At 34.4% G+C, this 288,358-nt stretch overlaps 18 protein-coding genes, 5 long non-coding RNA genes and 1 pseudogene across 77 annotated transcripts in view; 11 read left to right on the forward strand and 13 right to left on the reverse strand.

Moving 5' to 3' along the window:
- Positions 1 to 1,404: 1,404 nt before the first annotated feature.
- Positions 1,405 to 2,029, reverse strand: LOC122566641 (the record flags this gene model as incomplete). Its single annotated transcript, XM_043724194.1, has 2 exons — positions 1,405 to 1,448; positions 1,531 to 2,029. Coding segments are annotated over 2 exons (543 nt in total), but the record flags the coding sequence as incomplete, so codon positions are not given.
- A 12,066-nt stretch (positions 2,030 to 14,095) lies between these two features.
- LOC122566779 (zinc finger protein 1) lies at positions 14,096 to 48,089 on the forward strand. Of its 4 annotated transcripts, none has more exons than XM_043724490.1 (11): positions 34,176 to 34,253; positions 35,793 to 35,836; positions 35,915 to 36,010; positions 38,962 to 39,323; positions 40,577 to 40,717; positions 41,382 to 41,682; positions 42,301 to 42,656; positions 43,761 to 44,114; positions 44,361 to 44,693; positions 45,055 to 45,214; positions 45,492 to 48,089. In XM_043724490.1, the coding sequence occupies exons 2-11, from the start codon at positions 35,809 to 35,811 to the stop codon at positions 45,683 to 45,685; spliced, it is 2,325 nt and encodes a 774-aa protein (XP_043580425.1). In that variant the 5' UTR covers positions 34,176 to 34,253; positions 35,793 to 35,808; the 3' UTR covers positions 45,686 to 48,089. The 4 variants fall into 4 exon arrangements, with proteins under 4 accessions (XP_043580427.1, XP_043580425.1, XP_043580426.1 ...); XM_043724491.1 differs by lacking the exon at positions 34,176 to 34,253 and adding an exon at positions 34,260 to 35,509; XM_043724493.1 differs by lacking the exons at positions 34,176 to 34,253; positions 35,915 to 36,010 and adding an exon at positions 34,260 to 35,509.
- Positions 17,864 to 22,009, reverse strand: LOC122566784. Of its 2 annotated transcripts, none has more exons than XR_006316621.1 (3): positions 19,894 to 22,009; positions 19,629 to 19,733; positions 17,864 to 18,948 (listed from the first exon to the last, which is right to left on the reverse strand). It is a non-coding gene; the product is annotated as an uncharacterized LOC122566784 (long non-coding RNA). The 2 variants fall into 2 exon arrangements; XR_006316622.1 differs by having other exon boundaries at positions 17,864 to 18,057; positions 19,894 to 21,548.
- Positions 33,814 to 34,209, reverse strand: LOC122566785. The gene is made up of 2 exons (XR_006316623.1): positions 34,078 to 34,209; positions 33,814 to 33,958 (listed from the first exon to the last, which is right to left on the reverse strand). It is a non-coding gene; the product is annotated as an uncharacterized LOC122566785 (long non-coding RNA).
- Positions 48,090 to 48,989: 900 nt separating the features above from the next.
- Positions 48,990 to 52,178, reverse strand: LOC122566802. Of its 2 annotated transcripts, none has more exons than XR_006316625.1 (2): positions 52,038 to 52,178; positions 48,990 to 51,850 (listed from the first exon to the last, which is right to left on the reverse strand). It is a non-coding gene; the product is annotated as an uncharacterized LOC122566802 (long non-coding RNA). The 2 variants fall into 2 exon arrangements; XR_006316624.1 differs by having other exon boundaries at positions 51,964 to 52,100.
- LOC122566797 (aldose reductase-like) lies at positions 51,927 to 56,146 on the forward strand. 3 transcript variants are annotated; one of them, XM_043724557.1, is made up of 7 exons: positions 51,927 to 52,049; positions 52,128 to 52,328; positions 54,965 to 55,045; positions 55,136 to 55,243; positions 55,341 to 55,627; positions 55,706 to 55,907; positions 55,972 to 56,146. In XM_043724557.1, exons 2-7 carry the CDS (start codon positions 52,304 to 52,306, stop codon positions 56,109 to 56,111), a joined length of 843 nt encoding a protein of 280 aa, XP_043580492.1. In that variant the 5' UTR covers positions 51,927 to 52,049; positions 52,128 to 52,303; the 3' UTR covers positions 56,112 to 56,146. The 3 variants fall into 3 exon arrangements, with proteins under 3 accessions (XP_043580492.1, XP_043580491.1, XP_043580490.1); XM_043724556.1 differs by having other exon boundaries at positions 52,048 to 52,328; XM_043724555.1 differs by lacking the exons at positions 51,927 to 52,049; positions 52,128 to 52,328 and adding an exon at positions 54,598 to 54,835.
- Positions 52,523 to 54,251, reverse strand: LOC122566793 (trafficking protein particle complex subunit 12). The gene has a single exon (XM_043724551.1). The coding sequence runs from the start codon at positions 54,215 to 54,217 to the stop codon at positions 52,646 to 52,648; it is 1,572 nt and encodes a 523-aa protein (XP_043580486.1). The 5' UTR covers positions 54,218 to 54,251; the 3' UTR covers positions 52,523 to 52,645.
- Positions 56,147 to 56,152: 6 nt separating the features above from the next.
- Positions 56,153 to 57,661, forward strand: LOC122566794 (tRNA-specific adenosine deaminase 1). Its single transcript, XM_043724552.1, has 3 exons — positions 56,153 to 56,841; positions 56,927 to 57,178; positions 57,281 to 57,661. The coding sequence occupies exons 1-3, from the start codon at positions 56,153 to 56,155 to the stop codon at positions 57,558 to 57,560; spliced, it is 1,221 nt and encodes a 406-aa protein (XP_043580487.1). The 3' UTR covers positions 57,561 to 57,661.
- On the reverse strand, positions 57,602 to 59,265 carry LOC122566795 (RNA 3'-terminal phosphate cyclase-like protein). The gene is made up of 7 exons (XM_043724553.1): positions 59,117 to 59,265; positions 58,788 to 59,027; positions 58,523 to 58,689; positions 58,274 to 58,448; positions 58,049 to 58,199; positions 57,875 to 57,979; positions 57,602 to 57,806 (listed from the first exon to the last, which is right to left on the reverse strand). The coding sequence occupies exons 1-7, from the start codon at positions 59,256 to 59,258 to the stop codon at positions 57,662 to 57,664; spliced, it is 1,125 nt and encodes a 374-aa protein (XP_043580488.1). The 5' UTR covers positions 59,259 to 59,265; the 3' UTR covers positions 57,602 to 57,661.
- A 237-nt stretch (positions 59,266 to 59,502) lies between these two features.
- On the forward strand, positions 59,503 to 60,245 carry LOC122566801 (UDP-N-acetylglucosamine transferase subunit ALG13 homolog). Its single transcript, XM_043724565.1, has 2 exons — positions 59,503 to 59,643; positions 59,750 to 60,245. The coding sequence occupies exons 1-2, from the start codon at positions 59,551 to 59,553 to the stop codon at positions 60,167 to 60,169; spliced, it is 513 nt and encodes a 170-aa protein (XP_043580500.1). The 5' UTR covers positions 59,503 to 59,550; the 3' UTR covers positions 60,170 to 60,245.
- A 480-nt stretch (positions 60,246 to 60,725) lies between these two features.
- LOC122566796 (succinate--CoA ligase [ADP/GDP-forming] subunit alpha, mitochondrial) lies at positions 60,726 to 63,278 on the reverse strand. Its single transcript, XM_043724554.1, has 7 exons — positions 63,085 to 63,278; positions 62,111 to 62,346; positions 61,814 to 62,035; positions 61,573 to 61,677; positions 61,276 to 61,455; positions 60,979 to 61,113; positions 60,726 to 60,894 (listed from the first exon to the last, which is right to left on the reverse strand). Exons 1-7 carry the CDS (start codon positions 63,119 to 63,121, stop codon positions 60,808 to 60,810), a joined length of 1,002 nt encoding a protein of 333 aa, XP_043580489.1. The 5' UTR covers positions 63,122 to 63,278; the 3' UTR covers positions 60,726 to 60,807.
- A 745-nt stretch (positions 63,279 to 64,023) lies between these two features.
- LOC122566787 lies at positions 64,024 to 68,919 on the forward strand. Of its 3 annotated transcripts, none has more exons than XM_043724514.1 (13): positions 64,024 to 64,561; positions 65,084 to 65,268; positions 65,439 to 65,730; positions 65,816 to 65,922; positions 66,007 to 66,134; positions 66,223 to 66,362; positions 66,428 to 66,543; positions 66,618 to 66,741; positions 66,802 to 67,027; positions 67,155 to 67,322; positions 67,384 to 67,584; positions 67,660 to 67,742; positions 67,833 to 68,919. In XM_043724514.1, the coding sequence occupies exons 2-13, from the start codon at positions 65,085 to 65,087 to the stop codon at positions 67,960 to 67,962; spliced, it is 1,899 nt and encodes a 632-aa protein (XP_043580449.1). In that variant the 5' UTR covers positions 64,024 to 64,561; position 65,084; the 3' UTR covers positions 67,963 to 68,919. The 3 variants fall into 3 exon arrangements, with proteins under 3 accessions (XP_043580449.1, XP_043580450.1, XP_043580451.1); XM_043724515.1 differs by having other exon boundaries at positions 66,428 to 66,537; XM_043724516.1 differs by having other exon boundaries at positions 64,026 to 64,561; positions 67,399 to 67,584.
- A 1,136-nt stretch (positions 68,920 to 70,055) lies between these two features.
- LOC122566786 (organic cation transporter protein) lies at positions 70,056 to 87,986 on the forward strand. Of its 4 annotated transcripts, none has more exons than XM_043724509.1 (8): positions 70,056 to 71,104; positions 77,580 to 77,763; positions 78,629 to 78,887; positions 84,603 to 84,901; positions 85,479 to 85,591; positions 85,793 to 86,007; positions 86,346 to 86,694; positions 86,978 to 87,986. In XM_043724509.1, exons 1-8 carry the CDS (start codon positions 70,770 to 70,772, stop codon positions 87,156 to 87,158), a joined length of 1,935 nt encoding a protein of 644 aa, XP_043580444.1. In that variant the 5' UTR covers positions 70,056 to 70,769; the 3' UTR covers positions 87,159 to 87,986. The 4 variants fall into 4 exon arrangements, with proteins under 4 accessions (XP_043580444.1, XP_043580446.1, XP_043580447.1 ...); XM_043724511.1 differs by having other exon boundaries at positions 70,967 to 71,104; positions 78,616 to 78,887; XM_043724512.1 differs by lacking the exon at positions 70,056 to 71,104 and adding an exon at positions 75,111 to 75,134 and having other exon boundaries at positions 78,616 to 78,887.
- Positions 87,987 to 92,938: 4,952 nt separating this feature from the next.
- On the forward strand, positions 92,939 to 103,603 carry LOC122566789 (carcinine transporter-like). 12 transcript variants are annotated; one of them, XM_043724526.1, is made up of 13 exons: positions 92,965 to 93,072; positions 94,919 to 94,967; positions 95,469 to 95,844; positions 97,715 to 97,975; positions 98,293 to 98,488; positions 98,816 to 99,074; positions 99,770 to 99,962; positions 100,069 to 100,174; positions 100,965 to 101,068; positions 101,134 to 101,348; positions 101,744 to 101,919; positions 102,380 to 102,587; positions 103,386 to 103,603. In XM_043724526.1, coding segments are annotated over exons 4-13 (1,716 nt in total). In that variant the 5' UTR covers positions 92,965 to 93,072; positions 94,919 to 94,967; positions 95,469 to 95,844; positions 97,715 to 97,718; the 3' UTR covers positions 103,388 to 103,603. The 12 variants fall into 12 exon arrangements, with proteins under 12 accessions (XP_043580454.1, XP_043580464.1, XP_043580466.1 ...); XM_043724527.1 differs by having other exon boundaries at positions 92,977 to 93,076; XM_043724528.1 differs by lacking the exon at positions 92,965 to 93,072 and adding an exon at positions 93,094 to 93,245.
- Positions 103,604 to 103,605: 2 nt separating this feature from the next.
- LOC122566788 (carcinine transporter-like) lies at positions 103,606 to 156,224 on the reverse strand. 2 transcript variants are annotated; one of them, XM_043724518.1, is made up of 10 exons: positions 156,096 to 156,224; positions 113,796 to 114,054; positions 111,910 to 112,120; positions 110,806 to 111,064; positions 109,853 to 110,045; positions 109,122 to 109,340; positions 108,327 to 108,541; positions 107,157 to 107,332; positions 106,287 to 106,459; positions 103,606 to 106,202 (listed from the first exon to the last, which is right to left on the reverse strand). In XM_043724518.1, the coding sequence occupies exons 2-10, from the start codon at positions 114,041 to 114,043 to the stop codon at positions 106,106 to 106,108; spliced, it is 1,791 nt and encodes a 596-aa protein (XP_043580453.1). In that variant the 5' UTR covers positions 114,044 to 114,054; positions 156,096 to 156,224; the 3' UTR covers positions 103,606 to 106,105. The 2 variants fall into 2 exon arrangements, with proteins under 2 accessions (XP_043580453.1, XP_043580452.1); XM_043724517.1 differs by lacking the exon at positions 156,096 to 156,224 and adding an exon at positions 121,978 to 122,375.
- Positions 122,598 to 180,320, forward strand: LOC122566798 (glutathione S-transferase-like). Of its 4 annotated transcripts, none has more exons than XM_043724560.1 (6): positions 122,598 to 122,732; positions 129,160 to 129,471; positions 174,407 to 174,568; positions 175,670 to 175,837; positions 177,901 to 178,043; positions 179,168 to 180,320. In XM_043724560.1, exons 3-6 carry the CDS (start codon positions 174,424 to 174,426, stop codon positions 179,333 to 179,335), a joined length of 624 nt encoding a protein of 207 aa, XP_043580495.1. In that variant the 5' UTR covers positions 122,598 to 122,732; positions 129,160 to 129,471; positions 174,407 to 174,423; the 3' UTR covers positions 179,336 to 180,320. The 4 variants fall into 4 exon arrangements, with proteins under 4 accessions (XP_043580495.1, XP_043580496.1, XP_043580494.1 ...); XM_043724561.1 differs by lacking the exon at positions 122,598 to 122,732 and adding an exon at positions 122,782 to 122,941; XM_043724559.1 differs by lacking the exons at positions 122,598 to 122,732; positions 129,160 to 129,471 and adding an exon at positions 160,051 to 160,189.
- Positions 160,108 to 180,136, reverse strand: LOC122566805. Of its 4 annotated transcripts, XR_006316628.1 has the most exons (5): positions 180,000 to 180,136; positions 179,158 to 179,331; positions 161,708 to 161,965; positions 160,310 to 161,187; positions 160,108 to 160,242 (listed from the first exon to the last, which is right to left on the reverse strand). It is a non-coding gene; the product is annotated as an uncharacterized LOC122566805 (long non-coding RNA). The 4 variants fall into 4 exon arrangements; XR_006316630.1 differs by having other exon boundaries at positions 160,196 to 160,711; XR_006316629.1 differs by having other exon boundaries at positions 160,196 to 161,030.
- Positions 180,321 to 181,136: 816 nt separating the features above from the next.
- Positions 181,137 to 183,775, forward strand: LOC122566799 (glutathione S-transferase-like). The gene is made up of 4 exons (XM_043724563.1): positions 181,137 to 181,263; positions 182,203 to 182,339; positions 182,743 to 182,910; positions 183,167 to 183,775. Exons 2-4 carry the CDS (start codon positions 182,207 to 182,209, stop codon positions 183,472 to 183,474), a joined length of 609 nt encoding a protein of 202 aa, XP_043580498.1. The 5' UTR covers positions 181,137 to 181,263; positions 182,203 to 182,206; the 3' UTR covers positions 183,475 to 183,775.
- On the reverse strand, positions 183,619 to 186,198 carry LOC122566804. The gene is made up of 2 exons (XR_006316626.1): positions 186,061 to 186,198; positions 183,619 to 184,030 (listed from the first exon to the last, which is right to left on the reverse strand). It is a non-coding gene; the product is annotated as an uncharacterized LOC122566804 (long non-coding RNA).
- Positions 186,199 to 186,303: 105 nt separating this feature from the next.
- Positions 186,304 to 190,057, forward strand: LOC122566800 (glutathione S-transferase-like). The gene is made up of 5 exons (XM_043724564.1): positions 186,304 to 186,441; positions 188,299 to 188,434; positions 188,878 to 189,045; positions 189,228 to 189,364; positions 189,684 to 190,057. The coding sequence occupies exons 2-5, from the start codon at positions 188,302 to 188,304 to the stop codon at positions 189,849 to 189,851; spliced, it is 606 nt and encodes a 201-aa protein (XP_043580499.1). The 5' UTR covers positions 186,304 to 186,441; positions 188,299 to 188,301; the 3' UTR covers positions 189,852 to 190,057.
- LOC122566790 (pyrokinin-1 receptor-like) lies at positions 189,874 to 224,064 on the reverse strand. Of its 17 annotated transcripts, XM_043724542.1 has the most exons (9): positions 223,819 to 224,064; positions 219,789 to 219,852; positions 219,021 to 219,717; positions 217,491 to 218,894; positions 215,507 to 216,987; positions 212,197 to 212,603; positions 192,660 to 192,874; positions 191,643 to 192,033; positions 189,874 to 191,116 (listed from the first exon to the last, which is right to left on the reverse strand). In XM_043724542.1, the coding sequence occupies exons 5-9, from the start codon at positions 215,989 to 215,991 to the stop codon at positions 190,869 to 190,871; spliced, it is 1,746 nt and encodes a 581-aa protein (XP_043580477.1). In that variant the 5' UTR covers positions 215,992 to 216,987; positions 217,491 to 218,894; positions 219,021 to 219,717; positions 219,789 to 219,852; positions 223,819 to 224,064; the 3' UTR covers positions 189,874 to 190,868. The 17 variants fall into 17 exon arrangements, with proteins under 17 accessions (XP_043580477.1, XP_043580480.1, XP_043580479.1 ...); XM_043724545.1 differs by lacking the exon at positions 219,789 to 219,852 and having other exon boundaries at positions 219,021 to 219,464; XM_043724544.1 differs by lacking the exon at positions 219,789 to 219,852.
- Positions 224,065 to 237,841: 13,777 nt separating this feature from the next.
- On the reverse strand, positions 237,842 to 241,356 carry LOC122566642 (annotated as a pseudogene).
- Positions 241,357 to 244,642: 3,286 nt separating this feature from the next.
- LOC122566438 (acyl-CoA Delta-9 desaturase-like) lies at positions 244,643 to 262,711 on the reverse strand. 2 transcript variants are annotated; one of them, XM_043723644.1, is made up of 7 exons: positions 262,536 to 262,711; positions 252,712 to 252,977; positions 250,766 to 250,896; positions 250,118 to 250,323; positions 249,360 to 249,542; positions 248,736 to 248,972; positions 244,643 to 248,387 (listed from the first exon to the last, which is right to left on the reverse strand). In XM_043723644.1, exons 2-7 carry the CDS (start codon positions 252,965 to 252,967, stop codon positions 248,267 to 248,269), a joined length of 1,134 nt encoding a protein of 377 aa, XP_043579579.1. In that variant the 5' UTR covers positions 252,968 to 252,977; positions 262,536 to 262,711; the 3' UTR covers positions 244,643 to 248,266. The 2 variants fall into 2 exon arrangements, with proteins under 2 accessions (XP_043579579.1, XP_043579578.1); XM_043723643.1 differs by lacking the exon at positions 262,536 to 262,711 and adding an exon at positions 257,724 to 257,803.
- A 14,272-nt stretch (positions 262,712 to 276,983) lies between these two features.
- LOC122566931 (acyl-CoA Delta-9 desaturase) overlaps positions 276,984 to 288,358 on the forward strand; it is a 15,767-nt gene continuing 4,392 nt past the window's right edge. Inside the window, exons 1-4 of one of the 8 annotated variants that reach the window (XM_043724891.1) lie at positions 276,984 to 277,828; positions 277,955 to 278,175; positions 278,749 to 278,979; positions 286,341 to 286,750. In XM_043724891.1, coding sequence (XP_043580826.1) covers positions 286,483 to 286,750 — 268 coding nt within the window. In that variant the 5' untranslated portion in view covers positions 276,984 to 277,828; positions 277,955 to 278,175; positions 278,749 to 278,979; positions 286,341 to 286,482. Of the gene's footprint in view, positions 277,829 to 277,954; positions 278,180 to 278,209; positions 278,640 to 278,748; positions 278,980 to 285,042; positions 285,766 to 286,340; positions 286,751 to 288,358 lie in introns of those variants that run through there. The other 7 variants (XM_043724892.1, XM_043724889.1, XM_043724894.1 and 4 more) reach the window with 7 other exon arrangements.

Raw genomic sequence — 288,358 nt, forward strand, 5'->3', positions numbered from 1 at the left:
TCTTTCCGCCTGCATAGCCATCTATTCAAGTTATTGCATTACTGGCTTAGCTTTGCTACCCCGTAGCTCGTGCACGATGCGCAGCCACCCCATCGTCCATATCCAATATCCATCGACACCGCGGCTGCATTTTGCAGCGCGCACCTTCCCAGAACACGTAACCGCAATCCCTTTAACCTTTTGTTTGCCGATTCGATGCCACGCTCGATTCGACGGATTGCTGATTTTATGGCGCAATTGAAAAATGCAACGGAACGTTTTTGCATGCAGGGGCCAGCTAGTTTGTAAATATTGGCATTCTTCACATCTTTTTTTTTTTGTTTTATTTGTCTTTTTTCTTTTCTCGGATATTCTTATCTATGGTATGGTATGGCGACAGACAAACGATCTATAAAATTGAAATTTACAGAATGAAGCTATGTATTTTAAATATTCGTACCACTGCAAACAAGGAGGGGAGTTTAGGTTGTCGTTGATGAATATCGAAAGTTTGAGTAGCTTTCGGCCATGAAAAGACACGTCTATCGCTTCACACGATAAAAGTATTTGTAAAATACGTTTTTACGTCAGCTAGACGGGTAATTTTATTTGTCTTGTGATTTCTCGACAGTCGAAGATTATAAATTGTAAAAAATTGTGGCTCGTTAACAATTGTAAGAGAAAGCCTTGTACGCGAGAACTATTAATTCTGGTCGTCGAAAGAGTGGTTTATTTGGACGCATGTTGCTGATGAATAGGAGCGATAATTCAATTTATTATCACGGCTGATTTGACAAACGCGGCGGATCGAAAAATCGGAACGTTCGCTGAGATACAACCACGGCCCCGTGAAATATCTGTCAAATATCTATCTCTTGGACGTGAGTGCGAGCATAAATTATTTCTGTAAACAGTAGTCTGCCTGCGAATGCACATGCACGCGATCGTATTTCATTACGCGAAACGTGGTCTGCGCGTCGCGCACCTGAGACACGTGCCATTTCACGTCGCGAATGAAACTTGTACCAGAAGATCTGTACAAGACGTTTCGGATAAAATTATCGATTTACGAAACTATGAGCTTCTACGTTTATCGATATACAAACGTACTGGACATTAAAAGAGGAACGGAAGAATAACAGTAAAAGTAAAACAGACATCGAATTATCTTAGTTCCTTGCGATATTACATTTTTGAGTTAGTCGACGTAAAGGTGTTAGATGCGCCAATGACACTGCACCTTTCTGACATAGAATTGCAATTTTCACGCAAATTCTCGTTCGATGAAACTACGAAGAAAAGGGATATAAGGAAGAAGAAGAAAAAAAAGAAAGGAAAGTCTTTCAATCTGTCAAATTTTCTTATTATTATTATTTATTCTGGTCCGTGCCTCTCTGCTTTGGACGAACTGTCGATTTACAATCCTTACATTTCTTGTATTGCACTCAGCATATTCTTACCTCTAGCATCTAAAACTAATGACTACAAACTATTGCAACTTATGACTACACATTATTGCCACTTTGGTTTTTTGCCTCCTCGCTGTGCTACCTTCCTGACAGTCCACCCCGTCTTGTATTGCCTTTGCCCTTCTTTTCTCTATTATTGCTCTTAAATCCATTAATCCTTCTCCAGTCTCATTGAGTGTTTTTTCCATGTCCTTTGATCCTCCTGTTAGTTCACATTCTTCTATTACATGTCTCAGGTCCTTTTCTTCCCTTCCACATAATCTGCACCTTTTGTCTCTCTCCTCTTTCCAGTATTCCTCCGCTTTGGTCTCGCTTCCACACCTCAATCTGGCTGTAACTTTCCTGTCCTTCCACCTCATCCTCCCCTCCAAGTACTTTGGCATTTCATCTTTGGTTATGTTCCTGTAGTGTCTGTTGTATTTGGATTCCCTTATCCTTTTCCTCCTCTCTTCTGTCCCTCTCTTCCTTCTTCCTTCTACAATTTGGTCTCCTGTCCAACTTTCTTGCTCTTCTTCTGCTTCCCTCTGTGTCCCTCCATTTTTCACCTCTTCTATATCCTTCTTTCTCTTTCTTGCTCTTTTCCCTTCCTGGCCATTTCCCCAGCTTCTCTCTCTCTCTTTCCTTTATGCACTCTTTTACTAGCTCCTTTTCCGATTCTACAGTTCTTTCCTCATACCTTGCTGCTCTTTTTAATGCTTTTACCTTGATTTCTTCTATCTTGCACTCTTCTGTCAGTATGTAGTTTGGTGTTGTCCTGTCTAAACCTAAGATCCATTTTACGTACCCTCTTTTTATCCTGTCCAGCCTTTCTTCCATGTTCCAACCCCATACTTCTGCTGCAAGTCAAATTTTGTTATGAACGTCTAAGAAATCGCATGCTCTTCCAATTTGATTAAACTTTGTTTTACTAAATCGATTAAAAATACCATTTAACTAGCACGTAAATTTAGTATTAAATATGTTACATTTAATCGGATGTAGAATTTAAACACAACGCGGATTTAGCATCAAATCCGTTGGAGCTATTCGTATTTGCAGTATTGAAATAATATTAACAGACTATTGTAATACTACTAGCGGAATATTAAATGAATTAAAGCTGCGCAGCCGATTCAGTAGACATACAACGGTACAAAGGAAATAATATTAATCACGATAATGAACAGCGAGTCTGTATATATAAATGATTGAATTAGAGGCAGTATCGATGTTGCATGAGTTCCATGGTTCCATGATTCGGCCTGTGGCGTTGCAGGACGTATCGATAGATGCCACATGTGGGAGGAAATACGATAAAATTACCGGAGGAACAGCGATAGAGCAGCGCGTCACGAGGAAATCCACGTTTATCGCGATACGCGTAGCCACGATTCGTCACGTATCGACGAAAAATCTATTTTGCGACAAGGGGCTTTCGTCGGACGCGATAAAACACGGCCGATGTGTCCATTGTAACGAGGCTAATGGACAGATTTATGGTCACTTCGCACCTCGTTTACGCGCCCTTCCAATTACCCGCGTTTCGAGCACCTTTAAACTACTGTAAAATCTCTACCCTTGACACACTGATTTCTAACGCGCGATCATTTCGCCGATTTTATTTTCTCAATTTCTAACTCTCCACTGGTATCATTACGATTAAATTATTTTATCTTGGAATTGTTTATTGTTTCTCTTCTTTTATTGCATCTTCTATCCTTGAAATTCTCAATGAATGGAATTGGGTTTCTTTTTATTTATAAGCTTCCAACGAGACACGTTTTTTTTTTTGTTTGTTTTTACGTTTTCGATGAGTTGATTCTCTTTCTCTTTTTTTTTTATTAATGAAATTTTCGAGTTCGTGAGCGTATAAGAATGTGTGAATGGACAGCGAGGTACAGACGATCCAATTTGTTTGCCTGTTAAAACGAAATTTCGAAACGTCAACGTGATGGCTCCGATAAAACGGAATTAACACGCGTGAAACAGGTTCCGCGTGTCTACGTCCGAGCTAACAGCGCGCGACCTGGATAATTTTGATATGTCGACGAAGTATCGATGAAATGCCGACGATAAATCAACGGTGGCTGATGATTACCTACGTACTTGGAAATGCGTTTCAACGATATTAATTCTTTAATACAGAAAGCTTAGAGATTAACAACGGAGAATTAACCGGCCAACTGTGTTTTCGAGTTTCGTTTCATTTTTCTTTCCGCCTCATCGAGAATCAGCTAGAGAAATAATAACGTAAGAGATGCGTGAACGAAATTTTACAAATAAATAGAAGAAAAAACCACAAGGAAGAATCACCATAGATCATACGTCTACTTTTTACAGGAAAACAATTTTAAAATTTACCTAAACTGTTACTGTCACCGCCCACGCAACTTTTCTACATTCATTTTATTATTATCTTTTTTCGTATTATTCGCTTGATCTTTAACGAGTTAGAAACAAAAAAAGAAGAACTAAAGACACAATACCTCGACCAATTTCCTATTCCTTGGTCCAATCGTCGTTTAAACGGGGGCAGAATGGGTGCCCCGAAGAGGAGGCACGTGGTATAGGTGGGAGAGCGAGATCTCCTCGTGGGAACTGGCTGTGCCACTCTAGGTCGAATTTATCGATGAGTCACGCGTGCGATCTCGCGACGCCGCCACGTTTTTGCAGAATCGTTCCGCCTAAGGGGAATTCGCGGTAGAGGCGGCCCTTTTGCAAGCAGCGCATACGTACCTAGCCCATAAAATCTGGCCCGCATAAGGGGCACCTAAGCAGTGAGCAAAGAGAGAGAAAAAGAGGAAAGAGAGGAAGGTGAGCAGCTCTCTGTGGACCCCCGGGCTGTCGCCCATATGGCGAACATCGTTATTGCCACGTCGAGTCCATAGGTAAACTACGCCAACAAGCACACACTTTTGTACTTTTTGTCTCGAAGAGAAAGAGAGAATATCGTTTGTGTTGTCCCACGTTCGTAGCTCCACCTTCCCCATGGAACACGATCTGTCGTTGCAGGAACTCTGACCTGCAACATTCGGCTCGACGTGATACTGATGAGAGCAGACCATCGATTTCCAAATGGTTGGTCCATCGATAGGTCACGTAGTCACGTTAACTGAGATTTCTGTCACGATTCTACAATTATGAAGACTAAAAAGGAAACACCCAGCAGATCTCATAAAGGATATAACCTAACGAACACGAAGATGGTACCCCGCTGGGGGTAACCATCCACATGCTATGTATATTTAAGCTACAATATTTTACCAAATGTCCTACTGGACAAATTGTAAAATTTGAACAAATAATAAAAAAGAAACGATCCTACAATTTCTTAATTTCAATCTCGCTTTCGTTTTAGCGAGTAAAAAGTTCTTGCTATGTTTCAAGGTGTTTCAGATAAAATTAAGGGGGTCAGATAACGTACAGGTAGCGGTAACAATCTTGTCACATTTTCTACGAACTGTGAAAATATCTTTTAGCGTTAGAAAACTCGGATCGTGGATGGTGGAAAGAAGGGACCCGTCATCAAATTTTCATATTTCAATCTTGTTCCCGTTTTAGCAAGCAGGAAGTATTTTCAATGCTGTAAGCAGAGATTTAACGTAAAATTGAAATATGCGAAGGTATTCCTTCCTGTTAGGGAAACATAATTGCGTCGAAAATGATAGTGGAAAGCAAGATCAAGATATAAGATAGTATAATTTAGCTGTTTATCGGGAAAATTTTACTCGTCCAAAATCATTCGACGGATAATCGAAATTCGATTCAGTTAAACATCGCACGAGTGGATGATGAAAAATTATCGTCTTCGAAAGTTTGACGAGCCCCGAAGCAGATGGAAGGCTCCCTCCCTTTTCAAAGACTCTTTCCTAAAGTACAGGTAGCTAAGTAAACATTTAGAATGTTTGAGAGTGGAATTTTCTTCAACGAATGACATACTCGCGTTACGCGTAATATACAGAAAATTTTGTAGCTAATGGAACAGAGTAAAGCGACATTACCCGAAAAGAGAAGAGGATAGAATCTTTTTAAGATTTTTATAAAGTTAATCTTAACGCTGGAATTATCCAATCGATCGAAGCGACTGATACTAATTTTCCTGGTAGTATTGATGTTTAGATTTATTGAAAGATATCATTACATAATTAATCGTTTTAAAGATCGATAAATTAGCATTAAATATTTACTTGGTATGTACATATTGTGTATGCATTTGATTATTTTTCGGTTAAAAAATGTTGTATAAATTTCGACCAAAAAATGCCTGGAGAATCCGATGTGATTTTTGCGATATTTTCACTGCAAAAATCGAAGATCATCGAGTTAAGTTTACAAAGGGCTGTTTCAAACAAATTCCATTCAAAAGAGAAACTATCATATTCCAAAGCCAAGCAATCACTATTAAATTACGCTCGCGTTCCCCAACATGAAATCTCCCATCGATAAGACCTCCAGCTTCCTCTTCGCTGTTCTCATCAGAAAACTTTTTGCCCTATACGGGTGTCGAGACGATCCTTCTTCTATCGCGATTCGTCTTTGCTTCTGACAGCAAAAACTCAGGCGAATTCGATATCTCGTATCGTTAAGAAGCCGATCAAGCCTCTGTATGGCGACTGTAAAGGCGTACAGTAAAGGGTTGAAGTTGGTACGCGGAATTGTCGAAACAAAAGCAAGAAAACGGTTGCCCCATGGGCGTGAACCGAGGTCGAGTTGTTAATATGTCACGCTTTATGGGCCGACAGGTTATACAGAGTAACCTGGACACGCGGCTGCGTGTTGCTATGGTAAGCCTGTTTCTTAATGCTTTTAAAGTATAGCGATAGGGAGAGGAATTTGCTTGGATCCTGAGATGCTGTGAAATTTGTATCATACTTTAAATGGATTGCCGGGGTAGGAAGTAAAAATAGAAGCTTGGAATTTTGTTTTAAAAATTGAGTGAAATATTCTCCGAAGCAGCGACGACGTTAAGATTTTAGAATTTTGTTGGTGAATCGCTAAAGTATTGGTGAAAAGACTTCTTAGTTAAGTGTAGAATTACTGTGACGTTTGTACATTGATATAAATTAGAAAAATTGGAAATACCGTTCGAGAAGCTTTCATAATTCCAAAGCAAAAATTCCCAACCAGCTTTTCGTATATCACTGCAATTTTCCAAATAGTTCCATCCAACGCAATATTTATGACTAGATCGCGGATTTTTATATAAATCAGTATCTCTTATAGGACTAATTAAACAAATGGAATCCAAGTAGGAGTTTACTTATAATCCACTGAATATTATTATCTTGTTCCAAAAGTTTCTTCCGTTTCGTAAGGAAATAATGGATGCGCGACATTTTTTGTTTCTTATTATTTCATTGAATTATGTATGATCCATTTGTTACACCGCAAGATGATATAAAAACATCAAATAGAACAAACGCACATTTCTTTCAATGGAATAAAATGGATGAAACATAATTCAATAAAATAATATCAAAGAAAAAATGTCGCGCATCTATCGTTTCCTTATAAAACGAAGGAAACTTCGAGATCTAATATATTAAGTACTTCATACACGTGCATCCTGCGTAATTTTGTAATTCAAAATTTATTATACAGATGCATAGAAATCCATAGCTTATTTATGACCTACAAACTATTCTCCATCTTGTAAACCTCAATTTATCTTTTATTTAACTTTCAAAACATACACTCGCGTTTTAATTGAATTGCCTTATTTAATATCTGGATATAATCGTTTTTATCGACAGGATTCCTACAATGAGGGTAAACAGCTCCTCCGTGTTGCCGATTGGCTCAAGGGAAACCCGCGGTAGCCAGGACTGGTGCCTATCTTATTTTGCAAGCGGCACTCTCAGGGTAAACAGAAATTCGAACGTAACAAATATTTGCTCCGCTTGCCCTGGTTATATTATACCGCCTGACTGCTTAACTTTGTTCGTGCTCGGACATACTAGCCGTGACTTATCCACCACGCGTATTAAAAACCTTGGAACTTTCGTTATATCGTCACGATAAGGGGTATTAGTTCACGTCGTGATTATTGATTGCAATATTCTGACTCTGACGTGTTCTTTTCTCAGCCATGGTTAATCATTGTTGGTTGAATGTTGCATGTAATTGATGGATATACTGTTGCAATTTCAGAAGACGATACTATAATTGGGACGCTGATTGTCTTTTTTATCTTTCCGTGTAAGATGATGTAGTGTTTTCATTGTAAAACGATACGGAGCTTGAGTATTGCAATGCGAAACGACGAAGCAAAGGATGGCTGATATACGTGTAATTAGTTTGCGAATGTTTATGCAAATTTGCGGAAATATTTTACAGAACATTTTTATAAACTAAAGAAATGGAACTTATGTATCATCATCGACGTATTATAACAGATAACTATATCTTGAGTTTTAACTGAAAGAGATTAAATGAATAGAAGGATTCGACCATTAACGTTGGAAAAATGTCGACGCAACGATTGCAATAGTTTAAGTTTAATAGATTAAGTCGATATTTTATGAGAATGTTTAATAGGAAGGAACGCTTTTAAAGATTAGAAGAATCTTGAGAGAAAAAACGAAGAGTCGTTGATTTTTCTCTTTTATCTTAAGAAGCAAAGTTTGATGAATCGATAATTTGTCAAATATAAGATTAATAGACAGTGTACTGAAAATGTTTAAAATTGTTCTGCTGTGAAGTGTAAAAAGTACGTCTTATTATTCTTTCCATATAGTCGCTTGGAAGGTAAGAAACACGTGAAGCTAAGGAAGACAGATCTATCCTCTCGCTTTCTTCTTCCTCTTCTCTCCTTCTCTTTCGGTTTATTTCTTCACGGGTTTTTCTTCTACGTTTTTCTTCAAGAAAGATTCTTCCCTCTCCCTTTTGCTTTTCTCGTTAAACGGAATTCTTCTCGTAACGCGAAGCTAGTTCAAATTCTTGGAATCCTTGATCGAAAGGTTTGTTCACTCGCATGGTTTCACAGTTGACGTTTTTCCTTCTTATTTGGGAGTTAGTGTACGAGCATATAATTACAGAAATTGAAACTCGATATTTAATTAAGATATTTGCAAGTTACGTATATTCTGTCCATCTTTGCACCTTCAGATATTCGTAAAAATATAAATTTCCGTAATCATCCACGATCCGATGATAAAACATCAATTCTGTCGAATATTTCGAAATGGTAAAAGTGACGATTTAACTGACTAACGAGGATAAAGGTACAAAGCGGCGATCGTGTTTTTCTCAAGATCGTCTTTGTTTCTTATTCTCGTGCCTCGAGCAGGAAGAACCACGACGCCTCCCACTTTTGCTCTTAGAAGAGAAGCAAGAGCACGGAAGAATGCTCGCGTGTGTGGATTCCATTCCACGCCAGTTTTTCGCCGTATATACCTGATTAATCGCGATCGGGAAGCCTGTGGAAGCGTGTCGGAGAGAAATGGCAGCGAGATCAGCGTAACGTGAAACGAAGAGAGAACAAGGGAGAGACCTGGTATTGGATGGAAAGAGAATGGGGAGAAGAGAGGCGCACAAGTGGCGCACACATGGTGCACAGTTGTTCGAGAGGTCAGGTTTTTGTCCACGAGCCTTCAGTTTTACAGATCCGGCCGAGTTTCTCTATGTCTCTATATCTATATACAGGGTGATCCACGTAACGCGACATTTCCATTCCTCGATGGGATTATAGCCGGGGCTGTTTCTATGGATGGAATGACAGAATTGGGGGACAATGTGTATCGTCAGAACGTTTCTGTGGGTACGGATTGATATTACGTTGGTATGAAATCTTGCGAATGTTTGGCATTGGGGATGCGTCGCAGCATAAAATTTTACCGGCTAGTTGATTATTATACAGAGACAATATTTATAATCGTGTTCGAAGATATTCTTTATCGTCGTTCATTGGGATAAATAATTTTGATGAATTGTATCTTTTGACGTTGCTTCTTTCTTTTCACAGCCAATTTTTACTATTGCGTTTGGAGATATTTTTTATTGTTATTCGTGGAAACGAAGAGTTTTGAAGAAGAATCTTTTTCCATAGGTACGCGATTTTGTAATATTCTTATTGTACAGGAAAAAGGGCAGTACTGACCTTGGTACTATAATAAGTAATAGTAATAAAGCAAAGCAAGCACAAACAAAGCAAGTAATAAATAAACACCGAGGAAGAGTGAAGTAAAATAAAGATATTAATATACCGTGGTAAAATTGAAAAGATATTGTACTTGTTGTCACTAAATGATGTAGAATTTATAGAATTTAACTCAATTAAGAATCAAGAGTTGGTTAACAAAGACAAAGTTGGGAAGAAAGAATCCGTTTCAATTATCTCTTCTGGAAATTACACAGCCTGTGAAGAGGAATTTTTCTGGTAGTTCGAAGATCGAGTACGTAAACTTCGTTAGACAGACGAATGAATCAGTCTGTATACAAGTACACATATATGCAACAGCCAGTCCCCATTCGTTCTAACAAATTGTCGAACCTTGGCGTTTACGTTTCGTTTTGTATAGGTGGCCAGGTTAAAGGTTGTAAGATACGGTGAAATTTGAGCAGTCCAAAGGAAAAAACTTACGCTTTCCAGGAGAAACGATAAAGAACATCGGTTTCGTGACACAACGATAAGTCACCCTTCGCTTTTCTTTAAACACGAATAGCTAATACCGTGCTAGAAGAAAAATAGACACAATAAACTAACTTTTCGTAATCCCAATTTCCATAATCTCAGTTCTAACGACAAACATTGAAAGAACTAATTGAAAAGAAAATAAAACTCTAATAGGGAAAGATAATAAAAATTATCAATTAATATCGTAACAATGAAAGATAACTTGCCATAGTTCAATTTCTTATCGTTAATAAGAATTAAAAATAATACAGAAGTACGATAAATTCTCAACGAAAAATGGTTCTATGAAAATAGAATTTATTAATACTAATATTTTAACTTGATCTCCGACCAATTCCATTCTGATCTCATTGGCAATTATATGGCTACCGATGGTTAGAAACTATAGATTACATTTATCGAGAAGAGTTCTCTGAACGAGTTTAGAACTCATGATCAGCTTAGTTGGCATAGCATGAATCATAGAAAAATTCAGTCGGTCGCAATGAACTCATCGATGTATCGAACGAAAAAGCAGTGAGGCGAGCCAACGCCATCGGTCATCCGTGAAAGACGGTAGTATAAAACCGCGCGTTATGTGGATAAGAAGAAAGCGCAATCTTTGGTAAAACACAATTGACCGATGATCCCTAGAACAATAAGCGTCGACTGGCTTTTCCATCCAGTTATTCCACACCGCGTAGTTACCCCATCTCGTCCACGGAAGATAAAAATCTGGTCCAGTTTTTCATAATATAAAACCCTGAAACGTGACTCATTGAACTCGTAAAAAGACAAGTGGAAAAAATGGTTACCTCCAATTGGAACGGACCAAGGAGAAAAAAAAGTCGAACCCTCGTTAGACGTTTATTCCTTCCATCATCGCTGATTAATATATAGCTCGAGATAAAAGCGTCCAACTATACTGTACACTTAAAAGGTATCAATCTTTGAGACGAGATAAGCGAGATAAACCCTCCAAGATCTCAAGTACCATTTAAAAAATGAAGCCATATATCACTATATATTACGTTGTTTGGAAAGTTTGTAACGGAAGTTAAGAAAGATTTAAAATTTAAGTAGAATTAAAATTTTCGTCACCTGTAGCTTTATGAGTCTTTTAGATTCTAGAATATGGTTACGTAGTTCAATTAATTTCTTGCAAATGTTTTTCAGACACAAGAGAACGTTCTAGTCAACTTTCAGAATTCCTTGAACATACGAGGTCTTACTGAAAAAAGAAAGGAATCTGTTTCATTAACAAATTTTCATTAGGAATCAAACATTACATTATTTGATATAAGTTCATAATAAAACAAAACGAACCTTTCGAACAACCCAATAGAGGGAAAAGTATACTGTAAGAATAAATCTTTCCGAAACAACACGAAACGAAAATATCCTCTAAAATATTTCCATATAAACCATCCCAGTTCCCAATAAGGAAGATTCTTCTCCACCACTAAATCCTCCCAAGAGAAGTATGTCTGTATCTTTCTCTACGATTCAAAAGTCGAAACGTGATCATAACGCGTGGGGAGAGACGGAACTCGAAACGTGGCACGCGGCAACTTATCTGCGCGCATATACTACACAGAGATCGGAAACATTGTACCTACGGTGAATCACTCTGCTATTGTCCAAAGGGAGGAAGAGAAGGACAGAAAAAAGAGACAGGGTGGAAAGATAGGCAAGAACGCGTGCAGTCGGTCGCGTTCGCAGAGTCTAGCCTGGCTACGGCGAAGATAAAGAAACACGGTTGCGAATCACGCCGCGGTGGCGCCTAATGGGCGGCAACAAAAAGGGACACGGTGTGGTCACCACACCGCACCGGCATCGGGGAATTCCCCTCCGCGAGGAGACAAGCTCCCCACCATGCACCATGCTCGACTCCCACTCGATTAAAGTCGGCCGAATTCGGATACGCTCGGTGATCTCCGCGTCATTGCTGGACCCGCCACGCCGGAGATCGCGCAGTACCGTATCCACCAAGGGAGATTCCAATCTTAGGCACGTTTCTTATCACTGAAACACTAACGATCCCTTTGGAATCCTTGTTTAAGGGATTTTAACATGATACGAACGTTATATATAGTGGCTCGTGAATGTACTTGAATACTTAACATGGCAAACTTTTATACAATATTGCACGAGTTGTATAAAATATTTTGAAATTTCTTTGCACTGCAATGAGTAGACTACGGATTTTTATGCATCTATAGAAAACCTAAAATCGTAAAAATGCATATAATATGCAAGAATATGTAAAATACGCAAACTATAGTCCTTATAATAATATTCTGCTTAGATTCCGTTTGTTTAATTAAGTTTATAAAAATACGAACTTACGTAAAAATCTGCAGTCTAGTAATGAAACATGACAACTGTCATGATTACAGTAGCTACAACAAGTATGAATGAAACGGCTTTTTTTTTAATCAGATTCTACCCTATTTTATTTTCATAGTATATGAAACTCATATGAAAGTACTATTAAATGATACGAAATTTAGTATGCTTGTACATCATTAAGTAGTATGGGAATACTTCTTGTAGCTACTACATATTAATAATACTGGAAATTTTTTGAGATGTACATTGAGAAGTTTCGTTGTTTTTAAAAAAGTAGAGGGTAATTTCATCGGTTTTGGAATGTTGGGGGTCGTATAGGTAACCGAAAGAGGTTTTTACGATTTGGAACGTTCTGTTGAAATGCTGGTAGAACGATGATGGTTCAACTGGTGAGATACCAAGAAATTCAACACCTCGAGACAAGACCTTTGGGAGAAGGGGTCGGCAACTATTGGCTCTAATTGCCAGTACTCGTTGAATGGAGATGGTCCGGCTATGCTTTCGCTGGTATATAAGTCCGGCTTTAAACGATCACAATCCGACGCTTCTCGTTTAACACTTGAACACAAGAAAATTGTGTACGATGATCCCTTTTCATTTGTATTCTTCTATCATATGCTGTATCTTCATCTTTTTTAAACCTAACAACATAAATTTTTATATAAAGTTTATCACATCGCTTTCATTTTAAAAAGTTATCATTTTATTAAAGATACCTCAGGAAAGAGATAAATTTCAAATATTGCAATAAATTTTCTTAATAAAAAAATGTGTAAGAAAATGTATATATAAGAGTCAAAAAAGGAACTGTTTATTCAGAAGATTTTCCTGATGCAGTTCCAATCGTCTTAAACGCGAAGTACGTAATGATACGTAAGTACATATGTACAATATGTTTGTTCTCCTATGTGGCTCAGGACTGAAATAAACGTATGACTATCTCACAAATTAATTTCATGAACAATTCCCTGCTCGTATGTGAATCAACGTTTATACTCATCAGAGAAAATTCAGTCCAGTCTTTCGCTGATATTCAAAGCAAGCAATCAACGTGACGCTAAATAATTGTCCATACTTCTCTCGTAACCTGATACGTATACTCGAACGTGTGATAGATGACTTTCAAAATAATATATTACGGTCGTTCTTACCTTGCTTCATTGGACAATAAGTTCAGTATTAAATTTTCATGTTGATCGATTCATGTAATATTCAAGGTTTGATTGAATCCAAGTACGAAGGAATATGTATTAATTTACAAATCAATCGATTCATGACGACTACGCGCGACGCTTTCGTTCGATGGCGCACGCATACATAGATGTACACGCGTAAATCTGACTCTAAATAATCGTCGGATGGCTGTCGCTTTAAACGATGCAGCGTGCCTCCCGTCTCTTTCGGATATTGTTTCGAAGCGGTCCTTCCCTTTCATTCAGTAATTCGCAGGCAGCTGCACACTAATAATAGTATCGGACACTGCCGCCACTGCTTGCCGTCTCTGCTTTCGTCGCGACTGTACGTACACATTAGCCATCAATATCGTAGTTGCCGACGATAAGCTACCTTGTAGCTCGACCAAGCCTGTGGGTTAACTTCGCTTTCCTGCGTTCTCTCTTTCTTGCGGTGCGCGCACGTTTATCTGACGTTTATTCGAAGGAAACCGCGGTCTGGAAACGAAGTTAGAAACTGCTAGATATAAGTCTTACCGATCGCCATTTCAAATCGATTATTATTGGCTAATAATCAACTTAATATGTTTTTAACGTTGTTAGTATATGAACTGAAGGTGATATTATTCGCGATTCGTTTATTAAACGATATGTCTTAAATTAGATGTACAGTGACTATAAAAAATTTGCGATCTACATCATTGCATCTGCGTAATAATTAATTAGATCCAAGTATATTAAATTTTGCATCATCTATCTAGTAATGAATATTCTCACATGAGTATGAAAATTTAATACGTACCTGATAAAAAGATACGTCATGAAATAAGGGTATATATATACAAATACTTTTCTTAGCCATTGTATATATTTTCGTGATGATAGAATTGTTTATTGTTGAACTATTCTTGCTAGGAAGAGGAGAGAATGGAAAATTTCGTTGATACCGATGCGACGTTGTTACGTAGATTGCATCGCGAATAAGAGCTTCTTGTCTACTTTAAAACGTATTTACATACCTCACGGCGGTGAAAAGTCAAGGGAATCGACGAAGATAACCGCACGCGCTACCGAATGTTATCTCGTTTCCCCTCCGGGAGAGTCCGAGGTATTCGAGTCGTGATTGCAAAATATCTCGTGATATGTATAAACATCACGAAACGATATTGAATTTTTCAATTGACAAATTGACTTGACAAACGACCTCAAAAAATTCAAGAAGAAACTAATTCATCTTTCTAACGTCTTTTCGTTTTATCACCTTCGTCTTACACGAAAGCTGTTTTCCTTTACGAAATTGCTACGGGAATTTATTGGACGTGAATATACTTGATAGCAACATTCTCGTAGATTTACACACCCCCATTCGACTGGTATTTCAGCGAAGTATCTTGGAGGATGCGCATAGAACACGTGAAGAGGAAGCTATATAAAAGTAAATACAATATCGGCGCAACACGCATCCTTCCTTTCAGCAGATAAATAACGAGGTAATCACATCTGTGAACCAATGAGCCAAAAGATACCAGGTTTCCGGTGAACGAATGCGCCACGATAACGAAACACCACCGCGATCCATAAACCGCTATATTAGTGAAAACAACACTGTTCGACTACATATGTATAAGTTTCCTCTGGCTACCCCCTTTGTATCGTCATCGACGTCGTCATCGTGATGAAACCGTGGTATATAGAATCGATAGAGCGGGGTGCCATAGCTGGCCGGTTACGCTCCTGACCTTGATTGCGGCCAACGCACACGTCGAGATGCGACGCAGGTAGGGGATGTGGCGACGACACGGGTAGACGAATATATGTATAGTACGCACGAATCGCTCGAGGATAACATCTCGTAGCCCAGGGAAAGCTATAGCAGAGACCTGTATGTGAAGAGTAAGAGGAAGAGGAGGAAATGTAGAGAGAAGCGTGCAAGAGAAGTAGGAGAGAAAGGGGGTAAGTTGGATGTTGAAGAGGGGAGTTCCAGCGTGTCCATCATAACGCATAGAGGGGAGAATAGGAGAACGGTTGGAACGGTTACGGGGAGAAGTAGAGAGTGGAGGGAAATAGCAGTGAGAAACGGTGGTGGGGGTGGCGGTCGAACAAGACAAGGGAGACGAAGAGAGAGAGAAGAAGCATGGGGGCGGTGGCTGCTCTGCTACGGCCGCCATCACCATCCGTCCCATCCTATAGTAAACTCCGAAGCAGCAGTCCCCAATCTGTCTCCATGTGTGTTAGTTAGGACCGTGTTTTACCGGTGCTTGCTACTCCAAGCTGGTAGTAACACCGACATTTCTGCCTTGCCCGCTCTCTGCGATGCCCTAGCATCAACTCCCGATCACCGTCGCGCTCTTCCCTCGTTCCTTTCTTCTCTCCATCTTTTTCCCGCTATTCTTTCCCTCCAGTCAGTCTCCGTAAGTGTGTGGTTTTTTGCCTCGGTGCGTGGGAAAACGTATGCGTACGCGAATGAAAAGAATCGGTAGAAAAGGAGAAGGCGGTGGAGGAGGAGGTGGCAGAAGAAGAACAGCGTATCGCTTTCCGCACGAATCGTTTCCAGGGATATAACCGGTGCGCGCTGTCTTCCTATCCGTTTTTCGACGTTCTTTTCATTTATCCTAGTTCGTCAAAGAGAGAGTGATATATAGTGTGATTAATTAGGAAGTCGTAACAGTGCATCACACCCATATCTTAAATTCGTTCCTCAATATACTCACGGATTCGTTCGAGACATCGAGCGATCCTTCAAACAGCGAGCAAGAAGAAGCGGTCCAGACACGAAACGATATCATCGAAAGAAGATTCTTTGCGTGGATGCAAATCAAACACCGTCTTTAAGACGCAAAGCATGAGATCGAATGAATATACATGCGATAAAGCAGGCTATACCTTGGGACATAAAATAATAAACGAAATTTAATTACCCCGTTCGTTGTTCCTCGTCCGAAGAAATCCTCCAAGTTCTTAAGATACACTCGTAATCATTGGTCTGTGGCATATACACGATGAAACGGACGTCGAAGATCCAACGAGGCTAAAACGCGTCCCACCCAATCGGTCCTCTCGAATCATCGTCGTGGAATCATCACTTATCGGACGAGGGGAACGAAGGAACGGACGAACTATCCGTGGACCTCAGCGCTGCCGCCCGCTGGAATTTCTCCTGTCGTCGTCTCCACATAACCTCTCTCTTTCTCTCGTCTCTCGAGCCGTTCTCTTTTCACCACCTCTCACCTCTCAGTCCCTGTTATCATTCTATTGCTCCTTCTCTGTCTCCCTCGCGTATCCAAACACTTGACTTCATTCGTCTATTTCACATCGAAGAGAAGAAACGTGATCAACATTCCCGTGTTTCGTTGAACTCGTTGTGCGCGCGAGTGACACGGCTGCTTTTTAATGATCGCGGCCGCGGTAAGTGCTGGTCGTTGGTTCTGGTCCTACTGTCTGAGCTGTTCACCACCTCGTGGATATCCAGACTCGAAAATCAATCATCTATGATCAAGACGCAAAGGTGATACTCGCTCGATCCTTCATATACGTACGAAGCAGTCTTGTTACCATCGTACGTAACCTAAAAGCAAACGAAAGATAGAATAAGAAATGATACTGAACAGCCGTGCACTAGAACGTTGGTGGATGTGAAATAACAATAACACTTGGAATAGTCGTAACGAACGCACGCTGTCCAGTTTTCTCCGTCGTCCGATTAAACTCTTGTACGGACGGACGTTGAAGCCTCTGTTTCGTATCTCTATGCTCCTCGACACTAGAACAGCCGATTATCGTTGCTTTGTACTGGCAGTACGTTATTTATCGAACGATTCAACGGAGAAACGGGGAGGAAGGGTACAACCATGTGTCGCCGCTGTACCTTGAAACGTCACAGATCACGCTGGACGAACTCTTGAGCGGGATCGCAAGACGCGCTGCTGCTACCGAAGCATTCAACCTGGCGGAATTGTCGAAGAAACGCAAGACGTACCTCGGGGAGCACTGGCTCGCGCTCACGCGAATATGAGCATGACTCTCGTCCGCAATACGTTCAAAGGTAAGCTCATATTTTTTGTAATCTACATACGTGTGCGTGTGAAACGTCTGTCGTTCTTCGCAGCTCGCATTCATAACAATTGCGTATATGTCATTGCGGTATCATTAATATTTAAATAAATTCTGAACATTGTTAGGTACTAACATGTTGACTAAAATTTTATATTACATTGTTATATTGCACTTTGTTACGTTTTGTGTATATTGTTACTGTACATAGCATTGGATGTAATTGTATAAAAGAATAAGATTGTTTAAATGTTTTATGGTGCATTTAGTAGTTTACATTGGTATTATAACATTAAAAGTATTACAAATGTTACGAATATGACTGTTTCTTTCACTCGAATACTTCAATTCATTTTGGCAATGGCGGTCATTTGTAAGCATGGCACTTAACCTGTTATGATTTGAATATGTACCTTGTTATTACTCTGTAAAATACATACATCTGCAAAAGATGTTAACATATGTGAGAATTTTATGCATACAAAAGATAGTTTTATACTCATAATATCGTTTTCTATATTTCTATGGTGAGTGATAGTTAAATGTACTTTGAACGTATGATTACATTTAGAAACGTAACGTTACGTGTACTTCACGATGTTGTTGACGTTTGTGTTTCAGAGATTGTGTTTTATTGATTTTTTCTCAATGATAGAGTTTTTCGTTTAAGAATTCATAAAGTTCGAAAAATATTTACACACATGTGATTTCTGCGTGTGCTTCATAAATACGACTGTATCCGCGCGCGTGCGGACATAGACGAATACGCATTGTGTATAACATACACGTGCATTCCACGCATGCGCGCTATATTCATGAAAATATCACCTATTTTTTGTGGACCGATGGATACGATGGCGTATATCAGTAAATCGTAATAGGAATTTTTACATAAATTGAAAAAATTCGATGTATTCTTTAACGTGGTAAATTTAAATCTTTATCATATAACGTAATTATATTCTATATTTAGACCTTACGAAATTTGTCACTTGATAACATTGCGACACATGTGCGTCTTAATAGAAAAAGACAAAATATAGTGATATAAATTTTTGTAAAAAAGAAAAAATTCTAGTATAAAGATTATTAAATAGAACATAATAATGTGTTCTTTGTAGTAAAAATAATTTATCCCTTTTTGTACAACCTTACCAATAAGGATAGCGAGTGCTATAATTTTCACTCATCTACATTTGACTTATTTTATTAATCTTGCTGTCCTGTTTATTTTTTCTTCGAGCTTGAACTCGTTTCTCTTCAGATATTTTCTACCCAAAATTTGGTATTCTTCATCCATGAAAAGTGTGTAATACATAAAAAGTAGTGCGATCTAAATATGTGCATATAATGAATATTGGAACCAAGTGTTTAAAAACTAACCACATTAAAAAAATGTTCATTGGAGTAGAATTTTCATTTAATAAATTAACTAATTAATCATGGAATATAGCTCGAGGATAATTATGGGGTTAAACTAATTTATAGTAGTTGAAAAGTATAATATTTAAGAAACCAGGATATATTTTCATATTAAATCATTAAGGTCCAATGTTGCGTTAACGCAATATTTCATTCGTAATTTCTGTTTATCAATTTACATTATCGAATTCTATTTTCTATGCTTCAAATTAACTCACAATAATTAAAAAGAATAACGCTCTACCAACTAGAATATATTTTCACATTACCCACACACGTGACATTAGCTGGCGAGAAAAGTAATACTCCTTAAAAGGTCAACACCGATAAATCACACAATTTATTTCTCAATAAAAATTCCGCGTCGAGCCTATTGTTTAATGGATAACTTCCGAGAGATTGTTGTAAATAATCCGAGGAACGCGTCATCAGAGAAAAGCGTTGGACGCCAAATCTCGGACACGCGTGCATCTTAACCTTAACATATTGACTGGCACGCGAATTTTGTGTATTTTGTACCGGGAGCCGTAATAGATTGAAATATGCTAAACGATAATATGTAATTTTTGCAAAGTATTATATTGTACTTACGCATTTTTTTTCTCTGATAATGTTATCTAAATCATTCGCATTATTTCTTTTTATCGATTTAAAGTCAACTTCTTAGTCCCTGAAATTTGTCTTGTTTTCATCATTCTAACAAAATGTAAAAATTTAGTAAAAAAACGGCAAATTTCTAACAAATTTAGCAAATTTTTAAAACATATAAATAATCATCGAAAACCACCGTGGCAGACAACGTGTTAACGTATATCGGCGGGCGTTTTCGTCCAGCGAAAAAGTATTTTTTACTTACTCGTGATCTATAGGTTTCGCAACTTCGTTCGCCTTGCTTGATTCGTTGGACAATTTTTATCGCACACGAGCATACGGGCGTCGCGTCACCTAACGATGAGCCCCGACGGTTTTTCGTGATTCACGGCCGGTAGGAGCTTGTGCGTTCGGCTGAACTTTAGACCCGACACGTACTACTTTCCTGGCGCGGATGTGCGAAATGAATTCAGATGTGGCAGTCGGTGTGCGACGGCTGTTTCGTTTCGAGTATCGTTCTCGCGTTTTCACGTAGGACTGCGTCTTTGTTCTTGGCTACGGGTGTAACTTCATAGGTAGCATTACGAAATTCCGACACGCAGTAACACGGCCACTGTGGCCAAAATAATTAACACAAAAAGGAGCAGCACATTCACCGTTAGATGTTAAATTCGTGGTACAATTGAAGTCAGCGAGATTTTATGGCTCAAAATAATATGGAAGATAGGAATGACGAAATTGCGTTGGAGATTTCATTTGTGATAAAATTGGGCTTGAAAAATTAGCTGTTATATCACACACTAGGTACAGACTATTTGTAAAGAATATTTGAAAGGCGTCTGAACTGCTATTTCTGTAATAAGAAGGGTCACAGATTTAGTTGAATGAAAATTTCATTTGACTATCAGTTGTTGAAGTTGAATGTTTAAATAATTATATTTGCAGTACGAAATACATGTTTTCTTTAAACAGCAGGATAATGTATGCACAAATGTAGACCAAAATACATATTCCTATAACAAGGAAGTTCAAATAAGATATTTAAACATTGTATGTGGCCATTGACGCAGAATGAAATAACATGTGAAACAAAAGAGTCTTTGAAATGCTGTTCTTGAACTTATAGTAGAATGCTCTTGTACTCGACAAGGCAAACAAGTATTCGATCAATTGGCATAACCAAATTTTTTTCTTTTCCTATTAATAGTAGGTACATACCTGGAATTTCGGATGGTCTTACAAAGAAGACACAATGTTCTAAAATATCAAACTGGTTTTACTGAAAACAAATACATTGTTTAATCAATAACCTACAAGATAGTACTACAAATATAGTACTTAATATATAGAAAGTTATATATATCATACACCTAGGGAAATGTTTAAAATACTTTTGAAATAAAAATATTAAATTAGTTGAAACAAGTTTTTTATTTCTATTTCAAACAAAATTTATTCCTTAGATGTAGAATCCGAATGTTTAGTCATCCACAATCGAAACGAGACTTCATTCGCCACAATCTAAACGAAATAGTCTCAACTTGAGTACTAACTCCGTAAAAAAATTTCGCTCTTAGATCCTGTGGCATCTTGCCAGTCACTCGAAAGATACAAAAGAATTCTCTTCTGTGATGGACTAATTTACATGAGTTTACAAATGATATCGATAGTCAGACCGGTTCCGTACATCAGAAACGTAACTTGATATTTAGAAGCCCAAAAGATCATGCTTGTATATGTGTATGTATCATTTCTTCGCGTTAATCCTTCGGTAGTGTAGCTCATGAGAAGAAAATCTCAAAGAATCTAAAAAGTTTTACGATACTTATTGTGAAATGCTCTGTTACACATTATACAATCAATTATCTATGAAGGATTAAATATCATTATACTTAATACAATTATTAATATTTATTTACTAAAAAGTTGAAAGTACATATTTTTTTCTATCTGGCCTCAGGAATGCAGTCTTATTTTTAAATCCTTCATTCTGAATTCTTCGTTATTTTATTATGACACTGTCAAAGGGTCAAGGTTAATAATTGACACATGATAATCATCGTATGATTTAATCCTTAATGAACGTAGAAAAATATTTACCGATTTGAAACCGATTCCCTGAGAAACTCTATTTGTGACGAAGAGTGGACCGTGTCGGTGGGAAGGATTCGTCGTTTCAGCGACGGCCATTCAATCGATTCCACCGCCCTCGATGGATCGAGGCCGCAACGCGCTCGTGCTCTTCACCGATTTGCTTCCGAGTAAATATTTACCCCACGCGAATGAACAACTGGTCCTAGACTATTTTCCGTATTCTTGTCGTCAATTTTGTTTGTTAATCGACAAAAGGGGCTCTCTTTGTTTTTCTTCAGCTTGTTGAAGTGTATAATTTGTATTGCTATTGTTGCCTTTGGAATATTGACTAGGTTAATGTGCGATTTTATAGGTTAGCATATAATGGAGGACATGTTTTATTGGATAGGTAATATACGTGTAATAATATGAAACATTAAGTAACTATAATTTAATGTTTATTTTTCTTCAGAGTGGCACGATGTGAAATTTGTGGTACTGTTGGTTATTAGTATTGATAAATTTTATTGTTAGGGCAAATATTGAATGAACTACTTTATGTAACGTATATTATAAGAACGCGTTTCGTCGAATGATAAGATAATAGGACATGGAACTATGAAACGTTAATTAATTATAATTTAATGTTATTTATTATTAATTCTTTTTAAGATCGATAGAATGTGTAATTCCTATTACTATCGATAATATTAAATTAAATCCAGTGATTTATGTGTGGAATACAATGAATATATAAAATGAATGTAAAATATAATGAAATAGGTTGTAGATATGTTATTAATACGTTTTATTTTTTAAAAAGCATTCTTTACGATTCTTTGTAACCGAACACTGACTTTAAAGTGTCATTATTTACAAATATATTTATTTCCGAACTATTACTAACCACATGTAAAAATGTCAGCTTTGAATCTTCTAAAAAAAGATGATACTTTGATATTTATAGTTTCCTGAGAAAACAATGTCACGCTTTTGGTACGCGACATTTAGTTGCCTCTAAATCGTCATCTGCATAGGTGTAAATCAAATCCTCGAAACGAATGCCAAATCTATGTCACGCCGAATTTCTGCGGTCTGTTTTTTTCGAGCAGAAAATTCTTTTGTTCTTTTGTAAACGCGTACGAAGTGTACATTGTTCTTGTGGACAGATAAGCCACTCGTTCGTTCCCCATATTCCACGATGAATGACGTTACTGTATCGGAGACAGCACGCGTCGTATGCAGTTCACTAAGTCATCCGCCCGCTTGTTCCTCTCGGCCTCTTCTTTCTCTCTGCTTCCGTTTATCTCCCGCTGCGGCCGGTTATCGCGGTACTCCGTCTGTTTCTCCGTTTTTCAGCGAAACGCGGACGAATAATCGACTTGCACACGCGAACCGCCGACGTGATTGCGAAAATGTCCGGTTTCCGCCGCGTACAATAGAAAATTTTAGACCGAGCTTGTTGTACAGATCTCCCTTTTACTTTCTCAAATACGGGTCAACACGGACCCGTTTCGCGGAATTTAATTTCTTAATCATTTAATTAATTCGTGAGAATCCTTTCGATACAGCAAACAAGATTAGAAGAGGATTTATAGGTGAATAATATTAGTGATTACTCTATGTTTACTCAGACAGAAGATCGCAAGAAGAAAGAAAATGAAAGAAAAAGGGAAAGAAAGAAAGAGAGCAGAAGTAGATAAATAAATAAATGAAAATTAAATAAGATTTTCCCCTTTGAAATGCTAATAATGCCTCAGGGAACGACTCTGTAGTGGTTTATGAATTCCACAGAATTTGTTCATTGGCTAATACTCTTTAATCTTTTTTTTAATCAACGACTTTTTTCCAGATCTCTGAAACAAGAGTAGATATACTTGTTCTGAAAAAGTTGCTGTAAACTCGTTGATAATTGAAAGAAAAGAAACAAATATAAAATGTGACAATAACAATATACATTTAATACAATAGTATCTATATTCTAATATTCTGTTCACATGGTATACAATTTCTCTTGTTTTCTGTTTTCATCATACTAATAATTTCTATCTCCACGTGATTAAATTGTTTTGCGGAAGAGAAGAAATTGATCGCATTATGACTTAGTACATGTATTGGTGAGATTGAGGACTTGCTGTATTGTTTAATGGCATATTTCATCGAGCTAGTAAATAAGGGGATATTGCAACACTAAAAGCGTTGAAGATTAATATAACAGGAACAAAGCATTTATAGGATATCTAAATTTAATGAGCAGTCAGAATTAAAAAAAAAAGATATTTAATTACACAACAGTTTATTATAATATAATTTATTAAGTATATAAAAATTCAATATATAAATTGTTACAAGCAGATTAACAATCGCAAAGACTATGCTATATCTACGTTAGAAAACGAAAAAAAGATGAATAAAAATGAATTGTTTCTGGAACTAAAATCTGGAATAGATCGTACGGTAATAAAATATAGGAGGTTCTCCAATATCGCCAGGCAGTCATCTCATGCCAAACCAGTCATCTGGTTTGGTTAAGCTCGTAAGGTTCTAATTTTGAATTAATTGCGCCAAAGTAGAACTATATACACATATCTTTAAGCGTAGCACGTTTAGACGCACGCATGGTTGCCTGTATTTGCGAAGTTCTCAAACACGGCACACGACAAAAGAGTAATTAACTCTATTCGATGGCACAAGGTCCGGCCCTGTAGCTGTATTTACTCGGTTGTTTCATTGTAGTTTATACCTTGACGCGTCCTATGTATCGTGCGCTTTAGATTAACCTTCATTTAGTTTTCTTACTTTCCTTTGAATTATTACAGTACTCTCCAAGTTGCAACATGTTAATAAAAGAGGGAATTAAGAAGAACTTTAAAAACCTTATTCGTCGAAATTTACTGGAACAAAGAAATTATCCCGAAACAAAAGAAAAGAATTTTTATTTTTATGCTTCGTTAAATGTTAAATCGAAACTTAAAAGACAATATAGATTACTTAAAATAAAGATTAATTAGGATATAGATTAATAAATATAGATTAATTAAGATGGATTGCGCTAATACTTAATGTAGAGTGCAAATTTGTCCGTAATCTCGAATGGAACGGGATGTTACGGTACACGTTTGATTTCGTGGAAGAAGCTGATCACTAGCAACCGGGTGGCGTCAAATTTATTCACGCTATTATAACGTAAAACGATAATACAATGTGACGTAATTATTGTTTTCTCTTTTCGATAGGGAAGTAACACTATCGTTTCACCCACATTCCAGTATCTCGTCCCTTTCAACTTGCTCCAACGTTTTAAAGAATTTAGCGAACACGATAGAGAATGATAATTCTGCAAATAGGGAAATCATTTCGTTCTTTAAATCTGCAAATTTGTTTTATGATTAACAGGAACTCGAGTGTCTGTCTTATAAGGAGCGATAAGAGCAATCTGATTCACTTTCTTTTTCCACGTGATTCATAGAAATTGAAAACACATGTCAAAGCTAATACGCAAATAAAAACAATAATCTCTGATAATATCAACTTAGCTCGTCTATTCGTGAAAATGATGCTTAAATCTTTATTATCTAAACATTTCCTCTATATGATTTATAAATACGAAAGGTACACGCGTAAAAATTTGTAATCAAACAACAGCAAGTAGAGTATCTGCATCGACAGAAGGATAAGAACAACAACTTGACTCGCCCTTTCGTGAAAATGATGCTTAAACGTTAACTATCAAAAGTCCGAAGGATCTCCGTAAACGTGATTTACGAGAGCGAAGAACACTAGCCAAAATGAGTGGCTGAAAAAGCAACGAGGCACGCACATCAATCTGCGTAACGGAATAACGCAGCATCAAACGTTATTATCGCGGTTTAAATCTCGTTCGGTGAAAATATTTCCATGTGGATAATCGTGGCATCGCATCGTCTCGTAATTGCAGCCAATAGCCCATTGTTTCTTGATAAAGAGATTCGTCCACTGAATCATCCATAATCCGAATTGCACGATTTCGAATAGTTTCTCCCTTCTCTTATTATTACGGTAGAACTGGAAATTCGAAAACCTCTATAAGACTAGAATTTTGTTCGTTCGCTGTAAAAATCTCTGTGGGAATATAAACTTCATCCAACTGGAATTATTCTCTGCGCGTTCGCACGCGTCATTATACCTCTGTAACTCGAATTTAGAGAAGCTCGACCTTCGTAAGTTGAAGTTACCATGTACCATCCTCTGTCTACCTCTCTTTCTTCCACGGAAACCATGTATATACATATCGTCTTTTGTCTAGCGCTTGTTCCTCCCGTAGATACCATCCGAAAGCGAAAATCTGTATGCTTTGCACGTGTAGGTTGAATTTTCGTTCGTTAAGTCTGTTTTACTTGAAAGTTTCGATGAGTGAAAATCACCGTAACTCGAAGATTTAAACTGTTCCCTTGAGATTCGAGGTTTCGCTGTAGTTGCGTTATTCTGGACGATAATCTTATTGAACGATCGATATATCGAGGCCGCGTGAACGACGACGCAAAGATCACGTGGACGATCCACGAGCATTGGTTCATCGAGAATTGACTTCTACAGATGGTATTCGATATCTTGGATGAGTAATCGTTGGCCAATAATGGGGCCGTAGCGAATTTTTATCGACTCCACCTGAACCATTTGCCACGCCATTCGTCGATTTGGCCAGTGTTCCCGTTAAATCGTGGCTATTTGTTACCCACTTTCCAAACAAGTCGCTCCTCCTCCAATGCTATTATCCTATCGGTCGATTATTTTTAGGTACATATCGTTGGAAAATCGAGAGCTGGTTTAAAAAAGGAGATCGATAATTTTACTCTGTGTACACGTCTAATTGACTATATTTTTCATTTTTCTCAAACATTCTGTGACTTTGTTTTCCGTGATTATTGTACTGTTTGCCCTCACTCCAAATTTCAAAACATATTTTATCGCTCTTTACGGTGTCTGTAGCGTTAACGTTCAATTCTTAAAGTAACATAGTATTTTCGGCAGCCTGACTACGATGTATATAACTTAAGAAGTACGAAATCGTAAATGGTGTATGGTAGCGGATAAGTTGCACGTTTAACGCCGCGTCAATGATAAACACCGCTGAAAGTGGCAAGAATATCAGAGATTTTTGTAAGAGAACTTTCATTCCAACACCATCCACGTCTCTCGTCGTGGCTAACCAATTGCAGATCCAAAGAACAACAAAATTTATCGTAAAAAAATGGTTGAAAGATAAGAACAAAATCGTCGATATCGAAGAGAGAATGTCTCGATGATAGGAAATATTCGAAATTTTTAGGAATAGAGCCACGTCCTGTTCGCAAAAACGCGAAATACTTTTAGTATAAATCTCGATGCGGCGAATTATCCTGTGCGTTTGGTACATGTACTTTTCTTCGTTGACCATTACGCGATTTTCAAGCGTTTCTCTCGAATTAATCGACGAAGTTGATACGACCGATTGGACGACATTTAGCCCGCGGCCAATTGGTGCGCGCGTACCATTGATTGGCTGGTGCGTACACATAATACCGTGGAATAACGGTGCCATTTGTGTTCAATCACGAACGTTGCCGAAGATTTACCGCCATCGAAGTTGTTCCCATTTGCGTCATTTGGAAATTGCTACTTAATACGCCATTGTAAAATGCCTCGCTGCTTCCTCGTTTTTTTCGGAGCACGATTCATCCTTCTCGCTCGTGGAAATAAATACTTAGATCGATGATGCACGTCTTTCAGATCGTCTCTTTTCCAGCATCGTTTGCAAATTGCTATTTGATATACCGTAGCAAAACGGTGTATTTTATGCTTCGTTGATTCCAACGTTTTTTCGCTTCACGATCGATCTTTCACGTTTGTAGAAGCAACGTAGTTTTTTGATCGACGATCAGATTGACGATATCTTTATGCAAATTTAGCAAGAAAATCAAGCTGCGAGATAAAAGGTGTAACAGATTCGATTTTGCCAATATATTATTGCCAGTTATACGAAACATTTCGAGACATTGGCATTGACCTTTTGAAACATCGATGAGACGACCGTCACGATTATACCGATAGAACCGGAAACGGATGTGAAAATGTATATAGGAGATACAAGATATTTATTGCGATAATGCACTTCATAGAAGTCAGCAAAATATGTCAAGAATCAAATTGTTCATTAACTAGGACGAATGACTCGTTCTACTTTCAGAGACCATCTTCGGCACTAATTCTACATTTAGGTCTAATTTTGTGCAAAATGTATTTGCAGGGAACTTATACTTATACATAGATTTTCAAATTGCTTTCAAATTTCATCGATACAATCACGACAAATCGTGTCTCGCTATGTATACTAATAAAACGTATAAATGAATATAAATTTATATAACAATACAATACGAACATCCTACGTTTCTATTGTACGATAAATATTCAAAGTACATTGTCGCAAGCCAACGCACTTCGTCGTAAATCGGGAATTCTCAAAGGTGTCGCGTACCTGCCACTTTTCTAAATTTTTTAAAACATCAACCCCAAAGCACTCTGGCACTCCGATGTTTATCCTACACAATTTCATATTGTTATCTGCAGAAAACAAAAAGCTGAAGAGAAAATTGATGAGATTACGTAAGATATGCATCGATCAAAGTGCTCCGGCGCTTTTCAAATTCAAGAAATTTCAATCAAGTGGAGTCAACCGCTTTGGCCTGCGAGTGTTTCGAATAAAAGAATCAAAGTGAACGCCGACAAGATGGCGCGATGTCCATGTGGGATTGAACCCAAAATGAAGAGAATCATCGGCATCACGTGCACAGTCGTATCGTTGGAACACGCTGACCAACGATGCGTTAATAGAGCAATCTTCGTCGAAGAGCAGCTCGTACAGGGATCGTTTCTGGTCGGGCACGCGGTGCGAGCGTCGCCACGAAAGTCGTCGGGAAGTGGTTTGAACGTTGTGGAAGATGGCGGCCGCGCCCTATCAGGCTCAATGACCTCTCCGACAAATCGTTTACTTCGCACGCGGTGGCGGCGTCAGTGGGATAGACGCGCCGCGCCGCATCTTCGGCGCCGTGCGAACGCGCCTTTATGGCCTGTGTGTGATCCACGTTGCTCGAGTGACGTAAGCGCGTTCTCATCCTTCTCCCTCGACCAAGGTGTTGCCCAAACCTAAAGTTCATCGGGGCCCTTTTTTCTCTCTTCGTTCCTCCTCCGTTTTGTGGCTGTACGTCGAATACATCATGGCTTCTGTTTCTGTAACCCTTTCGTCTTCATTATTTGGAACGTCTTTCGCTTTGATTAAATATCCCGCGTTAGCGGTTTTTTTGTATCTATTTTTATTCGATTATCTTCTTTTTTTGCGTTGTTAGCCGAGTTTCATTTGCTTTGTGAAGCATTTATTGAATCATTTAATGTTTGTATCATGGATGTGGAATTTCTTCTGATTCGATTAAGTTAAGTCGTTTTTTTTTTAGAATTGTCTGCTTTTCTGATCCGAACCTAATTGATCTTCATGGATGTACGTATATATTAGGTTGTCCGGAAGGTGTCTTTCATGTTATTTACAGTAGTGCACCTTTACACAAACGTGACACCAAGTCTGTGAAATGTCGCGGTGTTTATCTTAACAGTTTGTCTTATATTATGAAAATAATATAAAACAAAAAATATTGTGCGTCTATTGTTTCCTCATAAAACGAAAGAAATTTTACCGACAACCTAATATATGCTAAGATTGGATGTTAATCCTGTCTTCCAAGTTCACATTCTCGGTCCTAATCGAATGATTTTTACGAAGACACTAATTCAACAGAAGCATTTCTATACAGAAATCTGACCTTCCTATCTTCACGCGCGAAAACGTATCTTTATCGCTAGATTATGATGACAAATATCACGTGTTTGAGACTAGAAAGTCTCTTGTTGTTACTTGTAAAAAGAATATAAAACGCTTGAGCTCCTTTGCTTCTAAAAATTTGGAACCGATATCGTACGAATTAAAATTAAAATTAAATAATACAAAATTCACTGTAAAGAAGTCACTTTTTGTAAAAAGGAGTCTAAAAGAATATACATTTATCAACGAATAGCGGTACGTACGTAACAGGATAGTAAAGACGAAATTTCTGGAAATTTTCTACTAATCACATCATCTTTAAATACCCAAATTATCTTTATGCTCCGAATTAATTCGAATCTCACGTTTCTCATACAGAAACGTTAAAATCTTTTTTCAGTAAAATAACGCTGTATTCCACGATATCTACGCTAATTATCAGCGAATCATAATACCGCGATACTAAAGGTGAAATTCCTCGAAGACCAAGAGAACGATCGGTCTCGTTTCCTCTGATAAATAGTTAGCTCGAACGCGGACCACGTAACTGCGATCTTTAAAAATAGAAACAATGAGACACGCGGTTTGATGCAGCGGTAGACATTGGCACGTCGTCTACAGTCTAGAGAAACTAAAAGAATCGAACCAGTCGTTTTACCGAGGAATTACGAGAGAAATTCGTACGATCGTTAACCGATACACGTGTCTTTCCGCTAAATAATTATCGCGCCAAGCGTGACTTCTTCGAAATGCTTGGAGAGAGCATAGGAGCAAGCGTTCATCGCCACGTGACAAATTGCCCTCCATTTAATTTGTGATAGAAAGCCAGAGGAAACTCTGTCCATAGCGTATATCTTGTCGAAATTTATGAAAAATGTAGTCGAAGATGATGAGAATATCACGAGATTATCCTTTTTGTAAAAATAGAACTTTATCGAAGATTTATCGCGTTCTGTAAATCGATCAATTAAATATATTCGTTTGGTCGCGAGACAATAAAATTGAATGTTTTTCAAATTTATCGTAAAATCTACTACCGTTTGTGTCTCCTTTTGGGGCACGTGAATTTATCGAAACGAGCCGTTTGTTTCTTGAAAATCGAACGTTAGTCGTAAACCTTGTTTTAATGAAATCAAGCGATTGATAGAAAGCGGAGTTGGTCGCTTCTGATAGTTTTTAATGTTTATTTACCTATCTATAGTATTTTCTCTAGTATCTACTATTGTCTATCGATTGAGGTAATCGAGAAGACGAAAGATACAGAATCTTACGGCGAGCGTAAAATTTGGTAGATGTCATTAATTTCGCTATCGACAGGAAGCGTAGTTTCTTGCACCGACCGTTTACGACGTAAGAAAAATGTAGCGCACATTGCCTCCGTGTTTTGCAACACAGTTCTTAATATTCCTTTACCGCGATAAGATAAATGATGCAGCAGTGGCACGGAGCAATGGATCGTATTTCAATCGCGAGAAATTTGATCGTGTTTTGTTGTCTTTTCTCTGGTATTTTTCAGGCTTTCTTTACTATTTTCTATCGATGATACTTCATAGATAAAAGTAGTCAAAATGAACGTAAAGCGTTGAATACTCGTCATACTTTCGAACCGCATCGAGAAACTCGACTAAGACTTTCAAACCTATCAAGATTTTCAAGATTTCCAAAACCACCAAGATTTTCATGAGTTTTAAATTTCGAATCATGTCCGAGGCGATTAGAAGTGTCTCAACATCTTATCGCTGCTTCTGACCAAAGATGATTTCACCGAAATCAACGAACGCGGTTGCGACTGATCGCGAACATAACCGAGATTTCTTGGATTTCCTAGAAATTCTCGTGACAATTGATCTCGCGGACGAAAGCCCACTTTCCGGAGGCAATCGACACGCTGCCACTTCATACGATAATCTCCGGAAACGTCTGTTGCGGTCTGATGGATCGCAACATCTCGAAATTAAATTCTAACTATTGCTATAAGCGAACGAAGAACAATCGCGAGAATAAAGAAAGAGAGAAACGAGAGATCAATAAGAGAATTAAATATAAATACAGATGAAGCAATAGAATAGCGCAAGAACAACTTTTTGATTGTCGTAAACGGATCAAGCTGAGAATCACAAAACCAGTTTCTTTTTCTGATAACGAAATATCATAGAAATACGAAAAGAAAGGGGACTGAAGCAATAAGAAGTCAGCTATTATTATATATATTTTGTACATATCCTAATTACCCAAAGAAATCTATACTTGGAGTGAAAAATTATAAAATTACCATAAAATATAAAAAGATATGTAAGTGGCGAGCGAATTAATAATAGGAAATCTTTTATCAATAAAAGAACGAGATTACGGCTACGTAGCTTTAAATCGAATTTATCAAAACTGAGAAATAGACAGTTTTAATATCCAACGGAGAAATTCGTTGCCAATATTAATTAACTATGAGTTTATGAAACGTTTTAAAAAGAACGACTACATATGAGTACTAATTAACTGCGAATTTACAATATATTAAACAAATACCATGTAGCAATATTAATCAACTATAAACCTACAACATGTTTGAAGAACAAATATTTCATTTTAAAAATTAAATCGACCCTCCGATTTAAATATCCTGCACTTCCTTTCTGTTTACTCAGATCGCCAGAAAACGGAACCGTCTCCTCGCAAACAACAATTCCTCGATTCACCGGTGCAATGGTTTCTCGATATCCACGTTGATATCGACATGGATCTGCCGCATTGTATTCCTGGTTCATAATCGGCCGGCAACAAAAATAATTTCGCCGCAGGAAGAGCACAAAGAGCGACGCGATCTGCGATCGAAAACAAGAAAAACAAGCCATCGTTTTGTGGCTTTCAACTGAGAATTTTTCTACCTTTCAGTAACGGCGTGCAGCATTCCACTCTTTAACGAGGGAAAGAGAAAGAACAAGCACGCGCGAATAAAAATAAAATACGCCGCAGGTCGCCGATTCGCTGTGTTCGAATCGCAGTCGATTCGCGCGCGCCTTGCGATAAAAGCCGCATCAGAGGGAAAAGCCTTTGATACACTCGCCACGAACGGTGTAACGACGTCGTTAAAGCCGTTTACCTGCGTACCAAGGAAACCTCTATTTACGATTCTTCTTTGGTACGCGTTCGTTACAGTTCTACAAATACCTTGGGTCCATCTATGAAGAAACGTTTTGCTCCATTTACACGAATTTAATGGCGAATAGACGTTCCGGATTTTATTTCCGCCAATGTTTCTCCGATTCTGAGAATCAATTGATAAATTGAAAGAGAAGGAGAAACGTACGTTTGTATTTTTATCTATTATTTATTTATTTATTTATTTGTTTACGAGTTTATTTTGACTCGATCCCGTTAAGGATAAAGTCAGATTCGTATTTCTGTGAACTATCGCGCGAAGTAATGCTTGTATAACGAGCGATTTTTTCTAACGCGTTGAATTTCTAAATGATATGTTAGAGTCCATGGTAATGACGTAAATATTGACGTCCGTATAAAGATAATTCAACACGAAGTTCAATATTACGGTTAAAGATCGGTGATTATATTTTCGTTTGCTTTAGTTCGAAGTACCTTTTGTTTCGATATTTGCTCTTATTTGTTTAGGGAAGCTGATATATATTTATAGATAAAAAGCGGAAAACGTAGATTAGAAAGTTTGTATAAGAAGGGAAACTAATATGTATGTTAGCTTCATTAGCCTGATTTGGTTACTAAGGATTCTGAGAATTGGTTGATAAGCTGGCTAAGGAAAAATGTGAGTTCGTGTTTTCGTTATTACAAATATGTAATGATTGTATAACAACGATTTCCTAATGAGTAATATTTCTAAATAATATCTGAGAAAGTACGTTTATGATAGTGGTGAAAATACGTGTGTACGAAGATGAATTTAAACCAAAATTCGATGTCACAGCTCAGAATTAATGAGTTAAGAATTAATTAGTATTTTTGTCGTTGTAGTTATCTTTTATTTAATATTCGGCTTTAAGTTCTTACGGAAACCGATATATAAATGGTAGGTACCAAGTGAGAAACGTAGACTGGAGAGTTCGTTTAAGTACAAAAACTGAAATGTTATTTTTATTAGTCTGATTTGCATGCTAAAGAAAACAGTTACATTAATTCTTTTAATTATTAATTAATTTGTTTTCCTCCTTCAAACGGGTATAATATCAATTTCATTCATCGAGAAACGTCATTAGAAAATATAAAATCCCACAAATAACTGCAATATTACGTTGCAAAATTATACACATTTAATAATTCCAACTAGACTAAATTACTTCGTTTCGTCCTATTCGATATCTGTTCGCTTGACACACAGAGACAGAAAGATACTGCTGTTGCTTAGAAAATGACGTTGATTGATATTACCTTCTGCACGAACCAACAGCCTAATCCCATTCTGCCATATCAAAATTCCATCGATCAGATGAATATCTTGCAGATCACGAGATCGACGATCGAGTTGATCGCCTCGATGTTTCGAGGCGCATGAATCTGAGATTGCATGATATTACTTACAATTTGCTTGGCCAGTTTCTGCATTCCGCTGACGTCACTTGATGGCGCATCCTCTTCCCTCGCTCTGACGGTCGCTGAGAGATACGCATCTGCACGCAGTCTCGATCACTTGGATGATCCACGCCTGAGATAACGTTCGCCTATCCTAGATCGATCTGTTCTGATCATTTCAAGAGGTCTGTAACGTTCAAAACGAATTTAAGAAACCAGTTCCCGTAGTCGTCTTTTGTATTTATTGCTCGTTTTGTTCTTGAAATCGACACTGGTTTATCGCTTGTTTCGTGCAGTACACGAAGAATGAGAATTTGTAAAAGTGTGCAATATCGACGCTCCTCTTTCACTTTGAAACTTGTTAACTTCTGACGAACTTTTCGTGAACTACGATAGCCTCGTTGTGAACTATTAAACGTTCTCGCTACGCGATTAACTTTTTATTTATTCGTTAGACGCGACGTTCGTTATTCTTAGAAGGACAGTTTGAAGGAAAATCGCGACCATCTCGCTACAAACTGTATTTAGTGCCTTCTCCTGTTGTGTTTCGATCGACTGCACCATCGAAATTCTATTGCGGAAAACAAAATCAAAAATTCGATAATCCGCATTCTGTAAAAATCAACATTGTTTTATCGTATCTTGCATTTTATCTAATAGAAAATTGTATATTCTCAATGATTAGAAAAAGGCAGGTTTATTCCTTTCTTTTCTTTTTTCTTTTTAAGAATACCTACATTCAAGATATCTGTACGATAATAGTTTATTCAACGATTACAATCTCGAAGCAGAAACGCTGCAAATCATACCATACGTAAAGAGTCGATAAGTTAAACGCAAAGCAACATTAGCTATTCTCCGTCATTGACGACAAATGATTAAAAGTATGTTAACCTCGGGGATAAACCTGCCTTTTTGATAACGTTTTATTAGAATTCGATAACATTCTAGATACTCGTTTTATGAAAAGTCACGAAAATAACGATCGAGTCGCCAGTTTCGTAACGATGTTTCGCGCAACGTGATCGCGGTCATTCTTTATCATCCGCGGCAATGATCACGGGATCTGTACGCCGCTTTTCAAGCCTCCACCAACATAATCGAGATCCTCGAACGGTATAGGAGGAAGGCAGGAAAGGTCACGGCTCTGACCCATTTCGACGTTTTATCGGCCTACTACGCGAGCAAAGTTCGCGTCTCGCGGTGCACGAACTGGTCCGCGCTTCGTGGAACGAGATTACACGCATACGTGACTTCCGTTTTCTCGCCTCTTGTTTTTCCACCGAACGTTCTGCCCTCCTTTATTTTCCTCTCTTTTATTTTATTATTCTACGCGCGATGGAAATTTCAAAAATCGCGAAATATTCTCGAAATTTGTGAGCTGTGAAATCGAATAAATATCATTGGAGATGTTTAGAAGGCTAAACAAAGATTGACGTGTGTATGTCTAATTATTGTACATATATACATGTATTAGGTTGTGCCAAAAGTTTCTTTCGTTTTATAAGGAAACAATAGATGCATGGCAGTATTTGTTTCATATTGTTTTTCTTTACATTATTCTTATTGTTATCGTATTATTGATATTATTGTTCTATTGGAACAAAATGAATGGATTCAGTAAAATAATATAAAGCAATAAATACTGTGCGTTTATTATTTTCTTATAAAACGAAAGAAACTTTTGGGACAATCTAATGTATATACGATCATCAACAAAACAGGTGTCTGTAGAGATTTATGGAAATATTGGCAAAACATTTGGAAGGTAAAGATCAACGTGTTTATGTGTTATTAACGTGTACGATTATCGAAGTACGGTACAAAATGTATTATTTGATTGTAGATTTAAATGAGCTGCGATTATCGGATAAATGTTTCAACAAGATTTATAGAAACAGTGGCAAAGAATTCTGTGTGAAAGTAAAACTTGAGGGTAGAAGTTACGTACAATTAATTGAATTAAAAACAAAGTTCTCCTAGTATAACAATTTTATTGGATCAGTACATTTTTTGGAACGATAAAAGTGAAATTTATTACAAATTACACGATAAATAATGGCTTGAGAAAATATTTTGTTAAATCCTGGCGAATGACGTTATATTGGCCATGGATTTCGCAGAATTGAGATTTATTTCAATAGTTGGCCTTTGAAAATATTTCGCGATATTCTTGTTTATATAGAGATAGTGGTGAGAAAAATGTTTATGGTATATCTGAGTCGTATAAAGTGCAGTCTTCAAGGTAACTCTTTATAAAATAAATAATCTAAATTCGCCTTCAGTCGTCTTCATAAATTAACCATTAACGAGCAACGAACAAAAAATCCACGCATCTTCCGATATATTAACCGTCCATAGATAGAAGTCGTCGTCTTTTCAATAAAAATTGATTTTCCACGAAATGTATTTCCGAATGAAATTTCAGTCTCGAATTCCTCTCCCCCAATTTAGCGTTCGTATCGGGAAAAGTTTGAAACATTCAACTCAACAAACGACTGTAATGCAACAAAAAAACATCAACAAGTATCCTGGAATTTTCCTGCAATTTTTTTGGAAGCCTGGAGCGATAAAAAATATTCGAACAGGAGAATTGGAACCATCGATGACCTTCGTCAGAAGGAATTTTCGTGAACGTGTTCGAACGATTCTCGTGCAGAAGCTGGCGAAAGTGTTCGACTATGTAGGCTGACTCACGACGAAATTTTATCTTGGCCGGCGATTTGCCAAATATCGAATCGTCGCTTGTAGCTTTCAGTAGCTTTCTCTCAACTGAAACGATACTTTCGTCCTCCGATTCCTCTTACTCCACGGTCCATGTTGACTGCCAAGGAAAATTCGTTTAGACGCGGTTAACCACGGTACACGTAGTGGAAGAAACGTCGCGGTGTTTGTATCGATTACTCGTTAAAATCTTCGCATCGTCGATGTTTATGCAATGCTTTTGCGGCTGAGGAAAATCGGAGCTGTGGGATTTTTCAGTAGCAACCGCGAATATTTAATCGTTCGTTCGATTTATCAGAGGCGTTATCGTCCGCGATAGTTTGGCACACTTGTGACGAAAATAACTGGAACTAAATGCTTGGAGTTTACAAGTTACAGTGGCGGACAAAAGAAAATTTATAGAATAAAAGGACGTTATAATTTTACAAAATGAACTTATATTTAATAAGAACAATGAATAAATATAATATAATTCCACGGAATAAACGACCGTTACCATAACAAGTAACCGATTTTTAATAGAATAATTTGGTATAAAATTGATATAAAAATGTATCGATTAAAAATTTTGTTCTATCCTCCATTGTATTTTCATTTTCCATTGTGTCATATTATCATTCTCCCATTTGATTATCAAGCGACGATAAAATAAGAAAATCAATAAAGCGTACGTATCATGTTTTTCTCCCATGATCTTCCAACGATATATTTCTTTTTCCTACGGTGTGTTTGATAGCGGATTAAAAATACGCTTAATACGTTTAAAAAAAAAAGAAAAAAGACGCATGTTCCGTCATTTCCCGGGTTAAAGAGTGCTCGGGACATTTCGCGGATGTATATTTATGAACGTCGACCGAACGACGCAGAATGTGTAGTGGTACCGTCTTCAATTGGTCTCGTTCACGAAGACATTCGCGTCTCACGTTTTACACTGATCATATCTTAAAGCTCGTTACAAACGGTATTCGATATCTTCTAGATTTTACCGACGTCGTTCCTTTGCGTCTTGTCATCGAGCTCGTATAAATTTTTATGCCCCATATTGCTCTATTTCCGGTTTACAATAGGGTGTAACCATGTTTGTCTTTGATTGACGTCGTTTTCTGAAGCAACGTGGTTTCGGCAAGTACGGAGGAATTTACACGATTGTGGTAAAATAAAAAATTTATTATCAATTTCGTGTAGTCGTCTTTGCGTACAAAGAGGAAATACAGGAGAAAAAATGTAAGTCATATTTTCCGATTTTTATAAAAAAAAAAATGATTTCAGAATTCGATTTTGTATTATTAAAAATAGTTTCGAATTCACTACGCACTGTATACTTTTGCATATTCAATAAATGTATGTTATATGCAATAACATACAAAATAAAGATTACAAAAATCATAATTTTTAATAATTGAAACAACTCTCCATTCGTGGTCTATTTTTTCTCCATTTTTGTTCTATTCCTATGGCCGTAAAAGTGGAAATTTGCACAAAAATCCTTTCCATTCTGAAACCGTATTCTAATGGTAAAATTAGCAGGTGATGCAACGCACGTGCAGCGACTATACGAAAAAGTAACTCCAACCTCGTAACTACGGTACTGTACAACAAACTTACTACTGCAATAAAACCACTCTCTTATCGCACTTGCCGGCAAAAACGAAATTAAAATCTCCTTGCCAATGTCCAGAGACATATAAATTTCCGCGAAAATCCTTCGCCCTAAAATCCCACTCTGACAATAAAATTAGCCCGTTGATCCAATGAACACCGAACTCCGTAAAAAGAAAGTAATTCCAAATTTTTAATCGCGATACAAAGTACACGACAAACTTGCCTATACACACGCTCTCTTATCACGCTTCGCAGCAAAAACGAAAACCATTAAAAAGCGACGCTTCCAAAGAGACGAAAAAACCCATAAAACGAGGCAGAGCCTATCTCTCGCGAGCACGAAAACCCCTAAAACGCAACCGCGTCCATGACAACCTTATACAATCACGCCTCTATGGTCTGTTATCGCACACCAATATATACTACGCCATATACGTGGAAAAAGAAAAAAGGGCAAAAAAAAGAAAAGAAAAATAGAGGGACTAGGGGTGTCGGTTAAAGAGAGAGGGGCAGATATAACGTGGAAGCGAGATATAACGTAGTGCACGTGTGTGGCTGTTGTTTCAGGTTGCAGCGAGGACGAGGCAGCAGGTGTCGTGAACGCGGAGGTGGGCGGAGGTTGCGCGGCCGGGGCGCCAACCACAGGAAGTGGCGTTGGAGGTGGTAGCGGCACAGGTAGCGAAGCCGGTAGTGGTGGTGGAGGCGGTGGTGGAGCAGGAACAGGAACAGGAGGAGGCGGAGGAGGCGTCCGTGGTGGCGGCGGCAGCGGTGGCGGCGAGGGCGGATCGACGAAGCAGGGTGGCGAGAAGTGTCCCCAGTGCGGCTTCCTCTGTCGGGACGTCCACGTGCTTCAGCTCCATCTCGAGGACACGCACAAGACCCCGTACGCCATCGACAAGAACGATCTCAACGCTCAATTCCCTCAAGTGGTGAGTGAAACTAACGTCAAGGACGAGAGGACTCCATTGTTCCTTGTGTATTATTGATCATGCGCGAGCGGCCTGCGAATTTTCCATTTTACTCGTCTGTTCCTTTTTGGCTTTGTTTGGTCTTCCTTTTTACGTACGGTACTTTCTATTCCCTCTTTGCTTTTTCTAGGACAATTTCGATGTATATTTGCTGTTCTTTCTTGCCTTTCTTCTTTTTCCGAAATTCTGTTTTAATAGGAATGATACTAACGACGACGATGGGAGAAGAGAGAAACAAGGAAATTGGATTTTTGAGAACAGAGAGATAGTTGACGAAAGGATTGACGAATCTTCTCTTTGCGTAGAATGGTTTCTTTCTTTGTTTCTCTTTAGAAACCGTTTTCCCTCGCCCTTTACGGCCTTCTCTTTCATTTCTCTTGAAAGGAATGATATATTCGTTATGAGATGACGACGAAGAATAGCTTGCAAAAGAAGGAAGTTGAGACGTAGTCGATGATATTCTTTCTTCGTTTGCGTAGATGGATACTCTTTTCCGTTCTTCTTGTTCTTTCTCCTCCTCCCCCTTTTCTTTATTTCTTTCTTTTTTTTAATTTTCTTTTAAGAAGAACGGTATTGGTTACGATGACGGAGAATGGTCTGTAAAAGAAGGAAGGGAATTGGGTTGTTGAATGTTGAGAGGTAGTTGACAATAGAGTTTTATGAACGAGTAGCTCGTGAAATTGAGATTGCCTTTTATATTACATATTTATACGCTGTTGTTTTATTAGGTTTATTTCTTACCTATCTTTATAAGTAGACGTAATACACACTGAATGCACGATTCGTCATTAAGTTTATGTAAAACAGTACACTGGTCGGCGCACCTGTGCGATTATGAGATTCAAAGTAGCTCGTGATTAAATACTCGATTCTGCTTTGACTTTACTTTGATATTTCAGCTTGCCTTTGTTACTCTTCGCAGTTGACGGTGCCGATTGAAATTATGGTTTAAGAACAAAGAGATTTTTCATGCTATTCTAATTATACTGAGAATTTGCACTATATCACAATTATCGTATTAAAGGAAATATTAAATTTATTAAAAATTCAACAAAATTACAAATAAATTATGAAAATAAAATTATAAGCATTCTTTGAATAGTAACTTTAAATAATAAAATAAATTTTTACATATAAGTAATTAATGAAAAGATATGTATTTATTAATAAAAATCGAATAAACGCGACGAAATTAATCGATAGATTTTTTCCAGTCCTGCAGGGTGTGCAGCAAGACTTTTGCTAACGTCTACCGACTCCAGAGGCACATGATCAGCCATGATGAGAGTGCCGTGCTTCGTAAGTTTAAGTGTCCCCATTGCGAGAAAGCCTTCAAGTTTAAGCATCACCTCAAGGTACTACGAGTGCACCCTTATTTTTCATTTCTCATTCGTACATCGTTATTTCCGTTCTTTGTTTTCCTTTTCATAATCTATTTTCACACAGCACTGCCTGACTTTGATATAGTTTTCTCCTGTAACCGAAACGAATGAATTCTTCCAAATAGAATTTCTCTATATATAATTTCAAATTTCTTTGTTTCTTTTTTTATTTTTTATTTTTCGAAGAGAAAGTAAAAGAAATATTGTACGTAGTGTGCATCGATTGACATATTTATTCATTTTTAGTTGCTAAACGCTAGTTCACGCTAGACTGCGGTTATTTATGCAGATTCGTAGTTTCGTTAATACGATACAAAGAAACAGATCGTTAAATTCGTTTCAAATATCGCACCTTTGTTTGCAACATTTTATAGAATTCAAAGTATTTCATAGAATCGATAATGAAAAGAAAGATCAACTAGAACGTTCGTTATCACTCGATCTTTCGTATGATATAGAAAAATGTTGTATATTATCGTATCACGTGCATTTTTTTTTACGGTTTGAAATTTCGAAATTCGATCGAATGGATAAAAAATTCACGGTCTAGCGATTGCACCATCGATTCATATATAATTTCCTGTTTTTTTTTTCTTCTAATTTCAATTTCGATTTTCATCTTTATCTTTGTTCTCAGGAGCACCTCCGCATTCACAGCGGTGAAAAGCCATTCCTATGCAACAACTGCGGCAAGCGCTTTTCCCATTCAGGCTCGTATTCGAGTCATATGACCTCGAAGAAGTGCCTGATAGTAAATTTAAAAAAATCCAGGCATACGAATGTGAGCAACGTGGATCGCGGGCCGAAAAAGGCGCAACAACCCCTGCCGCCGGGGCGGCGTGAGGTCGACCTGCTCGCGGCGAATAATAACACTTTCCTCCCTATTCTGCCGAAGCTTTCACCCTCGGATTATCAGGAGATACAACGGGAAGGAGCGGGTGAGGGTCGATAACGCCATTCTATTTCAACCGCAATCGTCGTCGTGCACCTTGAACGATCCGGCTCCGTGAACTCGATTCGTAATCGAATCCTAACGCGAAACACAGAATTCTGCTTTCAATCCTATTTAGAGTTTACGTCATTTGGAATCGAATATCGACGTTGTTGAAATTTAATCGTTTATAGAAAGTTTCTGAGGCTTTTGTATTTAGTCAAATCAAATTATGGAGAGAATATATGGAAGACGTATTATAACGCAAGACAGTAAATCTGCTTGCAGTTCTGTCGTAGTTTATGTTATTTAGAATTGGATACTAACATTGTTGAAATTGAACCGTGTTTAAGAATCATGAAAAAAATTCTTATTTTTGCTGTTAAATAGACATGGAATGTTTTAAGAGAAATTATGGCAAGATTCTAAACCTACAATTAGGCAAAATTCGTTCGAAAAAGTTCGGAATGTTATGTAGACGAGAGAGGATGATTTAAAGAAGATACAAATCTACAGATCATTGGTTTAGTAGTTGTAATAATCGTGTATAATTGTTTGTTGTATTGAAAGAGCAATGGACGCATGAATTAGGGAAATCTATAACAGAAGAAAATAATGATTTCAGGTATTTACGATATGCCGACCCTTCTGCCACAAATGATGGGCTTCGGCAGCTACTTTCTGCAGGCATCTTTGGGCAAGATCTTAAATCAGCTACATTCCAAGAGATTGGACGAGGTAGCCGAGAAATTCGAATCTCATCGGGAGCTCATGAGCCCGTCGACAGCGGACTCTGAGGGCACGGAAGGCACAGAGGGTAAAGAATCACCAGCACCGACTGATCCTCAGGGTCTTGACGCCGTTCGACGTATCCTTGAAACGGTGAACACCTCCGTCACGAAGCAACTGCTCGAAGCGAACGTGAGGAAATTGTCCACCTCGCCGGCCACGATGAAACGAGAGTTCGAGGAGGATTATCAAGTAAGATCAGATCATTGTTTATATTGTTACAAATATTGTACAGTGAAGGAAGTTTATTTTGAGAGCGCAAAATTAAAGAAATGATTAAATTTCACAGATCCGTTCTTGCACGATTGGGTTAACGTTATTAGTGAAATTTTACAAGTCACGAATTACAGATGTTAATAGATATCCTTGCATAACAATGACAAGTTTGGTTTAATAAAACAAATGAAATTCTACGAGTAGCTTTTACAAATTACAAATTATCCGATTGTTAGTGCTTGCCGAAAGATTAGAAAATTGTAAAAAAAGAAACCTACCATTCGTGGGTTGTCTATTTACTCTATCATGATTAGGTGATAAATTAGGTGTGCAAGTGGGCACAGATATCGAAAAGCTCTAAAGTTAGTTATAGATTTATCTATAAATAAATTCGTTTGACGAAGAAACCAGAATTTGTAACCGTATTATTAGATCTTTCTAATTCGATCGAGTTTGTAAAATAATGGGAAGAAACGAAAGAAAGAGTTTAGATTTTAAAGAGTGATTTATTAAGAAAACTTTCCAATTCTGTTAACCACGTGGTTCTTTACTTCTTAATGCTGATTGACGTGTCGTAAACTCGTTAGACGAGTGTCATAAACAGTTTAAGTATAAGGCGGATGAGGTCGATACTCCTCCAACCCTTTGTAAGGTTACTCCAAGATTATATGAAGGTCATTATTGTGACACATAAATTCTCCTAAATATATCAATATAAAGAATAGATTATTACAATTTAATGGTCTGTAGAAAAATATTGTAACAGCTACGTTTACTGAAGCAATTACGTTTATTGAAAGAATTCTTAAGGAATCTTCTTCAAATTAATCTAAATTTCCTTATTCCTTTGTATTGTGCTTTATACGTTCGTTCAAAAATTACAATTTATGATGTATTTTAAAAAATCATGAATTTCTGCAATCAAACCAATAACAAAGATTTAAAGAGTTCTCTTCCAGATTACTTTGTATCGCTTAATTGATCTCTCCTTAATTGATAATTGACTTAACTATCACAATTCACTATTTCAGCCACAGAAAAACACAAATTCCTTAATTAACGATGAATATATTGTCACAGGATCAAGACAGCGAGATGTCCAGCGAGATGGCACATTATCCAGACTGGTCAGCAGCGGATCAATATGATTCGCAGAGTGAAGGTTTGGCGGCGAAGCTCGAGGACGTGAATCAACCCAGTGCGAAATCAGGTTACAAGAGAAAAGCGGAGGATAGCTCGGAGGCGGACTCGGAGGACGAGGAGGATGGTACACAAACGCACAATGATAACGGAAGGAGAGTCAGGGCTAGATCGTTGATAGATGATGAGCAATTGGCTGTTCTCAAGGGTTACTATGCCATTAATCCTCGACCCAAGAAGGAGGAGATCATCATGATCGCCAATTACATCAATTTTCCTACTCGTGTCGTACAGGTGCATGTTTTTCCTTAAAAGATTCTCTGCAAAAAAATCTTACCCATGTTCGAATTTATACATAATAATGTTCAGTTTCAAGAAGTGAAACTGAAATTAGCGTTGAAACTAAAGTTTGTTAGGAATAGAATCTTTATTTGTTTGAATTGAAACTGTTATTGCAACAAATAATGGCAATGTAAGGCAATAATATGCTTTTAAAAAAATCATTCAGAACATGTCATGAATACGTTATTTAATGTTCAGGTTTGGTTCCAAAATTCCCGAGCGAGGGACCGACGAGAATCGAAGATACCACCTCTAGTACCATTGGCAAATCCGACCAGTCAGACCGCATACGAACAACCATTAGATTTGTCGAAGAAAGAAGTTCTCACAGAGACAGCGTGCAAAGACAGTGAAACTGTCTGTGCAAAATTCACATCATCGTCTCCCGTTGAACCGAAAAACGATAATGCGCCGTCGCATAATCAAGATGCGGATGATCTGGAGGATTCGCCACTCGTTATTGACGAAGAGACCACCGATTCTGTAGAAACGAAACGTACGGTCCCGATGGGGGGAGAAATTGTTCCGAAGGTAATGATAACGCTGGTTCTAACGATTACTATGATTATTACGATTGAACTGCGAATATCTACGCATTTGTGGAAACTTTAAATCCAGTACTTTACTTTAAATGCGAAATGTTTAAAGTCAAATACTTGCTTATTTGTATTTATAAAAGTATGAGTTTGCATAAAAATTCGCAGTCTACGTATAATACAAAAACAAAGTACAAATAGAAAATAATTATTAAGATAGTAAAAATGTGTTATATTAAAGCGATGAGGCGTAAAGAAATTTACTGTTATGTTTTATATGCGTCTATTTTAATGTTGCATAATTTGTATGTTGAATATTACTGTGCTAAGTATATTATGAAGTTCCGTATTTGCAGAGTCAACCTCAGACAAATGTAAAGAACGAAAGTGAAAACGCGAGTCAACCAGTGGCTTCGCCAGCAGCGGAGATCGAGCAGGGTGTCTACTTCTGTGATCGGTGTGACAAAACATTCTCCAAGCACAGTTCCCTAGCAAGGCATAAATATGAACATTCCGGTATGCATTTAAATGTTGCTCTCTTCATTTCTACACATTACAAATTAACATATAGAAAATTCTTATTTTTTTATATTTGAAAAATAATTAGTAACGTTAATATTCAACTAGTAACCAGAACTTCCCAAGCTTTTTAGAGGCCGAGACCCATTTTCGAAAATGATAATTTTTCGCGACCCACCCAAAAAGCAGCTCGGTGATCCGCCAGTCGGTTGCAAACCACACTTTGGTCTTCTATGATGTAGATAATATTAAAAGATCGGATGAATATCCACAGGGCAAAGGCCGTACAAATGCGTGGAGTGCCCAAGGGCGTTCAAGCACAAGCACCATCTGACCGAACACAAGCGACTGCACAGCGGCGAAAAGCCCTTCCAGTGCTCCAAGTGCCTCAAGCGCTTCTCTCACTCCGGCTCCTACAGCCAACACATGAATCATCGTTACTCTTACTGCAAGCCGTATAGAGAATAGAAGTATTCCCGCTAGTTGAAACGAAAACTCTCTCGCTGACTTAGCTAAGTATGTACGGTCCTTTTTTTCCTTCTACGACAAGGGACTCAGCATTTAATGAAGAAAAAGAAGCGAATTTAAAAACGGGAAATAATATTATATCTCGCGATAAAATAAAACGCCTGGGAACCACGTTAGGAGAACGGCAAGTACACCTAGCGACGAATTTTTCCAATCGCGATCTCGCGCACGCATTTTACCCGTGAAAAGGCTTGCGTTAAACACAGCAAATAATAATCAAAGCCTAAAAAATATATTTAACTGGAGAAGGAAACGCATGTTGATCGAAAAGGAAAATGAAAAATGAAATGCCATTCTGATGAAAAAAAAAAAAAAAAAATAGAAAATTGAATGATACGTTGTATTAAAAAGATTAAAGATAGCGAATGAGACTCGATAGTCGCGACTCTCCTGTTCGAGCAAACAACATCGTCCAAGTGTCACGTGAGTTTCTTCTCAAGTTCGTTCTCGCTGAAACAAAGAAAGAAGCTAAAAATGATAAAAAAAGGAAGCAGAAAAGTGAAAAGTAAAAAAAAATGAATTCGCAGCGACCTTGGGTCGACGAGAATTAAAAAAAAGGAAACCAAACATGCAACGGTACCAAAAATGCATAATGCAATAATCTATTATATATTATATATAATATACATAATATTTTAGTATTTTTATTAACAAGATTATTATATATACCATGACAATAATAAGGAAACTAATTAACGTACAAATTTGTTAGCCACGTTCGCACGGGGCACGCGATGTAATTCAGTCGCGACGCGCAAATTGGCGAAGGGATATGGTGACGTGATTTGAATGTTTCATTTTTGACCGAGTTGCGCGTGTGCAGTTGTACATTTAATAACGAATGAACTAAAATTCAAAGTAATATCCTGTACTGGAAAGTAACAATGTTTAAAAAGTGCAGAAACCATTTTCTAGATATTTTTACCAAATAATTAATTTACAAGAAAAAAAGGAAAGTTAAAAGTGTTGGAAAAATAATCTTTCGTTTCTGAGACATCCAATCGAATGATATTCTTCAGCCTTAATTCCTTCGTTCACTAATGTTTTGGAACAGCACGAAGTTTGAAACATATTAAGAATTTAAAGTATAAAAATTCATATTACTAAAAAGACAAAAAAAAGATAAGTGCGCGCATGCAATTGGATAAGAACGAACACCATAGGTAAATGCTGGGAAAGGTTGAAGCACCGGACAAAAAGAGAATACATTTGAATTTAAACCGCTAAACTGAGAGAGCTTAAACGCAAATTCCGATGAATCGCTGAGAACGGAGACTAGAATTTCTAGTCCCCTGGTCTATCCTCACCGTCGAGAAAGCTTTTTTCAAGCTCGATGCAGGAGGATTCGGCCAAATTACGATTTATTATAGCGTCGAGGTGTTTCTGGGCCTTATCTATCGGTGATCGATGCCATAACGAATAACTTTCGATCCTTATGTACTTACTTTAAATCCAAATCACATCTTCGTATATTTCCATAATGTTACGTGAGAGATTCATATATTTCAAGTTCATTTTTTTTTGCAGATCTCACGATAGTTTTATAATATCAATCCTATATAAATTAGTTCTTACTCTCAGTTATTAACACTAGGACTATCAAATATGTTAAGATGACCATTTCTAGCTTTCTTTTTTTTTTTTTGTTTGTCATTACTAAAAACACATAAAAGCTTTTGATAAAATTAATGTTAATGTATATTTGGGTCGAAATACGATTATATACTTGTACTTTATTTTTATCCTACTACCTTAATTACAATTATTTATATATTTGTATTTTATATAGTTCTAGTGTCAATTTTAATAATTATATAAGTATTTTGTACATTGTTTTCTCTTTCTGTAAGTTAAATTTTCCTTATTTTCTTGAATTATTCAGACATACGGTAAGTTAAGCTTCAAGCAATGCACGTATTTCTTGATTTATTCAACGTTGTTATTATTTAATATTTGAATCTCTGCGTATCATCCATTTACGCTAAAAAGAAAAGATTTAGAAAAACGAATGTTTCGCATCGTAGGAAGAAACAAAACAAATGCCTTAGACATTCCGTAAAAATCAACGCGCTACCGGTGCTCCTTTTTTAGTTATTCATAGATCACGAAATATGATCATGGCCTCTCGTACTTTTTGTAGAGCTCATGTGGTCTCGTTGTCATCATAAGAGATTTTAATTGAACCCGACGAGCTCATCACATTTGTTTCTGGCGCCTGAAAGGGAAATGGCATCGAGAACCTTGCAATACAAAAAAAAAGAAAAGAAGAAAAAAAGAAACACAAAAGGAAAACATTGAGAAAAAGTCCCTTCACCGAGATCCGGGCCCCGATCATAAACTCTAAGTATAATATTAAAATGCTTCCAATACTGTACTATTAAAACAGAAAAAAATTATTATTACACAATTTTTATGATTTTATTCGTTCGGACGCGTAGGTAAGCGATATATATAAATATATATATAATCTACAGATCGATAATACTCGAGAATTGTATTTTATAACGGTTTATGCCTCTTTTTATTTACACGTACCACGAGTGACAAGTGATATATATATATATTATATTATATAAATATATATATTGTTATTGATAAAAAAAATTGATAAAAAGAAACGACGACTTATACGGGGATACACGGCAGAAAAAAAGAAAAGGTGTAACGTTTAAAGGGCCGCGCCATAAAAGTAATGTCGTGTTCGGCCGAGCGGGGCGCCACCGTTGCATTTCCTCCGCGTCTAGAAGCTCCGGTTATCCGCGACAGGCATCGTGTCCGTACTACGAGATGAAATGGAAAAAATCCAGATATGATGCTTAATACTCATTTATTATAGTGTTAATAGTTAAGAAATATATTTTTATATTATTATAATATTACGACACGATATATTATATATATAGTACTAATCGATCGCCGCGGATTCGTGAACCCGCGACGACGAGTCTGTTCCTCGGCTGGTACAGATACGCGAGAATCTTCTATTTTTATTTTCTAGTTTTTGAGACTCGATCGTAAACAATTCAACGTTCCTGTGCAATCGCTTTGTTATTTTTCTTCGTTATTTCTCATCATTACGTGTTATGTTCTCCATCTTTTCTCATTAATTTGTTTTTATTTGTATAATTTCTCTTCTTTCTTTTTTAAGGATCTTAATCGTTGATATATATAACAATTTACCGGCATTCCTTAAGTATTTTTCCTTTCTATGATTTTACACAAAAATTTGTATTCGTACGTTAAGTTTCGTCGGTTATCGATTTTCAATTATATATAATTATTCTCTCTCTGAAAAAAAACGCCTCGATTCTGTACTTTCGAATACTTTCACGACCAACGGGTTTAGAACATCAGGAAGAAAAAGCAGGAAATTTACGAAGACAATATTGCATACGTATAAGTGACTAAATGAAGAATAAAAAAATTATATATATAAATATAAATATATAAATATATTAATATAGATATATAAAGATAGAAATATTTGCTCTGATTCGGGAGTATTTGCAACCTGCTCGCCTCGATGTATGTATGTACGTACTATTAAAAATAACAGACACAGACTACAGCGTAATTTTTGCCAGCTTTCGCGCATCGGCATCGGTTATGTCTCCGTTATTTCCTAAACTATTACGTGAAAACTACGTAAAAAAACAAGGAAAAAAAGATGAAGTAATTAAACTAAAAGTGAATAATAACTCATACGAGCATGATGAAATAAAACGAAATATAAGAAAACGAGGAGAGAAATACGAGGAAAAAAGAAGAAAAAAAATTGTTAATGATTGTTGATGCAACGATTTAAAAAAAAAATGAGCACCGTACGATGCCTTCCGTGAACGACCGAGCTTGCCTAGTTACCGAAATAATATAGAAATTCAATGATTCGATCTCGATATGAATTCTCTCGTCGAAAGTAACGCTATCCCTGCGATGCCTCTCCTATCTGTCGAACGATTGTTTCCTGTAACCGTAGACAATAAATATAAAGCGAGTAAATGGCGTGCCATAAACGAATCTTCGTAAAGTTGTAAAGAACACTACGATACCGACACGTAGAGTATATGTACCTCTATATTCGTGTTTGATTGAAAAGTGTTCTAAAACGAATTCCATGAGAGTATATATTGTGATTTTTCTCTAAAGAGGGGGATGCACGTAGGGATAACAAACATATTCGCTTTAAATTGTATTCGACGAACACTGGTGGTTATGCCATCGAGCTTTCCATGACTACGTTACATAAGCACCAGAATCGTGCGTGTGTGCGTGTATTGCGTGTATGTACACCAAAAAAATACTCGAAAATAAAATACGGCAGGACAATAATAATACCGTTTCTTTTTAGAAATTAGAGAGCGTAAGCATTAATTACAATAGTACATATAATATATATATAAAAATTGTAAGTGTGAAAAAAAGGATAAATTTGCTAAATGCAGAGAGGTTTGCACGTGTACGCACAAGAACGCATCTCTTGCGTGTACGTGGATACACGTGTGTACACGGCACAGCATGTATGTACATAGGTAATACATTCGTAAGGTTACATTTAGTCGCCAGGAATAGCGATGCGGATGTTATTGTAACAGTGAAGTGTAATATGCGGTAGATACTTTGAGAGGACGGTGGGGGAAAAAATATAAAATCCGGAAGGTTCCAGCTGCGTAGTGGATGCAGTGCCTTCTCCGGGTGAAATGATCTCGTGGTGTTGAAGCGAGCGGTTGCAAAACAGCTCGATAAGCACTTTGCATTGTATAATATTTTAATCTAAATTTCAACAAAAATTTATCGCGGAAAATTGTAATTGTACCAGTTTCGTTTCAGATCGACGTATTTTTAAGTTATTTTTCGTCTTGCAATACAGTCACCAAAATAAGGAGCATGAAATTGAATTCGAAACGAATTTCAGGATAACAATCACTTTTTGGAGAAGGAGTATATATATTCTTATAATTAAAAGTATGTTATTCTAACCAAAACGATCTCCTTTTAAAAGTTCGATCGTTGATTATGGGCATTTGAGATAGAGAAACAAAGTAGAAAAAGAAGAAGAAGGAAAGAAATAAAAAATATAATGGAAGAGGGAGGACGTTGGAAGGATCGAACACTGCGCGCACTACGCGGCGAACTTTCGAAGCACGAATCGATGAATTTGGTTAAAACGGAAACGGGAGCCGAACCTGTTACACACTGCGGAAAGAAGCAGCAGATAAAAAGAAAATGAAATTTAAAAAAATAATGTATTGTGACGAAGTTCCATCCATAATAAAATAAATGAAAATATTATACAGTTAGGCCGACTTTTCCGCCAGTTCGTGCCTTTTTTCTGCAGGGAGAGAGAGTGCAGTTTTGGAATCGATCTGAATGATGTATGCTATTGATGTACCGCTTACTAATAGAAAAACACGGATAAGGAACAGGAAAGAAAGAAAGAATGAAACAAAGAGATTGAGGAGGAAGGGTATAATGTTAGAATCGTTAACGATCTCAGAGATCGTGATGAAATTATGGGCGGACAGAAGGGACAGGATATGAGGAATTAATTACGGGGATAGATCGAACGAGTTTATGTTTGACATGATGACAAAGTATGTGTCCTGTAATGCATTATTCTCGAAGAACATTACGAGCACGCGAAATTATGTCAGACGTTGGTAAGAGAGAACAACAAGCAACAAATGAAAAGAAACGAAAAAGGAGAAAAGAGATTAAATGTGTAAACAGACGAAACTGAATGATATGAATGAAGGGAGAGAATGAGAAGGAATGTGTGTGTGTGTGAAAGGAAGAACGGGAGGGAGAGAAAGTAAGTGAGAGAAAGAATTCTAGCAATTGTTGAACGTTCATTAAATTGTCCTCGTTTCACGATGTAATAAAGGCTATTTTACTTTGACATCGATGTTACATTTTTTACTTTACATATATTCCTTGTACCTTAGGATTTGGGTTTGATAACTGGTATATCAAGATACGAAGATACAATCAAATATTATTCCCTCTAGAAATATGTACTACATCAGAATCAAATACATAGCTCCATCCATCGAGATGTTGTTGGGGTTAACAGCATTCTTACTGAAAAGGCGATGATAACATCTATAGCTGAAAATGAAACTACTTTTACAAATGTATTATTAAATATTAGAAGCAAAATTATAATAGAATAGCTTTGTCTATTGATACTAATAGTGAGGTCAACGATTAAATGACCACACCCATTAAGGCTCAGAGACGAAGCCAATTTGTTCAGTATTCCCGCCTATTGTGATTGAGGAGGGGATTAAGTTACTTGTCTGAGCAGGTAAGGTCCATAGTCCATTCATTGTCTCATATGAATAATGTCAGATCTATTATGTATTTAGTCAATGCCACCTTGTAGAGATAGAGACTTCTGTAACTCGTCGGTGGCGAAACATGAAAAATGATTACACGTCACATCTATTCTGTACCTCGTCAGTGATGCCATTACCATTACTACACCCGTTTCCTCATCTGTGCCGCTGCCATTGACTGAGGATAGGACTCGTTAGATGCCACTACTATACTTAATTGACAATGTCGCGTGTGGCACAAAAAAAAGGTATCAGATAACTTCCAAAACATGAAACATGAAAACGCATTGTGTATCAAATTTACTTTACAGCTCGTTTGTGATTAAATATTGTAATAATTTAGCAATATTATCTATTAATTTAAAAAAATATGCAAAAAATTAAAATATCAAATAACTGAATAATTATGATTAGATTAAAAATGCACAAGGAAGAATACTGATCTTTTAAAAAAGTGATTTTTATTGTTAAAATTTATACATTACTCGGCGCAACCATGTTCATAACAGGTTTAAAATTTCATCCTCGCTCTATCATATACTGTACATGGACGAACGGAAAGATCTCAATTTAAAGGGAGTTTCAGGCACTGTATATCTACAGCATCTCCTTTATACCTGTTCAATTGACTCAGTAAATGTAACTTTGGTTGTTTACAATGAGTTGTATGCAATTCATATGATGTACATATATTCAACAGTATAGGTTCTTGTAAACTTTTTACAGGGTTTCTTGTTATCATACTTTCATATAAATGCACTGCTGCTTTTAACTGGCCTGTATATAAAAGACAAACAGCCATATTATTAATTAATGCTATGTTTGATGGATCCAATGCTTCTGCTGCTTGGAAACACTTGTATGCTTCTTGAAAAGAATTGTGGGCTACTGCCATTAATCCTCTGTCTGTTAACTCTCGAACAGTAAGACCACTCTCTTTTTTATGCAGATTGATTAAAAATTTTTCTGCTGCCGAAACATCTCCCAAAAATAGATGCAATCTACCTATACTAGATCTCAATGCATCCATTTGTTCAGGTGACCAATCTGCAGATTCACAAAGTCTTCCTAAAATATCTATACCCAATACATAATTTTTCATGCTAACAGCACAGTTAATAATAGATATAAAAGTCCTGGATCTTCTGCCTTTCCACAATCTTATAGCATCTTCTTGTTCTGCAGGGTTAATCTTAACACGAGATCCATCTCCATTAAATCCATTGCTAAAATTGATTATAATTTGGTTCACAATTGCTAGAATCTTATAAAGATTATCCAATGCTTGTTTTGGTTTTGCACAATACATTGGAATCTCAGCTAAAAGTAGTCTAAAGGAAAAGGAAGCCATAGAACCTGGCCTGGTACCATACAGTTCTGGATAAAATGTAAAATACATGTCTGGTTTATCCAGATTACCAAATGGCTTTGACTCATTCTCTAAAATATCAATTTGCCTGAGCTTGGTTAAAAGAGCTAGCCTCGTGTACCACAGTTGCAAAGAATGAGGAGAATGTTTACTAGGTTGATTTATCTTGCCATATCCTTGAGCATATACCGCTAATAATCTTCCCGATAAATTTATTGCAGCTTTGTAACAACCAGCTTGTATTAATGTCCTTAAGCCACGTTCGTCTTGAGTTACGTCAGAAGCAGTGAGCACATGCCTCTGTATATTTTCATCTTCACCTAGGAATCTTACAACAGTATTCTTTATCAAATTGGGCATGTCCCCTTGAACTGCAAGTCCTGGCATCGTTAAGTTCTCTCTATCCAGGAAACTAGTCCCAGCAGTCGACGTGGCTACGTTTCGTAAGATTTTCCTTGTCTCTTCAGAAGGTATCCACGCATCTCTGTGTACATCGTTCGTGCCACTATGATCGAGTCGTTCGTTACCAAGCAATGAACTACTCTTTAAAAATTCGTTCGATTGATCTGTCAGTAATTCAAAATCCGGGATTCGACTCCCAGAACCTCTTTGCACGTCGAAGAAATCTTCCTTTTTAGGCGAAACGATCTCATCGAAGATCGTACGAGATGCATTTTCAAAATAGCGGCTGATATCTGTCTCCATTTCTTTCGTAACCTCTTCAGTAGTCTCGCATTTCTGCTGTGAAGTCTCATTTTCTTCGGCCATTCTACGCCTAACTATTTTGTTTTCACTTGAAAATCTATATATACATTTATTTATATGATTTACAAAATCCTATAAACATTAGATCGAAGAAAATACCTTAGACGTCAACTGCCAAAATCAGATGGAGACATTCTGCCACGAATTATGTATATAATAGAATGTGTTATTATGTACCTGTTTTTGTCTATCAATCAATTTATCAATTATTGATATGTTTGTACAATCTTTTGTGCTACAATATGAATAAATTTATGCTATAATCACTAGGTTTAGTTGAAAAATGTAATATTCTGATTGTTCAAGACATAATTATGATATAATAATTAAATTTTCTAATAAGTTAATAATAATAATGTATTTAGTTCTGAAAATTATAGTCGTACATATCTGACTAGAAAATAGTTTTCAACATTGAAACAAAATTAATTTCTTTTTATTTAATGTCACTATATCAAAGATGGCACTATAAAATGATAACGATAATGACAATATATACCATATATATTCCATACGAGTACAAGTGGAGATTATAAGAGATTTTATAAATTAATTATAATATGAACAATGCAGCGAAAAATGTTCTCCTTTCAAGTGGTTATACTATGCCTCTTATTGGATGTAAGATCATTAAAATATAAGAAATAGAATATTTTTTACTGTATTTAAGTCTGTATTGGAGAAAATATTAAAATAATGGTAAAAGACACTTGTTACTATTACTTATTATAAAATATTAAATCATTTTAGTTGGAACATACAAAATTCAAGGGAGAGATGTAATATATGAAGTAGTAGATGAAAGTTTAAAAGTTGGTTTTCGTTCTTTTGGTATGTATCTAATGAAATTATTAATATTATTAATTTGTCCTATTATAAATATATTCTGAAAATGTATCATTTCTTATTTATTACATATAGATACAGCTGTAGTGTATCGAAATGAAGAAGATATTGGCTATGCTCTGAAAAATTTATTACCAAAATATAATCTTCAAAGGAGTGATATATTTATTACAACTAAGCTTTGTATGTATCAATAATGATTTTAGATAATATAAAGCATGTTAGACTTAAAAAAACTAAATATATATATAAATATATCAAAATCATATGTTTATAATAGCACCAAGTGAACATGGAGATCCAAAAGGAATAGAAAAGTCTGTGCAAAGATCTCTTAAAGCACTTAATACTACATATATTGATTTGTACTTGATTCATTGGCCAGGTGCAGCTTATATTCCAGAAAGTTCAACAAATAATCCAAGCTTAAGAGCAAAGACTTGGGATAAATTAGTAGAATTGAAGAAACAAGGGTTCATAAGATCCATAGGTGTATCCAACTATACAATCAAACATCTAGAAGAATTATTGCAGAATTGTAAAGATATACCACCAAGTGTTAATCAAGTAAATCAATTGTACCTGAATTTAATTTGTATTTTAATTTGTATTAATTAAAAAATTAAATATATTTTTGTATTATAGGTTGAGTTGCATCCACATTATCATCAAAAAGAATTAATTAAGTACTGCAATAACAAAGGGATTCATGTACAAGCATATTCTTCTTTAGGAACTAGTAGCAGTACTAATCTTTTAAGAGATCCAATTGTCGTAAAAATAGCTACTCAACTTAATGTATCACCAGCGCAATTATTATTAAATTGGGCTTTGCAACAAGGAATTGGTGAATAATTTTCCTTTTTAAGATGAATATTCCTACCATGTATCATTTAATGATATTATTGCAGGCATCATTCCCAAAGCTGTAAAGAAAGAACATATAAGGGATAATATACAGCTAGATTTTGTTATTGATGAAGAAAGTATGAAAGCTTTATTTTCTCTACCTCAACATAAATATGCTTGGGACCCTTCCAATGTGTATTAGATAGATTAAATGCAAATAAAATACAAAAAAAAAAAGAAAACATGGAAGATCTTGCAGATCAGATTGCACACCTTTGTTTAGAAAAATATGATAAACTTGGTAAGAATGGTAAACCATCAGAGAAGGAGTGGACTGTGCTATCAGGCATAGTGTTAAAAAAAAAGGACAACTCACTCACTTTAGTAGCTCTTGCTACAGGCACAAAATGCTTAGGAAAATTAGATTTAATAAATACGAAAATATATGAGGAAGGTTGCAGATTAAGTGATTCTCATGCAGAAATTCTTGTTAGACGTGCCTTTTTGAGATATTTATATGAGCAAATCAATTTCTTACTCAGTGACTCTAAAAGTGATGTTTTTACAATAGATGATCAGAAAAAAATTAAAATAAACGATGAAATATCGTTTCATTTATTTACGAGTCAAACTCCTTGTGGAGATTGTTCTATATTTTTGAAAGAAGAATTCTATGAAGATGATGCACCTCCAACAAAAATGATAAAATGTGATTATAATAACAGAGTGGAAACAATAGAATCAAATGCCGATAAAAAAGAAAAACAAATAATTAAAGATATATATAGAACCGGTGCAAAATGCATAAAATCCGAAAAATGCCAAGATCCTCATTTACCTGGAATAAACTACCATGTGGTTGGACCGCTACGTACTAAACCAGGAAGGGGAAATCCTACTCTTAGTTTATCTTGTTCAGACAAAATAGCAAAGTAAATACAACTGTGTAATATTATAATTAATATTAAATAGTATTCTTATAGAATATGAAAATTAAGCTTTATCTACTGATTTTAGATGGAATTTACTTGGAGTACAAGGATCACTTTTATCAATATTGATACCTCCAATAAAAATGGAAACTATTGTAGTTGGAGGCAATTCACCTTTTTCCCTTGAGGCGATGGAACGTGGATTGTACAAACGATTCAACGAAAAAGTACATAAACTAAAGATTGTACAAAGTAAACTTTACTTTAAACAACAAAAAAATTCTGAGAGGAAACATCCATGTCCATCAAGTATAATATGGTGTGCTGTAAGAAATCGGTAATCTTTAATATTTACTTTTACTTAAATATTTATGTTTACTTTTTCACTGATAAAGCTATGATTTTAAACAAGATGGTTTTAATAATTGTTTATTTATAGCGATACTGAAGTAGCAGTTGAGGGTAGAAAACAAGGAGCTACGAAAAAAAAGAAAGGTAGCAATCTACTTGTAACGAGACGCGCTCTTTTTGAAATGTTCTTGCAAACTTGTGATAAATATCGACACCCTGATTGTAATATAAGACATCCTAAAAAGATTACCTATTTGGATTGTAAAATGTGGTCTAAAAATTATCAAAGCTTGTGGAACACTTTAAAATCAGGATCTTTTCATGCTTGGCCTTCTAAACCAATTCGGTTACAAACATTTGTGTTATAGAATATTAATATTCTTTAATATACAAATAAGAAGATTATAAATATGTACAAATATATATATTTTTAAAATTGGTACATATAAAAAATAAATACAATACTATTTTACAATGTTCGTTTACTTATATTAGTATATCCTACACCTATACAGGTTAAGACAACTTGTTCTAATATTTCATCTTCTTCTTTAAGTGGCTCGATTTTAAAAACAATTCCAAAGAAATCTCTTAAATCGCGTAAAAATTGTATCCTGTGGTAATATCATACATCAGTCTTATCATTTTAGGATAAATACAAATATATAAAACAGCTACTTACATTGCCGGTGATAAAGGCCCTGTTACAACTTTAGAAATATCTTTCCTACCCAATGCCATAAATATTGCAGTCATAGCTTGGAAAGCTGAATCTACACAACCATTTCTAAAATCATATATATTTATATAATATTTTCATTATCTGATGTATATTCATTAGTTATGCTTGCTTTACCTGTAAATTTCATCAACTAATTTCATAGCTGCTTCTTTACCAATATCTTCTGGTACACAAGGCAAAGAAGCTGCTGTCATTAGAGGTGAAAATGCTTCTCCACCAAAGATAACATCAGTTGTTGTTTCAGCTGATAAAGTTACTCCAAAACCTATCATATTTTCAAGTATTTAATGATATTTAACATATTTAGCATTATTAGTTACCGAACAACTAAATACATACCTGGTGATTTTCCACTAGATGCACCTTTACAATGATCTGTATGAATGTAAATATCTGGCAAGAAGTTTAACAGTACACCTTTAGCAGACTCCACAATTCGATTAGCAATAGCAGGAGATACACGTATACTACATGCAGTACCTCTAATCCTTTTTACCATTCCACTATTTTGAAGCTAAATATGCATTTTTTTATTTTTAAGTTATAAATCATAAATACTTTAATAAAGAAGATATGCTTTTTACTAACTTGAATACTTCTAAGATTACGACTAGGAGGACATTTAAATTTAATTTCTCCACCACCTAGAGGTGCAGCTCCTCTTTTATTAATGGTAAAGATAACTTCATTATCACCAGACAGGAATCTTTTTAATATAGGTACAGCACATACCTTTAGTCTGTCCACAGAAGGATCTTAAATACAATGACATATATACAATTTTTTAGCCGTTTGCCATTACAATAACTGACAATGTTTTGTGCTTAAAAATTTATCATGAAGGATTAGTTACCTATTGTATTATTAGTGATTCCTTTGAGTTTTATATCCACAGCTTTTTTACAAAATGGAGCTAATATCATAATTCCTTCTAGATAATAACCAATACCTCGTTGTACACTACAATCATGCTCTAATTCACCACCATACAATAATCCAGGATTATAATATAAATTAGTTCCTGTTTCATTTAATTCTATTCTTGATCCATTTGTTATTTTATCCAATAAGCGAATAAAACTGACTTCGTACTCTGCACATAATAAATATATTAATAATAATAAAAATATAATATATTTAAATCTTTGAATATTTTCAAAAGAAGTATATGTTTAAACTAACCTTTAACTCCTGGATCGTCATCTTTAACTCTAATATTTGTAATTCGCACAGGCTTGCCTGATAATGTTGACAATAATAAGCGATATCGTAAATAATTACACCCTTCGTATATTAAAACGTTATTTTTTCTTTCGGCTGGCATGTTTTATTAAAATTCGCGGCGGTAAACAAATCGATGTGATGGAAACATGGAACTTGGAACTTTCTGACGTCATAATACTGTTTTATCAAGCACAGTTTTTCTTCTAGATTATTTATTCGTACAGTCGGTACAATTCTGATACGTACAAATTGAACAAATGTCAATTTGACAAAATTATTGAATATTTTTGCCGAATTCTTGAAAAACAATATATTATTGCACGAACAACAATTAAGATAGTGATATATGATCTTATTAATATTCGAATCTATAATATCTTTAAATATTTAAAATGACACAATTGACACAAAGGATATTTGTTACTGTTGGCACAACCAAATTTGATGAACTAATCGAGACAGTACTTAGCTCAGAAGTTTTAGAGGTAAAAGGCTATGAGAATTTCAGTTCTAAACATGAAGTTATAAAAACATTTAGTAGTAAATCTGTAACCCAATTTAGAGTAATTCTTTAAACATATATTATTTTAGGTATTATCGTCAAAAGGATATTATGAAATCATCTTGCAAGTTGGCAGAACGTTATTTGTACCAGATTGTACCCCACGTTGTGGTTTTGTCAATATTGAATATTTCAATTTAAGCGCAGATGTAATTAACTATGTACAAAATGCTGATCTTATTATAAGTCACGCAGGAGCAGGAAGTATTTTAGATGCTTTAGAGTGTAGAAAAAATTTAATTGTAGTTGCAAATGAAAATTTAATGGATAATCATCAATTAGAATTAGCTGAGCAACTCTATGAAGATAAACATTTATACTATTGTACTTGTAAAACTTTGTTAAACACTATACAAGCCATGAATTTTACTCAGTTAAAACCTTTTGTTAATAAAAGAAGTAGACATATTGCTAAATTTATAGACCAAATAATGGGATTTTTACCATGAAAGAAAGTTTGAAAAATATTCCAAGAAATACAGTTTTTTATTTATTTATAATAAACAAAAATATTTAAGAGGTTAATATTTATATTTTCCTTAATATATTTAGATTTTTATTGTTGTACAATATGGATATATAACAGCTTTATTTGTTATAACAGATATAGCTTTAGTATAATTTACAACAATATAGTTTAAATAACTATTCCTTAAAATTATGATTTAATAGCATAGAAAAATTTATAATTTCTTGTTAATAAAAATGGTAACGAAGAATAGTGGCAGTTATTATTAGATACTTTTTATAGCATCTTTGGATGGTTGCTAATTTTTAAAATAAAAGCTATATCAGTAAAAATATTTTCTAAATACTGTACAATGTCAACATAAATTTAGTTTTTTAACAAAGTGACATATTTCTTTGCAAGCATTCTTTTTAGGAATAAGATAATCGAGCAATCTCGCAATATTGATGAACATAATCACTGTTATCAATGATTTAATGAATTTGCACATTTCAATGCATTATATCGTTTTGTCGATTTCTTAGACGGTCCTAGCATTGTTTATACTTTCAATTTATTGTATGAAGATACATCCATATGAAGCAAACTACATATGTATATTTATAGTGGCATGTGTCTTTAATTACAGACCAAGCCAAGACGTGTCATTTCTTTCAAAAGTTCATTTCCCATTTGCGCAGGGCTCCTTGAAACTATTACACCAGCCTAAATAAAGTAAAACCATATTTACATTTATATTTATCATACCGAAAATATGGGTTTTATTGTAAATAGCAAATAAGTTAATACCTTTTCGAGTGCATTAATTTTATCTTGAGCACCTCCCTTTCCGCCTGAAATGATAGCTCCAGCGTGTCCCATTCTTCGACCGGGTGGAGCAGTAATACCAGCAATAAACGACACTACTGGTTTAGCTTTACCTCCCTATGATTATAACAGACATATTACATTCATATGCGATAATATTTAAAAATGAATTGCACTTATAAGGATATAGAACTTGGAATTAGATTCTTGGAATATAAGGAACAGTGAGTTAAAATAGGATGAGGATTTGGGTACCAGTAACTTAGAAGAGCAACCAACAGTATTATTTTGAATGAGATATTCCGCCGCTGATTCTTCTGCGCTGCCGCCAATTTCACCAATCATTATAATACCATCACAGTCTGGGTCTCTAAGGAATACATCCAAACAATCAATGAAGTCTGTTCCATTAAATGGATCACCTCCAATTCCAATACAAAGTGTTTGCCCAAGACCAGCCTTAAAGAAAAATTTTCTTACAGTTTCTTATTACAAAATTATTCTAAAAAACTCTTTTTATTGTATTATTTAAAAAAGAATTATATTTTTTAAGCAAAAAGGATATCATTCACTTACAAGGGTAGTTTGATTTACAGCCTCATATGTTAATGTTCCTGATCTTGACACAATACCAATTTTTCCTTTTTGATGTATATGTCCTGGCATAATACCTATTTTGCACTACAAATAGATATCTGTTATATGTTACCATATAGATATGTATCAACATAGTTATACATTTGAATTTAAAAATTTGCATATAATTTGTATGTAAAATACAAGTTTTTAAATACTGATAAATATTAAATATCTGCACCTGCTCTGGAGCTATTATTCCTGGACAATTTGGTCCAATTAAACGAGATTTGTTTTGTTCCAAAAGTCGTCTTTTAACTTTGACCATATCATGTTGTGGAATACCTTCAGTAATACATACAATTAATGGCATTTCTGCATCTATTGCCTCCATAATAGCTGCAGCTGCACCTGGAGGAGGAACATAAATTACAGTTGCAGTAGCACCTGTAGCTTCCTTTGCCTAAAAGAAAAACACAATTAATACATTAATACATTTATAAATATATAAAATATAAAATGAACATTCTTTTCCCACCTCCTTCACACTTTTAAAAACTGGTTTTCCTAGATGTTCTGTACCAGCCTTCTTGGGGTTAACACCACCTACTATTTTAGTACCATATTCAATGGCCTGTTGACAATGAAATGTCCCCTGTTTGCCAGTGAAACCTTGACATATAACTTTGGTATTGGAATCAATTTTTAAATTTTTCCTAGTATCTACATAGTTGAACCTTATTTGGGTACGCAATAAATTACCACAGTTTCTGACTAAAACATAAAAGAAATGATTTTTTTTGTTAAACATTTTTTTAAGAAATGAGATTTTAAAAGAATGTAGGTGCTGATATACTTCTACCTTCCTTGTAATAAATGTAATAATAATAAAATAATACATATTTTATGGCATAAAAAGATTTTAAGGCATTGCTTTAAACATTATTTGCAAATAGATGTTATTTATAGGGATAATATCAAATTTCTTAACTTTTGGGTCAAGGTTCATTAATTGTATATTATCCAATGATTAGTATGACACTTATTCTGATAGAGCAGATTAATTAACATATTAAAAAAACTATGCCATTGTGTTTAATGGTTGTATAGAATCAAATTAATATGTATGATATAAATAAAATATAATAAAAAGAAAAGAATTATGAAGCTTCTGTTACAAAGTACAAATATGTGAAATAGACAAAGACTTAATATGGAATTATATAATGTTTAATTAATAGTTAAGATTGTTAAATCTACTGAGTTAAAACCATATATTGTCAAAAATATTAAGTTATGAAAAATTACATATGTCCTTATATAATTGAAAATGATAACATAAATGGAACTTATTTAAAGTATTTTTAGTTAAAAAAATGATAGAACATGAGTATCACAAGAAATGGGCGTGAAATATTACGATATCTCACAAACATGTTATAATTATATTTCGAAATATACAAAGGTCTTCTTATAACATTGAAAAATATCGGACGATTATTTTCATCTTACCTGTGAATTTTGAAAATGTTCTGATAGCCACAGCCATTCTTTTAATTGATGTTTCTCTTAAGATAGTCAATAAACGAAATTGGATTATTAGAGGATCACCATTAGAGGACTACCACAGCGGACGAGCGAGGTCAAGTTCGAAAGAAAATACACGGACGAATTGTACTTACTTAGCGCATATACATATAGTTTAAGTATATCTAATGCTCCAGATTCGCTATGAACTTGTCAAATGACAGGAACATTGAACATCGAACTGATTGGTCCATTCTTCTATAAAATATTTTCTTCAAGCTAATTTTCAACGCAAAAATTTTATTGCTGGGTAATCTTGTACGCGATTTTAGACACGTCAGAACAATCAAATATTTATTATTTCTTTATTATTAAACATTAGAAATAAGTACTTCTATAGTTTCTCGTTTATTTTTAAATTCTATTTCCTTTTTTTTATTTTTGATATAACATTTCTATTTGAAATAATGGGATATACTTTATACTGAAGTGATGAGGTATACTTTAAAATCTAACTAGATATATAGATTTCATATAATTTAGAAGTTAAATATTAATGAAAAACTTCCGTAATTTCGCAACTTTTTTCTCTCTCGTTGCTAAAAATATAGGGGATTAGCTTTGTCTCTATTTATATCTTTGAAATATACACTAGACTTCGCGGTCATATAAACAGATCGTGACACTCGTTGGGGAAAACCATCCGAAAGTTGAGTTATGAAACATCAATATGGAAGACAACAAAGTTCTTGTTCTTGTAAGACGGATACAGGTGAGTAGAGTGTCTCCATCTCTTTCTGAGACATTCATACCATGTCATGCATGCGCAGAACGTAAACTTTCTTGTCTTTCATGTTGATTTTCCACGACTCAATGTTCGGGCGGTTTCTTCTATGCTTCTAGTATATAAGTGACGACACCTAATTATAAGATCGTGTCAGACTTACTCGTCTTTCGTCAAATACATACGTTTTAAATAAAAATATAAAATTAGAATAATGCAGTAAGAAATTTAAACGAATACATCATAAAAGAATTAGTATCACATGGATAATCAACTTCATGCTCCGAAAATTGGTAATAAATATAGTGGTAGTTTTATAGAAAGAAAAGGTAGCATGCTGTATAATCAACGGAGGCCACCGAAAAAGTGAGCGTAGTTAATGAAAGTTACGATTGATGGTATCATAGTTGCCAAATGTAGATTACTGAAAGAAAGTCTACATAAATCCTTTTTCGATTTTATTGTTATTGCTGATATAAGAATTTAATTATACACAAATTTTTCATATGGATCGAATAGTCTGTTAAAATTTGTAGTGATTCGATTACGAAGTTAACATTGATGGGCATAGATAGAACGACATAAATGACAGTGATGTATAGAAAATAAATATCTTGATAAAAATGACGTGGTGAAGAGAGCCTTACCGTTTTACAAAACCGTCGAAGGAATTGCAAGGTATACGCTCTTTCAACAGTTTCTAGTGTTTCATTTCCATTCTTTCGTGATACCATTCCTACAAGCATCTCTGAAAGGGAACAATAAAAATTATTTCAAGTGCCGAAGGTTTCAAATATAATTTCAAACGTAATTGGAGAAAATTATATTTTTGAATTTAAAAAGTTATATTAGTTACATTGTTCATATATAGCACAAAAATGTCTTAGTATATATATATAATATGTATATGTATATATACATATATATATATATACCTTATGTATTACGTGTTATCGAATTATTTTCATTACGATAAAAGACTAATATTGTTATATATTTAGAGTGTATTTTTTTTTAAGATAAATGAAAGCTCTGGTCATTGAGAAATAAAGAAAATATGTCTATATTCTTTGCCGGAATATACAATTTTTTCAATCATTTAGTATTTTATTTAATTTATTTCAACTATTTTACATTTTATAGTGATATTTTTTCATTAACGTTTTATGTTAATGATAATTAATTGAATTTATCAAACAGGATGGAAGAAAGTGCAAGTTCTGAAAATATTTGGTGTAAAACTAAATCAGACGAACAAAATAATTTGTATCATGCAGAATCTATAACTTCCTCTATGGAAGCAAATTCTACTTCTTTAGCAGATATATTTGATACAGCTTTTACATCTACAGTTGATCCTTCTCCGCAACCAAGATTTAATTCAGGTAGAGATGAAATAACGATATAAGACATATATTAATTCATTTTTTCATATTTTTAGTATTGAATTTCTTCTAAATAAAGCAATAATGGAGTTTGTTAAATGATTCACATGAAAATAAATTACATACAAAGGGATCATAAATAACTTCAATATTCAATTTTTTCATTCCAGGCAACGAAATGGAATATGATCACTTATTTGCAGAAAGTGATGTAGAAGATTTAGATGTGGTTCCTATTAATCCTTATGTAAATCCATCTCATCATACTGCTTCAAACAGTAATTTTGTTTTTGGAACTTATTTACGTGGGCCTGAAACAGCAGGAGGAATATTACATGAACGTGATCCTCCAGTAAAACATAAAAGTAGAAAAAATGAAGACCGTAAATCGTTCAACAACCAACACTCTGATAATTTGGGTGTAGCTGGACCATCTAGGTCATCAGATGGAATTTCTAACAAGTATGAATTTAGAATTAAGTATAAAATTTTTTTGTGCTAGATTTGTACTTAGATCAATAATTATTAATGAAAATGTTTTAAACAGAGTTATGCAAAATATGGAAAATGACAGTGCCAATGAAGTCAATACTTTGTATCACTCAGTTTTGCCAAATACAATTAATTCTCAGCAACATTCTACACATGCAACAAGTATGGTTTTTGTTTCACATGAATAATATATGAATAAAAAGTAATAAACAGATAATTTATATAGTTTCACTTTATATTGGATAGAAAATGATGATACACCGTCAGCACCTGATCTACAATTAGATTGGTCCTCGAGTAGTGACGATGCTACTAGTAGTGATGATGAAGATGGATCAGTTGAAGTTCTTGTTTCAGTAAATCATAATAATAAGGTGAAATATCTTTATTATGTTGAGTTATTTAAAAATGTAATTTATGTTAAGAGTTTAAGATACAAAGCGTTTTACTATATTTTAACAGCAAAATTCTGCACAAAATAATGAGGAAGGTAATCGTCCAGTAACTGTAGTTGATTTAACTGTGGAATCAGATGAAGAGCATACACCTCCTACTCCTACAACTTCAGTAGTAACTCCGGCTACTACAGACTATGTACCTAGGTATGAATAACAAATTATTTTATGTATAATACACTTCATTACTGATTTTAATAATTTTTTTACAGTGGGCACAACACTTATTGCTTGCATGACCATATATATCACGGTCGATGTATACACCACAATTATAGAATTCCAATTCCTGTTATACCTGTAAGATATAATCAAATACCAGGTACAGGTATGATAGAAAAATTAAAAGAAAGACTAACAAAATTTTCAGTGATGTTATTTCGAATTTGTTCTTTTTTATAGATGCTTCTACAGGAATGTTAAGACCACGTATGCATCCAGTACAAGAAAGACTATGGAGGATGCAACAACGTGTACAAGAAGTACATAGGCGGAGTCTTCATCCTAGATTCTCAACACATCACACGTTAGTATTACAATAAATATTGGAAATTTCACATCATACAATACTTTTTATATTTCGTAGTACAACGTCATGCAATCCACATGTGCATCAAGCAAGCCAACATACGTGTAACAATGGAAGTGCTAATTCTGCGAATAATCGTTGCAACGGTGCAGAAAACATGACATTTGCAGAAAATTATTTCCCGCCTCCAATTTTGCCACCACCACAACAACCTACTGTTTATAGTCATCCAGAGGCTAGAAGGCCACCAAGCGTTAGCCCGCCTTGTCCCGAAATAATTCAGGTAATTCAGTGCATTCAAGATTTATATTATACATATAATTTTAATGTTACAATGAATTTATAATTTATTTCCTTTTCGTTTCTATTAAATTTTAGCATTATTGATTTATATTCTTTTTTGTGCTTAGGAAAGTCCTTTGAGTGGCCAATTACCAACACAACCAATTATGCTGCCTTCAATGCCAGTTCATCCTTATGTACATCATATGTATCATCATTATAGTCCTCATCGAAGACCATCCGGTCCACAACATAGACACCATATTCATATCAATTGGTTACAACATCTTCATTTGGTATGCTTTCAAACACAGTACTTTGAATTCTATATATTTTTATACTTGTTATGTAATGTAGATGCGTTTCACGCAGCAAGGATCTGATGCTCACGACATGATGCCATTTCCATCTTTGGGTTTGCTGCATCCAGCGCGTCAAATGTCGGCGCAACTTGAGAATTATATGCGCCTTGTTGACCTACGACGCATGGCCGCTATTAGTTGCGGTGCTACACAGGAGTCAATAGAAAGTCACACATTCCGTCATAAGTACAAACGGGTAAATTACGTAAAAATTGACGTATATGTTCATTATCATATCATCCTTACTTCGTGACATTTTCTCGTTTTATAGGAGAAAAAAGTCGAAAATAGTGAAGACGCTATTGAAAAGTGTACTATATGTTTATCCGAATTCGAAGACTGCGAAAGTGTCAGGTACAAATTAATTCTCATACGTAATGTAAATTAATTTCAGCAATTAATTTTTCACAAATTATATTTTTCTAATATTGTTTTTTTATACAGGAGGCTTCCATGTATGCATTTATTTCACATAGACTGTGTCGATCAGTGGTTATGTACTAATAAACGCTGTCCTATATGTCGAGTGGATATTGAAACTTTTTTACACAAGGAGCTTGAAAGCACTGCATAGTTTAAGGTCGATTTTAACCATCCGTTTTCGTTTTTAAGTATAATCAGGTAATATTCACATCTAAGTATTTTAAAAGATCCTATTCATAAATAAACCTTTTTCTGACACTGCTATGAATGTTGATGTAAAAAAATTTTACTGTGAATAATCAAAATATCGATAATGGAATAGAACTAAGTTCCTGGAGTTGTAGGAGAGAGATTTGTTTTCATTATCTTTACATCCGTGTCATGGGTATTAATAATAGTGTATATAAAAAAATGTTAGGTTTGTTTATTATTCGTTATTATATTAATAAGTCACCTAATTTGATCGATAATTTATCGTGTATGAAATGTTTCGGATGGCAACATTGTTAGATTATAGCAAATATTTTAAGTGGTACATCTCTTCGTGGTTTTTTATTCTACTTCTTTTATTATGTGACACATAAAAACAAATTAATCAATCATAACAGCCAATACAATGAATCTTCTAAATTAGAACAGAAACGAATGTAAATTAATAATAATTACGTAAAAATATATTACTCCTGTGTTACGGTAATTCTCTACTGGGTGCTATACTGATACATAAATTTTATATATGCTAAACATATTTTGATGATTTGTCGAAATGAATTATTAAATATTTCCGCGTCGTTCTTTGAGGCTATGTATACTTTTCGTAAGTTTTTATATGAAACTAGTTTTTTAATAAAACTGTATTCGAACAATTCTTTACTAATAACTTTTTATTCTTCATAAAAGAGTATATCATCTTATTAAGAAAATATGGATGATCGTGAAGTTTAGTGAAAAAAACAATGATTTAGAAAAAAACTTCCTATTCTAAACTTCATTTCCGCATCATTTTATTGGTACAGTTAGTAATAATAAAAAAGGACATGTATTTTAATTCATTAAGTTGGATGAAACACTTTGTATAATATTCAATAAATTATTATTATTATGTCTAGTGCGTAATAAAAATAATTATTATCCTTTTGCATTTGAATGTCGGCGCTGTGACAGCATAATAAAATTGTCTACAAATTCGAATGCCGTCATGATGACGATACGCTTTTATTATGCTTGTACATTTATGATTCTGTAATCGAAAAGTATTGTAAATGTCTGTTACTCTTTAATCTAAAATATATTTACTTCCAGATAATCTGTTGTTTATTAATATCTATCTATTTAGATATATGCATATAATAATAATACTTGATAAATTTGCTTCGATCGAGTATGTCAACTGCAAAGGGCTATAATATAATATTTCCATTACATTGTACGCTTAATAGTTGTACTGTTTTCCAACTCAACAATTTTTATCAGAGGTTTTCCGCTCATTATCGCTTTTTTGAGACAATTTCTTCGTCCAATGGGCTTCGTCAAATCAACTGTCTGATATATACGTACAGATGATGCTCCTTGCAGAAATGATAAAGGCGCATCGATGTCGCGTTCATACCATTCATTTTCAATTTTATGTAAGGTGCAAAAATGGAACAGAGATAAAAACTAAGAGAAAAGAATCAGCATGGGCGTCCATGAGACTACGCTGTTCCTAGCAAAAAGACCTCACCTTAAGGTATGCATAATCGTGCGAATCGTGTGAGTCAGAGTCACAGTCGGTTGTTTACCTTTTTTCACTATAATTGATAATTGTAGACAGTAATAGGATAGTTACGAGAACTTTCAACAAAAGAGACGATTTTAGATATGCAAAAGTTACTTAAAGTCCTTCATCTCCGAGATGCCTATCAAATTTATGACTAATCGACATGACATTTAGTAGAAATGAGGGAAGAGTAAATATATATTACTTGAAAATATGTATTATTACAGTTCTATAGGATATAGGATCTACAGTTTTTACATAAAACTAATAGAATAAAGATATATCCTCTGAAATTTTAAGCTTTTTTTTTATTATTAGAGTTAGATTAGAGTTAGACTTTTTATTATTATTTATTAGTTAGTTATAAAAGATATTAGGATAAAGGATATTAGTATATCCAATATCAGATAAAATTCTTTTAAACATCAACAGATTCTTTGGACCATAAAGTGGCGAATTTGTAAACATTTTTCACACCGTCATACCTGATCCATAGTCTCCAAGTTTTCCATTTCATCTTCCACTTCTTTGATCATTTATTCCAAGGGTATTAAACGAATAAATAAACGGCGGAACAAGAAAAAACAGGAAGAGGCAAACCGACAATCCGACGATCTTGTTGACCTGTCTTCGGGGAGAGTGTGAAAGAAATTAGCCAAACGCCAATGACGATGATGATTGACGCGATCCCCGCTCTGTTCAATGCCACTTGCAGAGCACTGAATTCTACTTGTACACGGAGAAGAGAGGGAGTAAGTACCTCTCGGTCGGCGGCTATATAGCCAGCTACAAGACTGATCGTTTCAGTTACGAACTCTTCAGGTCAAGATTTGTCCAGTTTTCTCCTTTTCCTCCTATATATCGATCGTTTCAGACTAGCCTGACTCTGTTACAGTTCTTGTAAGATTTTCGTCATTTGATTCGCGCGATGTCGACGACGAACGGAGTCCACGCGGTCGACCCTCGTCCGTGAAAATCGTAGTCTTTCGAACCAGATCGAGTGAAAAATTTGATCGCCAACGTCGAGGTAAACACGTACAAGACCATGTGTTCGGCAACGTAAGCAGTAAAATTCGCGATTTTTTCTTGCGAAACGAATCACCGAAGCGAGATTGGTGGCGACTTGGATGGAAGGAAAGCGATTTCGCTGCCAATAGCGATAATCGGTCGCTTTTTCGTTCAAATCGACCGATTAATTTATGATTTCCGAGAAAATGCCACCGCAAGAGAAATTTGGAACTTCCGTTCATTTGAACGACCGCGAGAATAACGCGGTGACCTGTTGCAACTCGATGAACCCTCAAACGCGAGAAGCAGACAGAAGTGTCAAAGAAGAGACGAAAGACATAGATTTCGACGAATTGTTGCCGTACGTCGGGGACTTCGGTCTTTATCAGAAGATCCTGTTTATTCTGATGATCCCTTTTGCTTCGTTCGTCGCATGGGTCTACTTCTCGCAGATCTTCATCACGCTGATACCGGATGATCACTGGTGCTGGGTACCGGAACTGCAGAATCTCACAGCGAACGAAAGGTGCGTAGAACATCCTACTCTCTTGCAAAATAGGGTCCAACTAAAAAAATTAAGATTGATATCTGCAAGTAAGTGTTTGCATTCTTTCGCTTGGATTTAGATCTTAGTCGCACCTTTAGATCTTATCGTTGTTGTTTGTTTTAGCAGAAGCGTTGATAAGTCGAAGCGCGCGAATCAAGAAATGTTGTTTATCGGATAGAAATAGACGATAGAAGGATAAAATAAAAGATTAATTTCTTTTGTAAAAATCAATTAGTCCGTTATAGTTGATCTATCCTTAATGCTATTGTTTATTCGTTTCAAGTGGGTCTGTAGCTATTTGTTCGATGATTTGATAATTCTTTGTCATAGAGATAAAAGCTAAGATCGATAATGGCGAAAAATGATTCGTTCCATCGTGTCGGCTTCAATATTGACTTCGTTTACTGAGCAGAGAAATAATCTCGTAAAAATGCACATAGAAGAAATCCACTAACTGAACTTATTTTCCGATACATTTTATCGTTTATAAAGGCAGATAGGATTATAAAGATTCAAGTTCATCGATCACTCTGCTCGATAAATTAAGAGCAAAGTTTAACACAGTTCTTTGTAAAGTAAAATTAGATTCAAGACTATATTTGGGATTTCTCTCGTATCATTCCAGTGCATATTTCCGTTTATGATCTGATCGCTCCATCAGATAAAAGTATTTGTACCTTTTGTAAATGTACATAAGAATCCAAGGCAACTGAGTCGGAATCTTTCTATTGTTCGTAACATATAATTAGGGAAATGCGGAGTCTTGTTGCTTTTATGAATTACGTGTAAAACGTTGATTCATTCTACTGTACGGTGTACAATGTCTGTCACGGTATTTATCTACCTTGCATGAGAAATTAGTACTTTCTCGACGACTAGGCGATCGTTTTTCTTTTGTTATCTATTTCGTTTTCGTGCAGAAGGAAATAATCAGTTTCGTTTTCATCGAAAACGCTCTAATGAGTCGTGTACGGCTTCATCGTTTACAGATAGAGATCTTTGTCATACGATAGATCAGTAATTTCAACACTTTTTTCTACTAAGGAATTTTCAAACAAAAAATTATGCCTCGTGTAGAGACGGTCATAAATATTTATGAATTTTTATTTTACGTAGTGCTCTTACGTCTTTCTCTGTTTTTTAAATCAGTGCGTATAAAACCAGATTTATTTATATAGCGTAAGTTTCTTCGTTTTCACATTTTTTATCAATGAGAACAAAATTGAATAATTTCTGCTACGAATTTATTCTTGCAATAACTTCTCTTCTTTTGTTATCAACGAAAACACCAAGAAATAATTTGTACTATAAATTTAATTATAGAAGTAGATTTTGTTAGAACAATTTACACCTTGTCGATGTTACCAAAGCGACGACCATGGAGTGTAAAAGATTAAAATGCTGAAATCGGTAACTTAGAGAAGATTTCACGTTATATAATCTGGAAATCTAGTAGTAGAAATGAAAACGTAAAAGCTGTAAACAATGCTGATGAAAAATGTATCCGCATTACATTCACCTCGGAACACTTGCTCGCATCGATTAATACAAGATGCCGGTGACGAAGGATTATTATCATCATCGATGTTTAATATATGTGTTTCGTGATTCAAGGACGGATCGTTACGCGTACAGTGCACAGGCGTCTCGATGCTCACGATGAATGCTTTTTACGTTAGCGTATCGTTCAATTACCGATAAAAGCACGGTCGCTGACTCTCTTTCTCTCCGCCCTTCTCCTCTTTCTCTTAAAATCATATTTGAAGACGAGGAAATTGAAAGGTTCGTTAAATGTTACCGCGATATCGCGATAACGTGATAATCATTCGCATTTAATTGGAAAGAAAGCCACGAATCGTTCGACTGATATCAAAATAGGATAAAAATTCAACCCGTGGCAGGAATTAAGTTTCTATTCCCTGAAATTACTGTCGCATCTTCAAATCAAACCTGCAAATTCTCCACACTGGATCTTCAGTATTTGAAAATAAACTAAAAATTGAAAGAAATACTTCAAAGAAATTAGCCCGAACGAGACATAACTCGTTCATCGTCGTTCTCGCACGAGGTAAATATGCAGTTTCTCAATCGTTGTGAGATTCCAACGACGTTAATTCTGTCGAAACGGCGACGAGCGACGATCGCACATTCTGTTCCTCGCGAGTGCTTACAAATCGCGACGATATCGAGCGTAAAGACTAAGCGTAAAAATGGAGAACACTCGGCGGGGAATTGGAAATGCTCGATGACGAAAGGTATTTCAAGGTGTAATTACATCCACATCCAATTGGATCGCACCTTCGTTCGGTTACCACTTGTTAGGTCAACAACCTTCGATGTTATTCAAATAATGCAACGGCTGGAGCAGCCGGTAGCGAGTCGTAAAAGTTTCAATAAAACACGTTCCTGCGAGTGAACGTATGTTAAGATTTACACCGAGTTTTATTTCGCTACGTCGTTTACCAGTTCGAAACGATCGATTGCATAATGGTAGCTGTTTCTTTCATCTCGGATACACGATCGTAAACGGTGACAACGATCCAGTTTGTTCCTGGTTGTGTTAATTTCCACGCAAACTTTGTAAACATTATACGTCGCGACGCTCTTGTTAACGCGTCATTCCTGCAACTCGAAGGTCTTGCGATTTTTACGAGAACCAATTTGGTGATTCGTTTTCTGCGTAAAATTGATTACGAGTATCAGGGGATTTCGTCGTAATCGGTAGATTATTTATTAAGAATCTACAGCTTTTAAGCATTTCTTTCTAAAGATTTAGAGATTAGAAGTTTCATTAACGCGTCATCGTGTCTCTAACTCGGAGATCTTGCGATTTTTGAGAGACGGCTGGCTCTTTTTTCGCGTAAATTGGTCACGAGACTTACGAGCTTCGTTGTAAATAGAAGATTAGTAACATTTCGTAGTTTCGAGTTAGTATATAGGCATTTTAGTGCCTAAACGCGCGATCTTACTGCTAACTTCTTTAAGTTTTAGTTCGCTTTTCATTCGCATCGGTGCCATGAAACAGATCGATGTCTCAATGCTTTGCTTTAGTTCTACGGATCATCTTTCGACCAGCTTTTCTTGGCCTACCGTTTCCTAACGCTGTCCTAATACTATCGTCTTGCCGAGATCCTTTTTCTGATTTTATCTTCTGCTTATTTTATCCTAAATCCGACGTTTCATCCACATCGTATGCTTTACAGCGTAAAATCCACTAGAGCGTTCCAATAAATGTAAACAGTAGATGCTCTAATACTCAAACGCATCTGTGCGTATCTTTGCATATTTGCTGAAAAAAGAAGATGAATCTTACGTTACATTTTCAATATGCGTAATAAGCCGAAAATTTCTCTGATGCTAATCCTTCGTAACAAAAGGATGGCATCATTGTATGCACGAAAATAGCATTTGGCAATCGTTAGGAATACAATACGTGGATATATATGTAGTTTCCAAATTAACCTTCGCGGTGTTCAAAGAGAACGGCTAGAAACGATTGCTTTTTGCTATACGCGTATGGTTCGATTGCACCATAATTCGTTATTAAGACGTTTCGAGAGAGGCAAAGGATGTGGTGTCGCAACGTGTTGCACTCGCACAATGTTCCCTGGATAAAATTCCCGGAGCGCGTATTATCGCGTACGCCGCGCGAACGCGTTGAACCTTCGCGCAAACAATGAGAGCGTGAACGCGAAAAAATAGCGTTGAGCACGTAACATTCGGCCTGATATCGTTGATTGGCCGCGAATTGTCAACGTGCACGGGACAGTTTTACGTAAAGACATTCGATCCGTACAATTATGTTAAGACGTCGACCATAGAACGTACTACGTTGATGCAATTAAAATTTCAATGAAACTGGAGAACGCGCTAACAACTGCGTCGTGAACGTTTCAACAACCTAGTCGCCCCATTGTTCATCATAACGTACAAATACTTTTGTTTAAGAGCTGCTCGTTAGTGTTTACCGCGTGCAGCGATTAAGTGGCGAACAAATTACGTTCAAAGGGTATAGAGCTCGTTCTCGATTAAAATTCTCGTAACTTTCTAATGGTATTAGAAATTATAACTTGAACGTATGTACACGATTGGCCATAAGTATCAAGACAGCCGCGGATATTTAGTATAAATCGAATATGTCTTCCATTGCTCTTACTTTCTACTTATTTTATTATCGATTCGTTCCATTCCGTTTATGTCATAATACGTAGCCTGCGGATTTTTTACGCGTATTTTTGAGGATATAAAGAAAGCGAAACGAAAAACTAGAAGCTGGATAGAAAATTGTTTTGCCTCGATCAAACGTTATGAAACGCGCCACTTTCCGATGTTTGATATATTTCTTCGTATCACGCGTATACTTTGCAATTTTGCACTTTCAGATTTCTTCAGAAGTTCCGCGACCTAATATCGTACGTGCTTAAAAATAAATTCGATGATATTAAGTATCAGATTATAGAATCAGAAATGAAAAGTTCTACGACGATGGAATAGGTAAATAATTGTCGATTAGACGAAAGACAATAGCAAACAACGATGCAGCGAAGATTAATTAATGGAAGATTTTTTCCTTCGAGCAAACAAGAACAGAACTTAACAAACTCAGTAATTGATAAATGATTACGTATAAGATAAGTGCATTTTCCAACTATGAGTCATAGAATGAGAGTCTTGGCATAATTAACGTTTAGTTTAGCCTAGGTAGGATCTTAGCTTTGGAGTAAATAAGTATAGTATAGTAGCAAAAAATTGGTAGAATTGTTAAAAGGCTGTGATTAATCCTGGTCGGCTGGTCAGTTATCATTTGAATCTACTTCGAACGAAGCTAACGTTTGCTAGTATACTTTTCGAATCATTTTCAGCTATTTTATGGGCGAGCATTCGTTTCTTTCGTGCATGCCACCTATCATTCGCTCATTATCTCGTTTCCGAGAGCTTTTACCGGCGAATGAAAAATGTAACGTACAATTGCATAATGCGTTCGAAGTGTTCGTTCGTTCAATTTTTATGTAAAGGTCAGCCGATACGCGTGATTAGTCGCGATGCTACGAGATGTGATTAGATGCGGATGTTAATATCTTGTAAGTACCTTTCCTCGACTATGATAATCATCGAACACTAAGAATTTTGCAAATCGATGCAATTAATCGGTGATCTTGTGGGAAGAAATTTCGATATTGCGATAATGTTAGCGATAGTATGTTAATTACGACTAGTACCGTTACTGTTACATTGTTTCATAATTAGTATAAGTTTAATATAGTCAACGACTCTTCCGCAAGCATCCGTGCAAGTGTTATTTATTATTATGCTCACCTTCTATTGGAAAGTTCTTGCCTTGCTCAACAAGTCTTTTTGATTTTTTTTCCTGTAGAACTTCCGTGTGTTACCGATTTTTATGCTATGTACGTGTTTGAAGGAGAACTTTCTCTGAGCCACGAAGTTTTCTTTCCATGATTCAACGATCGAAGATTAAACAGAACCAATGTTCTCTCTTTCGATAAAGTATGTGATGATAGTCATTATCAAAATTATTGATGCGTTTATCTGGTTGAAGACAATATAGCAGATTATACAGCAAGCCTAATGAAAATTTTATTATTTATTTGGCATATAATAATACGGTATGGTGTGTAATAATAAAAATCTTTATCATTAAATCACGTCATTAATTCATAATTTCATCGGAAGACAATGGAGATTCACGAAGCTTTCGAAATAGATTTCAAAGTGTCATATTATAATAATGTAAACATTGTTTGACAGTATTATCTAGTTGTGAATAGGGTTGATTTGATTCAGACAGCGTCAGTCATCATGACATCGACTTCCTATTTCGTTATGTAACGTTCATCAGAATAACAGATGTAATTACCGTCACCGAATTATCATAATGACATTCGTTATTAATGAGTAAGTGTTTTCGACATACGTCGGAGATCGCAAATCATGGATCATCTTTCTTTAACGTGTGTTTCGATTTTACATCCGATTCACTTTCTTGACAGAACTTCTTTTCCTTTAATTTACCTAATTTAATAATTCTTCAAAATTTTACATTTCTCATTGCATTGTTTATTATATATTCTACAAACTGGTACAAAAACAACGCAAGAAATTCGCATGATAAAAGCTAATACTAGGATAATGCGAGACAATAATAATCGAAAAGAATGATGAAAAATACATTAGTTTGCAAAGACAGGCAAGCAGCAATTAACGTACATCCAGCAACGATTGAAAATAACTTTCTTCACTTTGAATAAAATTCCAATCATGTACGTTTTATCAGACTCGACTAACAATCAATGGAGTATTATTAACTCAACAAATATTCGAGATTCTCAATGTTTTTTGCCGAGTCTCAAATAGAACGTTAATCACTTGCTTGTCGGAACGTCCATCGGCATCGAAGACCGTGAACCAATCTACGTTATCATCTCCTTCGTTTCAGGCTGTCGCTAGCGATTCCAGTCAACCACGAAGGCTACTCGAGATGCAGCATGTACGATGTAAATTACACGGAGATTTTGCTAAATGGAAGCCACGTGCCGGACCCATCGTGGCCCACGAAAGATTGCCAACAAGGATGGGAATTTAATTACACCACCGTCCCTTATGCGTCTGTGGCATCCGAGGTGAGACACGAAACGTTCGACCTGTAATTTCCTGCTTTTTGATTATTTTATCTCTTCCTACCAATTAATCCCTTTATACTGTGTATATCGTACTCGATTATTTGCATGACCTATTTCGATAAAAAATAAGCGTAGTGTACAATTTTTGCAAAGAAAGAGAAACGATGGAAAGGGTCGAATAAACGTTTGTGAAAAGATCGATAATTCAGAGATGGGAAAATTAACAATGTTGATTTCCAAAGAGGAAAATTATAGTACGTAACAGAATTACTAGTACATAGTGCAGTAGTAATTAGTGCGTGTAGTGAAATTACAGAGTACATTCTAAATTCAAGCATTGCACTGCCAAATAAGATACAATCGAATAAGTATTTCTAAAAATGCTTAAAAAAAAAAAAGAATGGACAAAAAAGTCGAGTTATGAAAGTTGGCAAAACCAGGTTGCGATAAAACTGAAATTGAAAATGCCGGATTGAAAAGAAATCTTAATAAAACGCTATAACGAAAAACAGCACGAACACGCAGATTTGTTCGACATAAACTCAGCTAATATCCATTTGTAAACGTTCTGCAAGACTTTTTGCTCCAGTGGATTTCCATGAACTTTGCGTTGCTCGTCAGGAGGAGAATTGTTCCTCGAGGGGTAGCAAGCATCCGGAAGAAGGATGCGAGAACGCGCAAGGTCTTAAGTTTCTCCTTTTTTTTTGCTCAAAGGGAAAGAGAAAAGAACAGAGGCGCGTTTCATTAGGAATTTCGAAACTTTGTTCGAAAATTCTTTTAATCGAGGCGTTGGAGTTGCTATAAAATTCCTGTGATGCTGGTCGTGATCAGAAATAAATCATTTGACTGTAGCTTTCTGTTGCAGCTGGGATGGGTTTGTCAGTACGATGCGCTGCCAACCATAGCTCAAAGTATCTTCTTCATCGGCGCTATCTTTGGAGGATTAATTTTTGGGTGGATCGCTGATCAATATGGAAGAATACCAGCTTTGATCGGAGCTAATTTGATGGGGTTTCTCGCCGGGGTGGCTACTGCGTTCACGGTTAGCTTCTGGCAGTTCACTTTGTGCCGTTTCTTCGTTGGATTCGCCTTCGACAATTGCTTCACTATGATGTACATATTAGGTAATCGTTTTTCAATTATTTCTTTTTTGCCTTGGAGTTGAGTTTGAAAGATACACAGTGGCTACAAAAAGTACTTGCACGTATGTACCCTTATTCCCCAATGAAGCGTCTTTCTTCCTTTCTTTTCATAAATCAGGTTTTACGTTTCGTTTTGATAGTATTAAGTATTTATAATTAATCTTAGACTTAATCTTAGACTTAGTCTTAATTAATTGGTATATATATAAATGCTGTTCTAAATATAATGGTGTACAGTTACTTTTTGTAATTACTGTAAGCAGAAAGATCTCCAAGTTTAAATTACAAAGTAATCCCTACAACACACTGTAAAACTGTTGTTATGCTTGATTTACGACTGACCTTTCTACAAGTATATGAATTTTGCAACAGAACTCACGTTGCCATGCAACAATTCAAATGCGATTGAAAACCGTTCAAAGTTACGAAGGTACGGAAATACATATGAATATACATGAGGTCATAAATTTTTAATTTTTAACTGCAGCGTTTATATCAAAGAGAGGGAGAGAGAGAGAGAGAGAGAGAGAAAACTTAATTTTCCTATTTTCTAAGAATTTTATGTAAGATAAAAATATCAAACTTTAAGATATTTAGATTTATATATACCGTTGAATATTTATAATATCTAAAAGTATTTACTTCGCAATCATTTTCTATACCTATATTTTCCCTCTATACTCGCAATCAATTATAATTTTGTTTTCTCTCTTAACGAGACAATATTCTGATTACAGAGGGTTAGTTGTTCAAAATTGCTTTTCATTTCTAGACAACTATAGTATACCAGGGTTTTCATAAATTTCCACTTCCCAACAGAAAGCGAAGGTAACGAATGAATGGTTTTACAACGAACGCTTCCACAACTATAAATTCATCTATATATATACACGTATATGGATTTATTAAAATTAAAATGAACGCTTGTTGTAAGCTAAGGAACATTTTCTTCTAACAAACTTATTTAAAATACTTAAAAATATCACATAATAATATAAAACAATTAAGTAACATTTTAAATATTCCATTGAAAATTCTAATAAATTGTTTAATATAAGATCGATATAATTCATTGTCTGATATTTATGATACAGACAATTTATAACACAAAATTTTATTATAACTCTACATGAAAAAATTTCAAATATAATATTGTAGAAATATATTTTCCAGTTATTGCTCTAATATTATCATATAATATTTTTAATTTGTACTGAAGAGAAAATCTAGACTAGTCTCTGTCTTGAAAGATATTTTATACCCTGAAAGGGTTGAAGTGCAGCGTTAAGACCCAAAAGAAAACGCTGATTGAAACTATTACGAAGAAACTATAAGCACGCATAAACGTCACGCCGATCTAACGTAACTTTAACGGTAGACAGTTCATCAGACGAGTCATTGAAACGGGTTTTCTTGATCGAATAGCAAGTTTGTCCCGCTGACAGCATTCCAATTGTGAAAATCGAGACCAACGAAACTCAGGTGACGTGCATTAACCGTGACTCGATGACTCAAACCGAGGTTGGAAAAATTTACAATTTGTTCGACAAAACTAGGCCAAGTTGACGAGATTCGTGAGCGAGTGGCTGGTTCGTTAATGATTTGGCGTTCGAATTTTCTAATTGTCAAGGTCGATTAAACGATCGATCACGAATATTCGACGGAAATGTTGTGAAAGAAGACTCGATCTGTACGAATGTAGATCGTATTTTAATCAATGACTTGAGAAAGTAAGATATTGATTGAAACTAAGATAAGTGATGCTAATTCGTTTCGAGCGCGTAATAAATTACATCATCGGATTCATTGATTTGCAAATAATTCAATGTTCGGTTCCGTATTTATAATCGAGCATAGCGAAGATAAAATGAAAGAGACGTGATTGTGCGAAGGTTTCACAACCAGAGGAAAATCGATAGGAATGAGGAAATCTATAATTGTAGAAAATGCATAGAAAATACTGTGGAAAATGTACATATTTTAATAGAAATATTTTTGTACTTTTTTTTAAATATTAAAACTTTGAAGCTTTAGAAGCCTTACGTATTAGTATACGTATTCGTACAGACTTCGAAATTCATAAGAAATTTCTCTAGATAGATGTGAATTTTTTGTATTGTTCCGTATGTGTACTTGTGTCATTTCTTTTTTTTCCAACGATATTTAGTTAAAAAGTTCGTTTATATCATTTATAACAGATTTTGTTTTTATTTATATTAATGTTAATTTTGTATTAATAAAAATCACTGAAATTTTGAAATGAAGCTCCAGTAGTAAGTAACTATCAGTAATATACTCAGTATCATCGAATTTCTTTCTTCTTTATTATTATTCCATATTATTATTAAAATTCTCTAATAAACATTCAAATATCCTATAGAATATTTCCATTATTTTTTACGTGTTATTTGTAGTCATATTTTCTATATATTTATTATCGACAAAGTTTGAGTTGGTTCTTTAAATTCCTATTCAACATTCCAACTAACCATTCGATATCAATAACACGTGCCTTTCTTCCCGCCACGATTTATAACTTATTCAAGCAGAAACTCATTCGATCAGTTCGTTGAAAGCATAGAATTCGATCAACTTCGTACAACTCATATATAAACTGCAGATAATCCTAACAGTGGGAGGAAAATATGCAACGAGACTGCAAAGCGTGTAAACACAGTAGTTTATAAAAGCATTTACACATTTACCACAGAAAAATTTTATGTATGTACAATATGTGTTATATAAAACATTCTGAAATGTCGTTAGTATTGTAATGATTATATTGCTAAAGTTTGAAACATTTCTGAAGATGCACATAGAAGTTACGAGATATTTACTGCAAACATTTACTTAGCACAAATATATAGCATGAACAGTCATCTTAAACATGTAATGAATGTTTATCAAATATCGAGATTTATTAATATAATAAATGTTTGACTATTTTTATAATTAAATATTTTTGTGATCACTGTGAAATATATATTTATATAATTATATATAATTCTGACATATTCGATATAATTATTATACGATCTTATTACGATCCTAATGAAATTTCAATATATTTATGAATATATAACAAAAATATAATAATACTTTGTTGTACTAATTATGACACCATAATATACAATAAATATATATAAATAAAAAATGTCTATAAATGCTAAGATACTTTTACGAGCCACTGTAGCTAACAGGCGAGAAGGAAGAGACGAAAGAAAAGAAAGAAGAGAACGAACGTTAATCAGTTTCGAAACGTTAACAACGTCCTTGCGTTGGACGGTGCTCGCGTTTCTCGATCGGTCGCATTGCGAACACGCGAGATATCGGTCAGATTATTATTATTAATACGATCGTCTGTAATTTATCTTTGCTAACCGTGCCACACGGAATCTTCGTTTACAGTAAATGAGTCGTGGCTTTTGATCGAACGGTAACATGATACGAAATTGCAGGGTGACGGAAACAGCTGAGAGAAAAGCGAATACTTTTTCTGCGCGAATAATGTAACGTTGAAGGCAATAAACCTTGAGAGGCGAAGTGATGAAACGAGTGGTCTCACAGAAGCTTCTTTACGTCTTCTTTTCCTTTCTGTATCCTTTCTATGAGAATAATATCTTTTCTTCAGAAGAGATCTCCTCGCCCTATCTACGTGTTGTAAAGGGAATCATTTTAATGGCAATATAAACCGAATGATACGTATATTTAAAGAACGATATTTTGTTGGTTTTATGAACATTGATTTTTATAACGTGAGGCTCTTCTACTCTTATTTTCTATTAAATTAATAATATATATATTTTAGAATGGGTGTCGCAATGATGATGATGATGATGATGATTTGGAAAAGAAAATGTTGAAATTACAGACAGCATAAATAATATCTAGATTTCATGGAAGTTGATTTTTGTAACGCGAGGTTCTTCTATTCTTATTTTTCATTAAATTCCTATGTAGAAAAGTATTAGACGTTGGATATAATTTGGAAAATTACTTCATAGTTCATGGGTATTAGGATACTTGATGGTCTCGTACCGAAGCTGAGAACTGACCCAGATTTTCAGGAAAGCGATTAATAGCTTAAAATGTTATATTCGTGCGAGATAATAATCCAAAATGTAGTCGGAGTTTTTAAACATTATTTGTTAGAATTAGAAGAAAATGATGAATTAAAAGTTACGTATAGACACGTTATATATACGTAAAAGATTCAGAGCGTATTGAGAAAATTTACGGTGAATTAAACAGGAAATTCCGAGAAGTCTGCTCAAAATATCTGACTTGTGGAATTGTCCTGTAGCTATTTTATTTAATAAAAATTAATTCAGGTAATTTTTCGTAACACCAACTTTGCTAAAAGGAGCTGTGTATATTTTTAGCGATTAGAGGACAGAAATATCTGAAACTCGTCATTTAAACGAACGTTCGTCATTTTTGTTTATTATGAATTATAAATTGGTTCATTATCAAGCATGAAAAGTAAAATTCAGTGGTACGAAGTGATTTTAAATAAGTAAGCGACTTCCATGGTAAACATGGTTCGAGAATCGCAATTATAATAAGACAAAAAAAAAAAAAAAAACCCACCGAGCGGCAATTATAACAAAGCCACTAGTTACAACTAATTGAAGGTGATTCCGGATTAGAAGCAAGCCACTATTAAGTGGCTAACACGGTTGCTTCATTAAGAGCAATTACTCCCTATTTTACGTCAACTACAAATAGACGTTGTTCACTATGATATATTTCCACGTGTTTACCGCATCCTGTCCTGTTATACGATTAAAGAGTTACAACCTTGCGTTTCTAATTTATTGGACGTATACGCACCAGACATTAATTTCGTCTACGTATTCGTGAAATTGCGAGATTCATTCATCGTGAAGGTCAGTTCAATTGTTCTAGATAACTTCTCATCGTTTTAATCTGTTTTCTTGTACGAAAATAGAGTAATATTTACTTGTCATTGCACTGTGGATATATATCGATATGTTCGTTCAGGAAGACAATTGTTTTCATTGAATTAGGCTCGACTTTCCGTAGAGAATGTTCGTTTCGATATAAATGTGTATCTCAGGCTTGTCGATCCTTCAATAACAATCATAAATAGTTTAACGAGGTAACTCGCTCATGTTCGAATTATGTAAATGATCCTTTGACTCTAACGATGCCTCCGTTTCTTCATAGTTAATTTATTGTTAGTTACGCGTGATTATACCTTTTGTATCTTTAAAAAATATAATTCGTAAATAGAAACATATTCTTGTCGATAAGTATCGAAACACTTACGGAAATTTAAATGGGCTTGAACAATCATCGGGAAATTATGAAAGTCTTTGTTATTAGATCTAAACACGATTTAATGGTAGAACTAAACACGTTTGTTAAATTAATCTATATATTGTATATCTACCTTTTATATATTTGTAACTCAAATTTTTCTTCTTCATATTGCGTTAGGTTGCTCCAAAATTTTCTTTCGTTTTATATTATTTTATTGAATTACGTATGATCTATTTTGTCCCAGTGAATATAATTCAATAAAATAATATAAAACGAAAAATGGTGTGCATCTATCATCTTCTTGTGAGGCGAAAGAAACTTTTGCGGCAACCTAATATATTGTTCCATTCTTTATTCACAGAATATTTCTTTCACAGATGATTCTTCTAAATATTATATTTTTTATTCCAGTATTAGAATACGTTGGACCAAAATGGAGGACATTCGTGGCAAACATGTCGATCGCAATATTCTTCACGTTTGCAACTTGCATTCTACCCTGGATCGCCTATTATTTGGCCGACTGGAGGATGACCTGTATTGTCACCTCGGTTCCTCTTGTTCTAGCCGTAGTGACGCCATGGTTGATACCGGAAAGCGCTCGATGGTTGGTCAGCCAAGGTCAGATAGACAGGGCCATTAAAATCCTTGGTAAATTCGAGCGAATAAACGGCACAAAAGTGCCTGATGACATCTATAAACGATTCCGGGTAAAGAAACCGATTATTGCAATCTTTCCCGTATTTTGTACTTTTATAATCTTTCCACTTTATGCGCGTTCTATAAATACCGATTTATATGCGTTTAAGTATATAATCATTTTCTTTGAATAGAAGTATGCATTCTAATTAGATCTTTTACGTAATTGAAAATTTGTTTACAATCTAGTAGTTTTATATCTTATTCATCGCCTAAATTGCCAGCGATAAATTTCTGTTAATTTCTGTGCTACTTATTGAATTTGTACATTGTGTTTATCTTTGAGAATTTTTTTATAAATAGCTTAAACACTTAAAAACTACTCAGACTATGAATAGATTATGGCAATATTGACATTAATGTACGATATAAGGAGATAATCAACTTTCAGAGGTTTGATGTTTTATAAAGTAAAGTGCAAAAATTTGCGAACGTTCAAGTAAACGATTTTGAAAGCATCGTCTCATGCAAATATAATAAACTTTCTTCCGAATTTTATCGTAATTTTTGTACACATAACAAATTCACATAAATTTGTAAGAAAAACAAACAAACGACATTAACTAGCTAAAAATTTGCTAATAACAGGAAACCTGTGCCAGAATCTGCAAAGAGGAGGAAGCAGACAAAACGTACTCCGTGTTGGATCTATTTAGAACGCCACGACTACGAAATATCACGATTCTATTTATTGTTATTTGGTTCGTATCGCTATTAAACAGATATCAAATAGATTAACGTAAAATCGTAACGTAATTCAATTGTATCTTGTAAAAATCTCACGAACAGTTTTATATCTTTTGTCTAAAAACGCTTCATTTCTGAAGCAAGGAATTTGCTTCTCATATGAAATATGATAGTGTGCCTTCCTTTATCATATGAAATTGTTTTACGAAATATAGGATGGCGATTTCTTTGGTGTTCGATGGTCACGTACGAAACGTCGATAATTTAGGTCTGGACGTGTTTGTTACGTTTACGATTGCTGCAGCAACCGAGCTGCCTGCTGACACGTTCCTCACGCTCGTTCTCGATCGATGGGGCAGAAGATGGCTGGCGTGTGGTTCTCTCGTCATTTCCGGTATCTTCAGCATCTGGGCTTCTGCCGTTTCCAATAGTTCGTATATTTCGTTTTTACATACTCAACCTTCTATATTACTGATCAATCTTCTAAACAACCTACAATATCAAGGCAAAAATAGGGTAAGTCGATAATTTTGACTTAATCAGACAAATATTTTTCATTTGTATAACATTGTGCTTTTTGAAAGGAAGAAAATGTGTATTTTGGAATATTTATAAAATCTAAATGCTTGTATTAACTATTGTAGGAAATCAGACAAATCCAATCACAGACAGATAAAATAATTTCTTTCCTTTTTATTTCTTAAAATTTTCTAAAATTTTTTCATGAAAAATTAGAATTAGAAACTAATGCTGAAATTTTATTTTCAGGTATATATACAGCCTCTTTGGCAATTCTCGGTCGATTTTGGATAAACATTTCGTATAATATCGGCCTCCAATATGCGGCTGAAGTATTACCAACTGTGGTTAGAGCTCAGGGTGTAGCCTTGATACACATAATGGGATACGTTGCTAGTATCCTCGCACCGTTCGTAGTGTATCTCAATGTTGTGTCGTCGTTCCTGCCTCTTCTTGTGCTGGGTACACTCGGAATTATGGGCGGTATTCTGACTCTCTTTTTGCCGGAAACATTGAATAAGGATCTTCCGCAGACGCTGCAGGACGGCGAGGATTTTGGAAAAGATCAGAAGATGTGGGATGTACCTTGTATCGGAAGGTAAAGTCACATAAAGGAACTTTCCGTTTCCTTTTTTTAAACATATTCACAGGTCTTCAAGCTCGAAGTTCAAGATTCTCAAGCATTCTATTAGACCTACATCTTCATGCTTTTGTATTATTTTCTTCTTAAAATTTGTTAAGTCCCTTAGAAGAAAATTGGACTATCTTCTTTCTTCAATTGCTTTTTAAATATTTTGAACAGAAGAGAAGGATCGAATTCGGTAGTTATTCAAATCTTTAAGCAATTGGATTTAATATTTTTAAACGCAATGTTTTGACAGGAAACGCGAGGACGAGGAGACACCACCGGTCGCCATGTTCCGATCATTTTCTAGATGCAGTGCGAGGAACTCGATGAGAGCGTCGCTTCGTGGTGAGCCTTTAAGGAGTAGCATGCTACGGGGATCGAGTATAAAATCGAGGAAAAGCGAAAACTCGATCACAGAGGTTGAAAGGCTGTAGCGAAGCGTTCACCACGAAGTACAATATTTGTCACGTTGATCTCGAGCAAAGAATCTTTAGTCTTCCAAAAGCGTGCAATACATGTATTAGAGTAAGACGAGTTACTGAATCCAGGAATCTTAAATTCCACCGTCATTAATATTCATTATCACAAAACTGCGGATTTTTATGCAATTATGAGTGATTCGAAGATACGAAAATTCAAAGAATGCATACGACATAAAAATATATAAAATATCCCAAATACAGTACTATCGATGATATTTGATAGATAGAAACAAACTTTTGCACAAGTCCTTTCAGTTGTATCGAATCTTTCAATTGTATTATTGTATCCATGAAAATATGAATTTGCACAAAGATCCGCGATCCAATTACCATCACAATTTGTTATCAACAATGTTGACTAAAAACTCAATCATTAGGCGAGCGAATAAAAATTAGATTAAGAATGTAGGTTAAAATAATTGTCGTAAATCGTAAACTCGTGGATAGTTAATGATAAAAATTAGTACTCTCCTTTGTTATCAAAGTTCCTGAAATTGTTCGTACAAAAGCTCCGTCTTATAGAATATAGCGCAATAATCATTATACTAGTAAAATAATAACATCATAAACATAGAAAATATATTAACGAGATGAAAATAACATGGACAACGTGGTGTATGGCCACGAGTTTTGTACATATGTACGTGTAAGTATTTGTAGATCGATTAGAAATCGCCGAGACCTCGAGCGGATGTCACGCGACGAGATAGCGCGATTATTTTTATTACGATGTAAATCGTTCTTAGATGTTTTGTAATAAAACTTGCCAGTAAAACCTTCCCTGGATTCTGTTAATAGTTCTTCACCACTTGTTCCTTAGTCGATCGAATTAACGATATAAATACGTATGAGATTATCCTAGGAAATCTCATTGATATTTTTGTCGACATCTGCGACGTAAAAGCGGGGCTTCCTGCGTGCGTCCAACGCTCTTGTCTACGTTGGATGCAATGTCTGAAAACATCTGTAGCGTCGTTTCATTTCCTTATAATTTCTTTGAAATTTTGACGACACATTGCTTAGTATAGATATTATCTGTACAGGATTCATCAATTTTTAGGGAGCATAGTCTTACCGAGATGAAGATAATCATCTTCAAAGTAGAACGTTTCAACACGTTATCCTACTAGTAAGCCGTTGCAAAAATGATATTTTAATTAATGATGGAAAATCGCTTTTAAAGACGGAAGAATCTTCTTTTAAAGAAAAATTTGGTCCAGAGCTTTCGAATAAAATCGACGTAAAATCTGTATCTAATATCGGTAATTTCGGCGTTCAACATGCCGTATATTATAATGTCAAGTTCACGTTATGTTCATTTCCGAATTGTTCGTTAGCGTGCGCGCGTAAAGAGTACAGAGATAATCTTTCAAGAAATTTCTTCCTAGAGATGCTTAGAATCTCTTCTTAGAGAATCTTAGAAACGCGCCAAGAATGTTCTAATCTCAGAGTGTTTTACTTTTAACAAATATCGTCGAGCTACAAATACCTTGAATTCGAATCGCAGCGGGTATTCGACGTGTGCGTGGGAGACATTTGCGCCGTTACAGTGGAGAAACATATTTTTGTTTTTACGGAGGTACAATCCAAGACTAATTGTAGATGTAACGCGATTTAAGGCTATAATAAGCATGGAAAAACCGCTCGCGGTCGGCTAATTACTTTTTCCACTGTCAATTTGTTAATTACGATTGGTTCTAAAAGTTTTCCTACGCGTAACTGCTAAGCGAGAATTTTCCTATAGATCCCAAAAATTTCCTACATATATTTTGCCATACCGGTTACCACAGGGAACCAAGAAAATATCGATGTCTTAATTTTTGCAACTTCCAGACATTCTTGAAATTTTGTCGTTACAGACAAAAATTTCGAAGTTTTCCTCTTTTCAGAGAAATTCTGCTTGCATATGTACGCAGTGCTCAGAAACTCGGTAAATTTAAGCCCAAAAGGATTAAAATCCGATGAAATGATTACGAGAGAAAAGATTATATCGTGTGGAAGATTAAAAGGAATATTCTAACGAGCAGTTCTTGGTAGTTTCAGCATATAATTCTCTACAAACGTGATATTAATTATTCGTGCCAAAAAGGCAGCTACGAATTGCAAGATATCGCGAGAATTCGATCTCGATGCGCGTAAAAACCGCAGGGGCGGGAGAACAAGAGAGGATAACGTCTCAAATTTAAAAATGCGCTTGTCACACGATTTTTAAAACTCGTTTTTTCGGTATCTAAAGCACACTTACAAACACGATTTCTTTTTAATTCGATGAGCCGCGGAGAGCTGAATACGATTTTCGTATGGAAAGTTACACTGGTACGACACGGTATATTTTTACGAACTACTTAAGAACTGCTTCATCTAGTATTGTTTTTTTTTTGAAGGAACGCATGGTTCTTCATCGTCTATATCGCTCTCTTCCTGTTCTTCTTCTTCAACGTAATTTTCACGTAGAAGACTCAGCCGCCTCAAATACGTATTATAATCTTTTATCGTAGACCATCGACGAAATGATTCTTCTCGATACTGTTTAGTAGCATCGTTATGGAAAATTCTTCTCTCCTTTCATTTTAATTCCCTTAATAGTCAATGGAATACGATGCTATACGCACAGCTACGTACGTGCAGTGCTATATCATTTCTACTCCATAAATATCGTTCACTGCCCCAATGTTAAGGTTCAATATACGAGAGTTCGCGACCTTTATCGAAGTTATCTGTCGCTAATTAATATTAACGTGATGCAATCCGAAGAGACGAGTAATGAATATGTCCCTCTAGCGTGACGAGTTATCAATCATACGTGTTACGAGACGATTGTACCATTATTCGGTGCCAAGTAGTATGGTTGCGGAGAATCATGTTGTCGACGAGATTATTCTTACTGATTGCAGTCTTGACACAGGCACGCACATACGTAAATGGGACGCTTGTAAAGTTTCTATCACGATCGTTGTATTCTTTTTTTGCTTACGTAAAATGTGAAAGACATTGTGACTCGCTTGCGATCATTGATAGTTTGTTTGGTGAGTGTGCTGTTATGAGTAGGATTAGTAAATGAAAAGGTGATTTAACGTGGCGATTTTTATGGTTGTAAATATCGACATCTTTTAACGCCGATTTGTATGTCTTTTTAATATTAATATAGAGTGGAATCGATGCATCATTAGGGGTTAAATGTTTTCAATCTTTCGTTTCTAAGATTTAAATAATTACGTTTCAGAGTTAGTCGAATGAACTATGTCTTAAAGAATAAAATTCGAGTTCGATCATGCGTTGGTAAAAATTAGATTAAATTTGAGTTATTGTCGTTAAAGACACTTCGTTACAATACTCATTGCAAGTAAAATAAAAAAGTTAAGTAAAACTGGGAACATTATATTTATGTTTGTAATTTTTGAAATTTCTGCGAGACGCACATGTTTCATTGCTAACGAAATAATGAAGTTTATTATAAGATATGAAGGTAAATAGGCTTCGTATTAGCAAGTTAATCTTCGACAGCTGAATGTAGATATTATTATTTGAATGTCATAAATACCCGATACAACAAGTACATACATATTTACAACAAAGATTATAAAGTGACACACACTTGCGTGTTCATGAATTTCTAATAGCCTTCTACCAGTTTACGAATGATAAAATTTTATAATTACAGATTACACACTCGTATGATAGATTACTTAAATATTCAATAATAATTCATCAATATAGTCATCATAATAATCAATAATTTAATAATATTAAAAATCCTTTAAGTTATAAATTATATTCTATCAAGTGAAAAATCTTTCTGAACTTGAAATTATCAGATGAACGTGTAATAAAATCTTGATTTATTCGATATATATTATCTTCAGATAAACTCTTCGTTTTGTCTACTCTTCGTATCTTTTGGAATCTTATTAAAAAATAATAAAAAATGGGGTTCGTTATAAGTTCGTGATTTAGTTAACGATGTTCAAGGACGTTTAATCTGAAGGATCAGAAGGAAAATCACGATCGTTACGAAACGGAAATCTAACAACGTGAGAAAATTTAATACCGCAGATTGTCTGAGAACGATAATTATTGTCGAAATCAGTCATAATCGCAATGTTGCTTACTGAGCGATTCTTAGATCGTTTAGTTCTGTTTGTGTTGTCGACGAAACACGTATAACATAATCTGTTACCGATACTAGGTGATAAATGAACAATAAGGAAGTGAAACTGGTAAATTCCATGAAGAAATACATTATCAGTTTGGAAAAGACAGATGATCAAGATAGATCACGATCATTATGTATTCGTAATTCGCAAAATGAAGATGTTCTCAGAATGTTAAATCTCTCAGTTTGGATTTTATCTACGATAGTTATATTGTGGAAACTTTATATTTGTACGATATTACAATAAATAATTAATAACAGATTTCATGTTAATAAAATGATTAGAAATATTAAATTTAGGTTTAATATTTTAAGCATTTAAAAAAGATGGAATAGAAAACTGTTTTAGGTTTTGATCTTTGAGTATTAGATGGTACGATAAGTGTCGTATTCGAAGAAAGAGTATTAATAAATGTAAGCCATTTTAAAAATGAAAAATTTCCATTGGCAAATTTCTCGTCTCTTCTAGTAAGAAATTAAAATTTAATGGAACCGTTTTTGGGTAATATTACCGAATTCTCTTTCGTTACGTGTTTCGAATACATAACAGAAATGTATCTATTATTCAAGATCTATCGTTCTACTGTTATGCAAACCAGAAGCGAACATAGATTTCCCTCAGTTCGACCTTTACGCAGCCAGTGAAAGCATTTTCATACAACAAAGTAAAGATAAAAAATTTTCCTTCGACGACGCAACGCGAGACGTGCAGATTCCGGTCGCGTTACTTAATGATCTATCAAGGCAGACCGGATTCTTGAGGAACAAATGTCGTTACGCGACTACGATCAAAATTTTTCTAACGTCTCTGTGCCCATAAACAACGTTGTGATCCCGTTTGTTATTTAATATAATTACTTATATCTAGTTATATTTAGTTATTTAATATTAGCATGATTTACTATATGTAAATGAGATCTAAAGAAAATATTTCTTACGAATGATTTTGACGAACTTTGTGTAAAAATCTACGAAGCTAAAAGTTGCTTAGCTTATATACAGATAAAGAAGAGCATCGTTTATATCGTTGAGATATTACATTTACATCATTCTAAAAATAAAAGTTCTTCATCAAAGCGAAGAACATTTTCATAAAAAATTACGAACAGAATATCTCGATTCTACTGTTATAAAATCTACTGTAAACAAGATAAGCATTGATAATGAAAAATGATAAATCTTGACATTGAATTTTATACAAGAAGTTAGAGTGATATCAAACAATCCGTAATAACATTTATTACTTCAATCATATCAGTCAGCTACTACCTGCCGCGTAATACTCGATCGAGTTTCAAACGTAATATTTCCCCCCAAAATAGAGTTTCCAGTGTAATTCTGTTATTCTTGAATCTTCGGCTTGTTTTTCATTTTTTAGCCCGCTTTAAAATTTCTTCCGGCTCCAATTGCGCTACGATTTAAAGTTTCCCGTGTATATACTTAGGACGTTACCGCGTGCGGAAATAGTACAGAAGGCCTCTAATTATACCGTCTGCAATATTATTTATAGACTTTGAACGATGTAGTACGTAAGTATGTAATCGTATATCTGTCGTGCTTCATTTTATCTTTCTCTGTTGCGTGAACCAGCGGTTAGGAGCGACACTAAATCAAGTGGGAATGAAACTCGTTGAAACAACGCTAGACATGGTAACGGATCCATGACTGTGCTTCTGTTATTATCAACGCCAGTAACGGTTAAACCTATTGCATGTATGTAAGTTGGAAGTTACGTACATAACTTATGCACACCCGTTGTGTGTTTCGCGATCCCATATTTTTTTTAATTTGAATTTTATGAAACTTTTTGTTCGATAATTGATGTGCCATATTAGATCGGTTACATTCAATGTTATATGGTGTAATTTCTTCAGTTTTGTTGTTATGTAAGTTACGAGGCCATTCTTATTCGCGACATGTGTTTGGAATGTTAGTGTGTGTCTTTCTCTTCGTATGTACATAACGGGTAGAGACTGTCTGTCTTTCGCTAGAAGAATATTATGCATATCGTTATTTACTGTTCTTAATATTTGATTTTGGGAATCTAATTTTCGCTTTGCTTGTATGTTCAAGCGTAAGGTAAAATTTGTATAGACATATCTAGTAATTTGTTAATCGTACTGTTCGAAATTATTGTGTGTGTGAATATTTCGGTGAATATAAACTATGAAAATCTGTCCTTGATTTTTTATGGTAACGAAGCAGTCTTCTCAGAAGAAGCGATATTCATAAATCAGTCCCTTGGCAAAAGGCTAATTCTACGAATTTTTTTTACAAGAAACCGGTTAACGAAACTACGTATCCCTTCAGGAGAGGCCTAATTTATAGAGGTAGCTTGCAAGAAAAAACCAATCTCACAAAAAAGCTTGAGCATCCTTAATTAATCCTATTTAGAACTCAATTACATTTATGCCTTTTGTAAATATTAATTCTAAAATAACGATGCTAACATTTCTAAACTACAGAGTATCAACAAATAACATAACGTAATTCCCGCATTTCAATTAAATATGAAAAATATACTAGAGTTGATCTAAGATCACAACCGGCAAAACAAACGACAAATTTACCTGAAAAATCCACTGAATTCGTTTCAATACATCGGTTATTTAAATTGTAAAAATCAGTTGGGTTTCAACGTCAGTCCTAACACCGTTCTTATATCGCAATTTTAGTATTAGCGACAAGACGACAATGCGATACAATTCATTTCAACACCATTAAAAAGTATGACTGGCTTCAGACGACCGGCTTCCGGCTTGGCGCCACGACGCTTCGGAGAAACAAGAAAATACATATGTATGCATCTTTCTTTTTGCGAGACAGAAGAACTCTATGTCTCTGTTCTACCAACGCCGTCGCTGTTGCGACGATTTGCAGCAAACCGCTCGTCTGAAGCCGGCCTAAATGGAGTTCGATCGATGGCAACGCGAGCACGTGGTTCTCGATGTTCGCGATCGGAAAATCGTGTTTTCGAAACTATTTCTGGTTTCGCCGGTCCCACTGTCAATCAACGTTTCTTCCTTTCGTTCCGTTTCTCCTCGATTCTCTCCTTTTCTATTGGCAAACACGTGTCATCGAGTATCGTGTTCGTCTTCGCTAAGCAAGCTTCTATATCAGCGATACGCGAGCCGGTTTCCCCTTCATATTTGTGCAAGACTTCGTGAACATCGGACGCTTTTCTCCTCTCTTTTCGAATAAGAAAATCCTGTCATTGTTTAACTAACAATTTCATTTCTTTAAATGAAAACGTCATCGTGTCTCTATTATATTCTTAATTAGCCAGAGAATTTAGGTTTATTGGCGTGGAAACTTGATCGGTCGTTTACGTAAGGATCTGCGATCCTGCTTCATCTTCGAGGAAAATTTCACCGAATACAATCGTTTCACTCATTGATTGGATCAGTCGAAAGGGAGATTCGTTGACTGCCAGTATAAATATTGATCATAGTGTCTCTTGAAGAGAAACTGTGCCAATCTTGTTGATTTAACTACTGATTCTACTTCATCTTCGAGGGAAACTACTTACTTTCATTGTGTGTTTGACCATTGATTTTAGCGTTTCTTCGAGGGAAACAGCGTTGATCCGTCAAGTCTTCTTTCTCAAGGTAAATTGTATTTACTATTTACTCGATCAGCTATTTTATTTTCTTTTTTCAGAGAAACCTTGTTTCTCGTCTGTTTGACCATCCGTGCTATTTCTTCTTTGAGATAAACTGCAACGATTATTCGTGTAACCACCAAATCTACTTTTTCTTTTTTACCAAGGAAATCGTGTATTTAACGAAGTCTCGCTTCCGTTTCCTTTTCGAAGTAAACCGTGTGTCAATTATTCGATTACCAATTCTAATTTTGCTTCGAAGTAAACTACGTTGATTATTCGTACAACCTTCTTTTTAATAGAAACTGTTTATCGCCTATTTAATCGCCAATTTTCTCTTCGAAATAACAATTCGTATCAATTATTCGTTTAATCGCAGACTTTATTTTATTTCATTTCTACTTCTGTTTGGTTTTATCATAGATTTTCCTCCGTCTTTAAGGAAACCCACGTGAATTACTTTAATTGCTTTTTTAAACTAATTTTATTTCTTTACTTTTAAATTAAGGAGCAGCAACGAAGATGCTACAATAACGGAAAAATTCTTCGGTTATTTCCACAAAGAACACGAAGGATATTAGTGTATCGAGACATTTTGTTCGTGGGAAGTTAGGCAACGACGATTGGAACGGAAAGATACGTTTGACATGATTTAGTGTGATGTCGAGAGAGAAAAATGGTTCGATCGAGGGTGTCTTTAATTGCTAATTTCGTAACTTGCTGTTAATCGGCCTGACAGTGATACTAGTGGATGTGATTGGTAGTGTCTGATTAATCGTGATCGATATTTCGAACGAAGAACAACGAGAAGCGATCAGTTTGGAGTTTCATTCTCACGTCGTGAACTATCGTGAATTAGACATCGAAGAATCGTTTGGTGACAGGTAAGGGTTTGAACTTTTGTATTCATTTTCTTCTACAGACTGAATGAAATTTTTCGCGTTGATAATCGTTTATAAAAGAAGATCGATAATTATTAGTTCTTACTAAGAATATTACTAATAAATTAGAAAAAAGAAATTTTGATTGGATTCTCGATAATGAGTGAAAATTAATTAAAAAGATTGTATTTGGAATTTTGAGAATCGATCGAGTCCTCAGTTTCAGTGCAATTTAATGTTATCAGTCGCGTTAGTTTGGTTCATATGTGATTTATGTGCAAGCTAAATGTTTCCAACAAATTGTAACATATTGATTTCTCAATCATCAAATCGATGGTTCTTCTGTCAGCTATTTCATTTCCGTGTTTATTCCATACGATAATATCGTGTCACGCATTCGCTCGAATTCAATTGGCAAAAGTTTAATTTCGCTGAATCCACTTTCAAGTAACCATATCAGTTTAATCTTTTGTTCCATCTGATACGAAAATGAAAAATTTGATATACAAACTTTACGAAAGATCGACATATTATTTTACTTTTAACTTGCAAATCGTTCTTTTAATTTTTCAATCCCTAATTAACCACCTCAGTTCCTAAGACCGTCTGTTTTAACGAATAGCAAATAATCAAATAATTGCGTTGATACATCAGAAGTACCATTTTCTTACGTCCCTAATATTAGTGTTAAAACAGGTTTGAAAAACCTTTAATTATTTCACTTATTCTTAGCCTTCGATGGCTTAACATTCTCTCGATTATTTTTCAATAGAGTTCAATATATTGATCAAAAAGTTAGCGAAGAACAGTTTTTATTGTACACGATAATTAAATCGAGTACCGACTGTAAGAACTGTAACCGGAAGTCATCCTTAAGTTACCGGGTAAGAGGATTACGAGTAATAAACAAACAATATTAATCAGAAAATTCTTCCATTCAATTTTTCTCCTACATTTAATGAAATATGACAGAATCAACAAACTTTCCTTCGGTTTTCTTATTTCGTTTGCAAATCTATAATATCGACATTTAAACGATAACTCGAACACCCTTAACCAGCACTCGAGGCTATTTCTTTCGTCGAAACTTTCCCCAGACATGTATATATCACGTTGATATCGCCACGTATACCGAATCAGCCCCTTTTAAAGATGATCTCGCGAGCGTGGTTCGTATGCAATTCAATTTGAACGAGTCGCGTGTCACGATTCACTTGACTCCCGGCACAGTAATTGGCCGGCACTCGAACAAACACTTACACTTAATTTAACGTTTAACCGAATCGAAAACAAGGCGAACAGTTGCCGGACTTCGCCCGTTCTTTCAGTTCATTTCCGAACGTGTTTCGATCAGCACATCGGATCTCCGTATTCCAGAACTTTCATCTCCGTTGCTTTTTCAAATCTAAAATCATAATTGAGACTTTGCTGCTCGAACTATGGAAGGAAGAAATATGAATGACGGGTAAGATTGCTCCTGCGTTCTGTCAGAAAATAATCGCTTGGTCTTATCGTTAGCGTAGAGTCGCGTTCATCACGCTGATCGGTCGTGATTCAGATTATTTAAACGTTGCTTATGAGTTGTTTACGGGTGTAGCGTCTTCGCGGAACATTTCTATTTCCTGTTTGTGGGAGAGGAAAGGAGCATTGTAATATCTAACGTATGGTTACGATTATGTTATGAAGGAAGGAAGGTAAGCACTGAATTAGAACCACAAAATGTGAAACATCAAAGGAAGCTTTAGAGGCCTGGCGAATGACGTGGTATAAGTCAGTAGATTTATTTCAAAGACTAGAAGACTGAAAACTTTGTTGCACGACCACTAACTTTTATACTGTTACGTCTGGAAATCAACGATGGATTTTGTTTCAGCGAAATGAAGGACGAGAAGAGTAATTCTATATTGCCCACTGAAACGACTCGATTGAGACCAAGATTGGAAAGTTTCGATGATGTTCTGCCGTATGTCGGCGACTACGGAAGATATCAATGGCTGTTGTTACTGTCGTTACTACCCTATGGCGCGACGTACGCGTTTCTGTATTTCTCGCAATTTTTCATTACGATTATTCCCACGGAACACTGGTGCAGGATAGACGAATTAGTAAACTCGAATTTCACCGAAGAAGAGAGGTAAGCGTGTATAATGAAGGAAGGAAAGAAAAGAAGATATACGTAGCAACGAAAGCTCCTTTAAACGTTGGACGATATTTTTGATTGTTCGTAGAAAGTGACTTTAAAATATTGTGAAAAATATGCGAAATATCGCGATTTCTGGCATTTCTCGAATTTCCAAACATTTCGAAAATTATTAGAAAATATTGTAGAAAATTCTGAAGACGAAAGAATTTCACGATACGACACAAGATATTTTTGGATTACTCTGTCTGGACTTTGGTTCTTATTTTAATAATTAAAATGATTAATTGTCCATCGTATGGGATGTTTAGGATCAAAATAGCGATTCCACCGACGCACGTTTATCCTTATTACGAACAATGTCAGCGGAAGGACCTAAACTTCACGGAGCTGTTGAAGAGCGACAAGAGTTTGAGCTCGTTGGACTTCGAAACAAACGAAACGATAAAATGTACTCAATGGGAGTACAATTTCACGCAGATTCCATATCCTAGTATAGGAACTGAGGTGAAGTATTTACATCGTTGTCTGAATCGCATGCTTCGAAATTCTTACACTTCTGCTGCGTTCTTTGGGTCATTTCCGACCTAATCGCGTATCTTGTTGTTATAGTAAATTTCTTAAGTTTAAGGAAAGTATAAGACGATAGTTGTTAGTACGGATGATTCCTCGTTCCGATTTTACGCGAACGTCTTTTTCAGAGCATAAAGAACTCATCGAACTGTGAGCAGAATCGAGATATAAAAATTCGAAGACCGCAGCAGGACTAAAATTATATTCTGAAAAATATGAATCTGATTTTTCGCTGACTAACTCTTAACCCTTGGTGATTAGCTAGATTGGGTATGCGACCGAGAATACCTCGTATCAACGGCGCAGGCCATCTTCTTCTGCGGGTCCATCATCGGTGGTTTCCTAGTCGGTTGGATCGCCGATCACAAGGGCCGTATCCCAGCTTTGATGTTCTGCAACGGCATCGCCCTTTTTGCTTCCATTTTCACTGCCAGCGCAAATAGTTTTTGGTCATTCGCCGTCTGTAGGTTCCTCACTGGACTGGCGTTCGATAACTGTATCAACATTCCTCTGATTATCGGTAAGCCTTCTACGAAGTAGAAAGTGCGAGGGGTTCGACCGATAAGCCAATGTTTCAGTTACGCGAGAGATAACGTTAGTATGAAGTCAATGTTTCTATTACGTGAAAGATAATGTTCGAAGCGTGAGAAATTTTTGATGAATTGTTCCTCGAAGATAATTTTAACGTTGCTGTACTCGATTGAATTATACGGTTCGAGTGCTTGGTTCAAGAGCTTTTGCCATCACCAGAGATGAATATATTGATTTTGTTATCGTTAAAGATCGTTTCATCGATTTTCACGTCGTCGAGGATGGCTATATCTTGATATTGTTAAATCGAGTTATATATTCGTTCGAAATGAAAATTATCACAAAATTTTCAACACGTAATTCGTTTAAATACGTTAGAAGCAAAACACGTGCATTATGTATTTTTGTTATACGGACCAGCTCAAACTCGGAACATTCACGTTTGCAGAGTAAATGGATTAATTTAAAATCGGAATTATATTTGTAATCTCACAATTATCCTACAATTAAGTTGATGGTATCGTTCATTCGGCTCGTCATCAATTGCTTCATATTAATAATAACCGGTTTCATTCGATAAATCTTCCATGTTCCATTACTGTAACATAAAGAATAATCGTCGTTAAGTATCTCGATATAATAATCAGTTATTCCGAGAGTCATCGACGATCAATTATCCCACAGTGCTCGAATATATGGCTGTTTCGAAACGAACGTTGGTCGTGAACATCGCCTTTGGCGTATACTTCGCAGTGGCCAGTACAATTTTACCATGGATAGCTTACTATATCGCGAACTGGAGATATTTCACTTACGTTACTGCCATGCCGTTGTTATCGGTTGCTATCACACCGTGGATTCTTCCCGAGAGCGCCCGGTAAGTAAACGCCTAATCGTTCGATTATTCGAATTCTCAACTTGCGCTTTGAGATTTATGCAAATTTACTTATCGATTCATAGCACTCGTATTTGCCCTGTTCAAGGTGGTACGTTTCCAATGGGATGATGGACAAGGTTGTTGAGAAACTGCGGAGAATAGCTAGGATCAACCGTAGAAATCCAGATTCGCGTATTTACGATATATTCGTCGTAAGTTCGATCAAATAGAATTTTAGAAAGTTTACGCGAAATCGTACGGTAGAGTATTTGAATCTGTGCTGACAGATATATTTGATTCACGTCGAGAACACACAGACTCGCGAAAGTATTTTAACGCTTATAGACACGTTTTAAAAATGGAACGTGATGAAAAATGAAATGTGAAATGAAACTTGGCTGTCGATTGTTGGATTATATTGTTATTATATCGATTTGGTACAAAGTTTGAAGTACATCTGGGAATTTATATAGAAGTTATAAAATATTTAGTACAAGTATAACGTACAATCGGGAATAAAAATAAGCTGCTATAGTTAGTGGAAATAGATGCGAAGGAAGTATAATCAAACTAGTATCAGCGTCATATACTCGAGTTTTATTTATTATATTTCCTTCTAGTAATATGCAGATAGTTTAGCAAATGGTTGAAATGAATTTTTACATCTTCTCCACTAATCCACTTAGTTTTGCCCCCGACTGTATTTCGCGGAGATCAGAAAAGTATTTAATCAGCCAATCACTTATTATATTAATAAACCTCGATATCAGAAGCCATGCCGACTAATTCCATAAATCAGAATGCAAAGAAAAATAGCAATAACAAACAACGTGTTTTTAAATTTACCTTGGAACTTGCGACTATTCGTGCTATCTATTAATGACGAATAAAATGAAAATAAAATTTCTTTTTAATGTGTTATGAATTTTGAATTGTGTAAGGGCTAAAGGCACGACTCGTATTATATCTTTCGTTAATTATTCTCGAAATAAATTCTTGCAGAGTAACATGGAGGCATCGGACAAAATTCAAGAATCAGCGACGCTGCTCGATCTGTTCAAAACGCCACGGTTGGCGAGAAACACTATTCTTCTAGTTGCATTCTGGCAAGTATAAGATACGAGTTCATGTTGCGAGAAAACGTTGATAAATAACCGATGTTGTCTTGTAGGTGTTTCACCGTGATCTCGTTCGACGGCCACGTGTATTCGTTAAAACTTATCCAGAGCTCGGTGTTCGTGTCGTTCTCGATCGCCTGTGCCACAGAACTTCCAGCTGGGTTATTGCTCGCCTTGTTGCTCGACCGATGGGGTCGTAGACTCTGCGGATTTCTCACTCTGGCAATGACCTGTGTACTCAGTATTGCTGAACTTATGCTGCATTCCAGTAAATATATTAATTTGTTTATTCGAGTAAAATTAGAATGATTATAATGACGTATTATTTAGAAAAATCTGAAATTAAGTTGACGATGAATGTAAAAGAATTTTGGAAAGTTCGAAGGTATTAATCTTGGAAAATAATTGTTTTGGTGGAACTAGAATTTAGAAAAAGTTAGGAATTAATTTAGTGGGAAAATTAAAAGAGATTTGCACATTTTAGAAGCAATAATTTTCTATATGTTGGTTTTGTTGAATTTGGAGATTTACAGAAGTTTAAAGTTTGTGTGAAATTTTAATTTGATTTTGATTAAGCTTCCATTGAACTATATTTTTAATTAAACTTATAATCAAGTATTGTGTACCCAGGATTAATTCTGTATTTTTTAATTTATTCTCCAGTGCTCGCGAAATTAGTAATGTCAGTATTGTCGCGATTCTGTCTGAACATGGCAGCCAATGTTGGTCTTCAGTATGCAGCAGAACTTCTGCCCACGCCAGTCAGATCGCAGGGCGTATCTTTCATTCATATTTTCGGAATAGTTGCACACTCTTTGGCGCCATATATCACTGACTCGGTAAATAAATATTTATACTACTATTGCTGTTGCAATATTTTTCAAATACGTATATCTACGTTCAACTTCTCTTTAATTTATTCCAAAAGATACAATAAGCGCTATTAGAAATGATGAAAAAGCTCTCATGTATTAGCATCTTTCTCATGAAAATGTAAAATAGTTTTTCTCTTACCTTAAAACAAGTTGCTCCCTGAAGAAGTTGAATATTATAAAAATCTGATCAAAATATTTCTCGCTTTCTAGAAGGTTTCTCACTTTGGAAGTTGCAACCAATGCTTTTCTTTAATTGATCTTTAATCAAAAAATGGAAATTTAAAATAAAAAATTATAGAATAACTTAAGATATGAAAGCATATTGGTTGAAACTTTCTAATGAAACTTTTTAAATGAGAAATACTTCAACCAAATTTTCATGGTATTTAACTTTTGCTCATATAAATTAATATTTGTTCATTAGGCTGCAATTTGGGAGGGATTTCCAATGATGATTATCAGCACGGTGTCCTTTTTTGGCGCCGCACTAGTTTTGTTCCTGCCGGAAACTGTCGGCCAGAATCTTCCTCAGACCATCAAGCAAGGCGAAGAATTCGGAAGGGACCAACATTTCTGGTCGTTGCCTTGCTACCATAAGACACACTTCAATGGACATCAACACTATCACTCCTGTGAACGATAATTATCTGATTTTTAATAATAATTCAATTAAAAAGCACGAAGGAGGATTCGTGTTTTTTTAGAAGTAACAATATTACAGGAGGATCACTCTGACGATTTTTGTACGAGAAAAAATCGAACATATTATTTTTCTATTCTTCTACGTTAATTTTTATTTTTATCGTTTACGTTTAAGAATTTGTAAGCCTTAATTCTAAGAAGGGCGAGCCTAGAAATCGTGTTCCTATATAATTTTTATTAGTATCTTTTAAGAGTTTTTATAATTTTAATGCTAATTTTCACTTGCGATATGCACGTTCAAATTGTTCAGCGGTTGGTGCTAATTTGATAATCAAAGATATTACGTAGAATAATATTGAAAATGTTACGTAAATTATTAATTAGAGATATTTAAATTTTTGATTCCTTTAATGTTTTTAACATTTTTTTACTGGAATATACTGGACAAAATCTTGTTTAAAAAAATAGTACGTTTAGATAATTTTTCTTTGTGGAAAGAAAAAGTTTTATATCTTTTGAACGATTATCCACGTATTTTTAACGATTACGTACTTAACATTTTTTACTTCGCTTTGCTTAAAACTCTTAGAACTTGAAAATTTGCTTCTGTTCGTTATATCTTTTTATACGATTTTAAATAACGTACAATATTAATAAAATTCGAACTTGAAGACTTTTCTAATTATTGTTATAATTTCTTCAGCACCAACTGCTGGGCTTATTTATCTAAAACGAGTTGTGCGTACGTTAAAGAAAAATAGCTCTAATTGACTGTTTCTATGGTTTAGGAAGAAGAAAAAAAGAAAGGAAAGAATATTGTAAGCAAATCGTGCCATCGTATGACGATCAGTGTTCGTCGTTGTGCCAATAACAACGCAATTAATTTGAAGAATACCTATTATTCATAGTATTCATAATCATCCTCCTACTTCACTTACGTATACACTAACGTATACACTCACGTCCATAGGATTAATTCATCAAATAAAACTTCCATAAACCTTAATATAAGAAACAATTCTGCTTTTTATTTGCACACACATCGACGGATCCTCCGAACAAAAATAAATCGCTAAATGTCCCTATAATTAAATACATTAATGCTCGATGATTCTCATTTATCATTGTACGTCTAAAATCTAACTTCATCCTATAATTAGGAGTTCTACAATAACGATCACTTATGTTACAATGTATTAACCCTTAAAAGCCGAACTTAATTATAATTAATTATAGAAAATGAAATGCTTCATTATACGGATATTTGAAGTAATATTCTGTATTATACAAGGTGTCTGGTAATTGATACTGTGATAACCAGTGGTCAGTGGTACAGGATAATACTATGTGAAAAGATCTGTTGAAAATATAGAATGAAAGATTTTCGTACGACGTTCGAGAGAATGAAATTTTGAAAATTTGTCAACTTGTGTTCACACGACATTCACAAAACATATTCAATATTTATTTTCTCGAAAACACAAAGAATCATCGGTTACGAAAAACATTCTGTACTATATCACATTATTATATCACTATCGCATTGATAAGAAATGTCGATATTATAACTCCTTAAGACTCCCTTAATATTTATTTGCGATTCAGCTTAATATGTATCGGTCCTGTGTAGTTTCGAGATTAAAAATTTAGAAGAATTCATTCTTGATTACGACATTGTACATGGTTACAAAATCATCGACCGTCAAGGGTTAAATGAGAATTCTCTCGTCCAGAATTATTTTCCAGACGATCGAATTATTATCCATTGCATCACGAGGATCGAACTAACTTGTAGCCTTGAACAATTATGTACAGTTGAATCCCTGGCGTAGGAATATTTCGAAGAATCTCAGGTCTTGAGGAACGATAGCTGATACTTGCAACGAAGAATAGTATGTATTTTTAATCGGTAACTGAAAGCAGGGGCTAGTCTCATAAGTACGCGAATGATTCTAACGATCGAATGATTCTAATTGCTAGAATCATCGTATAAAGGTGGTATAACGGAGATTGTGCGTTTAAGACGAACAGGTCGGAGGATCGAAAGGAACGAGATTGGAAATAGATATTCGCGTCTCTTCACGAATCAGAATTTTACTATTTCTAATCGAACACATGACGGAGTTTCGATCTGTTTCAAAGAACATTTAAACCTGAGCATTTTCAAAATTAACTCATTATCTATCAATTTTTCTTCTAAAATTTGTATATAATTCTATAAATTATTTATTGCTTTTTCCATCGGATTTGAACAGAAAAATTTCTGAAGAATGTTGAAATGTTAATATTCTTTCTATTAAAAAAAATTCCTGCTTAAAAAGCTCTTACAACTTTCTTTTTATAATCTCAATTGAGTATGATAGTAGCTAATGAGTTGATATTAACGCTTAGCAATTAATTGTTTTAATGCATTCCATTTTATGAATGATCAGTAATTACGGATTCAAGGATATTTATTAGAAGTAATATTCTTATTATATCTAAATATATCAAATAAAGATATTTCTCGTATTAATACTGAAAGAACATAAACAACAAAATATCATAAAAGAATTTCAATCTTGATATTTCATTAAAATAATATATATATATATGTATATATTTAAATTAAATAATAGAGATCTCAGAATTTTCAAGGCGTTCAACGTGTTGATGTATAAATGAACGATGAAAAAAGCCACGTTGATCGAGCAAACGCAGAATACATTTCGGTTTAAAAGTCGATCGAAACTCTCGTTTCAAGTGTCGGCGATTTATGAATCACCTATATTGATACAAAGGCGATTCGTAATAAACGAGACAAGTTATTGAAAGCTTGACAATGCGCGAAGACAGCTCTCTTTTCGCGTTTCGAGTCTCGTGGCAATCCTTTGCTATTCACAGTATTTCACAGTTAAGTCAATTCAACTAGAGTATTCCTTCAACGAAGAAAGAAAAAAAAAGAGCAAGAAGAAAAAGATATAGATCTTTCTTTCCGATTTTTAAAGCGGAAGTTGCATAAATACTATGGTATATTATTTTTATAACAGAAAGACATATTATATCGTTTCCTTTAATACGTATATCCAATACTAAATTTAATTGTACATTTATATAAGATACCTGAATCGTTTCTCATTTTCAACACTTTACCGACGAAATAATTAATATTACAATATGTGAACGCAATGTATTTTAAATGTTGTGTTATTAATTTTTTAAATTTCTTAAAATTTTCATATCGTTATCTCGATTAAAAAAAGATACACTTCAAACAAAATTAATTTGTGTGCAACAAAGCTACTTCGTCGATGAAGTGTCAATTAATTGCTTAAACGTATACCTTGTGTAATTTGACGATTCTTGTCTCTTTCACTGCAACAACTGATACTTCTTCCTAGTTTCTCTCAACGGCTCTCAAATCTTAACACGTTCGTAAATACCTTAACATCTAACATCACACGCGCACGTTTAATAACTATATTTACAAAGGATTTGGCAAGTTTCACACCACCGCTAGGTCCAGTCGCTATAATCTAGTGCAGTCCATCTTTTGAACACTGCCAGCAAACGCTGGATTCGAGAGGCCTTTCTTCTTTCTGTAAGACTTTTTCAGCATTTTGCTCCTGTCAAATTCAAATAAATGATTATTAGTAAATTTATATTGACGTAAAATGGAGGAAGAATGTTGTAGAAGAATTTATACTTACGAGGATATACACGGAACCCACCAGAAACTTTGTTCCTTGCCAAAGTCGTTACCTTCCTGTAGGGTTTCTGGTAGTTCCTGGTTCAAGGTTTCTGGTAAGCCAAGGGTTAGGAAGGCGTGTCCAAAGGACAGCAAACCGAGGGCAACCAGAGGCAACGATGGATCAACATCAGCCTAAATCGAATGGAAAACATTCTTTTTTTTATTATATATCTCTTTTAGAAGTTATAGCGATTAATTCCACTTTCCTTTAATTTCTTAATTTCTCTTCAATTTTCGGGAAATAAATGGACTACTTCCATAAGTCCCTTTTTCGCAAAAAGATTACACAAATAATAGTACACTTTAAGGCAAATTTATAATTCAGAACAGAATAGTTAGACACAATAATCCAGAATGCTCTCATAAATATTCCTCTTTGTATTTTTCTGTATTGTTAATATATTTTTTAATATTAATAAAGAGTTTGATTAAAGAGAGAATTTGAAGAAGTTGCCAATACACAAAGGATCATTGGCGTCACCCGTACAACTAGATTTTGTAAATATTCGTTTCGTTTAGAAACGGAGCTATAGTGTAGTATTGCAAACCTAGTTACAGACAATAGAAAAGTTACATTTCTTTCACAAAATCCTAATAGCATTAAACAAAACGAAGGAGAATATATCGAGAATTTATCTTGTTTCCACGATTCGTAAGATTAAAAGAAGAATCCATGACTGATAAGGAACATAATTCTTCTACAAATTAAAGGAACTTCAAAAAACGTATCTCACTAACAGATAATATCAGTTGTAAATTAAAAAAGGGGCTGAGTAACTCTTGGATCGTAGAAGTACGATATCGTTAACAGAAATTTCGATTCACTTACCAGATAAATAATGTAGGGTCCCAAAATGTGGGCGATATAGCCGATGATATGGATCAAAGACACACCCTGAGCTCTCACCACAGTCGGCAGCATTTCCGCTGCATATTGGAAACCAATATTCGCGGCGATATTCACTCCAAGACGCGCTATAATCGCCATGGCAACCGTTGTCGAACCTTGAACAAGTTGAGAAATATGTAAATGCCACGATCGCTGCATTCCACGCGCGATACATACGCCCGATGCGCGCATGGTCCAATTAAAAATTAAATGTCATCCCTGTCGAGTATGTGGCGTTGAGGAATAAATGTCAATCGTTAATGGATTACGCTTAATTAATTGAATAGGATTTAAAGGTGAAAAAGAAAAAGAAAAGAAAAGAAGAGGAAGATTTGGATAGAAAGATTTGCAAAAGGCAGTTGCATAACACATCGATTTTCAATTCTTTTCGTTTCATAGGATACGTAAACTAGTAATTAAAATTCTCCGGCATAGAATGAAACATAAAAATATATATTTTTTTAAATTATATTACAGATTGTCAGATTATATGAATTCTGAATACTGTCTAGCATTATTTCGAATGGTATAAAACCAATTAATCATGGCGACTATCAATAAACGACAAGTCATTCAATTATTATTAATACTGAGTAAGATGACCAGATTGTATAATTGTAAATCCTCTATAATACGATTTTGAATAATACCGATCTATATGATCATGTCGTTCAAGTCTATTGTCTATAAACGATAAAAGAGAATTTGAAGGAAGGTTTTGTTGCAAGATGGGGAAATACAAATAGTAAATTGTTGTATAATTATAACGTTCTATTCTAAATACGAATAAAAAAATGTCTATTTTCCATTCTTTAATATCTTTGCAAACGCGAATATCCTCTAACGCTACCGTTTATCTCCTTACTATCTAACAAAAATATTATTCTTGCATCAAGCACGAGCTTTCATTTCTCAATCTCCCAAAGCTTTCGCTTGAGAAGCTTCAGAGAACCGCTTTTTAAATCGACGTCGATCGATAAAACCGGATTTTTTCTATCAAATTCAACCCCGCCTTCTCACTGCTACTAACACGATCCTGCTATTTTATTGAATAATATCGATTGACAAGTCGTTTATCAAGAAATAAAAAAAAAGAAGAAAAGAAGTTACCAGAGGGGGTGGCGATGGCAACAAAGGAGAAAATGCCACAGAGGAACATCGATGCGAAACCCATCCATCGTCTGCCCCATCTGTCGAGGAAAAGGGCGAGCAGAACAGCGGCCGGAAGTTCCGTGAGGGAGGCTAAAGAGAACGACGTGAAAACGTCAGGGTCCAGAAGTTTCATGTTCCAAACGTGGCCGTCGAACACCCACACCATCAGCAACCTAGAAAAAAATTAGTCGAGTCATGGATAAATCACGCTGAATTTCAAGATCGTTTATTAATCCTTCGCGTGCTTGTTCCCTCGCGTTTGACGTTTATCGATGCTAATTATATACTTAAGCAGGTTCTTAATGACCCACATAAAATGCTCCATATACTCTCTTAATGTTCATTCGAGTAGTTTGTATCTAGTTTATGGTAATTTGTGTCTATTTTAATACTGGTTTTATAGAGACAGGGAAGTAGCATCGAGGTTGATCGGTAACTTGCTTGAATTAACGGTGTAATATAATTAGAAAATCGTAAGGCTGAGAGTTAAGAACATATTCTTAGTTAATTCTATTTTAGGAAATGTAGGAAGATTCAGAATTATCGTAGTATTAGAAACAAGGAAAATATAAAAAACGTAAAGGAAGTGTAAAATTGAATATCTTTCCTATCTATATCTTTTCGTATATGATTATAAATTTCTCTGGTGTCTTAGATTTTTCTAAAATAATATTGTAATCATTGCTGAGAATTTACAAGTACAAGGTTCTAGCTGTGTAGTTTGTTCGATTGACGACGGAAAGGTTAACTTACCAATAAATGATGAGCATAATAGTGATACGACCAAGTCGTGGCAGCTTGAAGAGATGTAAGACAGTGTACTGATTATGCGATTGATCCTTCTCGTTCATCGCCTTGCAACTTTTCTCAAATTCGTCGAATATTTCTTGCTTCACCTCTTTACCGTTCACTTTAGCGAATTTTTTCAGCATCTCGATCGCTTTGTCCACCCTGCCACTAGTTATGTACCAACTGCGGAAGTATATGAAATACGCGAACGTTATAAAAACCTACAAAAGATCTTCAAAATCATCACGTTCATCAACGTTTTGTATCAACAAATTTTTTGTACAAATTTGGATAGCACTGTCTAGTTACGTGTCAATCATTTATTTCACACAGCTAAAAATGTGACGATTTATCGAGAGAAAGGTGTTGACCTTGAAATGTTTTATTTACGAGACAGAGGAATCGATGTAATAACCGATTCCAAGATATAGTATGTATTGTTGGATAATTTTGGAATTTTTATGGTCCGATCTCAAAGGACTTTTGATGTTTTAAGAGAAACTTTAACGTAAAAGAAATTTCTTATATTCCTTTGAGGATTATTTTTAAGGAATTTTCCGATGATACGAAGATACAAAAATAATCCAAAGGACGTGGTAAGATTAAGTGTTTACTATACTATCGTATACTAATTTACTTAAAAAATTCCTTTGTATTATATTTTTATAATGAAAAAGAAATTGGAATTAAATTACCGTGCACTTTCAGGAACAATCCATGGTCCTATAAACGCAACCACCATAGGACACGCGGTGACCATGCTGAGGATCCTCCAATTTGAGATCCAATATGCGATCCAAGGCAAAAGACTCGAGGCTGCCGCGAAATAAAGTCCAAACGACATGTTCGCTACCAGAGTTCGATATTTCGGACCGACATATTCGATCACTGAAAGAATAATTCGTGATATTGCTATTGTGTTACATCGTTATAGAAGTCTTCCCAAATGTTTCGTCAATTTCATTTCTTCATTTGATAAGATAATATCGTTTCCTTATTTCCTTTAGGTTTTTCCTTTTTTCGTCTTTTACCAATCTAATTTCAAATATTCAGATTTATTTGTAGATTTTATAAGTTATTAACATCGACAATGTAAGATCATTTTGAATTAAAAAGAATTTTAAAAGGAACATTGCTTTCATCTCAATAACGAACAGAGAGTGTCTCAGTAATCGTGGTATAACCGAAGATTATTCTCCATAGGGAAATAAGTCACTCGAAAGATATAATTTCATACCAAAAAATTCGAGAAAAATTATACAGAATTAAGTGTCCTGTCGTTTAAAATAAAATATCTTAAAGTATCCCTAGACACATGTAATTTTAATATCATACTAAATATACAATTACACAACGAATTTCAGATTACGAGATATAATTCCAAAATAAAAAGTTTCAGTAAAATCATTTACCATTAAATATTTTAAAACTGGTATCATAAAATTCGAGTAAAAATCTGACTTAAAAAAAAAAAAAAAGAAACAAACCGACGTAGGGCAATGAACATTTATTCAAACACGTCATGAATAGTTTAATCGTTACGTAAAACAGGACCGATACCGGTGCCCCATTATTAGGTCATAAATTATAGTTTTCCTATCCTTAACAACTTCGGTTTTTCTCTCTTATAATTTTCTCGATGACTCACCGATAATGAAAAGCACGTTGAAGCAGTTATCGAACGATGTACCGACGACTAATCTCGCCAGGCAGAAGCTCCAGAAACTGTTGCAAAACGCAGTGCCAACAGACGCGATGAAGCCAACCGCGTTACACGCAACCAACGCCGGAATTCTGCCACAATGGTCGGCTATGTAACCGAATATTAAGCCTCCAAGAATGCTGCCGACGAAGAAGGCCGATTGTGCTGCTGAACCGAGGAATGCATGGTCGCATACCCATTCCAGCTGAAACAGAAATGGGGGATGCTTTATGGTTGCGGCCAGTTATGCTCGGTGAAAAAACACGGCATGGTTGTAAAATCGATGGAAGATGAGGAGAATAACGAAGATGACGAAAGGACGAATAATAAATTGCGTAGGTTTTTAATACCATCAGAATTGAGAACCTTGAGTCGTAGGTATGTTAATTATAGTCTTTTGGTAATACTTTTTAGTAATAAAATAGTAGAGGTAGATTGAATAATTCTTGGATATGATTAGAGGATTCGTTATAGTGGAAGGTGTATAAGTTTGTTAAGTAGAAGATAGTATCTGTCGATTTAAGTAGGATTTTTTTAGTAATAAAATAGTAGAAATAGAAATTAGAAATAATAATAATAACAGTAAATATTGGGTAAATTATTTAGATAAAAATTTTTTAAGTCGTAAGAAGTTACCAAGTGCGTATTTATACGCTCAATTCGAAATATCTGTCTATTGTACAGTTGTAACTTTCACTTTTCGACTTACACGACATTATGTAAACGGATTCATGTTCGTGATTTAATACGTCGAGACGTACAAATAATTAAGAATGACAAGGTTAATTTTATGTTCCGCTATAAACGAGATCTGTTAAGATGCAAGCAGCATAACAAGTAATTACACCTACGTCTAAGTTCGTGCAACCAACAAGGACTTCTTTTTTAATGACTGCATTATACGCCATCGTCAGCAGCTTTATGAAGGACCGTAAATATTTATAGAACGACGGTTCCAACAGTTTTAATTTGAATAAAAATTTATTAAACGGTGTCGAAAGTTTGAAGTTACTTTATTATAAAGAATATAATTTTCTCTTGTGATTTTACCTCGACAGCTATAGATTTGTATGGTATCATCGTGTGATTAAAGGTCCATCCATATTGACACGGTTTTATTGGCCAGGATGGGTCTGCCTCTCTGATACCACTCTCCAATATGTCGGTATAGTTCACATTGTACATGTTACATCGCGAAAACGAAGTCGCACCTTCCGCCAGCAATTCCTCACTTGACGCTGGAGGTATCGATATTGCGATCCTACATAAAACAAGAACACGTTTATAAATTACATTAACGGTGATCAAATTTTTAAAAAGTATTTTTAAGAATACTAATTTTCGTTTGATCTTCTTATCTTTTTTAAATAACGAAGAAAAAATGTCAGCAAATGGTAGAGAGAGGAAGAGAAATTGGAAAACTAAGACGAAAATTCTATTCAAAAGTGCATAGTTTTTAATCCTAATCTTAAATTAGTCCAATTCCTTGAAACTTAATTCGAATCCTGCTGAAATCTAAAAAAGTGACAAAAGCAATATACATAACAATATAAAAATCTATAATAATTTCTCTAATAAAGAATAATGGCGATATCAGTAACAGTAACAACACAGTATCTTTAATAGTAATCATACTGTTTGCATTTTTGCACTTTTAAATTTTCTGTAAAAATAAAATTCGCGTAAAAATCCGCAGACTATTTATTATTTATATCTGCCTAAATCTGCTTTTTCAAAAAAAAAAAAAAAAAAATCAAAAATGGGAAAGGTGAAAGAATAAAACAACAGGAAAACAAAAGCACAAAACACAAAAGAGGAAAAGAGACAATGACCGTAAATATAGGAACAAAGGCAAGAGCTAGAAGGACGATCGTCCCGTATCTATTGCACTCCGAGGCATTCGAATTGTGTTGGGATTTAATTACCGATCGCTGCACGTATCGGTGAGTCTATTTCCAGACAAATAAACGGTACGCGGGGAGATTCGAGGAATTGTGCGAAACGAGAAAGAATTTCCTAGCCGATCAGTTCGCGGAACACGTGAATGTCTAGAATCTGCCGGAGGTCGTCGACCAAACTGGTTTCCGGCGGGCCCCCGGAACGCTAAGAAATCACCGATCTACAAAGCGATAGTTTCGCCTTGGCCAGAGTGATTCAATGGAAAACACGCGTAACGAACGATTTTCCTCGTTGACGCGTCGCAAAAAACCAGATCTCGCGTGCGTCGTCAACACGATTCGTTGGAATCGTGCCATCCAGACTTCCTATCCTTTCACCGGTGATTCCTTACGTTCTTGAAATAGAACACGTGAAAAAGACGTTGATAATAGTATAACTATGGAATCGCGATTTCCAACTATTTTCATCTTGTCGCAAACTGATTACAGGTATCTCCCCTATCCCCGTACGATACGATATTTACATATGCATTTACATATACAACGCGATACCTGGATTTTCCTGATTCAATAAACACAGTTGTTTCGTGCAAGTTATCAGATATTATATTGTGGTTTTAAAGAAACAAATTGTCGCCATGCGATACGTTATCACAGCTGAGAAAATGGAAATCTCCGTGCAAGTGGAAGATTCTGTCGTCGAGAATATTTATTGCGACCTGCATGGTAAACAAACAGGCTTTCGAGAAGCCTGGTTTAAACTACGTGCACGTGACTTGAACAGATATGTACATATGCATATAAATTGTCTCCTATAGAAGGTGCTTAATTCTAGACATCGAAAGGAACGTCTTTAATGAAAACACGTATTGATTTGTTATACGATCAATATGATTATTGATTATTTTGATCTGCTCGAGCTGAAAATGTCTATTGCGTAACAGGGTAAATTCGAACATAAAGAAACCATGTAGGATCGTTCGTTACGTATAACTCAATAATTCAAATAAGACAAATTGCACATAAAATGTCACTTACTTTTGTTTGTCTGTCAGGTTCCATCGTTCGAGTTCTGGAACGGTACACCAGTGTTCAGCTGGCAATAACGTGATGAAGAACTGCGTGAAGTAGAGGAACGCGTAGACGAAGGTGAAGGGCAAGAGCATGATGAAAAGGAACCATTGGTAGCGGCTGGCCTCGCCAACGTACGGTAGTATGTCGTCGAAGGTTTCGATCTTTGGACGTTCGCCCTCCTCGGCTTTTACGGACTCCACCATGACTGTCATTATCTCGATCTCTGCGAATCAACGATCCTCGATTACCTACTTAACTCGAATTATACGTTACGAGGAAACTAAGTTCAAGGTGAATGGAATATTATTAGGTCGTTGAATAAATTCGTGCCGCAATGCGTTCATACCTTTTTATGTGTTTTATAAATACAGATCGATAAACGATCAAGGTGATCGATCTTATGATATTCAGTGGCTCACGGAAGTATTCGAGCACTTTCATACCAAGAAACATTCTAAAATTTCGTTAGCAATCTAACGAGACACGATTATCGAGATTATAATAGTAAAATTTGGAATCAATTTGAGATTGTATATAGAAGTTACATGAGACAATGTATACATTTTGTATGTACATATGTATATGTACATAACACATGATAATGATCTCACTACGTACATCGTGGCTCATTATTTTTATTAATTTAGCGAATGAATGACTGCTCAAATACTCTGGTAATTTTTATATATAAAATAATATATGTTTCCAATAAATATCTGTAATTTCTATATACACGTTTAGATCTGTTTCAAATTCTCTCAATATAATTACGACAATCGTGTCTCACCTCAGTGTCAATGAAATCTCAAAGTGTTTCGTATAAAAATCATCAAAGATTTAGTGGCCAAGTAATGTGAGCGACTGTTGTTTTAGTAGCAAGTTCTCTTATGTTTATCTCTTCGTTGCATTTAGCCCGATAATTTCTCATGTTTATCAACGTGTTATGATCTTTCTCTTATTAAGTGGAGAAATCTCTCCTTCGCTAAATTTTCTTAAACTGGTTCAAGGTGAGGTGAACCACATTGTTGAAATCAAGACGAAGAAGATGAAATCTAAAGTCGAGATGAAAGGAAGTAGGTGTTAGTTAGTATTGTCTAGATATATCGCCATGCCACTTTTTGACACGATATAATCTTAGGTAAAGGCTAATTCAAGGTGAAACAAAGTGTACTGGAAAAAGTGATTTGAATTTAGTAGAGAGGAAGAGAAAAGGAAAGATCCTTGAACATTTTTGCAAGGTTATTGCAAAATGGAGGATACTATCGAAGGCTTATTGCTGTCACTTGTACGTTCTAATTGGAGTGTCCTTTAAATAATTTGTTTCTTATTGCAGATCCTTTTTGCAAATGGGAAGATAATATTTTTGGGACGTGAGGATTGTTAAATAAAAATATATAGAATTGTAAATGTAATGTAATCAGATGTAAATTGTCATTGGAATAGAAGAGTTCGTTTAGAAGAAATTATCATAAAATACATAAAATGTATCGTGCGTAATGTGTAAATAATAATTAATTCCAAAGACAATTCATGAAAATTTCAAATAATCTGGAGCACCATACCTCCGGTTTCTGTTTATCTTGACACTGTGCAGAATGTTACACAATTGTTGCCTTTTTTTTTAAAAGATTATTCAGTTAAGAAAGAAGCACCGATAAAACAGTAATTATAGTTAATTATTAAAAAATCCAAGTAGGTATTACATAAATAAAATTATCGAGGGAGATATTTATCGTAAAGATTATGTGCTTATGAAAGAAGTAAGCGAAATTATTGTAGCGCGATAGTAATTTGTATTAATCTTTGAATTTTGTTTAAATAAAATTTTCTAATTTTTTTCAAATTTTTAATCTTTAATAAGATAAAAATTTGATTCTATCAGTGAACGATTATTACAGTTAATTACTCGATAATTAAAAAAAGTAAGTAAAATTATTGTTACAGTAATCCCGACAAATTCGTGATATTATTCAAGTAGAATCGTTAAGAAAAAATTCGACACCGTTAGCGAACGCTATTTTACTTTTACTTCATGAAGGCCAACGTTATAAACGTTGAATCAAGAGCAATCATTTTCAATATAAAATATACGCCCGAAAGCTTTTGCTTCCTTTCATAATTGAGTTCTTAATTTGCCGTCAATTAAACGCTTTTTCCAACCACCTTCGTCCTCTAAGAAATCTTTTTATCCCCCGAAAGAGAAATCCCCTTTTGCACAGACTCGCTTCTCTTTTATGATATTTACAGTGTGCAATTTACGCGATTCAGATCTCAATCTTGCAAATCATTTCGAAAATAGATCGATGATTAAATCGATTATAAAATCGTTCCTCCAAGCTTTAATTGATTAATTATTTCTTTATTTGATGAAATACTATTTATTATTTAAATATCATTAATTTACTGGCGTTCAATGAAATTTCTCATACAATTAATTTCGTTTAAAATATTAATTTAGTCGCGTTTAATGAAAATTTTTGTAGGATACTCGCGGTTAGATTTGATCTTACACGAGATCTACGAGATGATCGCGTTCGATTAATCACCGATGTAACACATGTGTAAAACATTTAAAACAATCCATACATAGATGTTTTATAAATGTAGATAGCTATTTATTACGGTTATGTGTAATTAATGTTCGTTGCGAATACCACGAACTTAGATAAAAAAAAAAAGAGTATTAATGACGAGAGAACCGGAAGTGACCAGTCCGTGACATAACTGTTATTTTCTAGGGGCTTGGTAACATTTGCATAAACTATTTTACGTATACTATGACGCACTTTACATTACAACGGTATGTCGATGGACACGAGAAAAGAATTTTTCTGCCACAATTGAATGGCATTTTTGGCGATAATGATTGTGTGGAATGATGATTACTTTAATTGAGATTCTAATCGAGATTCAAGTGATATATGGAGTTTATATTTTCCAATAGGATAAGAGAATATGCTATTTTTGAATACACCATTTTTTAACAAGTCTAAAAAGTTCTGGATCTTTTAATTCACAAGGTTGCAAATCCCCAAATTGTTCAGTCTGAATTTTCGAATCTTCTAATCTCACGATCTTCGAATTTTCTAATCTTCGAATCATTAAACATCCTAATTTTCATAGAATTTTGAAGGAAGCTATAAAATATAAAATAAGAAAATTTGAAAAAATACATAATGCGTTCGATCCAATACCATTTGCTCATAGTAAAAAAAAAAAAAAAAAAGGTAAAAGAAAATGTATGCAAAATAGGTAAGCGTATTATAGTATTAGTCAATTATAGCAGATTGCTATCATTAATCAGTAATTATCCGAGTTGTAGCTGCATCTGTATGTACATGAAGTATACAACATTAAAAATACATTTTCCTTAATAAAAATACTGAATAAACACATTCCTACATAGCAACTAGTCAGCTATGATAAATTGTTTGCTTTGAACAACGATCAACTAAGTTAGCATTGATTTGCGGATTGTGCGTAAAGCGTGCAATAAAACGAACACGTGTTTATCCCTAACGTTAAGCCAGAACCACCTAAATTAATACGAATTTTCCGATCAGCTACCGCCCTTATTCTGAAAACAAAAAATGCAAGTGATATTTGTGCGTGTAAATAATTTAAATATATAATAACTTATATGAAACAAGTATTGCAATATTTCTCGTACATTGCTAGATCTAATATTTGTTATAATAATTTTAAATAGTTCTAATTAAAAAATTTAATTAAGAATTACATTGCAATTTCTGGTAAGACATCTATATTAGAAAATTGTTGCAACATTAAAAAAGCGAGATCCCTTAAAATATGGTATACCGAAAAAATATCACTACCAATAATTTTACGATTAAAAAATGTACGAAACCTCCCCAAAGTAATCAATCCGTGAAATTAATGAGAAAAGATCGATGGAAACGTATGGTGCAGCAAAAGCTACGCGTGAATATTGAACACAGCTTCAAAACCGACTTTTTTCGATTAAAAACGCGTAGCAGAGTAGCAATAACTCATCCACCGACGCACCAATGAAAATGGAAAACGATCGTCATAACTCGAGTGACTTAACGATTTCAGGACGATCGTTATCGACCAATCGCTTCCGTTCCGGCTTGGACGTTTAACAACGAGGACAAGCGTGTGTCAAACGTTCTTGGTAACCGGTTACACAAAAGTGCACACCTTGAACAACTATTACATCCCAGAACTAATTAATAAGAACGATCGTGGTTAGCATGGATACATATAGTTTGCATAGGTGATTTTTCCCCGCGGGGCTGGTTTTCTCGCCTTCGAATCGATCAGGGAAAGCGATCGTGATCGCGATCGAACCATTGAAATTCATTCGATGCACACGAGATACAGCATGGCGTTTCGATCTCACGGAACTCGCACAAACTACAAAATCAAACTTACAGACTCGTAACAATACAAAGTGGAACGATCGTTTGGTTTCACTTCCAACCGTGAGTCTTCGTATTGATTGGTGTTTTTCTTCATAATAAGGGAAAACGAAGAGAAGAAACGAAAGAAATCCTCGTGTATACTGGTTGTTATTAATATTGGAATACCATCGTGTTCGAGGGATTATTGTTCTATTTATTTATTTATAACGGCGTTATGAAATCAATTGTTTCTTAATATTATATATTAAAACACTTATTGTAATCGATAGAAATTTTATTTAAAATTGCAATCCCAATTATCCGATTTTCCTGGCGGACAATTTATATGGATTGATTGGAATTCATATAACAGGAGTTCACCAATTTTCCTCGCTACTCATCATTTTTCGTTCGCACGATACGAGCTCACGCTCAAGTGAGTGCTTTAAATCGGTAAAAGTTGGATTAATTAATCGAGTTCTACCATATTTAACGCGAATAAGCTTTTGCATAATAAGCAACGAATGAAGTAAAAATTTTTTTGTAATACTCACACAATGAGTAAGTTAGATTAATTATTGCTTTATATGATAAAAGTCCATAGTCCAGCGACAACATTGAAATTATTTTTTTTCTTATTTATCTTGGAATTCATAATCGTTTACGGCGTTCTTTTTTGCGACAAATTGAGATTATGGAAGTAATTTCTGTTCTAGAAAAATTGAACGCTAACGCCGTGTGCCAAGATAATGCAAAAGCTAATGTACAAGGAGTTAATCATTTTGGCTTCTGAAAGACTATATGAGTCACGGTTGTCCTATTCTTGTTGCTTAATTGCAGTGTTTGACCACCTGTTCTAGAATAGTGAGTTTACCTCTCACTGATCGGATTCGATTGGTATTTTGTATTACAATGCTTTGTTAGTCGATCGTGGCATTTAAACATACCAAGTTCATAGAGAAGAAGGCAGATAAGTCGTTTTCTAAGTTTACGTTCTTTAGAAAAAGATAATTTTGTCATTAAAACGACCGACCTTTTGATACCCATCTAAATACGTTATACATAATTAGTCTCGATAAATATCACGGTAATGGATAAGTATGTATAATCGTGTTTCTGTTCCAATAAAAATGAACACTGATGCTATCGAAAACACTTGTATATTTTTAGAAATTTCAAAAACAACAAATCCGATGTCAGTAATTTTGTCTGATTTGCTAGCTTCTAGTGTTAAGATTGAATACACAGCTGAGAAATTTTCTATTTCAGAGATAGTATCTATTTAACTTTGCGATTAAACAGCTTTCTACAAAGTTTTCTGGATTTGTTAGTTATCTTTAAAAGAATAAGGAAGCTTTAAAGGACTTTGATCTAATAAGTTTATTCATCTTCAACCTTGTACTTAATCATCAAGTGACGCTACAATTAGAAAATTAACAGAAATAGATTTATCATATTTCTTCTGTCTAACCTTTTCTAAAATAATTAGCTGTTAAATGAACCAGAGTTCTAGGAAATCTCTGATGCTTTTCATCTTTAACGAGATACAGATACTATCAAAATTCTATAGACGTTTATCCTTCAACTCTCAGCATACCAATGTTTATGCCATCATCGACGTTTCTTCACAAAGGGTCCTTAAAGAACTTTATGATCCTGTTACTCCTAAGTTACTTTGTACTGTTACATTTTTGTCATAACAGTGCCTACTAGAAATGTTTACCTAGTATATAAGTTTCACTATTATTACAATTCTATCGTATGTCGTACTCGGAATTAGTCACAGTTTCTCAGAAACGTCTAGCGAATCACTTACTCTTAGTTATTCTAGCACAGACGCTGTGTTTCACTTACTGAAAAAATAAACAAAAGAAGCAAAATGATGTACGTAATATACTACAACATTTTAAGGCACTGTGGTAATTTTTCTATTTCTTGTACAAATCATTTCAACGTGTTTTTTTTTTAAATGTTTTTATTCCTATTTGGTACACCGAAATGGATGTAGCAAATGTATATCACGGTAATATCCAAATACCCTAATATCTTAACGTTCTATTTTCCGAACGCTATATTATCCAAACACAATATCTCTTAGTAACGAATGCCCTTTTCCGTTTCAAATATGTACGTACGTATGTCGTCAGTGTTCATACACAATGTACTCTTTCCTTCATTCGATTCATTGAATTCTGATTATACGAATTTGGTATGAAACTACGAAGCGTTCTGACTATCGCAAGAAAATACGATATAAACGAGGAAACTGGAAAGTGACGTAAGCGCAACAAAATTAGCAAAAATACACAATATTGGAGAAGCCAGAAGATATTGGGGAATTAAAGAAAGAAAAACATAATTGAAAATTATTCAAAGCACGTAGATTCCTCAGACGTTGGTAACGGTAGAAAAGCCGTAAAATATTCTGATGTAATGAAATGTTTCATTGCGATGTAGACGATAATAATGACGATTTTATATAAATGAAAATAGCAGACGAAAATGCTAATGAAGAGATATCTTCTCATGTCGAAGCACTCGTCGCACTCGTAGAAGAACTTCGATGGTTCGAAGTACAATAAAGAACGTAACTCTGTGTAGTTATTTACATTGAAAAAATTATGTGATGAGTCTATAAATATTTAAAGAATCTGTCCATTACTCTTAGACTGTATTTGGATAAATGAAATTTCGTCTTCCTGTTAGTTCGGATAAGAGAGGTTCTACTGCATTGTCTGCGGTATGTTTCTAATAATTAGTAAAATGTCTAAACTAAGTAAATGTGAAGTCACTGCACATCAGTATATTAGCGGTTAACATAAATACACTGAGTGTCACATCACGAAGACATTTTAAAGAACAAGGGCAAAATTGTTTATTTAATAAGTCAAAATCTCGATCAATCAACGAACCACCATTATATCGTGATATTTAACGAAACTTCCAATCTTAAGAGCCATATATTATTATATCATAGCAGTGTTATAGCAGTCATTGGGTCAGATTTCAATTAAATTCGTCGTAAAAGCGAGAAGAAGTAAAGAGACCGAGTAATCACGAAGAAATGGTATGTATGTAACTTGATCGAAGCAAATACCAAACTTTTAGTTATTATCTTCCACGAGGGAAATTTGGTTATCTAAGTAGGTTATCGACGGAAGTGTTAATTAAAGATAAAACGCAATTAAAGCAATGAAAGAACTTCGTTCATTTTCCTTCTTCAAGAAATAGCAAATAAAATTTCATACAGTAGCTGAAGTGAAAATATCTCAACATTTGTGCAAACATTTTGTAAATATATCATGTGTATTATGTTCGCAATCAACGAATATCACAGTAGCTTCAGATTGACTAAAAATTTGACTGACTTACGATAGTCATGTCCCATTCCGATACTAAAGAAATTTTGAAATATTTTATGTAACACATACAATCAAGATGCGTAAGTTATCTATGCTAAATACTCAAATACTTATAGAAGTCCTTTATAGATATAGTAGATATTATAATATGTGTTAGATGAAACATTTTGAAGCATAATTATCACCGTAATGAGACACGGCTAAGATAACACAGGTATGATTATATAGAACAAATTTCATCCGATATACTTCATAATGTTTCGTGTAACAGATAACATACATTATACACCAAAGCTTTTTGCGATCAGCGTTCAAATACTTTCACGACGAACCACTGTACTAAAATTCAAGTCTCACGCGACACATCGATACAAATGATCCGTGCAAACAAACGTTTACCTTTTCCACGATCGTCCAAGAGCAACGCGAAACTTCACTCGGCGTATCACAGATCTCGTCGTGGTTTTGTTTGTAAAACGAGGAACTCTTCGCAGAAGTCACAGAAATAAAATGAAATCTAGCTTCTTCACTTTTGTCCGACTCGATAAGTCGATTTCGAACAAACTTTACTCTTTTCTTCTTCTTCTTCCTCTTTCGGATGTCTTTTCACTGTTTCAACAGGATAAAACGGAAACGGGAAAAATAATAAAAAAAATCGCGGATCGCAACGACTCTCGTGATCCTGTGATCCAAGTCCAGGACACGTGCTCGATCTCGATCGTCACAGTGATCTTGGGTGCACGAGATCCTCGATTTTTCGGACGCCGCGCTACATCGTCGTTTAAAAGGGGGCACGCACCGACTGTTCGCCGCGTGGACAATTAGTGGGGCTTTATAGCGCGTGCAGACGAAAGCGGAGCCCCACCAGCGTCGTGTGTGCGGCTATTGGACGATGACTTTGGTCCCCGTGGATCGTCCCATCGACAGCAACGCCGAAGTCGAAGACGTCACTGGAGAACTGCGGGGATTTTACGATTCCAAAGAGCCGGTTCTCTTGTTTCACCGCGACCGTTCGGTTTCCTCGTGACTCGTTTGCACGCTTTTTTCCTTCCTCGCTCTTCTTACTTCCATCGCAATCTTCTTTCTCCCTTGTCGCTTTGTCGCGGCACTTATACGCGACCGGAAAGCGAGAGACATAAACTGGTGACGCGCAGGTGAGTGTACCTGCCGAGAACGCTGCGGCGTCGAGTGATTAGCTGGTTGCATGATTTGATATGTTTCCTCAAACCGTGTTTGGTTAACTAACTTAACTTGCCTGTTGGTGATTCATGAAAATTTGAGTGATATAATTGAGTGAGGTGAAGTCTTGCAGTATTTGGAGCGAGAATTTGTGAATTTCCCGTGTTTCATCATGTTACGTATGGTAATTTACAGTGTTGTTTGTATAGTATAGTACAGATTGGAAGGGATACAATAATAAGCAGACAGCTAGGCTGTTTAATTGATCAGGAATATTAGTATAGAGGAGTATTAGAATATTGAGTATGAATTTTTTTAGCAAGAAAAAGAAAAAAGTATAATTTTGAGTTGTTTTGCTGTGTACATTGGGATTTATAATATACGAAAGATCGATTTCTTTCAGGTAGGAAAGAATGATTATAAAATAGAAATTATTACGTAGTTTTTAGTATCGCAGGTTTACTGTGGTATTGAATTCGGCTAATGATATGTGAACTGGAAAAACAATGATCATGTGAATCAAACGTTGATTATCCATCCGTCGAAGCGTTAGTCAGATATCGTGTAACTGATAGTTCCTTGAGTGGTTTTCAAAGTCGAACGATGAAACAATTTAAAATAATCGCTCCATTATCGACGAAATGAAAGAGTTTATCTGATGGAGCTCATTAATTTATTTGACTTTTGATTTTAATTACTAATTATTAAACAAAATTGATTTAACAAATTCAATATAAATTGATTTGCCATTAATTAACCGATGGTAGAAAAGAGACTTTGGAAAATGATCAATAAATGACGTAGCTTTAGTTTTGCAGATTTTCTAAAATAAGTATTACTATTTAAGAAAAAATGAATTTGATGGGGAAAATGCTATATGGAAATATACTAACAACTTAAAGAATTTAAATTTAAAGGACTTTAAAAACAAAGAAACAGAAAAAAGCTTTAGCTCTTGATGATACTTGACACGTGAATTGATTAACAGCTTGTCTTGCGTGATTAAATTTAATAGGAATAATTGAAAAGTTCGAATACCGTGTGTGAATCATAATAAAGTTGGTTCCATCGTAATTCACATGGTACTCGCAATGATCATTCAGTCGGCAATTTTATTGTTCCAACATCACATCATTTACTTATCTTCGACTTGTACAATTCTCCGTGTTTTACGCAATTCTCTTTCCTCTTTTTTATCCATCATATCCTCGTATAGCACTTGAGTAAAAGCGAATCAACCGTTCAGTGAACCATACTTTCTTTCACTATGTTTCTTCATATGGTAAATGTTTTTTGATATCTTTTTCGAATTGAAATTCCACGGTTCTTCGGTTTGTTACATCATGAACGAAAAAAATCAACAGACATATAGGAAAATATAAATAAATATTAGTCGTATCGACATTTTAAAATTTTCTAACATTCCAATTTCCAAGCGTAAATTTTCAAATTGTCGAACTTCTAAATTTCCAAATTTCCAAATATTCCAGTTTCAATGCGCTCGAAGTTCCAAATCGTCGAAGCTCCAAATATCCTAATCTTTAAGTATTTCCAAATCGTCCAAGTCCCAAATTTCCAAACTTCAATATCGCCGTAGTTCCAATTTTTCGACCTTCTATATTTATCCGAGAGATAAAAAGATTATGATCGGATAGTATCGATTACACCAATCGACGATTAAAAATTTTCTATTCGTGCAATCTCCGACACCGAAAATAAACCCAACGAGCGCGATATTTTCCGTTTTTATCTTCCTCGAGCCGCAGTTAATCAAATCAATTGTCACGAAAGAACGCGGTAGTTTTTCCGATTCCCGAAACAAAATAGCCCCATTGATAGCTTCAGGTGAATTCGCTGAGTAATGAAATCTACTCGGCAAACACGGAGACGCGGGGACTTAACCGTCAAAGATATTTGCTTCAGAAACCTGATACCCTTGAAAAAGAAAAAAAGGAAGAGAATTACAAGTTATATACGCGAGATGCAAGATCGCTCTTACGATCTTTCTTACGCAACGGAACGGTTTGAAAACGAAGTTTGAATTTCGCGCGTATTGCAGTAAAGGGTTCCTCATTGGAAATTCGCCAGAAGAAATCGAACGTGAAAGATTCGAAAAGCTATTCAAATTATTCGTCAATTTAATTCTCGGAATTCGTAGATAAATATTAATTATATTCTATTGCAGTGGAGGATAGATTTCGTAATAGACGTGTGAAGGAAGACGTTTTATCGATATTTATAAGAATTATAAGTCATCGTCTTGCGTTGATCTAAGAGGAAGTCTAAAAGAGAGGAATCTTCCTGCCAGCGGTTTAAACAACAAGTTGAAACTTGTTTAATACATAAAACGTTCTTCTTCGTTGGATGCAACGATCTTCTGTAAATTCGAAGATTGTCTCGGTTGCTGCAGTATATGTCGTTTCTAAGATTTGTCAATAAAAGCGCTAAATCATCGAGATTACTTATAAGTAATATACCTGTATCATTCCGTTTGATGGATCTGTTCAACGTGTCTTGCGAGATGTTATTATTATCATAAATAGATAACGATCTTCGCTGATATTTTTTCAAAATTACGTCATCTTGTAGAGTATAAAAAATTGGAACAATTGGTATATCACGCTGATTGATCTTGTTTTTTTTGTCCGTTCGTATCGTAAATTAATGTTAGAAGACATATAGTATCTTTTTTCTTTTGCTTTTTTTCTTTTTCTTTTTTTAGGAAGGAGGTTTTTCTTTTTTGTTGCAGGATAGTGCATAATTAATACGTTTAATAAATCCATTTTTATGCATACAATAGCTTTTGCCTGACTCTATAAAGGCGTTATGAAAGTACGCACTGTGATTTTCACAGAAGACAATAACGTTCCTTTAATTACTCGATCGACGAGGTGATTATTAGCATGTTGTTATTCAGGGTCGTCAATTCTACGTTGCGAATATATAGGTATTTCTGATATCAATTACTCGTTATACTCGTTATGATTTGTATCCAATTTTCCTTTCATTATTTCCTCGTTATGTACAGTTTGTTTATAATCACTATGTATATCTACAGATTATCTTCTGTAATTGCTTGATATTGATTTCAAATTTTTATTGAAGTACAGTCATTCTTTATTTAATTCAATAAATAATTTGCAACTATTTTAATCCAACTCGGAAGACAGATATTCTGTTCTGATGCTGCACGATGAATAAATTATTTCAGCAACTCTAGTGCGTTTTGTCATTTAACAAAATTCAAAAGGTGCGCACGCCAAGATCATGGAAAGATACATCGTCGTTGATCGTTCTTGTAAAATTTGCATGCATGATAGCTCCGATAACGTTGCGACATGACAACGCAACATGCCCGGGGATTCGCTTACATGTCGTATGTCCACACATAGGACGAAAACATTTGCATTCGTAATCGCGGCTATAAACGGTGCTCCACATATATCACGAACTTCCTTATCAGCTTCTCTGGATAAGATCGAAGAGAAGATGTGATGATTCACGTGTAAATATGAAGATCAAGTCGGAAGCTTGTCGTTGAAGAATTGAAACACGTAAAATACTGTTGTTTAATTTCAATATCATTTCTTTTTGATTATTGCTGTCTCGACTATTTGGACAAGCTACAGATCATTAAGAAATAGACTTATACCGCTTCCAAAATAATTATGATTACGCGATTATGTTATTCCATTTATTAACGATATTTCAATTGACTCAAACAGAACGAGTACTCTAACAGTGAAATTATAACAATTTATAAATAAGAGTTTTACCTTAAAGTACATGTAAATCTCTCAATTTTTGTCGAAAAATATACTTGCATTACTTTTAAAATAAACGCTTCAGTTACAAGTGGAAAGAATTTCGTTAGGTACGAAGATATATGTAATTGAGAAAATTTTGTCGGAGTAAAATGTACGTATCTGTTAAAACGAATAATACTTTGATATTTTTGAAGTTACAATAACATACGAATAAGAGTCCCAAGATCAAATAAAACAACAATTTTGGTGTCATCTTGTTAAATCGAACACCGCGCGTAGAAAGATAAGATTAGTTTTATGGATTTTATATTATACAAGCGTATTAATATTTTCAAAATATCCAAGAGTGCGGCAAGAACACATATTCAATTCCAAAATCAAATAATTTCTATTGTGTATAATAAAAAAAAAAAAAAAAAACAAAAATTGTGGCATATTACAGTCTTGCCGTATGGTATCCAATTTTAAAACTGCTCCGTAAAAAATGTACAACGTAATTTATCCTGCTTTTTCCCTGTAATTTTCATAGGTAATATTCGTGGAAAATCAGAAACTGGTTAGACATCGCGATGATGCATAAATTAACGATCTATGATACGAAAGATTGATTTTAGATAGAGAAGTTATTAAGAGAACACGTTGCTTGCCAGCTAGGAGAAGCACCTCGAGGAAAAGTGATAATATTTAAAATTAGATTAAATTAAATTAATGTTTAATGACCTTCGAGTAAATAAAATATAGTTTAAGCGAATTTTTCGACGTTAAAATGTATGTTTGATGTTGATTGCGGAAGATAAAGTTTTATTGTCTAATAGCTGTTTGGAAAGCAATTATGTCTGCAAAACACGAAATTACTATTTCGTGTAGACGATTGCACAATTTGCCATTCCTGCAAATTATTTCATCATGTGTATTAATTTCTGTTTTGGGATCTCTTTCTTCGATGACTTTTATAAATGCAAGACCGAAACTCGATGATTTTTAAGAAAAAAAAAAAAAAAAAAACAGCCTATATCAACAGTATAATCTAATATTAATAATTTTCATAATATATACAATTATTATACCACCGATATAACACATATACTATTTTTATAATATCATTATGATTTTAATAATTCAATATTTAATATTATTCTCTTTCTATCAGCTCTTAGATACATTTCCAGATACGTTACAAACTTTACCAATATAATCATGATCGTTGAATGAAATTTCAAAATATCTTCAATAATACAGATAATATATTCATAAAAGAAATTCGAATACTTTTTTGTAAGTCTGTTTCTGTGTGTAGGCCTATTCGTTTATAATTTCAAATTTAAACTTCAAATTAATTATTTCGTCTCTAACGTGTTAGAGATCATTTCTCAAATATCAAAATCAATCAAAGCAAAGACGAATACGAAGACGAGATTGAATTGAAGACACAAATTTCGGATAGCGATATCATTGAGATTAATGACGGAATAATGTGTGGTGACAGCTTAAGCGCCACAGAATGAAGGACTACGATGAAGCTACAGCAGCACGCGTCTGTAATAAAAGAGCGAAAGATAGCACGTGCATATACATTTCGCAAATTTGAATCGATTTCTTCTGAATCGCGGCGGCCTTCGGCCGCGTGAATTAATTTATGGATAAAAGAAGCAAGATGTCTGGAAGTGCGTAAAGCGTTACGACATTCCCACGGATGAATGCAACATACAGGATATTTGTAACAGGTGTTTGTATCCCGTATATTTAAATACCATTCGGCGTTCGTTTTTAACGAGTAGAAAATCAAACAATCGAAAAGGCGATACCATAAGCGAAGCTTATTCGAGTTTATTTCTTCGACTGTAAAATCGTGACGTAGTTTTGCATATTGTTCTTTCATTTTGGATAATAAAAGTCTCTGTTGGAAGTATGCAAATGTGTCGACGTTACAGGATTAAATGAAAGTCAGATTTAAAAGTTAGTGGAAAGTCGAGGAATTAAATAAAAGTTAAAAATTCAAGAGATTGACATGTCACGAATATAAAAGAAAAAGATCGAAAAATTAAACAAATTTCTGGATATACGTTGATCAACTCCGTACATCGAAAAGCAGAGAAACGCGAGTGACGATGTTGTAGCATTTTCTGTAGTCCATCTTGGAACGTGCAGCTTCTTCTTCTTACGATAAATACACGTTTCTTCTTTTTTTTCTTTGAGAAGTTTAGCTCTAAATATTTGGCTAAGTAAGAACAGAAAATCCAGTTTAGTAGATCTGTTTTAAACAAGAAAGAAAATGAAGAAGTAAGTAAGAATTGAAGAAGTAAACAAAGAAATCCAAGGAATCGAGGAAATTTTAAAGCTAAATATAAATCATTCTCTCCATGTAGCTTTAAATTCCTCTATTTCCAATGAAAAACACCTAACATGAATTTACGAACAAACCGAGACGAATAATCAATGAATTCACGTTCTAAGCTCCGTAACAAAATTCCAGAGCTGGTGTCCTAGTTCTGGATCTAGTTTGATCGAAATTCAGGAAGCTGTGAATTTTTTAGCAGAAGTTCGCCCATAGTAAATTCCTATTCTTTTGCCTTGAAACTCGATACGACGTAAAAGATTTGGTTTTCCCATCCCTGTAACCGGAATTTCGTTACAGGCGAACCATCGATCGTGGTTAGACACAACGAGCCGAAACGATTTTTACGTGTTGTCACATCTGGTTTTATTCATCGGAAAGCTGATGACCTCGAAAGCAATGAACGCCCAGGGAAAGTCCGTGGTTCCCAGCGAATCGAAGCGCAACTCGCAGGCAAGCAGCGACGAATAACCGAAGAAGGTCGGCCAAGTGATTACCAGAAGCCACGAAGACGAGTTTGAAACCGGTTCATGGAAGAACGAATGAAGATGGAAGAGTGACGAAAATATGAGACTAGATAAGCCGTGTGTACGACCGATGAAAGAAATTCAGGTAAAATTTAATTGGCAAACCGCAACTATCCTTGACACGAACTTTTCCTTGCCGAATTATTGATTTATTTGTCATTTTTACATTCTTCCTGTTATGTCATTTAATTTTATTATATTTTATTTGTAATTCCTAAATCAAATTCTTCAAATTTATATTCTTAGATATTTTATTATTTCTAGACTCCAGTAAACATCGTTTATCCTTGCATAGTCGTATTTTGGAAATTTGCATTTTATTGGTATCGATGCATTTTGAAAATTGTTGCTCTACTAGGATCGTTATGTTTTATTTATAGATTAGAAGTTGTTAATTGTCCATTTTCAGGAACAATTAGAAAGATAATAACTTTGTAAAATTCAATGCTGTTTCATATTTTTACGAATTCCTTGTGTTTGAGAACTCGATCTTACTTTGCGTGTCTCATTTTATGAGCTTAGTTTATTTACGAAAATATCTATTCTTCTCTTGTCCAATAAGTGTCAATTACAATGATCGATGTTACGCGGAACTTCCTAAACCTTGCACCACTATCAAACCAATGTTTCAAAGTCCAACTTTCGTTCCAAGTTGTGGCAGAATTTTTATTTACAAAGGCCCATTAGTGTTGAAATGAGTAGAAAGGTTGGATCTATTGTGGAGATCAATTCGGAGGACCTTGAGATTTTTAAGACACTTGCGTTCAATAAAAGCGAATCGTTTTATTTGACAGTTCACTTAGCGAATTTAGGTGTTAACGTTTTATGAGAGTAAACCATATAGCGTCGAGGGTTCGATAATCAACACGGTAAATACGAAAAATGAAATTTTGACTGCTATCAGAATTTTAAAAGCAAATAGCTGTCATTTTACATATCAATTATAAAATTATTTCAATTTCCAGAACTCTCAGATTAATTTTTTACAAATACCACGAATTACCGATAGCTTCATATGCTTCCTCATTGCATGATACAAGACAGAATTTTATTGGAAAAGCAGAATCGACTTGACTTTAGGTTTAAAAAGCAGCATTAAATTAACATTCGTTCGTGTATAAATTAAAGGTGTTCTCAATAATTTGATGTTTTAACTTGAACGCACAGAACTTACTCATTGTCAGTTTTAGGTATGTTAAGTTTTCAGCGATTTTTCTGGCAACACCATTATCTATTCATTTTTTTATGCCTTCTGGCAACACTGTTACTTATCTATCCTTTATGTCTACAAATATTGCAGTCTCTTCACATTTTCGAAATATTTCATCTCTTTCTTTTACCGCATTTCAATTATTTCTGAACATAAATCCTTCTTCTAGTCGTCGTGTTACGCAACACGCTATAATATCGCACGATAATATCGCCGACCAATTTTTGTTACAGATTATTAGTAGCATATCGTAAAATATCTGTTATTTTCTGTTACGAGAAAATTTATAATTTTTTTAATATTCAAGAAAGTCCTAATATAAACGATATCTTGACAAATTCCTTGATTTCTTTTTTTTTTTTTGTAGATGACAATACATTCTAGATAAAGCTTACTAAAAAAATGATTATTTAAAATTATTTAATTTCATAAAACATTACTTAGGTGTAAAAATCTGAGACAAATTTTCGAAATATGAACGTCATTCGGTAATCCTCCGTGGATAGATATTTTCATAGATCAGAATCTTAACGTAGACATTAAACGAAGAAATAAACGTACACGTGTAAACTACATTCCTATAAACGAGTTACAAGAGAGTTCTGGCTAATGACAAGGAAAATTGAACTTTCTAGGAAAAACAAGATATTTGCGTTACGTATGTAAGCGTAAAGTATGTTATTAATAAATTATAGCCTAAGTAGCGACCATTCCTTCCCACTTGATTTTAGAGGAAAATAATGTTACTACCTGCCATTTCCACTCTTCTATGAACAGATAAATGTTTACGGGTAATGTTTTCTATTTAAAATTCCAATTTTTTTAAGCCTTGGAATATCCAACGGAAATACGTAAGACCTTTTCCATGTTAGTTACATTTCTCGGCAATTAAGGAATTTTAGATAAGTCAGGCGTAAGAACTGAGTAATTCGAAACAGCGCGTAAATAGAAATAACTGTAAGCTGAAAAGGAAAAAATTTCAACCGGTTAACGCCTAAAAATAGAAAAATTAGTGGCTATGAACATGGCCGAAAGAACAATGTTGAGAAAGTTAAACGCGAATAATTAACTAACTACATAGTTATACGAATAAATGATCAACTACCGAAGAATTAATAGATGCAGGATCAACGAAGAGGATCAGACTATACAGACATCTATTAAAAAAGAATAATTTCATCCTTGAAGATTAACGAGAGAACAATGTTGAAGAAATTAAAAACGAACAACGTGTAAAATCAGAATAATTAAAAGAAGGATCAATGAGAAGTAGAATGCATCGGAGAAGATCAGAAACTACAGCGTTAAGATTATCCTGAAGCACGAATAAAAGAACGGTATTAAAATTGTCTGGAGTTCCAATTTCAGACAGGATCTCGAATTATCTGCAGGAAATCAAGCACAATGCAATTACTTTCCCTATCGGTTGAGAAATTCCTGTATCGCGTCATTCACCCTTCTCTTGTGACGCAAATCGTGGTATTACGCATGATTCCTAATAAAATAAAAATCAGAAAGAAAGACAGCAAGCAAAAATGTAACAATGACGGTGATTATCAGCGCGACAGATCACTCGCTCTATTTCCTGATGTCCTTCTCTACACGATGACAGGCTCGATTTCTATATTTAAAGAAACGCATAGACGTAAGCAGAAGAATACCATATTAGTAGACTGGAAGCTGTAGCAGCCTTTAGAATGACCAGAAAAGAAAGAAATATACGAGGGACACCGTTCAGCTTTTATGTTGCGGTTTCGTAATCTGTCGTTAATGTTAGAGATAATGTTTATGCTGGTCGTTATCGAATTGTCCGTTTTTGAAACAGACACGACCGTCAGATATTCTGACGAAACAGATATTCTGATTGGCTTGCATAATATGTGTCACCTCTTACAGCTGTACGTAATATTTTCTTCTCAGCGTGCCCTTCTTCCTTCGAGTTTCGTATCCTACTGATTTTTCCTGCTGTTTCTATATTTTCTCCTATTTTTTGGTTATTCGTTCTTCATTTACACGTAGTATTATTCGATCGGCTCTACGACATCTTTCCATTCTTTTCAATCTTCCTTGTTCGTAGTATTTTACGATATCGAGTTTGCTCATTTGGGAAATATAAAATATCTATAAATAGTTTTCGTAATTTTTTCGTAAATCGATATTTCATAATTTGCCATTACTCTTTGATTCGCGAGCTCACGCTAAAAACTATGACTTGAGAGAAATTGTAAATTAATAGAAAAATGGTAACTTTCCCTCTTTCGAAATAACTTTATAATTTTCTTCTTTTTCTTCGTCTTTCTGAATTGTCAAATTTCAAGATATTAGCGATTTTTCGACTAGAAAAATATTGACAAATTTTCATAGAATTATTTAAACTTCGTGTTCTCCAGGGTAGAGCGAAGAAACGTGTAATTTCGAAGGTTCAGATGCCAGACGGTTTTAACTGTATATCGAGGTAAGAGCCGAAAAACAGTTTGTACGATCGTTCCTTCATACAAAGACGAGAGAAGTAACTCCCATGAATGGATGAAACGACCGCAAGCAAGGCCACCCTGGCTGCCTGGTTCCATTCGCTTTTTACGAATACACATTTGAGTTCAAGTTCACCGACGTAAACGATCTTGAACGAGTTCGACGAAAAGGCACGGTTAAATGTTATCTAATCGTCCTTCAATTTCGCTACGGTCCTACTTGGCAGGTATATTATTTTCTTAAGTAACTTCCTTACTTAACTCTTACTTAACTAGCTGATTAAACAATTTTGTCAACAGACTCTTTCCATTTCGAGATGTGTAATAAACCTTAGGTTGTTTTACTTATCTCGCACTCTGCATCTTTTACTTTTTAACGGCCACTTTCATTTAACGCCATTTTGCTAGCTATGCTATTTTTAATTACACTTTAGTTATACTGTTTAGTAACTGTACAGTACTGCGTGTATAGCTTATGGTTAAATAGTTCAATCGTTTAAATAGGAAACAATCGGAATGCTTTTAGAAAAAAGAAAAAAATCATGCAAGGCAAAAGGTCGAAACGAGTTGATTATATTGGAAGTTTTAATTTTTTAAATATAAATTACGTCTAAGTTGCTAATTATAATCGCTCTTAAAGAACTTTGTTTCTTTAGATTCGTAAAATAGATTAAGATTTCATAATAATTCAATTATTTGACTAGAAAATACACCTGTTACTTATATATATATTTATTACGACTTTTTCATTAATGGAATTTTTCAGAAAACTTTTCAGTTCATCCGTATCGGCTTTGTTTTCAAGGGGATTTATCGTTTCTTTGAAGCACGCTTTTATCCATTTTCTTTCCTCTCACATGTACGCGTGTTTCTTCGTTTATCGTTACATTTATCATAATGAAAATACTCTTTCCCTTTGTTTCTAAATTCTCATTTCAACCGAATATTAATAAATCGTTAAGAGCAAACAGGGCTCAGAATTTTCCTTTCAAGTCGTTGTAGCGTGCACGTTACAATTATAAATATGTTCCATTTACGAATCAATTCGCAGAATCGTTCGACTTGGAATATTTTAATTAAGGACACCTCTCTACGTCAGAGAAATAATAGAAAAAGACAGAGTTCTTAGATCGATGTATCCTTGATACTTCCGTTTTATCGTTTATAAATTATGCACCAAATCGATACAGTTTCCCTATCGATCGTTTCAATCCTATAAAGAAATACCAACAATATATAAAGGAAAGATATTTCAAAATTGCAATTTTCTTTTAAATATGTCTCTTGTATTTTCTTCTAACAAGCACATTCCTTTTTTTCGACCGAGTTACAGTATATTTTTCTTCGATTTCCGACAAAGAGCCGAGACCTTTTCTTCTATAATTCGACCTTCCATTTAGCTCCATGGCCACAGGGAGCCTAATGGGTTCGATGAAAGGGCTAGTGCGCGACGAAAAAATGATCTCGCGAGATTGTGCTTTGCCGGAAACTGCCATCATGTTTTTTGCCGACTCTTCCTTTGATGCTTACCACCTTTTCGTTGAGGGAACTTTGGTTAGTGGCCTCTTAATCAAACCGCTCGGAGGTATGTTGCTTCCCTTTGGGGAAAATATATCCTACTTTGATAAAATTTTAATACACTCTTGCATTAATTTTGATACTTCTCTGCCCTAATTTTATTTATGGTACTTTTTCTGGATCCAACTCTCTATTCCTTTTATTTCTTTCTATTTTATAATTCTGTTCTCATTTATTTGGAGAATATAAAATGCCGCACAGCTTCCATTCGATTATTCTAAATCTGTATTTTCTAATTTACCATTATTCTTTCATTCGTCGAGTAAAATCATACTTCGAAGAATGGCATTTTAACAAAGTAAAAATTTCCTCCCTTAAAGATAAGTTTCATAATATTCTGTTGCTTTTTATGGCCTATGTTATAGAAACTACAATTCTCATATATTGTTCTTAAATCAATCACAATATTTCCTATAATCTTGATTAGTCAGTGTTACTAATTTATAAATAAAATCGACGGAAGGAACTACGTTTCTTAGAAACGTAATTCCGTTTCAGTTTCTAGGATATTGTCATATAAATGATCAGTCTTTGTAGCGCTATAAGCATGAATTAAAAATATATGAACGATAGAACATCGTTAGCAACACGTTAGAAATGTAGATACGATCTATATTATAATACCATCAGCTGGTTTGCCCGATTCCTTCACCATGGCGTAAGAAATACTATTTTCGACCTCCATTTGCTGGACAGTAATAACGGCAGACGGGCGGATTTTTTATTCGAATGCGAACACCTGTCCGAGAAAATCAATCCTCTGGAAACTATAAAATGAAATATTCCGTTCGAACAATAATTGTATTGTGTTCTTTCTCAACATATTATTCCCGGATTATTCTCGCGTTATCTGCCGTTGACAAACATTTATCTTCACGCTTCGTTAAATATTCCATATTCATAAAAATTTCCATAATTCTAGAATATACATTCGGTATACCAGAAGGTGATAATTTTATCACGAATGTCCCGTTTTTCCCACGCGATTATTGACATTTGTAAATAATTTGTAACATTGCTTTTCAATTATATTTATGAAGATATAAAAACAAATAAACGTCAGCAGTACATATATATGTACTGACAAATTAACACGTTTCAGTGCGAAATCGATGCACGTATCGACATCATTTATTTTTTTTTTTTCTTTCAATATTTCTCGACAATAACGAATTAATATTTCTGAAATAAAAATCAAGCGAGAAAATTGTTTTCACCCTTTTTCTTTTTTCTCCTGAGCGGAAGGCAGAAATCGTAGAAATCCCCCCAGCTTGAACATGTTAAACGAGAAAAAAATTCGCCCTAATTCGCCATGTCGTCGCAGTACGGCATTTGGACAGGCACTCGTGACGAAGATAAAAAGACGCATATAACGTGTAGTCTCTCTGCAGCTTGATATCAGGGGATCTGTCGAGTAAAAGCCTGTTTATCAAATTTTTGTTAGTATCTCACTGGCTCGAAACATTTTGAATATTTACTTTTTTATTTGTCACCACACACGGTGTCGCTTAAGTAAATAAATCTTACCATTTTATCGTAAGCGTCATGCAGAAATTGTTTATCTTCCCTTCAGTGTCGCCAGATATTGCGCTGACATTCGACAAAGAGCAAACTTTTCGTGTAACTTTTATTTTAACTAAGCATTTAACTAAAAAAATAATGAACATCCAATGTAGCAGTTTCTAACAAAAGTTACATAGCAATGTGATACGATATCTTCTTGACACAGAACGATCAAAATTAATGTAAGATGGTTTGAACGGTATTTTTCAAATTGCTCTTTGAAGGAGGGAAGAAACTGTCTAATTAGAAATTGAAATTGCACGTATCTTTGCTCAAATTCTTCATATTTAAGTCGTAACAAACGCTATTTAACAAGAGCTAACAAACAAGAACATACAGTGGATGAGCTAATTTTCAAGTGATTAGACTTTGATGAGCTAACGATTTTACTAATCCTTCCTTTTTACCAATCCTCTTATCATTTCCATTTCCATTTCTGCGGACGATTATTGTTTACATTTATAATATTACTTACTTACGCGCTGACGATATCATTCAATAATGAGATCAAAATCGAACAGCGACTATTTCTATTTTTGTCCATCGCACGCCGCACTGCGATGGTAACTTGATAATTGCGAAATAAATTCAGGAAACGTTTGCTACGAAGCAACAAGTAATAATAAACAAGAGTAGTAATAATAAGCGACGGTATCATCGGTCCGAAATCGAGTTACATCGATCATTTTCAATGCCAGTCAGACGAATCTCGTCGATAAGCGCAAAGAAGCTCGTGTTCACGGTGATATTTTTTTCTGGCGCATGGCTGAACAATGCGTTACTGCGACGCCACATTGATTCTACACCGGTGTTCTCGATAGAATCCCCTCGAGCCAGCTTGGATTTTTCAAATGATTCGATCAGTCTTACGTAGTATGCGTATGAATCGTTTTCCTTTATTTCTTGTTCCTTTTTTTTTTCTTCTTTTTTTCTCGTGAATCTCGAGAAATCGTGCAATTAACGAACAAGGTAGAATTAGTAATTAGTTACCAGGATGACGGGAAACGACGTTCTTACGCGTGTCCTTCTTATCCGTAGAATCTGGAATTTCTGATGGAATAATTTTTGTCCTGGCAAAGGCACGTATCGAACACAATTGCCAAGTCTCCGCGACGAGTAATTAAAGGATCGTTGATTGGCCTAATTTTAGAACGTTAGAACGCAACAATTGCGTCGGTAAAAAAGGGAAGACGTAGAAACGTTCAGCCATGGCGTGCGCGCATGGTCCTTTTTGTCCGTATACGAAGGAATTCTTGATTGAATCGTTTCTTGTTCCGGCAATGACGCGTGTCGAAAGCAATCGCGAAGTTTTCACGGCGAGTAATTAAAATATCATGGATGATTAATACGATTTTAGAATGGATGGTTTGTTTGTAAAAGGAAATAATTTATTATGGATGGAAAAGATTGGGAGAAGCTGTGCGCGAGAGGAGGACAGTGTATTTCCTCGCGTATGAAGCAATTCCTTGTACAGCAGCGTGCATGTGTGGTCGAAATGTCAACATTCTATAACTGCTTCAAATTGTTCTGAACAAGTTGCATTGTAATTAAACTGTCTTGAAGGCGAATAACAACTCATACGGTGTTAATTACTTGTACCTGCGACATAAAAACAGGTGACTGTACCGTTGAAGGAAAGATGACTTACACGTACATACATGCATGCACATAAGCTGTCTTTGTATGTATGTTTATATTCATGTTTCTCCGTACGCATATCGAATCGTCAAGATAAGTTGATTTAGAATGCAATACAATTCGATGATTTCAATTTGTGACTAACTTTTAGTAGGACTGATTTTACCTTGAGCATATTTTTAGCTAATAAAATTAAGTTTGCATTTATTCGAACGAAATGTACGTTAGTATCACGCTAAACGTGTATTAATTGCAATTATTTACTTAATTATAGAACATTTGAATTTTCTATGAAATCTATGTAAACGATGATTAACAGCGAGACAAAAAATTCAAATACTCTGTTAAGGCTCCTCCGTCAATTTTTCGTACGAAAAATATTCCCCCATATTGCCATCACATTTTTAACAGTTAGACGTGAATCATGGAATATGTAATTTTAACTGGATATATTGTACATTAATTATTTTTCCTTCGTCCATGATCAATTTTCGGGACATGTCCTGCTTCTTATTGTTGATCAAGCAAGCTTCGTCTGGCCACGTTTCCGAAGCTTGTCGACTGTTTCTCGGTGGGTTCCACCGATGGACGTCAGATAGCTCTTCGGGCTCGTTTTCTACGATTTTCGATGGCTGTAATTCAATTTATTTCTCATTGCTATGCGTTTTCAGCCAGGTATCCTTGGAAATATCGAGCTGGACACGCTCAGCTGGCTCATGGATTCATATTACACGAAAGAGGAAAAAAATCGGTTATTTGTAATATCGACGATTTTTTCCAGGTACGAAGTGAAGAAAACGATCGCGAACGTGGAACAGGAGGCCGGAAGAGAGACAGAGACGCGATATTTTCTTTTCATAATCATGGGGAATTATCGCAATCGATATTGTAAACAAGTCTCGGCAGAAATATTTTCATTAACTTGCGAATGGTTAAATAGAGTCTATCAGGTTGAGATAATTTTTCATCTCGTCGTAACTTGAAAGATATAATTGCCGTGAGCGATCGTATGTATTAGTAATAACTAGCGTGTATAATTTAATTAGTTTTTAAGTGAAATGATAATTGTAGGGCGGTTTGAAGAAAATTACGATTTTTAATATCTTTGGAATTATACAGCCCTCCTTAGCCCGCGTGATTTATATAACATTTGTTCATTTCTCGAACCATCGCACATAACACGACTTGAGACATCGATATATCTTCTTTTTGAGCTAACATTATTTTTTTCTTTTTTTTTCCTTTTTCATTCTTCTAAATAATGAAAGTCTAATAACAGGATGTATTGGTATCCCTCATACAAGAAATTACTGACATTACTTAACTTCTTTCTTATATCCATTAAGACAGGAAAAGATTCAATAACCAAGTTTAGAAAGAATAAAGAAAAAGTTACACACGAGTGAACATATAGCGAAGAATCGATCTCACGAAAGTTCCAATGATGTAACCCGCGAGAGAAAGAAGAAGAAGAAGGAAATTGCGTACAAGTTCAGGAATCGCCAGCGATCGTATAAAATATTCTATATAACGTTCAACGATCTTAAAATAGAAAAATGTCTTTTGGGAAACTATTGAAATTATTCCAACCCTTGAAAAAATTATTAAAATAATCTTATCTGAAGAATTATTAAAATAATTCCCAACTGGGGGATTATTCCAATAATTCCATACTTAAAACATTAAAAATTATTTCTTACGCTCACTAAAAGCGAAACAGATTCGTTAATGAAGTCTAGCGAAGACCAAAGTCAAAGAAAAAGCAAACCTTTTCTCAAAATTGGCAGAGAATCGATCGCGTGGTAGTTTCAATGGCATTAACTGGTAAAAAGAAGCAGAATGAGATGCAAGTTCACGAATCGCGCGAGGATGACGATAGGTCAGGCGATGATATCTTCTCGTCGATACTCGGAGATTTCTTCGCGATTTCGTGCCGTGCCATTCAAATGAATTCAAATGTCTCATCAATAATTCATGAGGTCGGTTATCAAGGCTACAAATCTTAGACTCGGGTCCTGTGCATCGTCTGTAATGTTTCATGGCACTCGAAAGATTCTTCATGAGACGTTACAAAATTATATAAATACTAGTAACAACAACAACAACAACACCATCATCAACGACAACAACGACAACAACAATAACAATAATAATAATAATAAAATTAATCGATTTAAACTTTTTCTCGAGACATCAACAAAGATGGACGATGAAGCGTTGTAATCAGGTGAGAGGCAAACGTTGCGTGCCGGAAATGTGAACGTGTCATCGTTGACGCGGCCGGAGGCCCGTCGTCACGATTTACCTTCCCTCCAGGGAGAAACACTTTATCTTGAGCTTCCCTTCGCGAACTAACCTTGCTGAATTGCTTCGAGAAAATGATTTTTTTTTTGCTTCTTTTTCCAAGGGAATCTAAGGTGGATTTTGAAAGTTGATGAGTTTCGAATCGATTGGATTTTGGAAGGAAAGTAGTGTTGCTGTTTCTATTAGTTCTTGGGGAAAATCGTGGAAATCACTTTTTGAGATTTGTACACGTATTTTAAGCGTTGATTTTAAAAGACCGATATTTTTTTTGTACATTTATTTTTGAATTTTTATCAGTGGGAATTTACAGTGTTTTCACGATTCTGCTTTAATTTAATTTTTCACGACGTTAACACGTTACCTGCCACAGTGGTCATCGGTGACCAACTAGGTAAAATAAATTGAATCTTTTAAAATGGTTAAAACAGGAATTTCACGGATTAAAAAATTGTCAAAAACGTGAACGATTTAAATAACATCCTTAGAGAAAAATTGTGCCTGTTGTCGTTATCTGTTAGAGGAACGCGCGAATGAATGTGTAACAGAAATATATTTAAGTATAAGTGTAAGTATAGGTATAAATTCAGTGTATGCTAATCCAGACCTACACGCTGGCAGCGTGACATTAGAACGGAGCCCCGAAGCCATGGGCCCATGGTATTTATAATTCCGAAAAACCGGTCTGTCTACATCTCGCCGCACCATCTACACAAGGCATATTCCAGAAAGGGCTATGGGTCTGAAAGGATCAAATTGATTTAATACTAGATAATGCTTAATAGCTTCGAAGATCAGGAAATCTAAACAGTAAAGCAGATGTAGAACTTTCCTGGAAGTGGGAAGTGTTTTGCTTCAACAGTGCCAATACAAAATAACACCTTGCAAAGAATAAACATTACCTCGTATATCTCAATCTATCTTTCAAAATATATAAAAATTGAACGCGTTAAAGAGAATAAACATAACGATAGCTGTGCGGCATATGGCCTATGTTAAATCAAATATAATATATTTTTTAACGTACCAGAATTTCGGTAGAATTTTAGTAGAATTTTGCTGGATAATTAGTTTAGGCGCGCGGTAGGTTGAACAAAAATTGAAAATCGCTGCATTATATCAATCCGTGCCTAAACAAGAACCACGTATTAGACGTGTAACGTCACGAACAACGATTACAAGTGACCTCAAATTCCCTAGAATTTCCGAAAATATCACGAAGCATTCACGAGGCGTTCTACGATCGGCTTAGCCAAGGACAGGAAGTGTTTCCTTAACGAGTACCGGCGATAAATGGCCCAGTTCCAGGGAAATAGTTGCACGATGCGGTAAACGCGGTACGATGGAAGTAATGAGTCGCTTTTTACGTCAAACTATAACGCCTGGTCCATGGAAGTATCAACTAGACGACAGTGTTATACGATCCTTCAGTGAAACTTCATCTGCATCTATTACGTTATTTCATCGATCAATACTCGCTGATCCACCTTTAATAGGACGAAAGAACAAGAAGAATTCTCGCAACGTGTTAACAAGTTTCCATTGGTCACAGCTCCGTGACTTTTTCCATTATCCAGAATCAATATAACGATAGACGAATATATAAGATCAGGAAGAAAAAGCTTCGCTTAAATCTAAGATCGAAATGGTTTGACGTAGCGCGTCATTATCGTAACACGATCGGCAAACGCGTTAGGTTTGGTTGGTGATTCGTTCTCAACGATTATTAGCAGCGTTTCTAGGTTCTTTTCGTGGAAACCTTGATATAACTTGCCTCTCGATCCGCTTTTTAAACGTTCAGATTATTTATTCGAATGGTTTTTCATTTTAATCGAACGAGCAACCTTGGTTGATTTAGTGAACGTTTATTAGAGAACTCGGGTAATTATGCGAAAGGGAATTATGCTCGATCATAGTTAGTGTCCGGTTTTACGTTACAATAAATCGTGCACCTACTCGAGTTGATAATTATATGAACATAATATCGTGTTTACAATGTTTCCATTGTGAGGTATGATTTTCGTCGGGGAAAAAATATTCAGATGCTCGGTAAACGTAATTCGATTAAAGTACTAGGAATTTTTAATAATTTGCTTTTTTCCTGTTTTCAAAAACGATGGAAGAAGAAGATTGAAATTTTTCAGTTTTCGTGTTTTACAGTTCGTTCCATTGTTTAATGGGATACATAATTTACGATAAAATTAATTATACAGTACTTCGTTTTAATTTCATTGGAAATAGCATGTAATGCTTAATTAACGTCATCGAATCGCGAATGACTCATAAATGTTTTATTTGGAATTAAGTTATTGTATTTTAGAGAATTTTATTCTATTGAAATTTTTCACAGCATTTAACACCTAAGCTGTAAAACTTCATCTATCTCTAATTTTAGAGCATTCTACCTAAAAAGTTTGGAGTATTCTGTCTCAAAATTATTGAGATATTTTATATCTGAAATTACGTTTCTGTCGTGATGCTTTTGTTAACGAAAATCACGTATTTTTTCAAGGACTGATCGGAACCGCGTTCATTTTAGCACGTTGAATGCCGCGGGGGTCATCGGTCATCGACACTCAACTTGTCGGTGGCGCCATGGGGGTCACCGGTAACCGGCGTGCCAAGATTAGTAGAAATACATAATTTGAACAAATTGTTCAATTGTTCATTATCACCATCGTTACTATAATGATGTGACGAAATTAATGCACTATAAAACATATAAAACTAGTTTTATTTATACACGAAATATAAACCTATAATATTTCACCATTACATGTATCGCATAATAAAAAATTTATTATGGCGCCACGGGTAATCCCTGTAAAACTAACATTCAACGTGTTGAAAGCTTCTTTCAGTTCGATCAATTGTATTCGCATAAGGATGACGCAAAGGCTCATTGTTGTTGCGTTTGTCGAATCAACGAGTTTATATTCAAACGCTTTCCGTGATAATAGTTTTTCGTTCTTTTCCTCGTCAACCACAGAATTAAAGATTTGTCCAGCTGTTATTACACGTAAGTTATGCAAGGCAGTTTATTTTTCTTTAAGCCTTCGTGTCTGTCCACAACAAATTTAAATATATTTATAAATTCATAATAATTTACATAAGTATAAATAGCTTTTATTTGAAAGAATTTTTAATTGATTTGCAAAGAAGAAGATTTAAATCGAAAGATAATATCAGTAGAGACCGTCTACGATCAGATCCGTTTTATATACAAGACGATAAACTTTAAAACTCTCTACGGTCTTTAACAAGATTAGCTCATCCGTTTAAAATTCTTAACAATTAGTTAAAAATATAAAACATTCAGTAGGGAACCTGTTGCTCTCATTGCTTTAGAATTCGTAAAACTTTCGACCACAAAGTGTTTCATTTGAATAAAAAATCTCGCTCGGTACAGCACTTTACAATTCTACAAACCTCGTTTTCTCTACTTCAAACCTATTTTACGCGTTTTTACGTTCTGTATTCGACTTATTTTTCCAGGTACACAGTGTCCAAGCTTAAAACTTCACACTGGTGCGATGGTACAAAAATGATTTTGTACTAAATCTCGTCTTTTGCTGTTAAAAACCATGGATATTGATAAAAATAGATTTCATGCGAAACTTTAATTTTTGGGATCGAAAATCATCTTAATCGATCAATGAAATTATGAAAATTGACCAGAGATTCCAAAATTATTAAGATCAATCTTTTCTTAAAGATCCTAAAATTATTAAAAATCGAACATTCTAAAGTTATTTTATTTATTTATTTACATTTCATAGTCCTGCCTTCCGCAATAAAACAGACTTCCAGTTCCACTTCTCTTTGCGATTCTAACATTACAAAAAATGATCAAAGGCCGCAAAAAGGTCTAAAAAATTCTCTGTTTGCTATTTCACTGTTGTGTGCTTTCTCTCCCTTCGTCCCTAATCGATGAACATCGCTCTAATTCTTTTCTTTCTCTTTACTTTCGATCACACGAGAGAAGCATCGAAAAAACGACGACCACGAGGGATGAAAGGATGGTTTCAGGGATGCAGATTCGTGAAAGCAGGCCGCGAGGGAAGAAGTGAGTCGAGATTGGTCCGATGTTTGTTCAGCACACAACCGTTTCGTATGTAGAAAGCGTTCATTCAGCGATGGTTGCGCTCCTTTATGCGTATGCCCAATAAAACAACCTCCACATAATAATATTCTGTTCCTCGAATTTACTTTTCCAACGTTTCACCCTTCCGGGCTATAATTTTCTTAAGACGCTTAAAACGATCTCTTGAACTTTCGCCTCTTCAGTGAAAATATGCATTTTTTTATCTCTACCGTAGACTCAAACGCCAACTTCTTGACGTATTAAAGGATTTTATAGGTTCTTCTTACCATTTTGTAGTGCGTTCTTGTTGAATTTTTTGCTGGATGAAAAAACGTTTATCCGATACTTTTAGTATTTGCCTCGAAGCTGTTTAATGGTATTATCCTTTTAATAAAATTTAATTATAACGTGCTTTTACGAAATGATAGCGTACACAGTGACTGTTAATAGTTTCTGGTTAGAGTGTAATTCTATTTTAACGTACCTTTTACTTTAATAAAATCCTTCGTGTAAAATGTTCCGCGATATTGTATAATATTCTTCTAAAAAAGAATATATTAATGCTAATCGATAGAGCTATTAAAAAGATCGTACAGTTTTTCGAGAATGTTAATAGCCTTCTTGATAAGAAGACATCGCTTGTCCTATCTTGATATGCGTTAAGGGTTGATGGTATAATTTACTATATTTTGAAGATCAAAGTTACGATATTCATAACAAGTTTACCAAAGTACTTTTACCTAACGCCGCTTGATTTTATGCGATTATACTTGCAAAGTTCTGTATCGCTTATTATACAGTTTTGTTTTTATCAAAAGAAAAGAAAAATATCTCTCACAGGGGTAGTTTGCATATTTTGGTGGAGACTCGTGAGTATAAGTGTCGTTGTCGTTGAGGGCGATGCACTCGGTTGAAGTAGGCTAATGGGAACTTTCGAGTAGCCATCTTCATAACTTTTCGTATCTCTTGCGAACAGCTTCACAATCTGTATAACATTGCGGCTCTCGATTTTCTAGAAGAAACACGAATTACCTTCGAGCCGTTTATACACAGAGTGCAACTGGCAAACTTTCATTACAAGATCAAGTTTAATTCCACTTGCCTTGATGGACGCAGGCCATCGTTAATTAAAATCCTCCCACCAATTTGTACGAATATATGAATATAATACGAAACGTTTTTAATGAACTAAAAATAACACGAGATTTTTAGCAAATTTAAAAAAATAAAAGAATTAAGATTAAATTTAGTCGAACCTTATTTCGTTATGTAATTTCCATGAAAAGTACAGGAAACGTAACTGAACATAATGTGGCGGATCTATCATGATAGATTTCGTGATTTTGATGTTACGTGTTCAAAAACGTTATATTAAAAAAGCAATAGCATTAGGATAATTAATATTTTTGAAATGTGTAAGTGTAGTTATACTTTCGTGCTATTAAAACTGTCTCTTCATTTAGCGTTGGAATTGTATGAGCGTTTTTATCATCTTTTTGAATAACTACACTTACACATCCCTTTTATTAAGCTCTCCAGTTGTGATTTATTAATTTGTTTATCATTTACTGCTCATTAATTTGTATAACTACAATATCGTCTATATTCAATATGAAATTCCATTACTATTATTTATAGATAAGTTTTACATTACATTATTGGTGTTCCATATTGTAACAATATAACTGCATAATTTGTGCAAATTAATGCAAACGTTTGAACAAAATACAATCGTTCAAAATATATCTCACAATATCCGATACATGGATTATAATCATCAAACTATCAACTTTACAACCTAAAGAATATACAGCAGCCTTGAAGCTTCGTAAAAATGTAAGTTGAATTTTTCAGTTAACTCCAATTTTTCAATCAACCCTAATTAAACATTCTGCTCGTTTCAAATTTCGTGATATGTTATTCAAACCCAATACGAAAGAGTTTTCGTGTTAACAATTCGTATTTCATCGAAACGTGTAAATGTGGATGGCGATTCTAATCGATACCTATTCGATCTTGAATTAATTAAAAAAATTAGCAGAAGCTCGTTACGAAGAGTGCAAGCTTTCAAGGGAACTTTTTGCGCGGCCGGGAATAGCGTCGCACCGCGGAGGCAGCCGATTCTTTCATCCCGGAAGCGCGCTGGAACTTGGAGATTTTATTACGAGCGTACAGTGATCCTCTTTAATTGCATCCGCTGCGAGGCGACCCTCGAAAAGCAATTTCGAGAGTACCGGAGGCTGGATTTATCGCGACCGGTATTCACTGTAAACAGCCAACGGCGTTCCTCTTAATTCTGCCTCTAGCTTCCGATTCTCTGCCTTCGCTCTTTTGGCCGCGTTTTTTCTTTCGTTTTCGCGGCACCGCGAAACGAAGAAAACGTGCTTCTGTCGTCGAGTAGGTTTTACTAATAGTCGATGCTCTATTCTTCCTTATTTATTTATTTCTTTATCTTTTTCATGGTTTCCATGGCCCGGGATTATGTAGTTACCGCGATTAATAAAATACTTTACAAAGAGCAAAGCGTAGAATGCAATAAGGCAAGTTAGAAACTTAAACAACGGTATCTATATATTTTAATACGATACAGCGTGTTAGAATTAAGTAGGTAGCTTACGATATCATAATTGCTGATACAGATTAGTATCTTTGAGATGATAAAGAAGATTTTCGCTATGCTATCTTCAATGCTTCTGATTTAGACATGTCTGTATCTCATTTGTCAGACCGAATTTAGTTCTTAATTTAATTTAGTTTTCATGCATTAACGTTGCTACGATTAAGGAGATTATCATTTATAAATAGGATAAAGTTATGAGGATGTGTCAGTTTAGTATGTCGAATTTTAAGTCTCGTGAGAATAGCTTGCTTTCTCTTATCGGAAAGAAATGCTGGACTTTTATCGACGTACGTACGGATGTTATGTACGTTGGATGGAGGTGATTCTTTATTTTTTCTACCTATGGAAGGGACGTTTGTACTCTCTGGAGTTTTGTTTCTCATTCTACGTTTCTAATCGAATGGAAACCGGGAGTAAAGATCTAAAACACATTTAGCGCATGTCGAGATAAAGAGGTTTTTAAGCTACGCTGTTCCACAAGTTTCGAGCACCTAATGTGCTTCTTGTGTTTAACATTAAATCGCCTTTTGATCACAATATCTGCCACCCGTGCGTACTGAAATAATTTACAAACACTGTAGAACCATATTTTACTTTTAACTCAAATTTGACCAAAATGTGTGACCATTCAATTTTTGATTAGTATGCAACTTTTTATGCACTTATGGGAGATTTAAACGCGAAAGATAAGCGAAAATATATGAATAAATTCAAACTATAGTACTCGTTACAATATCTATCGAAAAAATAATTGTCCATCGAGGTTCCATTTTTTTCAACTATATTCGTGAAAATATGAATTTACATAAAAATCCGCAATCTACTTTTGATGAAAACTAAATTGAAAAGGTAAGCCGAATATTCTACCTTTTAAGTCCGCATTGGCAATATTTTTGTTTTGTGTGAATTTGCGTGATTTTGACATTTATATTTCGGAGATATAAAATGTGAAATTAATATAAAACTTATCACGTGATATTCAGACTTCTATTAATGAAACGAGAATTTATGACTTCCCAGTTTCTCTCTTTCTCTTCCTACAGTTGAAATTCAATCTGCTGAAATAGGAAACGTCACATAAAACTGTATATCATTCAGAAAGTAAAAGCCACGTCGATTAATAATGTCACCATCAAGGTGTTAACTAATCCGTGGCCAGGGTCAACGTAATAAGGCGCACCTGAGATTGATGACAGCCGTTGATGTATCACTACTCCGTTATTATGTATTTCTGTAAGAATTCTATTGTGTATCCCATTGTTTCTCGATTAAACCATTCAACAGATTTATCTTAATTTAGTCTATTAATAATTTCGACGTCTCTTTTTCTATCTTGATGAATGATACATTGGCACATTTACGCGTCTTGAAGTATCGTTTCTGGTTTATGCTGAATTTTATATATAAATCTTTTCTCTGTACCTTAGAGCTGACATTTTTCAACATCTACATTCCCATACAAAAGTCTTCGTAATAGAAAGGCCATTTTTACTCGAATAATATCTTACAAAATTTCAGAATAGAGTTAACGTATTTCGTAACAAAACGATTAACATAGCTGTTTTATTCTTGTTTAATAAAACAAAAAGTAACTACGATATAGGAATAAAATTGGCCAATTCTATCGAGATTAATTAATCGTTCCATTTCTGCGAAACGAACGCTGTCTATGTATTTTGATACATAAAATTAAAAATTTTTCAAACATCGAAATTGACCAGTTCAGTTTCTCAGAGTGACTCCTACATGCTTTATTTAAACAAAGAATGTCAATATTTTCAAGACATACGGATTACTTGGAAATGACTGTACATTTGTCATTTTCACAGTGTCTGCTGGTATTTCTATTCTTTCTTCCAAGAGTAGAAGCTATCGTAACGATTTGTTATATTCCTTACATTAGCATGATCGATCGTGCGAAGCAAATGATCCACGTTTCGTGTACATACGCCCTCGTTACGCCGTGTTTTTCCCTAGTGATCGAGTGGATTTCATCATCGGTAAAATGGACTATATCAGACGTCGCTGGCATTAATATTCAAGGTATTTAACGTTTAAAGACGCGGGCGTGTCGAGTAGTGCCTCTCGGTAACAGGCAATTCGATTGGCAAGCAACGAGGGAAAAAGCTGTTACACAATAAAATAATAGCCATTATGACTAATCGCGCGAGTGGAACTCGCGAGTATCGCGACCCTGACTAATTGTAAGCGAGTACGCGAATTGCGGTTGAATGGAACGTGCTGTCGCGTCCCGGAAACTCGAAAAAGTCAAAGGGAAACGCAATTTCGCGATCATGAATCTGGAATATATTAATATACATGGTGTCTCATTTTGATCGTTCCACGCAAACATATATCCTAAACTATACGTAATTCGAGAAAGAGCGTAGAATAAAATTGTACGGTTTCAATTGGCCCAACTTATGACGTTCAACTAGATTTGTCTAAGTGGAAGCGTTTACGAGATTCTAAGATAACCGTTGTTTCTTCCAATTGAATTATACGTTTTATCTTTTATACACCATCCGATGCACTTTTTAATTCTCTACGAAAAAGTATTAAGGTAGTTGCATTTGAAAGTTCTTCTGTTTTGAACTTCTGTTTGAAATTTCATCAAAATTGAGCGTGTGGAGGACAAGAAACATATAAACGTAAGTGCGCTGTGTTATCTTTCCTTGTCTTTCATGCGATAAGTTTTACAAGGTTGAAGCTGGAATACCTTTTGAACTAATCATTTTTCCATTGAAGTACTCTAATACTGGTTTGTAGGGAATTAAAAAATCCATCGAATAGCGTATAAAAAAATGTATGTAGAAATCCATTTGAATAAACGAAGGTCAACTTGAGATCTCGAAGCTACGTATTTTTCGAAGAAACACTTTTTTTCGAATAATTTGCGGTGTAAGAGATTTTTCCTGGCTCGATCAAGACGAGACACCTTGTATATACAGGCTGTTGCAAAACATGGTAGGTGCAAGGATTTTGTTAAAGGGAATAAGAAATAATTTCGAAATACATTTAGCATTGTAATTATTAATATATTAATTTAGTATAACATTGTATCTATCATATTATACTAATTAATTAGGTCCAAGTATGTTAATTTTGGTATTTGGTAAAATTTCATATTAGGAAAATGAAATATAGAAACTCATTTAATTCTAAGAAATGGTTCTTTACTATTCATGTTCCTCGACCACTTTTCAGCATGGGAAAATCATGATTATTCAGAAGCAAATCTGAACTTACTTGAAGTAGTTCTTATATTAATAATTTAAACTGTATTTTTCCTTATTCCGATGATTATGGCATTCCGTTCACCGATATAGTGTTGCCAGAATTTCGTACAGGCGTAGAATTATAAGATCGACTAATACTAATACAATAATTCTAAAATCAATGCTTTTAACGTAAAATCTAATTTTGTATTTCTATGTAGGAAGACTTAATTTACTAGTCTATAAACGATAATTCAGTTAACGCATTAACAGTCGTCGATGTAATGTAACATTTTTTCATAATTAAAGTACTTACTACCAGGTAAGACAATTATCAATGACTCTGAGGAATTTCCTGGATTTGTTTGAATTAATGCTAGGAAACGATTAAGGTTTAATATTTGTAATTCGCGGTTTTCTATTTTAGGATTTCTGCAAAATTATTAAACGTGACTATATTAAATCGCAAAGCGCTGTAGTTAAAGATCTATAATATTTAAGAGAAAAAAAAAGAAATAAAAAATATCGAGAGATTTTTTAAATCGATGTTCTTCATTTAAAATGTAATTTTGTCTCTTCTTATACAGACATCTAATGAGCTTCATTTACTCAATCCTAATGTAATTAAATTGCAACAACGAATATCTTCGCAATGTTATAATATTAATAATATATAAATATCGTAATATATATTTTTCCACAGTTTTCAATGATTACTACAAGATCTTCATATTTCTGACACAGGGTATACTATTGCCGCTATACGAACCGCATCGTTTTTGATTTTCGATCGATTTGAAAAGTTGTTATGACGTACAGTAACTTCGCTGTATATCAATTTAGTGATAATACGATTTTGATTTGAGCAGAGTACAAGTTATTTCAACAAGTTGGTAAAATTTATTACCGTGTAATATGATTTGATACCGTAACGTAATTTAAAAGTCGAAGGATCGAATCGTGGGATTCTAAGATGATTCATGATCAGTCTTGAAGATACGGTCTTATAATTTAAAGATATAACAACATAACGATACAATCTGTAATATAAATGAAGATTCAGGATATCTTAAACATAAAACCCAGCTATAAAATGTTTCAAAGTAGGAAATATTCAATGTTTTAGGTAGCTTTTATAGAAGCTTTTTAAAGCTATCTTAAAGGAAAGAATCAATAATTTTAACAATTATAATATTTAATACCATTCGCGTTACAACATTTAAATTTATCAATACACATTATAAAAGTCCAAATAATTGCATAAAGTCACGTAAAAATCGTAAAGTATACGAGTTGAAATAAAACCGGCGAACTTTTGAAAAAACTTCGGACCTCGACGATACGCTATCTTTCACGGAAGTTTTCAAAGTTATCGCAAAGGCAAAAACCAACAATTTTAGCAATTACGCCATTTAGTATAGTTCGCGTCACGCCATTTAGATTTATCAATACACGTTATGAACGTGCAAATAGTTGCACAATACAGTGTTTAACAATACTAAATCGCACAACTTGAACCTCTTAACGAACCATCGAACTCCTGAGAAATTCCTCTTGACAATAGGCTATCTTTTACAATTCTTTGCGAGTTATCTCAAAGACAAGAATCAACAATTTTAACAATTACAGAAGTGTCATCCGCGTCACGCCATTTAAAACAATCTAACACTTGCGCGTGACAAGCGCGAAACTGGTGTCGCCAGCTCGATTTCCGGCAGACGACACGACGGCCAACTCACTTGACGCCGTTCATCTAACAACGTTTAAGCTTACTTTAAAATCGATCGATTGCCTGTCGAACAATTGATTTATGGTGTTCGCGCCTTCCTATGTCAAATTCTTCGAAACGTGACGTAAACGTCGTGCAGCATAGGGCGGAATGATGTCAATTGAAGAGAATTGCGCGAATTGAACGTTGTATACTCAGTTTCATCCAGCACTTTCGCGATGGAACACCGGTTTACGAAACCGTGGCATACAGTTTCGAATTTTCGTGGAAATTCGACGCCCACGAATAAAATCACACGGATAATCAAGGAGTATTGTGTCCAAGTGGTCGACGTTGTCGAACCTATCCACGGAATTTGTCGCTTTATATTCGTCGCGGATACAACCCGCGAATATGGCTGTAATCCTCTCGTTTAATGAGTTTCCAGATCAATGACGACATGCGTTATAATAAATCATTCGCTTTTTTTGCACAACTATTCCTTATCGTCTGTTATTCCGCGCGTTGTTTAAGTATTGGCAACTGCGACGAACTATCGTAAACTGCGTCGCGTTGTCGCAAACCCCGGCTCATAATTATAAAACAATCCTAAAACTTTTAATACGACGAAAGCTGCCTCGTTGAATTTAGCAAAGTTATTTTTCCCTTTTTTCTTTTACTGCACGAATCAACCTACGCTAATGAGAGCTTAAGACAAAACGCGTACAATTTTCATCTATTCGACATTTTACAACAACAACTGTACGAATAATCTCCTCGGTGGATTAAAAGACCTCGCGTTCCTTTTTTTCAATTAAAAGAAATTGCCTGGCGATTCGTCAAATTCGGTTGACGAACAATTTTTATACGATCTATGTTTGAGAACGAGTTCTTTAATTCGTTATTAACGACGAGTAGTATATCGTGAATTGGTAGAATATATCGATGGTCATAACTTTTCACGAGGATGTAATTTTTACTAATTAAAAGGGAAGCTTGTTCGATTAACGTTAAAATATTTTCATTTTATCATTGTATATAAATTGTATATAAAATTATTAATTTTGTCAAATCCATTAGAACAGGAGGCTGTGATTGGTCACAACTTTTGGTGAAAATAAAAAAACTGTGCAAATTAATTAAACTGTCAGTAAATAGGACAATTAATTGAACGACTCGAGTACCATATTTCCTTTGATCGAACGTGGATTTTCCATTCGCTCGGATGAAGTTGGAACGAATGGCAATGCTGCTAAAACAAAATACTTGTTGCGTGTCGCTTAGATTAACGAGTTGCAAATTCGTTGAACGCTGTAGCATACGGATAAGATGACTACTACATACATTCGCTGTCTCTGCTGCAAATTAATGCTACAGAGTGGAGTTTAAATTTTAAATGAGATAGGAATACAGAATAATTCCAACCTTCAGATGACATTAAAATTGACGTACATTACGAACTGAAAGTTTTGATGTAGCGCGATCCTTAGCATAAATCGTGAAAATAACGAATCAAATATTTTTCCTCTTAATATTAAATGGAAATTTGTAAAATAATTGAATAGAGTGACAAATGGATTTCATTTAATTACTGTCCGCGTATATTAATTATTTGAACAAATTTGTAAAGGAGAGTGAGCTACAAAATTATCGTGGATGAAACATTTGTAGAATGAGGTGGGTAAGCAAATGAAGAAAAAATATTTGTATAAGAGAATGCAGTTGCAGAATGACGTTTTCTCAATGTTAATAAATTTTTGCAATAAAAAATCCAATTGAAAATATTCTAGGTGCTGTAGTGTACTAAGCGAAGTACAAGTGTATCAATTAAAACTACTTTCCAAAGATCTAACCCGACCGAAATGTTTCAGAAGTTAAAACAACCTCTTCAATGATTTCAAAAACCCAATGTCAATTAAAAATCATATTTTTCAAAATGCTTTTCATCGACACGAAATTCAAATTAAAACGAACGCTAAAATAAACGAAAATAAACGAAACGCTAGGAAAATACAAGAGAAAAGAAATTACATGTACAATTTAAGAGTTTATCTCCTCTCGAGCAAATAAACTTTTCTCTCGAGAAATTCGTTGACTCCCACGATCTCCACGTCTCGAATTCTCGCGACTCTGTTTCACGAGTGTCCTTGATCACGGCGCCAATTAACTTATTAAGAACCACGTAGCAAAGTAATACATAAAAGTTGTGTAAACGCAACGTTACGGTGAAAACTCTCTATAGTCGTAAACTTGAATTTCGTGTTCCTCATTTTTTTTTTTTTTTTTTTAGACAGAATCATCTTTTCTTCTGAATTTCTTTCTAGAAGAAGAAATGTTATGTCGTGTTAATAGATGGACAGAGACGATCCTGTGCAATTCTAAGTTGCCGTGTTAATTTTCATAGTTGAAAATGGTAATTGACATCGTCTGGGCTTTCTTTGACGAGCATGTATGAAATTTTAGCCCGATGCAGGGCTAGGCTCGTGCCTCGACCGCGTTATGCAACCCAGTTTCGAAGTTCAGGAGGGACGTTGGTCAAACAATGGTGTAACCCGACCTATGTGGTGATTGCAATTAATCTTCTCAATTTATTTTTGTTGTCCCGTCCCACGGGCTTCCTTGCTTTTCAGAATGTATCGATTTACCTGGAAATCGTGGCCGTGGCGAACAATCCAAATTCGATTTCGAGTTCCATTCGCTGGGACAATAGACGTGATCCGCCGTGGATTTTTGTTTCGTTTTTGTTTTGTACCTAAATTCAGGTAATTCTCTCACGAGAGACCATCTTCATCGAAATATGTATTCTTGGAATTGTAGACAATTTTACTAGGCTAATATTATATTTGTTAGAAATACTTTCGAATATACGTAAATATTATTAGAAAATTATTGAAAGATTAATCTTATGTGTGCTATATCTCTATTCACGTGGAGGACTTTGCTTCGAACTTTCGAAGCGTCCGTAACTATGTATTTTGTAGTGTTTTATTTTAATTACATAGGACTGAAGATATCTCTTCACTGCTCCTTTAGGTTTTTAAGTTAAGAAACGTTATACTCTCTATGAAAAATTAATAATTGAAATATTGTATCATAAGATTGCGTGTTAAATTTGGTTTATTTCAGAACCAAGTAACAAATTGTTAGATTAAATTCGTGTGAACCGATCGAAGTTAAGTACATAATGAGAGTATAGATTTTTTTTATTGGGAGATCAAATTAAAGATTTTGTCACTATTGTTTCGAAAATTCTTCATCATTTGTGAAACGCGTTCTTTCAGAATTTAAAATTGATCGTTTTTCTAATAAGAAATAAACAAGTTGTTTGGTAAATTTATTATCACTTATGAAAATCACAATTTTTAAGTCGACAAGGTTTCCTGGAATGAAAGATACGACAAAATTACGTGTTATTTATCGATAGGATTATTTCTCCGCTGCCTCGGATTAACTCGAATTCACGCAGCTAAATGGAGCAGATTTTTCTCCGGTACACATCTTAATTGCACGTTCGTCGCGATTAATCACAGTTTAATACAATGGAATGAAAGATGCATTAATTATTTCTGCGAAACGTGCTTCCACCAGGCTAACGACTTACAGTTCTCTTATATTTACCCCGCTAAAACAAAGAAATAAAAAACCACCCTCTCAACACTAAGATTACTAAATCTGTTAAAATGACACAAACCGATTTTTCGTTTCTATATTACAATTGGCGAAATTATTACGGTTTTCGTTATATTGCTTCAATCATAATTATTTACACTATTGATCAAACATTTGTAATAAAATTCAAAAATTTAAGAGAAGGTCAGCTCAGGACCTTGTGTTCTGTTAGAAAACTTTTACATCAGAATTCTATCGAACTGAAGAAAATTACCACTAAGGATTTATCGTTTCAAAACAAAAATTACTAAGAGTAATTCGATGTAGCTATAGCTTAACATTATTTTACAATGTATATATATATTTTTACGTATATTAAACCTTCATAATTCGAATACGAATAAAAGCCTGCAAGTAAAGGTGATAACATTTCCCTTGAGAAACATTACATAAAATATCTAAGACAAACTTTTAACGACTCGATCGAGGATAAAGAAAACCGATAACCTTGAGAGAAAGACACCATATCATTTTCATTCCTTTAGAAATTCTCAATGAGAAATAATCTGAATAAACTCTAAATCCAGAAGATTCGCTATGTGCGTAAATGATGTAGAGATACCAGAGAGAAAGGAATCAAAATCGACAGGTAGGAACGTCGGTTTTTAGAAATATTCCAGCCATTGTACGGATGAAGCAATGTACTCACGGCAGGAATTCGAATGAAATCCTTTCTGGTCCTAGCCGCTACCGAAGAACAATGGCCGTGCAGAGGATTGCCACTTCACTCATCGCCGACTAACCTTGCACTAAAGCTCTGTCACCTCGCTCTGGCAACGATAACAAAACTTGCGGACGTAGTTCAGCATTTTAGAGGCCCTGCATTCGATCAGGGTACGTGGAGAGCGTGCCAGCGTGCAATTCTTCGCCACTTAGAGTGGGTCATTAACGATGCCCTCCACGATCTTTCGAAGCTCGCGTAATTCTCGTGCACGCGCTTCTTATCCTCTTTATTCTTCTTCGTTACGTTCACCTTCTTTGCTTCTTTTCTTCTTTCGATCGAAAAATGCAAGATAATGTTACGGTCTTCGTTATTCGCTGGTTTGAGTCGATTATTAGACTGTGTGGATTTTTAAACGTTCGCGGGCAGTTGAAAAGACTTTCAATGAGAATATTCAACGAAAGTCGAAAGCATTCCGATTTTTAAAATGCTTGATCCTCTACGAGGAGATCTAATTTTCTATAGAAAACTTGTTCCATATTATCGTTGCTACTATCTACCGTATACTTACTACGCGTGGTTGATAGATGGTTATGCAACGTACATTCTATGCATTTTTGAGAAACTAGAGAAGCTTTGAATAAAAATCACTACTGTATCGTAAAAATGTTCTATTTTTCAATAGATTCGGTGCTACATAAAAAGATGTCATTCTTCATAGCAATCTTTTGCATAATTTATTCTTGTTAATTTCAACATTTCTTTAATTAATACTCTCCTAATACCTACCCAATGTAAAAATATTAATTTCCATTGAAATATTAATGTGAATAGATATTGGAATATTAGTGTGGAGTTTTATCCATCTATAGAAAATTTAGAAACGAGAAAATCCATAGAACGCTCCTAATATGCAAAAATGTATTCTTTATAATATTCCAGAATATTTGCTAATTAAACAAATTTCTGCTTATAATCTATTTCGTTGATCATTCATTAAAATATAAACTTGCCTTTTGACATATTTTTTCTTTTATCTACATAATGTCTTTGATACACGAAGGCGTAAATTTACATAAATATCCTCGATCAAATTTGATTCTCACGCGAATAGTATAACGATGTGTTGTCACGATAAGAATTTTTGTGTTCGAGTAAAGTCTGATCGAAAAAGAGGATTGAAGAGGGTTATACGATGGAAGAGAGGCTTGCAGAGAAGCTGGGAAACAGTTTACAAGTCGGGCTAGGAAATGGAAGATTGAGTAGTTTAGTTGTATATTGGAAAAGAGGTTATATGAGAGGGGCTGGGGAATAGAATCGAAAAATTATGCGTTCAAGCTTATCGAAAAGAACTTCTTTTAAGAGTGTTCGTAATATATTCATCGTACATATTTTAAGGAATTTATTTGGTACATCTGAGATTTATGTAGCTTTTGCTTTTGTAATTCTGCTCATTTCTTATAGATGTCTTTTCTTTATTGCAATATAATATTATTCTGAACATGCAATGACATTTCCAATGGTGTTCCCTATCTTCGCATAATACGTATCGGTAATTCTGTCATAATACTTCATCTATGCACATGTATAGTTGACTACGTCAGCGATATGTATAATACGTTTGTATCAGCTTTGAGATTAAACAATACTGCTATTGAGTTGGAAATTCATCCGATTGTTCGCATCATACAGTGTGTAGTGTAATAGTGGATATTAAACAATAAACACTTGCTACTATATGTGCAACTAATTGCTTCAATTCGCAGTCAGAATTAGCTCAAACTTGCGATATATCCACAAAAATGTTCATAAGTTATACCAGTTGTTTGTCATCTCAGAAGATGCGGTTACTGAAATCAACGTTTGAATGTCATAATATTTTCTGGATGATATAATTTTCATCGGTAAAATTAGAGCATATGAATTATCACAAACCAGGAATTAAGCCAAGTTTACGCAACATGTTTATGCCAGTTATAGTTTACATAAGAAATCCCAATTTATTTACGTAATACGTCATACTAATACGTCAAAAAAATTATTTACTAAAATCCATGTCTCATGGAAATATGATAAATACGAAAAAGAAAGCGGAAACTATGGAGAACGATAGAATTCGATCGAGGAACCAGTCTCGCTCGGATAAAGAGGCTCTAGAACGCACGCAGGCCTAGTGGCCCCGATACTGGAAGAGGCCTCCATTGTGCGAAACCCACGAAGATGGAGGTAACGTAATGAAACTAACTGGCTTGCTCTGACCAATTAACCAACCCAGCTACGGCATAATATTTAACGTACACTCGCCGCCTTCCCCTGTTCACGTGGCCACGTTTACGCGGTGGATATAGCGTTACATGAAAACGCGTTGCAAGGGAATCTCGCGTGATGATGAATTCGCTCACGCGGATCATCCCAGCGTGAGTTACAAGTATCTTCACGTGATTGACGGATCAAATATTCATGGCAATTCGATTGGAATTATATTCGTGGGCCATAAAAAATATTCACCTTCGCGATTTTATCGATTTATTCAAGACAGATTGGAAATCGATGAAATATTTTTATTTAATTCGCACCTCTGAAGTGAAGGGATTTCGTCGAGTGAACGAAGAATATTCGCAACGAAGTACTACGCCTTTAAATCAGGAATTTTTTATAAATAAGTAACCTAAGGTTTGCTGAAGCAGATTACTGCAAAAAAAAGAAATTCATCATAAATATTCATAATATTCATAATATTAGATAAATATTAAAAATGCCTTTTTATGCAAATGCGGGAGGTATATTACCATGAGGCTGTGTTCGCATGATAACGATGATAATGGTCGCAGAAACTGTTTTTTGCCTAACGGTGTTTTAACATAGACATCGTGTTTTTTGAACGTTAAAAAAAATTTAATTTTGTAGATTATGTATAATCAATTAATTCAATGATCAGAAGTTTAAAGAAACTTTTTAATGGAATAAATGAGAACTCGAAAGGGCAAATACGTGGAATTGTAACAATGTGTTAAAGTGTAGGAAGATTTAGGATTAAGATGTTACTGTTAATTCGTGTTTTCCACCTGTTTGCACGCGTCTGACCATAGACAGGCACGCTCTACTGCGGATGCCAGGCATCCGCTGCACGTGAGCAATCGTATTTGAATATAACATCTGTTTGATTTGTTCTTACCAACTTTGTGTATCACTAATTACCAGTGGAGAAATTCAGAAATTATTCTCATTTCCTCAAATCAAAAAACATAGAATCTCGTCTTTTTAGATATATGATTTTACTTGGATATGTCATACAGTTCGAACACCGAACCAATTTTCTGTATATTTAGTATTTATAATAATAAACGTTAGACTAGCTCCACGTACGAATATACAAAATAATTTAGAAGCTTAATAGAGAATACTCTCATTGAAAACTGACTATTCCATATACATCCTGTCCATAAAATTATAAAATACCTACACTTCGTAATTACGTTCAAATTCTACAGACCTCACTGCCCGAAATCTCACTTTGCGCTCTCGCTAATCAAATCAACAGCCATCATAAAAGCCTATTTGCGAATAAACAAGCCAAAGAAGAACAATTCGCGTCAGTCTAAAATTACCATCACGCTTCAAGGAACGTACCTGACGTCAACGAACCTGAAGTCCCTCGCATATTTAACGCTACTAATCCAGCCACGAGAGTTCCGCGTTCAAAATACCGATCGTTCGTTTATTTGCATAAGAAAAGAAGATTTGTCGGTGGCCGGGGAGGAAACGAGCCGAGGCGCGGATACGTGTAGGTCGGAAGGGAAGGAGGGAAACCTTCCGAGTCGTGAAACAATTTTCGTTTCGAACAGCTCGTTCGGCCGGCGGGGAGGGTTGGAACGGAAGCGGAATGGTGGCATAAATATTCCGAGGTTGCGCATCGTGCTCGACGTAGCTGGAAAGCCGAGGGAGGCGAGCAAGTGGTGGCGAAGGAACACGAGGACCCCGGATTCGTTTCGCGTGCAAGCTCAGTGCGAGCCGCGCTCCGTACGAGTGTTCGTCCAACCTGCTCGAAAGGGTGGTGGAATATCCGCGCGAGGACACTGGCGGTGAGTTTAAATCGACCACATCTTCCATGGAATCATCGTGACGCTAGATGTAGCTACAAGAAATCATTCTGATCTATTTCTGTGTGTAATTTCTTTTCTTTATTTCGTGTGGTTTCTTACTTGGTCGAAGGGGTGAGGAATTTTTATGCGAGGATACTGCTGATAAATTTGCATCGTCCATCTTTTATTGGATTTATACGCAAGACCATCGACGTTGAGTTTCGCTCGATCATTGTCTATCGAATAATTATAGAATTTATTCTGATTTTTGTGCGTCTTCGGTTCTTTCCTTTGCTTTGTTTGATACTTTTTTATTTGATCTGATTCACTGCAGCAATTTTTATACGAGGAGACTGCTGGTCAATTTGAATCGATTATTTTCTGTGCAGTAATCGTGACAGTAATCGTAGCAAAATGGATATATTCTAATTTATACGTGTCCTTTGTTCCACTTTGTGTCCGGTCTTTTCTGCCTGCTTTCTACTGTTTCGTGGTACGAATGGATCCTCTGAACTTGTTGCTCTGGCAGTGAATGAAGAGTGAAGTTTAGGATTAGAAAGTGAAATGAAAGCTTCAATTCCTCGCTTGTGTTTCATTTGTGGAAAGGATTTTCATCCGAAGTTTGACATTTTTGATGGTGAAATGGACGTAAGTGTTTGTGCTTGCATTTAGTTTTTAGAAAGAATTTTGGATTGTATATGTCGATTACGTATTCTGAATGGGATGGATATTGGTCATCTTAAAAAATCACAAACACTGTTCAAACTTCTAAGGTACAATCAGAAAAATACAATGTTCATCATTTTATCTTTTCCATGCATTACTGTATTTTCATTTAGTCCTGGAAGTTATAAATACTTCTTGTCGTACCTTATCAAAATGTTCTGCTCAATGATATAATCCCATTCATCCCCTGTCATTTCTATCCACCATTTGCATCTCATAACGTAATAGTAAAACGGTACTTGTCATGAATAATAACATATTAAAAATATTATCTAGAAGAGATGAATTATTTTATAATATAAACTTTTATGTTTATTAATCCCTTAATGTTTTATATCTTAATACTTCTGTATATCGATTATACTGTAAGCTGTATATGCAAATTAATATTTTTATAGATATAATTTAAATAATACTGGATAATAGCACTGGGTAATATTATATCGAGTACTATTCCTCGAATATTTTACACATTTTTCCATATTACATAATGGAACATAATTTTTACCTAAACTACGATGCTTCTAATTAAATCTAAATATAAACGAAAGATTGCTTTCCTTCAAACTAATTGAAATTCATAAGAAAAGTAAAAGATAAAACAGAATCGATGTATCGATTAATTCCTTAAAAATTTCTACTCGATAACTGGCCCTTAACATTTCACGAACTATACGCGTTTTAATATTCATGGTTACAAGAAAGTAAGAAGAAAAGAAGCCGAAATAGGTCGACGCGTGTTAGCGGCATATTTTTTATTCATGTACCCACTTCAAAGTCGTCTATACGTACCTCACCGACCTAATACGAACAGCTCTCTTTTCGGCCTCCTCCCTTTTATTTCTCTCGCATTTTTCTTCCTCCATTTTCCCCTCCCCCATCTTTCTCTCTCTCTCTCTCTCGTTCGTTCCTTTCCTTTGGCCTGGATATTTTTCGCGTGGCTCGAGCAACGATGAATTTCCGTGCCGCGAAATTGATGACACGAGGGATAATGAAAATTTATCGGCTATAATAGCCGACGTTCTCATCAAAGACCCAGTCAATCCGTGCCTAAAAAAAAATTTTTGGAAACCGTCAATGAAGCTGTATTATATTTACATATAAACTATATTATATATAGGGTGCAGGTGTTCTATATTAAACATAGCTAAATATAGGTAAATGCAATTAAATAAAGTTAGATATACCGTAATGAAATATATTTAGTTTATGAAACTTTTCCTAAATTAAATGGGAAAATTATTCGCATAGTTGGGAATTCGTATAGTATCTATAATAAAAATTTATAAAATAACAAGACAGCTCAGGGGACTTTCCAATATTTTTTATTTCGATATATATACTGCATTTCCATTAATCTTCGTTTCAGATATTTTTAAAAGGTAGTTGTTAATATTACTTCTAGTCACTTTTTAACATTATTCGATAAAATTACATTAACAAAATCATGTTTTTCAATTATACTATTTACTACTCTTATCATTTTCATGATTCTAATTGATTACACAAGTACCCCATATATCGTAATGAAACAATTGTAAAGTTATGACTCTGAGACAACAAAATCGTAAAAATACTTAATAAAATTTGACTGAGAGAATATCCTACCAAATATTATTTTTAGCGAAGCAACAGCTTTTGTAAAGCGTATAACCTTTACAAGTTTCTGAGGTAAAATATTTCAAATCTATCTTCCCCAAAAAGAAGAATGTCATAGGAAGAAATTGTACTATACATTTTCGATCTATTTCTTCACTTATGCTAACTATAGTACGCTTAATGAGATACACTAAATATTTGAAGGCTACGAAAATCGTAACTACCAGTTGTACTATATTTTAACTAGTTACACATACTAAACTGTATTAAGTAACTTATCGATCAGTATCGCTTTTCTTTAATATGAAAGAACGAAATAAACGTAGAACAGAATTTTTACGAACAGAGACAGTATTAGGTTGTCCGGAAAGTGTATTTCTTTCGCAAACGTGTTTCTTTACAACAATGCACCTTCGTACAAACGTGAAACCAAGTCTGTGAAATTTCGCCGTGTTTATCTCAACAGAACAAAATGGATCGTACGTAATTCGACAAAATAATATAAAACAAAAAACATTGTGCGTCTACTATTTCCTCATAAAACGAAAGAAACTTTTTGGACGACCTAATAGTTCTCGAAAGATTTACGACTTGTCTATGGAAGACGAGGGATTAAAAGAACGTCGAAGAATGAGGTTCAATGGATGAACCAGCAGGAAGTTCTCGAAGCAGCCGCGAATCGCGAGTACCCTCTCGAAAAGAGATGAGAGTGAATCGAAACTGGAAGACTGCTACGACTTTTCCCCTCCGATATTCGTGAATTGAATCACGGTCAACTCAGCTTGAAAGAGAAGTTCGATTAAAAATCTTCTATTGTTAAAATTCCTTAGTCACTCTGGCAAATCTGTGATTAACTCTTAATTGGTATTCTTGGTACAGCGATAGTTACTTAATTTTAGAGTTTTAATAATATACGTTGATTTGTATTTCGTACTCTACGTAATAAGTACCATTGATACTATTTACGGCGTAGTATTAAATAATAATTTAAATTTCAAAATTGAAATTCCGTAATTATATATATATATATAATTGTATACTGAAATTATTTCATTCTGTTAGTTTAATTTGCTCAGGAGCCACGCTGATCACCTTCATAATTTCAAGCACAGAGAAAAATAGCAGAAAACAACTTTTTGAAAATTTCCCTTGGAGCCTGTGACTTTTTACAATTCCTTGCGATAGGTAATTGTAAATTTGGAAAAATAGGTCGTTCGTTTTTTAACATGCTGAATATTAATTATATACTTAAACAATTAAATCGGGGAATTTTATAGAACGTGTTTAAATTTTGTGGTATATTCAAGATCAACTTTTTCACGAGGCTGATCAGTTTATCGTGTGAAAATCTGAATGAAAAGAATTCATATGTTATTGTTAAATTAACCCTCGTCTCAAATCCTCGTTACTAATCTAATTTATACAAAATAAGGTTACAACAATAAAGAAGCTATAGAGCGACGAAGATACCCTCAAAGAAGGAGAGAAGAATCAATAATACGAGCCATTATTCGCCACTTACCTAATCTTAAATCTAACTGTAATTGTCCTTTGTTAATTTTATGATTTCCATTATGCGAATCGAGTTGAGTGTAAAAATTCTGTTTTTATTTACGACTAAACGAATCGTTGCAAAACGAAAGAACGTTACAATATAATACAGAGATTCGAACACAATTCAATTTCGTGGACGGCATGTGTTCGTGATCAATCGACGCGTCAGATAATTTATTATTGAATAAACTGGCCGGTGGCGTCTGCGTTTCATGATTGGCAAGTCGATAACGATACAACCGATAGGTAACCGAAATAAATGTTCCACATCTGCGAAGTAAACGTTGTTCTACTAAGCTTTCAACGAGTAAATATTTCTCTTCTTTCCTTCCATCGATAAATCGCGTATCCCGTAATAACATTCAACTAAATTTTACAAATTTCACCGTGGGCGGAGTAATTCCGCAGCCGAAATATAGAAAAAGAGAAGAAGATGGAACAGCGAAAGAACCAAGTCAATTTCCCTCTTTCATCCAGTTTCAGAGCGAAAAACGACATATATGATATTTTCATGCTTCAATTTACGATCAAAGGATATTCAGAGTTGCAACATTTTATCGAATCGAAACTCCCAAGCTGCATGTTTCACGCAGAGGAAATGGGAGAAAGAGTTACATAAACGCTGATAAGTGAGCCAGTGACAAGTTAAATTGATCGATTCCATTTTTAAACAAGTTTTTCGCTCTAATATCAGGTCGACTACATCGCTACACTCACTGCTGATATTTATTTAAATTTATGTTTCTATAGAGCATGATGAAGGAGAAGAACCTAGACAGAAATTTATTTTACTTACTGACTATTAATAGCTGCTAGACTTTGCATATTTGTATACTTTCGCGCGCATTTTTACATCTTTCAATTTCCCGTAAAATCTTATTCACATTGAAATCTTCAGAAACGATTAATCTCAATAGAGTCAACCTTCTTCACAAACAAGGTATTTCTAAATTGCAACTACCTTTTGAAACCAAATAGCTTCCAAGATATTTCATAGACAATATATACATATTTTTCATCCTAATTCCGAGCACTCTTTTCACATGGATTTCCAAACGTAAAACAAAACGTAATACGCGAGAAATATCTTTTCGAAGACGACATCACGAGTGAGTTTCACCTTGCGAGTAGAAGAAACTTTCTCAAAAAGTGTCGCGATTAGGCAACTTATTGGTATTAACAGATTATTAACAGGAAGACAAAACAAATTCCGTTACACAAATCGGATGATCGAGTTTTCAGGAGAGAGAAAGAGAAAGAGAGTGTGTGTGAGAGAGAGAGAAACAAGATTTATTGAAGGGAGGATGAGGGAACGGAAACACTTTGAGCTCCATGCTTCGACCTGTTCAGCCGCCAACCGAATTAGCGTGGCATCCAACATTGATTTTGCGTCCATAGCGTGGAACCATGTCGTATTTATTGTTTAGCAGGTTTCCTGTGTCCTATGAATTTCGGTCTTGCCGTAAGATACCGCAAGATGCAGCTCGTTTTCCTTAGACTCCGATGTGAAATCGCGTGAAAAAGTAAGAATGAAGGCGTTTCCATCGGATCGCGATTGCACTTTATCGTATTAATTAACTCGAAATTACAGCGTAGTCCTGGAAAATCGTATTAATCGAGGTAATCCGATGCAATTGATTCACGGCCAGCGTACTGCTGCGCATCACGCGAGTCGTTGTCTCAATTATTGAATTGCTCGTTGCGAAGTATTGTAGCGGAACCTCGGAAACGAAATTAACGATGTAATTGGGGACGAGATGCATTGTAACGATGGAAAATATTTTAGTTATAACAGCTAATTCGAAGGTTGGACAATATCAATCGAACTGTTTGCTGGTGTTTGCTCGAGGATTCGAACATGTAGGATTATAGCGATTGAGCAGTTAGATCTGATCGTATCTGTTAATTTTTGTGTCGTTAATGGATAATATGTTGTATTCTTTGGTTTACTATATACACGTATTCCGATTTATAAATTATATTTGTAAATTTTCGTTAGTAATATTAATATTACAGTAATCGTATGCTATATTGTTTTTTGTTTTAAACCTTTGCACTGGAAGGTTTCGTTTATTCATATTACCAGATACTCCAAGTAATTTCAGTAGAAAGAACGTGTTTTCATATAATTAGTTAAATATATGCGTAGAATGAAGAGTCATAGCCGCATCACTCACCACCAATCACTCACTTACTATCATTGCGCAGTGCGATACGATTTTGTTTGGTAGTGTAATATATTTTCGGCCAATACGTTTATCTTTCTGATTGTATCTTACCTGCTCGTTGCAAGAATACGCGAGATAATTATGATTTGACAGGTTAAAGACAAATTTTTAATGGCTTCGTAGCGGAGCGCTCGATTGCGGAAGGTTAAAATAGCGTCGAATAAAATTGAAATTGTTAATAGATCATTTTCTGATATTAAATTTCAATGGATCTTCATGGAAATTGGAACAATGTCTGATACTATTATTTATCTTAGAAAGCTTGGAAAACTATCGAGAAATAGTTTATTTTAACATTTAGAAACATATGTTTAGATAAAATCAGGAAATTTGATCGCATAGTATTTAGAGATCTTTTATTGGTTGGAGTAATATTCGTTTGTTTCTAAAATGTACTTGTCAAGATAGTATTATATAAAAATGTTGAGTCTCGACAGGTTAATTTCTCATGTGAATTTCCATGAAGCTTGAGAAAATAGAATTTGTAATTAGCGTTATTTGCAACAGAAATTTATTTTCCCCGAAAGCCATGTAGGTTACAAATATTCCTAGTAGCAAAGCGTGTGAACTACATTCCCTTCTCTATGTACGTACATATGTACCCTTAAAATTTCATTAAAATCGTTCTTACGTCATTTTGAAATCCATTCTAAAATCGATTCTGTGGTGACAACCAACGGTGTAACTTTATAATTCGACGAAACTTTCCAATGCATTTTAAACAGACAAATTTTTACAATTCCAATATAGAGAAGGTATAAAAATAAAATAGTTATTTTTCTTGCTCGGTTCTAGATGAAAACAATAAAAGTTGCGTGAACAGTGATTAAATTGTTTTAAGGAAAAACCTCCTATTTCTTGTTTTATATATTGACTTTTTGTTGCAATATTTTCCAAGAGCTTCGACTAGCATCGCGCCGTATAAAATCGTAGAAAAAGGTGCTAGTACTCTTTATAGTTGCATAGCTTCCATCATCGCCTAGGTAACAAGCCTCGCTTCGTCTTTGACGCGACAATCTCGTTACCGAGACTTCGATCTTCGAGTTGCTTAATGCGATATCGACATCAGAACGATGCCTCGACAAGAAAGTCATCAAAATAGTTTTTCAGATTTTATTCATGTAATCTCGAAAGTGACTCGATATCGACCGAGAATAATACGATGTTTCATTTATTTGTCGAAGCTTGATTTTTGACTTTTCATTGCAACCAACGAGATTTGAGATTACTGACACGACAAATAGAAATTTATTGTCATAACTAGCAACGTTGTAAATTGCTCGTATTTGCTTTGATACGAAGACGGATTAAAAATTATTAAAATTTAACAATTTAATAGCATTTACAAATATTCGTATTATTTAACCGTATTACGTTATATAATTATATCATAATTGACAATACGGAAGTGTCACTTTTTCTGTATATCTAAATATAATATCGTTTGTTTCTTTATAATAACTGTGCAATTCCATCGTATTGGTGCGTTTTGTAATTCTACTCCTAACTAATTACATTAAATCAACGTCAGTCATTCGCATAATAACAATTCTATTCCCTGATATTCCCAATCCGAAAGCAAATATCCTCTTCCAAATTGTTGCGTATGTATAACCATCTGATTTCTATAGTGATATATTAGCCGTACGTTATTACGTGGATTCTTCATTGTACGAACGTAAGTAGCCAAGTGAAATTTGTGATGTTCCTTGATCTATGTACGTTACGATCAACGTTTACAACAGGCAACGAAAGTTTTCCCGAGTCGTTGCACGTTCAGCAAGAAATTAATCAGCAGTAAAGGAAAATATAAAGTTCCCCTGTATTTCTAATTTTGTACTTTGTAATGTTACGGTTTCTAATCTTCCACCATAATTCACACTTTAAGAAAAATTAATCAATTGCATTAATTACATTGCTTAAAATCATCGAATTTATCTAGTCGGTTAAGCGTGTAGAATCGACGAACGAAAGATTATTCAATGAGAAAACTCGAAATTACCAAAGTGAACTTTTGCCTGCGTTGAAGTAGCATTTAAAGGATGAATGCGATACTCAGTCGAAAACGTTTCGAGTTCGAGTTTCTATTCGCCTCCATATGAACCCATTGGATAATCGATACGAGTTGCTCGTTACACTGTAATTCCTTGCTTGCAAATTTGAAAGCCACCCCCATAGGCCCTGTTAATCGGTCAGACTGGCGCAGAGACGCGTTTCATTTGCTATAATCCGATCTTCGGACGGTTTAGTTATCGTCGCATTCTGACGCTGCTTACCAGCAGATTAATCTCTAGCAAACAATAGGAGGCGTCACAAACAGACCAGTTGCTTCGTAGTTAGCGAGTCTCTGGGTGTTCGGAATATGAGGATCCAGCTGATCCACCATTACAATTAATCGGATTAATTTTCGCTCCCTCTCGCCAGGGGATATATGGAATAATTGATTTTCTGAATCAGGGATTTGATGGGTATTTCATCTCCGGCAATATACAGTAAATATAAAATATAGCGAAAAATACATAGCAAATCGTGCTTCTCCTTTTCATTTCTTATCTTCATCTGTTCTCAAGATACATATTTTTTGCAGTTTTCCGCAATGGGACAGAAAGCGGAACGTCTTGAGGCTACCATTTTTTTTCTTTTTACAATTTAATTTCATTTCTTAAATGTTCGTTAGAACATTTTCCAATATTTTGTAAAATTTCACACGCATCCTCGCTTCCTTCGCTATAAGACGCGAAATACACGTTTACTTCAGCATCGACGAGTCTCCAACTCACCGACGCCTCTTTCTCGGCGTTTCCCATAGTCCGCTTTCCATTCTGTCCGCGTTTCAACCCCCAACCACCATTTCTATTCAACGTGTACACACATCCAAATATGGGTTAACCGTGACACGGGAAAACTCAGCGTCAGAAACGAACGAAGAAACGCCTAACCATCGTGAAAGCGATGTGAACACGGAAATCGGACGAGGCGAAGTTAATTTCGACTATCAGCCAGCGTTGGGCAATGAATCTCGACGATTTCCGCGAGCATATTCGACTTATCTGCTCGAGCACGCCTTACAATCACGATAACACCTTCTGTTGCACGCACGTGAACACGCAACCCTCTCGTTACCCTCGAAACGAGCGGTCAGAGATCCGCGAACAAGATTGAAATTCGTTACGGTTACGGAAGCAGTTTACGAGCCTGTGAATTACGAGGATCGTTTCGAAGAATGCAGTGAGCGATCCCATGGAGCGTAATTCTCAGCCCATTAAGGGGCAACGTTGCGTCAGCGAATTTCATCTGCCATCTTTTCCCCAATGAATTTGCATTATCGAATTCTATTCATTAACATTACCACCACGACAAGCAATTCCAAGGATAAACTTCGCGTTTACCTCGTCTTTGCTTTTTCCATCTGGATTCTACAATTTCATGAGTTTTAAAGGATCTGGATAAAACGGCATTATGAGAAACTGTTGGTTGATTCTTCATGGGTTAACATAGTTTTGAAGAAATTCTTCCAGCAACCGGAAAGAATATTGGACATTGAATTCGGATACAGTACAAATTCTGAGAACTTTGAAAATGACATGATGCTACAACGTCGCTGTGAAGACCAATATAATATTACTCTAGAGGCTTTCACAGCTCGAATTGCCACAATTATTTTTTATACTTTCGATCCCTGATCATGCCAATAGCTATGAAACGCGTTATTTTTAAAAAATAAAATATATAATACAAGTATGTATAGAATTGTTGAAAGGGTCAGTTTAATAGACTTTCGTCGATGATCTATACAACTAAAATTCTTCATATTAAATTCAATTCCTAAAATCTTCAAATCTACCGATAGTTTGATCGAATCTTCGATTATAAATCGACGTAAAATTTGTGGATACTACAAGCGTAGCCATCGTTCGGTATCTCGTAAACGTCTGATGAAGAAGCACATGTTACAAGGCTTATACATCAAATATATAGAGCAACTGAATATAACTGACTTCCCAATATTTCAATATTCCAGGTTCCATACATCGGATGTCGATTAATACGAGACATGAGAAGTCAATCAATCGATATTTTCAATGGCACGTAATCTTGATAAAAGCTGTACAAACTTGCACTCCTATTTTCCTTGTTTACAACGGGAAATTGAATATTTTGTAATTAAATTGTAGAAACAGAAGCAATAAAATGTTGCGTGGCTTGTCGCAATAACGTAACGAATCGATATAACGATTGCCACAGATAAATTAATTAATATCAATCTCGTAATCCTCTATCGCAGCTGTCTTTATTTCCGCGTAGTTTGTATCAAATTCATCGCGTTTCATCGTGAGAAATCTTCAGCCGCTCCAGAAGTTCCGTGAAGATTAATCCTTCATAATTGAAGAGCGGAAATAGATAAAGCTGCAGTGGCAAAACTATAGTTTTATGGGAAACTATTGTTTATAAAAAATTGTTTGTTTATGAGAATGTTATTTATTAGAAAAATATAACGATACTTATTTATTACGCATATTATACTACTTTATATAATTTTACGATTTCTCTGTTCTATCATTTCAAAGATCTGTTAATTAACGATAAAAAAAATGTTATATCTTAAGAGAAGATATGTAAGTCCATTATGTAGTTTGCTTAAGAAGGTCAATACAGATTTTCTTATCTGATGGGATAATTGAGGCAGATTTATCTACGCACATGTTCAAGCACGATGGAGGGAATTTGCTGGCACATGGTGCACACAGTCTAATTTAGGAAACTAATCGTATAACATACATCACACACAACCTATATCACGTATGAAATGTTAAAAACTGTACGAATTATTATGATTACACTTCCCTCCATATTTACTGATATTAATATTCATACAAACAACCTTTTTATGGAAAAACAAAATTTTTTTTCGAAAATGATACTTCCAATTCTTTTTATTCTCACTATTTAATTTCTAGCCGTATCAAGTAACAACGAAAAAAAATAATGCAGGAAAAAAACGTTATGCAGGTTCATATTTTTGAGGATATAATTAAAAAAGTAAACCATCGGTGGAAAATTGTTTCACCTATCGAGAATTTTGGAAAATATAATTAGAAAGGTACAACCTGGATAGAAAATTTTTGGGTGGAGCATTTTTGAAAATATAATTGAAAAAGTGGAATCTGGATAAAAAATTGTTTTACCTACCAAGCATTATAAAAAGTAAGTTTAATAAAAGTATACCTTGGATATTTCATATATTTTTTCATATTATACGCATTCGTTAAAATTTTACACTTCCAAATATCCTGCTATACTTGCACAAAAATGCGCAGTCTAGTGATATCCCTCTTACTGTTCCTTGCATTTTCTTTCTAATCATCTCTCGCTCGCTTTTACTGATATTATTCTCAGCGTAAGTTCAGAGTGGCGGTTGCTGGCTTTCCAACTCGGGAACGCGCGGCTGCTTGTTAAATGAAATATCAAACGTAAGAATTGCGGCAGTCTTAACGCGAGATAATTCATTTCGTGGCACAAAACGCACGTCGTTGAATATTAATTCATATTTCATATAAGTTGCGAATGAAAAAAGGAGATAGGAAAGAACAAAGATCCAATAATTACCGTGAATCTTTACGCAATTTCGTATCTTTATGAGCACAGGTGAAGAAACGTAAGCCAAGCAGAAATTTGTTTCTAAACGTGCTGCTACATATTATTAGAAGTACTCCACTTTCGATATTTTACATATTTTCTACATTTTTCTGCATTTTTGTATCCTTAAACTTTCCGTAAACGCGCAAACGTCAGCGCTCTGATAATGACAAGCAAGATTCTACTGATAAAAATAAAGCATCGAATTCCACTGAACTTTCAGAAATGTAATTCTCAAATCACATAAATTAAAAAGAAAGAACAAAAGAAAGTACAAATATATATATATATATATATGTACTATATATATATATATATATATATATATATATATATATGTATATAGCCACAAATCAATTTGGATGACGACAGAAAAAATAGATAGCAATAATGTCTCCATGAATATTATCATAATTTATTGGAATTTACATAAAAGCCAAAGAGTGCTATTTTTTCGATGACACGGCGTTTTGTCGAGTTAGATAAATATGAATTGTGTGTTTGAACAAGTGTTCGATCATGTTTCACACGACTGAAAAGGAAATCACAAGACGAGGTGTCCCCTGGTTGGAAGCAACAAATCGCAATACGAGGATGGAAAATGAATGACACCGGGAGGATTACGAGGGATGAGAAATCTGTCGAAAGCGTGAAAGGCTCGCGGTCACCGGGTTTCTCCAGTTCTGTCGCTTTTAACGCCGAGTTCTTCCGCTTCGAGGATAGAAGCTGCGAAATGTCGAGGCCATTGTCCAAAGATTTTCAAGAATATCCGATGCAACGTCTCGAAATTTACGATAGCAAGTCTGATAAATTCTTATCTCTTCGTCCATTCGTCGCCAATTTTTTAATACCCTCGTAACTTGTAGCGACAAATAAAAATATTGGTACAAGCCAATTTTTTTTTAGATAAAATCTTGTGTAAATTTACAAAAAATATGATTCTTCGTTTAATTTTTTCCCCTTATTGTCTTTATATATTTAGAGTTTAAACGCGTTATAAGTACGTTTTGCTTTTTAACACGATTACGTAGAATTCTTATTCTGAATAAATTATTTGTTTTCGCTCCATAAATGTTTTTAAATTACAGTGCATTTAATCTTGAAGTGCACAGTAACATTTTATACTTTTTACGTTCTACGGATTTTCAGGATCGGTTAAAAATTAAATTACAATAATAGTAATTCTCAATATTAATGTCAGACGTGGATACTTCACTGTTTTGTATAATAATTTGTTATCTTGGCACCGATCAAGGTATTAATTAACCCTTCCTCAATAACCTTCACCATTCTTTTTGAGCTCGTACCATTTTAAATAGACTTTCAAATAGATTTCAAAGATTTGCCTGTTCAAATAAAACGTGATCTTTTTATTTCCCTAACAGTCGTCCCGTTACTGTTCCGTTGTCTCCAACAGATTGTGGATTCGTTTAAAAAACATTTGCAACGAAAAACAAATCCACTCGCAGAAATGTTATCCAATATCGCATTTATAACTTTCATAGACACCCTCCTCCCGTTGCTATCATTGTAAACAGATTGAAACTTCGTTTGCAAACATTCGCGATTAAAAAAAAAAAAAAAGAAAGAAGAATTAAATGCAATTTTATGTTGTGTTCCATTTATAATTTTTATAATTGTCTTCCCGACGTTGTATCATTTTAAATGGCTTTTTTCTATTCGTCTATGTTGCGGCGAGATCAACAGTCCTAATTACTAAATTGCACGATGTGTTCATATAAATTCACTTTTTATGAACGCGATGAAACGAAATGAAACCTAAGTAGAGATTTGTTTTCTCATCAAATATAACGAGTTTTATACTTTGGATAGATTGCCTCGTTGTGAAAAAGTCTTAATCGTTTATAATTGCGATTATGTAATTGCATAATAATAAGTCATATTTTTAAGAAACATTCTTACATGCTGTCACACACTCTAATTAGAAAAGGATCATGAAACGTTCGGTTTATGGTATTATTTGTTTGTAGATCTTCGTGATTCCGCAAACTTTTTCAAATATGAAAATATGTATATACAAAATTAAATATTTTTTTCAATATCAACACTTCTTGCGTTTATGTTGTCCTTGTCGGAATTATGTTATTTCGTGTATCTTGTTGCTTTTTATACGATAGAACTGAAAAAGCCGAAGATAAATATCTGCTACTTTAACGTATTAATAAGATATATGATTCTATTTAAAAAGATAAAGTTGATCTTCATTTATCACGAACGTGTTCACGTAAAAAGAAACTAATTACATTTAATTATTTTTTTCTCAGAACAGAATAGGTCTCGTTCGAAATATTTTTCGATATAATTAATTGTTTCAAAAAATCCAGCCTTCTAAATGATTTATCTTACGTAGTATACGAATTATTCCATCTATAAATAAATTATTCTTTGTATACACAAACACGCATACAGTCTGTTAATTACACGAGATAATTGTAACATTCTTCTCGATAAGTTGGCAGGTAAAGAAAAATGAGCGAGGGACTACCAACTTACAAATTGATCTACTTTAACGCCCGTGGTCGTGCCGAGCATATTCGCTACATATTTGCATACGCTGGCATCGACTATATCGACGAGAGGATCCCCAAAGAACGCTGGCCTGAATTGAAGAAATGTAAGTGCGAGAAATCGATTTTTACTTTCATCGTTCAACTCTCAGATATCTACCATTTACTCAAACTTTCCTGTATATAAAACTTTCGTTTCACGCGCAGGCTAAACTTACTTAAAGTAGAATTTCATACGGAATAAAGTCGAACTTTTCATTAAGTTTTCCTTCCGTAATATCGTGTTTACCGAATACCAGCTTAATTCACTTACGGTCCCCGAATTTTTATGTTGCAATCTTTATTGCTTTCAGTGAATCGAAACATTTCGAATATTTTGAGAAAACCGTAAGTAGGTGACATAAAATAGGAATACAAAAATACTTCTATGTTTCTCGTGCATCTAAAAAATTTGTAGGATTTGTCGGGAAAAAGGATAAAAAATTAAAATCAGTTTGAAAATGAACAAGAACATAGCTGAAAAGTCAAAAGAACAAAGCAGACATAAAATTCGATTTTCCGTTGCGATATTTGTATCGTAAATAGTATAATAAAAGTTTTTACGCAGCATAGTATTCGATATAATCTTATATGTCTCTTGCAGATAGAGAAGCAAAAAATCAACGTAAGTCTGTAAATCAATCCTGTCGGTGTAAAACACAAAATTACGTTCGCAAGAGACATTCGATTTATATTCCTTGCATTTCAATTTTCAATACAAGAACCGTGTACATTTTCTAATATTTTTTCCGTGTCTGGTATTATGCGACGTGAATTTTTTATTCGCAGTCGTAAGTCCACTATCATTGCATAAGGTCTTCCCGCAAAACGATACTGATCGTTCCTCGTACATTCAGTACACCGCATTAAACAGAGTCGTTCCTTTCCGTGAGAATTAAAAATTTTATACTCGATCTTTTATCCTTGATTTTAAAACCTTCCCAACAGTCAAAGACACTCGATACCCTGACCATCGTAATCGTAAAAAAAGAAAAAAAAAAGAAAGAAGAAGACATTTCTGTATTTCCTTACTAGGCCATGTTGATTAAAAGCGAAATTATTTCGATTCATCTATTCACAAGAACGCAACGGCCTCGGAAGCTGTGTTGTGATTTCCTATCGATCGTTTCCCTCTACACAGTGTTCATACGAGTCATGTTTGTTCTTAGCAATGCCTTATGGAATGCTGCCTGTGCTGGAGATAGACGGGAAACCGATAGCGCAGAGCAACGCTGTGGCGCGATACTTGGCGAGGAAGCACAATCTAACGGGAAGGGACGAATGGGAAGCGATGATGTGCGACGTGCTCGTCGATACTCTTGGAGATTTGAAGCAATGTGAGTGACTGACGAGATGACTTTGCATTTGTCTCACCACGGAGACAGACGTTCAAGAATTCATTGTGAAAAGACGAGTACAAACAAGATACGTATGTCTTTCCGTTAAGCGAATGTTACAGTTTGTCAAACTGTTTACAAAAGTCAATTTTTAGATTATAGAATCGTAGATAGAATTTAGAAGATAGAAACTTTTAGTAGTCACTTTTAGTTTTTATCGTTCTCTTTTGAAGAATATGATCGTAAAATTCGTTTCTCTTTTTAAAATAATACATCTCTATTTTCTTTCTTCTTTTTCCGTTTAAAATATAAAAATATCGGCGTCTTATCGACAATAAGGAGACTACGTTATGATACAACGATTCCAACTGAAGACTTCTATCGACATCACGAATTCGATGGCTTCCAAATTTTCTTCTCTGCAATCTCAGACGCTCAACTTGAAAGAATCTTTCAGATCCCTCGACAAACACTCGACCCAGTTTATCTATTATCATAATCTTTCTACGGGATTTTTTTAACTGCGTTAACGAGTAACGGGACAATATCACGTTTCTCTCAACGACTTTCAATGTTCCACAACTTTTGTTCTTTGCAAATCCCTGTCTCTATGTGATAAACGCTGGTTATCCGCGGAAGGAGCGAGGACAACGAAGTGTTACTCAATGATCGAAGAGAAGAAGATCCTGGTACGCGATAACGTTACTAATTTCCAATTACGATATGCGTGATTACGTAACATCTGCTGTCTGCATAATGCGTTAACGATCCGCGCGTAGATCGCATAAATATAAATCGAAGGGAATGGAATAGCTCGAAACTCATGCAACTATCCGCAGGTGTTTAAAATCGTGTTTTTACACCGCCAACGTAACGTCACGCCAGTCGAATCGAAAAATTATTACTAGACAGAGAAGGTGAACAAAAAACCAGGTAAATAGGCTGCCGATTGAATAATATCATAACGATCGTATCTCTGGTTTTTTCCTCGTCTTTTATATTTGTTTCAAATGTATAAAATATAATTGTATCGATATCGTCCACGATTAAAGCCATCCATCCGCCATCGACGAAGAACGAACGATTATATTTTATCATTTACGCGAATCCTTTTCTTTTCTTCTTTCTCTATTTACGTCCCTCGCCTCGCTTCGTAACGTCGATGATTCACAATTCGATGCACCTGAACAGCTGGAACGTCGCAGATTTTTCCATACGATAACAAACGTGTTTTTGATGGCCTGCTTTAAACCGTGACGATCATCATGACGTGCATCAATTGGCGAACGATGTAGTACGACGATACTCCTACGCAACTTTTTTTTTTACACTGTTCTTTTCCTCTATTTTTTCCTCCTGTGTGTTATCACATGATCATGAGATACCTATATAGAAAATGCAAAGAGTCTGTGAAGAATTTTCAGATACATAAGCTTATCATAATCATTAAGCAAAAGCTGAGACGCAAAATATTGCTCAAGATGTAATTATGTAATATTTACACAATTTCTAGAAAACCGTTTATATCTTGTTGTTATTCTTGATACTTTCATGGAGATAAGTATAGTATACTTTATTAAGACCTAGATAAAAGACTTTTTTCTCGTTTCTCTTCTCCTCTTACTTAATCACTAAGAGTTATATAACGTTTACTCGATAATTCTGCTTCTCTTGACCTTCCCAAAAATAGTTATTTATATCTCGACATTCTTGGTACTTTTAATCAAACTTCAACAAGAGTACTTTACTCGTCAGAAATAAATAAAAAAGCTCCAAGTAGAAGCAAGGATTTACTTGCCTTTCCTTTCTCGAATCTCAGTTAGCAATGTTGTTCCTCTTGAAAGATTTTCCAAGTTTCTAAGACAATTTCCACGGTGGTAACATTGTATATATTTCAAATATCGTGAACCACAGAAACTTGCAGAGGCAATATTGAAGAAAGCAAAGAGAATGAAGAAATTGTAGAAACTATGAGAGGCTACTCCTTCTTTCACAACTTATTTCTTCTCCGTTTGGGGGAAAAACACAAATGAACTTAACGGTTGGTTTCATATACGTTTCAGCTATATCTCAATATCGCACGGAGGAGGACCACTGCAAGAAGGAAGAGAAGAAGGCGAAACTTTTGAAGGAAACAATACCATTTTACTTGAATAAATTCGAGCAGACTGTTGGCGAAAATGGAGGATATACCGTTGCTTCCACCGTAAGATTTTTTATCCAAATTTAATGTTAAAATTTTTACTCTTTGCGCAAACTGGGCCATGTTGTTCATAACAAAGTACTGAAACTTTGTTGCGACGAGACAGCTTTAACTGTTGAGAGCAGCGTGTATCTTTAAAATTCACTGGTATCCTGTTAGTTTACTATGTACAAATGAATTTGCCAAGATTTTCAACTTTTCGATAATTATTCATATATCTTTCTCATCAAGGAAGTTTGATAGAAATTATTACTATCGTAAGCAAAGCAAAGATTAAGATATGTAAAATGATTTTTCTGCATATGAGACTCTTGTTTAGTGAGTGATAAATGATGCCATTCGAAATATCAATTGGCAAGTCTAATATACACATATACATACAATATAATGATGCTTATAAGTATAATCACTTAATTACAGATATCTGAATTTTTCTCACTACCACAGACATAGATACGTATTATCGTTCCTTAGATCAATTTATTTCTTTCATTACTGTGTTATTATATAATAATAATAAATAGTCATATTAAATTAATTTAGTATGACTATGTTCTTAATAATACATGTTTCATTGCAAAATATTTGGCGATTGAAGAGCTCATAGCAAAAATGAAAGTGAAAGAATACTCTAGAGTTTACGATTTCAATTTCTTTAACGAGATATTCATCATATTACACAATTCCTGTAAATGTATTTGTAATTATGTCGCCGAACAATTGTATTTAATTAAATTAGTTATTAATTAATTATAAATTAATTAAATTAGAAGTTGTAGAATCACGAGAAGGATTATTAGAACTGCCTAATTTCCATTCGACATTGATTCAGGATACACATCACTTTTTTTTAAATAATACCAATTTCGTCGTTTTTAATTAACAGATACCTCAAATGTTGAAGTTTCTAAAATTATCCACTAAATTCTGGCAATAAAATAAAATCCAAATTCTTCCTAAAAAGCAAGTGATCTCTAGTTAAGAGATTCAATGTATTAAAATTCAAAAGAGCGCTAAGATAAAGCTGTGAAAAATTGCTCTTCGATTTTTCACATTTTTCAAGGTAAATTAAAAAAAATTGTTTAATAGAGAAGGTACAAAATAAATGTATACAAACCGTTTTTCAGACGACGTGGGCGGACTTCGTGTTTGCAGTGGCCCTTGAAAATTTCGAGAATATTTTTGGTGCGACGGCTTTAGAAAATTATCCAGGTCTTCGAGCGTTGAAGAAAAGGGTTCATGAAATACCGGCTATTGTTGGTTGGCTGGCTAAGCGGCCACACACAGAATTCTAAAAATGTCGAAATTATATACGCGTGAAAAAAAGATGAACGAGTACATATCTACACTCTATGTGTACGCTTCGCAGGTATCGCTGTGTTGGTAAATTTTCGGAGTTACACGTGTCGCAAAATGTAACAGTTTTATTAAAAAAAAAAAAAATTGTGTGTCTGCGAGTACGCTAAAAGTTTAACTATAAAAAGTCTAATCTAAGTTTTGTTCTTTTGTGAAAGATATTATGTGTTTTGAAAGAACACAATATATAGTAAATGTATGTTAGTAACGTGGAGTATCATGAGATAAAAAACGCGCCATTTTCTTTTTAACTTGTTCTTTAAAGTTCGAAAATTTTGTTTCTTTTATTCGTACCTAACTTTTTAATAAAATGCACGATTAAATCTTGTGTTTCGTTTAAACAACTTGTGGTTGATCGTTATTTCGGATTATTTGGATATCGTGTGAATGTACTATTTCCCTATAATTTTACAATACCAGAATAAAGTACGATATCTTATCGATGAGAAGCATGAAATAACCTTAAAATGATATGAAGAGGTATTAAGAGAGGGAAAAATCATCGAATGTTATTTCTATATGTCTATGTACTACTTTAAATAATGCTTAACTCGAGATACTTTTTTCGTCTCTTCATGATACGTATTCGAAATATGTACTTACGGTCAGTACCGAGTGCAAATATGATGTTCTTCGAAGATAAAAGATGGATTTGAAAACGTCAATGTATGTAAATTAAATTTGATTTCGACATATGTAACACAATTTGTATGGACAATGAAGTGTACGAGTCTACGAATTACGAAGTAAAAGTATTGATATACGTATCGATATTTCTGATCGTTGCGATATCTCTAGTCAATACAAAGTTCTAACTGAATGTTATCGATTAAGCGTTAAAAGACGATAAAATATGTATCGAATCGTTGTAATTGCAAAGTTGTCGACTGATGCAATGTAATAATAATGTCGTATAAAAAACGAGTAGTTTTACGTTATTTTTCTCACCAATCGTTTGTAATATTACGTTAATAGTTTCAATATTATTTTCCTTACCTTTTTATATTTTTCTACTACATAGAAGAATACTAGTTTAATCGCAATATATTCTATGTAGATGTAAAAGAATTTCATCTGTGGTATAATCTTTCTATTTCATTTATCGACAGAAGTATTTAACTACTGCTGATAACAAAGCGATCGTGATTAACAGATATTTTGCCAATCACCACATATGATCATGATTGATAAAAATAGAAAATTTCATATAATATCATTGCTAATTTAATCACCTAAATCAACATTGAAAATAAATAATTTTCTTTTATGCAAATCAATAAAAAATCTAATAACATAAATTTATATATTTCCTATTTCCCAGCCCCCAGTTTTATAGATTTTTCGATCTTCTGTACTATTTTTATCCATTTTATTTTTCCTTACATGAGATTATTGTAAATTTAATATCATTTATTCGTAATATTTGTTATTTATCTTTCCTTGAATTTGAAATTTCGCGCTTCAATGTTGTGTATAGTTCGACGCTTTATCTAATGATGCTATACTAGTTTATGAATACATACATAATCGTTAAAGAATCTATAAGCCTTAATGGTTTGTTTTTACTAATTTTTGTTACAGAAAACATGTTCTCATAAATCAAGATAATTTTCAACTTTAATTTATCGAAATTTATTAACGCTAAACTATAAATCGTTCAATGGATCTTTCCGGATGTTTTTATGTAGCCATAATTTCACATATCAGCACAGCTCCACCAATAGGATAGGAGTTACGTGGTAGCAATAGAGGGGAAGAAGAATATATAGAGATCTGAAGGTTACTTTTGTCACATTCAAGTTTTCATTAACCGGCTTAGAAATTTTGTGTGCTTGTTTCGACTCTGAAGTTTAAAAAAAAAAAAATTGTAAGTAAATAAAAATTATATCCTGAGTCGAAGTTTCTCTTATAATAAACCGTTTAAAAACTATGCTTTGTATGTTTCTTCCTTATTCATAATTAAATAATAAACATGAAATGCTTGTACAGAAAGCCGGCTTCGTTCAATTAACCGAACAGCAGATGATTTAAAAATTAGTAGTTGAAAAAAATAAATGTTATTAAATTTTCATAATCGATCGATAAATTTAAGTATACAATTACAAAATGTTTCTTCTTTATTGATAATTAAATAGTAAACATAAGATACTTGTACAGAAAGTCGGCGCGTCATTCAATTAATCGAACAGCAGATGATTTCAAAATTAGTAGTTGAAAGAAATAAATGTTATTATATGTTCATAATTGATCGATAAATTTAAGTATGCAATTAGAAAATGTTTCTTAAATCTGGAAGAATATATAGTCATGCTGAATGTTTTATAGTTACGAAAGTTGTATACATACATACATTGTACATACGACTAGTAATGGTACTAAATTACTGTTAGGGGGTCTTGGATGTATAGAACCATATGGTCAAATTAATACTAGAGATAACGAATCGCGCGAATGTAATTAATATTTTCAAATGCGTTATTTGCATTAATTGGTAGCTTTCTTATAAACTTTTTTATAAACAATTTCATTATTATAGAAAAAAGAAAAATGTAATATGTCTATCCTACTTCAATAGAAAGTGCAATATTTTGTTATAATATTTGGCGCAATTTTATACATTATTACATCCAAAAATAATATTCTTTTTATATCTAAGCTATATTAAAATATAAAGATACAAATAGCTATGCGAGTAGTTACTAGTTGTTGCTTTTGATTTAAATTCTCTTATACTTCATAATTTATGTAATATAATTTTTGTCATTAATGATTCTTTGTTTTTACTTTGTGTATCTTATACTTCCAGCAAGATGCCGCTCTATAGATTGACTTACTTCCCAGTTACGGCATTGGCAGAACCAATCCGTTTTCTCTTCAGTTATGCTGGTACTCCATTTGATGATGAACGTATCAGCAAAGACGTCTGGCCAGAAATAAAGCCCTGTAAGCTTTAAAATTTAAAGAAATTCTGTTTCTAAATCCTATCTTTCCTAATTTAACTAAAGTAGCTAAATAAAGTAGAACACAATTATGCAGAGTATAACAGAGATTATTGTTTACTCTTCATTGCTCTATAAGATATGTGGGAAAACAATAGGTATTGTTAAGGAGACAATACCCTTTGTTCGCTGGTAAATTACCAATAAATTAAATTTATCTTTCCAAAACAGATAACAGGAAGCTAGATATTTAAAGAAGCAACATAATCTATTATGATAAACTGAGGAAATTAATTATATTTGTTTATATTAATTAGAATTAATGATTTTCAATTTTAGAAATACGTTTGGAAAAATAAACTGTTTATTTGATAGAATCTTTGATTCTATTAGTTGTATGTTTTTAGTGACTCCTTATGGTCAGCTTCCTATGCTCGTAGCTGATAGAAGGAAGGTTGCTCAGTCTACAGCTATTTGTCGTTACTTAGCCAAACAATATGGCTTAGCTGGAAAGAATGACTGGGAAGCTCTTCATATTGATGCCACTGTTGATACTATTCATGATATTCGTCATAGTGAGTATTAGAGCTGTTTTGCATAAAACTTATAAGAGTCTTGATAACAAATAGTACATATGTGTTCAGGTATTTATTAGTTGAAATCTGATTTAATATTTGATTTAATCGAACAATAAACATATGTCAACAATAGAAGACAAAGGATTAAAAAGGATTGTAATTCTATCTTCAGTATCATTTAAATTTTGCACAACACTGTATTCAAATTAGTATAACATTAGCGAATAGTGTTTAATTGAAAACAAATTTTCAGAACTTGCCTCCTTCCACTATGAGGAGGACGAGAAGGTCAAAGCTACAAAACGCAAGGCTGCTGAAGAGACGCTACCGTTTATTTTAGAACGTTTGGACCAGCAAGTGAAGGAAAATGACGGCTACTTCCACAACGGTACTCTCTCCTGGGCTGATTTAACATTCGTTGCTCTGCTCAGTTATTTTAACTTTATGTACAAGTCTGATCTGATCACAAATTACGACAATCTGAAGCTACTGGAGGGAAAGGTCCTCAATCTGCCTAACATCAAAATCTGGATTGAGAGGCGCCCAGTTAGCGAATACTAAACTTCACGATTGCTTATGATTTTATAAGCATTTAAAGATTGCGGTCTTAGTGTGTTGAGAGAATGGAGGACGAATCGCGTTGTTGGAAGTTTATATGGAATATACTGATCGCTTTTAACATTCGTTAGTTCCAGTTATTACCGATATTTTTGTCATTTAATTAGGGTTTTCCCTTTAGATTACGTTGCGATAGAGAATTATTATTTCTGTATTCCTACAGAAACATACGAACTATATAAACTGTTGACACCATGTTGCGTTTTTGTATTACAGAGATAATAAAAAAACCATCAAAAGATCATTAATTATGTTTTTTATTATATTCATTAAGAATTGGAGATTACTTCCTTGGTGATCTTGATAATATCGTATTTTACAAATATTGGACAAAAAAAGTGTATGATAATTTTATTCAATACGTTATGAGTGTTGCTTTAAAAAAAATACGAGTTACGTATTTCTGCGAAAAAAGCATGGTTTTTATCGATACAATAATGTTGTTCTTCAGTTATCGTTTTAAAGTTGAGTACTTCGTTGATTCCACGAGAGAACTCGCCTACAACAAACAAGATACGACCGTGTGTAAAGTAATTAATCTGCCTGCTCGTTGCTAGCTACAGATAAGGCTTGCGTAAAAAAAGATATGCATTTCAGTTCATGTGGGATTATTTACACTTTGCAAGGCGGAGAATTACGTAGGAAGTCATTTTATAGATCAATAACTTAGTTAATAAAAGATCAAATTTTCATGTACATAAATGTAAGTAACGTTCAAGTATTAATCATTACATACAATTTTTGTATAATTCGATATCTTGGTCACTTACATCTTACAAATGATATATAGATAATATTTATGCGATAAATTGGAGCTATCTTTTAGTTAACGCCATCTTTTTTTTTTTTTTTTTGTTTTTTGTACTTTTACTATTCTTCCAAAGATATCAAAGGACCGATGATTTCAAATTAAACTAGAATTGCTTCGGTATATTGTCAATCAATGGCAATTTGTATTCACATCTATATCAAAGGAAAACCGATTGCAAAATTAATTACCCATGCAACTCCGCAATCTGAAACTATGTGTGATCGGCATTGAAGATGACAAATCTCAATGTTTAAAGCAGTACAAAAAAATGATAATTCAATTTCGCTTTATCAAACTGTACGAAATTTGTATACACATACGGAAAAAAAACGGAGTTCAAACATTAATCAGCATGAAGTATCGATAATTATTGCTGAGTAATTATTAGGATTAGATTTTTGGAGTATCGATCGTATGGAGTTTTAATTATCGGTTTTCGCAATTTATTGTTTTTCTAAATTATGTCTAAATGGTATCAGTTTTTGAATATTTTATAGTTTACACTCCAACATACTGACGTAAGCTATCGTAAATAATTGTAAATTATGCAATATCATTTTTTTATATTTCATAATCTCAATTTCGATCTATTTTCTGTACTTAACGTCCTTTTTTTATTGTTCGTGTACCGTCTTGTACGTTCTTCAAAAAATCTTAAGCTCGTGTTAATTCACGAATGTTATGCTTTATTTCAAAATATAAAACAAGAGAAAAAAAGTTAGTAAAATATCCTTAATGTTTTATTTTCACCCTACATTGATTTGTATAAGATTGCGCAATCGATATCTGGTAATTACTTATATTTTACTGTTTACTTAAAGAATCAGTCGATATTGCCTTATTTGGATACATATAAATAAATAGATAATGTTATCTTCAAATATTATTGCACGAGTGATAAAGTTAAAATCATCTTACAAGAGAATGACTGTACAAGATTCTTATTGACATTATTAATTCTAAAAATTTGGCCCGTATCGACAATTTTGTTTAGAAAGTCATCTCATTTCAACACGTGTCTCAACAGATCAATGTTATTTATCATTCTAACAAAACTTCTTGATCAAAATAAACGATTACGAGAACAATTATCTTGTTTTCTATCTCTTGTCTTTTTAAAGATTTATAATCTTTCGTGGCCTCATTTTTAACGACTTATAATCATTTCAGTTATTAATTATTAAATTATTATAACGATCAGCTTTAACTCCGAAATTTCTTGTAAAAATAAAGCTGAAGAATTTCAACCCGTTCAATAAACTTAATTTTTTTATAACATGAAAAGTATCATAAAATATCGAGATATCGTAAACGCGAAATCATTTTTCGTGAAGGACTTTAAAAGTTACCCTATGGGGTATAACATTGGGATATTGATTTATTGCTATCCCCATGACTTGCACAATTTTACCGCTCTAGAAACCCAACAATCTGACATTATGAAATAGGCTTAACCTAACCTCAATCTAGAAAGTGGCTGGTTAGATTATTGCAATTCGTCCAATTTTATTATTTACTGTTTTCAATTAAAAAGAGGGCACTGACTTTTCATCAAATTATAGTCAAAACATATTTCTTATCATCAACAATTTGTTAACTTTGAAATTAACCATCTTTCGCATAACTTATCGTTGTGTGCGCAATAAATAAATAATTTGCAATCTACTAGAAAATTTAGCCTTGCCGATGAAACCGAGCATAGAGAAGTGGAATCTTACCTCCCTTTTCAAACAATAACAGTCTTTTTAGCGGGCTAAACAATGTAATTACAATAAATATTGCTCGTAACCGTAACGGACGTCATTCAACGCCCCAATAGATCGTTTAGTTCATAAACTTTTTTTATGATACCCATTACGAAGTGATTTACTTATTAACAAAGCTGTGCCACGAAGGATGTTACTCTATCAAGGAATTCTAGTTGATTCTGCCATGTACGCTATCGCGATTTATCACACGAATATCATTCAGCATGGTGGGGGGGAACGATATTCTCGGAGGATTGCAAGAACTATTTATATGAAGCTCATGGTCGGTAATTCGAAGCAGTATTCTACGAGAGATCAACGCGTCTAGTTCACGTTCCAGTATAAAACATCGTAAGTCTTTTATGTCTCTATACCATTTTTCACGTGATAAAGGTTCTGTAAAACTGTTGTACTTTGATATATTCTCATCGTGGCAAATATAACATGACGCTTTATTTTCGAAATTTATTAATAGGTTATATTCTATTATAAATTAAGAATTAAATTAATTTGAAATTTCATTTAAATGCTGCTATTGCATGATAAATAATTTTCTTTTCAAACTTCAAATAATAATCGTATTCTCAAAGGAAGCTTTATAATTTGTACTCTCTCGACATTGACAGAAACCGAAGGTAATTTACTTCGCGAATGATGTTTGATTTTATATCATACAGTTGGAAGTCAAGAGTATTTCGTTGGATATATTGATCCATGTTCGTTTATCTGGAGAGAAGCGACAGGTTTCATTCAGATTCACTCTGAAGTTTCACACAACTCTCTTGCGCAATATTGCGCAATACGCTATCATGCCCTTAAAAAAGTAAGAAACTTGAAAATTTGATAAGTGTTCTCCAGTCTTTCTCCAAATTTCGTCTATTGTTTTTCTATGATTTCTAAATATCAGAGATAAAAAATAGACTGTTACATATATTTTATAAATTTTAAACAGACATTTTAATAAAATTAATAAATTAGTAAATGAGTTAAAATTGACGTTATAACTATAAATTATTGACGTTATAACTATAGTAATGTATGCATCAGCGTAAAAAAATGAATTTTATTAACCGGTTAGTCGTTATACACGTATGATTAACGGAACTAATGTTAGAGACGCGAACCTTCACTTCGCTAATCATGTTCAATGTCACGGGTAATAAACATGAATTTCAACGTAATAGTGAGTTGAAAACTACTAAGTACAAGGTTCCTTTTAGAAAATATTATTGAACGTTGCGCTGATTTGAAGTATTTAAACAATTAGAATCTCCTACTGTTAGACAGTTACACTTTGTCAGTTTGACGGTCAAGAGTTTATTTAAACTAACATTACCTTGTTTGTACGGTCGTGATTAAAAATTTCAATCAGTGGCTGAATTTCCATTCTTTTTTTATGCGAGAGCGTTGCAATTATATATATTTACAATCGAATTTTTCTTGTTCAAAGAGATCAACTTTGAATCTTCAACTTCTAAACCTGAGAATATTCAGTGCTTCAAATTTCCAATTTTACAAATATTACAATTTTTAAATATTTCAATTGCCAAGCACCACGAATTTCAAATATTACAATTTTTCGATTTCCTCAATCGTCATCCTTTTTAACTTTTTAACTTTTTAATTTTTATTTCAAAAATACTCGAAGTAGCGTTTCAGTGAAGTGCAGAGTATTATTCATAGATACCTTACATAAGACTTTATACAATTCGTAATATACGTTAGGTGTTTACCTTGCGAAGGTAACAATAGATAATCAGTGACGAGACTTAGATAGCAATATTATTATGCCATCAGAGATTGCGTGTTTCATATAACGTGAATCATGGCAAAAATATATCGGACGTACGAATAATACTACAACTCATGATATTATCAAAATAAAACTGTTCAGTTATCTACATATAAAGTTATATAAATAAATTTTAGAATATTATATATATGTTATATATATATTATATATATATATTATATATATGTTATATATATATTATATATATATATTATATATATGTTATATATATATTACACATATATTTGGAAATATTATTAAAAAATTTTCAAACTGATTTCTATTATAATGCGTACGATCTTGGATTAATTTCCCTCATGAGAATATAAACGAAGGATAACATTACTCTAGAAGCAAACTAATACAAAATAATATTAGAAAATCTTAGTACAACAAATTATGTTTGTTTAATACAGGAAATGCCCAGCTACAAATTGACTTATTTCAACATCACTGGCCTTGCTGAACCAATTAGGTTGGTTTTGCACCAAAGTGGAATTAAATTCGAGGATAGGAGGCTCACTCAGGATGAATGGCCGGAAGTTAAAAAAGGTAAAAATTCAATCTCATTTCGGAAGGACCAAGCCTACAAATCATTGGACATTTAATAAATTCAAAATTCTAATATATTAATTTTATACTTATCGTATGAAGTTTACGCTTTTCAATAGTTTATGTTACATTGTTATGTTATGTTATGTTTTAAGATACAAGTTCAGATTATATAAAAAATGTAATTTGACGAATACTTGGTTCAAAATTAATAAATGTCCAATGAGGTCTCGATGGAAATGTATAAATTTTTTTAAGACTTCCGTATAAACTATATAAATAACGATATCATATTTGACTCCTGTCGAAGATACGTAATCTCTACGCTATGTTTTCCAAAGAGAAAGTCAAGAGCTTTGATTTTGATAAATGTTTGAATTCCTCTGTTCACGCGTAATATTAATTAATGACTTGTTAATTATTGATGATCGCGAATATTTCAGGTATGCCACTTGGTCAAGTACCCGTCTTGGAAATCGACGGCAAGGCTTACTACCAATCGAAAGCAATCCTTCGTCTGCTCGCCAGGAAAAACAATCTCTATGGTTCCAACGATGAAGAAGCTTTCTTAATCGATGCCACCGTTGACACCATCGATGACGTGAGATCAGGTAGGCATCTATTACGTTGCGTTAACTCACTTTAACAATACTTGCTCTGTCATTCATTGATTTATGATTATTGTTTCTTTCAAATGAAGAACAGTCCACACAAAACATACGTATACTTGAAGAGAATATTTCGAATTTATGTTTTAATTTTTATATATCGATTTTGTATTTATAATTTATAGCATACTCTCAGTACCACTGGGAACAAGACCCTGGATACAAGGCCAAGCTGAAGACCAACGCTGACAACAAGCTTCCCATGCTCCATAAGTTGGATGAGCAGGTGAAGAGCAACGGAGGACACTTTGTCAATGGAAAGGTAATTGTTTATTTGTTTTGCAAAATCTAGAAATCAGCTGCTCAGGAGCTGTTTCTTCAGTAATTGACCACAAATTGGATAGTTGAAAAGAGTGATATTACTAAAGATTTTCTTTGTAATTTTGTAATTTTTGTTTCAATTATTGCTCTAAATTTGTAATCTTCGTCTTTATCTGAGTCTATTTTTCATCAATAATGAAAAGTAAAGTAAAAGTAAAAGAATTTACAAAAAGTAGGGTCGATTAATTTTTGACTTTCTTAATACCAGTTAAAGTAATTTTAAGATTATTTCTAAGTTATATTTTTAATTGTCGTTGTAGTTGACATGGGCCGACCTTTTCTATGCCGCACAATCGGAGACCTTGTCCAACATGCTGCAAACCGACATCAACAAAGATCACCCTGAATTGAAGAAATTGGTAGAGAAAGTCAGGTCACTACCCAACATCAAAGCTTATCTCGACAGCCGACCCAAAAGCATGTTTTAAGCTTAGAGACTTTCTATGTGCGTTAGAGTTCAACAGGACTCGTTGATTGGTTTATTTCTTTGCAAGTGCACTTGCAAATTCTTTTACATTTTATGTTTTATACAAATTTCACGTTACGTTTATAAAAGCATAGATGAGATAGATGAATGATTTTTACAAATTGTTATGTATGATACGAGTAGAAAAATAAATATCGCTTATATTTATTCAAGAGTTTTCCTTTTGTAATTGCGAAGCAGTGAACTTGTATTTTCAGTGAAATGAAGTACAAGAATGTACACAGCAAATTTCATAATTAATTACATAATCAATTCGCACTGTACTACTTATGAACGATGTTTCCTTAAAACATTACACGATCTCTATGACTTCCTGTAATTTCCAAACGACCTTGCTCTATGTTTAGTATCACTATAATAACATTTACCCTTAATTAAATCTGAAATCGTCTGAGATCGTTTTCACGGTATTATTCAATTTCTTCCTGTATCTATTCTTAGAAAATTTGTTTAAGCGCTGCTGTTTACGAAAAATGAACCATGAAATCGTTTTCTTACAGTTTTCACCGTTTCAGTGATTTATAATGATGTTTGCGTGCACGAAAAGGATCAATGAACACGAGGAAAGGGCGTATACAACACAGTAGTGTTAATTGCTAATATTAAATTTCGATGATCTTGGATCTTTTCAATGTGGGCGTTTTCGCAATACATTGGGGAAGCATTTATATCAGACTAATAATATGATTTACATCAGCTTGTTCGTAGATCCCCTGCTGTTCGGTTACAATGTAAGATTTACAAATATGCTTGCTCTTAAAAGACATACATATTCAGTATCTTTGTTAAATTTCAAGTCTTAAGTTCTTCTTTCTCAGATTCTCCTGACTGTTGCCTATAGAAGTTTGCATACACGTATTCTTACTTCAAAGCCTCAATTTCTCAACTTTTTTCTCTAGTTCATTAAGCATTTATGCTTCGCTCGTTCGACGAAGGGATGCTTTTCCTTAAACGAACGTTAAGTGATTAAGTCGCAGTTCAATTCACCCATGTATCGTGCCAATTCCATACCAGTAAACTCTGTCTCGTCATAGTCCTTTAGACTAGAGTTACTGATAGTGTTTGCACTCTCTATACTCGGATGACTTTGGAATCGCGGTGCCAACACTGTCCTCGTTTCCGGCTTTGGCGCTGAACTAGTTACGGTCTTCTGTTGAGGCGAAAATAGCTCTTTGGTTCCTAATCTCAATCTGCCGGCGAGTATTCCTGTTTAAAGAAAGTTAACAAAATTATAGCTTAGAAACTCGTAACTCGAAAGAGATTAATTATAATTTAAAAAGCTATAGCCTGTATCCAGCGAAATAATTCGTCAAAGAGCGAAAATATTTCATTTTTCCGATCGACAATTAAATATTATACTGTCTCTTTGATGTGGAAATAATTACGGCGATCGATGCTTAAGATCGTTACTTTCTTCGCCAATTCTTATATTATTAACCTTTATCGCGCGTTAACGTGACTATTACACGCTGATTGCGACGATCGTTAGCCGAAAGCCATGAACTTTGAATAGATTCGTCAATCTCTGATATTTGTAAATTACCGCTCATTTAAACGTAATCAATATTCGGTAAACGATCCAGGACTTCACCTGGACAACTTGAAGAATATTTCTACGCCCTTTTTACAATATCGTCACCAAATACCCATAGGTGACTTGGTTGATCTAACCGAGGCTTATGTATTCGTACAATCAAGAAAAATTAAAAATAAGAAATAAAATCTCACTTACCGAGCGTGACAACTCTCGGTGCTCTTTGAATGTTCACGTAAGTCGCAGTCACGTTATTGTTGCCTTCGTTGAAACTTTTACTAACGGACGACATCAGGGTAAACTGACTGGAGTTCGATCCTCTGGATACGCTTCTGCTGTACTCTCGATGATTGATCTTATTCGCCACACAGTTGGACTGGTTTCGTCTATTGTCCTTTCGACCGTTTATTGTATTGGTCGTTCTCAGCTTTTGGTTGTCGTCGCTGACGGAGATCGACGGCGAATTCTGACGATCATCCGTCTGCCTGAACGTGGACCTCGCATACCTCGAGAGGCTACTGCACGTCGGCTGCCGTGGTACTGACTTGCGGGAGGACCACTTCCGCCCGCAGTGATTCGGCAGCATTGACTGAAAGTTAACTTCAGTTTGTTTAACGCACTTTGTCAGACTCCATCGCAATCTTTTGGGGAGGGAGGGTGGGGGCTCGATTTTTTCTTAATTTTCAGATCTCTTTTGTAATTTTTACGTTTGTAATAGTATCTATTGTAATACTGTCATTTCTGTTTTTTCTTTTTTTTTCACTTATTATTTTCACAATTTGGGTGAAAAGTCGTTAATAGCGAGTTCCAGTTCTTTATATCTCTTCTTCTTATATTTTTGACGCTACAACGTTATTATCATTCGTTAATTACTATCTTCGTCGGTAGATTACTTGTACCGTCGATCGGTACAAGTAGCTTGTCGGAAAGAAAATTAACTTTGCACAGATTTTCTACTCGTTTGTACTATCTTAGATTTTTCAGGATCGTTGTAAAGCTCTGTAGTTCTCTACTTTAGAGATGCAGAGAAGAAAACATAGAGGATGCAAAGAAAAACCACGGAAATATTCATTTATAAAGTTAAAAACACAGTTAAAATGTAACAAGAATATACAAAGGTACATTCATTATTCGTTACCCTGGGAGATGATTGATAATTGAAACAGGGTCGTTGACAGGTAGATTTCGATTCAAAATTCTCAAGTGATAACTTACCTTGAAAGCATCCCTAAATTTGTTGGACATGATGTTGTAGAGCAGTGGATTCACTGTCGTGGAAAGGTAATAAAACACCCCGGACATGTACGTAAGGATAGTGTAGACTATTACTAACGCGTCTTTAGGTTCAGTCGTATTCTTTGCGTGCACAGCCAACAGCCTTTGAGCGTGGAACGGTGCCCAACAGACGAAGAACGCCACTACTACTGCAACTGCAACGATCAAATCGTTTCTGTTCCATTTTCTTTTCCTATAAATGCGTTTATTATTGGTATTTACAGCAGATAATTTTACAATCGGACGTATTAACCTATTAACCGGATGGTCTTTAAACGAAAAATTACGATTTTAAAGATAAAAATTAATAAAGATAAATTTTATTTTCATTGATGTTAATTTTAGTTCTTGCAGACGTGCATATGGCAGAGTTTATTTTTAACGAAAACGAAGCCACGTGTGAAAGAATAAAGGAACTTTCAAAATGAAGAAATTACGACGTCCACGAAAATTATTTGTTACGTCCAAAGAAATTATCAACCAAAATGACGAGTTAATTCGTCCTGCCCGGTTAATAGGTTGAGTCTCTCGAAGTATAAATTACAATTTACGATTCCATTGAAGTTTGTACTGTCTGTATTGGGAATTTTAGATCTGTATGGATTATCATTATTTAATTATTTGAGCATGTAATAAAATTATGAAAAATTCAAAATAAACATTCAAAAACGATCTATAAAATAATTATACCTTTATCCTTGAGATCTCCTACGTTGTTGGTATCGAATACAATAAATATATATACTTTTGACGTTTTGTAAATAAATATTAGTAATTCTGTTAGGTATGATAACATTTACAGTGTGAAATTTCTAATATTGTGGATAATATTATTATGGATGGAAAATCAAATATAAAAGTAGATATTTGTATAGCATAATTGAGATCATTTATAAATTCAAGTTTTTGGAAATAATTAAATTCCTATATTTGTCTATAATTTTAGATCCTGAAAATAATTAGTATCGTGATTAGTAATTCGCCACAAGCAATTTGTGTCGGTATTAAACTTCTCTTTAATTAAAGTATCGATAAGCTTCAAAGCAGATTTGCTTCGATAAATCCTTGAATTTTCGGAACTGTAATATTTTATGTAAATTTCGGAAGAATTTATGACAAACGATCGGACATTGATAATAGTATACAGGGTGCTTCAGTTATTTGGGGCCAAACGTTGTTAGCACAACCTTATGAGTCAAGATAAGGAGAAAACGTCACATAAATATATGCTATTAGAAGCATCGTTAAAAGAGTTACTTCAACGAGTAATGAGCGAGAACTTCAAAGAACAATAAATCCAATTTTATTGATTTTTTTATATCATTTCATGATTCATACTTTTTATCCTAATAACGTACGTTCGTTATTGCTTATTTTGTATATCGTTCTTTTTGGTCATAACTTTAGTTATCTATAACTGACTACCTATAATTTCCAGTGACATACGTTTATTGACATGTTTTTCTTATCTTGACCTACAGAACGTACTTTGACCGGGAGCAATTGGATCACTCTGTATATAAATGTAAAATTAAAAATAAAATAAATGGATATTAATAAAGAGGCAAAACAAAGTTGCTGTTTGCCTGTTTGGTAGATAAATCGATGAGCTTATAAGGTGACGTTAATAAACAGCACGGTAGGAAAATAAATTAAATTTTTTCAAATCGCGTCGGGGCCATTTGCCTTTATTCCCGATTTTTTAACGTTTCGATCTTCTGCATCTTTTCTGCTTACATTCGACATATTTCTCATGAAAAAAAGTAGACTCAAATAATTAATCATTAAATCTCGTGAATGATAACAAAGAGATATGATATTAATAATCTGTGAAATCTTTTATTCAACAAATAATTCGAAGGAAGTAATAAAATACTGCTAATTTAATTGCTTCCTCTTTTGAAGAGTGGATTTTCCCACGACCATTTTATTTGAAAGAAAATCTACAAGTATTTTAGTTTGATTCACTTTTTTATTATTCGCGTCGCTAAATCGCTAGTTCTTCGTTCACCGGAAGTTTCTTTTCAAATAAAGAGAGTTCTATGGCGAGCAGACAGAAGTAAATGTCTAGATTCCTTGAATAACTGAATATATATTAGATTCACGTCTGTGCACTTCTACCTTTTCGAAAGTGATCGATTCAGTCCGATTCAATGGACTATTAAGCGTTCGAAGGATCCTGTTTAATTCAAATACTTGAATACTAATGAACCGTAAAGATGTTCAGAATTGTTTGTAATTAGATAAACGTTGTACTGGATTAACGCATAATATGAAATATCGTTTTCCTAAATTAAAACGTCAATACCATTTAACAGGTACATTAGAACGTAACATATTTAATCTGATATTGACTTCGTAAGTAAACGATAAGATAAATAATATGATTTTATAAATAAATCTAATTTGATACATATTTGATCGTATATTTTTTATACAATTTTACGAATGTTTCCTTAATAATAAACAACATTCATTGCTTCGGATTTCTTAGAAACATCTGTTCTAGAATGAAAAAGTTATTAAAAAATATTGTTTCGTTACTTGGAAAGAATTTATTTGTTCAAAAATTGTTTTAGTTTTTGAACAAGAGAATCAGGAAGGATTCAAAGAATATTTTAATAAAGATTCCGATGTTTTAATCTTCGGAATTGTGTGGTCATTTTGACACACAAAATACAGCTTGGTTGCTTCCCTAATGAAAAGTCGCCAACCTTGAATTTCATGAACCTACGCTGAATTATTCCAATATTTACATAATCGTCCCCAAGTTGAGAATGTATGTATGCTTTCAACAAGTTTTGCAGTACTTTGACCAAGCTTAAACTCATATTTATATATCACGCGAATATTTTGATTATTCATAGTTGTGAATAACGAGGTTCTAACAATTTTATGATGAATTTCGTTAATATAAACCGTGTATTATAACTCGTTTCTCGTTCCTTAATACGAACGACGTTCAAATAAAACAATCGACAGCGGAATAAAATTTAGTTAATGGTATTGGCACAAATTCAAATGTTCGAATTGAAATTCACATTGAAATTCGAGAACGACATTTTTCATGCATATATGCACCAATTTAATATTTTTATAATGATAATGCACTGTATCTACATCTAAACTACATTGTATAAGAAAACATATTCTTCCAGATAAAATCTCTTCGGATAGGAAACAGTATACAGTTTATGATGGGCTGTTTCGAATCGGTGATTCGTGAAATAACAGATTTTGATAAGATGGAAATCGCTTCTACGTGTAAATTATTTATGGGAGATCAGAGGTTAGAATACGATATTGTTTTTGACCAAAAAACAATACGTATAACATACGAGTTATATAATTACGAGATACACAATTCATAGAATTACGACAGAGAATTTAAGTTTTTCTTTATAAACTGATTCTATTGTATACTCTAACCAAGTGTGAAATATTAAATAAAGTCAAAAATAATTTAAATTACCTCAAAATAGCTACGATTTTGGAAGAATAAATGATCCACTGTTTTGAATCAAATTGTTTAAAATCTGAACTAATATCCAGTTACTCGAAATCTTAGACGATTATACTTCTACTCTATGCATTCTTTGACTCATTGTCGAGTTAATCGTCCATTCTTTAAAAATATTTTAAATTTAAAAAGAACATTAATCGATTGATAAGCATCTTTTATTTCAATTTTACGTTGAAGTTCTTCTAAAAGGATCACTAAAGATCCTTCTGCTTATTGAAGTAGCAATAGAATTTGGATATGAAATTAAGGCCATTAAATCGTTTGAAAGATCAACTATGCTTCAGCATTAGTTGAAAGTTGCCGGTTTCGAAGCAACGACCTCGCGACCAAATATTCGTATTTCACAAAAAAATGTGGGCGCCCACATAATCTCCAGTCAACTCGTTTATCAAACAAGTAATCGGATCTCGTTCGTGAATTAAACAAAACCAGTGAACACGATGATTCAAGCGTTGTTTGCTTTCGAGTATTTTCGCATCCGTTTCGATGTAACTTATATAGTACAATCCATAATTTTTATCTTTCGTGAAAAATAATGCTGTTGTTGACACTTCGTTATTGCGTTTACAAACGACAACAATGTCTCTTTGAACATTTTATATTCGATATGAGATTTTCTACGAACATTTTATTACAGTCTTTGACCATTTCTTGCGTTCGGTTCATTACGTTTTATAAACAAAATTGGTCATGAAAAATAAAATGTACGAAACATTCTTTTGCATTCATACTTTTGCAACGAATGTTTCATTGAATTATGTGAATTTTGTAATTCATAATAAATTACAATCATTTCCCAAAAGCGATCTCGAACTCTTGATTTGTCAAAAACAGAAATTAACTTCCATTTCCTTATAAAACATATTTTTCGTTGCCATTGATAGCGACGCGACTCAAAAAATGTAAATTTTGGAAGGGAGGTTTTTCAAAATTTTCGAGGAAATCTTCGTGAGTCGTCTCAACGACATTAAAAGGCTGACTTAACACAAGATATGCCACCATTCGCGGAAGCAACACAACCTTCCGCAAAGGCAGCGTCACGAAACAACCGAAGATGAACCGAATGTTGTTGTAAAATCAAGCCCAGGTTGCATAAATAATAATTTTCCTCTCTGACGCAAAAACTGGTGGAATTATAAATATATCTTTCTACACGATGAAAGTAAAAAGATAATGTAGATCATCTATTCAGTAAAAGCAAATTTGAAGTTTTTCAAGTTCCCCTACTATCAATAATCAAACCAATGATCAAAATCTCGGATCAATGTAGATTCAACAATCCACGGCACTCCACAAATTCAATAATGTATAAATCACTTCACAGAAGCCATAAACTCTCTGAATTGCATCGTCCACTTTTCGATTCACCAGACATACAGATTACATTAGCTTATTTATCCCTCGAACGCTCGAGACTCGCGTGGAAAGACATCAAAGACGTTTTACTTCTGAAATGAAATTCCGATCGATTTTATCGACCTCGAAAGCTTTCTTCGCGTTCCAGTCTATCCTTCACTATCGTCTTTTGACGTCGTGGTTTCGCCAGTCGATCACTTTGCATAAAAAAAGGCCGCTTATCCATTATTCCCTGATCTTCGTGAACAGAATAAGATTGTACAGGCCATGGAAAACGCTGAGGAACAGGCGTTTCCGCAATAAATATCCAACAATCGTGTATGCACACGCATTTCCTCTGACACGTATTTATGCGTAGTGCTAGTCAAAAGATTGGAATGTTTTTTTAATTGTATTTTACTGATTTTTTTTGCTAATTTTATCGTTATTTTCGTATTGACGCAATAATCGTATCAATAGAAAAATGTTCTTTATCTTCATTTTAATATAGGGAAGAAGAGGAACTAAGTAGGAGAAGAAGAACTTTCGTGAAAGAATCTTGTGCAAATTATTTCTAAAAATTTTCTGATTCTACAGAACACACAGCGATTTTGACGTAAACACATGACATTTTCTTCGTATTCTGATAGATCGTCGTCTAAAGATTTTTCTAAACCAAGAAAATTCCATGTATGCGGACTACTTTCACAAAATTTTCGATTCTATCAAATACCTAACAATGTAAACTTCTCACCGGTAGCGTGTGCTCGTTTCTCGATACTCTATGGCATTGGAAGAATTGTAGCGAAAACTAGAAAGTTTTGTGTTACATTTAAGGGTATCGGTAAAGGCGAGACTCGAATTTTACGATCGATAGTGGGATGCTCGACGAAGCTGTTGTGCAACATGGAGAAATAAATTTCAGTGGGTTATTTTGAACGTTTATTGGACTGGTTTAAATTTTAAGAGTATTTTCCGCTGTTCGTTTCTGCCTTCTTCTCTCCGATTTATTTTCTTTCAGTTTAGATTTCCTTTTATTTCTATCACTATGAAAGAAGAAACCTTCGATTTTTAATTCCGAACGTTCAAATATAGGAACAACGACAATGTAATAGAAATATAATTGAGATATCGGTGTGTAAAGAATTATGATACGATAATAAATTATAAAATGACCAAACTAAAAATAAACTTCGAATCAAAGACGGAAGATCGCCATCGTAGGAACATCTATCGTTTAAGCGGACGTATCATGCGATGCGATATATTACCAACTCGAACGACACATTGTTGCTCGTCCATTTTCATGAACGATTTATCGTTTTCATTTGAATTTCAGTTTCTCCTATAAATAGACAATCGAGAGAATATCCGGATTCATTCAACTTTCAAGTAATATTCCCGTAACTACTTTTACGCAATTTCTCAGTCTCCTAATTAACGTTGGCTGTTTCGTGGCAGGATGTTTAGCGCGAGTCATTTAAAAAATACAGGCTGACATTTAAGACGCTGTAAACTGCGCCAAGTACAATAACGCTGTATATGAATTAAGGGAGAACGTGAGTTTGCAGTCGAGCATCAGGAGAATTTAAATGGACATAGAATTTTTATGTCTCTTAATAAAGGTACATCGTTCTACACGTTGGAGATTTTTCTTTTCCAGTTGAAGTAAAGAACGTGAAAGATGAGCTAGTAAGAAAAGTATAGAATTTTTGTCAACGATCCTAGTATAAGAATTGCGAGAATTCATATATCTGCAGGAAACATAATTTTTTCCCGTTGACGAAGATATCTTGTTTTACGAGTTAAACATTTTGTACGTCGAGTTAACGCAGAAGATAAATAACAAAAGATAAATAACCGACGTTGCAATGGAAAAGATGGAACAATGGGAATTTGATACAACAAATTTCGTAAGTTTTTTCAAACAAAAGTAGCAACTGAAGAATATTTTTCACCGTCGATGAAGATACCTGCTTTAATATGTTAGAGATTTGATTAAACTCAAAGTGGAAGGAAACTTAGAATCATGAGAATTTAATAAAAGTTCAGTAAATTGTTTGGCAATAACGATACAACACATTTATTTGCACGAAGAATTTCTTCCTTAGAAGATTTTCTGTAACAACGTCTAGATTTTTATCATTATAAATATCCTCACGAATTTTCTAATTAAATTTCCTCAATTGCAACGAACAGAAAACCTATTGCAAAATGGTTTCGAATCAATAACTAACTGTTCCAGAATCATAAATCTTTCACAGTCGTATAAATTTCCAAGCTTAATGCCCACTGTTCGCCTGAAAACATCTGCTCTTTGTTTAACTTGATTTTTCCGCTATCAAATGAAAGGAACAACGCGCTAGAGTGACTCGATTATTTCAATTGCGAGTTTCAAACGAGCTCGTCTTTCTCCGGCCAACTTTTCGCGAACACACGCCCAACTGTGCTTGTTTGCACGGCAAATATTTGACAGAGAATGATTTATACAGTCATGGAGAATGGCGACCAGCTGGACGTTGACCGTATTCGATTCTACGTCGTGCGAATCCAATCTACTAAATTGCAAAAATCGATATCGAGCAAATACATATGCACAAACTTTTCAATGTTAGTCTTCTGGTCTCTACTGGTGTTACCTTCGCGACACCGATGACGTGCGAATTATTTCATTCTTCCGTTGACATAAAAAGTAGAGAGTAACGAGTAATGGATATTCGATTTTTGAAAAAATAATTTAGTGGCAAGCATCCAAGCTTCGATGAAAAATATTCTTTCTAAGAAACAGTTTCAGTTGAGCAAAGTAAAGATAAGAATAAAATCATCGCATACTTAAATTGTTGTTCGACGGTAATTTAAAAAAATTAGGAACACGCGACAATTTGTAAAAATTCGAATTACACTTAAATCTATTTTTGTAAGCCACTTTAAATCGAGAAACTTTTATCCTGGACATATCAAACAATCCTTGCATCGGGAATTTCAATTGAAATAGAAACTAATCGGATGCCAATCGATTTGAAAAAAAAAAAAAAGAAGAAAAATAGAAACAAATTACGACAAGGGACGAGATCTAAATTGCCTTGTTCTTCCATATTGGATAGTTACTAAATGGAAAAATGATAGTTGATGCTTCCGCGCCAAGGGACCTTCATTTCGTGACAATATTTCACCTTTTCATCCGCGTGACACGTGAAAATCTATCGTACGGTCCGATTTCACATTTGATAGCCGGAATTTTTGTCGTGGTTATCTCTTCACTGGCGAATACATAGTGGATGAAGATAAGTAGTCCCCTAGAGCACTCGTAAATTTGGAAAGCTGACTTATCTGAGATTTCTCTGCCTTTTTGCTCATTTTTCATGAACTTTGTATCACGCCAGCCATTTTACAGCAACGACAAAATTTGATCAATGTTAAACGTTACCAATGGTGTATAAATAAATTTATTATATGTAAATGAACAGATAATAAATGAATTTATCTTCTCGTTTATTCTTCGCTAGAGACTAATGTAGTTACATTCAGACAAAGCAATATTTATAGAATAGCTAGAACAGATTTATAGTGAAATAAATTATTTGTAATAAATTAATCGCGAATCTTCTCAGACGAATCAGTGCAATTTATTATACACGGAATTAAGACCCGTCTCGTTCATCACTTGCGAGTTCAATTATTTTTCTATCGCCTATTCCAAAAAACGAAACGAATCATGGTCCTTGCAAATTCACGTGTTTCCAATAATTTTCGGCGACTTATTATGTAGACTCGTCATTTTTGTATCCCAGACCATTTAAATATCGTACGTGTATTTCGAAAATGACACAGCTCTAACAAGCTTTGCAGGATAAGCAGAAGAACCGTTTAGAAGATTCCAAAAATTATTCGCTAGACGCATAATATAACGGTCGAGTATTATTTTTATAATTTTTCGTTCTTAGTTTCTTCTTCTGACACACAATCGTTTTCATCGAATTATTTTATATCGCGACGCTTCCAAACTACTACTACACGCGCAAAAATTGTTAAAAATCATTTAGAAAAATTGTTAGTCCTGCAAAGTATTTCTTATGGTTGCGCTTTAGTAAATTCTCTATAAGTATGAGATTATCATTAGACTCTGACGCAGACTGGCTGCAACGCTAGTGAAAAATACTGGACTTTTTAAAAAGGGACACGGCTTAGACTGCTTCACAAGCTATTAGATTTTTTCCATGTTCGTTGAAAGAACTTGTTCTTGTCTGGTCACCAAATTCCTACAACCTCAGGCATTCCGCTGTTGTGTTAGTTTTTACATGGATAAAGTAAGTTACAGTGACGTGGAAAAGTATTTGATTCGATAGATCTTTCTATGGAAAAATCTGCTAACTGTGTAACGAATTAGTTCACGTAAGTGTTTTTTAAATAAACGTGGATTTGATGCCATTGGAAAAATAGCTTTGTCAAACGTGTTCACGTTGCATGTTCGTTCTTAAATCGTATTGAAGCAATCTCGGGAATTTTAGCTTTTTACATTATTAAGTCATCGTTGATGTAACAATACTATTTTTCTCTCGAACTCACGGCATCTCATGGTGTCATTGATGTGACGCTGAGTGCAACATTTGGACGAGGATTCGGAGCAAAGATAAAAAGTGCATATAATATGCGGTTTTCCCGAAACTGGGTACGAGAGGATCTGAGATGAGTAAAAGTCTGTTTAACGAACCTTTGTTAGTATCTTCCCTACTCTCTGATTCGGTTGAAATATCTTGAATATTTATTTTTTTGTCTGACTACATACAGTGACGTTCGAATAAGCATTCTATAAAACAAACATTTTATGAAACAGACATTTAAGTAAACACTGCCAATGCCAGAAACAACCTTCCCATTTTTTGGCAAACGCCAATCCTATTTCACTAAATTTCGCTAAAACGATTAAGAACATCCAGTGTAGCAGTTCGCAGGACGAAAGTATAATATAGCAATCTAATAAAATCTCTTCTTGATACAGAACAGTCAAGATTACAGGATGGATCGAACCAATGTTTTTAAATTGCCCTTTAAAGAAAGAAAGATATTTTTTAACTGGAAATTAAAGTTACACGTATCTCTGCTCAAATTTTCCACGTTGAAGATGTAGCAGACACTGGTTAACAAGTATCAACAAACAGAAATGTATTAGGTTGTCCGAAAAGTGTTTTTCTTTTAAAGACACGTCTTTTAGAACGACGCATCTTTATACAAACATGAAACCTAATCTGTCGAACGTTGTGATCTTTATTTTGATAGAACAAAATGGATCATACGTCATTTGACAAAATAATATAAAACGGAAAATGTTGTGCATCCATTATTTTCTTATAAAACGAAGGAAACTTTTCGGACGACCTAATATAACGAACGAGATTTGATTAGATTTTGATGTACAAACGATTTTTACTAATCATCTATCGATTTTTAGGAGAACAAGGAGAATAATAAGATCAAAGTCTGATAATGATCAGAGTCTAACAAAGAAGAGACTTGTCCATTGCATGTCACACTGTACGACGTTTCATTTAATTGATAAAATAAATCACTGAAAAACAATCTTGTATATTCGAAATTTACACCGAAGGGATATATGTACAGAGATCTCGTGTTCGCATTTCTCAATATAAAGCGCACAGTATCTCTCTCATAAACCTCTCTCCAACGTCAGTGTGTATCTATTCCAAGTATAATGTGCGGCTGTACCATCGGCAACGATCAAAACCCACCAAAAATTGGTGAATTCTTGTTGACCAAGTTACACAAACAGAAACGAAAAAGAAAAAGAGAGAGGAAAACCTTGGACGAAGCTAGTTTCTTCATGTGAAGAGCAAATCTGTTGTTGGTGGGAAGGAAAAGTCACCTTCTTAAGTAACAGTGAGATAAAACAAGCACCCGCAACTTCTTATATATCCTTTAAATTTGCTATTTTACAATTATCGAAAATCTATGTTAAAGATAGAACTATTTATTTGTAAGAACAGGTGGAGAATAATAAAGAAGAGATTGCAAAATGGCTAGAGAGAATAATAAATATTGTGCAGCTTGCAACGTTTCAACGAAACATTTCTTTTTGCTCAACCGTGAAAAGGATTGTCCGAATATTCAAAAACTCGTGCCAATACTAAAAGTTATTTTAATAATGTTAAACATTTAATTATGGATAATAGAAACACATTTTTTCGTCTGCTTTAATAAAGAAGACATGATGCACTAAAGTTCGAAGTTTGCTTTATCGAAAACAGATATATTTATCGTTTGGTTGATTTAGTTAGTTTATTAAAATACAAGGCATCGTATACAACGAGCGTGAATGGATAAAGTCTGGCGAAGCAAAGAAGCATCGCCATCGTTATGTCAACGGACAATTTCTCGAACGCGTTCCGTAACAAGCAGCAACATACCATCTCGAGGCATCTATTTACAGCTGTATTTTGGCACAGCCGGTTTGCATAAGATTCCACGAGGCCATGCTAGAATACGATCTATTTCCTGATCGATCTGCTTACACTAACCGTGTGCGAACTTTCTGTGTTTCGCGAACTCATATTCCTGTTTCTTAATTCCGTTCTCACTGTTGTAAATCGAACAAACCGAATGGAATTCCTAGCTCCGAATATACGATCGGAGGTAGAAATAAATTTTCCTACAATAAAATTAAACGAGCTTAGCGTGACATATCATTCCAGCAGGGTATGAATCCATTTCGACGATATTTCGAAGATTTCAAGGCCCCGGCTTTCTAAATGAGACGTAAAGAATGCTTTTTTTTTTTAGACACGCTTTTTGGCTGCCGTTCATAATAAATAATTCCCACTTCCTTGTTTTAATCAAATACAACGTGGTAATCTTCCACGAATTTACTACGAGGAAACGGATGATAATTACTTTTTAGCTGTATTTGTTTAAAACTTACATATACCGATAAACAATGTTCATCGCACCGAATTTAAACTGAACGTAGGAGAGAGGGGAAATTATGGATACTTCGTTAATCGCCATAAAAGGAAACATTCGGGGATATTTATTGACACGTGGAATTGCGAGTGAGATATTGCATTAATGCGAGATTAAGCAAATAAATTCAGGAATATCTAGATGAAATAAAAAATATTACAAATTAGACATATTTAAGAATCCTCAAATATCTGTGTTACTCAAGAAAAAAAAATATTGCAAATTAAATATGATATCAATTATTCAGAAATATCTGAATATACATGAGAAATCCTAAATTAAGAAATTCTAAATTGAATTATAAATATCAAAGTAAATGCTGCGTTAATACGAAATTAAATAAAAGGAATTCCCAAATGTCTCTATGTTGACCAAAGAAACAAGCCCAACAAAATATCGAATTGACGCAACATTGTCCATCGGTGGGTTAATTATAAATCACTTAGTATCGCAAATTAAATGCAATCTATTCGTGGTGTCTCGACGATAAGTGGTCGTTTATCGATTGCACGCGCCACACCTCGTAAATCCACGAACGAGTATAAAAGTATAGACAAGGCGATTTTCACTTAACACGAGTGTAAAAAGGGAGCGGGTTGCGACTGAAATCTTCAGAAAAGAACGAGTACATGACTTGGCCGTTTAACGGTAAAAAGCTAAAAGAACAGTTGGCAAGGGATTAAAGGAGATAAAGGGTGAATGGGTCGCACTAAGGTGGCGTTTAATGGTCTGTTTACGGTGTTTTCGGACTCTGACTACAAATGTCTCGTAAATCACGAGTTGAAATAATGTTTGAGCGATTTCCGTGGTGCTAGTTCATTCAGGAAGTTAGAAACTAGGAATACACGAGACTTCCGGTTTGCGTTTATAGATTGCTGGCGGGAAGGCATTATATTCGATTATTTAGAATATATGGAGAATTAAAATGAATCGTAAAAGGAACTTTTCCAGTCGCAATTTAAATTCGAATTAATGTTACGGACTTTGAAATATTTTAGGATTTCGGTAAACCGGCAATTTTTCGCGAGGACGCGACACAAGACTTCCGTTAAGTTTCGTCCAGTCATTTTGCAGTTTAAAGATCGATATGTCGTCAAAAGGGCTTCGACAGTAGGAAGTTAGGTTTACAAGCCTTATCATCGAGTGTCGGGGTTCATATCAGAGATATCTGTTGAACGTTACAGTGATAAACGAAGATCAAAATGTTTTTAAATAATTGTTTTCACTGTCGAATAAATTTCTGTGCAAAGTCAAATTCTGATCATGCTGAACGATGCGCGATTGATTAGCTAAAATTCAAGGCCTTTTATTCAAATACTTTGATGAAGCACAAAACATTATAAATAGAAATGCAAGTTTGATACGAGAATAGTTACGAGGTATTCCAGCCAAAGTTTCCTACAGCTATAATTCAACGTTTATGAGAGGATAAAGCAATTTTATTATTTCATGCGATGCTTAACCATTCCTATCATTGCAATGAAAATATCATAACGATTGTCATAAATTTTGTTCGCTCCTAAACGAGTCGAATCCCTCAAACTTGCAACTGTTATGGAAAGATGTCACGAGTTTGAGCCGAGTTTTAACACAAGATGGAACTTCGACTTATTCATCCGTTGTCCTGGAAGTAAGCATTCGTATTTCCAATGCATATTGAAAACGAAGTTGCGAGTTGCAAGATCCAAGAAAATCTGATTAAAAAGTGTCTTACTACAAGGGAACGAATTTCAAATCAATCTAAAGAGAACGGAGAAAAAGGACAGTTCTATCAATTTTATTACAAAGATTTCAAATATAAATTCTCAAACGTAATTCCCCAATTAATTTTACAATTTCACGGCAGGGAGTTCTTTAAAATTCTATTAAAAGATGTTTCTCTTCAAAACAAATTACTACCTAGCTCGAAAATTTCATTCCTCTTGAAAGGTATTGCCAATTACGATATACGTGGGGCTCTATAATGTGGAAAAAATGTTCAAAATTGAAATCAACAACGTCGACCATTCTGACGGCAATAACAAACGAGATCGTTAAGGAGCGGCGTTCCCACTGAAGTAAAACCTTCCGCGATCTACAAGTGGAATATAATAAGCGACGAAAGTCAAATATAGCGGAAGTATGTCAACCAAAAGGAACGTAATCGGATCTCTTTAAAATTCGTTCAATGATCATTTTAATATAAATTGTAGAACTTTTCCTGTAATATTATCTACGACTCTCTTGACGAACAGAACTTTTTAACTACCATTTTAAATGTCGAAGATGATCTTGAAATTCCAAGAAATACGAGTAATAAGAAAAAATCAAATAATGTGTAGTAAAAAATGTGGAATCATATAATATTCATTTGAATCGACAATTTTCATTAAAATTATTATTTATGCAGTTAGCAAATTGATTCCATTTACACTTTTATTTTCCATATCGTACAATCATCGATAGCATTGATTGTGATTTTCAAAATTAGGCATTTTTTGTTCAAATCAAATATACACCACTGGCAACAAATTCAAAATCGCTGTCACAATTCAATTCTATGTCTTCTACTTAAATTAGTGTTATACACAGCAATAGCAACTTTCTTTGCTTCGACAGATCATCGACGAAGGAATTTCTTAATGCGACACAGAATTTTGAGTCGAACTTTTTAAAGTTCATTGGATCTTACGGATCTTAAAACCCGATGTCAAATATAAAGACACTAAACATATTTGATTTAAACGAAGGAATTCCTATTTGAAAATTACGATCAATTCCATGGGACAGAAACAAATATTTTTATACGATACATCAACTCTTTATTTTAAAAACTCTTTCGTTCGGTAATTTCGATATAAATATTGCAGTGCGTGACCAACTAGAATTGCATTATTTATAAGAGAAACATGAAACCTGCATGTAAAATGGACGCAACGCACACAGCCGGTGACTTCACGTGCTCGAAATACATATTTTATATATTTTTCCCTCGATGCAGTTTCATTTCGCATTATTTTTATGCTAACACGTGTCTCGTAAAATATTTCATTCCCGTAGCGTGTAAATCTTATCTTTTTCTATGGTTTGGTAATAACGTTAATCGCGCTACTTGACTTTTGATATTTAATCGGTGCTCGAAATTGACTTCATTAAAGAGATGGCACTGGTTCAAGTTTGAATCTGGACTGACGTAAGGAATTTCGTGCTAGTTTCGGTTAAAGTGTTTCTACTTCAGCGAATTGTTATTGGATCGTTAAGAAAGTCGAAAGCTGGGAAGAGGTGCAGTTACATTAAGAAAGAAATGTGGTAGTAGCAGGTTGGTAAGCAGACGCTAGCAGCAGGAAAGTGGTAGAGAAATAATTATCTTCCATCCGTGTGTCCAGCCGAAAAGTTTGAGGATATCGAGGAAATCGTGCAACGTTTCTAGAAAATTCACCAAAAGAGATAACCCCGACCCACTGTGTCGTATTATTCGCCATAATAGGACAAATGATTAAGAACATTAATTTGAAACTATATAATATAATACTAAAATAAATAGTTAATATTATAAATAGTTATAAGGAGTAATAAAAATGCTAACATGAATTTCGGGAACTATGTTGCACCGAAGAACCTGATTTAGAAGAATTCAACGAGGTATTGTACATCGTCAAATATAAATGTAAATTTGATATAAGTTCTATTATTTAAGATTATTCAAAGGATCAGATTTTGAAAAATGACACGGTATATTATATTATTTTTCATTCGATGATCCGACCGATCATAATAACAACCAATAGTAATAATTGTTTCGAAAAAGTTAATTATTAATTTAGAAGAGAATTAATTTCTTTATATTTCGCGAACGTTTCTATTGAATAACTGATCAATCAAAAGATTGAAAAAGATATAACAAACTCGATCTTTATGTGATCTTGTACATTTAAGGGATTATGAATCCATTCATTCATCTTCATATGGATAAACCAGACTACGAGGGTTATGGTTGACACATTCCCATAAACTAACCGAAATCACGAGGTCGTACGATTTTACGAGGCTACCTTTTCGGCATCTTGATGGGAACGTGCACGCGTGACTAAAAAGGTTTCGAGGAATAGTTATCCGGAACCTGCGTCGATCGAATTTACGGCCGTCGATTCAATCGCCGGACATGTTGCTGGTTACTAGTTGGACGGGTGATATTTTTCCGCTTCGTTTTTTCGCAAATGGGAATTTCTAGAAGGCAATCACGATGGAAGAATTCGATTCACGATGAGAATTCGACAAGGAAGCCTGATAAGAATCACAATAATAAGGCGAACGATCGCGAAACCTGTTGACAATCTAATCGGAATAAAAGAAGAATTCGATAAGAGTACAAGAAAGCTCGATAAAAAGTGAAACTTTGCTGGAAATTTTTGTTAAAATCCGAACGATAGTTCGTTACGAGCTTAATCAGAATCTTGAGAGGATATTCTATAGTAATTCAAGGAAAATGCTACGATAGTTCTAACAGAAATCTAAACGTATTCTACGGAAACTTTATTGAAGCTCGATAGGAATTTTCAGAAAGTTTTAGAAGAATTGAAGAAACTCTACTAGAAGTTGGTGAAACTCCACAGCAACTCTACGCACATTTCAGAAGAATTCTATTAATTATTCTTTAGAAGAACGCGTTACATTAGTTCTGTACGAATTCTGCGAAGATCTGATAGAAAATCTACGAAAGCTTTGAAAAAAAACATTAGAGAAATGAGAACGAAAGCTTCTAAAAAGTCTCTAGTAAAATCTAATGGCTTCTAGCTATAAGAACTGTGTAAGAACGCCGTAGGAGTTGTAAGAGAACCGTACATGAATTTTCTAAGAACTCTATTGAAATTTGTTGAGGAATGCGCTATAAAGGAACGCGTGGATGAATGTGTAATAAAAATATATTGAAATAAGTATAAGTATAATGTATACTGACCCAGATCCTCGCTCTAGCAGTGTTACATTACAATCGAAGATGATACGGAGCACGTCGATATATTTACAGCAAAGAACATTACCAAAAAAATTAACCTTGGTGTGTAACTCTAGCTAAAGGTTACAAGAGACAGTCAATAAAAATCTACTTATAGCTCTTTGTTTCTAAACTTTGTAATCCAAACAACATTCATGTTGAAGGGCACAATAATATGAATTTCCCTTTTTTTTTTTATTTTTTTACTTCACTAAATTCTATTTTCTTTGTAGCGGCGGTATCCAGGTAATGGCGATACAAAAGAAAAGCGTAAAGTTTTCCTAGAAGTAATTACTTCAATAAAATTTGATGTATATGAAAATTGAAAAGGAATACTCTTGGGAAATTTATTGGCTACCTTGCGGCAACTTTGCAAGAAATTCGCAAGATATCAATAAGAATAAATGTTCTACAGAAAAATTCGATAAAATACTATCGAGGATCGCATGCAAGTTGAATGACAACAACTATTACGGTAACTCGATAAAGAATCGACAGGAACTCGATTCTGTGAAAATGTGAAAGCGCGATACTCTCACAGAGATACGATTTCACGTCAGAGAAATACATTCTTCCATAAATTTAAACTCTCATGCTCCCAATATAAAATGATAGAGGACAAAATGGCCCGTTCTTTCTGTGTGATATTTTGTTCAATGCATTCGTCATTCAAAAATACATACATCCGGTGGGAAGGAATAGCATGAAGGACGATTTTCGTAGCAAACAAATAAAATTAATGACAGATGAATATCCCCGTTGAAAGAAGGCGTTGCTCTCGAAATAGCGCTTTCTCGTTTATTCTCATCGATACGTTTTGCGTATTACCCTGACGAAAGTTCGATTACATAAAAAATCGTGCCACGAAACTACGCCACGTGTACGATTGTACAGTGTACGTTCTCGTTCATAAATAATAGAATATCTCCTGGTTTTATGTAAAACGCGATCATTCAAATAATAAGGAAACGATTAATCAAACGTGATTTTATCCGCATACGAAATATACAAAAATTTGTGCAGCTATTTAGAAGAATTACGAATGAGAAACACGACGAACTAAGAATCGTACGTGCTTAGACTTTACTGTCTTATAATCTAAGTTTCATTGAACTAATTTTGTACGAATTACGCGGCATAAATCTGAATCGAAATTTTGATTTAGGCAAGAAAAAATACAATAAAAAAATTAATCTGTCTTGCAGAATTAAGCAATGACTTCATTTCAAAGAGACCTAATGAATATGAATGAAAAGAAATTTAGTGTTATCGATGTTATCACGTTATATATAAAAGCGAGATTTTTATTGCAACACTGAATATATGTATACCAGAATTCTTTATTTATCTCAAGATCCTATAATCTCTACAGATCCCATTTATCTTTAAAAGTTTCAAATCGGATAACAAGTTGCTGCAAAGTTTTAAGAATTTCCGAATCATTTCTCAGATTGATCTTTAATACTCACGATCCTGAATATTTACAGGAAGAGATACAGCTCTAAATAAAGCGACATTAAATCTGTTTATTCTATTTAAAAAAAACTCCACTTTGTCTGTTTCTTTGTGTTACTTTAATTTCTGATTGAACAGCGACAGTCGTGACAATTCGAGACACGGTAAGTGCATCCTGGCACGATAAATTTTTCGCGTCAGACGAAACCGCCTCGACACTCGTAAAAGAATTTATCACAGTAGTAGAAACTATTTTTATAGGACCGTAAACCTACAAATTTCCTCGGCATCGAACGTATTATGCTTTTCCTCCCTCCTCGTGATCGCAGATCGACGGGCAATAAGTCGAATAACCACTTCGAAACTATCCAGGCGAATCTCGGCTACGTATGTTCCTTCCTTTTCTTCGTTAGTTTAGCAACTGGTCAAACTTACGGCATCTTTCAAACCGGTTTCAAGTCTGTGTATAACGAGATACATTTCGATGTTTATTATTGCATATCGTTAATAAAATTGCAAATAGAATCCTTAATTGATGCAGATGACATTTCTTGGGGGAATTTTGTATTTAATATATGGTCGTATAACCGGTTCTTGGCTTTGATATATTTATATAGTTGTAACTTTGAGTTTGGAAATTTTTGAATACAATATAGACCACTGTAATATGTATTAAATATAAATAAAAAATCTATATCAAGTTTAGAAGGAAAATACGATTATAGCTGTCGTACCTCTTACACAAAATTTCCATGCAAATCTACAATATTTTTCATAGAAAACTTTCACAAGTAAAACTTCCATGACATCCTTAAATTCCTAAACATTTCAAACAAAATACCCTCATTTATCTTCCCCTTGAGAATTTCAACAGACCCTCATCCCTATTGTGTTAAATCTCAAATAAATAATATTATGCTGCAGATGACTATATCGATTTATATTCGATCACCAACATTTATTCCATTCTACTTCGTATTTTACATCCTCCGTGATAGAGATCAATAAACAAAACAAAAAAAAAGTCAATCACAAACTAAAAAAATTCCAAAGTTGCGTAATTTAATCTAAGTCGTCTCCAATGGTCCGATGCTATCAGTTAACAGTTGACTCTCAAAACATTACAAACCAGTCGGTCACTTCGATTGCCTTGTCACGTTTCATAACAAAAGAAAAAAAAGGAAAAAGATATGAAATTAAAGAAACGTTCCACTTACCCAGCATTCGAATAACGTTCTTCTGCGCGACGCTTTTTCCTCTTCCGCTATCGCCGTGAATGGACCCAGCTGACAAATGGTTCCTCTTCGCAGTAGCTGACAACAGTCTGGATTGTCTTAACTTGATTGCGATCAATACATAGAGAACGGTGATGATAGTCATTGGCAGGACGAAGAACAGCATGGTGGATATCTCGAAGGCGTGTTTCGTCAGATACCACTTGATGGAGCATTGAGCCGAGTCCAGGACCACCGAGCCGTTGCGATAGTCGTAAACGATGCCAAATTGAACCGCCTGTGGCACGGCCAGGCATAACGCCAGCAGCCAAATTACTATGACGAACTTCACCGCCCGCGACAGCTTCGACATCGTGTGCGAGATAAAAGGATGACAGATCGCGACGTACCTGAAAGTGGAATATGCGTTGTTCGCCATTTTTCTATCAAGTTTCAAAAAAAAAAAAAAAAAAAAAATTAAAAAAATAAAAAAATAGAGGGAAAGAACGGTTTTTGGAAGCCACTTGTTAGCAGGAACTTTAACGAAGCTGACATTGTGGAAACACGTTAGCGAACCGGAAAATGGAGATAAATGTGCGATGATGGATGACGTGCTGTGTTCACTGAGGAATACCGGATGTAAATATTGTAGTTACTCTCGGATTTATTGTTGCATCTATCGTTGTACTGTGTCGGTCTTGGAACATTTATTGTGTAATAAAGTGATTACACAAAAGTGTTTTCGTGTATCCTTATTTTGCAACGAAGCGTCTTTTGGGCTGTATATTTCATTTTCATAATGCCAACTTTTCGTAGATAGTACGAAATTTCGTTTACTTGCGGGCTTAACTAATACGAATTCGTTACGGTTGCCACGAGTTCTCACTACTTCTACCTTTGCTTCTTTGCTTCCGTTTTGTTCATTTAGATAAACGCGATCGATTTCGAATGCATAAAAATGCATAAAGTTAACTCCAAGACACGCTTACCTCTATATTCGTTCGTTTCAGCTGACGACATTTTTGCAATTTACAACCGTTTTGTGAAAAAGTATCAAATTTGTGCAATTGTATGAAATAGACGGCATATTGTAGTCCTTTTTTTAAAGGAAACAAATGGAAGGTAGAAAACAAAAGGGTAAAGTTCTCTTTATACAATGGAAAAGTTTATGTAGAATTTATAATATTATAAGAAATAATTAACAGAGGCAATAGAAATTGTTATTTTAAGTTTCAATTTCACTAAGAATTTTCCAACTCCAATACAAGTAGAAGGAAAGCCGTATTGCAGTAAAACATGTGATACGTATTCAAGGTAAATATTCTGATTTCTAGAAGAAACAGTGCTATCTTCGTAGACAAGCGACTGTTACTTGCGTTTCCAAGAATATTCCCTCTTCCAAGAGAAGAAGCTTTTCTGTATCCAGAAAGGGGTTCTGTCAACTTGTCATGATAGAAATTATTAACGAAGATGAAACGTTTTATATAAGTAAAGCTAGAGCAAACAGAAAAAGGGGGGGGGGAAGTGCTTTAACTCTTTGGAATATCACTTTTTCCTTAAAAAATGAAAAAAAGAAAAGAAACACGAAACATCACTGTGAACATTAAAAAGTGCAACATTTTTAATAATGTAAAACATTTCAAAGTAAAAAAGAAAAACGATTCTAGCTGAGTTTGACAAGATATTAATCATAATTTGAGGAAGGTGTCGATCTGTCTCTTAACGAGCGTTCGAGTGTATCTATCATCCATTTTATCACGTTTTCCGCAATCATTCGTCACAGAATAGGGTTACAGCATGATCGAGGTTTACTTAGGCAGAAATAAGAGATAAGAAAAAGAAGGTCCCAGAGAATTGGACACGCTTTATTTGTGTCAACCAGCAAGGGTTACTTTAGACAGTTCTGGAAATTTCCGCGTGACAAGGGGATGACATGTAACTACACACCCTGAAAGCTTGACGCCTTCAGGCGAGAACGTTGAAAAGGTCGAGAGCGATTTAATTTACGGCGATATTTATTGAGAACCTCGTAGAAAACTGTTACGTATCTGCGGTTTTATAAATCCGTGATTTATTAGAAAGAAAATGAAAAATTTTCTGAAGGTGATATTAAAAACAAAAAAAAAAAAAAGAAAGAGAAACAAAAGTACATGTAAGACTGGAAAATTAAAATTAAGTGCTGGTAGAAAATTGAAGATAAAATATTCTTTTAATCCGTTTTTACCTTCCTTTTATCGTAAAGATGATATTGAAGAGAAAAAGATTAACAAGTCTATGCAAATTTGAGATCGAAGATTCTTTTCATTTTTTATTATGTTAACCTCTTTAATTAAAAGTTAATTATCATGCTCGGAGGAAAATTTTATATGCTACGTGGACAAAGCAACGAAAGCCACGTAAAATAGAGCTAAAATCAGAAGCATTAGCGAAAACTTCGTTAACGATGTTAGCTCATTAGATTCAACTAGAATCAAACATACGATAAACACTTATTATTCAAGTTATAGTACCACGCCAGAATAATTTACCTATAATTCTCAATGAGAATTGATTATAAAATTCCTCCATATAAAAAAAAAAAAAAAACAACGATGTTACCTACGTAAAATGAACTGCGCCATTTATTGAACTAAACACCTGGCGATTTAGATTGACGTTTTGAGGCGAACAGATCTTTAAACGCAACTGGTTCGATCGATCGTTTAATTGGAAGGAATTGTAAACAGTAAAAGAAGACTACAACCGTTTCACGTGGCTCTTTAACCCTTTCAACCCTCTTAATGTCTTCGAAAACCTTCACTCTGTGTCAATAATTTCGACAGGGTCGGAATTAACGCACAGGCCACAAAAAATCTTACGTATCTTTGGAAACTTTAATTCGATCGTAAGTTTCTACGTAATAACAAATGAATGTTATTCAATTATGTTATTTCTTTCTGTCATACGTACATTATATCGAGTATTTAAAAAAATATTGTTCCTCGAGCGCAAAGGAAAATCCAAAATAAAGATAAATAATAATAATAAAAACATGCATTTGCATAAATATTCGCAATCTCAGGTATAATTTTTAGTAGGTGAACAAATATTTCTTTAGATTCTACTTTTTAGTCGCTTCAATAACAAATATCCGGACATTAACAAATTTAAATGTCTAAATAACAATGAATGGCAGTAAAAGCGTGAACTTGCACAAACATCCACGTCCAAGAATAACAAACAAGAAAGAGTGAAATACTAAATTTAAGAACAATCTACGAGTTCGTCGGTTTGTATTCTCAAGTCGATGATTCAATTCAAATTGGTTACAAACCTTTCGACGGTGAAGGCGGTGATGGTCAGGACGGTGGCGTTCGCGGACGTCTCCGCGGCGAAGCTTTGAATAATGCAGAACGCCTCGCCAAACACGTACGGGAAATGCGACCAGATGTAGTACATCTCTGGAGGCAGGCCGGATATCAGTAGCAGTAAATCAGAAACGGCCAAGCTGAACAGATAGTAGTTGGTGGCCGTGTGCATCGACTTGTTACGCGCGATCACAACACAAGTGGACACGTTGCCGATTAATCCGGTGAGGAAGATCACCGCATAGATCACCGTGATCGGTAAAACGATATACAACGGATCCCGCCTGACCGTCGAACAATTTTCCTGCTGCAAATATTCGGCGATTGGTCCCGTGTAATTCTCCCATCTACCTTCAGAGGCCAGCGTATCTTCGTGACTTCCGGCCAACCTCATGCTATCTCCGATTATTATCGATCCTTCCGATCCGATCGACTTGTTCGACGAAATCATTCTTCTCGACGAGATTCCGGGTGATTCTGAGAGATTCTGTGGAATCGAATAACGTTGACTAGCTTTCTAGACGATTGACTAGTACAAAATTAACTTCGACATTAATTAACGACGTTCGCGCTGCGTGCACATTTTAGTCAGCGAAAGTATCTGTAAATGTTTTATTCGATTGTTTTAACATTTACATTGCGTGCACATTTTGCCAAAGAAAGTTCCTGCGAATTTTTTATTCCATCGTTTCGATCGAATTCGAGCCGCCTTCGTCTCTTTCGTTTAATCGTAATCGATGTGGTAGTCGATCGAAAGGATAAATCACCGCGTGTTCTTTTTGTAAATTGAAGTCTCACAATCTTCGGTGTATCATAAAGGTCTGTTTTGAAGATCTGTTGACGACGATACGAAGGATACAACGTGAGATAGGTTCGATTGCGTCTTCGACATTTTCGGGTGCTTCCAAGGACAGAGACGAACCCTTGGTATCCCTCGAGGACGATTAAGTCAATTCCAATCAATTTACCGAGGTCGACGCGAATAGATGGTTCGATCAGACTCGTCGTGGTGTCTTTATTATCAATCCACGCGTCAAGTGGTCTGCGAAGAGCGCTTCTTCTCTCTTGGTCTTCATTTAAACTCGATAAGTTAGCCTCGAAATTTTTATGAAGTCGAAGAATATTGGAAGATAAGTTGTTGAGTGTTATTGGTCGATTTCTGTGGTTGAAAGCGTTCGAATCAATTTGCAGCTTTAAAAATAGGTCGGTCGTTCGATCGAAACATGGCTGACCACTGTATCTTCAGGGACAAATAGAATATGTCGTTGGTCTTCGCTGAGATTTTAATAGAAAATCTTGATATTAATAGAAAATCGTCAACGGAGCAGGATGAGTTTATTATGGTTGCTTTGGTCTGCTAAGCGTCCAATCCACGTGTTGTCACTCGGAGATTGTCTTTACACGATACTTCCGGTCTAAGGTGTCCGCTGTCTTTTTTGCAGTAGATCTGAGAAATTGGATCGTTGGTTTGACGCTATTATTCCGTAAGATGGATCTTATTAGAAAAAGAATCTATTCTCTTCTAATTTTTTTTAACTTATGGAAATGTTCTTTCAATTTTCATGATAAAAGCCCAACATTTTTTCGATGAACTTTATTTCAATTTCTCTTACGAGATTTTAAATTTCCACGACATCATTTTCGATTTTTATCAGGGACTTTTAATTTTCAACGTAATTTCTTTCGGATTCTGGTATACATTTTTTAATTCTAATAAAAAAATGTCCTTTCAATCTTACTATGAAATTTAAAATTTCAACGATTTTCACCTAAAACTTTTTCTAGATTTTGTTACGAATTTCTTACTTATCATGTATATGAGAATTTTCATACACCTAACCCTGGAATTTTCCTACATTTAACTCTGGAATTTTTCAATCGCACAAACTTTACTTCTTCGTTTTCTCTTTCGTTTGGATGCAAATGTTCGACGATTTCAATTTTACTTACCGTATCGTAGTAGCAGGTGATTTTATTAATTACGTATTCCAGTTTAAGCGTCTAGTTGTCGATTATGTCATTCATCGATCAAATTAAATCTAAATCGTATCACTGTAATCAAGTTCGAATCAGATTTAATTGTACACGGATCGTTCGTCTAATCGTTGCCTTCGATGTACCTCGGAATAGTTTCGACTACTATTCTGTGTAATAGTAATTCGATTCTTGGTTGTATGTCATTAGTATTTATGACGCGATTAACACGCGACGCCGTACAAATGACTTGAGCGTCGTTTGATTATCCAACCAACTGTAAACATGCCTGAAAATGTTAACACGTGTGAACAGTTTTGGTCTTTTCTTATTTTTCCTTCTTTGTTTGTCAGAATAATCAATCCAATGTTATTAACGTAACTAACGCCAATTAGTCGATCATTCTGTTAAATTTGTCCAGCTATCTCGTTTACAATGTGAACCGATTATTTCTGACCTCATTTCAATTGATCGCACGATTTCAATTCAAATCATTTTTCTGCCGCTTTGTTCGATCGAAAATCTTACGGAAAATGATTGAAATTGTGAAAAATACGAAATGTTAAAGAAAGTATAAAAATAAAAGTCACATTTCTACGATTTCTTTTCTACGATTGTTACGATACTTCGCCGATAAATTAACATTAAAATACTTTTAATCGGTATCTATACAATTTTATGACAGAGGATAATTTGTAACTGTTATGGTTGGGGTTAGGTTTCTCATGCGATTTTCGTATCAATTTGTCTCGTACTACGTGACGGTAAATTATTTGATTTATCGTAACGATACGGTTCTACTTTAAATTTCATGATGCTTCGTCTAGACGGACACGCACATGTTCATGCTCGCAGATCACGATAATCTTTTCTTACGTTTCCAATGTGCTCAAAATAAATTTCATACGTTATTTAACTTATCTTTATGTCTCTTGTTACAGAACAATAAATTTAATACTTTCTCCACTATTGTTCGTTCTTCGATTAATTTCGAATCGAATGCTCACTAAAATAATTTCGTCAATGAAAGTATTGGCGATTATTTTCGCTGGAATTTCCTTTTAATTGACGTCTTCAACGATAAATTAGTTCCAATTAGCTTCTATGTGCTTAATTCAATTAACCTCAAACATCCTTAAAATCGAATCATTTTCGATCGTTCGTCAAAGTCGATCACCGTAAGACACTTCGCATTCAAGTTTCAACAGTTCCTTCTTACAAGATGATTAATTAATCGTTTCGTCTCGTTCGTCGCGCTTCTGTGTCGTTTCTTCTTTGTGAATTAGGAAAGTTCACTCGTAAATGAACGGTTCTCGATCATTGAAAGACAGTGCCGAGTTGTAACTTGTTTGAAACTCGTGCTTGAAACAATTTCTTCGTCTAAGTAATTAGTCATTTGTTTTAATTAGCTTTTTGTTTCTATCGAAAATTCTTTATAAAATACGGAATATCTTTTACAATCTTTTATAATATTTTTTTATTGTTTCTATGAATTATTTCTCTTACCTGAAACTTACTTCTGTGAGATCGTTGGAAATTGTTTCTCCTCCTCCAAGACTATCCATCAACTCTTTCTCTTCTTACTTCCTCTTTCGACTCCACTAATCTGTCAAATGCTGTATAACCTTCGTTTAGGTTTTTCTTCCTCTTTGTGGTAATCGTATGGTATACAATTATCGATTTTTACACTTCAAATTTATGTTTCTTTATTAATCTGTGCACTTAGTTCTTCGTAACACAGTTCAGGTTGAATTTTAAGAATGATTATTTGATTATAAATTGTCCGCCTCGACCTTTACAATTTTTCATTTCTTTCTTCCTTTAAAAACTTATTTCAAATTGCACTGTTCGGATAGGATTTTTATCAATTTTTAAGTAAACTGTACACAATCATCGTTAAACTGTTCGTTTCTTCTTCAGATTTAGTTATGTCTTCTTTCTTCTGAAAACCTACTTGAAATTTAATATTTTGGTATGAAACTTAATATTTTAATATTAAATTTAACAATTTTTAATTAGATTATTCACGATCATCCTCGAACTGTTCTTGTTTCTTTCTCAAAATGATTCATCTCTTCTTTCCACAGATAGATACAGAGCATCTCTTCAAATTTGTCATTCTTTCCGTCATAAAACCAATAAGATTTTCTTCAAAGTTACACTTTTGCCTTGAAAACCTGTTTAAGATTCTTCTTGTTTCAAGCTTCATCAACAGAAATAAATTTTTCTCATCATCAAATTATTCACCGCAATAAACATCCTATGGATTCGCACCTCAATTCCACCGATCAAACTTCTTACAATCACAACAATCCGTTCACTTCCTTATCTGGTTGATCTAAAAAAAAAAAAATCCTTTTCGCGAAATGCCTTACAAGAAAATACTTTTCATAACATGGACAATTGTTATAATGTTTCCTCGAATAACTTCAAAAGAAATTTTAGTCGCTTCTTTCTTTTCCCTCTGACTTGACTATTCTTTTATATCAAAAAATCAAGTCGCTGATTATTAAAAAATTCCTCCGAACAATCTCAAAGGTATCGTTCAACTCAGCCTCGCGATAATTCCTTGTCTCATCAACCGGTTGACTCTGACGAAAAGAACTACTCTCCCAGTTTCTCTGTTCGTTCGCGTGGCTCGCTTTCGTGACACGAACGCGATTAGAGCGCGGTTTGCTCGCGACTGAACATTCTTCGACAACGTTCGAATCGTCCACGCTTTTCCTGACCGTCGCTGAAATGGCGAACTGATTCTCCCATCTAACAGATTATTTCGAGCGCAAATCAGTCTAGCACGAGGTATATTATACGATCCACCATGTCCTGTCTTCGATCGTCTCGTAAATGGTGTTGTCTCAATAGTGTCAAGAGAAACGCTACGTGACAATATTCCCGCAATAGGAAATAGAGCAAACGTGTCTATTTTATCTGTCTGTCCGTGGTAATTGTTGTGTCAGTCTTTAATCGTGTGTCACTTAACGTTAATGGAATACGAGCATCTTCTGTAATTATTGATGTTAAGTTCGTTTTAAACGAAATTGGTTCAAGTCTCGATTCGATGGACGTTTGAGTTTCTCGATGTCTCTTTGGATTTACTTTTCCGTTCGAATCGACGTGCTAACAAAAACTTCTTCTCTTTTTAGGAGAAAGTGTTTATTCACCCTGTGCGTCTAAGATTAACAATAAAATTTACGGATTAATTATTACGTATAAATTTACAGGAAACAGTGCAGAGACGATAATAAGATTAATTTATTAGCAGAATTCTGAATAAAGTTGAAATTAAATGTTCAGAAAATAAATTGGCTGATAATCAAATTGGTAAATTTCCAAGACGAATTCATATTCTAATTGATTCAATAATTACCATAAGTTGCATCAAAAAAAAAAAAAAAGAAGAGAAAAGAAAAAAGAAGAGAAAAGAAAAAAGAAGAAAAAGACTGACGAATTCAATGGAACAGAATAAGCTGGCGGCATAATAAAAATGATAGATGATGTCATTAAATTAAGCGAATAATTCTTTTCATTCTTCTCCTATACTTTTGAAACGTTGCTGATGAGCACAAAAAGTTGTAAAGTATCTCGATGCTAATTAATCTCTTTCAATATACACTATAAAAATCCTTTTCCTTTCTCAGACGAAGTAACTTAGAGTGATTAAAATTGAAGAAAAATCAATATCATTGGTATTCACGATGTTCACGATAAACGACAGGAACTATATGTGTACCCGCTCGAATTTTTACAGAGAAGCGATATTTATTTGAAATTTCAATATCTCGTGTCATACGTATCGTTGAATCGTACATAGTACAGCTTGAAAGTTATAAAATTTTGCATCGATGAACGATTTCTATTCACTTGTTCAACAGCATCGGTATGAGATATATCGCTATCTTTTTTTATTTTTTTTTTTAATGCTGCTACACTTCCCACGGTTTCGCGACTCTTTTATTCTTGTCCAAAAAGGAAAAACTATCGGTATATCACACTTTTCATCGTGCATTTTCCCTTCGTTCTTTTTTTGTATTTCTTCGAAAGACAGAAAATATTCGCGTATCGCTCGATATAACTACACAGAAAGAAATTTTTTATCCAGAGATCGCGCCGTTTGTTACAGAATTATATAAAATGGCTACTATATTACAGAGCTATTTGTAACTTAGAAAGGACGCTGTCGTAAACTTTTTTTTAGATATTTGTCGACCACCACAAGGGGACAGAGAAAAAATAGAACTCATTCATCGGTGTAACGTACGAAATTAGAAGAGCTATTTGAAAAAAATTCCAAAATCCTCGATTCATTTGCGTAATTTATTTACAACGATCTAAAAAGAATAATTCTCGTGAATCTCATTTCCCTTGCATCGCATCAACCATACAGTAACAGTATCAAAAATAAAAATTCAGCTTTCTATATAACAAAAATTAAACAAATTACGTATCGATTTACAAACATTCTACTAGGAAAAATAATACAATACAAAACGCACACAGAATAAAACTTGCAATTAAAATCAATAATAAAAATTAAGGTTTTCGTGTATGTTCAAAATCGAAGAAAATATCTTCAACACGTAACTTCAACACTGTTGTACTCTATCAACCAATAATTATTCTATGTAAGATGACTCTTAGTTTCTAACAATTAGAAGTAACAATGTAGATGAGGAAGATGAAAGAGATACGCATTTAAAACAAACTAGAAAGGAAGTTACGTTAATGAAGATAACACTGAATTATCGCGATTTTCTCTGTTTTACTTGCTGACGAGAAATATTATTCTAACTGAAGGAACTCCTTCTCGTTGAAACAGTCCCTGGTAATGACAGTATGATAGGTGCTTGGGTGACTTTAAGGGAACTCTGTTTTTTACGACCTTTTCCTTTGCACAGTTTTCGGAAGGAAATAGAGGAAAAATACAATAGTCGCTGACGAGCTACTCTATCGCATGCTCACTTATGAAACCCTTAAATTACCCAATTGTTGTTCTGGAACCATTGACGAACGAACATAATCACACGATATTAGAATAACACTGTTCACGACACTTATTGTCAGATCGAAATCAAACAGTCTGTCCATTGAGTGTATATTTGATGTTCCATTTGAGAACTTGAGTTTACTGGAATGACACATGTGGTTTATGTTAACCAAAGAATTCTTTGTACGAAGTGTTCCGTATTCTATTCTACAAGGTGAATAGAAAATTAAGTTTCATTCATGAAACGAAGAAGTGCCAAACGGAGAATTTCAAGAATTGAAAATCCCCAATTTCTGATGAATTCTCGAATTCTATAAAGAGTTATGAAGATAGAAAAAATTGCTGAGATCAAACGAATTCGCGAATCTAAATAAAAAATGCAGAAAGTTGCAAAATAAAGACAAGATGAGAAACGAGTGAAATATTTATTTTTCGCAGCTTCCACGAAAATCCTTTAAAGAACTGAGACGATTTGTTACGTGTCTTATATATGTTGAATAAGAAATTTCCCATACATAGTACCAACTCCACGTTACATTTTACGAGTTAAACTCGTAACAGTTTTGCAGCTGTGATCAAATTTCCAAAGAGGAGGAAAGAAAATCAACAAACTCTCTTATTAAATAGCAACTATTTTAAACAACAGTTGCATTCACAGAAAACACAGGAAACCTACAGTGCTCCGAAATGGTTCGTTACATGCGAAGTTATAAGTTATTGCACGCAGCGTACTTCTTACTACCATTTTCCAAACTTAAAAACTTCCATTTACGAAACAATTCTCAAGGATTCCCGAGAAATAAGAAAACTCTTTCGCAACGTTCATAGAAATCCTAGAAAGTATCAAAATAATTGTTTCTAAATAAAAGCTCCCGGTATACACTCCGTATACTCTGATTTTGTTTCACGTACATCTTAAATATAAAATAAACTTCTACTCACGAAGGAATTCCAGAAGGAAGAAAAACTGACAAGCCCCTGTACGATATTTGCTATACGTGCAGCAACAATTGCGATCATGGAACGGAAATGTTGAAGAGCGCGAAAACAATTTGTCACGAGTGATGCAACTTTACCAAAGAGCTCTATGTTCTACCTTGCGACGTATCGTCTTCGTCTTCGCAAGGAAATTTCAAAAGAAAGAACTAAGAGAAATCAACAGAAGCTGCCGTGTAATATTAGTATTTAACATTTTCAATAGCATGTAATGAAAACAAAATAAGGGTTTAGCGTTGATACTTGAAAATTTGAATAACATTTAATGACTACGAAATAGTTTAATATTAATATTTAATATTTACGATTTTTCACAACACTCACAGAAAGCACAAAAATCTGAAAAGACACCGAAACGATTCGTCACACGCGTAGCTCACTAAAGGTACCCTTCGCGAAACGAATTCCGCGATTCGCCAATGAACTTGAGTCTCTTTCCAAACATTGGTGTTGTTCGTCTGGAATCGACAAAGAAGAATGTAATGGAATATTTGGAAAGATAAGAGACAGGTTGGCGATTTTCATGGATGTTGGCACAGGCAGCGTGTTTTGGAATCGACCGATGCCCGCGAGAACTGAACGCGTTGTGAGCGTGCGGTGGCGGTGCTGAGAATTTGAAAGAAGCGTCGTTAGGCGGTCTTCACAACAAAACGCGCCGCCTTCGCACCTGCGTCTTCCACCCCCCGCTGACTCGATACGACGCCACAGGGTTCAGTAAATTGTATTCCAACTAAAGCAACGAAATAACAGGCAACGAAATAATGAATCGTTTCCTTATTGCTTCATTATTCCGTTATTTTTGGTTTAGAAGCGATATTCAGACGAAGCAGATTTCTTTTGTCTTACGATCAAATAATTTTCTATTTCGGTTAACTCTCGTAAATAGATTTCAAATGAAAATTAATTACATTCACAGAAATAGAGTAATTTGGATTTTAACATTAAGTGAAGCTTCGAGTAATTGTATTTTGCGAATATTCGACTTACAAACAGTTTAGTCGAATTATTTCACAACGTAACACGCATATAACATTCCCTCGGAATTTCTTTAACTTTAATTCCAATTTACGTCTGAATTTGTGTGATAGCATCGATGTTTCTTCGCACAGTTGATAATGTTGATAGATGTTAATGCAGGAAACGTCTATTCAATATACAAAATACCAATTAAAATGGATAATTATTTCATTTGATAGCTAAATAATAAAACAATTCGAAGAGAAATCACTTGCTTGTAATGCAATTCGTCGAATTATTCGCTATTTAATGTATAATTATTTCGAAATAATACCTGGCCAAAAAACTGGATTACATAACATTTTAAAATAATCAATTTTCCAATATTTCATGTAAATAAAACCGAAGCCTATTCCATGACAATATTGAAACGCAATTGTTTACTATGAGACTGGAATATCGAAATGGAGATCGATCGAAGGTGTAAGTATTTATTTAATTAATGGAGCGACGGATTAACCGGGAAATTGAATTTGGATGATTCAACAGAGAAGGCGCGAGGAACGTTTGGATGCACGGCATTCATGAATGCGTATGTGAACTTTTTGCGAAGTAAATAGTTGTTCAGGAACTCGCTTTCAGAGGATTATTAATCGTTTTATTTGTTGGGAAAACTGGAATTTCTGATTGTGCTTATGCAGTCATTGGGAATTCTACTTTATATTTAAATCGATCGGATGCCGAGATTAAAATATTTGCAAATATGAAAATATCGATGTGAAATAATCAATGTAAAATGATATGAAATAATTAATGGAATATATTTGCAATAGAATGTTTCTGCTGGTATCGTTATCTTAAAATTATCTTCGATTTTCGAAGCGCAATAATCAAATTTCAAACTCCAATCGGTAACAAATTTATAAGAAATTCTCGAAATTTGTATAATTATAATATCTCACGGCTAGTATCCGATTACGTTTGAAATTCGAACGTTTACGTTACGATAATTCTTTGAACCTCAACTTAGTTTCAAACCTAAACTAATCGTAAACTACCCTTGAAAGTGAAATCTCTAAAATTTTTGATCATTTGCCTATCGTATGACGAAAATATCCTTATAATATATAGACATAAAGTCCGAATATTATTTCACAATATGTAAATCTCGACAGTATTTTTGCTTCTAAATAGCCTCAAATCCTTACAATATGAATCTTAACTATATGAATTATAATCTTGATAGATAACAATTTCCATAGTAATTAAAAACGAGATATTTCAATCATAGATACTTCAACATAAATACATACGATCAAATATTAAACCATTCCAGCCGTCTAGCAACGAAATGTCAATCGCTGTTTTGAGTCGAAAAGGAACATACGACTGGACGCTTGGGAAAATTATCTTAAAACATGTGAAACTATGTAACAGAGAAAATTTGAAGAAGAAAAGAGAACTACATCTCACCTGTTGCACGGAATATGTATACTCACCCACCATGGGCCCGATTCTTCTTAACGTCACGACTTATCGAACGCAAACGATCATCCACGGAACATTTTTCTCGGATACGAGACGCTTTAACTTAACTTAACGGATGCTAGGCGACCGATCACTATCGATTTCCCTCTGCTATCGGTGGTTGCTCGAAACATGAACAAGCTGCTCTACCTATGTTGCTTTCCAATTTTAATCCGCAGCGAAGGAACTGCGTCACCTGTTGTGTTCGATGTATCATAACGGGTCACTGCATAAGTGAAAGCAAATAGCGCTCTGATAATCGTGATAGCATTTTTTTAACGTTATTTATGGATACTACCATCTAGAATTAATATTGAGGGTTATTTTATCTAGAAATTTAATCCTTGAGCAAAATCACCCGTCCCTTTTCTATGCTGATTAAATGGTTACCGTTATTTCGAATTGATCTAGAAGAATATTTCATCTAGAAATGCAATTTCTCAGCAGAATCATCCCTTCCTTTTCTACGACCATTAAAATTATCGTTCGATATTGAAAATATTTGATTAAGAAATACGATCAAGTAAGATCATCCCTATCTTGTTTCCGTGGTAATTAATGGTTACCATTGTTTGGACTTAGTTTGTAGAATATGGTATTTAGAAATAGAATCCTTGAGCGAAATAACCTCTCACGCTTCTATGGTAATTAATGGTTACAAGCAGGATTATTTCAGTGCGCACAACTTCGGTGCACCTCTTCGTTGTATTACTTTCATTGGCTCGTAAAGTAGTTAGCGTTCTCGGATATTATAACGGATCATATTATATATTATTATAACGAATTATAATCAAAGCGAATCCTGAGTATGATATATAACTATAATAGCGAAGATTTTCGATGCTTCGTTGATCCGTTACTTGTAGAAGATGTATAGCGTACAATCAACGATAAGTTTCCGGTGTTACGGTTGCTGGAAAAAGTCAAGAACGCATATTTTTGGGATTAGGATGCTGAAGGAAAGTTTATGGCTATCCAAGGTTTTACGTCCACGCGATCGAACGCTTTTTTCTAGGAATCGCTGCGTACTTCCTCCGAATTGAGTGAAAATAATCGTAAAACAGAGCGTATACATGATATGGAAAATACGAACGTGGGACGATAGTCGACTGGAATTGTGACTGGAACGGATATAGTTTTCTTCTATCGAACTTTTATATCCGAGGATTATCTTAACATATTTATTCATCCGGGCGAATCGATGGGTGAACATTTCTTAAAAATCCATACGACGACTTACAAGCGAAATTGTTGTTGTGATATATATATATATATAAGAAACCGGAATATAAAAAATGGCTTGAGAAGAGAAATGTAAATTCTCGTTTTAGAGAAAGGAATGAAAACGAATATGTCAGATTGATTCTATATACACTTCCTCGTCTTTTAGCCTTCGTTTCACAACCTAATCCTAATCCATAAACGAGTAAACGTTTTTAGTCTACCGACACATTTAGCCTAACTGACAAAGTTAACTTTTTGATTTAATCAAGAAATCTAGCTCGGTCCGTATCATTGGAAGTTCTATGATCGTTTTCATTTCTTTATTCCAGACTTCTTCCTCCTTTCTGGCTATATTGAGGTACTTTTTCTTACGAGGAAGGCTAAATATAAAGGCGACAACCTTTTATACACGCACGTAACTTATAATGGATCTATTTTTGGCTAAACAAATATTTTCCATACGCTAGAAATTTTCCGTTCATTACCAGAGTCTGATGTCATCAGAATACATTACAGAATATCATTCTTGGGTCGCTAGTCTGAATCCTCTTTCGTATTTTTAACTTAAATTATTGCTCCTCTTCTATGGAAAACATTTCTGCTTCGGGATGTCGTATGATCGATCTTCCGATAATTTCTCCTTAGTAATTGATCCTGAAACTATCGACATTATGCGTTCGAAGAAATGTTGGTAAATGGTGAAGTCACTGTTCGCGTCTTATGAACGTTGATCAAGTTCATTGGATTGTTATTACACTTGGAATTATTCAAACAGAGAATTAAATTCTTCAAGCCTTCGAAAACTGTAATTTTCGTCTAATGATATCCGGAACTTTTCTCGAATCGCATCTCGAAGGAACATTCTAACATTCCACGCTTTGTTTTTAAAATTTTATGATATCATATTGTTGAACGGTTAAGCTCAAGCAGAACCATTTGATTAATATAACGTTCGTTTATTTGTCTGCTTTCGTGAGCACAACATTTTTCAATATTCAATCTGTGGCAAAAGAAATGGGTAAAAGCATCGAGTTACGACAAATTATCAGTAAGGATACAATTACGAATAATTAATTATGATGAAAGATCTATAGAAAGGCGAAGATCGATAAAAAACACTTTATTATATAATTTAAGATAAATTAAATCTTTCGGAGCTTCCTATTAGAACTTCAATGATGAATCAGAATTTGCCCCAGCTGAGTCGTCCGATGATCCGACTAATTACTGTTATGATTTCATGCCGAAAATTGGTTATGTTCTAGAATTATTATACCGTAACGCTTATTCATTAGATCAGAATCACTGTGGGACAGGATACGCAGCTTATTTACGAGCTAAGGCTGAAAAAATTACAGAGGAAGGAAGATAGTCTTATTCTTCCTTCGACTGGAATAATTCCAATTCTGCAATGATGAAGACTCGAAAAATCATATAGTACGCGGTCAAAGGTTATCTTAGATTTCACTGATCTTGATTTCGATCTCGATTGATATTCTTTCGGTAAGTTGCCAACGATCTCATCAAAATCGTGTTACCTAATACGCTCTTACAGAATGGACTAGAAGTTAATGTCAATTTCAATTTTATTTTATCGCTGCTTAACTGATTCGTGTGACAGATGTGATTTTGATGCGAGATGTATTGGGTTAGCAATTAAGTGATTGCGGATTTTGTCACTAGGTGGCATTCACAAAATCCGCAATCACTTAGTTGCCAACCTAATAGTTCAAAAGCCGTGAAGTTTCGAAAACAAATCTCATAGTAATCTATGGAAAGCGCGTGTCTCTAGAGTCTTGAAATGTAGAAACGAACAATACACCAAAACTGTTTGTTAACATATAGTATAATTAACGAGGATTTAATCAGCGATGAACACGTCGATTTAGAAGAAAATGAATCGAATCAGGATATAAACGAGCAAAGAATCTTCTTCGTGAATCTTTTGAATGCGAACGTGATATAGAAGGTTAGGTTGTGCAAAAAGTTTCTTTCGTTTTATGAGGAAATAATAAACTCACAACGTTTCTTTTATATTATTTTGTCGAATTACGTACGATCCATTTTGTTCTGTTCAGATAAACACCGCGACATTTCACGGACTTGGTTTGTACGAAGGTGCACTGTTGTAAAAAACAAGTTTGCCAAAGAAAGACACTTTTCGAACTACAATTACAGGTCCATTTTGTGTATGTATCGTACGTACATCTTTATAAAATTGTAACTCAATAAAGAGAACACTGAATAGACTGTGTTTATCGTACATAATATAAAGCCTAAATCCGAAACTCTGTGATTAAGCTTTCCTTACTGATTACTATGAAACTTCGATTTACGTTAACCATTTTTTCGTGGTTTTTCACGAAGCCACACTACGACTTTGGTATCTCCTATAGCGGATAAATATGGCAGAGCGGAAGTCGACCTTTAAAAGGTAAATCACCGATGTAGCTCCTTTGTTGCCTTTCTTAGAGAATCTAGATTGGAATAGTCGTGTAAAATATGTATAATGCGATGCCCTTTGTATACGTGGGTCGTTCAAAAGGATAATATGCTGAGAATGCTAAACTCTGATGTCGATGTCTCGAACGATATTTCATTCTATGAAACTCGCATACTACGGACGTTAAAACTTGAAGCGAAAAAAAAACTATAGAACACGAAATAGATGAATTATTACTCGCACATGCAAATCGAACGTTAATGTTTCTGTAATTGAGGTTAATGTTGTTCAATGGGCCAATGTACAGTAACAGTATAAGAACGTCACCTGTTTTGGTCATAACATAGATTTCTGCTATCTCCCGTTAAACGCGATTCGTTATAAATTCTTGAATACAAATTCCACTTTTACCAGATATTTGGCAACACCTGCTAGAGAATGTGATAAAATGAAACCACCTCGTTTGGTGCATCGATACCGATACGCGTACAATACGTCCGACCTTGCGCCAAACTCGAAACGACGTACTTAACACAGTACGAAAAATGCTGAAAATTATACAAATTTTTCATACAAAATATTATTTGCAGGTTATCGTAGAATACTTAAAAATCATCTGACGAACTTTCAGATTCTATTTCGCGGAATCCATGTTTGAGATGAATTATGGATCGTTGAAAGATCGTGAAACGAGAGTTTGAAACAGCTTTGCTCTATACTTAATGTGCATAGCATAAATCACGAGTCCACGCGTCGCTGACCAAAACAGAGAATAAAAATGGCGTGGAAACGAGAACGAATTTTAATTAACCGGTCACATCGTAGCTTTTGGCGAAAACTAATTAACGGCGAGCTGCATTTACGCCGTCAGCCAGAACAAACCATATGTTCCGATCACAAATCGTTGAATAATTAATTACGCGTGAAAAATATTGTGTTTCAATGAAGGGTACACTGAATATCGGATCGTTCTACTGAATTTTCAATAATCAGGGACTTTCAGTACGTGGGACGATACTGCTAATTGTTTTGTATCGTCTCGACAAACAGTCGCCTGTTCGATTGCGTGATCCCAACAATATCGATGAATTTCCAACGATTCTATTCGTGTTTTAACGAGTGTTTGTTTAGTTCTCTTCTGTTTCGTATCGTTTATATAATAATATCAAGGTCTCCGATTCATTTTTTTCTCTCTTTCCTTTTAGCGAATTACGAGCTTGTTATTTTATACAACTTTTGCATATATTGCTTTGATTATTATTTCCGACTTTTATTTTTTACTTTCATCAGATACGTTCTATCGCTTTGTCGAACGAAGTGTCGCTTTGTATCAATAGAATAAGTAAAAATGTCTTTTCCTTATTACTAATTAGGCTTTTCCTCTATGCTCATAATTGGCGATAATCGAGCTTCAATATACTGCAGCTCCTTGCATAGCTGTTTTTGCTTGCTTGCTTGCTTGTTTGTTTGTTTGTTTGTTTCTATCGAAAACTGAGTTCTGTTTTGCTTGGATCAATTCATGGAGAACATGTGCTATTGTGGTCTACTGATCTAGTTCTGTTGTTCGTACAAACAGGTTTCTAGAAGATGTTTATCGCCATTTAAGAGGAGTTTAGACACTCCTGTTGCTTGGTGCGACTTCTTCTTTCTTTTCTTTCTCTCTTTTTTCTTTTTTTGCTGTCTTTTCGGAGATGGAGGAATCAACGCGCGTTGATGGTTTTACGCGATAAGATATTACAAAATGTAGATATGGGATTTATGGTACTGAAAGCAGAATGACGAAAGGTTCTATAGCTTGGTAGTGCCGTTTAAATCGAATCTCTCAGGAGGTAGCAGTTATATTTTAATGTTAATGTAAATACTCCGATAATTAATTATTCGTAGGAATAAATTTGAAATATTATTCGTGTGAAAGTTACTGAAATTATACTAAATCATATAATTACCGTATAAAACCTAAATATTTCTACCAAACAGAATTACAGGAATTACAAATAAAGTGGAATTTTCGTGAGCGAATCTTTGCTTCGTAGAAAAAAGCTTTCGTAAAATTACTTTCGATTTCGACCAGAGAAAAATACTTTTAGCTTGGCAAATCTGGACAGATGTTCCTGCCGTTTTTCGTCCACGCGACGATAATTTACACGTCAATAGACGGTTGTTGCTGTAACAACAGGCGAACGTGCGAAAGGAGCTGCATTCTGATTTTAGACGCGGGCAGCTTGCCAATAATTATAATGCATCGAGCTTTTCAATCGGGCGGAAGCCCGCGGAACCGACTGCGTTTCGCGATGGATAAATCTGTTCGTGATCGCCAGAAGCGCAATTAAACGTTCTTGGTATCACGCGCAATTAACACGAAATGTTTTAATTCGACTGAAATTTGTCGCTAGTTCGCCTTGAGAACGGTAGATTTACATATCCCACGACGATTAACTGTGCAAAATTATTCGCACGGTTGAACATCTTTTCACGACGCGATATTATCGTAAAAGGGTAAATTTTTTAGAAAGAATTTTGTCGATGACGATACTGTGAATAACACGATGATCGGATGATATTTCACGAATTTTTGAATTTTAAGATTACCTGTATTTTAGAATAATTCTCCTAAGTGACAAAATAATAATATTGGAATACATAGAATAAATCTCGCAACAGAAATTCAAAATATTTTTAACAAAAGTAATAGAAACTTCGCGAGTCAGTAAAAATTCCCAGGCAATGATTTATCAGGCAGAGATAAAAATGACGAAACGTCAGAAACCACGTAGCGTATAACGAAGCAACAAGGAGTTGATAATTCGTTTTGAAATTTGAAAACAATTGCTTGTTTCCTATTCTGTTCGACAAAATTCTCCACGCGTGTGCTAAGGGGACGAGCCCCGATTGTTCCCACAAAACGATCTGTTATTAAATTACACGTGACGTAGTGGCAAAGGACAATGTATGAAATCAGAGAATCGAAATGCAGAATAATGTGATTCTCTCTCTCTCTCTCTTTCTCTTGCACTTTCCAATAAAATATCCAACGAAGCTCGAAATACTGAAAAAAGAAGAAAAGAAAGAAGAAACATGAAAAAACATTCGGAAAAACACGGAATAAATCAGAACTATTGAGGAACGGTTAAAAAATTTCGATGCAACAAGAAAATAAGGAAAGAAGAATGGATTCGTAAATTCTTTCGAAGAAAGTTGTTTATCTTAATCTTTTATTTATATTCGCTGTTTAAACATAGTTTCAATGAATTGGTCGAAGATAGGTGGAACTATATCCGAAGACAAGTAGTATGATTTCGTCGTATAACACCGTGTCAGGCTATCTCTTAGCTCTGATTCATTTATTACGAGCGAAAAATCATCGTTATTTTTCGCCGCCCGTTTTATTTTGTCAAAGCAGACAAATTGAACGAAGATAAAAATTAATTCAAAACGTGCAACATAGCACTAAAAGGCAGAAATACGAAGAATAAGTACATGTTTCGGTGATTTGTCAAGACTGTGCTGTCTTCAATGATTTCTGATCAATTAATCTGTCACTATCTTTCGTTTTGTACAGGCCTTCAAGCAACAAAATTCTTTCGAAGATATCGAAATCATTATAATAATCTGAAATTTTATAGTTACTGTAATAAAATAAATACATTAATTATTGTTGACCTTTTGAAAAACTTAATTAAGAAATTAGAATAACGCAGGGGAATGCTAATATTACCGCGTAATTTCAGTATTACATAATATATCTTTGAAATTTATTGGCTGTTATTTTTTCAAAAGCCAATTTATAGTAAAATTGCGACTTTGATGCAACATCGATAAAGATGTTCTTACCAGCTTAAACGTAAAAAGATTGTATGCTGTACTTTTGTCTTACGTTCATATTCAACTTATTTTTGTAATATGTTTTATGAATGATTAAATTCTCAAGTTCGATTTACCAGAAAACGAAATGTTGCACGACAAATTTTATTTCTGATTTTAAATTTATTCTTTTCGCGTGAAATTTATTCTATCACGAATACTGAGACATTCCGAATGTGTTTTTTTAGTGACGACGCCTCGAAGAAATCCTTCAATTCGAATCAAGAAGTTTGATAACCATAAGGGAAAAGCTTTTGCCGCTTTATATCGGTTTCTTCGATCTCTTCGATTCGTAACGTTCTAAGTGGCGGAAAATCTCAGTGACAAGAAGAAGGTAGAAGAAACCCGATTACGCGTGTAAATAGCTTGCTGTTGAACTTTAAAAAGGTCGCCACGCGACGTCAAGAAAAGGTGAAAGTTACATGATGGAGATTCCGATATTTCCAACTTCCGCTCAGCTTCTCAATGGAGCGGAAACAATTTCCAATCGGCTGAGTTCCATGCAAATTTCGAAATTCGTCAAAGTTGTTAATACGAGAGTTAGAAAGAAGAATTTTGAAAACTAGGAAGAGAAAAAATATCGGGGAACTTTGACAAGAGTGATGTTACATTTTGAAACACGATCGAAAATTCGAGGGCTGAATGGAATTGTTAAAATGAGGGCAATTGTTGGCAGCAATTTTGTGGCTTATTGTGAATGAAGATTTGAATTTTTATGGCAACAGAAATCTACGCGCGATTTTCATCATGCAGAAATTAAAAATTTGCATTTTGAATTCCAGAGTTAAATTTTTCATAATTCATTGTAGGTATAATACTTATCCAAAAGTTGTTAAGTATAAGAATGAAATAGGAAATAAAAGAAGTAACGAAAGAGCATAATCAAATTTAGTGAATTGTAAAATATTTGTAGAATTTATGGAAAATTCACTGTAAAGATATACTGAAAGAGTATCACTATACATAAAGGAAAAGTCGATAATGCTTGATCGTTCGGTAATAATCCTTTACTCACATTTCGAAGAATAGGTCTTGTGTATTATATAAACACAGCTTGAAAAATTAAAAGTTCAAGAACGTCCAGCGCGTATAGATAGAATACGAATGTACATAATCTTATCTATCGATAAGATCTGATAAACGAACAGAATTTCCATGAAGCTTCATGTGCATTTTACTTGTCTCTCAAAATAAAAAAAACCCACGAGAAAAATTCACGGCCACTTCGATACAACGTAAAGATAAGCGATAATCATTTGTGAAGTATCTTTTCCACAGAAGCTTAGTTAAATTTGTTCATCGGGTTTGATAACAGGGATATTTCGACAAATAGGAACTTCTGGAACTTATTCAAATTCTCATATCCATAATACATTCTTGTATACATAAAATATTCTAACGAAGCTCGATCACTTGAGAAGAAATAAAACTTGTATATTATTTTTTAGAAAGCAATAAATAAATTTCTCGAATTCGATCGCTTATAAAGCCTTTCTTTACCTCGCGCATAAAATATTTCCACAAAGTTTGACCAAATGGAAAATACTACAACATCATTGACGAAAGACTACGATATTCTACAGAAGGCAATCAATCGATTATTTGAAAGCACTAGAAACATCACTTGGAAAGGCTAAGAACTATCGAAAATAGTAATTAAAGACTCTTTTTCGAATCGAATAACGAACGTCGACATTTCCCTGACATACATCCTGAATAAAAACGTACGAAAGAGGATAACGCAGGTTGAAGATAAGTGATAGATAAGAAATGGCGTATAGTGATCCCACTGTTGCGAATACACTTTCACCGGACAGGAAACCAAAATGCTGCCGCGTCACGCTTCCGCTGAGTACCTATGATATTACAGGATAGAGGATAACAGATGAAAAAATTAGCTAGATTACGTGGAAACCGGACAAAATAGCCTATAAATTATTTTCTGATAAGGGAACACCGCTTTCAGAGGGATGAGGATGTTACTATTATATGCTTCTTTCCTAAAAAGGTAGAAATAATCTTGAACGATCAGCTTTTTCTTTGGGATACCTAATGATTAACATTTGGTAGATACAGACAAAAACCTTCAGTTCAAATTGAACATGTCGAATATTCGATATATTCAATCCTATTTTATTGGCTTTCTTTTTAGATAATTGCGGTAATTTTAGGAGAAAATAATTGGAAGATCGTCTAACAAAATTTATTATTCGATGTTACTTAGTCGTATTTAGTTCGTTGATTAATAGATATTGAAAAAAGAAACTATTCAAATTACACTACACCATCAGCTTTTGGTTTCTTAAATCCACTGCAATGCAAGAAAATATCAGTTAGTTTCTTAGTCATTTTCTTTCTATATAATTACTAATGTTGGAAAATTGTTTACCAAAATTTATTGTTCGATGATTGGTTTGTTAAATTCACCGATTAAAAGATATTGATAAAATGATGTTCAAGTAGATTTGTTGTCTCAGTTCTTGATTTTTTAAATTTGTCGCAATACAGAAAAAATGACATGGAAATTTGTTGCTTGTTTGGCGAACGAAAATAGTCGTGTGATCGAGTATGCGCTGTGTTATCAACGTCGAATCTTCCTCGATATTCGTGAGCTAACCTTTGGTAGTTGATTACATAATGGATTATCATCGATCTTATTCGCATAACTAGATCTTGGATCGTGGGGGACAGCTACGAATTTGACCTGTTTCGCCTCACGAACATGTTTGAAGAAAACGAAAATATTTGCACCATGCAGACAATTATATCAATCCAAACACTTATTAATTTCCAGACAATCTTTTACAAATGTATGATTAAAATTCAGTGATGTTTATACACTTATATGTTAATTAAGATGTTCGTATCACCATTTTCTTCAAAAATACTCACAAATGAATATTCTTCGACGGATTAGTAGTATTCTCTACTATCAGAATTATTTTGATTAGAAAATTGCAAAGTTATTTTAATATTAAATTAAAATCTGATAATATCTATAATTGTACAAGTTTTTCGGTTTGTTAATTTACTGAAACATAAATTTAGTTGTACGGGCAACTTTTTACTCGGTTTATTTTTTCGAAAAGAGATCTGTAAGCTTACTCTCATAATTGAGCTTCGATATTTGCGGAGGCTTAATTTCGACCTCCATTTGTGCAACGAATCAATTTGTGCAGCTCGTTTTGTCAATGACGGATCAATTGACAGATTATGAGACCCCTGGGTTGTGCGGGAAATCGATGATAGCGGAAGAACAAATAGATAGTTGTGTACAATAACGATTGCAAGCATTTGAGAAATTCAAAGAGATCTGAATTATGTACTTAATGATCAATTTTCGTGGTATAATTGTTCCACCAAATTCTAATGATTGGTCAAATTACAATCGTGAAATTTTTCTGCTATTTACTATGCGACTTGTTGCCATTTATTTGAAGTTCTTCTTCATTTTGTAAAATTTTGCAAAAATATTCTACGAAAGTAGAACTTCAATTAAAAATATGAAATAGAGTTTAGAGTTATAGATAGAATAGAAATCCTATTTTAATATATAAAATAGAAGTATTTTTATTAAGGTAAAGGAGTCTCTGCAAATTTGTTAAAAAACTTGTATTATTCATAGAAACTAAGTGAATCTAATATTATTCAATTACTTTTGTATCTTTTCCATCTAGATATATGTATTTCTATATCTTCCAGGCGATGACAGAAAGATTTGAATAAGAAATATAAAAAGATATGATAAAATAAAAAATCATTGACAATATAATTTCTCGCTAATACAGTTATTCGTCCACAATATTTTCAATTCTAGTAGGAACTTCGACCACAGCTCGACAAAGCTAACATTTCATTCTATGCAGTGACTTTAATAGTTGCCCTTTTCAGTGTGGACTACTCTAAACTGACGACATTGACGGATATAGAACATGGTTATATGTCAAGCCATTAACTGTCGAAGACAGGCGAAGGTAAAACACGTTCTATAAAGTCACGAAGACACGGAAACGCGACGGACAGGATGAATTAAAGTTCCGCTTGTCTTTGTTGACAACGTTGATCATGATCGTCCAATAGAAGTGAATCCAATTGTACGATCCGGGAGGGAAGAACAATTATAATGGCTCGATTTATCCTGTTGATTACCCTTTGATCCGTGGAACAAAACATAGCATCGATTTCATTCGTCGAAACGATGAGCAACTTCGTTTGCTTCAGGACGTTTTGTTTATCAAAGAAACGATACGGGTTGCTTACAGGAAGTATAAATATTGTTGTATTATAATATACGTGTAAAAGTATTTCCCTGATGTTCTTCTTTTCTTGAAATAATTATCTTCTAATGAAATTCTTGCATTTATTTCTCTTTTTTACACAATACTAACTCAACTAAACTAATTAAAAATAAATTTTCATATTGCAAGAAATTACAATCTTGGATAATCCTCCTCCTCTAGAAAATGATCACATATTTATATATATTTCTCCTTCTCTTTAGTCTTTCTTGAATTAAATCAACAAAATAAGAACAAAAAACAAACATAAATCTTATTCTTCATCTCACTTTCATAATAGTACCTTCTTGCGTGTAAAACTTCTTCCTTCTTTTGGAAATTCTGTCGATTAAGACAGAATTTTACATGCTTTTGATATGATTTGCAACAATAATAAGTCCCTTTATATCGACCTTCTTCACTTTTCTATTCTGTATTGAAGTAATCACATTCCCAGCTTCTTACACGTCCTGACTCGCCATTTTATGTTATTGGATACTGTCTCTAATTCTTTGGCGCAATTCATGGCGTCAGCGCCAACATCGGGATACTTGGCGAAGAAGCATTCCATTTCGTCTAATCTTGTCTTTGTGGCGAACGTCTTCGTGATTGATGGGATCAACGAACCGAGATGCCGATCGTTCAGGGTATATCTCTATCAGGGACATAGCGATTAAACAACTGAGGAAGTCTTGGGCGCGGATGTATTTCTCGTCTGTGGCCGTTACGATGAATCTGCAAAGAAAATATAAAGAAAATACAATGTAAAAGTCTATTATATTTCTATAAATTTATTTTCTTAGAGTACCATAGTTTGAAATTTATTTCCATATATCTTTGTAGTTTATTTAAATATATTTTTTTATATTTCTTTAATTTCTAATTTCCGTATAAAAATAAAACATATCGTGTGAAATTTATAAAGGAATATTTTGAGATCTTTAAAGCTATTTTTAAAAGAAGCAAGCGAGTTACTGTTCCAAAATCGAAATGTCCTTGATCGCGGTGAGCGTACGCATCAACATCAGTTTCTCCATCCTATCGTTCTCGGCTATAAATTGTTTGAATACTATTTTCCATACTGATATATCGCCAAAGTAATGCATTCCTAGAAGAGTACAATGTATGGTTAGCAAATTTAGTGTAAATATTACGTAAATGTAAAATTTCAGTATCAATTGAATCTTTCTTGTGAAACGCAAATGTTGAATATTAAAATATAAACTAGTTAAGATGTTTACCGTAGTAAAAGAAAAGATCACGGATATTAGGGTTTGCTGGAATGTGTTCTCTTCGATCTTCTTCATCCGTACTACAGAAATATTTTATAAATATCCGTTTGGCTGCGAAACTACAATCTATGTGTTCCACAGCGAGGGCGAATTCCAAGATTGTCTTTTGAAGTCTTCTACGTGAGCCAGTGTAAAATTCGAAAGAATGTAAAAATAATGATAAAAATAAAAATTAAAAAATAACGACTACTTGTTTCGGGACAAAGAATTTTTACCTACATATCTGTATAATCTTTGCTTTTAGCGTCTTACTCCCTTCAATTCCCATCCTATTTCACGGTACGTGCTGTCTACCAAGTCTCCCGCATATCTCTACAAAACAATTTAGCGAAATGATAAAATCACTTCGTTTCACAATTCTACGAAACAACACGGCCTGGTTGGGCCTAGATAAAATCGTAAATACTTGAAAAAATATAGAAATGAAATTAATTGTTCTCTTACCACGAATGCCTTCGGGAAAATGCCCCATCCTTCAAGAGAGTATAGATGTACATTAACTTCGAGGAAGCCACGCACCATGGAATAGGGTGTTTTCCCCGTTTCAGGTACTTCATCATATTCATAACCAGAATATAATCGAGTTGTCCAGTGTAGGCTAAACTGAACGCGTCTTCCAGAAGATGCGCTGTATCAAACGCCGACAATGTCTAAGAATACGATATGAATTTAATTAATTGATTATTTAATTAATTATCAAGAATTTAATAAATGACGAAAACATATTACATGTTTTACCTCATATTGGCATCGAAGAATATTGTAAAGGATATTTCCGAATTGTGCTAGGTGTAAAATAATATTTACGATCTTCGGCACCTTTATCGAACCACACAAGAGTAAGTGTGGATATCTTGTTGGTAATGTAAGTAATAGGAATAGTCCATTTGTACCTTAAACAAACAAGATAATAATCTTCCTTTATTTTTTCTTAAAACGTATTTTGACTGAATTTACTGTATTACCCGTATTCGGATTCCGATGGATCAAAGTCAGCATTCGGGTCGAACAAGAATCATTTCTGCATCAATATATATTTATTACCAGATTTCTTCACGTTCACCACTGGGAATCCTTTCTGTCTGGTGCAGGTATCTGTTATAGCTGTCACGTTCAAGTTATCCGGCGAGCATTATTGTAATATTTTGAAGAGATAAGCGGCTTCCGGGTTTTGGTACATAAGTTTCTTTAGATCTATGTAACTTTTCTTTTCGAAAATTGTTGGTTTTATGGAATTCTCCATCATTCTAATTATCGAGAACATCTTGAAAATAAAGAAAAAATATACATGTGAAACGTGGAGTATAAAAATCTAGTATTTTTCTATGATGAAGTTACCTTTTTGTAAGATATTTCATCGAATATTGCAGTTACTTCGTCGATGTTATTAACAGTTTGAACGATAGGGTGCGAGCACAGTTCCGTGTCGGTTGCAAGAGCAGAATGCATTTGTTCGACTAAGAGCAGATATGTCTGTAAATAGATTTATTCGATAATATTGCGTATTGATTCAATCGATATTCTATTAATATGTCGATTCTTTTTCAAGTAAAATAATTCCTTCGAAGTACATCTTTTAGTTAAGAAGCAGAAACAACTTTGTAATGAAATTATCAATAAAAATAGTTAACTAGATAATCTAAGAAAAAGTGTGTCGAAATAGTTATAGAGTAAATAACTAACGACTTGCCAGCCAGGAAGAATTGCATCTTTTGTGACCTTATGCTTCAGAAAAAAAGCAAAACCTTTGCTTAGCTATAAGTCGTCCCACCGGGACATAGTAACTGAGCTAATAAGAGCGTTTTAATACTTTTGAAAATAAATTTTCTTCTTATTACCGCTGTAACTAACTGCATTTACCTAAATTTCCATACCACACGTGTGGAGGTTTATGACTGATTGTGCAATCATCTTTCATCTGTGTATCTAACCAATCCCCAAAATATCTGGAAAATTAAATTAAAACTCTAAATTTTAAAAATATTCAGCCACTCGATCTCTGATTATTTTTAATGTGAAACATTTAATGTAAAATATGAAATGTGTAAAAAAAAAGAAAACGAAGAAATTGATATTCAGTTTCAAACTTTTCTTTCGACTATTTTGAATTATTTGAATTTTCGAAACTTTCTTTGCTCTAAAATCTAAAGAAAAAGAAAAGGTTCGCTATAAAATTTAAACTATCTTGAAATTACTTTATTTCTCATTGATGATATCTCTGACACTTACCTAACTTTTGCGTAGGATAATCAGTGCAAAACAAATTAATATTGTACTTCATGGTTCTCGTGGCTGCACCAAAAGCAACTTTGGTCTTATTTCATTTAGCATACGTTGTGTATACGTTAATCGGGAATTGGCGATCATTCAGGCCCTTCACCTTTTTTGTGAAGAACATGAACTTACCGATTAAGAGGCATCGAACATCGGCAGGCTTTGTTCAAAAATCTATACTAAAAAGTATAATAAGCAATTAATATTTAGAATAAATATTTTGAATTATTTGTAATATAACAATGACAATTATGCCGAAATAAGATTATGCAATTCATTGATGATTGGGATCAATGTTGATGGTGCGCCATATACGAGGAATTTGTTGTTGTTGTTGTTGGTGGTGGTGGTTGTGGATGCGTACGTGGAACTGCTCCGAAAATACACTACGTGTAGTCTATTGATTCAGTAATAACCAACAAAAGGAGAGAAAACTCATACGGGAGTAAACTCGTTGTTATTATAATATAAGAAGATCATACACATATATGAGGGAATTCATAAAATTTTGGTTAAAACATTTTAAGGATTTATAAAAAAAAAAAAAAAGATAGTAAAACGAAAACAAATACGCTCAAAGAAACATAAAATCCTAAAATACGATATACACTTACTGACAAAAGTTAAGAAACAAAATAGTCGTTTGGGAATTGGGGTTAGGTTGGGGTTAGGAACTGGCGTATATTTTTAATTATATTTTTCTCCTGAAATACGTATGTCCGAATTAAAAATAATAATGAAGAGATTGCATATCGTACATGAACATACAACAAGTATTGTCAGCAAGTGTATGTAGCGTATAATAACGAATGTGACAGACTTGAAAATTTATATTTATAAATAACACACGATCACTTAAAAAAAGATAAAATCAAAATTCCGAGAGATTTGACGGATGTTACTAACTTCTTAAGCAAAATAAATAAAATTACGATACTGTATGTTGTAGCGTTACAGAAAAGATTTCAAATTTACCGCTTCACATTGTCACGAGGGCTGTCATCAGCGAAAATTGACAGCAAGATGAAAAACTAACTTACGATATTGATAGTTGGCGGTTTCGACTTTTTATTCGACTAGAACCAACAACGTGACCAAGCATGTACACATTAAACTCATAATGCAACAAACACTAAAGGTAAAACAAAGAAGACCAGTTTCACAGTGCAGCTGCATTCTCGTTGGTGAAAACGGTACGGTACGGTTTTCAGCGCCCCCAGAACTGCGTCTCGACATCTTTGTCGCCATTCGAGCGCATGCGTCGCCGAGTGGATTTGAATAAATTTTTATTTCACCTGGAACATCACGTGTTCGTTGCAATTACTCTTTTTGTAATATAGCAAGAAAGAATTGTGAAACAATTTTCTATGTATCAACTGATCATTGAAATTGCATTTTTCAAAGATGAATGGAAGACATAAGTTTAGGCGGGAGATTTGAAATAGAATTTCAGATCGAGTAAATATGTGGTAGGAAAGAACGTTCTTGGTAGATTTCCAATAATTAATATATAAATTTTGTTAGGATATCAACGTTGTTCATTATTTTTTATCGATAGTTTGGACCTGTGAGAAAAGTTACTTTTTATTATTTATTAAGAGTAGAACCACATTTTTGGAGTAGTTTTGTGAAACCAGATTCAGGACAAATACATTGTCGTTTAGTTAATTAATAATTTATAAAAATCCAGTTTTGATATGTCACATTTAGTTCAACAGAAAGAATACATTGCAAACGGGTTCATTTAATCATTTATCTATTCAACTTTAATTTCTTCGTTTCATTTAAATATGTAAATTTAATAAATTTATTTCCAGAATGTATTCCTCCATTTTTCGCAAATAATTAACACTTTCCTTAAATTTTGAATCCGTTAAGTACTAACGTTTATTACATTATTGCGACACGAGCGACAAAGACCGGAATAAATATTCAAACAAATACGGAACGAACGTGAATGATCGGTAGATGCAGCGAAGCTGGGAGACTCGACCAGACTGGGATGAAATGAAATGCACGTACGATCCCATGTTTGCACAACACTGAAACAAGTAAACTGACAACACTGAATGACTTCACAACAGTTATTGAATTAGTTTTCTCTGTCTGTGAAATTGAATAATGATGAATCAAAGCCGGTTAAGTTAAACGAACCACAATAAATATTTAGTAATGAAAATTTTCTCGAACCATCGATAACGATCGTCGAGATCAAGCATTTAATTGATCATCAAGTAATTATTCCATCATTCCACTATTAAAAAGCAATCCCATTACCTTTGATTTACGGCGAACGCTTTCTCTACAACGATCAACAGCAAATTTCACGATAATTTCGACTTTTGATGTGACTCTAAACGAAACTCGAAATTTTCATCAGTTTCACGTTCTTCTTACTTTGGGCTCCAAACGTGACTAGATCTTGCTCTTAATTAAAATCAACGCTGGCACCCGGTTGAATTACGAATTACATTAGATGAAGCAGCGACCTTGTCCGCAAACCTAACGACCTTGTTAGCAAATTTAGTAAATTCGACAAAAGCATTTGAAATGTTTCTTAATAGAGAAGTTTCTGCTGGAAATTGGAAAGGTTTCGAATTGTGCCTTTTTCTTTGGTTTCCTTCCACGTTGCTGACGTTCTATATTACGTTTCTAATTAGTCGAACGTGGAATCTGCGAAGGAATGTAAACAGAGTAAGTAGAGTAAAACGGCACACGAAAATATTTAGAAATTTATAAGGAAGCTTTCATGAATTATATTTATAGAAAAAGCATTTTCAAATTTTATACCAATACTAGTTAAGTGCGAATAAATGAAACGAATATTAAGACGACGTTTTTCTAACACTGCTTCATACACTAATTACCTTGTCTTGAGTCGCACTTTCTCACTGCCCATCGAAGTAGGACAAAGGAATTCGTCAAGTGTAAATTCGACACGTGCAAATTTCAGGATAATCACCTTTAAGACAAATGCTATGACAAAACGTGTTTGCAAATTGGGAACACTGGGTAGACGAGGAAAAAGTTTGCATAATAAATCCGTCGAGAAAATAAACTAACTTAAGCATTGGGATAGTATTAGATCATCCCATATGTACTTAAGCATGTGAAGAGGTTTCTGTGTAAACTAAATTCGAAACTGTGTAATTCGTTACGGTAAGAGTTTTATGGAAAAAGAATAAAAAGAGCACGTGAATTAACGTGTGTCAGATCGGTAGGTAGAAAAACGAGGATTTTCATAATTCGGTATCCGATATTAAACGTTGCATAGGTGACAAAAAACACGCGTGTTTCTACGGATAACAATAATTTATTTATAAATACACTGAAAATTGTCAATATTGTCCACAGTAAAGCTTACATACGCAACGAAAACAATGCTGTTTCCTTTTCGCTCGTAATTAACCTCGTGTTTATATCCTCTACATTCTATTCATATTTTTTAACGTATCTTTTTTTTCGAGTTTCTTTTGCGTTGCTTCCATTAACATAGACTTTACAAGTCGGACAATGCCCGCCGCTCCGCGCCTTGGACCCATAAGTATTCTTCTGTGAGATCTTCGAGTTCTTTTTCTTTAGTTAACTTGAAGCGTTTCCTTCCTTCTGACTATCTCTTGAAAACTGTCTGTTAAATAAATTATATATAACTCAAGTACTACATTATCCGCTCTTTTCTCTACTCTAACCGTGACACATCTTTCTGTATATTTTTGTAAAGAAATTATTTAGAACCTTATATGTTCAATCTTTTTTGCTAAAAAAATTATTGGCGAAAAATGTCCAACCTAAACCTGTATGTACTACAATATACTAGGTATTAAAAAGAGAAACGAATACGATGCTTGTTTTTTTAATAACATTTAAATAATCTAGCATAAACAATACCTTGTATAACATAGCTATATATAAATATGTTTTACATGTTAAAAATAATTATCAATTTATTCACGTCACTGTCTTTGTCAGGACTTCGTAATATTTGAGAACTACGAGCAACCTATTTCCTTCTTTACGCGAATAAATATATACACTACTGTTTTTAGTCTTTTCACAACTCTCTTGTCAGAAGAACGTTTACGAACGTCCAGGAACGCTTACGAAACTCACAATTAGATAATAAACGCGTTAGAGATGCCGACACTATTTCTGTGATCACTAGATAGATAAAGTCCTGTTGTCGTAGGAATCCATATTTACAAACAAACGCAATAAATTAAAAGAAGCTCAAAATCGTAACCGAGGCAGGATTTAGAAGAAACAATTTACAGCCGCACCTGCTCGTCCCTTTCCCATGTTTCTGTTATCACTATCAAACTGAACGGTATAAATTATATAACCAGCGAAGGATTTTCATATTCTCGACAATAAATACATAACAGGCGTTGAACAGAGAAGAAATTCACGACCGCGTTCGTTCTCGTTCGATTCAACGATCGAAGTTTTGGAATCGTATTTTGCAAAATCGAATCGCCCATCAGGAACAAGCGTAAGGAGATCTAATCCTGATACTTCCCTGATTTCACGAATTTTTGTGGCCCAATCTCACTTTCGCTCGAATAAAGAGGTCTTTTCTTAAATTTTACTACGAGATGATCATTCGTATCGAAAACGATTCTTTGACATTTTTCCTCCGACTCAAAACATAGTTTAACTATAGGAAAACACGATTGATAAGGTTGGCAAAAGAAATCAAAGAATTTAAAAACTCCTAGCAATCACGGAGAATGTATCTGTATCGTTGTATAGTTTACAGGCGAATCTTCGAGTAACCTCGTGGATCAAATTTCAAAAACTCCTATTACCAAATTGCGAATTTAATTGCATTTTATACTATCGATTTTACGTTTAACTACTGTTCAATTTTGAATTTTCTAAATAAAAATGGTATTTGCATTTCCATCAAATAAAGCTTGGTTATATATTAAAAAAAAATTATGTCGGATTAAAATTCTCTCAAAGAATCTCTGAAATCTTCGGACTCTCCTTTTCAGGCCACTCTACAAATAATTTTTAGCAAATTATTCGTGTGTAACATATTTTTTAACAAATTCTACGCGATGTATTCGCGCGACAGGACAGTCTCTGACAAGACAGGATTCTCAAGACAAGTGGTCGATATTGGATTATCGCACTTGATCGCTGTTTGTCACCCGTCTTTCCGAGAAACGATTGTCGAACTGCATGACACGTATTCGTGAATGGATCCGTTTCCACGACCGTCGATCGCCTCACGATCGAATTGTACATTTAATTGACGCTTTGTCCTATGATGAAGTGATCGCGAGCAACTCGAGCCCGATTTCTTCAAGAAACATTTGACGGAAGACCAACGAACGAACATCGAGCCCGAGTCCTTCCATCCTATCTACGATCGATCGTTCTCGTCGAACCGTCTCTCACGATGCCTGGGATCCTGCGATTATATTTCCTTTCGCGTAATCTTAAAAATTCAAGGTATTACATTAATAGTATACAGTAAAATACTTGACGAGATTGGAAACTTCTAACGGAAGAATATTCCTGGTTGCTGAATTTCATAGATCGTCGATATCGTATAATGTGCGTTAGGTGTGCGTTTCACGTGTTCGAAATAACTCGACCGTAACTTTGTATCTTTACGAAAAAGTATAGCTGGTCCTTTAGAAAATATCGTAGCTAAAAATCCTCGTATACAAGTGGACCCTATATACTATATTTCCAAGTTCAGATATGTAAGTCTATTATAGTTTTTGTAATAAATATTCAGCAAGATAAGTGTAGTAACATTTGATAGTTTCGTGTCGATTCTATAATAATCAGTGTATCAAAACTGAATCGATCGAGCGGCATTGCATGAAATTTTTAAGTATGACACGATCAACCGCGTTTCCCTATTACACGTATCGTTTACGCTATTCGTGGCAGGAAAGACTATCGTTTACATAGTAACAATTTACAAGCGTAAAATTCGGAGAGGCGACGAGTAACTGTCGTCATTAACACTACTAGGTCTTCGACCGTTTCATTCTACTTGTTTGCGTTGACGGAACGGGAGAGGAAGTCTTACGTGATCCCAGGCGATTAACCATCGTCAAGATTCGATCTCCAACGCGTAAAGTGTCTTTTCTGTCTGTGGGTCCAAGAACTAGTCGATCAATCGATATACAGTTTACTTGGTTACTTTGGTTACGATAAATCTATGTGGCTTGAAAAACACCACGATCCACCGTGTTGTATAACAAATATTATATAACATCGAATCGATGTGATCAACCGATCAATTGTTCAAACTACCATATTCCCGATTTTCCGAATCGAAGTATCTAGGGAACGCTCGAAAGTACGAAAAATAACAGGCTCGCGACACTTCGGACTATCGCGACACAAAGGCCACAAATTTAGTCCGATTCCGTGAGCTAACAGTTGACTGCTGCTAAGAGATTCATAAAATTTATTTTCCTATCCTTTTTCGTTCCCATTCCTTTCGTCCGTCTTTTTATTTGTATTATTTAAACAGCGGATTTTTATGCAAATTTGTATTTTTTTATAAATAGATTTAAATGGAAATAGAACCGAAATACAGAATTGTTCTATTCTATTCCATTAGAATCAAGATTTACATGAATGCATAAAAATCTACAGTTTAATTCCTTTCTTGTTAATTTATTTTTTTTTTTCCTAATATGTTTCGCGCTATAAACGCAAGCGGAAACTATATTGCCGTGCGTTGTTTGTGTCGAATCGTTTGTTTGCCTACGTTTCAATTTGCTGAATTTCTGGAGCTTATTTTAAATGAAACAATTTTGATTAAGCAGCCGATCTCTTCACAGAGGAACGATAACCATAGACCACTGATAACGTGTAACGAATATTAATTGACGTAGTGAACGATTGATCGCGTGTCGATTAGCGATATATCTAGCACAAATGATCGTTTAGTTGCTCTTATTAATGATGTCGACCTCCTGGATTTCCTCCGGCTTCATATCCGCGTCACCCCAGCCCCATTTCATGTCCACATGCATATGATGATGAGAGTCGTCGTGTTTATTGTACCTGAAAATTGAAATTTCATATTTCAAAATCCTATTAATATTATCTTTCAAACAGTAAGAAGCGAAACCTTGAACCGTGATATTTTTAGAGTATCAAAAATTACTGTGCAAAAATAGACGAGTTGTTTCCAATCTTTTGATTTTAAACTCTTTCGAAGTTCGCTCCTTTTTCTCCAAGATCAAAAGATCTTGGAGATTCTTGATCTTCTTGATTTATATTTGCCTCGATTGATTAATGAAGAATATTTAAAAATATAGAAAATTTGGAAAATTATGATTGGAAAAATCGAAATTTTGCAGTTCGACGAGATTCTCTGTTTTAAAATATTAATAACGGTAATTTCGGTACTTAGTTCCGTCGCCAGTTCTGATCGCTCGTCTTTTAATCGCCTCCACGGGGACGGTTTTCATCTCATACGCCAAACCCAAGCGAGCAAAGAAATCGATAAACGCAGTAGTGATGTTGGCCTTATAGTCGCCGAGTTCGGCGGCTTTGTAGTCCCACGGGAACACATGATGGTAATTGTGCCATCCCTCACCGAATGCCATTATAGCCACGCTTTTATTTTCGGTGGGACCAATATTCCTGAAATTTATAAAGTAATACTTTGAACAATTTATAAATTGTATTTTCTGTAATAACCCTGGAAATTTATAAAATCCCATTTAATTCGATTTAGAATTTCATAGAATTGTATCTATTGTCTATAATGATTTTTGGAAAGTTTTAAATGCAATGTGAAAGTTACAAAATTGTATAAACTGTGATAATTGTAATAAAATAATTAGAGATCAATTTAATGTACAACTGTAAATTTATAATATAATTTAATATACCGTTGTAACTTTTAAAGAAAATTAATATGAGTGAATCAAGTCCTTTCGATTTTTAATTTAATTAAATATTATAATACAATTACTATTTATCGTTACCCAAAAAGATGTTAAAAATACAAGTAAATTAATCGCTTACTTGTCATAAGGTTTAGCGCCCCAGATATGAGCCGCAGAGTTCACCAGCCACGTTGCGTTCAAGGATAGTGTGTATCTAGCTAGAGTGCTGTACCAGGAATTAAATAACGTCTCTTTCCAGAAATAACAGGGCACCCACACGGGAAGCAGGAAGCAGAAGAGTGGCACCAGTAAAAGATACAGCCTGTAAAACGTCAAAGAGAAAGGTTCAAGGCACATCCCGTGTCGTAAACAGCTTCTTGACACGCATCAAGAGCTACTTTCATTAGAAACAAGTTGACTTGTTACGCGATACTTAACACTACTAGGAGCAAGTCCTCCATTGGGATTACTTTACAGATTTAACAAATATTTTCTACAATTTAATGGAATTTATTTTTATCCTCGTAAAATCATGTCGATGAGAAATAGAATACCTAATTTTAAAAGTCACTAAAAGTCAACAAATTTAACTCAGTTTTATTTATTTGTGTGCTAGCAAATATTTCTCGAAGACTAAATATGAAAATGTTTTAGTAAAGAAAATCACCAAATAAACGGCTCAAATTTTAACGTGTGATTTTCTTCTTTTTTATTTTCTTTGAGTGAACTGTACTTCCCATTTTTAGTAACAACCATTCTAAATAAAAATTAGCTTTCCTTGTTGAGAATATTCCAGAAAATATAATTTTTCAAGGCTCAACTTTAGGATCTCTTTTCACTCCTTGCTGGATGATTGTTATTAGAAATGAAAAATTATAATTCGTAGTCATTGTTCACCTTCTTTGCCAAACGACGATGGGATCGTTTTCGAGATCGCTCATGTCAATTGTGGCACCTTTCTTCAACACATCCGGGTGCTTTCGAACTAGAAGCCAGCCTACATGTGAGAAGAAGAATCCTCGTTTTGCGTTATGCGGATCTGCGTTGGTGTCCGTGAATTTGTGATGAACTCTGTGATCTCTCACCCATTCGTAAATGTGATTCTACGAAGCAATGTTGAAGTTTTCAAACGTTCTGATTTTTAGTAATATTGTCGAGGGAATTATTGGAACATTTTGCAATGAAAACGCGATATAAAATTATCCTCTTAGAGATACAAGAAACCTGATCATGATCTCGATACATAAAAGATATTACGAATCTTAGAATTATTTTTCTACGAACGATATGACAGGATTTACGAAACATCAACCATCAAGGATGAAAAGAAATATAGAATCAATTTGCATACGAACGTGGTAATTAGAATGCGAATTTTTATGTAAATCCATGTTTTATGAACAGTATTAAAGAAATAAATAATTGAAATATGAAGATTTTTCTCATTCTCTAAATATCATAACGATGCCTCGTACATTTTAAGTACTTACGTTTCAATTTGTTAATTTCTCATAAAGGAGAGAAAGCAGGGAAATAAAAACTCACTTGAAAGGCAACTGTCTGGAGGATCATCAATAGGAAACGCATGGGCCACTTCGCTTTGTACGTTCTGTGGGCCCAAAGTCTATGGGCACCAGCTGTAACACCAATCCCTCCAAATATCCCCAGGCTGCAAACTGAAAGTATCACAGTTCATTTATTTCATTTTATGCCCCTACATCACATCTATATTACATTGTATTTCATTAGAATTCAACTATGCATATTACTTTATATCATATATATTTTTGTATATTTTACATTGTTTAAACTTGACCTATTTTCGTCTCCATTATACTATATTTTGTTTCTCTATTTTATTCTACTGATTGAATTATACTTGATTACCTTCATTCTACTCTACTTTCTTTCTTATTAACCTTCGTTCTATGTTACATCATGATATCAACATTTCCTACCTTATTGTATTTCATCTTGTTGTACTTAATTACATTCTTGCTGTCCTCTATTTAACCCTATTAATACGTCTGCTATTTTGTTTCATTCTACTCAACTTTATTTTTCCTCTATCTTATCTTATTATACTCTATTGTTTATTCTTCTATTCGTTTAAATTATTCCATAGTATCTTACTCTATCTTGTTTCACTTAATTCTACTGTAGTCTATTTACACTGTATATATTATTTTGTTTAATTTTATTACCGTCCCATTCTGTCTGATTCTACTCTAACTTATTTTACTCTAACATAATATATCCTATTTACATTAATTGATTAGTCTATTTATGTGATTCTTTTCCCGTCTGATTCTATTTTAGCCTCTTCTCCTTTAATTACACTTTATTTCTCGTTAACATGTTGTATTTGATTTCACGAAAATCTTATTGTACTTGACTCTGCTCTATCCTATCCTACTTTAACTTCTATCGTATTCTACCTTCTCCTGTTCCACTTTCGCTACGTTTTACTCTATTTACGCCAGTTCATCTCATTTCATTCCGCTACTGTTCTGTCGCATTCTACATTAATTTCTCTCTACTTTCTTCCCCTTCTACTCTAAATAGGGACAAAATCTCTAACATAGAATTTTATTAAATTCAAATACATACAACTACGGAAAATCATTTCCTAAGCTCCAAATAATTTCCAGCCCGAAAATCACGCCAGACTAGATACAATGTTTTCTCATGTCCAATACACATTAAAATATTGATTGTATATTGCAATTTAAAAATTCCTGAACTTATAAAACCGCTTAATAATAATGCCAATAATAATAACACTTCTACAGGCACGTGATTTCTTCATCCACAATGAACTCGTGTTAAGCAGTCAGAATACCATAGTTTAAAATGTAACCAGATGTATAGGATTCTAACGCTGTTCACGATCACGCTTTCATCCCATCGATTTCTATCAACAAGAAAGTGGAATGTTGTTGTCGAAGATCTTCATTGTAATAGGATCTTCTGTAAAATGTTGTGTAGCATTTACGTCTTTGAAAAGTAGTTGCGCGCGTTGGTGACTTAGATAGCTTTTTCAAAATTGCAACCACGGTATTCGAGGTCATGCGTTCTTAAGATTTCTATCTTCAAAGTTTCTATATTCGACCCAGTTACGCGCGGCTGTTATTAATAACTGTAATCGTATCGTATAAACGTCATAGCGAAGAGAAGAAGAAGAATATCGTCTAGTTAGGAAAGATGATCATTTTTGTAACCGACCGAATACGAAGCACGTAATGCGCAATGCCAATTTCAGCGAAAGATAGCGAAAGAATGACGTTTCGTGTGTTTCTTCTGTGTGTTTGCGATGAAATTGAAATTCTAGTCGTAAGAATTCCAGTCTTTAACTTCCAATCCTTTTCCTTCTTTTCTTTCCTATTCACCCAACGATTAACTTTTCTTCTTAATTTTCTTTTTTCTTCTTCTTCTTTTCTTAATTTTCTTCCTAAACTACATGCACGTTTCATCGAACAATTTATACTTACACCATAAATTTGTCTGGAATTTGACTGAAGTAAAGCTAAGGTATAATCCATAGATAGCTGCAATGTGAAGATAAATGAATGCAATCACGTTTCTCCAAACGATTTTCCATTCATAGCTCGACTCGGTATTCGATGACTTTTCGACCAGCAATTCCTGATTGTTCGTCTTCTCTGCCGTCGATTTCCCTTGATGAATATTTTGCTGAGATGCCTCCAAATACAACGTGGCCGATGTACCAAACAAGTTTGGTGCCATCTTGAACAATCTGAAACAGATATCGATTTCTGTAACGTTTCGCGTGTCACATGTGATAACATGTGCAGGTTCGTTTAAAACAAAAGAAATCCTTCACCGACGAACGACCAGAGTGCCCTGTATCACTGTATATATTTTACGCTATTATTTTACGATCTAGAAAACCCTTCGTAACAGCTGAATAATATTTTTATAGCTCCGGAAAACTGGAAATTCAGCTCAGGAATTTTCTCGAACGACGTTCAACCAAGATGTTTATTAAACGAAAAACCTCACCGATATACCGTAAATCACGGAAAGCAATTCAGAAATTCGATATTCTCCAGGATTCAAATACATTCAAAGTTTTCTACAGTCTACTTTTTAGATTCGATATATTATATTATGTAATACTTTCCGGCTTTGTTAAATCATATCACAGGCTATTTTAATTCTCTTTTAAACAAATATCTAAACGTGAACATCATTGATCATAGTAAGTGAGCGAGTCCGGAGTTTCGAAAAACTGAGAACTCTCTGCTAAATCGCTCTAATGACCAATAATTATAAGTACGATTGACCATTTATAAGGAAAGTAAGATGTTCTAACAGGTTGACTGGGTAGGTTTTACACATGTCACTTAAGGCGATCTAATGAGAGGATCGTCTTGTTGGTTCAATCACCGATCAGGTATCGATCAAGGACGAATCGAAGGAAGCGCGTGATCTTTACTGGTTGCGACAAAACGTCTTCATAATCGAGACCCAGTGACCTAATAATAAACACTTTCAAAAAATGCAAAACCGCGAAGCGAGTCTCGTTCCACTTGCGACGTGTTTTTAGACGCGTGAAAGTTTGCACTTCATTGTGACTGTCAGATTAATTTCCAATGTGTGCCCAAAATTGTATTTTATGTACATTCCACGTTTTGTTCAGTGTCTTTCGAACGTTATAGATGACCTTTCCTTTCCACTTCTTTCTTTTATCTGGAAGGAAAAAGAGGAGTAGTTTGTTCTTGAAATTGTACTTTCAGAATATTTTCTACTTCAGATGGCGCAATTTGAAGCACTTCGTCTTTTCTTTTTTTGAGTTTTGAGTTGACGTTAGATTATCTGATTAAAAGTATTAACTTTCGGAAATATTTTCTCGAACTACAAATTTCTGGTTGACACGGGTGGATTATATTGCTGAAAGCGTTATTGCACATCATCGAAATGAGATTAAACGATCTACCACTGAACTAGATCTTCGATCATTTGTAATTGGTCGATTATACAGACCTTCTCAACAAGTTTACCTCAACAAGTTTTCTCCTCGAATCGTGTTATTACATCTTCAATTACGCAGCATCAAGTAGAAGTAAGAACAAAATTCAAACAAGATTTAAGCATTCGAATGAAACCTTTTTCTCATAAACTCTCGCCTCATCTTCCTACATTCTTCTCCCTTACATGGAATTCGATTCATAGAAAAATATCCAACAGAGAATGTTTATCGATCATTATCATATGTCAAGTGCGAAGAAAATTTCCATTCAAGTTCCGTCGCTTCCATATAAAATGTAAAATATACAGAAACATAAATTTGCGGGACTGTTATCGTTACACTGTGGATATTTACGCATTCATAAAAGTTTGACGTATGTAAAAATGCTTAAAACACGTAGAGTATGCAAAAATATATAAAATATTCAAATAAAGTGAGATACTATTCATAACAGTTTCAATGTTTACCTAGGTTCTATCTATTTAATGGCGTACGCAAAAATTTATATACGCATAAATATGCGCTGTCTAACCACCATACGTCACAGAATATTTGAAACTTTAATCAGTCTTTCCAATCATTCGTCCGTAATATTTCGACATGCAAATCCTTCGCACCAGAAAACACGTAGAATTTTCCAACACGCTTAACAATCGCTCGTACGAAGACCTGAAGAACTGGGCAAGAAACGACTTACTAATTGATTCTAACAAAAAAAAAGAGGGGGAAAGAAAAAAAGAAAGAACCAAAAAAGAAGTAGAAACTAAAAAGACCAATCTAAACGTATCGCTAATCTTTCACCGGATTCCTTAATTACCCACCAATTACGTGAAAGTTAAAGACGTTGTTCAGGGTCTGGACCGTGTGTACCGAATGGTCGTCCTAGTAAAAGTGTTCGACGATAGAATTCGAAATGAACGGTACATGCTGCGTATCCGGAAGGGAGTATCCGCAGAGAAAGGAGCCGAGTGACGAGCAAAGATCAAGATTCGTAGAACGCAGGAGAGGGAAAAAGCAGAAAGAAAAGAAATGGAGTTTCGAGCTGGGAACAGGTTCTCCATAAAGGAGGTCAATGGCGCGTTTGAAGTCATTATCAATCCCCAGAAAGAATTCCTGGGGTCTCCTGTGTTTCATGCGACCTCGCCGACGCGAGCAAATCATTGTTTCGTTCGTGTGTTCGACGTATTATCGATGATAATGGGATGATAATTAGAATAACAACGGGGATGACAATTTGTCGGAAGAAAGCAAGCTTTCTTTCAAGGAACGCTAATGAGCGACATTGAAATCGCTGTTGATCACGTGCCAGTTGTGACTCGTTTCCTTTTTCAGGTTCATCTTTGACATTCGTACGAGCGGTGTAGTTTGAAAAGAAGATGAATGGCGATTTCGAAATCGCTTAGTTATCTTTCCGAGGACTATTAATACGTTTGGAGAGATTACCGGAAACACGAACGTCGCGAAAGCGAGCAGGTCGATGTTTGAAAAGAAAAGAAGATATTGGGCATGTGTCAACCTCTTTTTGCCTGTTTCTGAGAATCAGTGCAAAGAAAATAATTTCAAAATATCTGTAATTTTTGGAAAATATGCCGCAATCGTTATTCACATCCCTGACTTCTTACTTCGATCCTAAACGTTAGAAATTCTCTTATTTGTCGGAAGAAAAATACGTCAAATGTACATTTGGAATCGAAAGATGGATGAGTATAAAAAACATAGCAAGTGTCCGATAAAAGATATATCGATAAATATTAATATCGTTGATTAATGTCGACGTACCGCGAATGACGTATTTTCGATTTGAGAATCATTTGGAAATTTGACAAATGCGATGCTGCTAGCATAACTTTCAATGTGAAATCATATACACATACGAGGATCAATCTCGAACGAGTACAGTTTAATGGAAATGTATTCAGGTCAACGGTTGAACGAAACCTGCTTGTAATCGTCAAAGAACCAATTGAGAAACCTGGGTCAATGCGCTCCGGTATCCTTCGATCCCATAAACTTTCGTTTCAACTAACTTTGATTTCATAAATTATCGATTCCCTTTTGTACCTTTTTAATTGTTTGGTATATTTATATTTGTACACATACGAACTAGACACAACGAATAGAATCATGCGACTTAAATTTCCGATCGAATTCAAAGTCCTATTAAATTTATTAAGCCTGATTCATACTATGTTACTTACATGTTCAGGTGTCTGCACTTTCTTTTACCTTTATTTATGAATGTAATCATTGAAAATCCCAATTGTAGAGAATTTGAATTTTATTCGACGTATCGTCAAAGTCCGTCAGGAATAACTCTTGCGATATAAATGTGGACTTGTGGTTTCAAGTTTAGAGATATTTGAATCGACCTTGAACAAATCAGCAGATCGATATCAAATGCTAGAATGCGAATTCCTCTAAAGAAAAAGGAAAAAGAAATCACAGACTTCAGCGTATTTTCAAACCGAAAGCATTGTATAACTGGCCGATGTTGAAAGGTGAAACGACGAAGAAAAACTACGAAGTCGACGATAAACGTTTGATTCGCTATCATCTAGATCTAGATTCTAGCTCATTGTCGCCAAGAAATGAGAATCGAGATGGAAACTAAATTCCACTTACAATTACTCATTTCGGTATTCCTACACAAATTTGTAACATTGATTTTAAATCAGAATGAATTTGTTGGTATTATGAGTAATCCAGGAGAAATGTATCTGCATCGATTGTTATAATAATAGAAAACAAATAACGTCCAATGTATGAATAATTTTGATCGTTTTTTATAAAATTCTGCCAATATCTCTAGGTAATCAGCCCGTTTCTCATCTTGCCAAGTATCGAAATAAAAGAAAGATGGTATTATCGTACCGTTCATGTTTCACATTCTTTTATCTTTTCTAATACATTGCATTTTAATAGTAATTATAGTACAACAAATTAACAGTGATAGTATACGTAATTAGTAACTAGTTGTACGTAGTATTATAGTTTTACGATTTATACTTTAACCGCAGAACGCACTAATAAGTTTGGAAAGAAAACTCTTGCAACGATGCACTACACTGTACGCTACATAGAAATTGCCACCTCGTGGACGTTAAATCGAGTTCGGTAAAGTCGTAAAATCTACGATACTTTCTTTAAAAAAATAAAGCCTTTCGTCGTTATTATCTCGACCATTCGATTTAACCATAACCAATCACGTGCACATCATCATCGTTCATTCTCGCCTCCTTTCTCCACATAAAAAGACATTCTACGACACTTTCGAATCTTGTCTAGGATTCCAAACTTGCACAAGTTTGAGATGCTGGAAAATTTTGCAAGCTTCCGATATTCCAAAACTTCGAGGAATCCAAAGGCACGAATTCACTCGGAAACATCGTCGACAAAAGTTCGCGAATTTTTCGAACCGATTTCTACGAAAAGCAAAATGAAAAGATAGTGTAATCGGGGAATGAGCTCGTGGCCAAAGCTTTCACCAACGAGGTCGTAGACAATACAAACCGCGAAACGAGCGAGAATCTTCTCATTGCTCCATCGAATTCTCCTTTGTACTGTCTCGCAGTCATCCTGTCGCAATCGTCAGATGTTTAAATTACGTCAGATGGGAGGCGTAATTATGGCAATCCACGATGGTGCACCGAAGGAATCTGCAGGCGACCAAGTATTTGTTTCTGATTGGCGACAGACGATCTCGAAACGGAACAGAGACGGATAAGTTTCGAAAAGGATAAGAATGGAATAATTTTTTATAGCGATTGTCTAGCAATAATTAACGCAATTTACCGTGAAAACAATAGATTTGATTTGTAAGCAGATTATCATGCGAAATGAACGAAAGCAGCTTGAAATGGAAAAAAATTGTTGAAGAGTGATAGGGTCATTCTACTAAATGAGAACGAGGAGTATTCTATTGGATTTTCTTTTGGTAAAAGTAGTCAAATAATAATAGAAATTAAATTTTTTCACTTGCCAGTATACTCTTATTTTCTAATGTAACAGATATCTGACATTTATTGTATTGTATATTCGATACTGTGTATTCGTACTACTTGCTACTGTACAATACCGAAACTTGAAATTTTGAAATTTGCATTTTAAAAATGTTAATACTTGAAAATATGAAGCACGTAATTTTCACAGGTTTGTGACGTTAAGAGCGGTCACGCGCCACCGATAATTCGCAAAAAACGCGCGACACATTTGTCGCTGTCGTTCGCGTCAATCAAAAATTCAATTTCTTCTTCTGCTAATATAGAAATGTTAATAGTTTCGTCGTGATTACTCGTATGGCGTAAAAAAATCAATTCTAGTATAAACGGACCAATTTTCCAACGTATCAAACAATTAATATATCACCAATCTTTTTGATAGAATATCATATTTCATTGCTGTTTTGCATTGAATGAAAATGGAATAATATATTCCCATGCTTATCTGAAAATAAATTATGAACTTGCACATTTTCTAATAATTATTCATAGCATAGTATTTCATTTGAATATATTTAATATATTTGCACACAATGTTGCACAGCTCCACGAATGTTATCGTTGTTACAAATATTATACGGTTATCATTGAAATAATATAATTTATTTTTCATGAGTCATTTATGAACATTTTTACGTTCTTTATAAACCTAAGTTTCGTCCGCCAACTACTCATCTGCTATCGATATTTTGATCTTCGTCAGAATCTCATCAACCAACATTCTATATACTTGTACTAGTTTATTTTACTTAATTATTAATTGCTATACTCGATTATTATACTTGTAAAGTTTATATCTGATGTCACTGTCTAAACTTGTTTCCAACTATTTTTCAAAAGGTCAAATAACAAACGTGTTTTATATAAAATTCCATATATGGTTCACAAACATCAAATCACAAATAAATCATGATTTTCAATATCACCTTAAGGAAATATCAAAACGATCTTGCTGAAAGAAGAATATAAATTAATTCGTTAAAAATAAGATCCACGCTGATAATAAAACATAAAAAACGATTGAGCATCGAGCGTCCAGAGGTAAAATAGTGAAACGACAAGAAAGACAAATATGGAAATAGATGAAATGGCTACGTTCGGAGTTTTGACGTTGATCAACTTGATTGGACAAACAACACCGGGGACATGAAACGAAAGCTGTTCGAATTAAAGACAGGGGATAAGAAAAATCGTGATACGATTCTGCGCGTCGAAGACTCGATATCAAAATTGCAAATTGCCTCGCTTCGGTGTTGCGGATCTTCAACGACGATTCAATTCCAGTCTAGTAAGCAGACACTGAGAAAAGTATGCCGAAAAGAAAGACTAGTTTATATGCCCCGAAACGAAACGGATTCGTTCAGAAATCTGCATGGAAAAGTCTCAGGGAAAAAGATTTAAATCAATTTCTTCGAAAATCGATGTTGAGGATATTACAGTTAAAATTAATAAATTTTGTAGTAACATAACGGAAAAACGAATAGACAAAGTACCTAAGATTTGGATATAACTTTACAAAGTAATGTAGATATATTTTTAAATATTAATTTCGTTCTAGAGTCAATTCGATTAATAAATAATTTTATCACGATGTAGCGTGATAATAACGTAGGTGATGATACGCACAACAAATCTTGTTTACTACTAAGAAGATATTATAAAAGTATGGTAGCATTGAAAACGAGTTTATTAAAAGATATTAATATGGATTTCATTCAGAAGAAAAGAAATAGAATGATCAGAATCATATAATACACGTTTATAGAAACCTCAATCTCAATGAGAATGTGTTATGGTCTGAATGGATGACTTTTGAATTTTTACATTCAAGTATGCTTTTCTATACGATTCTATTCTCAAAAATCTTTTCAATTAATATGTATTAACAAATAAATCAAAATTCTAATGAAAACACTGCAAAACTACATAATGCCGTATTTTCGCTTCTCCTATGAAATTCGAATACGCGTATCCCTGCGAACGTAACAAATTATAGGCGCCAATTATAAAAATACAAATTCACTTCTCTAATATTGAAAAAATTTTTTTATTACATTTCTGAAAATATTATTATACCAATACCTTTTTTACGAACTCTTCGAATATTCTGTCACAAGCTATACAGACGCTAATTACGTTGTACATCGAGTAAATTTCAAAGCTAATTAAATCGAATTAAATTACGCTAGACGAAATTAATTAAAAAACATTCAATTTTCCAATTTTGTTTTTTCCAGATTCTTTTGTCCAGTTTTTTATAGATTCTGCATTTTCAGATTTCTTGATTCATGTCACTAAACTTTACCGCTGGATCGGTATGTAATCGTTTCAAATACAAACAGGTGTGGACGGATAAGTGTAAAGAATCGTAAGACAAACCCATCCCTAGGGATTTAATTATTTACTGTCACTAAACCTCTCTTTAACATTTTTCTTGTCCTTTCTTTCTTGTCCTTTCTTGGAACGTTTCTGATGTTCCGATTTTCCCCTAGAAAGTTATACAACAATGAAGTGTCAGGAAGCTGTGTTACAGAGACCCGTTTTCCCAGTTTCTTATCAATTCCGGCTGATGGACGTTGGCGAAACCTCGAGACGATGGCTGAACTGAATGTCCTGGCATGTAGCACGCTACTACGTGCTTCTATCTATTCGTATGCGTGTTAGAAACGTTGTCATAAAGCGCATTTAATTAAATGCACGTGACTCTTGCGACGAAACAAACAATATTCTTTCGTTTGATGTTATGTTACTTCGTTTATGAACTTTAGAATTTATTATATTTGAAAATTTATTTATTCAGCCCAGAAAATCGATGTAAATCGATTTCGAGAGAATCGTGTCTGCTTAGAAAAAACGAATTAGAAAAAGCTTAGTAAAACTGTGACATATCGATTATGGGTTTCCCTCTAATAGGATAAATCCTGAACGTACATGTTACACAAATAAAAGAAATTTCGCGGAATCGAAAACGAGGATTTCATCTTGTAAATTTTCAGAATGGCACATGTTCTCGAGTTAAAAAAGAAAAAGAAAAGGGAATCGAAAGTCTTAAAGTTCGTCGAACATTTAACATAGAGTTACGTACAACGAGGGTATACAACATTTGGGGAATTTCAAAATAAATTTAATTTGATAGGAAAAGCGATCTTCTTTTCAAGTGACTCGAACTCTCGGTAATTAGAAACAGCCTGTTTTTTTTATAGAAATCGATTTTGTTTGCTAAAGTTAACTGCAATTGTTCGTTCTTCCTACCTTCCCTTTCCCATCGGGAAACGAACACGTTAGAAGTCTGATTCGATGAAATTCGAAACCTGCTGGTTCGTGAAAATATAAACCGATCGCGAGGAAATACGAACTTCGTCGTTGTTGCATCTTTTATTAAAAAGAAACGTTAGATACGATATAGACTATAATGGCATCTTTGATATTACGTGGCACGAAGAGCAAGTTGCCTTTACACTTTGATAAATTTGCGGCCTCGGTTGCGAAACAACAGCTTCGAAATAAAACGAATTTTATATTCGATTGTTATTTATATCAGTAATATTTTATATTTATTTTTATTTATGTAAAGCGTAATTCTTACTCCACGTAATTCTTTTATCTTAAAAGGTTCATTTTCCCGCGTTCACTCGAATAAAATTTGTGTCGTACAGTCGTCACTGTATAAGAAGTTTACTCGATGAAATTCCATACTTCAATTCTGCATCGATATGCAAATTAGCAAGCTACTCGATACCCAGCGCGAGGCTTGTTACATCGCAGATTCATAAAAATCGCGTAATTCTATCGTTAAATCATCTATCTTAAAATCACTGTTTCGTATCATCTGAATCTAAACCATAATACTATTCGATCCTCGTTTATAAAAATTTCCGTTCTATCCTTATCCTTTGGTAATCCAAAATTTAAAAACCCTATCATCGCAGCTCGTCAAAATTCTCCATTCTCGCCCTTCGATACCGTCAAACATTTCTTCGTACGGAACCCAAGCAAAAGGTAACGAATTCTTCGTGCACGAAGCAGGTTCGAAGAAGAAAGCTCGGAATTTGAGTAAAAATAAAAATACAAATCTATGCTCCTGTTTATCCAAACAATCGATAAATTTACCAAACAACCTGTTCAACCCTCTTTCCCTCCAACGAATCAAACTTAAAACGTAAGTTAAAATAAAAATTTGCCCGAAAAGTTGACACCACTGAAATGCCAACTAAAAATCCTATATATCCAGAATTTCGAAATATATCGAACAATTTGCTAAACGTTGTTGCCGATTCTTCAAACGGAACGAAACTCAAAGTCTCGAAGAATAACAACGACTTACTGTTATCGCTCGTCGCTAGTTCCCCCGAATGATAGAATCCCTTTGGGCACGATGTTGCTCTAAGGATCTGTTCCGAAGTAGTCACCTAGGCTGCTGATGATCCGACCTGATGGCGAGTTCACTACGAAATACGGAGATGCAAGAGCGTATGTCCCACTTATCAACTCCGCGACGACCCATAAAACCACGTCGACGAAATCCCCCACACGATCGGTATGTCGGTGTGATCTGGACATGGGAAAGAATGTTCCGATCGGAAACGGTGCCATTTAATGAAGTATTAGTCGGCATAGTGAAGTAGCGAAGGATAGGAAATGATTTGAATAAAACGCGCAGGCTTTTTGTTGCGAAAGATATCGATGATCTTCAAAGTTAGAAAGAGACGCGACGAACGGCACTTGATGTACATCGAACTGTATTGTTTCGACAAGTGTAGAGCCAATGAAGCGATCCGCCTGGACTTGCAGTCTGTGAATGACGAAGAAAAATATTTTCAACTTATTATTATTATTATTTTTTTTTATTTACTTATTTAAGAATTTCTAGAATAGGTTCGATTTTATTTTGGTATTTTATCACTACTCGGCTTTTTCAGTTAAGAGTTTTTTTTTTTTTTATTTAATAATTTCAATTCACAATTTGTCCAATTTGGACATTTGGTGAATTTCTTTAGCTGTTTGATTATCGTGTGGGTGGCTACCCCCAGCGGGGTACCATCTTCGTGTTTATTAGATTATATCTTTTAGTTAAAAGTTGCGGTGCAGATATTTTGCGTTTTTTTTCCCCAGTGTAGTTTAGAGAGAAATTTTGGAATAACTTCGACTATAGTTTCTGTGGTAGGTTCCAGTTGAATCGTGAATTACGTCGGATAATTCGTACTTTAGTTGCAGCGTAGTTTAGAAGATACTCTTTTAGATAAACTGGAATTCTTCTTTCGGCTGAATTTGGATTACGATAAATGTAATTGGAAATTGTTCTTTGGCATAGCTTACGAGAAATCTCCATAAGAGATTCGAGAATAGTGTCCTTTTTTGGAATTGGTTTGAATCAAGTTTCATGTTACGTTGGAAGAATAGATTGCATTAAGGTGGCCTTTTTCGGTGGCTATTTCGAATTACCTATTTTCGAAACAGCCGATTTGAACGTTGTTCTTGCCTTTGGATTATGATTCTAAGTGCGTTATAAATATCTTCAAATTGTTTGAAAAATTCAATAAAATGTATGTTGGACAGAAATCTTTAGAAATCCCACAGTGTTTACTCGAGAGTTGGTCTCGCGCAAAGCATTATATTTATAGCTTCATTTCGCTTTCCTCTACTCATCGACGTGAAAAGTGTCAAAGAAGAAAGAATCGAATAGAAGGATGTAAAATCGGCATTTCTATCATTTCGTTTGCACGTCGCTGTCTTTCAGTTTAAACGGACAAACGCGAAATAGCAGACGAAAGAGGCTTAAAAGGACATTGAGTAATATTCGTCCGGTGTCGTGAACCGAATAAAGGAAATCCTCGGCTGACGTTCAAGGCGAAGCGTTCATACAAAAAAAATTTCGTCTCGTTACCATGACAATTTGCATGTCTATTCGAGACACGTATGAAATGAATGTAACACTGTTGGACGGTATTAAATCAATTTGATCGCGATAAATAAAGGGGACCGTTCAAAGAGCTTTGACACTGTCGGCCGAGGTTTAAAATTAACACTTAAATTAGCTCCTTAAGGAACACCAAGCATTATTTCGACGAGTATTTGAAAAATAAAGAAAAGATGTCTTCCACAAAACGAAACATTTCTTTCCTTCTTCCTTGACTACTAATAATATTATTCCATGTATCTAATGAAAACACAATAATTATAATATATGATTTATATTATGCAGGATGCCGCTCGATTTGTAAGATCAATTAACGTCTAATTAATCGTTCGAATGATATTGAATAATTCATATATCAACATCGATTAGTTTTTAGTCTGTATATTGGAAATATTAAAATAATAATATATATATTATTTTTTATATAATATTTTAATATATAATATTTTTTTATATTATATTATATATATATATATCATAATATAATATAATTTTTATTGGAAATAAAAAAGATTCTATACGTTATAATTGGACATTCTGCGAATTGTATTAATATTCATGTACCACAGAGAGGAAAAACTATGAAAGATAAACTTTGAAAGAAATAATAAACACGTATGTACGTATGTATTTATCTTGAGTTGATGAAAGTTGATGGAATCTAATTTCTGAGTGGTCCGTACACTACATAAAAATTGTGCTAAGTTATCCATTCCAAGTTAAGGAGTAAAAAATTTGAATCATTTAATTTACTGTAGCCACCTAACTGTAAATTCATAGAAACCTAAAAAGAAAAAAAAAAACTTAGGCTATAAATGCATCTTTGTAATGTGAGAACGGGAACGTTGTTCAATTTTCTGACATAAGTCCAGTAAGTGCACGAAGCTCGAGCAAACGTGTAATCAGTACGTCGTAAGTTTCTTAGCGACCTGTCCCACTGATTTTCGTTCGTTTCCTCGTTTTTGTCTCTCGTGTCCCAATTCCCTCTGTTCTTAGAAATTTTGAAGATGTTAATATCTACGGGCAAAACACGCTTGCCACGACGAAAGAAGGAAAGTATCGAGGACGAGGAGGAGACCGACGAATATCGTAAATTATTTTCAGGTGGAATGTAAATCATGATCTACGTGTCAAATATTGATGCACACTATTATTTCTACCGGCTATCAGCGAAACATGTTACAATATGCAAATAACACATGTAGAAATACGAGAGTAATACAAATGTCAAATAAACAATTATATAGGGAATCGCCGATTTTTAAATAATAGCGAATTAAAATGATAATTTTTCCGCGTAAATAGTTTCATACCTTTCTTACAGCAAGTAACAGGCTGTTTTTCCGAAGCCATTCAATTTTCTGCTTTATTAGCATTTCCTTCAATGTTAAAAAGTCGTTATTCTTATGCAGCCTTCATTGAATACCAAATAGCTTGCTCCTCGTGTATTAGATTTAGTAAAATCGAAAATATTTTTTAAGACGCAAATACTTTAACACTTCGTTCAGAGGGAATTAAAAACTAAACTGATCGAAGTAGAATTAAGCTTAGAATCTGGCAAATTCTGGAAGAAACGCGAGTAATATTTTCCATTTCGCCGGTTTACTAAAAAACTGGCAGCGAATGACAGTGAGTGTTAATGCGAGAGAAAAGATAAATTTTCCAGTAAATTAGAATTCAAATTAGAAGTTCCAAGCGGAAGATTAACAACTTCATCGTCGAGATAATAGTCTGTAGATTTTAAATGTGCCTAGTAAAATATTGCTTTCCCTCAAATAGAAACTTCAATGTACCTCGAAGATCATTTTTAGAACAAACGACATTCCTAAATTGAATAACACAAAAAAGTAACCATTTTTATTCGATTCTCTTAAAATAAGTTGGATGATTCATTTATTTAGTAAATTTCAGAATCGAGCTTCACCGTCTCGCGAATTACTTTTAGGACAGACAAAATTCGCAAGATGCAATTATTGCAAAAGTAAAATATCCGATTTAATTTTCTCAAAAGGAGTTCGGATTGCTCGATCATTTGAAAGAGATTATTTCGTAAATCAATGTCAAAATATTCCACTGACGAAATTGACATAGTGACACAAGTGCAAATGTGCATAATGTGCAATTGACACAATTGTTGTTATTGTCGATAGATATGAATATTTCTATATCCATCATTGACATATGATCGATCGATTACGTAAATCTGATATTCAATGATCATTGTTAAACGTTTCCCACATGCATTTGTTTCTTAATTACGATTATTGACCAAATTCTGTGACATTTCCTAAGAATTTTCGCATTATACGAAAATATGCACTTACGAAACGTAAAATTCACGCTTCAAATTCAAATAGAGAAGTGAACTCGCAAAAGTATGACTAAACGTTTCAAGACTAAATTATTGAAGCAGTTGTAAAACTGCATGATTTACCTCCGATTATTTAACAAATTTATAAGAAAAAAGAGAAATAGCATTGCAAGCGTGGAATATATTTCGATGGTAGATTAGTTTCGTTTAAGAAAATGTCACAGTTTACCTTCGTCCATATGACGACTAATGTATTAATTAACATTCTTTCCTCTTCTGTTTCTTATCCTGAATATAATGAAGTTTAATCGATATTAATTAACATTTAGAAACGTAAATACACAAATCAAGGATAAGAATAAACACCAGTATGGGTAGGAGATAAAAAAGAGAAAAAGACACTGCAAGAAATAATCCAAAGTTCGCTATGCATGTCTCAATAGTTCTATCGCATTGAACAGGCAAACAGATATTTGTTTATTAACGTTGTTAGATATTATTCCATGAGAATACAATAAAAATTGTCTTTCAACTGATTGTTAGTGGATAAAATAAAGTATAATAACATATAATAAATAAAGCATATAGTAATAATAAAAGGAAAGATAATAGTTCGGTCTCAACTAGCACAACGCGTGAACATTAATACACCAAATGGGACATAAGCGAAAAAGAGAAAAGGTACAGTTACAGAACGAATCGAAAGAAAGAGTCATTAAATCAAAATAAAGAAAGACGCTGACCGTACAGCCGCATTTCAAAGTGGCATCAAGTCATTACCATCGAGTATTTCTGATTTCTTCACGGTCGTTTTGGTCAACGGAAACAAATTGTTATCTATCCCATCGAAACTATTGGCGCGCGTTCCAAATAACGAAACACTATGAAAAGTTCGCTTGCAAACATTTGTCGGGCATAAACATCCAGTGCAATGGCCAACATTGAGTCATCGATCAGCCAATAGCACAGTTTCCGGTTAAAATATCGCTCTGTGAAGTGGTCGAGCACAGCTAATTCTTCGTTACTACATTTATGCAAGTTCATTCTTGAATTATTAAAGAAAGAAACAGCTAGCTATCTCACGAATAAAGATATCTCTCTAAACACCGGTAAGTTGTAATCTATTTAATTGCTTCATTACTTTTTCGTAATATTATTTGTAAAATATTACTTGTAAAATTGAATTTATTAAAATTCTTCTAATGGCAAACTGTTAGTCGCAGATTGAAAATTGTCTCGAATGATAATCGTGTTGTTTCGCACGTAAAAGCTCTTATCGATTTCGCGGTAACAGTCAATTTACATGATCGTTATCAATATTAGGCTCGAAAGAAAAATATTGATCCGTAAACGTACATACCCAAAAGATACACAAGTGAATTAGTTTAAGAGACAATATTAGGAACCAGAACAAGGGATGACTTCATCCTCGCACTTGATTTTTCGCCAACGAAAAGACAAATGTAAATCTTTCGCTGGAGATAGGAGGAAACTATTTGCAAACGTTCCTTGATAATAATTCCAAAATTATAAATATATAGATATAATTTTGGAATTACTAATAGAATGATTATCAGAATTATAAATATATAAATGTAATTTCAGAATTACTAACGGAATAATTATCAGAATTATAAATATATAAATGTAATTTCGGAATAACTAATAGAATAATTATCAGAATTAGAAATATATAAATGTAATTTTGGAATCACTAATAGAATGATTACCAGAATTAGAAATATATAAATGTAATTTTGGAATCACTAATAGAATGATTACCAGAATTAGAAATATATAAATGTAATTTCGGAATTACTAACAGAATGATTATCAGAATTGTAAATATATAAATGTAATTTCGGAATTACTAATAGAATGATTATCAGAATTACAAATATATAAATGTAATTTTGGAATCACTAATAGAATAATTATCAGAATTACAAATATATAAATGTAATTTTGGAATTACTAATAGAATGATTATCAGATTTATAAATATATAAATGTAATTTCGGAATCACTAATAGAACAATTATCAGAATTATAAATATATAAATGTAATTTCGGAATTACTAACAGAATAATTATCAGAATTATAAATATATAAATGTGATTTTGGAATTACTAATAGAATGATTATCAGAATTAGAAATATATAAATGTAATTTTGGAATTACTAATAGAATAATTATCAGAATTATCATTCATATATATATATAACAAACTATAAATGTATCTTATCGATAGTATTTTATCTTTCGTTTGTCTCTAATTAAAGTCAAATAATTATCATTATTTTCCTACAAACGCGACTTCTCGTCAATAAGTGATTATAAATATGAATGAAGAAAGTGTGATTTCGAATTTAGAGGAAAAAATGTATCCTTGACCTAACATCAAAATGGCCTAAATACACGAATAACAGAATATTCGGAAGCCAATCTATCTAAATCTAAATCTCGTTTGAAATTTAAATTATAAATGTTACGAATACGAATTGTTATCGATAGATTAGGGATACAAATTTATATTTTTATGGAAGTTAATTAGCACTAAAAGCTGACGGTATCTTCGATCGTAAGTATTACGAAGTACTCAGAGATACTATAATCATGAAGAGATACTAACCTACAGCTACATCTAACACACAGAAAGGAATGGCGAATAAGTACGCATAATCACAAAGTGCATAGAAATATCGATTTTTCTAAATACCCAACTTCTTAAAAGTTATAGCTAACAAGTTAAAAGGATTACGAAGAAACGAATAATCGTTATTAGAAATCCGACTATCGCCATAAATTCCGGATAATCCTAACTCTAATAATTATTTTTCCGCAAATAAATCACGTCCAAAGCAGTAAATGCAATTAATTTTATTAATTAAATCACATTCAGTACCAAACCTAACTACTGTCTCAAGTTCCAAACAGCGCTAACATCGATAATCATTATCATAAAGTTGTATTAGTGTTTGAAGATTAAATTACTCTGCGAACCAAGATAAATTAACATCGCGTTAATCAAGATTAGAAGTCATTTAGCATACAGCATACGATTTCCTGTACCGCACTTAAAATCAACTTGACCTACAACCAAAAAAGGAGTTTCAGCAGTTCCTTCAATATCTTCTGCGTCCACGTCGAAACGCAACAAGTACCAAGAGGCTGGCGAACAAATTACAACCATCGAGAACCATAACGAAACGTTCTCAACGGTTGCTCCAATTATCTTAGCAACGAAAAAGGAAATATCAGTAGTGAAACTTTCTCCAGCGATCGAATCTGATCGAACCTGTTCAATGATCCAGTGTAATTCGTCGTCGATGAAGAAGCAGAACACATAAATAAGGGTAAAGGATATCTAGAAGAGTATGAAAAAGGGAACACGAAGTTCAGAGACGAAGTTCCGTTTTCGAACGGAACCAGCTGGACTTTCGAGTTGCCCTCGGGCAATTCGACCTGTTAAACGGTACTCAGCTCTCGTACATATCTGCCATTACGTGCGAGAACACACGGCTGGTTTAGGTTGAAAATAAAATTCAGCGAGTCTCGTATAAGCTTTAGAAAGTGTACAGTTCCGGCAGACGCGATTCACGTGTCAGAGATTGTGCTCCACTGACATATGACTGCGAATTTCGTGCCTCCGATGAGGAGCTTTTTGCTGATAAAGTGACGTTGTAGCTAATCCAAGCTCTGCATTCGTTGTTTTACGCGAGGTTGTTCCGTTAAAAAGTTCGGAAAATATTTCTTGTTAGCGGTGAATAACGAGAGTCTAACGCATGATTCGCGGATAGAAGAACTTTCCACGTTTGTGCTTTTGTCAATATCAGGCATGGTATTTAGTGCTTTTAATAACAATATTCTTGCTAGCAAAGAATACCGAAGCACTGGTTTTGTCTTTCAAGCTAAAGGCAATTGCCAAACGTTTTCACGCTAAATAATGGAAATGAACAAATTCCTAAGATTGAAAGCAAGAAGATATATTTTATGTTTGTGAAGTTTACGTACAACTTATTAACATAACGAAAGCGATCAAAGTTTCTGCGAATTTCTTCAATTTAGTGTTTAGTTTCTAGAATATTACATTATTTCGCGATACATGCAGTTAGCAATTTATTTTCTTACGGGCTTTAGCTCGAGCAATTAACAATTATATTTTATTGATTACTTTAATTGTGACGAACAGTATGGAGACGTTATTAGATTTACGGTTCTATAAGTGTTCTACGAGATGAATATGCATGGATATATTATGTCGTGAGTGAACGTTAGGAAAGAATAAAACGTATGGGAATGTAGATCGATAAGCATAATTACAAATGAGATAAATATATGTAAACTGGAAATTATAAATTTACGACTATCGTTACTATCTGCAGCTGTTTATAAGCAAATTCCTACATAAAAGTTGGCGAAAATATACAGTAAAAAAACTAATAGCTGGAAATAAAAATTCAAGAAGTTTCAAACATCGTATGGGCAAAATCGTATCTCTGCCTAGTAACTAGTAATTAAGTCCACGAACACATGCATGGGACGTGAAACAAGATAAAAAGAAAATTTTCAAACTTTCTGTATAAGAAAGTAGACGGACATTGAAGCATCTTTATGTGTTAATAACTTTTCCTCATTTAAATAACTTTTTCTCGAAATAATAATAATATTGAACGTTACAATAGACGCAGAACTATTGGAGCATTGTGTGATTTAATTTCTTGCCTTATAACATCCGGTCACACTAGTGAATTATAAATTTAACAAAGATAATATAAAAGATTTTATAATTATAATAATATAATTGTAAACTGTAACGTAATATATACTATATATTATACTGTTGATTATTAAGTGGAAAATATTGCAATGTATTATCATATAAAAATTTTGTACTATACAAATATTAACAGTATATTATAATTATAATTTCAATACAATATTATCAGTATTTGTGTAGTAATAAATTTCTATATTTTACATCTCTCAAGATGTTACAGCAATCAACTGCTAGAAATGTCGAATAAGGTTAGGAGTTTAATTCTATTAACTCGACGAGATGTTATATGAAAAACAAATTGAAATTAGAATAGAAATTGCTTTTCATGAATACGTGCATTATTTTTCAGCGACTAACGACACACTGTTAAAGATACTCATAAATAATGTTACCTGTCTCGCCTAGGAAATGAAAAAGATATTCCGCGATTCTTGAACAATTTGCTTCGAATAAAAATTGAACTCTTTAATTAACAAACTTCCCACAAACTTTCACGAGGCTTTAACTTCAGTGCAACGTGAATAAAGATGAAAATTATCCGAGTTAAATATCACGACCGATGTCTAACAGCTTACACAACACAAATTTCACCACCCGGTAGCTTATTAATCCTTGAAATCGCGTGTACAATTCACTTCGATACTCTATCCTATTTATTTCTATGAATATCTCCCATTATCGATCAAAACGAACTTCTACCCAATATTATCCACTTAAAATTCAAGCAGCAAACAGTCACGTCAATTATCACCTCGATATGATTTATCATAACCTAGCAACAACATTGTCTATGAGCAATCCTTAACGTGCAATTATATACACTTTCTAATTCCAGAGTAAGTAAATCACCGATATTTGATCAGATAGAAAAACCACCTTCATGGATCACCCGGTGAAAAAATCAGTCGATAACTTCGAATCAGTATGGAAAACGAGCCTAACTGCGCTGTGATATCTGGGGTTGCGACCATCGAACCACCCCCTAGCTCGACTGCGGTTTTCTATCTCCCGACCTGCTCCTTTCTCTCCCTCTATCGTGTCGAAACCGTGTTGTCCGCGCGGGGGTAGCTACCCCTCGGTACATGCGCGTCACTGCCGTTAAAAAAGCGAAAGAATCGTAGTCTACGAGAAATATTTAATGGATTCGAAAAGCCCAGCGTACCCGGACCTCAGAAGCGTACGATTCAGCATAGCGCCACCGACATCAATGACGGAGACGTTGGAAACTATTTATTCGTTCGACTGCGTCGATAACATTCACGGAGGATAACGAAATTGATTTTTCTGCGAGATTTGAAATGTTGTTGCAAGATTTCTTGAAAATTTGAAATTGTCGCAAGTTTAAAATGGCGTTTAAAGTTTAAAATATAAAACGCAAATTAGTACATATTATGTGTTTGTAAAATATGTGTCCCTCATACGCAATGTTATATCTCGTTATTAATTATAATTTAATTAGTTATTAGTTTAATAGTTTAATTAATTTAGTTTGTTGAAGTGAATAGGGTGCAGTCTGTAGAAAATTGTTAGAGACAGATAACCCCGTTATATTTGACTCTCAGATAGTTTCATTAATTATGTTTACAAAGACGGACGATACTATAAGTTATGACAATAAATCGTTAAAACAAACATTCGTTAAGAAATTCATTAAAAATAAAATTTGCTGATGATTCTGTCAGGTTTGTACACGAGGGTACAGATATCTTTCAAATATCTTTCAATAAAAATACGAATGTGATAGAATTCATGGCAATTATAATAATTATTATAGTTTGTATATCTTTTGCCAAGTAATTATTCCTTTAAATCTTCACGGTATTAGTCGTCGACTTATCACTCTGATAAAATGTATCGAATAACAGCTAAAAATCGAAGTGACCAGCGAGCATCGATGTACATATACGGAAACTCCGATTTGTATAAAATTAAAATTGTAGTATTTTCTAGCAAAGGAAAAAGGAATTTACATATCATTTCAATACGTAACAATTTCTCATAATTTCTTATTAACCTTTGGTTCTCTTTATCCATCGTAATTTTTTCTGATAAATATTCGCTCTGTTGCGCTTAACACTCGTACATTTAACGCTGCTTCGTCTATCACTGTTTGCGGATTCCGGAATCGGCCGATATCAGAAGGAAAAGAATTCCAAACTTTTGCCAGCATTGCGGTTGGCTTTATCAGGGTGTCGCACTGATACTGCTATAATCCTGGTAAAACACTCTTTTAAGTAGGTCGTTCCGGAACGGTAATCAAGATGACGACGATTTCCCATTGGAACCTCTGAGCCGGTAATTAAGATGACGTGGATTTCCGGATTCGCTGATCAGTTAACGGAATTTTTAATTTGTCAGCTGATCGCTTAAAAAATGAAAATTGCCCCGTAATTAGTTGCTATTTTGCTATTGCTGTCATATACACAGTCGTATACTTCGATCTCATGTGTCTCTCGTGTTCTGTGACCGATGTTCTCACACTCCTCCAGTCTCACAAATATAGAACTTCCCACGTGAGCAGGATATTTTATAGAGACCTGGTGTCTCTAGTTATTGGAGGAGGCCCTTCAGCCCGAAGAGCTGACTATTTGTGATATGTTAATATGTATAAAGAGAACTGTTTCCATATCGTACTTGTGGGAGATTCTTTCGATGAGATCTGTTGCATCCTCAACAGAACAGTGCGGGAAGAAAAGAGTGAGGCAGGGAGGTTGAATAGCGTTTGAGTTGTCTTGTGAATTTGTATTCTCGGGAGATTTCTCTCCGACAAGTCTATCGATAACACGGTTGATTCTGTTAAGGTCGAAGTCATTTTGGATTAAATTTGTCTTGGGTCTTAGTGTGAAGCAGATACTGCTGTTTAACAATTTATATGTAATTCTTAGGTTCACCGCTCTAACCGTAGAGGTTCATTGTGAAAAGAGAGGTAACAAAACGTCTATTATCTCCTGAGCGATCGTATCTCAGAGAATACGGCACGAAGTTGAACGAGGTGATCAGATCTGTAATTTATCTGATCGATGATAAAAAATTTCTCTCTTTCTATGGTTACATTTACATGCGAATTTTCAAATTCAGTTATTTTAGTTTATGTATATTTTCACGTTTATGGACGTAATTAAGGAAATGAAACCTAGGTAAAGATTCCATGAATTTAATCAATATCATCGTAGTAAATTTTTGAGAATTTTTTATACCAATTCGTCCGCGAATAATTTTTCTACGATTTTGAAATTTCTTAGGACTATAATTAAATGATTCAACTGTTATGCTAAGTCGATAATTGTAAGCATGCAAAATTGAACGGTCGTAAAATAGAATGATATTGCACATTTAAAATAGAATGGTATTACATAACGATAAAACGACTATTGACATTTGTACTCTAGACGGAAACAATAAACAATCTTCTTTTCCAATATTATGCCCGTGATTCATTTTGTTGTGGGATTGTTCGTACCTGATATCTTGATAACTCGTTACTTGATAACAAATTAAAGAATCAGTTTTCTTAGTGGTTCTGTAATAATTTTACGTTACGATTGCACGCAACGTAACAATGATAACAGCCTTCGTCGTCTCTTTCTGTTAAATAACTATAATAACTTAATTCCGGATGTTTATGCATACATAGCGGACTGAAATACACTAAAACGTACAGAATAGGCATAATACTTAAAGATACGCAAAGTAGAATAGTGGTCATAACATTTGAAGAATAAAACCAATTTCTAGTTACGTGTCATTTCTTTACTTACGTTCATTAAAATATGAATTTGCATAAACCGCAAAACATAAATTCTCGATAAGATTAACTCTCTAAAGATTGTAATTTGCCTTCAACGCATTATATTTAGATTCTTGAAGCTGAGACAGATCTGAACTCGATACCGATTATGAACTAGTTACCTGTTATTAGAAACTTTAATCTGTTAAATATTTGCACGACAGAAAAATTATGTATTTCCATTATCATCAGATGTTTTAAACCAATATTTAACAATATTCCGAGTAATCAGATTTAGAGTATTATTAACGAAGATAAAGAGTTCGTTGAAATAATCTTTGAAATAACAGAATCTGCCATAGGATTGACAGATTTGCTCAATGTTTTCAGAATTGTATAATGCCGATGATCAGGCATAGGATTATTTAATGAAGATACGAATTTGAAATAATCTTCGAAATGTCTACGAATAATAACGAAGGATAAGATTGATATAAGATATTCGAAACATTCTTACATTTGTTTAAACGCGTCCTTTGAATTCAAACTGCTATAATAGGCTTACAAGGTTGATTCTTGTGTAACTGCTGCTACAGACTGACGTATAATCTTAAAAAATAAACATCTGACATCACGGAATTAAAAACGCTATTTTATACGTGAACCAGACTTATCGGTTTTGTTTAAACAAGATATTTAAAAGTGATAAAAATCGAGTTATATTATTAGAATTATATAGAAATAAATATTTTCTAGTAAAATACAACGATATCTTTCCAATAAATCTTCCGCGAATAATAATAAAGATAAATGCTTTGTTTTTTTCGTCCTTGTACTAACAAAGAGGATGTTCACATGTAAATGCATGAACAATTATGAAATCGACGTTACTTTTTGTTTCCTCGTTATATCGATAATCGCTGATATTTTTCAATGCTGCTGGAATTTCGCGTAACGCGTAGCATATGTGTCATCAATTCGAGTAATAGTGTATTTATAGTGTATTTATAATAGTCAATTATCAAAGAACATACTGAGAAACGATACTAGTCGCGTAGCATTTTACATGTCTCTATCTCTAGTTATCTTTCAATTTCAAACATCACTGATCTCCAGATCTTCCTGAGATTTTTCGTTTTATGATGGCTCAGAGTATGAATATTGTACAACGAAAAAGAAATTTGCTGAGAACTTTGCTGCCAGAAGTATCACTAGTTGGTGATTTGAATTCAATCATTTACAAAATAGAATTTTATAAATTAAAATTCATTGGATTTTTATCGATTACGACGCACTTTCTGAAAGTTCCTTAATTTTAGGATCAGAATATACGATTAGTATTTCATTTTTCAGAAACGGTTAACGTCGATGAAATTGATCAATATAAAATCTTCTCTCGAGTTGCGGATCGATCGTATCACACAAAGGATTAATTTGCATCCTGTATTTAAGTTACGTTTTTGAACATATTGTGAAAATTCGTGGCAGAATTATACCTTCCCTCCCTACAAAATATCGTGTGAAATACAACGAAAAATTACGTCGACCAGCGACTATTTCGTCGAGGAAAGAGATTTCAATTTCACTGAAGGATCCTATGTTCCGTTGACTATGTTATATAAAAATAAAATCACATACCGTGGAAACTTTTCATCATCAAGCTCTATAATTATTTCTAAAGAGGCACTGCGTACATCTCTTACATCTGCCATCATCCGCGAAGGATTCAAGGAAATTTTTTATAAAATAACATTTGAATATTGGAAAACATACAAAATTTTCTATTCACAAAACGAGCATATGTATATCATACAGAAATTTAAATATCAATTTTCACGTTTCTATTGAACGTATTTCTGAGACATATTTATAAAGTTTTTACTGAAAGTCTTTCGCGTGACGCATATGCATTTATAAAAACATAGCTAATTATTATTTATTAGCTAATAACGTATTGTGTAACAATACGGGGCCAGATCTAACCAAAGATTCCCATGCTTCGTGCCAATCCGTGTCTAGTCGGCGTGTTTCGTGGCGGCGTGAGTACACGCGCACGGAACGAGCGAGTTTGTTACTCGAGGCGCGCGAGTTTGCGATCAGGACAGTGTTTATTCCACGCGGATCGCGGAACGAAGCATGGAACCGACTAGAAATCACACGAAGGAACAGGTGTCACACTGTAATCAATTTCTACCACATATCTAAATACTTTCATCCAATCGACATTCGAAATTCTTCGAAAAAGTTCTCCTCCTTATTTCGAAGAATCTTCGTCGCTATCGTTCCAACTAATGCGATGTCGCGATCCTAAAAGCCCAATTCCCAGAATTTCCAGTTGCGAGTTATCATGATCCAATTGATTGACTTGAAAGAGCCGCGAAACACCTGACGGGAACACCTATGTTAAATTTTACGTATTCGTCGTGATAGTAGCCGCGTCATTGCAGGTGTTTCAATTCTGTTCTAATCAGATGCTTAGATAAATCTGCTTACCGAAAGTTTCTTGGAGTTTGCGAGGTGAAAAAGCAGAAAACCGTGTCGAAGAAGCGGATATTATGAATCATAAGCGATCAGGTAATCTTATTAAATAGTGATTTAGTGTGAACTGATAAATGCCATGAAATGCTTCTCTGGCGCGAAGTTCCTCCGAACTTTGAAATAAGACGTGTTTAATGGAGATTTGGAAAACCATGTTTAAGAGTCAAGCATGTTATAGTGAGTGATAAATCATTGAAATAGTGATATAACACGATATGATAAATATGACGATGAATCGTTTGATCTGAAAATCAATTAAATAAAGAAGCCTACTACGGATATATAATGCGAATTTTGATGGATTTTGCATTTGGGTATTCGACAGAGAATTATATTGGAAAGGTAAGTGTACTGTAAAGAATGATCGATTAGATAATCATCATACCGGTGATAAAATATATATAACTGATAGCTGTTAACGATATGTACGTGTTAAATTATGACTCTTCGATCATTTTTAATAAACAGAATCGAGTGTTAGAGGATAAAATGATTCATAAAGTGGTGTCGTCATACAAGTGGAAGGTAAACAGGTGCAACTCATGACCACTATGATACGTTGTACTTTTCTCTTCGTTAAATTGATAACGAATAAAGAAAGCGTATAGAGACATAGACGAGACAACGAACCAATATTTCTTATCGACTTCTACGTACTTCTTGAATATCTAATTCTACCGTCAATTTACGTAAGTATGTATGAGAGTTTACACACACGTCAATTTAATTGATCCACGCCTTGCCTTGACAATTTGTAAGAGTCAAAGTGGAATCTTTTTCTTATCTGGCTTGAGTGACCTCGAAAGTTGTTGACAAGGATCGGCCTCTTCAGACTGGTTCAGGCACGGCAAATAGTATAAGTATATTTAAGTACATAGCAAATAAAGCTTAATTTACACTGTATCATTATGGATGATCACTATGAGCGATTCATAAAAAAAAATCATTTTCATTCTCGTTTCATCCGCAATGATCCTCCAATGCCAGCAATGTAAATTGAGCTTTACTTGCTACTTGGCTAAACTATTAACCGTGTTCCAATCAGCCTGCAATGTGGAATAGCCTGACTGCGTCCGACGCAATCTTATCGTAGAGGAGAATTAAAGACGATCAATATTATTGTCGATATTTATGGTTCTTAACATTATCCTACGTAAGAGTCTTTCTAGACCATCGATATATATATCTATCAATATATTGACGATACAATGTCGAAAATCTTAAATATTTTGGTAATAATATTAATCTAAACGCCCATTTAGATCCTAATTACACGAACGATATCGCAACGCCCATCTGCGCCAGTCGAATGACAATACCTCTGCGAGGTACGCATTCGATGCACGCTAATATGATAGACGACTATGCCAATACCATGGACAGCGATGTTTCTATTTTTCGAGTATATTTTTAGATCGACATCTGGTTAGATTTGGCTTGAAGAGACACGTGAAAATATCGACGTGATCCGCTGGATCATCATCAGCTGCATAGTACGTGCACCTGTACCACGTATATACAATATGCTTGTACTCGTACGTGGTTCATGTTAGATTCAGCCTTGGAGCGCGATGATGAGAATAATTATTTATAGGCGCTGGCTCCGTATGCGTTGTGGAATTCTTATTTAATCAAATAATTTTTTAGTTACGTACACTTCGCGGGAAATTGGTGTAATATGTTACTGTGCTATATAATACTACGTAAACGTCTGTTTAGAAGCATCATGTGTTTCGTTTCATTTGACCAACATTAGAACTACCAATGTTTAGTGTGTTTTAAATAAACATGAACAAATGAATAAACAAATGTATAGGATATATCTCTTTGTCTTAATAAAAATCAATAATAATTTTGCCAAAATTGCCAGTATCTACATATGAAGATACTTTCATTGTTTCGATAATTGTAAGTTTCAAAGTTTCAAAATGTAACAAATTTTTCGTATAACGATTGCGTACATATGACAGAAAATTTTTAATAATTTTGAAGTGGAATATTCGTCTCGTGCTAATCTACCCTAATGGAAAATACGGGTTCTATGAACGGAAATAAATTTGTTACAACTTCAATGACTTAAGATAATCAAGGTTAGAAGTTATGTGCTCCTTTGAGTCAGGCGTTCCAATGGAAATTGCCATAAACAGGAAACATAAATCGGTAGTGATTGATGGGTAAACCGTTCCTCGATTATGAATGAAATTCTAGCATAATCGAGATATGATTTCATAGTAACATAAAACAGGTATTTCAATCGCGAATTACGCGATACTTATATTTAGTTTTAATAACTAGTTCGATAAACTTTTAATGGATCACAATTACAAGATTTTCTATCATAAATTTTATCTTATCCTATTTGAAGATTCGCAGAAACAGTATGCTCCTTTGCCTGAACTGAATTTGCTCAAATTCGATCACACGATTGATCAATATTTTATTAAAGTACAAAGCTGTCATTTTTTTCAATTATGTAATCATAAATTCTAACGTACACGTAAGAAGCAATATCGAAGGCAAAAAGACCAGCTCGCCATTTACGTTTACAAAACGTTACATAGGAATTCAGATCGATGATTGGTCTTATATGGTTGCGTCTTAAATACAGCGTGTGTATCCATCTTACACTTGTGTGTTCAAATGATTCATCACTATATCAGATAGCCTTAAGAGACTCGTAACAAGTCTTTATAGATACAAAGAGTATACGTCATTACTCGTAAGTGGCGTAATATCGGGCGCGGACACCTATTCATTTTCGATTATGAGACCTGCGATTACTTAAAGATCGCTACAAACTTTGACCTCAGTCTTCTTTATTCCATTTTCTGTTTTTTCTGTAACAGAACATAAATTTAAAAACAACGAAGGTCAATGAAAAATAAAAATTATTCGATGAAATTATTCAAGTTTACGAACGATATTATTTCGATTGTCATCGGTTGATCGTTTCACATCGACTTCAATAGAGAATCACGACCTACCAGAGAAAAGAACGATTCGGCCGTGAACTATGAATTCTCAACAATAAATTCCGATTAAAGATTATATCGTCGTAAATGGAAGGCGAGCCACGACACAGAAATTGCGTCCCACATTTGTAAAAACACATAGTTATTAGTCTCGTGCGTCACTAATCGATCTTGATGTATTCATTCACGTACTGCCTTGTATAAACGCATCGTCGATAATCTATTTCCCTTCTTTATGCTTCTTATTTGTCCTTAGATGTCGTTTAAGATAGGCTTGTAAGCGGATAATGCGTTCGTAATATCAAAAACTGATCGATTATTTTTCACTTCGTTACGATAAAAAGTAGAAAAATTGCAAAATGAAATTTTTTCGATCGTTGCAAATTTATGAATCGCAGAATTTTCTTTCTCATATACACGAAATTCTTTACTACTCGCAATCATAAAGCTATGTCCAGTATCGAAAATATGGAAAATTATTCGACAGAATATTACAAATTAGAAATTAGAATTTATTAGGCATCTGATAAGTGGCAAGTGTTACAAGTAAAATAACAAAAATTTTGAAGAAGATATCTACCACTTATTGTGTGTAACTTGTTGATTCCTTAATATCAGTGATATTAGTTGATAAATTATTGCGCAACAAGACTCTGAAAATAATCTTTTTGCAGCTTCGTGATGTCAAGTGCTTCACGCCTTTTTACGAGTTTCTAAATTGTCTCTTCTTAACGGTGTCTTTTTCCATTAAGACGCCCACCCTCCCGCGACGAGGAAGAAGGAAGGAAAATTGTTCCTGTCGTTCGTATTCCGGTTTTTTCTCGATCAAATACGATCGTTATTGTGTTTATCTATCTACATCGATTGCAACATTTGCCTTAGATTCTTCTTCTTCCCCATTCGTTACATGCTGTGACTCTTTACATTAGCTAATTACCAACATTTGCCGTGTTGCGTTTTAATTAATCATCATTTACCAAAGGACACGGCTATATCGAATGTTTAATAAAAGAAAACTAATGGACGAAGCTCCAACCGTGTACTCGACGTAATTATTCTTAATCAAGTTTCTTATTTCGCGCACGATCGTTTTACGATGATTAAATTCAACTTTAGATTGTATTAGATCTTACTGGATATTTATTCGTGTCTCTTTGAGAGCTGGTAAGTCCAAAATAAATCTAAAAAAAAAAAAATTAATAACAGGATGAGATGTTTGCAGAAAAGATTGACACTATGGTTAAAATTCTAAAACGCAATTGATATGTAAAACGTGTATATATTTGATCGGGAAATTAATGCACAGTTCTTTATGAAATATTCTCGGGGTGCAAAATTTCGATGCTAATTATTGGAAAAAATAGTATTTGCACGTTAATAGTATATTATAGCTTGCTTGATAAATGTAAAAAGAAGCGTTTATTACAAACTGATATAACATTTGCCAGAAATAACTCGGCGCTGAGTGTACACGTTAATTTCGAATACATTTTTTAACTAAATGAATTTTATTTATTTATTTATTTATTTAAATTCTATAATTTGTCCAGTAGGACATTTGGTAAAATATTATAGCTTAAATATTTGGTAAAATATAGCATGTGGATGGTTACCCCCAGCGGGACTCCATCTTCCAGATTGTTTATTGTATTTCTATTGTGAGGTCTGCAGGATGCTTCTTCTTCAGTCTTCTTTCTACTATGGTTTTATTCGTTTCAGCAACCAGCTGATTTGGGTGTGTTGCAAGTCTTTCTTTATACCTTTTTGCATATCTGGTGATTTCCTCTTTGACTGCTGGAATTTTTAAATCTTTTCGTATGTCTTCATTTCTGACGTACCATGGAGCGTTAACTGTTGTCCTTCAGATTTTTGCTTGCTCTGTTTCTATTTTATTTATGTGACTCATTGCTGCCATCCCCCATAGTGGGACTCCGTATGTCCAGATTGGTTTGATTATTGTTTTGTATATATTTAGTTTATTCATTATGCTTAATTTAGATTTTCTATTGGTTAACCAGTACATCTGCTTCATTTTTTCACGTATTCTGTTTGTTATTGATTTTATGTGATGCTTCCATGTAAGGTGTGTGTCTAAATCTATTCCTAGATATTTGACATGCTTTGTTTATGTTATGTGGGCGCTGTTCAGTTGGATATCTGGTGTTTTTCCTTTTCTAAGCATAAATGTTATGTGATTGCACTTACTGGTGTTCGCTTTTATTTGTTCGCTTTGCAGCCACTTTTCTATTTTTGTAATGTGTTCTTGTAGTAGTGCGGCAGCCGTTTAACTAAATGAATGAGACAAATTTGTCAATAGAAAACTGAGATCCAATATTTCAATTCTATTACGTAGTTCGATCAAATTCAACATCAAATTCCATAAGAAACACTACATAAAGTTCGTCGCTTTGGCATGTTTATCACTCCGACAGACTTGGCTACAGTTAGATCCAGAAGTCTGTACTTTTTTACGACATCGACGTGCAAGACTTTGTGAATTTTCCAAGTTCCACCATTTATTATCCGTGATACCTCAATGCCATTATTATAATAACCATTTGCATCGTACCTGTGAAGAACAATACTTCGTCAACGTCGACGTATAAAACTTGGCGAAAAATGTCCAAGTCACGCGGTATAAACAGTCTATTACTGAAGCAAATTTCCGTCCTAACTTTCTACGCTAAAATCCTGGTGGCCCCAACTTTGTAAACCTCTGCTTGGTGTCTTTGAAGTAAACGATGCAGAGCTGTGTCGATCTTTGTTCGAAAATAGTTTCTGGAAGTATTCTGTTCTAAATAATTCATTCATACGATTTTATATAATTCATTGCATGAAATTCATACTGAGGCTTCTATAAGTTAAAGATAAATTTTACATGTCGCTCTTAATACTCTGTTACATATTTCTCTGAATATCTTCGCTAAAATCGATATAATAATACGGATAATATTTAGATCGTTAAATACTACGGCCATTGTATCATCACGTCACATAAGAAAATATTTCTTAGAATCGACGACTGTATTTGATCCGTATTCGTCCTAGCATTTATGCTCTTTTTATGCTTCTTTCAACATCTCAGAGGTATACATTACTCGCAAGTATTCTATGTACAAAAAGGCGTAGAGCAGTGGGCAGAGGGTGGCGGAAGAGTTTGCACCATCTACCAGTCGACGGGAGCTCTTGCATTTTGCAACAGGGTCGATCCTTTCCGAAATAGCAAACGTACCGTATCGATTTGCAGTTGGACATTAACCGAACGTATTAGCAAAGCAAGTTTTGCATTTCCTACGTACAAAAATTGCAAGGAGTATCTTCTTCGTCATGGAAATGTGGCCAAACGTTTTTGGCCGAAGTCTGACACAGTAGTTTTACACTCATTTACGAGTCGTCTACATGTAAGCGGCACGTATTGTCCAATCAAGGGGTCGTTAACGAGATTCGTAAATACCGTTTCGATTCGTAACGTAATTTTCCGTGAACATCTGATCGAGTTCCGAGAACGAACTGGACGCGCTGATTGAAAAATAACGAAGCATTTGCGACGTCGCGAAATACAAGGGGCTATGACTCATTTCGTAAGGACCGTGATAGAAATAACTATTTACTAGATTATGTAACTATCTTGTATTAGAAAAGTGGATAAGTCGAAAATTGTGAAAAAGAAAGTATATTCATATTGTTGAATGTTATGCGAATAATATCCATCATCCACATAATCAAATATCTTCCCTGAATATCAATTCTGTTTTAGAAAATTTGACTATCTTCGTAATTAAACTATTCTTAATTAATTATTCCAACGGAATGCTTTCTCTTCGTTCTACTGTGCATCTTTTTCCAACGCATCAACATAAAAACGACCAACATCACCTATGGCAAAGGAATATTACCTCCACCCCCTGGTGTTCAAGATACGTGGCGCCAGTCGTATCGGTCCTGTATCCGTTTCCTTTATTGAGTGTTCATCAACGTTCGTAACTACGTCAACTTTTACGAGAATCACGATACGTTTAAGTAAGAACACGAATATGAAATCCGTATACTCGGCAAGACTGGCGCCAGACACATTACCCTCCGCTATTTTTCGTCTTTCTAATAGAACGTTTTTCGATGGCATTCCTTCTTCTCCTCCCTTTAATACTCTACGCGGTACACAATATAAAAGAAAGTTGAAGCAAAACCAAACGATTTGGTGAAAAATTTGTGCTTTAGGCATGAACCAATCGTATCTGACATGACTTTGAGTTTTCAGTTTATTAGTATAATACAGCACGGTGGAGAATGTTAGAATTTGTAAAAGAGATGATTAAAAGAGATAATAGCAATAAAATTTCTATAATTAAGACTTGAATATTTAGAAATGAAACAAACTAAAAGTTAAATATTTTTCATAATTCTTCGTTACGATATTTAATCGTTATTTGTCGATTTAATTAATTTAATTTAATTTAAATTGATTTTCGGCATTATTATTTATGATTCTAAGTTATTTCTAGCTCAATGTGTCATTGTAGAAGTGTTGAAATATTTCGTTTGCTAGTCCTTTATTTTCCATTTTTATTTTATCTAGTAAACAATAGATTTTAGCCAATATATTTGTAAAGGGCAGGAAGCTTGAACCTTGCTGCCGCGTTTCGGAGAATATTACCAATAATCTAACGTAACACAGGGCAATTCTTCGAACCAGGTGTAGATATCATTGGAAAGCACAAATTGCGATAAACGTACACCACTTAAAACATTGTCAGTATATACGTAACATGTAACGGTGTTTTTACAGCAACAATTATTCTATTAAAACGACAAGCGACGATTTAATTCGAGCCAGGAACTTATTTGAAAATTCATCTTCTTGAATATCTAGAAACTTTGGTAATCTCGCAAATTGTAATAGAAAAATTCAGTGTTGTAATTTTCCAACTTTACTTTTTTGTTCTTTCGCAATGTAATTTCCCGTTTCGCAAAATACCTACAAAGGTCGTCAATGAACTTTCTGCGGATGGTCGGAACTGATACGTAAACTAAACTAAAAAAAATACTCACAAAATACAAGGATACAATCACGTGCAATGGTAATGAGTATCTGAAAATAAATTATTTTATCAACGCATGTAGTGATACCACACATGGCAATATCTACGATCGATAGAGTTTATCGTTTAACATTCAGTCGGGCTGTATCACTCAGTCCTTCTCAACCATTGGTTGTGTATAGTGATATCTTACAGTGATTGAACGATTCATAGATATTCACTTATTGTAGAACCGAGTTACACAGATCGCATAGCCAGAAGAAACATTGTACGTTATTTTTACAATTTATTACATAAAAAGAAAGAGAAGAAATTTATTATTGACAAACTATCGCAGTTGTTTAACACGTTTCCTAAATAATATATAACTTGTAGTAAAGGAAATAATACAAATTCCGGAATTTTATTCAAAGACACGTGATTATAATTCGAATTTAGTTCCCAAACGGAAAGTCTATCATTGGCAAATACACAACCCGTTTGGTTTAATAAACTTCCGAATAATCTAATACTGAACTAATATATAATATATGAAAGGACGGAATATAAATTGTAAAATTTTCTTAAAAGACGTATAGAGTATATTTCAAAATCGAATTAAACTTCCAGAATGATGGTTGAAAGCCGAATCGTTCATAACAGCTATCAATCTCGTCTAACTTTTCGGTGTAACGCGACATTAATTCATAACGAATGATTAAGTCAAATGAAAAATCACGAGAGAATTGCTCTTCTTGAAGGACGTATACTTTATATTCAAATTATATTTCCATTAAGCTTCGATTGCATAATAACTATAGGATAAAAAGTTAAAAATAATCGCTTCACCTATTGTTGTTACAGAAAATATTTTTCGTTGACCCAACTGATATCACCACCTTCGAAAGAAACTACGATGCAAGAAATAAATTTGAATAACATCTGAATATCTTCCTCCTCCATTGAATTAGAATTTTCGGACGAATTCGTGAAAAGTGAAATAAAAATGCCTCCGAGCAAGGATCGAGTTCCAGCCACTGCGTGCGAAGCGCCGCAGTTGAAAGATGAATATAAGGAAAACGATTCGAAGAATCGTAAGTTGGCTGAAACAGACGACTATTTGGCGGTTGACGAAACTTATCGTAGCAGTAAAGTGGAATATGTTCCTCGTATCACGTGGCCGGATTTCATCGCGTTAATTTTCGTTCACGTAGGCTGCATTTACGGATTATACCTTATCTTCACCGAAGCCAAGCTTCTTACCACGTTATGGGGTAAGTGTAATCGAAACTATGTTTGTTCGTAGTTATTATTATCGATAAAGGAATATTCCGTATCTTTCACACTGTCGTATTCAACGATATACCGTGTGCATACACGAACATCGTTGTTCACCATATGCGAAAAATCATTGTTGCTCGAATGACATGCTAGAAAATTTGACTGCCAAGTTATTGCACTCTGTATTATTAATTAAGATAACTAACTTCTAATGTGCTTCGTTTAGATGAAATTGATTTTCGAAGAAATCTTTTATAGAACGTACGAAGACTTTTGCGGGTGACTGTATATTGTACACGATCGATGACGCGCCGTATGAATCCAGGAAAGAAATTGATTTTTGTATAACCTAGAAAGCTGCTGGAAGGATAATATTTATTTTTCGTCAATCAAGGGTAATAAAAATATCCTTGAGTATGAAATTGCTCGATCGGAGGACAGATTGTATAATAGCAAAAAATAAGTATGTCGTATAAAAAAATAGATAATAGAAATAAATATATAGCGGAAAATAAAAATTAAGTTTAATAAAAAACTAAAATTCAAATGCAAAAAGAGTGAGTAATGCACAATGTAAGAATCGTTTCATAATACCCTACATTGAAGATGATATAGTATCAACACGGTGGATTGTATGACATAACAGAAGATTAAATTAAAGAATAAAACAGTAGTAGCGATCTAATTACACGTACCATTTTCAATACTTCAATATTACTTTGTCACGACTCTCATTCAGGACAGAAGACCGTATTTCTTCAGATATTCAAATATTCAGATAATTCGTTTATCAAGTCGATAAAACATTGAAATTTTAATGTCTGTCTGATTCATCGATTATTATTTATTATTATTCTGCATTCTCAATGATTAATATACATATGCATACGTATTGTGCTTATAGGTCAGATTCTGAAATCAATATTGTATTGTGCTATCATACGTTACGTATCGTACTGAAAAATAGTTAAAAATAGTTAACTGGGCTGCGAAAATTCTACGAAGTACTCAACAATCAGATTAAGCATCGATCGCGGAGGTTCACGGAAGGGGATATGTAAATATATATTGTTGGTCATCGATGATTCTAATTCCGATCCTACAATATTCTTGTCGAAGTTGTATCAACAATTAGAAAAATAAAAAATCGAAGGAATAAAAGGGGCAAATTCGAGGTATAAGAAAAACTTCGATAAAACTGCTATTTAAAGAACTCTCGTCCAGTGACCTTGACCATCACATACGTTATCAGGATCACACCTGAGTAAGGCCGACAAAGATCAAACTGGCTCAAATCTAATACGAATCGAAACAAAGCGGTAAATGTGAGAACAATTGTATACAACACGTATGTACCACGTGCTAACTCCTTAAATGTGTACCTAGTGTCAAAAACGTACGTTCTACTTATAAATGTTATTTTGTTAATAAGTTTTTAAGTCGAAGTTAAGATCGTCGGAGGTTGGTCTTCTAAACAGCGGTTTCGTAAACATTTCTTCAATAATATCTTGCTTCTAAATAATATCCTTGTTCTTTACTCACGCTTATAAATTCTACTAACATTTGAACATACTTTCTCTACGATTAGGAGCGATAGAAAG

This window comes from Bombus pyrosoma, linkage group LG4 (assembly GCF_014825855.1).
Source record: "Bombus pyrosoma isolate SC7728 linkage group LG4, ASM1482585v1, whole genome shotgun sequence".
NCBI classification, from domain to species: Eukaryota; Metazoa; Arthropoda; class Insecta; order Hymenoptera; family Apidae; genus Bombus; species Bombus pyrosoma.

Bases quoted from the DNA above. Each gene is read 5' to 3' on its own strand.
- LOC122566779 (XM_043724490.1), top strand. From the start codon at position 35,809: ATGGAAATATTGGCAAAACATTTGGAAG. The intron at 42,657-43,760 runs GTAAGATCAGAT...ATATTGTCACAG, and splicing joins AGTTCGAGGAGGATTATCAA to GATCAAGACAGCGAGATGTC. The intron at 44,115-44,360 runs GTGCATGTTTTT...TTTAATGTTCAG, and splicing joins TTCCTACTCGTGTCGTACAG to GTTTGGTTCCAAAATTCCCG.
- LOC122566793 (XM_043724551.1), bottom strand. From the start codon at position 54,217: ATGGCCGAAGAAAATGAGACTTCACAGCAGAAATGCGAGACTACTGAA.
- LOC122566797 (XM_043724555.1), top strand. From the start codon at position 54,775: ATGAACAATGCAGCGAAAAATGTTCTCCTTTCAAGTGGTTATACTATG. The intron at 54,836-54,964 runs GTAAGATCATTA...AAATCATTTTAG, and splicing joins TACTATGCCTCTTATTGGAT to TTGGAACATACAAAATTCAA. The intron at 55,628-55,705 runs GTAAATCAATTG...TTTGTATTATAG, and splicing joins TACCACCAAGTGTTAATCAA to GTTGAGTTGCATCCACATTA.
- LOC122566794 (XM_043724552.1), top strand. From the start codon at position 56,153: ATGGAAGATCTTGCAGATCAGATTGCACACCTTTGTTTAGAAAAATAT. The intron at 56,842-56,926 runs GTAAATACAACT...TACTGATTTTAG, and splicing joins TGTTCAGACAAAATAGCAAA to ATGGAATTTACTTGGAGTAC. The intron at 57,179-57,280 runs GTAATCTTTAAT...GTTTATTTATAG, and splicing joins TGGTGTGCTGTAAGAAATCG to CGATACTGAAGTAGCAGTTG.
- LOC122566795 (XM_043724553.1), bottom strand. From the start codon at position 59,258: ATGCCAGCCGAAAGAAAAAATAACGTTTTAATATACGAAGGGTGTAAT. The intron at 58,449-58,522 runs GTTAGTAAAAAG...ATGCATATTTAG, and splicing joins GTAATCTTAGAAGTATTCAA to CTTCAAAATAGTGGAATGGT. The intron at 58,200-58,273 runs GTATGTATTTAG...AAAATATGATAG, and splicing joins ATCTAGTGGAAAATCACCAG to GTTTTGGAGTAACTTTATCA.
- LOC122566801 (XM_043724565.1), top strand. From the start codon at position 59,551: ATGACACAATTGACACAAAGGATATTTGTTACTGTTGGCACAACCAAA. The intron at 59,644-59,749 runs GTAAAAGGCTAT...ATATTATTTTAG, and splicing joins TTAGCTCAGAAGTTTTAGAG to GTATTATCGTCAAAAGGATA.
- LOC122566796 (XM_043724554.1), bottom strand. From the start codon at position 63,121: ATGGCTGTGGCTATCAGAACATTTTCAAAATTCACAG. The intron at 62,036-62,110 runs GTGGGAAAAGAA...TTTTTCTTTTAG, and splicing joins TTTTTAAAAGTGTGAAGGAG to GCAAAGGAAGCTACAGGTGC. The intron at 61,114-61,275 runs GTTGGTTGCTCT...TTATAATCATAG, and splicing joins ATCTCATTCAAAATAATACT to GGAGGTAAAGCTAAACCAGT.
- LOC122566787 (XM_043724514.1), top strand. From the start codon at position 65,085: ATGGAAGAAAGTGCAAGTTCTGAAAATATTTGGTGTAAAACTAAATCA. The intron at 65,269-65,438 runs GTAGAGATGAAA...TTTTCATTCCAG, and splicing joins GCAACCAAGATTTAATTCAG to GCAACGAAATGGAATATGAT. The intron at 65,923-66,006 runs GTATGGTTTTTG...TATATTGGATAG, and splicing joins ACATTCTACACATGCAACAA to AAAATGATGATACACCGTCA.
- LOC122566786 (XM_043724509.1), top strand. From the start codon at position 70,770: ATGATTTCCGAGAAAATGCCACCGCAAGAGAAATTTGGAACTTCCGTT. The intron at 85,592-85,792 runs GTTCGTATCGCT...TACGAAATATAG, and splicing joins ATTCTATTTATTGTTATTTG to GATGGCGATTTCTTTGGTGT. The intron at 86,695-86,977 runs GTAAAGTCACAT...ATGTTTTGACAG, and splicing joins GATGTACCTTGTATCGGAAG to GAAACGCGAGGACGAGGAGA.
- LOC122566789 (XM_043724519.1), top strand. From the start codon at position 93,021: ATGACTGTGCTTCTGTTATTATCAACGCCAGTAACGGTTAAACCTATT. The intron at 100,175-100,964 runs GTAAGTTCGATC...AAATTCTTGCAG, and splicing joins GTATTTACGATATATTCGTC to AGTAACATGGAGGCATCGGA. The intron at 101,349-101,743 runs GTAAATATATTA...TTTATTCTCCAG, and splicing joins TGAACTTATGCTGCATTCCA to TGCTCGCGAAATTAGTAATG.
- LOC122566788 (XM_043724518.1), bottom strand. From the start codon at position 114,043: ATGACAGTCATGGTGGAGTCCGTAAAAGCCGAGGAGGGCGAACGTCCA. The intron at 109,341-109,852 runs GTAATTTAATTC...ATACTTCCGCAG, and splicing joins ATTGTTCCTGAAAGTGCACG to TTGGTACATAACTAGTGGCA. The intron at 106,203-106,286 runs GTAAGTATAAAT...TGAATTTGACAG, and splicing joins TGGGTTCCGTGTATATCCTC to GAGCAAAATGCTGAAAAAGT.
- LOC122566798 (XM_043724560.1), top strand. From the start codon at position 174,424: ATGAGCGAGGGACTACCAACTTACAAATTGATCTACTTTAACGCCCGT. The intron at 174,569-175,669 runs GTAAGTGCGAGA...GTTTGTTCTTAG, and splicing joins CTGGCCTGAATTGAAGAAAT to CAATGCCTTATGGAATGCTG. The intron at 175,838-177,900 runs GTGAGTGACTGA...TATACGTTTCAG, and splicing joins TCTTGGAGATTTGAAGCAAT to CTATATCTCAATATCGCACG.
- LOC122566799 (XM_043724563.1), top strand. From the start codon at position 182,207: ATGCCGCTCTATAGATTGACTTACTTCCCAGTTACGGCATTGGCAGAA. The intron at 182,340-182,742 runs GTAAGCTTTAAA...GTATGTTTTTAG, and splicing joins CTGGCCAGAAATAAAGCCCT to TGACTCCTTATGGTCAGCTT. The intron at 182,911-183,166 runs GTGAGTATTAGA...ACAAATTTTCAG, and splicing joins TATTCATGATATTCGTCATA to AACTTGCCTCCTTCCACTAT.
- LOC122566800 (XM_043724564.1), top strand. From the start codon at position 188,302: ATGCCCAGCTACAAATTGACTTATTTCAACATCACTGGCCTTGCTGAA. The intron at 188,435-188,877 runs GTAAAAATTCAA...CGAATATTTCAG, and splicing joins ATGGCCGGAAGTTAAAAAAG to GTATGCCACTTGGTCAAGTA. The intron at 189,046-189,227 runs GTAGGCATCTAT...TATAATTTATAG, and splicing joins CATCGATGACGTGAGATCAG to CATACTCTCAGTACCACTGG.
- LOC122566790 (XM_043724545.1), bottom strand. From the start codon at position 215,991: ATGATTTCGTCGAACAAGTCGATCGGATCGGAAGGATCGATAATAATC. The intron at 192,875-212,196 runs GTAAGTGGAACG...TGATCGTTGCAG, and splicing joins GAACGTTATTCGAATGCTGG to TTGCAGTAGTAGTGGCGTTC. The intron at 191,117-191,642 runs GTAAGTGAGATT...TTCTTTAAACAG, and splicing joins ACCGAGAGTTGTCACGCTCG to GAATACTCGCCGGCAGATTG.
- LOC122566438 (XM_043723643.1), bottom strand. From the start codon at position 257,788: ATGACTGCGAGACAGTACAAAGGAGAATTCGATGGAGCAATGAGAAGA. The intron at 252,978-257,723 runs GTTTGTATTGTC...TATCTGTTTCAG, and splicing joins AGATTCTCGCTCGTTTCGCG to ATTGTTCAAGATGGCACCAA. The intron at 248,388-248,735 runs GTACCGAAATTA...TTCAATTTTCAG, and splicing joins AGAACTGGCGACGGAACTAA to GTACAATAAACACGACGACT.